We start from the raw sequence: 244,357 nt of genomic DNA, 5'->3' as shown, positions 1-244,357 counted from the left end.
AAATAGAATCTATAGCTATTTGCACTTAGTGTAAATATCATATCGTTAGAAAATAGTGCTATTTTCACTTGGTGTAAATAGAATCCATTGCTATTTGCACTTAGTGTAAATAGCATCTATCGCTAAAAAAATATGCTATTTGCACTTAGTGTAAATAGCATCTATCGCTAAAAAAATATGCTATTTGCACTTAGTGTAAATAGCATCTGTCGCAAAAAAAATATGCTATTTGCACTTAGTGTCTGTCGCTATTTACACTTAGTGCAAATAGCCGCTGCCTTAATTAAATTAACTTGTTAATACTTATATAGGCCTATGTATATGTGTAACAGTATTATGCCTGCGTATGACATTTGGTTATATATTGGTTATTATATGACATAACTGTATGTTTTACAGAGAAACCCAGGATGTCTGGATAAATAAAAGAAAATCCATGTTCTGAACAAATAAGCTAAATTGAATTTGAAGTAATTTACCTTGAATGCGAAACATGGCCAGTGAAGGTACAAAAACTACACATACTTTTGTTAGAAATCCTACAGTATATTTTAAGCATAATGAATTATTAGCTAATTGTTTGCAAAAAAATCATTTTGTTACAACTTGTTGAGGCACACAACTAAGTATTTTTAAGTAATATGTAACATTTATAGTTATGGGTTTTAACATCCATACTAACATTTGAGGTCTGTGAGACAGTGGCAAAGTGAATGTAATCTCAGAAAATGTGTTTGATGGTTGGGTAAATTGGGTTGATGAGACAGATTTGATTTGTCTAACAATGAGTACAATTTAGGAAAATGTATAATTTCTCAGTTTCAGGGAAACTTTTAAAATACCTATTAGGAATTGTAATGGCTATCCTCACATGTATGTGTTGTGGAAATGATCAATTTTTCAAGAATAAGATTGGATTCGCAGGTAAGGAAAGGATGTTTTATAAATTTTATCATACAGCAATGAAAATCCTAAAATAATTGAATGATGAACTTTTCTGTGTTTTTAAAATTATATTTAATCTACGTTTGTTTTCAAAAGACTTTTATTTACTGTGTAAGATATACAGTACACAACATTGATCCCATAATACTGTTGGGTCATGTCATACATGTTTTAATGTAAATAAATACTTTTGGAATTGGTGGCATTCTTTTAGTGTGAGAAGACATGAGAAACTTTGCTAAGTCTGAAATGAAAACCTTTTTCTTTTTATATTAATCTAGTTTAGCCTCACAGATGTGTCAGCGCATCATATAAGAAGAAGAAGTGCAGGTCTGATTCACAGTTTTGTCCTCTAAATAAAATGTCCTAATAATAGTTTTAAGCTATCTGTATAAAAATAAGGATAAGTTATTTTATATATCTGTGTGTTTGTGTATATACATATATATATATTTGATTTGTCCTTTTGTTTTAATTGATAGCTGAATACCTGAACAGTCAGTTTGTATTTGTCCTTGATTTACATGATTCACAGATGGGTCAGCGCATCATATAAGAAGAAGAAGAAGTGCAGGTCTGATTCACAGTTTTGTCCTTTAAATAAAATGTCTTAATAATAGTTTTATGCTATCTGTATAAAAATAAGGATCAGTTATTTTATATATATATATATACAGTGGGTACGGAAAGTATTCAGACCCCCTTAAATTTTTCACTCTTTGTTATATTGCAGCCATTTGCTAAAATCATTTAAGTTCATTTTTTTCCTCAATGTACACACAGCACCCCATATTGACAGAAAAACACAGAATTGTTGACATTTTTGCAGATTTATTAAAAAAGAAACACTGAAATATCACATGGTCCTAAGTATTCAGACCCTTTGCTCAGTATTTAGTAGAAGCACCCTTTTGATCTAATACAGCCATGAGTCTCTTTGGGAAAGATGCAACAAGTTTTTCACACCATTTGGGGATCCTCTGCCATTCCTCCTTGCAGATCCTCTCCAGTTCTGTCAGGTTGGATGGTAAACGTTGGTGGACAGCCATTTTTAGGTCTCTCCAGAGATGCTCAATTGGGTTTAAGTCAGGGCTCTGGCTGGGCCATTCAAGAACAGTCACAGAGTTGTTGTGAAGCCACTCCTTCGTTATTTTAGCTGTGTGCTTGGGGTCATTGTCTTGTTGGAAGGTAAACCTTCGGCCCAGTCTGAGGTCCTGAGCACTCTGGAGAAGGTTTCGTCCAGGATATCCCTGTACTTGGCCACATTCATCTTTCCCTCGATTGCAACCAGTCGTCCTGTCCCTGCAGCTGAAAAACACCCCCACAGCATGATGCTGCCACCACCATGCTTCACTGTTGGGACTGTATTGGACAGGTGATGAGCAGTGCCTGGTTTTCTCCACACATACCGCTTAGAATTAAGGCCAAAAGTTCTATCTTGGTCTCATCAGACCAGAGAATCTTATTTCTCACCATCTTGTAGTCCTTCAGGTGTTTTTTTGTGTCTTGCACTGAGGAGAGGCTTCCGTCGGGCCACTCTGCCATAAAGCCCCGACTGGTAGAGGGCTGCAGTGATGTTTGACTTTCTACAACTTTCTCCCATCTCCCGACTGCATCTCTGGAGGTCAGCCACAGTGATCTTTGGGTTCTTCTTTACCTCTCTCACCAAGGCTCTTCTCCCCCGATAGCTCAGTTTGGCCAGACGGCCAGCTCTAAGAAGGGTTCTGGTCGTCCCAAACGTCATCCATTTAAGGATTATGGAGGCCACTGTGCTCTTAGGAACCTTAAGTGCAGCAGAATTTTTTTTGTAACCTTGGCCAGATCTGTGCCTTGCCACAATTTTGTCTCTGAGCTCTTCAGGCAGTTCCTTTGACCTCATGATTCTCATTTGCTCTGACATGCACTGTGAGCTGTAAGGTCTTATATAGACAGGTGTGTAGCTTTCCTAATCAAGTCCAGTCAGTATAATCAAACACAGCTGGACTCAAATGAAGGTGTAGAACCATCTCAAGGATGATCCGAAGAAATGGACAGCACCTGAGTTAAATATATGTAGTGTCACAGCAAAGGGTCTGAATACTTAGGACCATGTGATATTTCAGTTTTTCTATTTTAATAAATCTGCAAAAATGTCAACAATTCTGTGTTTTTCTGTCAATATGGGGTGCTGTGTGTACATTAATGAGGAAAAAATGAACTTAAATGATTTTAGCAAATGGCTGCAATATAACAAAGAGTGAAAAATTTAAGGGGGTCTGAATACTTTCCGTACCCACTGTATATATATATATATATATGGGGGTGGTGATGGCGCAGTGGATAAGACACATGCCTTTGGTGTGAGAGACCCGGGTTCGAATCCACTGTGAGACACCAATGTGTCCCTGAGCAAGACACTTAACCCCCTAGTTGCTCCAGAGGCGTGCGACCTCTGACATATATAGCAATTGTAAGTCGCTTTGGATAAAAGCGTCAGATAAATGTAAATGTGTATATATATATATATATATATATATATATATATATATATATATATTTGATTTGTCCTTTTGTTTTAATTGATAGCTGAATACCTGAACAGTCAGTTTGTATTTGTCCTTGATTTACATGATTTAAAGCTGACATGCTTTATGGCTGTTTGTCAGCCTGGACACTTTAATCTTGTCAGCAGCCATGTTTTTATCATATGTTTTATTTCAGGTACTAATGCATGTGGCAACTCCTCGTTGGTGTGTGGGCCGAATGCTAACTGTTCCAATCACAATGGAAACTATTCCTGCTCTTGTTGGGAAGGATATAACATTACAAACACAAATAAAACTATTAGTAGCAGTAACCCATGCATAGGTGTGATTCATTTATTTGCATTATTAAGTTTTGCATTTAATTTGTTAAAAACTCAAATTACAAATCACTTTCAAATTACATTGTTCTAATTAGAAAATTATTGAGATATTGTTCTAAAAAGTGTGATTTCCTTTCCAGATATAAATGAATGTAAATTTGGTTCATCTGTCTGTGGTCCAAATGCCAACTGCACAAATGAAATAGGAAGTTACAGTTGCTCATGTCTGAATGGATTCACTGCAACAAACTCAAGTCTCCCCATCAGTATCAATAACACATGTAGAGGTAAAATGTTATATTCAGATACTTGTGAAAACTTCAAAAAGTTTTGCTCATGCATGTTATTATAGATGCAGTAACACAAAGCAGAATGATCTATATAATTTTAAGTATATATATAGTAAACATTTTTCATCTCTTCCTGTAATAAAGATGTGAATGAATGTCTTAAGACATTAGAGTTCTGTGGTCCAAACTCTCATTGCACCAACTCAAATGGGAGTTACAGCTGTTCCTGCTTGAGTGGATTTACTGTAACAAATAGCAGTGAACCAGTCAGCACCAGCAACCCATGCAATGGTGAGCATGTAGCAAATACATAACACATCTAGAAGTGGGTTGTTGCTTTACAAAATAAATCCTTGTCCACTCCTCGTTGGTGGACAGAACACTATCTGTTCCTATTACAACAGAAACTGTTCATGCTCTTGTTGGGAAGGATATAATGTTACAAACACAAATGAAACTATTAATAGCAGCAACCTGTGCATAGGTGTGATTCATTTATTTGCACAATTATGTTTTTCATTTAATTTGTAACAATTTTAAAATTATATTTTTCTGAATAACATTTTTCTTATAATTAGAAAATAATTTAAATATTGAGATATTGTTCTAATAATAAATGTGTTATTTCCTTCCAGATATAAATGAATGCAAATTTGGTTAATCTGTATGTGGTCCAAATGCCAACTGCACAAATGAAATTGGAAGTTACAATTGCTCATGTCTGGATGGATTCACTGCTACAAACTCAAGTCTCCCCATCAGCATCAATAACACATGTAGAGGTATATTTTATTTAGACATTTGTATAACATGACGTTTTTCTCACATGCCAGTTACTGTACTCTCTCTCTCTCTTTCACTCTCTCAATTTTTATCTAATTAATTACAACATCAAATTTGGCTGAGCATGAAATACATATTAGATTGTTGCTCGTGTGATATTGCTTAACGATACCATGTGATATAAATGAGACAAAAACTCATACAGGGGCATTCTCCCCAATATCTTGAATTTTAAGGGCCCTGCATCATGTTCGGCATGAATCAACTGTGTAGTGTATAACTCAAATTGTTTCATTTCCAACAGTACCATCATCAACACCACCACCAATAACAATACCATCAACACCTCCAACAACAAGAAACACAACAGGTATGGCCAGTAAAACAAGTTGGGAAGCAGGGTTAGTTGTAGGGAGGGTGTTATTGTCCCAATAAAGCGCCATCCATGTAATAATTTTATTTTTGGTGTGTGGACCAAATACTAACTGTTCCAATTAAAACAGATACTATTCATGTTCTTGTTGGGAAGGATAACATCACAAAAATGAATGAAAATATTTTCCATGCATAGGTGTGATTCATTTGTTTGCATAATTATGTTTATGAATCAGTTTTTCATACCTTGCTTAAAAGACATCTGAGATGATTTGACAAAAGCTAGATGTTTTAATCATGATAATAGATCTCTTGCTAATTTGGTTCTTCAAACAAGTTAGCGGATTTGATTTAAATATATCGATTACATTATCTGAGATTACTGAGTGTGTTGACATATTCATTAGAAAGGGCATATACATCGATACACCAATGAAATTTGGCTAGTGGACTTTGCATACATGAGCCACTCCCCCCACATATGGGTATAAAGAGGCGACAGGTGGATCCACTCATCAGATATTTGCTTCTGAGCCGAGAGGGTGAATTAATTTAAACTCCACAAAGCCAATCATTTCTGAGAGCTGGAAAGAGAAGAGGCTGTTCTGATTGGCGTTACGGCGCAAATAGCGGTGTCCCTGTCATTAGCGATACTTCTGGGCACTTCAACTAAAAGAGCAGTTTCTCTAAACGAGCAAATCACAGATGGCTTGCGTCTTTTTAAAGATGCCGCTCCGTCCGTGTCCTCTTGGTTGCGATCATTACCTGTCTTCTGTCAATGGCCATGATCATTGTCTTCAGTGTCTGGGCCAGCGCGCTGAAGCTGCATTCGTGGATGGTTCATGTGTTCACTGTGAGCGTATAGCCATGGCAGTGCTGCGATCTCGCCTCTCCCTCCTCATGGGGATGAGAGCGCCATCCTCTGTCATAACCTGTCCCGGTTTCTCTGTCACGAGCAGAGGATCGCTGGCTAGTTTTCTGCGAGATCTGAGGATGACAATGAGAGCTTCTCCGCCGGGTCCGTCCCCGCGGACCTCTCACTCCTGCAACTATCTTGTGCGGCTCCTGAGTGATTTCAGTGGCCCGGCTTGTGTCGGTCCCAGAATTTCATTTCGGTGCGCTGCCGGAGGATCAGATGTTGATCTGTTGATCTCGGCATCAGGGGATTGGTTATCGTACTCCGAGGATGACCCGGAAGTGACAGCCGTGCCTTCCCAGGAAGCCATGAGTATCGGCTGGAGGTGTGCACACCTCTCAGTCCTGACCCCTCACGGCTAGATGAAGGGTTTTTCAGCGCAGAGCTTGGCAACCGCCCCGGTTCCTTTCTTCCCGGAAGTGCGTGACGAGCTGACAAAGTCATGGATGGCTCTTTATTGAGCCAGAATCCACTCGTTTTCCTCCTCCATCCTCATTACCCTCAGCATCGCCATGGGCACCCTCCTGCATTCTCCAAAGTGAGCCTCCCTCAGGAGTGCGGCGCCTCCCATGTTTCAGCCAGCCCCAAAGTCCTCTAAAAAGATAATAATAATAATTCATTACATTTAAATAGCGCTTTTCTGCTTTTTCTAAGCACTCAAAGCGCTCTACATTGTCAGGGGGATCTCCTCAGCCACCACCAGTGTGCAGCATCCACCTGGATGATACGACGGCAGCCATAGTGCGGGGCATATACTGGGGCATTAGGACCCACACAGACTGCAGGGTGAGCACCCCCTGCTGGCCTCACTGATACCTCTTCCACCAGCAACCAAGTTTTCCCAGAAGGTCTCCCATCTAGGTACTGACCAGGCTCAACCCTGTTTAGCTTCAATGGGCAACCAGTCTTGGGTTGCAGGGTGATATGGCTGCCGTGGCATGGCGATGACGTGGTGGCCCTGACACCGGCAACCCGGGGACATGGGTGTGTCGATTGTCCCTTTGGTGCCACTCGCACAGAGCTTGGAAGCATGGCTTGTGCTGTCCAACAGGTCCCGCTGGCTCATTCGAACAGTTCGAGACAGCTATGTGAGTTCGCCAGGCGATCGCCCAGGTTCAGCTGCACTCTCGAGTCTTGGGTGGCAGTCTGAGGTCCCTTTGGTGCCACTCACACAGAGCCTGGAAGCGTGGCTTGCGCTGCCCAACATGTCCCGCTGGCTCATTCGAGCAGTTCGACACGGATACGCGAGTTCGCCAGGCGATCCCCCAGGTTCAGCAGCACTCTGGAGACTTCGGTGGTAGTCCGAGATGCCCCGGTCCTGTGGGAGGAGATTGCTGTCCTACTGGCGAAGAATGCAATCGAGCCTGCCCCTCCAGCCAAGATGAGGCAGGGGTTTACATCCCTTGCTTCATCATACCCAAGAAAGACGGTGGCCTTTGGCCAATCCTGGATCTGCGAATCTTGAATCGGGCCCTTTACAAGCTTCAAGATGTTGAGGCAGATGCATCTAGCCCCAGCATTGGTTTGCAGTGGTCGACCTGAAGGATGCTTACTTTCATGTCTTGATTTTTCCTCAGCGCAGGCCTTACTTTCAGTTTGTGTTCGAGGGTCGGACATGGCAGTACAGGGTCCTCCCCTTCGGGCTGTCCCTGTCCCCCCATTTCTTTACGAAGGTCACAGAGGGTGCCCTTACCCTGTTATGGGAAATGGGCATAAGGATCCTCAACTATCTTGAGCATGGCCCGTTCGCAAGAACAGTTGTGTGTGTCACCACTCATTCAGCCCCTGGGTAGACCTTGTCTTTCTACAGGCCAGTATGCTCTTAGAACATGTGTTTCTGCATGTCGGTGTCACGAAGGATGCCCCCAGTGTGGGCTGGGGCACTACATGCAACGGGCAGCCAGCCTCAGGGTTCTGGACTGACACTCTTCTGTGATCAGGAGGTGAACCTGCAAGCACTGCTCTCGGAGGAGGCAGGTCCAGCCTTGGCATTGCTGTGTCCTGTAAGAGTGCTGCACATATACGTGGACCGCACCCGGAGCTTCAGAAGCTCTGAGCAGCTCTTTGTCTGCTATGGATGTAAGCAGAAAGGGAAGGCTGTCTCCAAGCAGAGGTTGCCCCACTGGATAATGGATGCCATCGCCTTGGCATACCAATTCCAAGGTGAGCCGTGCCCCCTGGGGGTGAGGGCTCACTCCACATGGAGTGTTGCCTCCTCCCATGCATTGGTGCATGGCGCCTCTCTGACAGACATCTGTAGAGCTGCGGGCTGGGCAACACCGAACACCTTCACAAGATTTTACAGTCTCTGCGTTGAGTCAGTTTCTTCCCATGTGTTGGATAACAGGTAATTGTCTGGAAGAGCCGGCCTGTGTCACGCTTGCTGCGCCATTCCCCTCACCCGGGGATGCGAGCACCTTTTTTCCTCCTCCAGTAAGTTCCCTGGATGGCGAACCCTGGTTGAAGATCCTCCAGCACCCCCAGCAGTCAGACTGGGTGGAGCAGTCTGATGCCAGGCCCAGTATCGGTGTTAGCTTGCCCAGGTCTCCGGTCAGCCCCTGTACTGGGCTAGGTGTCCATGTGGCTTGATTCACTTCGGGTGATCCAATATATGTATTCTTCCACGGTAAGGTTCTCCTCTACGTGAACCCATGTCTTCCCTTGACAGATTATTCTGTCAGTCTCTGCTGGTAGTTGCTCCATCCCTACTCTCAGGTAGGACCTGCCTCAGAGACCCATTCCATATGTACTACTGCCCCAGGCCTGGGCCAGTCCATATCGGTCTCCACATGCTGCCTCCCTATGGGTGGGATGTGGTCTCCGTTACACCCTTCTCCAGAAGGCATGTTTGAGAAACAAATTTATAATATCTATAAACCCTTAGTTTGATTTCATGAAGGAAAAATATATTCATATTTTTGTTGTACTGAAATTTTTGTCAACAACAGCACTGACAGATACTGTGAATCTAAATGCACAAAAATTATATGCAATGTGATAAAATAATGCCATAAAATAAGAACCCCCTCTTACTGTGTCTTATTAGTATATTGGTTTTTGCATTAATATGACTTTTAAGATCTGAGGATTGTTGCTTAAATCTCCTGATACAATGCGGATAAATGGCCACTTGTTTTACAGTTATTGGAATGCTAATGAAAATAGTTAGGACTTATGACACCAGTCTTGCTGACCCTAGTAACAACAATTACAAAGATTTATCTGGACGAATTGCGTCAACAGTGAGTATTCTGTTTCAAATTTAATGAAATGTATTTATTTATTTTTTAAAACTGATTTTTGATTTATGATATGTGAATACTATAAATACAACTTTGAATACAGCTTGAACATAACTTTGAAGTAAATGTTTTTTTTAATATATACTGTATATGTATTTATTTTTTGTAACATCCACTTATCAGTCAGAACCAGTTCAAGTATCCTTCAATATCAACCTGATCCACATACACAGATAACATAGTCATATGATGTCATATGAAAATAACTTAATTTTTATTATTGTAACATTTTCAAGCATACATTGGGTACGTTTGCTTTTTACAGATTGATGCAAGTTATTCTAATAAGCTAACTGGCTACATTATTGGTTCTACAAGCGTCTTGAGATTCAGTTCTGATTTACATTGAAATTTTTAACTTTTTTCACCCAGCGTTCCCATTTATTAACTGTTTTTCAAACAAACACATGTTAATACATGTCTTCACATTGGTGTGGTTTGTGTTTTGCTCCATAGGCCTGGTAGTGTTTTAGCAGACTACACAATAAGGGCAACATCCAACAGCCTTGATTTTGGAGCAGCAAACACACAGATTTCTGACTCTCTAAGGGCACAAGGAATAGTTTTAATAACTGAAGATGCTTTTTCTCAAAGTGGTAAGCGTAGTCAGTGCCTAATATAAAACCATTCACATTTCTAAGTTCTGTAATATTTATTATTATTTTGTTTGGGGTTTGTTTGCTGTTGGGTGATTTGAGCTGTATGGTTTTTCCTTACAGATCAAACAGACTTCATAACTGATCAGTTATATCCTCTGCAAAAGGTGGATCTGAACTGTATACAGCCAGACTTTGCAAAGGGACAAATAAAATGGACAGTGGATAATGAAGATCCTGCAATAGACAACACAAAATACTTACTATCAAACAGCAACAGAACTCTCACTGTGAAAAGTGCTAGTGAAAGTGACAGTGGTTAGTGACATGGATTTATTTAGTCATTTTGTCTATTAGAATCTGGTTTTAAAAGGTAGACTGCTGTAAAACTGTGCCATAGATTGATTTAAGTATATTAGCACTGCACTGATATAGCATGCGATTATACTAAATATTGTAAGTATACAGGACAGTGGTTCTCAAACCTGTCCTAGGGACCCCAAACCACAGCATATTTTGTACGTCTCCTTCATTTAACACACCTGATTCAACTCATCAGCTCATTAGTAGAGTCTGCAAGACTTGAAATGGGTGTGGCCTATGAGAGAGACATACAAATTGTGTGGTGACTGGCTGGGGGTCCGCAGGACAGGTTTGAGAACTACTGTACTAGGATACAATATATGGCATAGAAGATGCTGCCTTATCAAGTTTATTTATGAAACCAATCAACCAAGCAAAATCAAAGCTGCATTTATAGGACATTAATATCATGAACATCCTCTCATTCACAAACTATTATATAAATAATTATATTAATAATACCTTTGTTTATTGGTTTTTCCCCAACATGCAGGTCGATATTCATGCATCATACAAAGGAATACAATACTATACATTCAGTGGCAAAACATTGTTATTAAACAACACCCCAGTATCATTGTGGGTGATAACTACCGTGTTTTTCCATGTGATGGCAGCAGTTTCCAACTGAAATGTTCTGTTGATGTTGGCTACAATATTGAGTGGGTCATGGGTGGAAAAGTACTAATTTCAGGTTGTACATACAAATCACTGATACAGTTTTATTAGTTATTGAGTTATTTAATCCTTCAATTAAATTCTCCATGTTATTAATATGTTTTTGAGTGAATTCTCTTTTTACACAATCAGGGTCTGACATTATCACATTAAACTATGCTACTCAGAAGGGAAATTGTACAGAGGAAGCCTTTACATGTCGTCTCAAGGATCTGCCACAACTACAGAATTACAGTTACAGCTAAAACAGCGTCACAGTTAGGATAAGCCCGGAAAGTAAGTCTGCAGTTTCTCATTGTTTTCAGCTTCAAAGTGCTTTTTACTGTTTTACAATTGCATTGAATGACTTTTACAATCTAGCAGCCTTTTCTTTGGATTGCAACACACAAGATTATCTGGTGTTGACGCTTCTGGTGCTATCGTTTTTTCATTTGATCCTAGTTATTTATTATGCTTCTGGGTAGTGTGCAAGTACCTTGCAAGGGTACTTTCAATGTATAAAATGTAATGTGATGTTCTGTTCTGAGAGAAATTGTTGAACTTCTGATTTGCAATCAAATACTTCTCCAGATTATGACTGTCGAAATGAAGAACTTGGAGTTGGTAAAACAAATGAAGTGAAGACAGGAGTCTGTGGAACAGGCTTGAAAGGCACCATAACTTACAAATGTGAATCAAATGTTTGGAAATTAGTAGAGGACAACTGTATAATGATGCTATTGACATCCTTCAAAAAAAAACTTGAGGTAATCTATTGATTATGTATCTATCTACAATGATCTGGCCATTTTAAAGGTTTCTATCATTTATATATTTGTGCTTTTCAATTTAGTCCTTGACTGTGGAAGAGATTCCAGAGTTTATGGCTAACCTCAGTTTTGCCACATCAGAGTATAATATTAATATAACCCAGTCTGCTGCTACTGTCAAAGCAATTGCTGGCATACTCTTTAAAATTGCTGACTTGTCACAAACTATTACCATCAATAATCCTGTTATGGGGGTATGTATATTAAAAATTTTGTGTGATAATTAATGTGTATATGATTGTGTTGTGCAATAACCATTGTCTTCATTTTTATGGTTCATTATTATAATATATTATAATCAGGATGTGGCAGATCATGTTTTTATATTAGGATATAATATATTATTATCTTGTGTCTTATTAGATTATCCAAATATCTTGTATATCAATTATTTCCACATTATATGGGTTAAAATCCATAATATAAAGCATAATTTTATATTACATTTCCAGAATTTCCTGAAAACAGTGGACATTATTGTATCCGGTAATGTCAGTGATACATGGAACAAACTGAACAAAGGCAACAACACACAAAACACCAGCATTAAACTTCTGAGCTCTATTGAGAATATAAGTGACCGTCTCACTGAGGAGTTTGATATTTATGAAACATCCATTCAGCTGAATAGAACCGCAATTAAAAGCTCATTCAATATAACATCAGCACTGCCAAACTCAACTACAGAGATTGTGATACCACAGGTTCCTCAAGAGACTACCATAACCATCATAATCTTCACAACTCTTGACAATGTCCTACCTTCTCAAGGTACTAATGACAGCAGGAAATCAGATGTGCTCATCAATGGAGATGTGGTTGTTGTTAAGGTTAATGAATCGCTTAACAACATTTCTTTACTAATCAGTCTTTGGGAAATCCTCAGTGTGTCTTTTGGAACTTTAGCCTCAACACATGGGATTCCACTGGATGTGAAGTAAAGCCCTATATAAGTAAAGGGAATGAAGCTGGCAAAATTACATGTGAATGCAACCACACAACCTCTTTTTCAATCCTAATGTCACCGTTTCAGATCGAAGAGCAAGACCCCTGGCATATTTTTAGGCACTGTGATGGTGGAGGGCGACCCCTGGATAATAGACATTAAGATCAAGGATTGCGAGGTACAGTTAAAAATTGACACAGGTGCTGATGTCACTGTTATGCCAGACCATGTGTTCCATGAGATTTTCAAGGATGAAAAAAAACCTGCACTCCAGAGAGCAACTAAACCCTTACTTGGACCGGGATGCTCACCACTCAATGTGATTGGAGTTTCAAACATGCTACTCCAGAAAGATGACAAGCATGCATTAGAGGAAGTGTATGCTGTTAAGAGTCCGCATTCAGCACTGCTAGGCAGACCTGCCATCACCAAACTGAGTCTTGTGACACGCGTCGATGACATAAGCATTCATACTTTGCAGGAGCGCTATCCAAAGTTGTGCAGTGGGCTAGTACTGATACAGAGACCGTACACTATTAAACTGAGCCCAGGAGCTGTCCCTTTTTCGCTCAAAACTCCACGGCGCATCCCTCTCCCACTCATGCCTAAAGTTAAAAATGAACTGCAACGCATAGAGCGTTTGGGGGTCATAAGCAGGGTTGAAGAACCCACGGAGTGGTGTGCAGGCATTGTTGTAATGCCTAAAAAGTCCGGTGACCCACGGATCTGCATTGATTTAACAAACCTCAATGAATCAGTGAGAAGGGAGGAATACATTCTTCCCTCTGTTGAACAGACCCTCGGACTGTTAGCAGGAGCTAGTGTTTTTAGTAAGCTCGATGCGAACATGGGATTTTGGCAAATCCCTCGAGCTGAGCAGTCCGCCAAGCTGACCACTTTTATCACACCATTTGGGCGGTATTACTTTACTTACTTACTTTTACTTTTGTCATTTAGCAGACGCTTTTGTCCAAAGCGACTTACAAATAAGAAAAAGTAACTAAAACTAAAAAAGTTACAACTCTATAAATACTATCTACCCACATATTTAAGAAAATAAAGAAATTAAATAAAATTAACACATGCATATAACAACAACATTTCAATAATAAACATATCAATGAAAAAAATAAATAAAAAGCTACTACTATCCCTTGCCGGTGTCCCTGCCCGGTGGAGTCGCACGGTAGAGTCGATGGTCTTTACACTCTTTACTTTTTTACTTTTGTCATTTAGCAGACGCTTTTGTCCAAAGCGACTTACAAATAAGAAAAAGTAACTAAAACTAAAAAAGTTACAACTCTATAAATACTATCTACTATGTATTATATATATATTATGTATGGTATTACTTCAATTGTCTGCCATTTGGTATCGCATCAGCACCTGAACACTTCCAAAATCGCATGGTAACTGAAGTCACTGAAGGCCTGAATGGAAAGTGGTCTGTCACATGGATGATGTACTCGTGTGGGGGCGTTCTCAAGAGAAGCACGATGCACGCCTTCTCGCGGTGCTCCAAAAGATGTCAAGTTTCTCAGACACATTATATCAGACTCAGGAGTGATTTATCCCCCATCTGGCGGAAAAAGACAAACCCCTCAGGGATCTTCTGTCCAAGAAAATCTGTTGGTTCTGGGGGGAAGCACAAGTCAAAACTTATCAAGACTTGAAAAAAGACTTGTCATCTGCACCAGTGCTGGCCCTGAACAATGCAAATATGCAAAATATCAGCAGATGCATCATCGTATGGACTGGGCGCAGTCCTGCTGCAACAAGAGGGTGACAAAAGTCTGTCATTGTTTCGACTCCGGAGCAGGTGTTGAATGTGCAGGAGCAGGTGTGGAATGGCTCCTAAGCGATTTGTTGTTGGATGTGATAATGAACATAGCAGTAATCATTTACTCCCGACATCGGCAAAACGCAGTGGATTATGTTACTTTTGTTTTTGAAGGGAATTAGGGTTGTCACCTTCAGCGAGACAAAATAAGAGACACTCATTCATGACCCAACCCCCTCCAAAAAACCCCACCATGGACACAAATAATCAGTGAGGAACTCATAGCTCAACAATAAACCATGAGAAAACATGCTCAAGTAAGTAAACTTGCAACAAAACACATAAATATTGTTATTTTAAATTTGATTATTTATTAGCCTTTTTTGATAGTTCTGAATCTGTTTCCTGGATGGGATGAATTTCTATTATTTATTTTTTTATTTGCTTATATTATTATGTAATTATTTGTCTCATTGTTATCGAAATAATTTTACATTTTTTAAACATTTTAAAATGGCTAATTGTATATGACATTGTTTTTTATTATCTATATATTTATGATAAATATAAATGATAAATTAATAAATAGGGTCTAACATTAATTATAATCTGTTAATTAATCTGTCTAATAATGTCTAAACATATAATAATTATGTCTACTAAGCTCCATAATGTATGGAATATTATATTAACAGACTATCCAAATTTTTATAAAACAATAGGCATATACCTTACCTTAGGCCGGGACACACCAAGCCGACTTCAAAGAAATAGTGGCGACAAAAGCAGACGGTGTTGTCGCCTCGCATCGGCAGCATCGGACCAAAAACCTGCATATGAACACACTGCACAGACTACAGCTGACTGCAAACTATCACGTGCGGTTCTGTGCCTGCGAGATGAATTCGCTGTATAAGCAGCTATCAATCGTAAATATCCATCATTCAAAAGGAGAAACCGAAACAAAGACATACGAGATAAACGCAGATAGGCCTATACGAAACATAAAAAAGTGGGCTTGCTTACCATTTTGAATATCAGAAACATTGATAACTTTTATAATTTTAAATGACTCATGTTGCTATGAAAGTATTCACATATTGGAATGCTTGGGAAATATAACGTAACATCAAAACACCTTCTGTCTGTGCTGCCTACACTTGCCTGTTTCATCACTTTTGCTTTAATTCCCCTGCACGGATTGGTTCACTAACTGAACATCCAATCAGAGTTCTCACTCGCGCCAATGGCTCCAACAGCCCCGATGCCGATTCAACATGTTGAATCAGGCAAACTGCCGTCATGAGCCCGACGAGAGCTGACATGTGGAACACACTAAACAAACTCCGACAGACTCTCACCAATGAATCACAGATGTGTCTGTCACTTTAAATATGGTTCAACCAAAAATTTAAATTCTGTCATAATTTACTCAAGTTCTTCTAAAGTTCTGTCTTCTGTTGAACACAAAAGAAGATAGGCTACTTTGAAGACTGTGGGTGTCTAAACAGCTGCTGGTCCTCAATAATATTCATAGAGAAAAAAATGCTATCAGAGTCATGGGGACCACGACAAACTGTTTTGTTACCCACATTCTTCAAAGTATCTTCTTTTATATTCAACAGAAGAAAGAAATTATTACAGGTTTGGAACAACTTGTAGGTCTGTAAACAATAACAAAATTTTCATTTTTGGTTGAGCTACCCCTTTAAGTCAGATAGTCCATCATGAAATGCTGAAATGCTTCTCTGCAAACTATGTGTTCATCATTAGTTACTGGCCAGACCCATTGATAGCTTTCCCATTCAGCCCTACATCTGGAGAGCCTTGTGTTCAAAGGGCGGATGTGAGCTCCTAGATGTTTTAAAATCACGCAGGTTTAACGCATGCTGCAGTGAAAGGGCTTTAACGGTGCACATTCATGGAAACAAAGACACCAAAATGCAATCACACACAAATGAGCTTCTCTAAAACTTCTTATGAAATTGTTTTTATTATAATTGCTATTAGTATTTTACAGTGCAAAATACTTATCTGTTGATTGAACTATGTGTTGGCCTTTGTAAAATACGGGACAAATCACGTCCTGTATTGATTTAATAAGGGGGCGCATCATTTTACCCTTAAATATGGGACATGCCAGGCTATTTTAAGGGATGGGAGACAATCCTAAAAATGCACCCCCGATCTACCTAAATGCGTTTATGTTCACACGTATCATTCGTGATCTAGCTTCACCTACAGAAGTGAGTAAAAGTGTTGTTTTTTTATGAATCTTTGTAAATCGCCTTTCCTAATAATGTGCTAGTTAGCAAGATTCACAATGAATACGGCTATAGTTTACATTCTCATGAGAATGATTTGCCACTCCACGGAGATGAGGGGCGGGGCGAGCAGAGCTCATTAGCATTTAAAGAGGCATGCACTGAAATGGGTCACTGTGAACAGAGCTGTTTTTGACAAGGCAAAAAGGGTGTTCTTTTACACTACCATTGAGAAATTTTTACCAATGTCTGTTATAGACTTTTCCTTAAAGAATCATACCAACTTGTGGGAAATGGTCACCTGATGTCCCCTTTAACATTTTGGAGTTTGGAGTCATGTGTATGTGTATACAGCAGTGGTTTTCAAACCTGTCCTGCAAGCAGGGTTAGGGAGTGGGTGACTAGACGTCCCGTTTTTCCCGGGAGTCACAATTCATTGTCGATTAACAAAGTTAGTGAAGGTGCGATAGGCGGAAACGCGCTGATAGAAGTGCTCTCTCTCGCGCAAACTTCTTCAGTTCTCATACAGCGCGCAATCAGTTCTCAGTGCTCAAATACACACACAGCAGTCCAAATGTCTCTCATGTAGAGCATCTCACGGAAATACAGTCCGTTATGGTTTAAGCGAGCTTAAAAAGGTGGGTGAAAACTGAATGTATATGTCAGTAGGCTATTACATACATACCTTCCGTCTTAAATGGACAGCATTCCTAATTATCTGTCATAAATGTTAACCAACAAAAGATGTTAAATAAATGTATACTTGTTAAGTAAACCTACTGTATCTGAAAAATGAGTTTAATTTATATCTCTACCAAAAAATTTAAATTTATTCCAGTTTTTCCAAATTCAATCCTTGATTCAAATTGCTCATAACTAAATTTAATTGATTTGGTCTAAAGAGAGAAGAATTAATGACTATTTTTGTTTGAATACTACATATAAAATAGCTACCAAAATAAATGTTGGTAACTGCAGTTTGACAAAGTAATGGCTAAAAGTTGACAAAAATGCAATGACTTTTTGTTGACTAAAACTAGACTAAAACTATGAAAGACTCAAATGACTAAAATGTGACAGACTATTAAGCATTTTCGTCTCAAGATAAAGACTAAGACTAAATCAAAAATGCATGGCAAAATTAACACTGCTGCAAGGCCTGAATCAGGTGTGTCTGATAAGGGAAACATACAAAATGTGCAGGGCAGGGGTGCTTGCAGGACAGGTTTGAAAACCACTGCATTACAGCAACATTATAGACTGAAAACTATAATAGATCAACTAAATAGCCTACATACATACACGTGTAAATGTACTAATATGGATATGCTGCATTTTCAAGTACTATCTTTACATGCAGGTACAGCGGCGCAATTTAGCGCCTGTGTGTGGAGCTCTTGAGCCCAACAGTATTCTTCAGTTTTATGCGTACGAATTAGAACTGAAATGAATTATTGCTTTTGTAATGTAGTAAAGCAATAACTGTTAAAAATGTTTAACTGATCTTACTAAAATTGCCAATCATAATTGAGTAATTATATTGGTTTATGTTTTGTGTGTGAAATATTTAGTTCAGGAAAATTGTTGTTTATAGTCTCCTTTCTGATGTTGGACTATGACTTACAGTTAGGCTTTTATTTCTATTATTATTTGTTTACAGCATGTCATAATATAAAAGTGCCTAATTTGTGTACTTGTGTGCACTATGTAAATCACATGTAATTAATGAATGATTATGTATCATAACATAAATATCATATAACAGTCACTGTTATCTTAGGTGGACAGCAGGGGGCAGCTATATCCTCCTGACATGCCTTTCTGAAATATTTTTGGTAAGGCTTTACAATACTTGTGCACAAATATGTATTAATTCATGCTTGACTAATGCACAGATAATCACGAGTTAATGCATAACTCATGAAGAACTAAACCATTTATTAATGATTACTACATTAGCAACTAATGAACATTTTATATGATTTATAGATTAAGTAATAAATAAATTGTTATTAGTTAAATGTGCCATAATGTATTAGTTCCCTAATAATGTATTATATTAACTGTGTTAACTAGGTCCAGTAACAAAGTGCGGAAACAAGAGTGTTTTATTGAAAACAAGTCTAGATAAAAAAAGTCAGAACACACACACACACACACACACACACACATGTTGGTTTTTGTGGTTTATGGGGACTCTCCATAGGCGTAATGGTTTCTATACTGAACAAACTGTGTGTGCTATTGCCCTACACCTAAACTTAGCCCTCACAGGAGACTTTGTGCATTTTTAGATTTTCAAAAAACACCATTTAGTATGTTTTTAAGCCTTTTGAATTACGGGGACATAGGCAGTGTCCTCATAAACCACCTTCATATTGTAATACCTCTGTCATACCCATGTCATTATACAAATTTGTGTCCTCATAAACCACATAAACATGCACACACACACACACAGAGCGAGGTTGAGACCGTGAGCCCATGAACCGTGACAGAATAGTTCTGAAAGTTTGAATTGTTCAGGCTAAATATAATCTGCGGGAAAAACTGTTCTAGCATAATTCTTAGGTATTTGTAGCGTCACATGAAAGGAAGAAGCCATTGTGATGTTGGCTGACATGCAGCCCTAGTTGCTGATATGTGTTACATAAAACAATGTCATTCCTCATTCTTAGAATACCTTGGTCTGGCCTTTTATATATTTGCCATTTGCTTTTTTCAGAACAGGTCATGCTTGAGTTTACAGGAGTTATAAAGAAGGTCTTGAAAAAAAAAAGAATAAACTTCCAAGTGTGTTAAAAAAAAAACTTTGCGTTTCTGCTCTTCTTAAGCTTCCTTCCTACCTAGTTGTCAAATACACCTGCCATTGTATATTACAAATATTGTTGTTAGCTAATTCACAAACTTTTGTTCCTCTCTTCTAAGTCAGTTAGGATAAGTGTCTGCTAAATGCGTAAATGTAAAATGTAAATGGATTATTCAACTCGGGTATGTTTGGTAATAAAAAAATAAATAAATTGTGATTTAAATCTTAAAATTTAAACTCACTCTTATTTAATATATTCAAACTATGTTGTGACGTCTTTCAAAAGCTGCTTTCATCATTGACAAATACAAGGTAACTATTGGAGGAAAAAAAAATGTAAGGAATTAATTTGTAGGTAGATCATTTCACAAGGAAACAAAAACCCAGATCTTATCAAACAGATAACTTCATAGTTTAGGCTATCATGCCTGTTTTGTTTTGCCAGACGCAGGGTAAGAGCGCTAAATTCTGTTTCTTCTTTCAAATGTGAAATTCATCTGCTGTTTGTTTATTTGCTGTTTTTTTCTGATAGACTATAAATACATTTAAAAGTTTAAATGACGACTTCTGTGTGACTTTTATATTGATAATGCTTTTTTATTATTAAGCCTGTATTTTGTATATAGGACACTTATGGTTATTAGACTCTGACATATCACGTATGACACAATTTTCTGCTTTACAGAAAAATCCTGGATGTCCTTATAAATAAGAGAAAATCCACATTTTGAGGAAATACTGTATGCTTACATGATTGTAATTTACCTTGGATGTGAAACATGGACAGTGAAGGTACAAAACATACATATTTTTGTTAGAAATCTTTAAGTATGGTTGTATTATTTTTTTAGGTAGTAGTTTATCACGATCAAAAGAAGCCAATATTTTCTTCTAATTGCTTTCCCCTTTGAATTCAGCAAAACTGAAGAAAACTGTTTATTTTGTCAATGATAATGATATGAAAAAAATATATAAATTGACACTGTTGAAATGAATCAGTTTAAACCAGATCAGTGAGTGTATGTGCACTGTAACTGATTAACATGTACAGCATTAATAACTAACAGATTACAACGGGGGGGGGGGGGGGGGGGGGGGGGGGGGGGGGCACAAAAGGGACCCAGTATTAATGTAAATACTTTAGCTAAAGTAATGTGTTTTGAGTAATATCTAAGCCAATACTTGTTCAAAGCAATTACCAAGGTTTGTATCATATTCTGCTGATTTTGATAAATACAATTTCATTTTACTTTTCAATAAATACACTGTCATTAAAGTGTTCATTTAAAAAAATACAGGAAATATTTACTTGAAAAATATTCTGAAAGCTTCTTATTGTCAGTCCTCTGTTGTGTGTGTCACGTGTTCCCGCCTCTTGCGTCCATATTTGGTTTGTTTCCTGTCCTTGTTTAATGTGATCATTAGTTAATTCTTGTCCAGCTGTATTTGTCTAATTATCTATGATTATCCTGTGTATTTATAGTCTTGTCTGTTCAGTTTGATTTCGTCTGGTCTACTCGTTACTCCCCGGTGTTCCTGTCTGTGTCAGCCTGGCCTTGTCTTGCCCTGCCGTGATGCCTTCATTAAAGACTGTTATTTTGAGTTTATCCTCATCTCGGTGTTCCTCGTTCCTCCCTGCTGTGTGCACCGTGACACTTATACAATATTTATGATATTTTTATGATTTTTTCATATGATCACAATTACACAAACAGCAGATAATATCTAATAACACAGTTTACCGATGGTTCATGGAATTGCAGAACAGGTGAACATGCAAAAAAAAAAAATCCATGTAATGCTATATTCTACCCAATCTCCAGACCATGGAAGATTAACAATAAGGTTAATCCAGCCTTTTTATCCAACCATCTGGTTGGATAAGAAACCAACCAGATGGCATCACTGTAGCATTTTACAAAAATATAGTTTGCTTAGTTTTGAAAATTTTATAAATTCATCTTTTATTAAAATGTTTTTTAAATGTTTAAATAATCTTGCGCCAAAAGTTATATGCAAATTAATATCAAAACAGAGTAGTAAGGGGATCGCTACAAGAGGTGCAACTACACAGAACTGTATAATACCAGAGAGAAAAACTAAATTTGCACAATCTACATTTTCAGTTCAAGGTACGTTGTTATGGAACAGCTTGTCAGCTGAATTGAAAATGCAAACACAGTTGAATATTTTTCAAACAAAACTGAAAAAGTGGTTCAAACAAAAGCAGATATGTGAACATTGATGGTGGTACATAGTTTTAGTTGTTTATCTTATTTTATTTCATTTGTGTTTTTTTTTTTTTTTTTAGCCCAACCAGGGACTGGGGCTGCAAATTAGCCTCCGGCTAGAAGCCTATATGTAGAGCATCGGCTGCATGAAATTGTAGCAATGTTATACTGCATTGTCCCTGTTAAATAAACTAATAAATAATCTCGAAAGCAAAAAAAACAAAAGACGTTAAAAATAATAATAAAAAGCTCTTAAGTATACTTTATTATTAAAAGGCTATTAGGTCCAAGCTACACTCTCAGAAAATAGATATAAAACATTCACTGGGGTGGTACCCTTTCAAAAAGGTACTAATACAGTTTAGGTACTAAAAGGTATCTTTTGTACCTTAAGGTTGTCACAACTCTCGGGAAGCACGGAACACGGAAGCCAGGAGACGAGGAATTCACTAAGCGAGAGTCTTTAATATCCAGAAGATCACAGACAAGGAAGACAATTCAAGGACCAACAAACACTAACTGAATGGACTGGGGCTTTTAAAGACAGGATAACGAGGGAACTAAGGAGACACACCTGGGATCAAATTAACAATTAACATGAGGGAAAAACTGGGTCACAGAACACATGGGGAGCAAAACACAACAAAAACAGGTCCATGATCCTGACATGTCACCCCCCTCCCGGAAGGTGCGTCCTCGCACCGTTGAAACATCCAAAGGGGAGGGGCGGGTGAGAACTAGGGAGGCGGCTCAGGAGGAGGACTGACATCCAGGAGGGGCCCGGCAGACAGAGACCAAGGCTGTGACGAAGGAAGGAGGAGCCAGGGAAGAGACAGGAGGGACCCGGGCAGGAGGCGCACAGCTGGACCCAGGCCACAGCCATGAAGATGGCCCACGGTGGAGCCGACGGAGGGAGGAGCCATGGAGGAGCGATGGCCGCCGAATCCAGGGGGCTGACCAACGTCGGCGGAGCAGGTGGTGGAGGAGCCCGAGGCGGAGACGGAGAGCCAACGAGCCAGGGGGATGCCGAGGATCCAGGGGGACAGGGTGGAGCCGAGGGCTCTGGCGACCGAGGCGGAGACCCGGAGATCCGCGGTGGAGCCGGAGCGACTGAGGACCCAGGTGGAGCTGAAGGGAGGAAGGAGCCCAACGGAGCCGGTGGGACAGAGCGACGAGGCGCAGCCAGAGGAGAGGAGTCCTGAGGCGATGGCGGGTCGACGCCCGACCAAGGCGGAGCCGGAGGGACGAGTGAGCCCGGTGGAGCTGGTGGATCAAGGGGTGACGGTGGAGGCAAGGGAGCTCTGAGCCGAGGTGGAGCCACTGGGTCTACGGGCCGAGGTGGAGTCTGGGCCTCGGCTCGCACATCGCGGCGGGAAATGGCTCTCCGTCATCGGTGGGCTCGGGCTGATACTCCACACTGCGGGATGATGGTGGGCTGGGCTCTGGGTCTGGAATGGATCTGGCGAGTTCATCCTCAGGGGAGACTGTGAGAGGCGATCCGTTTCACGCCAGAATCCACTCCACAAAGGCGGCGAAATCCTCTCGAGGACCATCGTCGGACGACAGCGCTCTGCACGCGGTGTTCAGGCTTCCATGAAAGAATGAGCAGAGCGCGTCGTCCGGGTAGCTGGTGGTGTTAGCTAACATCAAGAACAGTCTTGTATGGTCCTCGAGAGATCGGTCCCCCTGCTCCAGCAGGAGGAGGAGGAATTCGGGCTGGACAAAGGGATCCATAGGGCACAACGGAAATAAAAAACACTGAGAAAAAACAGAAAACAAAACGGAGGGTACAAACGGAGGTAACGGTTTAGGTAGGTCCTTCTGTTCTTTTGTACCTTAAGGTTGTCACAACTCTCTGGAAGCACGGAACACGGAAGCCAGGAGACAAGGAATTCACTAAGCGAGAGTCTTTAATATCCAGAAGATCACAGTTCACAGGCAGGGAAGACAATTCAAGGACCGACAAACACTAACTGAACGGGGGAACTAAGGAGACACACCTGGGATCAAATTAACAATTAACATGAAAAACTGGGTCACAGAACACATGGGGAGCAAAACACAACAAAAACAGGTCCATGATCCTGACAAAGGTATCGTCCCACTGACAGCTTTGTACCTTTTTTTCTGCAAGTGTAGAATGTATGTCTCATGCCATTAAGGCTGCTCAAGTCTACCAATTACAGGCTGTACAGCACCAGGTTTAAGGTGCCTTTTCTTTAGTTTTTTGTTAACCGTTTACAACAAGGATATATTACATAGATATGATACATATTTTATATAATTAATGGTTATACATTTTTGTCCCATTACAGTAAGAATCATCATGGCTATCCTGCTGACCCATGTGTGTGTTGTGGAAACTCTTGATTTTTCAGGAATAAGTATGGATTTACAGGTAAGGAAATATTGTTTTTGTAAATTTTATCCCACACAAATATGAAATGGGATGTGAACATTCCTGTCTTTTTAAACTGATATCGAATGTAAGATTATTTAAAATGTTTATTATATATAAGATATACAGTATGCAACACTGACCCCAAAAACTGTTGAGTCATGTATTAAACATTTATATGTAAATAATTATTAAATAAATACTTTTGGAATTAGCAACATTCATTTAGAGTGAGAATTTATTTATTTATTTATTATTTTACTATATCATTCCAGTTTAACTACAAAGATGGGCTAGTGCATCATATAAGACAAAGAAGTGCAGGTATGGTTCACAGTTTTGTCCTCCACTCAAATATAAATAATAGTTTTAAGTTCTATGTATGACAATAAATAAATTATTTAAATTAATAGTCTATTTGTTTTGAGAGAGCAGTTTGATATTGTTTGATTTGAAAAGTAAAGGTCTACTCTTTCACTCATGGTTACTGAAATCACGTTATGTTGTTATATGTATAGATCCAGTGGAATACATCATAGTTGTTGAAGTGAATGCATCTGAAACTGTAGCGGTCAACAAAATCAGATCTTTTGCAAACTCTGTCATACTTCCATTTCAAGTGGACAATGGTGTTGAAATTACAACTTTCAACATTTCAACAGGTGAGCCTGTCAAAACATCATGATTCTTTGGCTAAAGATCCTTCTGATGTCTGTAAATTTGCAATTAATCTATAACAAGTAGTGACAAAGTTTTATATATATATATATATATATATATATACTCTGTTAAATATTCCAGTCTTCCTCTGTTTTTCAGTGTGCTCTTTGAATGAAACACAGTATCAGTGTAAATGTGAAGGTCTGTTTGTTTGGCCGAATGACACGTGTCACGCATACGAGGTCTGTGATGACATCACTGATGGTTCATGTACATGTCTCAATGCGCTTCCAGCCGACGGACAGTTCTGCCAAGGTGAAACAAATGCAAAGTTGTGCAAAAACAATATTTCCTATTTATAATAGCCTGGTTATTATAAGCTGTAAACTTTTTCAACATTATAAGAATACAATTGCAGTTCTGCTCAAACCTTTACTGTTTGTTAATGTTTACAGAGCCACTTTCTGAGCTTACGTATGAGTATGAGACTGAAATTGAAGTAAATTTGTCTGACTTGTTCCTGGTGGACTACTTACGGAATGTCATCACAAATACCAGCCTGCCTTTCCCTCTGAACAACAACATAAACATCACAGATGTCGAAATGACTACTGGTAAGAACCTAATGTTTCATTCATGAATCATGTCAGCTGTAAATGAAACATTTGCTAAAGAAATATTAAACTTAATTACATGGCTCCCTGGAATATTTGAGTTTAATTGGGCGATTCAATGAAAACGGCTTCAGTGTTCAATTTATGGGAAGCACAAACCTTTTGCTAAATTGCTGGAATTAAAAGAAGGAAACGCTGATTTATCCAACTGGCAAGAGAAGCTGGATAAGAAAGAACTTAAATTAAACAGAAAGACATGTAACATTTTGTTGACTAACAAGTCAGTACAAAATTGTATGACATCTTATAACGTTTGAAAATATTGTTGCATTTTTCTTTGTTGTAAATAATTTTTTTTGTGGAAGATTTAAGATAAAACGTTGGCTTAATAGACAGAATAATGTACTGTTAACAGGTATTATTACAAAAAAGGCAGAGTGACTCAAGATTCTAATAAACCTATCTGGGTTTATATTGGAATATGTCAAATATTAAGTTTAACCAATAATATAAACAATTTTGTCTAACCTTACGATTACTATTACAGTGTGTGGGTTAAATGGAACAGAATTTGAGTGCAAATGCGAGGAACTTCATTTCTGGCCCAGTGACACCTGCAGGGCCTATCAGGTGTGTGATGGCATTGTGGGAGGCACTTGTGGATGTATTCAAGCTCTTCCTTCAGAGGGTCCATTCTGCCAGAGAGGTGATTTATTGAATTTGTATTACCCCTTTTTATGTTAAAGTTGAAGTTGTTAGAATAGTCTTATATAATCAAGTCTTCACTAAAGCCTGTAGTTTGAATATTTGGAATATTGAGCTATTGTTCTGAAATGTGCTATTCCCTTTCCAGACATTGATGAATGTCTGTTCAGTTCATCTGTATGTGGTCCAAATTCCACCTGCGCAGATCAATTGGGAAGTTACAATTGCTCGTGTCTGGATGGATTCACTGCAACAAACTCAAGTCTCCCCATCAGCAGCAATAACACATGTAGAGGTACACTCTATATTCAGATATTTGTAAAACAATAAGCACAATAAGCTTAAGGATAAATGTATATTTATGACTCTGACCATCATATTTTTATGTAAACTATTTTTATTTTCTTCCTGTTATAAAGATGTGAATGAATGTCTTAAGACATCAGAGGTCTGTGGTCCAAACTCTTATTGCACCAACTCAAATGGGAGTTACAGCTGTTCCTGCTTGCGTGGATTTACTGTAACAAATAGCAGTGAACCAGTCAGCACCAGCAACCCATGCAATGGTGAGCATGTAGCAAATACATAACACATCTGAAGTGGGAGCTTCACATATATTCTGAACTGCAATAATTACCTTGATTTTTTTCTTTGTGTTATAATTGACAGCTGAATTTCTGAACAATCAGTTTCTATTTGTCATGCATTATTCAAAGCTGATGTGCTTTATGGCTGTTGTCAGCCTGGACATTTTAATCTTGTCAGCAGCATGTTTTTATCATTTGTTTTATTTCAGATATTAATGAATGTCTCAACTCCTCGTTGGTGTGTGGGCCAAATGCTAACTGTTCCAATTACAATGGAAACTATTCCTGCTCTTGTTGGGAAGGATATAGTGTTACAAAGATGAATGAAACTATTAATAGCAGTAACCCATGCATAGGTGTGATTCATTTATTTGTACTTTGATGTTTTTCAGATGTAAAAAGTTCCTTTCTAATTATAGTTTTTTTTTGTTCTGTAATTAGAAAATAATTAGAAATATAGAGATATTGTTCTGAAATGTGTTATTCCCTTTCTAGATATTGATGAATGTCTGTTCAGTTCATCTGTATGTGGTCCAAATTCCACCTGCGCAAATCAGCTGGGAAGTTACAGTTGCTCATGTTTGGATGGATTCACTGCAACAAACTCAAGTCTCCCCATCAGCATCAATAACACATGTACAGGTACATTCAGATTTGTGTGTATTGCTAAAATACTAAGATATTAAAAATAATATTTTGAGAAGAGCATTAAATGTTCCTCTTCAGGAACTTGAGCTGCGTCCGAAAACGGCGGAGCGGCAGTGGCGCTCGTGGGGGTCGCAGCGGGATCTGATGGCGGTATGGGAGACAAGCGAGTCTCTATCTCTGTCCTCACCCATCAGATCCGATGACCGCTCCCCAAGACCTCCTCTTCCTCCGAGGAGGTTGACACGGGAAACGTCGAAGACGTTGCGCCCTCTCTTTCGCCCCAATATGAGGAGTTTGTGGAGGTGGTCACTCGTGCCGTGGCCAAGTTGAATCTCGACTGGCCAGCCGAGTGTCATGTCGAGCCGCAGAGAGGCAAATTGGATGAGCGCTTTCTGCGGCTTAAGACTTCGCCTCCACATCAGAGAATGCATTTGTTCCCCGACGAGTGCTCCACACTCGGCCCGCCTCTTTGTCCCCTCATCGGATTACTGCGCACATCGTCAGCCACCTTTATTCATATATAGCGCTTTTAACAATACAGATTGTGTCAAAGCCCTTTATCAAATTGGAGGATAGAGTGTCAGTAATGTATAAAAATAAGATTAAACACTCAATTTTCAGTTAAGGCATTTCATTATTGAATTCAGAGATGTCATTGTCTAGCTCAGTTTAGTTTAAATTGTATCTGCGAAATCAAATTGGTGATAATCACTAGAAATTAAGTGTCCCCAACTGAGCAAGCCAGAGGGGACAGCAGCAAGGAACCAAAACTCCCTCTTTGACAGAAAGGAGAAAAAAATCCTTGGGAGAAACCAGGCTCAGTTGGGGGGTTCAGTTCTCCTCTGGACAGGAGATTATTGTTTATTTATTGTTTACTTATTGTTTTAATTAATTTTAAATGTATTTTATTTTATATTGTTGCAATTTCTAACAACAATAGTATTATGTAGTTAGGTATTTTATTATATATTTAGTTATGCTCTTTTATTGTTCTATTGTATTTAAGTCGAGGTCTTCACTGGGGATATGTCCCCGGGGCTCATCCAGGTGTCCCGGCCTCCGCCGATGATCAGGGAGACATCATCTCCCGGCGCTGATCCACCATCTGATCTGGACACGGACTGAGAAACAGAATAAGAAAGAAACAGACAAATATTAGCGTAGATGCCATTCTTCTTACGATGTAACGAGTACATCGTGTGTTATGGGGAGTGTTCCCGGTTCCGGTTGATCTAATTAATGCAGCCTAACAATCCTTTAATGGATTTGAATAATAGAAGCGTATTAGTGTGTTATGTGTAAGGCAGGTTAAAGAAATGTTTCTTTAATCTAGATTTAAACTGACAGAGTGTGTCTGCCTCCCGAATAGTGTTAGGTAGATTGTTTGGGTGTTAAATAGGAAAAGGATCTGCCGCCCGCAGTCGATTTTGATATTCTAGGTATTATCAAACGGCCAGAGATTTGAGAACGCAGCGGACATGGAGGACTATAATATGATAAGAGCTCGCTCAGATACTGAGGAGCTAAGCCATAAGTAACAAGATTTTAAAATCTATACGATGTTTGATAGGGAGCCAGAGCAGTGTTGACAGAACCGGGCTAATATGGTCATACTTCCTGGTTCTAGTAAGAACTCAAGCTGCTGCATTTTGGACCAGCTGTAGTTTGTTGATCAAGCGTGCAGAACAACCACCCAATAAATCATTACAATAGTCTAACCTTGAGGTCATAAACGCATGAATTAATTTTACTGCATTTGACGTTGAGAGCATAGGTTGCAATTTAGATGTTTTTGAGATGGAAAAACGCAGTATTACAGATGCTAGAAACATGGCTTTCAAATTAAAGATTGCTATCAAACAGCACACCTAAGTTCCTAACTGATGAAGAAGAAATGACAGAGCAACTGTCAAGTGTTAGATAGTGTTCTAGGTTATTACATGTGGGGTTTTTAGGTCTGATTATTAACACTTCTGTTTTTTCAGAATTTAGCAGTAAGAAGTTACTCGTCATCCAGTTTTTTATATCGATTATGCATTCCGTTCAGTTTTTCAATTTGGTGTGTTTCACCGGGCCGTGAAGAAATATAGAGCTGAGTATCATCAGCATAACAGTGAAAGCCAACACCATGTCTCCTGATAATATCTCCCAAGGGTAACATGTAAATTGTGAAAAGTAATGGCCCTAGTACTGAGCCTTGAGGTACTCCATACTGCACTTGTGATCGATATGGTACTTCTTCATTCACTGCTACGAATTGATGGTGGTCAGATAAGTACGATTTGAACCATGCTAAGGCACTTCCACTAATGCCAACAAAGTGTTCTAGTCTATTCAAAAGAATGTTGTGGTCGATAGTGTCGAACGCAGCGCTAAGATCAAGTAACACTAATAAAGAGATAAAACCATGATCAGATGATAGAAGCAGGTCATTTGTAACTCTAATGAGAGCAGTCTCAGTACTATGATACGGTCTAAATCCTGCCTGGAATTCTTTACAGATACCATTTTTCTCTAAGAAGGAATATAATTGTGAGGACACTACCTTTTCTAGTATCTTTGACAGAAAAGGGAGATTTGAGATCGTCTGTAATTAATTAGATCTTTGGGGTCAAGTTGTGTTTTTTTAATGAGAGGCTTAATTACAGCCAATTTGAAAGTTTTGGGGACATATCCTAATGACAACGATGAATTAATAATAGCTAAAAGAGGATCTATAACTTCTGGAAGCAGCTCTTTTAGTAGTTTAGATCGAATAGGGTCTAACATACATGTTGTTGGTTTAGATGATTTAACAAGTTTATACAATTCTTCATCTCCTATAGTAGAGAATGAGTGGAATTGTTCCTCAGGGGATCTATAGTGTATCTGATGCGATACTGTGGCTGACGGCTGCATGATTACAATTTTATCTCTGATAGTATCGATCTTGGAAATAAAGTAGTTCATAAAGTCATTACTGCTGTGCTCTTGGGGAATGCCAACACCTGTTGATGCTTTATTTTTCGTTAATTTAGTGACTCTATTGAATAAATACCAGGGGTTATGTTTGTTTTCTTCTAGAAACTTCTAGACGAAAAGTAATCAGATCTAGCCGTTTTTAATGCTTTTCTGTAGGATAGGGTACTGTTTTCCTCTAGCTGCGCTCCATTTTCTGGGCTGCTCTCTTTAGGGTGCAAGTGTGCTCATTTTACTACGGAGTCAGACTGTTTTCTTTGATCTTCCTTAAACGTAAAGGAGCAACTTTATCTAAAGTGCTAGAAAAGAGAGAGTCCATAGTTTCTGTTACATCATCAAGTTTTGATGGCGGCTAGCAGACGGTCGGTTTAGCCAGTCTGTCTGCTTCCTGACCTGGGCCCCAGTTAGTCAAGTACGAACTCTAAGACTATGTGCCATATTTCTAGAGAGAAGAGCGGCACCACCCCAGCAGGGATGAACACCATCTCTTTTCAACAGGTCAGGTCTGCCCCAAAAACTTGTCCAATTGTCTATAAAACCTATGTTATTCTGCGGGCACCACTTAGACATCCAGCCATTGAGTGAAAGCAGTCTGCTATGAATCTTGTCACCCCGGTAAGCAGGAAGGGGACCAGAGCATATTACAGTGCCTGACATCGTACTTGCAACTTCACACACCTCTTTAACATTATTTTTAGTGATCTCTGACTGGCGAAGTCGAACATCATTAGCGGCGACGTGAATAACAATCTTACTGAATTTACGTTTAGCATTAGCCAGCACTTTTAAATTTGCCAAGATGTCACGCGCTCTGGCTCCCGGTAAACAATGGACTATGGTGGCTGGTGTCTCTATTTTCACGTTCCATACAATAGAATCGGCAATTACTAGAGCACTTACATCAGATTTCTCAGTGGGTGCATCACTGAGTGGGGATGTTTGATGTTCTGATCGGAACGGAAGAGCGGTGTTTTGACCCGCAACTATGCCGCCTCACTGTCACCCAGTTGCCCTGCTGCACGGGCTCTAATACCGGAACCGAACAATGCGCATGATTCGCTGAGCTAGTCGCATCCAAAGCCATATCTACAGCCCTCACATTCTTACTGTCCTCAGTTAAAGTTTGAATGCTTGTCTCTAGTTCTAAAATATTCTCTGTTAGCCTAACTATATCCCTGCATTTATCACATGTGAATTCCTCATCGCCGACAGAGAGAGATAAACTATACATGTGACATGAAGTGCAAATAACAAGAGAAGGAGAAGACATTACTCACCGTGATAGAGGAATGATTTACTTACCACTGTTGTTTGATGAACTCGTGAGTACAAACGGAGCGAGAGAAGCATGAAACGAAGCGAGAAAAAAGAAAACAATAATAGACGCGAATAGAAATGCGAGTGGAAACACGAATGACAAGGTAACCGGCTAACGAATGCTAACACATGGCACACGCGTTGCACTCGCAGTTTTAGATTAAAAGCGAACAATCAAATTAGTCAGATTAGTTTGATAGATAATATCAGAAATATGGAGGGAATTAAGTTATATTTTATCAATTTTAACAACAGAGAGTGATAGTAAAATTCAGCAGAAAAGCGAAGCTTCACAGAGCTACAATTGCAAACCTCTCAGCAGAACGGCAGACAGGAGCAATTGAGCAGTCAGCGCTGGTGGGCAAGGGGTGCGCGGCAGCAGGTCAGGCTGGCTCGTGTCTGCACACCATGGCAGTGTTGCAGGCATACCAGGCTGACCTGCTCAAGGAGTTAGATGAGGGTGAGGGATTCAATGCAGAGGATATTAGTGAGCTCCGCAAAACCTCTGATTTGTCTCTCTGCACCACCAAGGAGTCTATGAAATAATTTAATCAGAAATACATTTAATCAGAAATACAAGATACTCTCAAGTCTCTATTTGAGTGAGAGAGGACGCTGGCTTTGTTCGCCGCTTTTCCACTCGAGTTTCAACTGTTATGGTAGTTACAAAGCTATCTGAATGACTGTAATCAGTAAAATCCGTCAGAATAATAACTAGTTTGTATGGATCTTACCGACTCTGATGATTTCACTTGGCTGGTAGTGGTTGGTAGCAAGTGTCTGCGGCTAGCTGTGTAGCTAACCAGTCACGGCTTCTCCTAGCTCTGCCTGCATCATCAGCGCTCACAGCTCCTCGTGGTGCTCACCGCGATCAATATCTTCTGGTCTCAATATCTCCAGCTGCGTCACGGATGATTTCTTGGTGCTGAGTTCTCCTCTTGCTCTGCATATTGCCTCTGTGGCTTGAGGCTAATAACAGACACTGTTATAATGATCCCGTGTCACTGGCATAATGATCTACTCGGCCACTCAACTGATGGAATATAACAACTATAACACTCCTTTATGTATATCAGTCATTAAAGAACTTGGACTCCTACGTCAGCCCCGTTACATCCACAGAAGCTTTCGGCGAAAGTTTGTTTACTCCCGGTCTGGTGACACCATCCCTTCCATCTGGGCAGCTGTGTGCCCTGTCGCATCTCTTCCACGTCATCACAACACTGACACTCTGTGGACTAATAGCACTGGAGATACTGCAACAGCGCCACACATGGAGATAGACAGAAAACGTGGAGTGGATTTTAGCCTACTTCGGCCAGTATCCTGCTTCCAAGCAGACCCTCAGTCGGTGGATTGTGGATGCCATTAACATTGCCTACGAGTCCTCTGACCTCCCTTCGCCGATGTGAGTCAAGGCTCATTCCACTAGGATTGTGGCGGCCTCCAAGACCTTCCTCGCAGGTGTCCCAATACAGGACATCTGCAATGGTGCGGGATGGTCTACGCCCCTGGCCTTTGTCAGGTTCTATGGCCTGGACATGCAGGCCACCCCAGTCTCTTCCGTCCTCTCGCAGCGTGGATATCTTGTTTCCCTAACGTTTACGGATGCAGCTCGAGTTCCTGAAGAGGAACGTCTCAGGTTACATATGTAACCCTAGTTCCTCGAGGGAACGAGACGCTGCGTCTCGATGCCACAATTCCGGCATCCCTGTCGGCGCTTGCTTAATTCCAGAAGCTGACGCCGGTTTCACCGCACGTGCTTTTGTACCAGTTGGTCATTACGTCACCTCGCCCGTGACGTCTCGCCCATCCATTGGACAGATTTCACTTGTATTCAGTGCCGGTTCCCCTAGCATTTTTGGACGCAGCATCATCTTCGAGGAATTAGGGTTACATACGTAACCTGAGACATTCTTAATGCAAATTTTTCAGCATCTTTGAAGGCTGAAAGAATTTATGGGCACAAGAGGATATGCTAAATTTTCAAACCAAGTCATTTCAGTTTTCTTCAATTCCAACAGTACCATGACCAACAACAGTTACTGCTTCATTTAAACTTCACTCTGTAATATGGCAAAGTATGATAGTACGGTTATATCATTGGTTAAACTTCAATGTCTTCTCTTTCCAGATATAAATGAATGTCTGTTCAGTTCATCTGTCTGTGGTCCAAATGCCAACTGCAGAAATGAAATGGGAAGTTACAATTGCTCATGTCTGGGTGGATTCACTGCAACAAACTCAGGTCTCCCCATCAGTATCAATAACACGTGTACAGGTGCATTCTATATTCAGATATTTATAAAACCTTGAAAGTTTTGCTCATGCCTGTTACTGTAAATTTATGCACGCAGTGCATAAGGATAATTATATTTTTAATACTCATCAGATTTTTAGGTAAACTATTTTTAATCTCTTCCTGTGAAAAAGATGTGAATGAATGTCTTAAAACATCAGAGGTCTGTGGTCCAAACTCTTATTGCACCAACTCAAATGGGAGTTACAGCTGTTCCTGCTTGGGTGGATTTGCTGTAACAAATAGCAGTGAACCAGTCAGCACCAGCAACCCATGCAATGGTGAGCATGTAGAACATATATAACATGTAACAAATGTAGAACTGGGTTCTACTTTCACATATGCTTAATTTCAATAATAACCTAGCTTTTTAAAATTGAACACTACAGTTCTGAAGCGTCAGTTTGTATTTGCCCTACATGATTCAAAGCTGATGTGCTTTATGGTTGTTGTCAAACTGGACATTTTAATCTTCTCAACAGCCATATTTTTTATCACTTGTTTTATTTCAGATATTAATGAATGTCTCAACTTCTCGTTGGTGTGTGGGCTGAATGCTAACTGTTCCAATCACAACGGAAACTATTCATGCTCTTGTTGGGAAGGATATAATGTTTCAAAGATTAATGAAACTATTAATAGCAGTAACCCATGCATAGGTGTGATTCATTTATTTGCATTATCATGATTTTTAGATGTTGTTCAAATTTCTAATTACATTTTTTTGATGTAATTACAAAATTATTGAGATATTGTTCTAAAATGTGTTATTTTCTTTTCAGATATAAATGAATGTCTGATGAGTCCATCTGTATGCGGTCCAAATGCCAACTGCACAAATGCACTGGGAAGTTACAATTGCTCATGTCTGGATGGATTCACTGCAACACACTCAAGTCTCCCCATTAGCATCAATAACACATGTGCAGGTACATTTTATATTCAGATATTTGTAAAAAACTTGAAAGTTTTTCTCATGCCTGTTATTGTAAATTTAGGCACAAAAAGCATAAAGAAAAAATTATATTTATGACTTGACCATCATATTTTTATGCAAACTATTTTTTATCTCTTCCTGTAATAAAGATGTGAATGAATGTCTTAAGACATCAGAGGTCTGTGGTCCAAACTCTCATTGCACCAACTCAAATGGGAGTTACAGCTGTTCCTGCTTGCGTGGATTTACTGTAACAAATAGCAGTGAACCAGTCAGCACCAGCAACCCATGCAATGGTGAGCATGTAGAACATATATAACATGTAACAAATGTAGAAGTGGGTTCTAGCTTCACATACATATATTCTCAACTGCAATAATTACCTTGATTTTTTCTTTGTTATAATTGACAGCTGAATTTCTGAACAATCAGTTTCTATTTGTCATGCATGATTCAAAGCCGACATAATTAATGGATGCTGTCAGACTGGACACTTTAATCTTGTCAGCAGCCATGTTTTTATCATTGTTACCATGTTTTATTTCAGATATTAATGAATGTCTCAACTCCTCGTTGGTGTGTGGGCCGAATGCTAACTGTTCCAATTACAATGGAAACTATTCCTGCTCCTGTTGGGAAGGATATAGTGTTACAAAGATGAATGAAACTATTAATAGCAGTAACCCATGCATAGGTGTGGTTCATTTATTTGCATTTTGATGTTTTTCAGATGTAAAACTTTTTTTCTAATTATAGTTTTTTTTCTGTAATTAGAAAATTATTAGAAATATAGAGATATTGTTCTGTAATGTATTATTCCCTTTCCAGATATAGATGAATGTCTGTTCAGTTCATCTGTATGTGGTCCAAATGCCAGCTGCAAAAATCAGCTGGGAAGTTACAGTTGCTCATGTTTGGATGGATTCACTGCAACAAACTCAAGTGTCCCCATCAGCATCAGTAACACATGTACAGGTACATTCTATATTCAGATACATATAAAGCCTTGAGAGTTTTTCCTCATGCCTGTTATTGTAAATTCAAGGACATGGTGCATAAAGATAAATATTTTCTATGGCTTTAACAATCAGATTTTTACTAATTTTTCATCTCTTCCTGTAATAAAGATGTGAATGAATGTCTTAAGATATTAGACTTCTGTGGTCCAAACTCTCATTGCACCAACTCAGTTGGGATTTACAGCTGTTCATGCTTGAGTGGATTTGTTGTAACAAATAGCAGTGAACCAGTCAGCACCAGCAACGCATGCAATGGTGAGCATGTAGAACATATATAACATGTAACAAATGCAGAACTGGGTTCTACCTTCACATATGCTTAATTTCAATAACCTAGCTTTTTAAAATATATTGTCAATTTTCTTCAATTCCAATAGTACCACCACCAACAACAGCATCAATAACAACATCATCAACACCACCACCACCAACAACAACACCAACAGGTATTCACAGTAAAACAGGGTTCTACCTTCACATATGCTTAATTTCAATAATAACCTAGCTTTTTAAAATATCTTGTCAATTTTCTTCAATTCCAATAGTACCACCACCAACAACAGCATCAATAACAACATCATCGACACCACCACCACCACCACCACCAACAAGAACAACAACACCAACAGGTATTCACAGTAAAACAAAATCTGATGTTTGGTTTCATGCAGGTGCAAACAGAGTCCAAACGGCAAGGCAAATGGTAAATCCAGGAAACACGGGCAAGAATCAAAACACTAGAAAAACACACAAGGCATGAGACTATGACAACAATGAGGGTTCCATATCGCAGCTAAAACTAGGAGAGTTATAAATGATAGAGTTATAAACAATACTGGAACTAAACAGAAAAACACCGAATGGCTCGGTAAGGCAGCTAACATTACGGGAGTGATAAACGCAATACAATACTCAGCCCAGACAGAGAGGAAGTTCAAGGCTTATAAAGCTTGTGTAATTAGTGCAATCAGCTCTGTGATCAGAGCAATGTGAGATTGGTGACAGCTATGTGTCATCAGTACAATGGATGATGGGAATTGTAGTTCGTGGGTGAAGTGCAACAGTAGTGTGGTGCAAAAGTCAATGTGATGGAGGAGTGACCTCTGGTGGTGAGTAAACGGAAGTCCATAGACCAGATTCATGACACAATGCATGTCAATAACTAATAACAGGAAATATGTTTTTATTAATTTGTGGTGTTATCATGAATTAATGTTTCTTGGGGGGGCATCAGTGTTCTTCTTGTGTAACCCCTCTGACTGGTTAGTATTTGTATTGTTTTATGATTAGAGATTGAGGGTTGTTGCTTAAAACTGTTGATACATTATGCATAATTGTGCACTTATTTACAGTTATTGGAATGTCAATGACAATAAATCAGAATTTTGACATCAGTCTTACCGACCCTGAAAGCAAGACTTACAAAGATTTATCTGGACAAACTGAGTCAACAGTGAGTATTCTGTGCTTCATTCTTAATGAAATGTATTGTTTGTGTAATTTGTTTACGAAAAAAATAGTTTGAATGCTATTTATAAAATGGTTATATCCAGTCCTTGATTATTGATTGATCAACAGCTGTGTTTTATTCACAATAAAGCATGGCAATGACCGCTTCACTCCACGGTTCTGTGTATCACTGACCAATCAGAATCATGGACTAATAGTTTTATATTACTTTTTATTTCATTACATTTTTGTATTTGTTTTTCCTTAACATCCAGCTGACAGTCAGAAACAGTCCAAATATACTATCCAAAATCTAATATCCTCACATGGACATAACGTTGTAACATGTATTAATACACACAATTACTTTATTTAATTGTATTATTTGAAAATAATGCTTGGCATTTTTTACAGATTAATCTAAGTTATTCTAATAAGCTAACTGGCTACATTATTGGTTCTACAAGCATCTTTAGATTCAGGTATGATCTACCATTTACATTTTCAACTCTAAATTCCAATTAATAACTGCTTTATCAAACAAATACATTGTCAATACATGTCTTCAAATTGGTCTGGTTTGTGTTTTGCTCCATAGGCCTGGTAGTGTTTTAGCAGACTACACAATAAGTGCAACATCCAACAGCCTTGATTTTAGAGCAGCAAACACACAGATTTCTGGCTCTCTAAGGGCACAAGGCATAGATGTAGCTGAAGATGCTTTTGCTCAAAGTGGTAAGCGTAGCCAGTGCCTAATCTAAAACCTTTCACATTCTCTAGTTTCATCATATTTCATGTTATTGTTTGGGTTTAGTTTTATGTTGGCTGATATTAGCTGTATGTTTTTTATTTACAGATCAAACCGTCTTCACAGCAGATCAGTTATATCCTCTGCAAAAGGTGGACCTGAAATGTAAAGAGCCAGACTTTGCAAAGGGACAAATAAAATGGACATTGAATAACAAAGATCTTGCAGAAAACACAAAATATTTAATTTCAAATGACAACAGAACTCTCACTATGAAAAACGCTAGTGAGAGTGACAGCGGTGAGTGAGATAACACTTATTTTTGCCTCATCTATGATATGACATAGCAAAGTGCCTGACTGCTGATTGTTTTAAATAACAGACTGCTGTAAAACCGTGCCACAGTTTGTTTTATGCACATTAGCATATTGATATACTATAGCATATAATTATATGAAATTATACTATGGCATAGATTATGAACTCTTCAGCTAATCGAAATTAAGCTGTTTTCATAGTATGCTAATGTCATAAACATCACCTCATTGATAAAGTTTTGTTTTACGAGCAAATAAATAAATACATTCTAAAAGGTGTGAAGTTCTTTCATGTTTAGAAACCTTGTACAGTAAACAAAACATACTCGGTATACTAAATTTGCTTAATACATTGATACTGTAGTGTTTTTTCCCCCCATACACAGGTCAATATTCATGCATCATACAAAGGAATACAATACCCTATATTCAGTGGCAAAACATCATTATTCAACAACGCCCCAGTATCATTGTGGGAGATAACTACCGTGTTTTTCCATGTGATGGCAGCAGTTTACAACTGAAATGTTCTGTTGATGTTGGCTACAATATTGAGTGGGTCATGGGTGGAAAAGTACTAAATTCAGGTTGAACATACAAATTTATGTTTTGTTTTTGTTTTTTCTATAAATGTTATTGAGTGTAATTTAATCTTTAATTCAATTCTCCATGTTATTAATGTTTCCTAGTAAATCCATTTCTCTTTTTATACAATCAGGATCTGACAGTATTACATTAATCTATACTACTCAAAAAGGAAATTGTACAGAAGAAACCTTTACATGTCGTCTCAAGGATTTTCCACAACTACAGATTTACAGTTACAGCTATAGCAGCGTCACAGTTAAGACAAGCCTGGAAGGTAAGCCTTCAGTTTCTCATTCTTTTCAGCATTAAAGTGCTTTTCACTGTTGTACAGTTGAATAGTTTTAATTAAACAGTAGATATTTTTTTTGATCATTTCACAACTGATTCTGGTGTTGACTGTTCTGGTCCTATTATTTACTCATTTGACTCTAGTTATTTACGACGTGTCTACATAGTGTGCAAGATTGCAAGGGTACTTTCAAGTCCCAAAATGCACAAAGTGTAATGTGATGTTCTATCATTTTCCTTCTGACATTTAATCAAATACTTCAGATTATGACTGTAAAAATGAAGAACTTGGAGTTGGAAAAACAGATGAAGTGAAGACAGGAGTCTGTGGAACAGGCTTTAAAGGCACCATAACTTACAAATGTGAATCAAATGTTTGGAAACCAGTAGAGGACAACTGTGTACTTGAAGTTATCGACAACCTTAAAAACAAACTCGAGGTAATCTATTGATCATGTATCTACCTACAATGATCTGGCCCTTTTAGAGGTTTCTAATATTTGTTTTGTGCTTTTCAATTTAGTCCTTGACTGTGTTGGAGATGCCAGGCTTTATGGCTAACCTCAGTTTTGCCACATCAGAGTATAATATTAATATAACCCAGTCTGCTGCTACTGTCAAAGCAATTGTTGACATACTCTTTAAAATTGCTGACTTGTCACAAACTACTGTCATCAGTGAAACAGTGATGGGGGTATGTATATTCACATTTAAGCTTATAAAATTTAATATGTAGACATTTTATGCTTATTGAATTAAACTAATGTTTAGTTGAGAGAAACTATTGATAATTAATTTTACTTACTGTAATTTTGTATTGTGATAGCCATTCTCTCCATTAATATGGATTAAACCTGTTCATTATTATATTATATTAAATGATATTAGATTATGAGGAATTCTTTATAAATAATATGGCAGATCATGTTTTTATATTAGGTTATAGTAATATCTTATAATATTTTGTCTTAGTAAATTATCCAAATATCTTATACTGTATATTAAATATTTCCACATTTATGGGCTAAAATTCATAATTTAATACAGAATTTTATATTACATTTCCAGAATTTCCTGAAAACAATGGACATTATTGTATCCGGTAATGTCAGTGATACATGGAACAAACTGAACAAAGGCAACAACACACAAAACACCAGCATTAAACTTCTGAGCGCTATTGAGAATATAAGTGACCGTCTCACAGATGAGTTTGATATTTATGAAACATCCATTCAGCTGAATAGAACCGCAATTAAAAGCTCATTCAATATAACATCAGCACTGCCAAACTCAACTACAGAGATTGTGATACCACAGGTTCCTCAAGAGACTACCATAACCATCATAATCTTCACAACTCTTGACAATGTCCTACCTTCTCAAGGTACTAATGACAGCAGGAAATCAGATGTGCGCATCAATGGAGATGTGGTTGTTGTTAAGGTTAATGAATCCCTTAACAACATTTCTTTTACATTTGACATTACTAATCAGTCTTTGGGAAATCCTCAGTGTGTCTTTTGGAACTTTAGTCTCAACACATGGGATTCCACTGGATGTGAAGTAAAGCAGACCAGCACTGGCAAGATTACATGTGAATGCAACCACACAACCTCTTTTTCAATCCTAATGTCACCGTTTTCCATTGATCACATAGCCTTAGCCTATATAACTTACATTGGCGTAGCTATTTCGATGGCCAGCTTGATTATATGCCTCATTATTGAGACTATCATATGGAAGTCAGTAAGAAGAAATGACACATCCTACATGCGACATGTCTCAATAGTCAACATTGCCGTGTCCCTGCTGATCGCAAACATCTGTTTTATCATTGGAGCTGCAATCGCAGACAAAGAGCAGCCAACCACAGAGGCTCACTGCAATGCACCAGTTTTCTTCATGCACTACTTTTACCTGGCTATTTTCTTCTGGATGTTAATGTCAGCACTGTTGCTCTTTTATCGTACAGTCATGGTCTTGTCTCAAATGTCAAGGGCCAAAATGATGATCATTGCCTTCACAGTCGGTTATGGTGCACCTTTGCTCATAGCGGTCATCACTGTTGCGTCAACAGCTGGACATCAAAAGTATACTTCCAAACAAGCATGCTGGCTGAACTGGTCTGACTCTATGGCTCTGCTGGCATTTGTGATTCCAGCTCTCACTATTGTAGCCATAAACCTTGTGGTTTTGATTGTGGTTCTGTACAAGATGTCGAGGAGAGGAGTTGGTTCTGCAACTCAACCAGATGAGAAACATGCTCTGGTGGTCATTGCCAGATGTGTGGCCATTTTGACTCCTATCTTTGGTCTAACATGGGGATTTGGAATTGGAACCATGGTGTCACGGGAATTAGGCATTCATGTGGTGTTTGCACTCCTCAATTCACTGCAGGTACTATTTTATAATGTCAATTTTATAGTAAGATTACATTTTGTGTATCTATTCAAATTTCTGCAATCCACTAATACTGCACATTAATTTATTAGAAATGCCCATTTTGTTGTTGTTGTTGTTGTATTTTAAAATTGAACCATATTGCAACTGATACCTTCATGTATTTTTAACACTTCTTTCTATTAGGGATTCTTTATTTTGGTGTTTGGAACACTTTTAGACAGCAAGGTATGAGTTTACTTCTATTGTACAGAGCTTAAGTAAAGTTGTTATTAAAAATGTAATTTTGAATTGAATGTAGGTATCTGCCATAATGTTATGTATAAACCATTGTTTTGTATGAAGTTATGTATAAATTTGACAACAGTATATCAACTGGGTGGGGTTCATTTACACTGTTACTGATTATCCTGCTTATGTAAATGCCCACCAACTATGTGAACATTATGTGAATATTGGTTTGAGTTGAATATATTTAACAATTTTATCTGTAAAAAAAACAATAGCCCACTACAAACAATTATCCTAGCAGCAATACAGACACTGCAACAGCATTACAGTAATATGACTATCAAAGTTCGTACCAAAGCCATTTTTTATTACAATCAATAATTTCAGATACTGCCAGCTGCGTTTGTATGAGGATAAGATCAAAAACTTGAAAAGCATGAAAGTAGAACCAGTTGCCATGAACAATATTATGGAAATGAATAATGAACAAATATTAGGAAATATGTGGCCACTGAAAGGCCCAAATGACAAATTAGAATCAAGTACATTTTCTAATTTTCAGAGAGCTGTGTAATAAGCAGACATTTAAGAACCTTTCACAAAATTTCTAGATGCTAATTAGAAGTCTTTGATTGCAGGTTCGTGAGTCACTACCAGGGAAATGGTTGCTACAGAAACTTTCAAGCCGTACCAAGGTAAATGCCATTCTGTAATAACTCATACTTATATGAGCTCTTTTACTAGCTTTTATCCCCTTCTTAAATGTTTTTACATTGATATACATGATTTATTTTGACTGATATCTCCCTACAGAGCACCAGTACAGGATCATCATCTACATCTGGCCTGCCTTTCTTGCAAAGGACGCAACGGAGGCGTAAGTAGATGGCATATATGAAAGCTAATATTTATGACTATATTTTCAATTGGATGAATCTCTAATGTTGTTACACAGTATTTCTCATTTGGATAAATGTGACTGCTAAATAATTTAATGTGAATACAATAGACACTTCATTGAGTAAATTGCATCCATCTGTTTTCAGATGTGTACAACGTATCCGAAGCCAACCTTTCCTCAGCAGTTACATCTTCAGACAGCTCCAGTGGCTCATATGCTAATATGAACACTTAAAGTGTTTCTGTTACTGCATGTTTGAATTATTTGTTTAAAATTAATATTACAATATGCCTTTATAATGTATTGTGTAACGTTCTGTGAATGCAGTGATTGGTGTATGGACTTTTATCTTGATTTCTTCTTTTTTTTTTTTTTTTTACAAATGAAGAGTAAGTTTCAAAGTTGACTTTTTCAATACTGTTTTTCTGCTCAGTTATGATAAATTCCATTGGTTTCCAAAATTTCTAAGTGTTACTACAACATCACCAATAATGAAATGCCTCTTCATATTGTATTTATTTAAAGCTGCAGTCTGTAAGTTTGGCTTCAGCACAGATGAATCTAATGCTTTGAGGTGAATGTGTAGCTGTCAGTCACCGCACCAGTGAGGATGCTTATTGTACTTCAAAAACACAGATTCAAGCCTATGTCTTGGATTATATGACCGAAATAAGAATTTTCACCGTATATTGCCATCTGAACAAGTAAGTAACAAGTCTGCCATGTTTGTTCTGACCAACTGAGGAAAAAAGTATTACCATAAATCGCGCTGCCAATGGTGATTTAATCTAAAGATCGGTTAGCTCATATCACATCAAACCGTGCAAAGTATTATTATTGTTATAGCCTACTTTACTCTTAAATTATTAATGATGAAAACATCAGCATTGCGTGACTATAGTGTGTATTAGTGCCCAAACTTGCTTTTTGTGTTTGATTTTGACCCAGCAAGCAATACAGAAATACAAAACGAGTTGCTTAAGATACTTAAAGCTGCAACTTTTTTTGGTTAAAAATGATCCAAAATCAATATTTGAGCAAGTATATAACCGGCAAGTGTTCAAAACTCTCGCCTTAACTTAGCCTGATTCACAACGGTTATCTTATAATAATGTTTTCTAATTTGAGTGGTACGGGTAGGTTTTCGCGGTAAATTCGAGCATGGCACTGTGTCATTACGTCACGTCTGTAAACATAAAGAAGTTGTCCCGGCTACTAGGCTATCGCATGTGAGGACATACTGTCTTTTGACATTTAATATAGTCTGGGCATGTACAAAATCTATGTCAACTTACTTAGCTATTTGCCTTTTGAAAAAGTGAGGCAATACTTTTCTGTTTCTCTAGCTTCATCTTTCTGGTTGTGCCAAGCAGACTACAACAAATTTGTGTTGCTGCTGAGACAGACACAAGAAAGACTGCTAAATTCCCTGCCTGTTTGTTTAGGACCGCTATCAGCAGACGGTGTACCGTACTGTTCCATTATTTTCTCCTTGTCACTAAAAGATGTCTGAAATAAACATTTTAAAACAAAACATTGGTGTGTATGGCTTGAATTACAATGATTGTAATGTTCGTTGTCGGAAGTCAGAAACAAAACGAAACACCTTTGTGTGCTGCTGAGGGAAACGCAACAGTTCTGCTTTATTTCGAATTATTTTCCAAATAGAGCAGAACTGTTGCGTTTTCCCCACAGCACACAAAGGTGTTTCGTTTTGTTTCTGAATTAATCTGTCATTATTATTTTTTTTTTTCAACAAATCAGATGAATTAATGATTCATTGAGAGCTTTAAATGTGAATTGGTGGATCGATAAGAAGTTGTTTAAATTAATATAATAATTAATACTTCTGACTCATCAATTTTCTTAAAAATGGTTTAAAGGCTGAAATGTGAAGTGTATCATTTTATAAAACTTTTTGCTTTTGTGCAAACTTGTCTCTGGACTGTAAATCATGTTTTTTACAGTCATTTTACAGTTTAATAGTTTACCATAGACATTGCCCTACCCTGTTCATATGGTATTAAATTTAGTTGTGCAGTCTTAAAAAGTCTTAAATTTGAGCTTAAAAATCCTGCAGCAACCCTGAAGGGTAATACCACATCTAAATGTTACTTCATGTATCTTCAATGGTAAGATGGATTTGATTTTATTCGACTGTTAACAATAGCCAGTTATTCATTCTCACCAATAAAGTATTCAGAGGAAATCTGTTTTCATTTATATATATGAAAATGTGGTTCATTTTGTAGATTTGCATTATGAATTAACACAACACTGCATGATATTGTGGTACTTCAGCTAGTATACTATCTTTATGGTATTGTGACATGGACATTAGTTGCACTGAAACTTTATAATCATTTTCAAGGAAAATTTCAATTTCATTATGGCTAGGATAAAATACACAATAACAAGGATAACACAATAAATTTAATTGGTATTTTGGTCACAACTAGGAAATGTTTTTTTCCGAAGTCTGGTCACCATAATTTTGAACATTTGATTACAAAACAAACTGCCAACTTAACACACTTACACTTACCCTTTTCTTTTTCTTTTTGGCAAACCTTGCTCATTTGGGATGGGCACATACTTTCCTTGGGCGTTTTTCATTTTCATTTTGAGTTCTTTCATATTGTTACTGTTTTGTACAGTTTTTAATGTGCTATTGTCATGCCAGTCAGTGCAGGCCTACGTATTTTATAATTTAGGTAATTAAGTTGATTTTAGGATCTTCAAAATTCAATTATAAAATGGATAATTCCGTTCCTACATTTTGATTGGTTGAGCTGCGTTCGAAGCTGTAAGGTCCACACATTTGGCCCAAAGAAGGTATCTAATGGTGGCTGAAGGTTTCCTGCATGTTTGGTCTTTTCAATGCGCAAAGTTCTTTAATTCAAGTTAAACTCTAATCCGACTCCATTTTATTATGACCTCGTATTTAGGTTGAAATGCAAATTGGTTGTTTGTCTATTTCTAATTAGTATTCTTCTGATATTTGATTATTCTAGTTAACTCTTGACTTTATATTTACTCGCTCATTCGGGTGCACATATTGCTAACAAGGATACAACGTAATCTACTAGAGTCAATAATTACAGAGTAAAACAGAATAAGGTCAAATGTAACAATTTATTATCAGTCAGGTAAATAATGTGTTATGCCAATTACATAGCCAATTCAAAGAGAGCAAATCATATCAATACAAAACATAGAATTCTCAAAGATAAATCTACGAGTAAAATATGCATGTCACAGGCCGGGGCAGGCGACCGGACCTTTCTACACCGCCCCTCTGAACCGTACCACCTCAAGGAGCTAGCAGAGAACACCACCAGACCAGACAATCAGATAAAAGATACAAAGTTCGTCTTTATTGAATTAAAAGTATTTTTAAGATAAAATGGCACTCGATCCACTCAGTCTTCCTAGAATCCTCTTCGAAGCAGGCCAAGACAGCGAGAGAGGAATAACTCAGCCAGAGAATGGGAAGTACGTAGAACTCACAGCTTTATCAGGTTCTCCAAGCCTTAGCAGACTCTTCGCTGGACTCAGACAAAGGATAGAGGGTTAGTATAACTCACAGCTTTACCAAGCTCTTCGCTGGAATCAAACAGAGGATGGAGGGTTCATTTAACTCAGTTTTAGCAGGTTCTTTGCTGGACTCAGACAAAGGATGAGGATTCGTAGAACTCAACTTCACAGGCTCGTCGCTGGACTCAGGCAGAGGATAAAAGGTACGTGTAACTCTCAGCTTTAGCAGGTTCTTTGAGCTTTCGCAGGCTCTTGGTTGGACTCAGACAGAGAATGGGGGGTTCGTATAACTCACAGCTTTAGCAGGCCCTTCATTGGACTCAGACAGAGGGTGGAGGGTACGTATAACTCACAGCTTCAGCAGGCTCTTCAAGCTTTAGCAGGCCCTTCATTGGACTCAGACAGAGGGTGGAGGGTACGTATAGCTCACAGCTTCAGCAGGCTCTTCACTGGACTCAGACAGAGGATAGCAGGTGCAGATAACTCACAGCTTTAGCAGGCTCTTCATTGGACTCAGGCAGAGGATGGAGGGTACGTATAACTCACAGCTTTAGCAGGCTCTACAATGAACTCAGACAGAGGATAGAAGGTGCAGATAACTCACAGCTCTGTATAATACACTCCACCAGCACTGGTTAGCGAGACCCAATGCCCCTCGAGTGAGGCAATCCAACAGGTCAAAGGCACGAACAAAGGCAGACTTTACTCCCCACACTCGTGTATTAAATAAAGCACTCGAAGACTTCACACGTGTAATTGTCCAACACACACTGCAATCCACACACTCACAGTAAACTAGGGCCTCTGCTCGTAGCTCCGACCAGACGCCTCAGTCTTCAATAGCGCTGTAACCCAGGGGCAATCGAGAGGATGGATAACAGCCAACAGTATTCGCTTGGGAAGAATCAAATCAACATGATGTTTAGTTTTCAAACCCTCGTCTTCGATACATTTGGACGACCCAAGATGACAAAATATGGAAAACGGCAGGCAGGAAGACAGCGGGAGAGAGTGATGGACGACCACAAGCACCCTTGCTTGGAGAAATTAGCACATCAGAAAACTTAGTTACTGGCCAGCAATCATCTGACCATCACATCCATGGAGAAACACAAAGCTTTATAAAGCAATATAAACGGGTAGGATGGTACTTAACTCGTTCCAAAAGATAACATGTGTACATCCGTCCTTCAGTCTCCAAAGTCCTCCTTTTCAGCATCAATGTTTCCTCTGATCAACAGCCTGCAAAGAGCCGTCCCTGCCCCACTTCCTCTCCTCGCGATCTCTCACTCGCACTGGTTTCCTCCTCTTATCTCCTGCTTACCCACCACCATGCCTTTTTATAATCCACATCTCAATTACGTGTCTCAATCGCCGATCGCCACCCTCTCATCACACACCTGACACTCATTTCCTCATCTAATCACCCGTTTACTCACAACTCACGGGACAACCGGAACCGGCCAGGTGTTACACCGGTACAGTTCCGGCAGGGAAACATCTTCCCGCACAAAGGTTCCGCCTGCCTCTAGTCACTCCGTGACACATACCTGACTTTATAGAAATACATAGTGTGAAGTATTGAGACACACCACACTACGGACTTCTACTCGATCCTTTTGCAACATTTCCTTAAGTACTTCAGACCAAGACCAATACCCCCTGAGATGGAGACAGGAACTAACAATTGTTAGTTAACACCTATTGTGACAAAAGGTCATTTTGCATGAAAAACACTGGGAACTGCACATCCTCTACAGTGTGCATAATAGGGTCTGTATTACCTTTTAGTTTACTTCTTATAAGAATGAGACCATTGTACCAGTTGCCCTGAGACAATTCAAATGATATCAAACATGACTGTAAATATCACTTGCATTAATGTAGAACATTACATTCTACTATTGACCATTCTGAGTGAGTTCAGTGAAGGGAAGGATGGGTGAGGGGAAGAGGGGATGAAAAGGAACGGATGCATATGTCAGCGAGGCGTTTCCCGCATTTTCTCTCAGTGGGATGTGGAGACAGATGTCTATATGTTAATGCACTGTGTGTGTGTTGTCCATCTCAGACGTTCAAAGTGTCTGAGGTTCTGTAATTCTTACAAAGCTGTTGTAAATTACTCTATAAACATACACCTTTGTTTACATCTGTGTGTTGATCGGCAACCACTTTGTTGCAACTGCAACCGTTTCTGAGGAACTACATTGTTTGGCAGAAGAATAATGTTTTTTATTAATATCATTACAGTTTATTTGCTTTGTTTTATTTTGTGAAACCTTGCTACATATATGGAATAACAATTTTATAAAAGCAATAAGCCCTGTGAATCCACGGCTTCTTGGAGCTTATTGCTTTAATATAGTCACCCTTTTCCAGACAAGCCTGCTGCATTTTAAAATATAGGTGACACTCCTGGTATAGCCAGGTATACCAGGTTTAGTGTCTGGTATTTTAATGTGGCGTCACAAGGATATCTGTGTCAAGCTCCTTTCCTCCAGATGATTTTCTATTCTCTAAATGCTATGCTCTTGTGGTCTGCTCTTCATCTGTTAAAATAACAGAGAGCACTTTGAAATTTCTACCAATGTCCAGTTAATGATGGAACAAAACTTTATTATATAATATAGACGTTTAACAGAAGACAACCCCTTAATTCGATGTATAAAATTATATAGTGAGTGTATGTGTGTGTGTTAGATATAAATAGTCTTAATTGAGCTTACAGTAATCTGATGAATCATGCGTAACAAATCTTAAACACTCCCATTCGGGAATTGAATAAAAACTGTAAGGTGTGTACATACGGTTATGCAATGACAATAATAATTACATGTTATTCTGCCCATAAAAGTAGTGCATTTTTTATATACAAATGTATAACAGCAAGATGACTTTAGATATTAAAATCTTAATTTTTAGCAATTTATATAAAAAATGAAAAATAATATATGATTTGATAATGTAACCCACAGTGTTTCTGTTAAAATGCAGCCCTCTTCCCTGTTCACACAAAAGAACATTATGGTAATCAAACTTGTCTAGCAGGTGATCCACACACAATTGGTGACCTGCATAAAGGCACATTCATTCTAGTAAAATGTTAGAAGTGGATCATTTGACAAAGAAACTAATTCTCAGACCCTAAAGCTCAGCATCTCTGTGTGGTTGTTTCCAGAGGCAAGGTAAGAGTGTTTGTTCTTTTAAATGTGTAACTGCTGTAAACTGCGTTTTTGAAGTATGTTCATAGAAATACATTCTTACCTTGACTTTGAAATGTGCCATTTATTTTTTTATTTATTTTATACATTTAAAAATTTAGTCATATCATTGCTCTCTGATTCTATATGAAGTTCCTATTTTACAGATTTAAGGTGTCTGGATGAGTCATATAATTGCCTTTCATTCTTAAGAAATAGATTAAAGTGATTTTGACAGACATCAGTGAGAAACATGGCCAGTCAAGGTACAATACAACTACAATTAAACATATTTTTGGTTTACTGTATCTTCTGTCTTTCTTTACACCTGTTATTGTACCCTTGTCCTTCAAGTTAACTGTTAAAACATCTACTTACATGGATAATTCACCAAAATAAAAGAAAGAAAGAAAAAGAAAATAGTCATTTACTCACCCTCAAAGTGTTCCAAACCTTTATGAATTTGTTGCTTCTGCTGAAAACAAAAGATGATGTTTTGTAGAATGTGGGTAACTAAACAGTTGATGGTCTGACTTCCATAATATAGAAATCAAGTACTATGGAAGTCAAAGGGGACCATCAACTGAAATCTCATTTTGTGTTCAGCAGAAGAAAGAAATTCATACAGGTTTGGAACAGTTTGAGGATGAGTAAGTCATGATGAATCATTAAATGCTGTTTAAAGAAGTTTGTCAGAATACTAGTGATAGTAAAGTAAAAATATCATTACTCCTAAAAACTACTGATTAGTGTACCATATTTATTTATTCCATCCAGCTCTAATCAATAAAGACGGTTAGTCCAGATGTTTATGTATTATTCTTAAATAAATTCAAATAACTTAAATATACTAAAATATGAATTACAATTATGATCATTCAAATGTGCAAGCAAGTGAAAATAACAAAATCTGCCATATAGCAAAATATGATAAAAATGACTAAAACAAAATGTGTGTAAATATAAACACACAATAAACGGATGTCACTTGGGACAGAATGTGTTGATGTTTTAAGAAGAATGTTATGACAACATACTACATTTATATCATTTCTAACAGATATGGCAGCAGGGTAGATACATGGTATTAATTTGGGTTATTTTAATGTTAATGATAGTTTTTACCTAAAGTAGCCTGCCAAGAACACGCAAACGTGGAGATGTCCACATTAAAGCATTTCATGCAATGGACAAAGACAGCCAGTCCTAATTTTTGGCACCATTAGTCACCGCAAAAATGTTTTCCCGGTTGTTGGCTGTAGATACAAGTTTAGATATTTGGATTGTAGAAGAAGTTGTGCAGCACTGTACACATATATATTTCTTTTCTGCAACCTTTAATTTCTGGACTACATGTTAATGAATGTTTTGTTTTCCTACTACTAGTATTTTTTCCTGATGTTTAATTTCAGATACAGGACAAATATTAAAGTACTTCATATTAATCATCATGGCTGTCCTGCTGACCCGTGAATGTGGAATACGGAATGCATATGCGAATGCGCATTCTGTTTTCCCAGAATCAAGTATCGAGTTAGAGGTAGGGGAACTACAGTAGGAACAAATACAGGAATGAATGCAATTCATCCAATATGAAAAACAGAAGATTTCTGTCCTTTTCAGAACTGTCAATAAGATATTCATCTATGTTATGAATTAAATGTTTTGTACCCATTGAAAAGTTTTATTTTTTACTGGGCATACCTATTGTTTCCATAATTGTTTTTGTTGTTGATGGTTGTATTGATGTTGTTGGGGTTGATGGCGTAGATATTGATGGCTTAGATGTCGATTGTGTTGATTTTGATGGTGTTGATGGCATGTATGTTGATTGTGTGGAGTTTGATTGTGTTGAGTGTACCAAATTTAAAATATTTAACATTATGATTATAGCAATAAAACATAAAAGTAATAGTATGAAGCTGTGGTCGCATAATTAACTAATGTGATAAAATTGTATATGTAAAATAAATGTGTATTTGTGTTATTCCAGTTTAGCTACATAGATGGGCAACTGCATCATAGAAGGCCAAGAAGCACAGGTACTGAATGTGTCAGTTTGTCCTGTATACATGCAATTTCAATAAAAGTGTTATCCATATAATAAAAAAAGATACATTAACTTAATATACTTTGACATTTTTGGGGGAGGAATTTTGTCGGTCAAGGGCTTTGTCTTGTACTTTACTATTTGCCTGCACAATTATTAAAGTCACATTAATTTTCCTGTATGTATAGACCTATTGGAATACTTTGTGGTTGTGAAAATGAATGTATCCCAAGCTGTGGTGATTGAACAGATCAAAACATCATTGGCCTTTATCATGTTTCCTTTTCAAATGGACAACAGTACAGAAATTACTTCTGCAAACATTACAACAGGTGAGCCTGTTAAACTGGTATTCAAAAGCCAGTTTTCAGCCGTCATTCTTTCTGCTTAGCTTTCATCTTCATCAATGTTGTATAAACATTCTATTGTTAACCAGTTGTGTTATATTTATGTCAGTGTGCCAACCAAATGTGACCGACTACCAGTGCATATGCGAAAATGGTTATGCATGGTCATACAACAACTGCCAGACATATGAGGCCTGTGGCGACATCAGTTTTGGCTCATGTGGATGTATCAGTGGTATTCCCAGTGATGGAGAGATGTGTGTGCTGGAGAGTGGTAAGAATGATGACCAAACAAGCCAACAGTAAATGCACTCAAAAATATGTAAAAGTGTTTGTAGTGTTAACAGAAAAATATTGTTAAAATACTAGATTTAAAAAAAGTTAATTGGTTAACTAAGTTAACCTAACATATACAGTAAAAAAAAAAAAAAAAAGTTACATTTAACAGGTAATTTTATTCATTTTAATTTTATTTTTTAAACTATAAACAGTATGAATTTGCATATTTACAGTGAAAATCTATATTATATTTAACAGCCTTATACATACTTTAAACATTTTTTTATGTGTTTAAAGTATTTTATGTGTTCACCCTCCCCCTACATTCCCTTACATAAGAAAAAGCATAAGAATAATAACAAATATAGTTAAGACATAAACAAATAATCAAACAAAGTATCAAACATCTACAAGTCCCTTTCTTTTAAAGAGCACAACCAAATCCCTGAGTTCCCTTACTCAGAAATAAATCAAAAGCAAGTAGGAGGAACGATTGCCCTGATGGGAGAAAGTCTCTCTTCCCTCTACAGGTCCACCATTTCTTATATTTCCATTCCTTCCCATCGTTATCTAATCACCCCAGGCATCTCCAGATTGAACTCAGCTGATTGGAGCACCTGTCTTGTGACGATGAGAGAGAGAGAGAGAGAGAGAGAAAAGAAAATAGAGAAAGGAGAAAAAGCAAACAGAACGTCTCATCCAACACATATACACAATTATATAAACATTGAATACGTCCTCGGATGTAACAATTTAGTTGCTAGTGCCAGGGCCCCGTGGAAAGGGGAAGCTGTATTCCTCCAAGTGGAAAGTTTTTGATTCACGGTGTTTAACCCAGGTGGGCCCAGTCAGCTACCCTATAGGTCCAGTGCTGGAGTTCCTACAAGAAAAGCTTGCGGCGTTAAGGGCTGCTACTACCCTGAGAGTTTATGTTGTGGCCATGGGAGACATTGGTTGGTCTCCACATTTATGCATGGGGTTAGGCGGCTGAGGCCAGCACTCTCCTTGTAGCTCCTTCTTGGGACTTATCGGTTGTCCTGGAGGGCTTAATGGAAGCTAAGTTGGGGATTTGCAAGATCTCTCTGTCAACGAAATGTGTATGGACTTTGCCTCTGGTCTGGTTAAAGAACCTTTACAACCCAGGCCAGGTTATGTTTCAAAACAAGGTCTTGTCCACATCATTTCACTCTCAGGTGGTCACTCTTCACTCTTTCCATCCTCTTCCTTTTGCTTCAGGTGAAGATGAGAGACTTCACATGCCCTGCCCTGTCCAAGCTTTGAAGCTCTATGTGAAGCGCTCTAGCCATTGGAGAAAATCTCCTCAGCTGTTAGTATGCTTTGGTGTTGGCCGCCATGGGCTTGCCGCATCGAAGCACAAAATTTCTTTCAGGGGGCGAGGGAAGCTATTTTGCTGACTTACGAGGTGCACGGTCCTTCTTCACTTCTCAGTGTTTGGGCACACTCTACTAGGAGTGTGGTTTCCTCTCAAGCTTCTTTTAGAGTGGTCTCCCTAGAGGATATTTGTATAGCGGCAGGATGTTCCTCTGCGCTCACTTTTATCACGTTTTATCATTTGGATCTTGACATGGCTCTTGGTTCCCGGGTCTTGTCCATTTGAACCAGCCGTAGATACAATCTTGTTCATCATTGGGCCAGTTACGGCAGCATTTTAGCTTGGCGTGTTTGGTATATCGTTCCCATTGCATCATAGCTACGCAGCATCGAGTGAACCTATGAAAGAGAACGTCTCGGTTTACTTGCGTAACCCATGTTCTGTGAGTAGGGGATGAGATGCTGCGTCTGCTGCCAAGCTCCTCGCGCTGCAGATAAGTGGCCTTTTTTTGGCAGAGAAATCTGAGGAGCAGATGGCGCGTTCACCAGTATACGGATGGCGACGTAAGAACATCGGGGCGGCACCCGCGCCATCAGCCAATGAATTGGCATGATTTCCATAGCTTCAGACAATCGGCACAACCAGAGGGCATTCCCATTGCCTCATAGCTACGCAGTGTCTCATTCCCTAACATGGGTTACACAAGTAACCTGAGATGTTTTGGGGGCCTGAAAACACAAATTTTTGAAAACGGTTTTAAAGTCCAAGCTTTGAAACATTATACCATTATACCATTATAATGGTATAATTACACATCTCTGTGTAAACTACAAAAACGTGAATTTGTGAAAATGGTGATGTCATGCATGTACGCATTACTTGTTCAGGTATGTGTGCCGGCACTTAGTGTTTCTTTATAAAGCAGCATTTTTAGTCATTTCACAGCTCTGCGTGAACGGGATTTGGTTTGGCAACGTTGTCACCTGTACCCAAAAACATTTCAAAAACACAAAGGAAAAACTCTTCTGTTGTTAGTACATTGTTGTTGTGTAAATGTAATGTTTGTGATTTTTTTAAAATGGTAACATTTTAGCATAGGGACCAATTCTCACATATTGGCTGTTTATTAGTACTTAAAAAGCACATATTCTGCACGACCATATTCTGCATCCCTAATCCTATACAATACCTAAACTAAAAGTCAAAAGTCATATTTAATGGTTTGTTAATAGCGGGAAATTGACCTTAAAATAAAGTGTGACCATAAAAACTGTAATATAATGACTGCATTTTAGCAAATAATTTAGGCCTGCATTTTAAGTGGCTAAATATTAGCATAAGAATTTTTCAGATATTATCACAATGACAGTGACTGGAAATGCAAATATTTAACATACATTGAACGTATATACTTATATACTGCCCACAAAATAATGCAAAAAATTATTTATACCAAAGCTTTGCTGTGGTAGTAAAAAAATAAAATAAAACAAAAGTTTTTTCATTCAATTGTGGAACTCTCAGCCTTCTATGTTTTGAATAGGGATATCACTATCCCTATGGGGGCTGTCGTGGCCTAATGGATAGACAACAAGTTCCGAGTATGGGTCACCATACTTGGCCACACACCACTTCCCTTTCCCTTTCCTTTCCTATCATTATTCTAATCATAAAATCAGCCTCAATGACAATGGTACATTCTATTTCCAGATTTTTGTGTATTATTGTATTTTGTGTGTTATTTTGTAGAGTTTAATGGAGAATTGTAAGATTTGAAGTGTTACTAATGCTGATTTGTCAGTATCTTTACAAAGGTTTTACAGGATTTAAAGTATTTACAGGCACAAAAAGACATGCTGCATTTCAAACCCAGTCATCTAATTTGTTTCCAACAGTACCACCACCAACAATACCATTAACAGAATCTCCAACACAATCAGCATCAACAGAATCACTATCAACACCAACATCTACACCATCACTATCGTCAACAGCAACACAATCAACATCAATGCCAACACCATCAACAGAATCACTATCATCAACAGCAACACAATTGACATATATGCCATCAACACCATCAAACATAACACAATCAACATATGCGCCATCACTATCAAACTCCACACAATCAACATACACGCCATCAACACAATCGACATCTAAGCCATCAACATCTACGCCATCAACCCCAACAGCATCAATACAACCATCAATAACAAAAACAATTATGGAAACAATAGGTATGCCCAGTAAAAAATAAAAATCTGAGATTAATCATGTGATATGGTGAAGACTGACGTTAGTATAGATAACTCTTGCTTAATTCTTGTGTTAATGTCGTGTTGTGTTTTGTCTAGCCCTAGCAACTAGGTAGTATTATTATTGAGGATTGTTGTTTAAACCCGTTGTTACAATACACATAAATGTATAATTCTTTTACAGTTATTGGAATGTCACTGACAATAAATAAGACTTTTGACATCAGTCTTATTGACCGTAATAACATTACCTACACAAATTTAGCTGGACGAATTGAGTCAGCAGTGAGTATTAAATGTTTCATATTTTAAAGAAATATATTATTTGTGTAATTTGTTGATTTTTGATTATATTGTTTGAATACTATAAATACAATCAACTTATATTCTATAAAGCATATCTTTTGCTTTTTACAGATTGACAGAATTTATTCTAATAATCTAACTGGCTACGAGGCTGGGTCTGCAAAAGTCACTGGCTTCAGGTATGATTTACAATTGAAACTTTTTTGCAAAACTTTTCCATTTATTCATACTTTTTTAAACAAATATAATGTTAATACTGAGCCTTCACATTGATGTGGTTTGTGATTCGCTCCATAGGCCTGGTAGTGTTTTAGCAGACTACACAATAAGGGCAACATCCAACAGCCTTGATTTTGGAGCAGCAAACAAAGAGCTTTCTGACTTTCTAAGCAGACAAGGCATAGATGTAGTTGAAGATGCTTTTGCTCAAAGTAGTAAGGCCTTATCTAAAGCGCTTCACATTTCTTAGTTCCATAATATTTATTATTTTATTATTAGTTTGAGTTTTATTTGTTTTTGGGTGAATTGAGTTTTATGGTTTTTATTTACAGATAAAACAGACTTCACAACAGGTCAGTTATATCCTTTTCAAAAGGTGGAGCTGAACTGTACACAGCCAAACTTTGCAAAGGGACAAATAAAATGGACAGTGAATAATGAAAGTGCACTAAACAACACAAAATACTTACTTTCAAATGACAACAGAACTCTCACTGTAAAGAACGCTAGTGAAAGTGACAGTGGTGAGTGACATGAGATTTATTTTTGTATTGTCTATGATATTTAAGTGTATTTGTACGGATATACTATAGCATATGAAAATACCGCACTCATAAGAAAAATATGGTTCGTAACAATACTGGTCTTGTCATATATTGTCACCTCTATTATGATTTTAGCCTAAACAATAACAACAACATGCTGTGCCATTTAGATACTTTTAAAGACCTATTTCCAAGTATCTTCACAGTCCTCTATGATGCCTTTAAATCCATAATTAATAAACACAGTCGTTTAAGATAGTTCTGGGAGGCAATTATAAAAACAAAATACTTTGATGACAGATTTACTCGGGCATTTAAGAATAACCACAACATTTCAGATGCTGTGCAACAAGATTGGTCCGCTGGTTAGTTATAGCGCAAAGTCAAATTCATTTTTTGATGAACATGGAGGAATTTGTTCGCAAAATGCATTTCCATTTCCCCTTATTCGCATTAACCCTTTTTCGCACTAGTCAAAATACACCTCAAGCGAGCGTAAAAACTTTTTTTCCAAATTAAGGTTGTTGGTTTTTTAATTGGGTCTTTCCATCACTTGTTTTTGATGCAATACCTCAAAATTTTGCATAAAATCAGGGTGATGGAAACATACAGTGTGTAAGTTGCTCTTTCTCTCTGCAGATGTTGAGGTTGTGGGACATGACAGCATCTGAAAAACACAATTGAGTTTAGAGTTACAGGGCCCTATCATACAAGTGTTTTTATCATACAAGTGTTTTTTGCTAGTTTTAGCCCAACGCAGTTATTATTTTCACATCCTGCGCCACGTTGTTTAAATAGCAAATGCATTTGTGCCCATTTGTGCGCCTTTGGGCATGCTGGTCTGAAAACAAAGTGTGTTCAGGTGCATTGTGTCACGAGTCCGGGCTCGGCAGTTCTTCCCTGTCGCCACCAGAGGTCACCCTCTCCCTTCCTCCCGGACTCATCTACGTAATCACATACACCTGCCACCACAGCACATGCTACACCTGCTCAACCACACACACCTGTACACTTAACACTCCCAGCTGTTCTCCGTTTGCCACAGACTATATAGTCTCCCCTTTCCCAACACTCTGCTTGGTTTGTTAATTGTTATTTGTCATTGTAATGTTTCTAGTGTTTGCTCTGGGCTGGGATACACGCACCTCATTGCCGTTTTTGTATCCCAGTCCTTTTATTTTTTGTGCCGTGTTGGCCTTTTTGTTGCTGATTAAAGCACCTCACCTGCACTTGGACCCTGACCTCATCTTTTCGCGGCGCTTCTTCGCCGTGCCGTGACACATTGTTGGCGTGTTGCTATTTTGAGGCAACTGAAATAGACTACACCATTGACCAACTAAAACCTGAAAGTCTGAAGTCAATGGCGCAGTATTTAATTTTTTTGTTATTTAAAGAGCGCGTTTGTAATATGTGCCTTTAAGGTTGATTTATACTTCTGCATCAGACCTACGGTGTTGGCATTGCCTGGGTCCCAATGTGCACACTATCCATCCTAAATTCTAGGTGATATTAGTAATTTTCAATACTATTTAGGGCAGATAGGGTGGATTATTAAGCTATACTGACAGTATGTGAATGTCATGTTTATTTTGTAATTTATTTTGTAGTATTAAAAGTAGTGTGTTTGTATTATAAAATGACAAAATATGTATTTTTCTTTTTTTCCCTCTACATGCAGGCCGATACTCATGCATCACACAAGGCAATGTACCATACATTCAGTGGCAAAACATTGCTATTAAAAAACGCCCCAATATCATTGTGGGAGATAACTACCGTGTTATTTCATGTGATGGCAGCAGTTTCCAACTGAAATGTTCTGTTGATGCTGGCTACAATATTGAGTGGGTCCTGGGTGAAAAAGTATTAATGCAAGGTTCGACATAAAGAATGATGCTATAGTTCTTTAAATTTTTTATAAAACAATTACTGTTATCATTTAAACTATATATATATATAACCATTTAATTAATGTTATTCATACATTTATTTTGTTTTACTCCATAAGGAAGTGACAGTGTCACATACACCGAAAAAGGAAATTGTACAGAGGACATCTTTACATGTCGTCTCAGGGATCTGCCACAACTACAGAACTATGGATATAGCCAGAGAAGTGTTACAGTTAAGAAAATCACAGCAGGTGAGCCTTCAGTTTCTCATTCTTTTAAACATCAAAGTGCTTTTATCCCAATCTTGTGCGGTTAGATTGGATGATTTCAGCTATTGTGACGAGTTGGCTGCGTCCCCCTTATTATCATTACCACCCCGTGTAGCTCCCTGATTCAATAAAAGGATAGACGACTCTCCGACTGGTGATTCCCACACTTTATTTGAATGCTGGTCACTGATATGATCACCGTTGAATGCCGTAAGACATAGCACATCACTGTATCACTTTGTGCGAATCAACCGTAAGAGCTTGTAACAAAGAGAAAACACCAGATAAACAAACATCACTTATTCAAACATATTTAAATATAATACAAAATAACAAACAAATAATCTTACTATAAAGAAAACAGATCAAAACAACAACAAAAATAAACGGGTAACAAGAAATCTAAAACTATACCTTGTTCTCCATTTAAATCAGGACCTAAATCCTTTTGGACTCCTTATAAACCGTGAACCTTTGAAATCGTGACCATGCGCGTCTAGCTTTCGTTCCGTACTGAAATGTTTGGCGCGGACTCGCATTATATCCGCTCACGCCAATGACCGTCAAAATAAAAGACTTCTGTTACCACAACACAAATAAACTTAAATAACAAAATATCAAGAATAAAAATCAACACCAAACTAAAAATTATGTCAACTTGGAAAGAATGAAATAAAAAATTCGCCGCCCTTCACCAGGCTCCCGACGGGAGTGGGTGTGTGAGAGAGGAGGGGCGCTGAAACAGCCAGGGCTGGCGGCGTGTGATGAGGCGCACCTGACCCGAATAGAGCCTCATCACCGCCGCTGTTTAAATGCCGAGCGCGCCTCTCCTCGAGAGACCGGTCTCTTCCCCGTGCATGCACGCTGGTGTCTTCGTGGGTCCAGGAAGGGAGTGTTGAGGGATCGAGTGCTGCCGAAGACATGAGCTGCCAGACCCGCGAGACGGCTGACGGGCCAGGATGCCGGACCGTAGCTTATAACCCCTGGAAGCGCCGCAGGCCAAAGGAGGATGAAGCCGCCGTGCCCCGGACCCGAGAGGGGAGCACGTGCGGCCGCCGGGCTCCGCCCCTTACCTGCACCCTTCCCTTCAGAACACTGCCCCCCCTTCACAAACCCCACAGCACGACGAGGACACCAGATCCCCTGTTTATTTTGGACACTTTATTTTATTATTTGTTTAATAAAAGCCTCTCCGAGGCCTGACGCCACACCCACAGTGTCTGTCGTTTGCTCTTTCCGCCACACATACCTAATTTGTTTTGGCAATTTTAGTAAACAGTAAAAAAAATAAATAGCTTTTAAAAAAAAAAAAGTTAGTTTTGAATTAAATATTTTGACAAGGGATATGAATTGTGGTTGTAATAACCGTGTTATATTGAATGGATAGGAATTTGTTTTAATATTTATTCCCAAATTTTTCAAAATGTGATATTTTGAGAGAAATTGTAGAATTGTATCTCATTTCTTTCTTTTAATCAGATGCTTCATCAGATTATGTCTGTAAAAAAAATGAAGAACTTGGAGTTGGAAAAACAGATGAAGTGAAGACAGGAGTCTGTGGAACAGGATTGAAAGGCACCATAACTTACAAATGTGAATCAAATGATTGGAAATCAATAGAGGACAACTGTGTACTTGATGTTATCGACAACCTTGCAAGTAAAGTTGAGGTAATATATTGATCATGTATATATTGAACAATCATCTGTGCATTTTAAATGTTTCTAATACCTTCTAACATTTTTATACTTTGCAATTTAGTCCTTGACTGTGGAGGGGATTCCAGAGTTTATGGCTAACCTCAGTTTTGCCACATCAGAGAATAATATTAATATAACCCAGTCTGCTGCTAATGTCCAAGCAATTGTGGATATACTCTCTGCAATTGTTAGTTTGTCACAATCAGTTGTTATCAATAAAACAGTAATGGAGGTATGTATATTCCTTTTTTACACTTTAAATTTAATTTAACAAGGTGTTGTCTTTTATACATGTTGTTTTGGAATTGTATAGTATTGTGTATATAGTGTAGTAAATCCCACATTTTATGGGACAAATTTCATCATACATTTTTTATTCAATTTTCAGCATTTCCTAAAAACAGTGGATATTATTGTGTCAGAAAATGTCAGTGACACATGGAACAAATTGAGCACAAATGACACCAGTATTAAATTTCTGAGAGCTATTGAGGAAATGAGTGCCCGTTTCACAGATGAGTTTGAGATTTTTGGAACATCCATTCAGCTGAAGACAATGACAATTAATGACTCATTCACTTTAACATCAGCACTGCCAAACTCAACTACAAAGATTGTGATACCACAGGTTCCTCGGGCGACTATCATAACCATCATAATCTTCACAACTCTTGACAATGTCCTACCTTCTCAAAGTACTTTTGACAACAGGACATCAGATGTGCTCATCAATGGAGATGTGGTTGTTGTTAAAGTTAATGAAACGCTTAACAACATTTATTTTACATTTGACATTACTAATCAGTCTTTGGGAAATCCTCAGTGTGTCTTTTGGAACTTTAGTCTCAACACGTGGGATTCCACTGGATGTGAAGTAAAGCAGACCAGCACTGGCAACATTACATGTGAATGCGACCACACAACCTCTTTTTCAATCCTAATGTCACCGTTTTCCATTGATCACAAAGCCTTAGCCTATATAACTTACATTGGTGTAGCTATTTCGATGGCCAGCTTGATTATATGCCTGATTATTGAGACTATCGTATGGAAGTCAGTAAGAAGAAATGACACATCCTACATGCGACATGTCTCAATAGTCAACATTGCCGTGTCCCTGCTGATCGCAAACGTCTGTTTTATCATTGGAGCTGCAATCGCAGACAAAGAGCAGCCAACCACAGAGGCTCACTGCAATGCACCAGTTTTCTTCATGCACTTTTTTTACCTGGCTCTTTTCTTCTGGATGTTGATGTCAGCACTGTTGCTCTTTTACCGTACAGTCATGGTCTTTTCTCAAATGTCAAGGTCTAAAATGATGGCCATTGCCTTCATAGTCGGTTATGGTGCACCTTTGCTCATAGCGGTCATTACTGTTGCATCAACAGCTGGACCTCAAAATTATATTTCCAAAAGAAACGCATGCTGGCTGAACTGGGATGAGTCAAAGGCCCTGCTGGCATTTGTGATTCCAGCTCTCACTATTGTAGCCGTAAACCTTCTGGTTTTGATTGTGGTTCTGTACAAGATGTTGAGGAGAGGAGTTGGTTCTGCAACTCAACCAGATGAGAAACATGCCCTGGTGGTTATTGCCAGATGTGTGGCCTTTTTGACTCCTATCTTTGGTCTAACATGGGGATTTGGAATTGGAACCATGGTGTCACGTGACTTTGGGATTCATGTAGTGTTTGCACTCCTCAATTCACTGCAGGTATCATTTTGTAATGTCAATTTTATAGTAAGATAATTTTTTACAAATGATTTATTATAAATGTCCATGGTCTTTTTCATGAATTTGTAACACTTCCTTTATTAGGGATTCTTTATTTTGGTGTTTGGAACGCTTTTAGACAGCAAGGTATGAGTTTACTTCAGTTGCTTTGTAAAGAGCTTAAGCAATGTAATTTAACATTTAATGTTGTATTTAACCTAAAGATCCAGCATTATAAAGATACTGATTTAATGTGTATTCCTTAAACCATACATTTTCACATTTCACGTTTATTTCAACTGTTTTTATTCTGCTTAATACATGGCTTCCCACCAGTGAAATGAAATACTGAGTGGAGTTTAAGCTTGTGCAAAGAATAAAATGACCTTGAGAGTTTTGCTCCAACCTTGATAAAAACTCACTTGGCCTTTAGCTTTCTAGTAACCCTTAGACCTTAATTAGCATGTTCATGTCTGTTTGATTAGGGTTGAAGCAAAACTCCAAAACCAAAAGGACCAAAGCTGCCCACCCCTGGCTTAGACTGGCCAAATAAACATTTTCCCTGCAAATATTTTAGTAGCTATTTACACTGAAAGTGACGTTCATGTACGTTTAAGTTGAAAGTATAACATTTTTGACATGACTGGAACTTGAACCAGTAATGAAAATTTTCTTTGAATATTAGAAAATATCTGACTGCTGGGTGGTCTGACTGACAAATCAGAATCAAGAGTTCTGTATAATAGGCAGGCATTTAAGAGACTTTAAACAAATTTCTAAAAACAAAAGTTAACTCAGGATTTTTGATTGCAGGTTCGTGAGTCACTACCAGGAAAGCTGTTACTACAGAAACTCACTTCTAGCCGAACCAATGTAAATGGCATTCTAAAACAGCACACACTTCTATTAGCTCCATTACTAACATTCAGCTCCTAATGAGTGCTTAAACAATAATTTTGACTTTACTTCGACTCTTTGTGATTTATTTTGATTGATATCTACTTGCAGAACACCAGTGCAGGAACATCATCCACATCTGGACTGCCTTTCTTGCGACGGAGGAGTAAGTAAATAACATCAATAATCAGTAATACGTTTTTTTTTATATGTATTATTCATATTAATATGAATATAGTTATTATTCATAAGCTATATCTATATTAGGTTAACATTTAAAAAAAAAAATTATGACCGTAGACCATTCTGTCAGTAACATACATTTAACTATTTGCAGATGTGTACAATGTGTCCGAAGCCAACCCTTCCTCAGCATCTTCAGAAAGCTCCAGTGGCTCATATGCTGTTTTAAACGACTAAAAGACACCCACAAAGTGTTTTCTACAATGCCATTTTTTTTATTTATTTTTTGAGGACATTTTTCTACTCTCTCAGACATTGAGGTACAAAACTGTCACTGGGGCAGTTCCCTTTCAAAATGTGCTAATATGTATTTTTAAAGTACTAATATGTACCATGTGGGTAAATAAGAAGGGACAATAGATGTCCCTCTTCGCTTTTGTACCTCAGGGTACTACTCCAGTGAGAGCTTTGTATATTTTATTATTTGAGAGTGTTTACTGATAAGATTAGTCTAAAAATAAGGCTATAATATGACTTTGTTTTATTGTGTATATTCTGTGAATGCAGGGTGTGGACTTTTTATTTGTAGGCCTACTTAACAAATTGGGGTAATTTTCCAGTAATACAACTCAAGAAGTGTCTCTGTTTTGCAAAGTTTCCAAAATGTCTAAATGTTATTGCATCACCAATAATTAAATGCCTCTTCGTATTAAATTTACACATGTCGTTTTCTTAAGCCTTTAATGCAATGTTCCTGAATATGCCGTTTTTAACATAAAAAATCCATTAAAAAGTCAAATATTTCTTGAATATTATATAAACTGTTGAAACTAAAATGGTAAAACAACCTCATTCAAAAATTAAGTGCTGTACAGATTTATAATATGTATCAAATTCGCCCGAGTAACTGGGGAAAAAATACAGTGTGTAAAATTACAGGTGTTGTGAATGAGTATTTTGTGTCTAGTCTGGATCAGGATATCATATCATACATTCACTCTTACGTAGCTCTGGCTGGAGAGCAGGGGGCAGCTACACCCTCATGACATCCCATTTTGAAGTGTTTTCCTTTAGAGTTAGTTTGGGCTTTAATGTGTTGTTGATTAAGAAGAAAAAGCTGTGGAACATACAGGTCACGTGGAAGTCAGAAATTTCTGCTGAGTAGCTTCATAAAGCTAATGATGATGACTGCCTGTCAGTCTTTTATAATCGGCGTTTGTCTGCATGGGAGAACAGCTGAAATGCTGAACAAAGCAGACTAGGCTTGAGTTCACAGCAGACAGGGTTTCACAGGCTTGACGCTAAAGATAAATCATATCATGTTTCCTTTCCAGAGTTATTTGAATATCTTTTATGTCAAAAGTTGGCACTGAGATAACATTTAACTCAAGAAATAAATTTTCTGTATGATAGCTGTCTCAAATATAAAAAAGTGTTTCTTGCAGGTTTTCTTATGTTGTTGATGGGTCATGTGACCAAGGCCTCTTTACATCACTGCATTGAGTAGCAGCTTGTTTGCATAATGTTGTTTAAACCCATTAAAAGTTGGTTAGTCAGTGGTCACAGCAGCAGTTGCACAATACTGAATGTTACTTTGAAATGTGAGTTCCTTGTCGGAATGTCAGTTAAGGTTTTGGCGTGTGTGATTCCGCCCACTGCCAGTTTACCCACTATTTTGACACCAAGGTTTGCAGTAGGCAGAAAACAACCCTTTCCAATATTTTGAATTTCTACTGTAGTATCAATTTCCACTGCTCATATATGCACCTTTAAGTCAATTGGTTTCCAGCTTCGCGACGCGAGTACTGCTCTTAGTATTCTGATATGAATTGTCACCATGTCCTCGGCTCATGTTGCCTCACTGGAAATATATTACTTCTGACTGGTTTCCAGTACTAACTATTAGAGCTAAAGTATTATATACACAATAAAGACAATGCTTGTATGTAAATTTGGTCTCATTCTGCTGGTTTGGGACTACCAACAATATATTACAATGCTTGTATGTAAATTTGGTTTCATTCTGCTGGTTTGGGACTACCAACAATATATTAAATAGAATGGGCGAAACACCAGATTACCTTATGTATAAATGTGTATTTTGTGCCATATGAAGACCCCATTCACAATATTTACTTTAGTAGTTTACCTATGTTTTTATTTTTCTTCAATTCAAAGTTTAGCTCAAGAATTTTGTTCCTTTTTGTTTTGCTTTGTAAAGTATTTGCTTGTGAGATGGCACGTCATTGGGTGTAATCCAAAGTTATCTGATCAGATGATTTGGTGTTATCTGCCATCTTCTGTGAAATATTTTAAAATATAAAAATGATACATCCTAACCATAGGTAACACGCAAAATTCATGCCAGGCAACACACAAAAAAACATAAACAAAAAACACTTGTGGTCTATTTACCTAAGTAAAATAGTTTTGAAATAAGAATGCTGTCAGCCAGGAGCTTTGTCATTGTTACCGCTTACAAATAGCTCACAGTTTAACTCCAGGCCTTAACCCCTGATCAAGCACACCATAAAAAGTTGATAAAAGTCTCCAGGATTTCTATATATTTTTTATGGGTACACCTCATCCTCATCTGACTGTAGTGTGACCCTCTCAGCACAGGGCCCAAGACAATGTTCCTGGGTCCTAGATTTGTTAAGACAAATAATGTTCACTGAAAAAAATCTGATGAATCTTGCATAACAACTCTTAAACGCTCCCTTTCACAGAGATTGCCAGGAGTGTACATACAATTATGCAATGATGCTAATGACACTAACTTAACAAACTGAATTACAGTGTGATATGGAAACTGCACTGTCTCAGACCAGATTGACCCACCCCAGCCACGGACTGTTCTTCTCCCATGTGGGAGACGGTATAGGAGTCTTCGCTGTTGCACCAGCAGACTCAGGAACATTCAGACTCAGGACTTTCCCTCAGCTTTCAGCCTACTAAACTCTAAATTTAAATTCTGAACACTCTAATACTATTTACAATAAAGTTAAATCTAATCTAATATATATATTTTATGCTCCTCCATTGAAATTACATTTTCTTACATTTACATACAAATGCATAACAGAGAGTTGTTTGATGATATTAAAATATATTTCAATTCTACTAATAATTATTATTTTAATACTACTAATAATAATTGTAATACGTTACATTTTTTATACTGCTGTTCAAATATGGTAGTTTTGCTTTGTTGATTGGATTTCAGAGACAAGACCTAATAAAGTGTGTCACTACAATACTGTCCAAGCAAAATGTACCAATGAGTGAAATGTGAGTACATAGCCTATTATATGTAATTAACTCTGGATAATGTAGCCCATAAGGCCTTATACTGTTTCTTTTGAAAGGCAGCCATCTCCTCTGTTATGTTCACACAGGAGAACAAGGATATAATAGAGGGACTCAAACTTGTCTAGCAGGTAAACCACACGCAGTTCCATTATTCTGGTGACCTGCACAAAGGCATGTTAATTCCAGGAAGGTTTGTAGGCGGATCACTTGACAAGGAAACAAAATCTCAGACCCTGAGAAACGAGTTTGGCATCTCTTCATGGTTGTTTCCAGAAGCAAGGTAAGAGTGACAAATCAGCGTATTTATTCCTTAAAATTATTGCAGACTGCTTATCTGAAGTACATTTATTGAAGGAAATGCCTTATTTTTGAAATGTACTGTTCAGTGCTGTATTTTTGAAAGTTGTTTTGAGTTTGTTATTAATGTAAAACAAATTCAGGTGAGCTATTGCAGTTGAATGGAGTACAACCAATACTTATTTGTGCTTGCGGTTTGTGTCATCATCATTTATTATGAAATAATCCTCAATAAATTGTCTGATTGATTGCAAGGTACTTCCATGAAAGATTCATACCTAATGTAGCCTAATATAAATATTTGTTGTAAAAATAATGGATACAATGTTAAAAGTGCTTCAGATTTTTTAAGGTATTACATTTTGTGATTTTCATGAATTTCTGGTAATTTATGACAAACACCATGAAAGTTTTGAGCAGAGGTCACTACAAAATATTTAAACATCTTTAATCAAAATGTTGTCTTATTGTTCAATTGCATCTTTGTTCTCTGATATGTATGTGGCAGAATTTCCTTTTTACAGATGCAAAGTGTCTGGATGAGCCATATATTTGCCTTTTGTTCTGAGAAAATTTGTTGAAGTGGTTTTGACCGACATACATCAGTGAGAAATATGGCCGGTCGAGGTATAATAAACTACAAATTATTTTTGATTCATTGATTCATCCTATAAATATGTTTGTCACAAAAATGCTAGAACGCAAGACACTGTACGCTTGAGTTTTGAAATGATTTTAGTTCTGATATAATAACAAAAAAAGAATGTGGCTTGATTTATGACATCTCACTGAAATAGATTTGGTACTCTTGTCCTTCAAAAATGTTCACTGTCAGTTTCGATCTTGCATTGAATAAGACATAATTCATGTCAAATTTTCTTTCACTTTCTTTTCCAAGACTTATCATTTCCAGATTAAGTGCTAATAAATTTTAGATTTTATCGTGTATGTTTAATCTCTCATTTTCTCAAATACAGGACAAATATTAAAGTACTGCATAGGAATCGTCATCGCTATCCTGCTGACTCATGAATGTGTTGTGGAAACACTTGATTTTCCAGAAACAACTATAGATTTAGAGGTAGGGGAAGGTTTATTTATACTGCAGGAACATGAAAACAAAATATGAAAAACGAGATTCCTGTCTTTTTAGATGAACGTTCCACTAATATATTATTTTCAGTAAGAATGAAATATTTTGTATCCATTAAAAGCACATTTAAAATATTCAACATTAAATTTATAGAAATAAAATAGAAATGTATGGTATGGAAACATGAATAGAGGATCAACCCACATGATAAATGTTTATATGTAAATAAATGTTTTCTGTGTGTGTGTGTGTGTGTGTGTGTGTGTTATTTTATTTCAGCTTAGTTACATAGATGGGCAACTGCATCACAGAATGCCAAGAAGCGCAGGTCTGATTCACATTTACACACTGTCCTAATAATAGTTTAATGTTATGGATATAGAAATATAATATGCTTTGCCTTTTTTTTTGATGTTGTTGTTTTTTGTGATTTTGTCTGTAAAAAGTTCAGTCTTTCTATTTATTTGAAGACTACAAGCCTGCTTAAAATCTCATCCGTTTCCCCAAAGGTTCAGAGTTGTTGGAGTTCATTGTGGTCATTGAGGTGAATGCATCACAAGCTGTGGTGATTGAACAGATCAGAGCGTCGTTGGCTTCCATCAGGTTTCCTCTTCAGCTGGACAACAGCACTGAACTTACTGCTGTAAACATTACAACAGGTGAGCCTGTTAAACTGGTGTTCAGATGTCATTTATGTCATTCTTACTTCTTAATTTTCTTAAATGTTGTGTCAACATTGTGTTATGTTTACATTAGTGTGCCAACCAAATGCTACCGACTACCAGTGCATATGTGAAGATGGTTATGCATGGTCATACAACAACTGCCAAACATATGAGGCCTGTGGCGACATCAGTTTTGGCTCATGTGGATGTATCAGTGGTATTCCCAGTGATGGAGAGATGTGTGTGCTGGAGAGTGGTAAGAAGGATGACCAAACAAGCCAACAGTAAATGCATTCAAACAAATCTGTGAAAATGTTTGTAATGATAAAAAAAGTAAAAAAAAAAAAAAAAAAGCTGCAGTATAAATAAATAAATCATAATTTGTTAACTGTAAATACTTTATACATATACCATAAAAAGTATATATTTGCAGTTATTAAAATGGTTAGTTCAAATCCTTGATTCTGATTGGTCAACGCGTTTTATGCACGAAAAAGCAGGACTATGACCGCTTCACCCAACGGTTCTGTGTATCACTGCAACACTCTTAGCAACCATCCTTAACAACATAAAAAATCAAAAACAGAGTCAACTGTTCGATTTATTACCTATTTCAGCAAAATTCACTGTTTATTATTTAATTAATTAGCTACACTTGCTTGCGTTGTTGCATCAATTACCTTTAAAGGGGTCATTGGATGCCCATTTTCCACAAGTTGGTATAATTCTTTATAGTTTAATGAAAAGTCTAACATACTTTGATTAAAATACACCTTTTTTACCCTGTCAAAATCAGCACTGTTTTCAGCAAGCCATTTTTTAGTCCATGTTACTTTAAATGAGTAGATGAAGTTGGATCACGAATGTTTCACATGAACATAAACGCATTTAGGTAGATCGGGGATCGGCGCTTTCCCTTAAAAATGAAAGTAACGTTAATCCTCTTCGTGTTCAGCAGCTCAGATGTTGGGAGTTAATGACGACAGCTGTATTCATTATTACATCCAACAACTAAACACCTCAATTGCTTATTTGGAGACATCTTGTCTTCCCCTGCACCAGAGTTGACATAATGGTGGACAGCTCTCAGCTCACTCAGGGAGGGTCTAAGTTAAGACGGCCTTGTCAATCAACTATCGTGGGAGTGGCCTGCTTCCACTGCAAGCGCACGTGAGCACAGCTCTACAGAAACTCGCTGATCTGATCACAGATACAGAACAACAACACCCAGACTCTGTTTTAATCATTCTCGGGGACTTTAATAAAGCAATCTCTCCCGTGAACTGCCAAAATACAGACAGCACATCACATGTCCCACCAGAGACAGTAATATATTGGATCACTGTTACACAACAATAAAGGACGCATATCACTCTGTTCCACCAGCAGCTTTAGGACTCTCTGTTCAGGGCTGGCGCCAAGGGGGGCACTCGCGTGGCACTGTTGCTGTCTTTCTGTTGCACTGTGGAGCTTCTGTCACTACAACAAATTCCTTGTATGTGTAAACATACTTGGCCAATAAAGCTCATTCTGATTCTGATTCTGAAATATAGCACTATAAAATTACACAGAGTGCGTGTGATCGCCACATCCAAAGTGAAAGTGAACAGGGCACACTCATTTAAATACGCATATTGATTGAAAAAAAGAGAACCCTATCGTTATCCACCTTACGGCTTATGGTAGAGAAATGAACATTCCATTCACGGGTAACAGCTCTGGTGGACATTCCTGCAGTCAGCACGCAAATTGTAAAACTTGCGACATCTGTGGCATTGTGCTGTGTGGTAAAACAGCATATTTTAGAGTGACCTTTTAGCCTAAGGCGTGTTGCTTTTATAATTTTGGTCAGTGTAACATAATACATTAAAATGATATGGTAAGGCACCAGTTTGCAATATCAAGCAGCAAAATGAGCTGCTAAAATGGCTGGAAGTGGATGACAAGGAAGCCAGTCCCATAAAATGTACAACTAGCCGCAGTCGCTCTTACTGTAAAAAGGTGAATACTGAAATATATGGCCATCAAAAGGCCTCTCATAATGTCGAGAAATGTTGGCAGTTAAATCCTAGCAACCACAGTCACCAGTTTTGTACAGCAAATTATTATTTTTATTATATTTTAACATCTGTTGCTACTAATAAGCAGTGTTTTTAGCCTAATATGCAGGCTTCTCTTAGCTCTTATGTAGGCCTATTTACACTTTATTGTTAGTAGCCTATAATTAATTATATAAACATTTATTATATGATATATTATATGAAACATATTTATTTTGATGAAAAATGCAGTATTGAAAATGTACACTCTAATATCAAATGCAATGAAAATACCAAGCTGATGACGTGTTGTTAATGCTGTTCCCAGAACTGCTCTTCACAAACTTCTTGTTTGAAATTGAGTTGGAATCATCAAGCATCTCTGTGATCGATGAAATGAGGCAATATCTACAGAACATCACTTTTCCACTTCAATTTACTGAGATGGCTGAAGTATTGGATGTGGACATCACGACAGGTGAAAAATATCACATGACCTTCTGAACACAAATACAGTAGTGTTAAACTGTTAAATTAATATTAGTTTACATTTGCATTGTATCCTTTCTTAGTTTGCAATTTCACTGACAGTGGATACAAGTGTGTATGTGAGGACCAGTATTTCTGGCCGTGTGATAAATGCAAAGAATATGGGAGCTGTGACGGCATCAATAACAACATATGCAGCTGCATCAATGATATTCCAAGTGACAGACAGTTCTGTCAAACAGTCAGCGAAATAACAAGTAAATTTTTTTATATATATATTTCCTTTTTGTAATCATACAGAAGATCTGTCAGTCAGTTGCTGTAACATGAACTGCATTTTTTTCTAATGAATTCTCATCCTTTTCCTGAACGATAACACAGCATGTGGGCAACCACCATCAGGTACAGTACATAAAAACATCTGACTTCATTCCCAGTGTCAAGATCACTGCATTATTTCCTGAATATTAAAAAAGCAGTAAATATTCCTAACTCTTTTTATCTTTCCATGATGACTCCAGTTCCTGTTGAATATCTAACTGAAATTCAGATAGATGCAGAGAATACTGCCAGCATTGATCAGCTGAGGAACCTTCTGATGTCTATCAGTTTGCCCTACACAATCAGTGACAGCACTAACATTACAGAAATCAACATAACTACTGGTATGATCTCTGGCTCTGCTTTGTCATGTTTTACTTCATATGTGATGAATACTACCATGAATGATTGATGATTTTGTTCATTCTGTTTTTCAGTGTGTTCTTTGAATGAAACACAGTATCAGTGTAAATGTGAGGGTCTGTTTGTTTGGCCGAATGACACGTGTCACTCATACGAGGCCTGTGATGACATCACTGATGGCTCATGTACATGTATCAATGCGCTTCCAGCCGACGGACAGTTCTGCCATTTAAAAGAAGGTAAGTAATTATGTTCATAAATCTAAAAAATAACTACAACATTCTCTCATAAATTCTTTATATTTCACATTTGATTTGTAGCAGCCCAGTGCCCCATGCAACTAAAATCATGAAAATTCATTAAGTTCTTAGATTTATTTTCTTCTTGTTTGTAATGAGCACTGAGCAATTAGGCATAGCCTAAAACAAAAAATAAAATTGGTTTATTATATCAGTAATTGGACACTTGAATGTAAAAATAATCTGTAATAGTATCAGTTGATCTCTATTGCAGAGTAAGAGCTTTCATAAAAATATAGCAACATATCAACATTCCAGAAAAAGACAAAAAGGCACAAGACAAACCTGTTTTTGACTATGATGGTACATAGTTTCACTATGAGGGTTCATAGTTTCAACCTGCTTCTGTTTGTTCTTGCAGTGCCAGCTTCTGACTATGTAATAGACTTCGATGTGAAATTCTTTGACTTGTTCCTGATAACCTACTTACGGAATCTATTCACGAACATCAGCCTTCCTCTCACTTTGAGCAACAGCGTAAATGTCACAGATATCGAAATTACTACTGGTGAGCTCAGAAAGTGTCTGTGTTTGGCTATGAGTAAAAATTGTAATAATATTATCTTCATACTGCTTATCTTGTAAGTTCGAAGACTCCATAAAATCATCAAATTTGGGGTCTTGCCGTGCCACACAACAAGTCTGCCTTTGGATATTAACATGCACATAAAAACAAAGTTACTACCATAATATAATTTTACACACAGATGTAATGTTTCAGAAATACTTAATTTCCCACATAATGAGTAATTTAAGTGACTTCTATTGATTCTTTGAATATACTGTAGCCTAAAAGTCTGCTTTTTGTTTTGTTACAGTGTGTGGGTTAAATGGAACAGAATATGAGTGCAAGTGTGAGGAGGATCATGTTTGGCCCAATGACACCTGCAGGGCCTATCAGGTGTGTGATGGCATTGTGGGAGGCACTTGTGGATGTATTCAAGCTCTCCCTTCAGAGGGTCCACTCTGCCAGAGAGGTATGAAATCATAATGTTGAAACACAGCAAGCAAAAACTAAAGTATTGAATTTTAATTCATGTTCACATACTTGATTTACTGTCAATGAATGGATTTTTCATTTCATCTTCCAATTTTTATGTGATCGTTCATAATACTCTATCTAGTTCCGTGTTTTATTGTATTTGCGTGACATGATAATTAGAAGATGTCAATCAAACATGAGTATGTGGAATTCATGACATCATTAGCTAATCTTTTTGAAAATGCTGTGTTGGACTGATTGCTTGCGAAACTATGTTATCTTCTGATTATATAGCCCTAAAATAGTTTTATACAAAATATAGCTTTGACTCATTTCTGATTGGCTAAGTCTGACTATGACCAAAGCTCGAATGAATAAACATACTGCTTTTGAAAACTTTTGAATTTGGCATTTATATAATACCATCTCACTCTATTTTTTTCCAGACATCAATGAATGTAAAGATGCAGTGTCAGTGTGTGGTCAATACTCAGATTGTATTAACATCATTGGGAGTCACGTGTGTTCATGCTGGAGTGGATTTAATATCTCCAATAAAGACAGTCCTGTGAGCCGCAACAACTCATGTCAGGGTACGTATTTGTATTACTAACAAATTTTGGTTTCTGTTTTTAACTCATTGAATTGAGTGTAGGCTACAGAGCTGCCATCTTTAAAGATTGTGTGAATACTGATGTGAACTATAGCTATATATATATTTTTTTTTTTTGTTTGTTTTTTGTTTTTTTCCAGATATAAATGAATGTCTGTTCAGTCCATCTGTATGTGGTCCAAATTCCATCTGCATAAATGAGCTGGGAAGTTACAATTGCTCATGTCTGGATGGATTCAATGCAACATTTTCAAGTTTCCCCATCAGCATCAACAACACATGTTCAGGTGAATTCTTAAACTGAAATTATATGTAATTTTGGAAACTAAGTTTGCATGTTTTTTATCAAACATTTGACAGTTTTTTTAATATCTTTTAAACTTTTGAAAGCACATATAATTAAAAGCAATTAATATTTACTAACTGCTGCATGCATATTTTTATTCATCCTATAAAAACTTGTTGATACTGTGTTTTACCTTGGCAGAGCATCGGTCATAAATTCTGGGTGTTTTTTACTTCTTTTCTACAGCGACTCTACCTTTGACCGAGTATCTGATTGAAATTCAGATCAATAGCATGGACAGTAGCTTCGCTGATCAGCTGAGGAACCTCCTGATGTTTTTCAGTTTGCCCTACACAATCAGTGACAGCACTAACATTACAGAAATCAACATAACTACTGGTATGATCTCTGGCTCTGCTTTGTCACGTTGTACAGCTAAGATTATACTTTACACATCATTAATGCTGCCATAAATAATGAGATTTGAATATCTGGACACTTCTGTTTTTCAGTGTGCTCTTTGAATGAAACACAGTATCAGTGTAAATGTGAGGGTCTGTTTGTTTGGCCGAATGACACGTGTCACTCATACGAGGCCTGTGATGACATCACTGATGGCTCATGTACATGTATCAATGCGCTTCCAGCCGACGGACAGTTCTGCCAAGGTGAGACACTGACGTCATTATGTGACATTGTCAGTTTTCTCCCATTAAATATTTTGTTCTGTTTTCCTGAAAGAAATTATTTAATATTTAAACATTACTGGCAATAATAAAATTTTGCCATTATAAGAATATAATAATGCTGATTGTTCTGCTCAACCTGCTCCTGTTTGTTCTTGCAGTACTACCTTCTAAATACGTGATTGACATTGATGTGAGGTTCTTTGACTTGTTCCTGGTGGACTACTTACGGAATCTCGTCAGAAATATCAGCCTGCCTGTGACTCTGAGGAACAGCATTAATATCACAGATATCGACATGACTACTGGTGAGATCAGAATGTTTATTAATGTCACACACTAAGACGAGTTCAGTATTAGGAGAAACTGACAGTTTGAACATGGATAAATGAATCCCATTCTATTACAGTGTGTGGGTTAAATGGAACAGAATATGAGTGCAAGTGTGAGGAGGATCATGTTTGGCCCAATGACACCTGCAGGGCCTATCAGGTGTGTGATGGCATTGTGGGAGGCACTTGTGGATGTATTCAAGCTCTTCCTTCAGAGGGGCCACTTTGCCAGAGAGGTGAGAAATCATATTAGATCACAAATGTACTCACATTAATTTTAGTAACATGACCAGTATGAATTTATTTGATGACACGTTATTTGACACCTTTAAATGTAACTTTCATCCAATACCTTCTTACTCTTGTTTGCAGACATCAATGAATGTAAAGATGCAGTGTCAGTGTGTGGTCAATACTCAGATTGTATTAACATCATTGGGAGTCACATGTGTTCATGCTGGAGTGGATTTAATATCTCCAATAAAGACAGTCCTGTGAGCCGCAACAACTCATGTTATGGTAAGTGTTATTAACTTTTTTTTTTGGGGGGGGGGGGGGTATCTTAGGAACCTGAGTGTACAGAGATGCTGTGACTTTACAGTTTGAATACTAATGTGAGCTGTATCTGTTCCTGCTTGAGGTGTAATATCACTCAACAAATTATTTTTGTATTTTCGCCTTCGTGGAATAATAATTGTTGTTTAATGTCTGTGATGTCTTTAGGTGTCTGCCTAATTTAAAACCATAAAATCTAATATCAGTTGTATTTATTTCTTTTTTCATAGATATAAATGAATGTCTGTTCAGTCCATCTGTATGTGGTCCAAATTCCATCTGCATAAATGAGCTGGGAAGTTACAATTGCTCATGTCTGGATGGATTCAATGCAACATTTTCAAGTTTCCCCATCAGCATCAACAACACATGTACAGGTAAATACTAAAGTCATATTATATTTTAAATACAATCATTTTCTTAAAGCTTATTTCCCATCTTATTTTTATGTCTCTTTGCATTTTTTGCCATCACATCATATTTGATACAATTTATTGCAAAATCAACTATATTAAACAGAAACAAAAAAAATTCAACCTGCTGCCTACATAATTGTTTCATCCTCTGTTTAAAATTTTAACAGCCAGAGCGTCAGTAAAACTAGATTCGATTTATGGTGACTTTCATACTTGAGTGTTCCTAATAGCAAAATTATGTATATATTTCATATCTTCTAAATAAAGATGTGCATGAATGTCTTAATACATGGGAGGTCTGCGGTCCAAACTCTCATTGCATCAACTCAATTGGGGGTTACAACTGTTCCTGCTTGAGTGGATTTACGGTAACAAATAGGAGTCAACCAGTCAGCACCAGCAACCCATGCAATGGTGAGCATGTAGAAACTATATTTCTTATTAAATATGTTTATATTGTTATATGAATTGCTGTATACTTCAGATAGTGTCTCTTTCATCAATGAAAGAAACTGGTTAATTTGATGCTGGAGTGGTTAATATAACTCAATAAGTCTTACAGGCTTAAACATCACAATCCATTCATATTTTCCTTCTGTGAACCTGGATTCCCTTATTTTTGCTGGTAAAGGGCATAGTCATCATTTCTGGATATTTTTCTCCTCTTTTACTACAGTGACTCTACCTTTGACCGAGTATCTGATTGAAATTCAGATCAATAGCATGGACAGTAGCTTCGCTGATCAGCTGAGGAACCTCCTGATGTTTTTCAGTTTGCCCTACACAATCAGTGACAGCACTAACATTACAGAAATCAACATAACTACTGGTATGATCTCTGGCTCTGCTTTGTCACGTTGTACAGCTAAGATTATACTTTACACATCATTAATGCTGCCATAAATAATGAGATTTGAATATCTGGACACTTTTGTTTTTCAGTGTGCTCTTTGAATGAAACACAGTATCAGTGTAAATGTGAGGGTCTGTTTGTTTGGCCGAATGACACGTGTCACTCATACGAGGCCTGTGATGACATCACTGATGGTTCATGTACATGTATCAATGCGCTTCCAGCCGACGGACAGTTCTGCCAAGGTGAGACATCTTTCTATTACAACATCAGTTCTCTCCATTTAATTGTTTTCATCTGTTTTCCTTTAATTTTACTGCCTTTTACTACTGGGTTTGACAGACTGATTATGTACAGGGTTTTTGTTTGCAAATAACTCTGTATAAGACACATGGGGCCAGATTTACTAACAGATTGTGCCAGGGCAAACCATCTTTTGGCGTTAAAATAGTGCTGGATTTACTAAAGATGCACAGTGAGGAATTAGCGCTGAAAAGGCCTAGACAGTTATTTTTGCGCCTGAGCGTATTGAATATGCAGTTTCCCTTTCAAACGCAAAATTTATGGGAGGATAGTATTTCAAATGAATCACGCAACGTGATATACTAAAGTTTGTGCTCGACAAATTACTGGTATTTGTACCATTATTTAACACACAAAAAAAAGCGTGTCTTAAAGCAGGCGCTAATCTGCTGTGCTCTTGGAAGATTCCGCTGGTCATTATGGAAATGATCTGGTAGTGTCTGTGTTCTTTAATGTGCACATTGTCAGTAACTCATATGCAGAATTTGCCCCTTCGATCAGTGCTTTTATAGAATTGTACTCTAAGGCTAATTTGCCCTGTTTAGTAAATCTGGCCCATGGTCTATTACAGTATATGGAGTTTTTTCATTAAAATATTTACAAGTGTTCTTTTAATATAAAGTTTTACTTGTTGTGACATCATCTTACTAACAGAGTCAGTTAAATTCTGGATTTTATGAACTATATTAAATTTCATTAGGGCAAAGGATAATTTAACAGAATAGCTTTAATAGCTTCTTTCTTTTTAAATGTTTAAATGGTGTCTTATATAAATTAGGTGTTAACAATTTACTAATGTTAAAGTTCTTAAAGGGATAGTTCACCCCAAAAAATAAAATGGTCATCATTTACTCACCTTCATTTCATTCAAAATTTCAAGACATTTCTGTACAGTATACAAACAGCAGAATACAGTAGAAATCACGGGTAACCAAAGTGGTTTGATAATATTCTACAAATTATCTTCTTTTGTGTTCCACAGAAGAAAGTAAGTCATACATGTTTGGAACAGCATGAGAGTGAGGAAATTATGACAGAATTGAATAGCAGTACATTTTCTGCATTTTAGCTCAAAATCATTGCTTTACTGTCAAGTTCCTTTCTATGTGACAAAAATGCCTTATTAAGTTCATTATTAAGAATTCAGTAATATCTATCATTATTTGTTTCTGTCCTGTTTTATTTATTCATTTATTTACTCCAATTTAAGGCCCTATAACCCAGAAAATCATTCACGAGGGACTCGTGGGCCGGATGGGCCAGATTTGTCCAGGGCCGAATTTTAACCCCAGTCCAGCCCTGTATAAACGACAAACCAAAACAAATTAATTTAGGCTCAAACGAAACTGAAACCAACGTTGGGTCTCTCGTTAAGATATTATTTAAGTAAAAATATTTTTTGCGCATGTAAAATGAATCCCCGGAAAACAAATGTTAGTATTTTTAATGGGGCACAGACACTTATTCTTTCTAATTTAATTTAGTTCTAATTTAAAATAATCTTGTTGGTTAACGGTTAATAATCAGTTAAACAGCGTCGGTTGTTAGGAAAAATAACCGAAATAACATCCCTAGCGTGAATGCAGTAATTACACTTGCTCTGACGGCAGCAGGTAGCCTTCCAGGAACTAGCTTAGCTATGCTTAAATTAAAATGCCTAAAGCTAAAATTCTCTTGTATTCACGTGTTTAAACCTGTTGTCCAACAAAAGAGAACATTATAACCTTTTTAGTCCACAACTTTTGAGATCTGATGTAGCTTCTTGTCAGACAATGAGGCAGAAAATATGTTCCATAGGCTACTAATACATTGATTAAAAATGGATTATAAATATATTTAATTATTATGAAAATACCAGAAATGGCTTGAATAACATAGATAAACTATACATTGTCATAGTCAAGTGTTTATTGTGTTTGTTTTATCATTCGAAACGTTTATATCTTCTGTTTACTCAGTTACAGTGATAGCTATGCCTTTGTCCATATTGGGGATTTCCTGGAGCTTCATGAGTTCTGCTACTTTTTACTTTGACTGTATCCCCTGTGAATGTTATCGGTTTAATAAAAAAAAAAAATAATAATAATAATTCCATCCTGCTTTAAAGAGCTTGAACATTTAAAGTGGCAAACAATGTAATTGGAACATGTGCTTATAATAAACAGAATGTTATTGTGGAAAAACTTCTGTGACTGGATATGTGGATTTTTTGTGTGAGGGCGCCCTCTGGCGTCCAGTATGAATGAAAAAGACATCATGTGTTTAGTGCTAATGGCCAATCCAATTATTAATTGATATTTTTTTAATAAGTATGGGTTCAGGCACCGTTTAGGCACCGGTACCGTTTTAAAAGTATCGATTTGGCACCAGTATCGAAAAAACCCCAAACGATACCCAACCCTACTCAACCTGCCTCTGTTTGTTCTTGCAGTATTACCTTCTAAATACGTGATTGACATTGATGTGAGGTTCTTTGACTTGTTCCTGGTGGACTACTTACGGAATCTCGTCAGAAATATCAGCCTGCCTGTGACTCTGAGGAACAGCATTAATATCACAGATATCGACATGACTACTGGTGAGATCAGAATGTTTAATAATGTCACACACTAAGACGAGTTCAGTATTAGGAGAAACTGACAGTTTGAACATGGATAAATGAATCCCATTCTATTACAGTGTGTGGGTTAAATGGAACAGAATATGAGTGCAAGTGTGAGGAGGATCATGTTTGGCCCAATGACACCTGCAGGGCCTATCAGGTGTGTGATGGCATTGTGGGAGGCACTTGTGGATGTATTCAAGCTCTTCCTTCAGAGGGGCCACTTTGCCAGAGAGGTGAGAAATCATATTAGATAACAAATGTGCTGATTTTAATTGTAGTAGCATGACCAGTAAGAATTTATTTGGTTGACACATGACACATTATTTGGAAACCTTTTATTGTAAGATTTATGCAATACCTTCTTACTCTTGTTTGCAGACATCAATGAATGTAAAGATGCAGCGTCAGTGTGTGGTCAATACTCAGATTGTATTAACATCATTGGGAGTCACGTGTGTTCATGCTGGAGTGGATTTAATATCTCCAATAAAGACAGTCCTGTGAGCCGCAACAACTCATGTTATGGTAAGTGTTATTAACAATTTTTTTTGGGGGGGGGGGGGGGGTATCTTAGGAACCTGAGTGTACAGAGATGCTGTGTCTTTACAGTGTGAATACTAATGTGAGCTGTAGCTGTTCCTGCTTGAGGTGTAATATCACCCAACAAATGATTTATTTTTGTCTTTTCGCCTTCGTGGAATAATAATTGTTGTTTAATGTCTGTGATGTCTTTAGGTGTCTGCCTAATTTAAAACCATAAAATCTAATATCAGTTATATTTATTTATTTTTTTCATAGATATAAATGAATGTCTGTTCAGTCCATCTGTATGTGGTCCAAATTCCATCTGCATAAATGAGCTGGGAAGTTACAATTGCTCATGTCTGGATGGATTCAATGCAACATTTTCAGGTTTCCCCATCAGCATCAACAACACATGTACAGGTAAATACTAAAGTCATATTATATTTTAAATACAATAATTTTCTTAAAGCTTATTTCCCATCTTATTTTTATATGTATCTTTGCATTTTTTGCCATCACATCATATTTGATGCAATTTATTGCAAAATCAACTATATTAAACAGCAACAAAAACAATTTCAACCTGCTTCCTACATACTTTTTTCATCCTCTGTTTAAAATTTTAACAGCCAGAGCGTCAGTAAAACTAGATTCGATTTATGGTGACTTTCATACTTTAGTGTTCCTAATAGTAAAAATATGTATATATTTCATATCTTCTAAATAAAGATGAGCATGAATGTCTTAATACATGGGAGGTCTGCGGTCCAAACTCTCATTGCATCAACTCAATTGGGGGTTACAACTGTTCCTGCTTGAGTGGATTTACGGTAACAAATAGGAGTCAACCAGTCAGCACCAGCAACCCATGCAATGGTGAGCATGTAGAAACTATATTTCTTATTAAATATTTTTATATTGTTATACGAATTGCTGTATACTTCAGATAGTGTTTCTTCGTCAATGACAGAAACTGGTTAAATTGATGCTGGAGTGGTTATTATAACTCAATAAGTCTTACAGGCTTAAACATCACAATCCATTCATATTTTCCTTCTGTGAACCTGGATTCCCTTATTTTTGCTGGTAAAGGGCATAGTCATCATTTCTGGATGTTTTTTCTCCTCTTTTTCTACAGTGACTCTACCTTTGACCGAGTATCTGATTGAAATTCAGATCAATAGCATGGACAGTAGCTTCGCTGATCAGCTGAGGAACCTCCTGATGTTTTTCAGTTTGCCCTACACAATCAGTGACAGCACTAACATTACAGAAATCAACATAACTACTGGTATGATCTCTGGCTCTGCTTTGTCACGTTGTACAGCTAAGATTATACTTTACACATCATTAATGCTGCCATAAATAATGAGATTTGAATATCTGGACACTTCTGTTTTTCAGTGTGCTCTTTGAATGAAACACAGTATCAGTGTAAATGTGAGGGTCTGTTTGTTTGGCCAAATGACACGTGTCACTCATACGAGGCCTGTGATGACATCACTGATGGCTCATGTACATGTATCAATGCGCTTCCAGCCGACGGACAGTTCTGCCAAGGTGAAACACTGACATTATTCTATGACAACATCAGTATTTTTCTAGTCAGTTGTGTTCTGTTTTTTTAATTTCCAACTTTGATTTTACTGCATTTTACTGCTAGTGTTGCCACAAACTGATTACGTGTGTGCCTGCTTTTTGTTTGCAAAACTTTTGTTAGACACACTGTTGTATGGAGTTCTGTTGAAAAATTAACAACAAAGTAACATACTTTCAACATTAAGCTTAGAATTTGTGGTATATGATAACAGAAAATTTCAAAACTTAGTATTTTATATGACTGGAAATTTTATTTTTGTTGTCATTATTTGAATCACACTGTATGTTTTGCTCAACCTGCTTCTGTTTGTTCTTGCAGTATTACCTTCTAAATACGTGATTGACATTGATGTGAGATTCTTTGACTTGTTCCTGGTGGACTACTTACGGAATCTCGTCAGAAATATCAGCATGCCTTTGACTCTGAGGAACAGCATTAATATCACAGATATCGACATGACTACTGGTGAGATCAGAATGTTTAATAATGTCACACACTAAGACGAGTTCAGTATTAGGAGAAACTGACAGTTTGACCATGGATAAATGAATCCCATTCTATTACAGTGTGTGGGTTAAATGGAACAGAATATGAGTGCAAGTGTGAGGAGGATCATGTTTGGCCCAATGACACCTGCAGGGCCTATCAGGTGTGTGATGGCATTGTGGGAGGCACTTGTGGATGTATTCAAGCTCTTCCTTCAGAGGGGCCACTTTGCCAAAGAGGTGAGAAATCATATTAGATCACAAATGTGCTGATTGTAATTGTAGTAGCATGACCAGTAAGAATTTATTTGGTTGACACATGACACATTATTTGGAAACCTTGTATTGTAAGATTTATGCAATACCTTCTTACTCTTGTTTGCAGACATCAATGAATGTAAAGATGCAGCGTCAGTGTGTGGTCAATACTCAGATTGTATTAACATCATTGGGAGTCACGTGTGTTCATGCTGGAGTGGATTTAATATCTCTAATAAAGACAGTCCTGTGAGCCGCAACAACTCATGTTATGGTAAGTGTTATTAACTGGTTTTTTTTTTTTTTTGGGGGGGGGGGGGGGGGGGGGTATCTTAGGAACCTGAGTGTACAGAGCTGCTGCGTCTTTACAGTGTGAATACTAATGTGAGCTGTAGCTGTTCCTGCTTGAGGTGTAATATCACCCAACAAATGATTTAGTTTTGTCTTTTCGCCTTCGTGGAATAATAATTGTTGTTTAATGTCTTTAGGTGTCTGCCTAATTTAAAACCATAAAATCTAATATCGGTTATTTTTTTATTTTTTTTCATAGATATAAATGAATGTCTGTTCAGTCCATCTGTATGTGGTCCAAATTCCATCTGCATAAATGAGCTGGGAAGTTACAATTGCTCATGTCTGGATGGATTCAATGCAACATTTTCAAGTTTCCCCATCAGCATCAACAACACATGTACAGGTAAATACTAAAGTTGTTACGGGGTTGAAGGGACATGAGACGTGCGGATTCATATGCAAGCTTTTATTCTTGGGCATGGTCAAAACAGACAGGGTCGAATAACCAGCAAACAGGTATGTAAAGGGCAAGACAGAAGCGTAGTCAAGTAAACAGGCGTGGTCGACGATCGGCATACAATATCAAACAAGAGCTAGGCAAAGGGGTAAATCCAGGAAAACGGGCAAAATTCAAACACAGGAAACCAAACTGGAATAACAAAGGCCGCTTGGTAAATAGCTAGGCTGAACAATACTCGGCAGTGAACAAGAGAATGTCCCAGGTTTATATAGCATGAGTGCTTGTGTGATCAGCAGTGCAATCAGGGTAATGAGAGATTGGTGCCAGCTGTGTGTGGTCAGTGCAATATATGATGGGAAATGGAGTCCAATGTGCTGTTTAGTGAGAAAGTCCATGTGGTAAGCTGGTGACCTCTGGTGGTGAACAAATGGAAGTTGCACGGACCAGATTCGTGACAAAAGTCATATTATATTTTAAATACAATAATTTTCTTAAAGCTTATTTCCCATCTTATTTTTATAGGTATCTTTGCATTTTTTGCCATCACATCATATTTGATACAATTTATTGCAAAATCAACTATATTAAACAGCAACAAAAAAAAAAGTTTTTGTGTTTTTTATGTTTTAAATTTTTTTCAAACATAATTTTTTCATCCTCTGTTTAAAATTTTAACAGCCAGAGCGTCAGTAAAACTAGATTCGATTTATGGTGACTTTCATACTTTAGTGTTCCTAATAGTAAAATTATGTATATATTTCATATCTTCTAAATAAAGATGAGCATGAATGTCTTAATACATGGGAGGTCTGCGGTCCAAACTCTCATTGCATCAACTCAATTGGGGGTTACAACTGTTCCTGCTTGAGTGGATTTACGGTAACAAATAGGAGTCAACCAGTCAGCACCAGCAACCCATGCAATGGTGAGCATGTAGAAACTATATTTCTTATTAAATATTTTTATATTGTTATACGAATTGCTGTATACTTCAGATAGTGTCTCTTCGTCAATGAAAGAAACTGGTTAAATTGATGCTGGAGTGGTTAATATAACTCAATAAGTCTTACAGGCTTAAACACCACAATCCATTCATATTTTCCTTCTGTGAACCTGGATTCCCTTATTTTTGCTGGTAAAGGGCATAGTCATAATTTCTGGATGTTTTCCCCTGTTTTTCTACAGTGACTCTACCTTTGACCGAGTATCTGATTGAAATTCAGATCAATAGCATGGACAGTAGCTTCGCTGATCAGCTGAGGAACCTCCTGATGTTTTTCAGTTTGCCCTACACAATCAGTGACAGCACTAACATTACAGAAATCAACATAACTACTGGTATGATCTCTGGCTCTGCTTTGTCACGTTGTACAGCTAAGATTATACTTTACACATCATTAATGCTGCCATAAATAATGAGATTTGAATATCTGGACACTTCTGTTTTTCAGTGTGCTCTTTGAATGAAACACAGTATCAGTGTAATTGTGAGGGTCTGTTTGTTTGGCCGAATGACACGTGTCACTCATACGAGGCCTGTGATGACATCACTGATGGCTCATGTACATGTATCAATGCGCTTCCAGCCGACGGACAGTTCTGCCAAGGTGAGACACTGACATTATTCTATGACAACATCAGTATTTTTCTAGTCAGTTGTGTTCTGTTTTTTTAATTTCCAACTTTGATTTTACTGCATTTTACTGCTAGTGTTGCCACAAACTGATTACGTGTGTGCCTGCTTTTTGTTTGCAAAACTTTTGTTAGACACACTGTTGTATGGAGTTCTGTTGAAAAATTAACAACAAAGTAACATACTTTCAACATTAAGCTTAGAATTTGTGGTATATGATAACAGAAAATTTAAAAACTTTGTATTTTATATGACTGGAAATTGTATTTTTGTTGTCATTATTTGAATCACACTGTATGTTTTGCTCAACCTGCTTCTGTTTGTTCTTGCAGTATTACCTTCTAAATACGTGATTGACATTGATGTGAGATTCTTTGACTTGTTCCTGGTGGACTACTTACGGAATCTCGTCAGAAATATCAGCCTGCCTTTGACTCTGAGGAACAGCATTAATATCACAGATATCGACATGACTACTGGTGAGATCAGAATGTTTAATAATGTCACACACTAAGACGAGTTCAGTATTAGGAGAAACTGACAGTTTGAACATGGATAAATGAATCCCATTCTATTACAGTGTGTGGGTTAAATGGAACAGAATATGAGTGCAAGTGTGAGGAGGATCATGTTTGGCCCAATGACACCTGCAGGGCCTATCAGGTGTGTGATGGCATTGTGGGAGGCACTTGTGGATGTATTCAAGCTCTTCCTTCAGAGGGGCCACTTTGCCAAAGAGGTGAGAAATCATATTAGATAACAAATGTGCTGATTTTAATTGTAGTAGCATGACCAGTAAGTATTTATTTGGTTGACACATGACACATTATTTGGAAACCTTTTATTGTAAGATTTATGCAATACCTTCTTACTCTTGTTTGCAGACATCAATGAATGTAAAGATGCAGCGTCAGTGTGTGGTCAATACTCAGATTGTATTAACATCATTGGGAGTCACGTGTGTTCATGCTGGAGTGGATTTAATATCTCCAATAAAGACAGTCCTGTGAGCCGCAACAACTCATGTTATGGTAAGTGTTATTAACTGGTTTTTTTTTTTTTTTTGGGGGGGGGGGGTATCTTAGGAACCTGAGTGTACAGAGATGCTGTATCTTTACAGTGTGAATACTAATGTGAGCTGTAGCTGTTCCTGCTTGAGGTGTAATATCACCCAAAAAATTATTTACTTTTGTCTTTTCGCCTTCGTGGAATAATAATTGTTGTTTAATGTCTGTGATGTCTTTAGGTGTCTGCCTAATTTAAAACCATAAAATCTAATATCAGTTATATTTTTATTTTTTTTCATAGATATAAATGAATGTCTGTTCAGTCCATCTGTATGTGGTCCAAATTCCATCTGCATAAATGAGCTGGGAAGTTACAATTGCTCATGTCTGGATGGATTCAATGCAACATTTTCAGGTTTCCCCATCAGCATCAACAACACATGTACAGGTAAATACTAAAGTCATATTATATTTTAAATACAATAATTTTCTTAAAGCTTATTTCCCATCTTATTTTTATATGTATCTTTGCATTTTTTGCCATCACATCATATTTGATACAATTTATTGCAAAATCAACTATATTAAACAGCAACAAAAACAATTTCAACCTGCTTCCTACATACTTTTTTCATCCTCTGTTTAAAATTTTAACAGCCAGAGCGTCAGTAAAACTAGATTCGATTTATGGTGACTTTCATACTTTAGTGTTCCTAATAGTAAAAATATGTATATATTTCATATCTTCTAAATAAAGATGAGCATGAATGTCTTAATACATGGGAGGTCTGCGGTCCAAACTCTCATTGCATCAACTCAATTGGGGGTTACAACTGTTCCTGCTTGAGTGGATTTACAGTAACAAATAGGAGTCAACCAGTCAGCACCAGCAACCCATGCAATGGTGAGCATGTAGAAACTATATTTCTTATTAAATATTTTTATATTGTTATACGAATTGCTGTATACTTCAGATAGTGTTTCTTCGTCAATGACAGAAACTGGTTAAATTGATGCTGGAGTGGTTATTATAACTCAATAAGTCTTACAGGCTTAAACATCACAATCCATTCATATTTTCCTTCTGTGAACCTGGATTCCCTTATTTTTGCTGGTAAAGGGCATAGTCATCATTTCTGGATGTTTTTTCTCCTCTTTTTCTACAGTGACTCTACCTTTGACCGAGTATCTGATTGAAATTCAGATCAATAGCATGGACAGTAGCTTCGCTGATCAGCTGAGGAACCTCCTGATGTTTTTCAGTTTGCCCTACACAATCAGTGACAGCACTAACATTACAGAAATCAACATAACTACTGGTATGATCTCTGGCTCTGCTTTGTCACGTTGTACAGCTAAGATTATACTTTACACATCATTAATGCTGCCATAAATAATGAGATTTGAATATCTGGACACTTCTGTTTTTCAGTGTGCTCTTTGAATGAAACACAGTATCAGTGTAATTGTGAGGGTCTGTTTGTTTGGCCGAATGACACGTGTCACTCATACGAGGCCTGTGATGACATCACTGATGGCTCATGTACATGTATCAATGCGCTTCCAGCCGACGGACAGTTCTGCCAAGGTGAGACACTGACATTATTCTATGACAACATCAGTATTTTTCTAGTCAGTTGTGTTCTGTTTTTTTAATTTCCAACTTTGATTTTACTGCATTTTACTGCTAGTGTTGCCACAAACTGATTACGTGTGTGCCTGCTTTTTGTTTGCAAAACTTTTGTTAGACACACTGTTGTATGGAGTTCTGTTGAAAAATTAACAACAAAGTAACATACTTTCAACATTAAGCTTAGAATTTGTGGTATATGATAACAGAAAATTTAAAAACTTTGTATTTTATATGACTGGAAATTGTATTTTTGTTGTCATTATTTGAATCACATGTTTTGCTCAACCTGCTTCTGTTTGTTCTTGCAGTATTACCTTCTAAATACGTGATTGACATTGATGTGAGGTTCTTTGACTTGTTCCTGGTGGACTACTTACGGAATCTCGTCAGAAATATCAGCCTGCCTTTGACTCTGAGGAACAGCATTAATATCACAGATATCGACATGACTACTGGTGAGATCAGAATGTTTAATAATGTCACACACTAAGACGAGTTCAGTATTTGGAGAAACGGACAGTTTGAACATGGATAAATGAATCCCATTCTATTACAGTGTGTGGGTTAAATGGAACAGAATATGAGTGCAAGTGTGAGGAGGATCATGTTTGGCCCAATGACACCTGCAGGGCCTATCAGGTGTGTGATGGCATTGTGGGAGGCACTTGTGGATGTATTCAAGCTCTTCCTTCAGAGGGGCCACTTTGCCAAAGAGGTGAGAAATCATATTAGATAACAAATGTGCTGATTTTAATTGTAGTAGCATGACCAGTAAGTATTTATTTGGTTGACACATGACACATTATTTGGAAACCTTTTATTGTAAGATTTATGCAATACCTTCTTACTCTTGTTTGCAGACATCAATGAATGTAAAGATGCAGTGTCAGTGTGTGGTCAATACTCAGATTGTATTAACATCATTGGGAGTCACATGTGTTCATGCTGGAGTGGATTTAATATCTCCAATAAAGACAGTCCTGTGAGCCGCAACAACTCATGTTATGGTAAGTGTTATTAACTGGTTTTTTTTTTTTTTTTTTGGGGGGGGTATCTTAGGAACCTGAGTGTACAGAGATGCTGTGTCTTTACAGTGTGAATACTAATGTGAGCTGTAGCTGTTCCTGCTTGAGGTGTAATATCACCCAAAAAATTATTTACTTTTGTCTTTTCGCCTTCGTGGAATAATAATTGTTGTTTAATGTCTGTGATGTCTTTAGGTGTCTGCCTAATTTAAAACCATAAAATCTAATATCAGTTATATTTTTATTTTTTTTCATAGATATAAATGAATGTCTGTTCAGTCCATCTGTATGTGGTCCAAATTCCATCTGCATAAATGAGCTGGGAAGTTACAATTGCTCATGTCTGGATGGATTCAATGCAACATTTTCAGGTTTCCCCATCAGCATCAACAACACATGTACAGGTAAATACTAAAGTCATATTATATTTTAAATACAATAATTTTCTTAAAGCTTATTTCCCATCTTATTTTTATATGTATCTTTGCATTTTTTGCCATCACATCATATTTGATACAATTTATTGCAAAATCAACTATATTAAACAGCAACAAAAACAATTTCAACCTGCTTCCTACATACTTTTTTCATCCTCTGTTTAAAATTTTAACAGCCAGAGCGTCAGTAAAACTAGATTCGATTTATGGTGACTTTCATACTTGAGTGTTCCTAATAGTAAAAATATGTATATATTTCATATCTTCTAAATAAAGATGAGCATGAATGTCTTAATACATGGGAGGTCTGCGGTCCAAACTCTCATTGCATCAACTCAATTGGGGGTTACAACTGTTCCTGCTTGAGTGGATTTACGGTAACAAATAGGAGTCAACCAGTCAGCACCAGCAACCCATGCAATGGTGAGCATGTAGAAACTATATTTCTTATTAAATATTTTTATATTGTTATACGAATTGCTGTATACTTCAGATAGTGTTTCTTCGTCAATGACAGAAACTGGTTAAATTGATGCTGGAGTGGTTATTATAACTCAATAAGTCTTACAGGCTTAAACATCACAATCCATTCATATTTTCCTTCTGTGAACCTGGATTCCCTTATTTTTGCTGGTAAAGGGCATAGTCATCATTTCTGGATGTTTTCTCCTCTTTTTCTACAGTGACTCTACCTTTGACCGAGTATCTGATTGAAATTCAGATCAATAGCATGGACAGTAGCTTCGCTGATCAGCTGAGGAACCTCCTGATGTTTTTCAGTTTGCCCTACACAATCAGTGACAGCACTAACATTACAGAAATCAACATAACTACTGGTATGATCTCTGGCTCTGCTTTGTCACGTTGTACAGCTAAGATTATACTTTACACATCATTAATGCTGCCATAAATAATGAGATTTGAATATCTGGACACTTCTGTTTTTCAGTGTGCTCTTTGAATGAAACACAGTATCAGTGTAAATGTGAGGGTCTGTTTGTTTGGCCGAATGACACGTGTCACTCATACGAGGCCTGTGATGACATCACTGATGGCTCATGTACATGTATCAATGCGCTTCCAGCCGACGGACAGTTCTGCCAAGGTGAGACACTGACATTATTCTATGACAACATCAGTATTTTTCTAGTCAGTTGTGTTCTGTTTTTTTAATTTCCAACTTTGATTTTACTGCATTTTACTGCTAGTGTTGCCACAAACTGATTACGTGTGTGCCTGCTTTTTGTTTGCAAAACTTTTGTTAGACACACTGTTGTATGGAGTTCTGTTGAAAAATTAACAACAAAGTAACATACTTTCAACATTAAGCTTAGAATTTGTGGTATATGATAACAGAAAATTTAAAAACTTTGTATTTTATATGACTGGAAATTGTATTTTTGTTGTCATTATTTGAATCACACTGTATGTTTTGCTCAACCTGCTTCTGTTTGTTCTTGCAGTATTACCTTCTAAATACGTGATTGACATTGATGTGAGGTTCTTTGACTTGTTCCTGGTGGACTACTTACGGAATCTCGTCAGAAATATCAGCCTGCCTTTGACTCTGAGGAACAGCATTAATATCACAGATATCGACATGACTACTGGTGAGATCAGAATGTTTAATAATGTCACACACTAAGACGAGTTCAGTATTAGGAGAAACTGACAGTTTGAACATGGATAAATGAATCCCATTCTATTACAGTGTGTGGGTTAAATGGAACAGAATATGAGTGCAAGTGTGAGGAGGATCATGTTTGGCCCAATGACACCTGCAGGGCCTATCAGGTGTGTGATGGCATTGTGGGAGGCACTTGTGGATGTATTCAAGCTCTTCCTTCAGAGGGGCCACTTTGCCAAAGAGGTGAGAAATCATATTAGATAACAAATGTGCTGATTTTAATTGTAGTAGCATGACCAGTAAGTATTTATTTGGTTGACACATGACACATTATTTGGAAACCTTTTATTGTAAGATTTATGCAATACCTTCTTACTCTTGTTTGCAGACATCAATGAATGTAAAGATGCAGTGTCAGTGTGTGGTCAATACTCAGATTGTATTAACATCATTGGGAGTCACATGTGTTCATGCTGGAGTGGATTTAATATCTCCAATAAAGACAGTCCTGTGAGCCGCAACAACTCATGTTATGGTAAGTGTTATTAACTGGTTTTTTTTTTTTTTTTTGGGGGGGGGTATCTTAGGAACCTGAGTGTACAGAGATGCTGTATCTTTACAGTGTGAATACTAATGTGAGCTGTAGCTGTTCCTGCTTGAGGTGTAATATCACCCAAAAAATTATTTACTTTTGTCTTTTCGCCTTCGTGGAATAATAATTGTTGTTTAATGTCTGTGATGTCTTTAGGTGTCTGCCTAATTTAAAACCATAAAATCTAATATCAGTTATATTTTTATTTTTTTTCATAGATATAAATGAATGTCTGTTCAGTCCATCTGTATGTGGTCCAAATTCCATCTGCATAAATGAGCTGGGAAGTTACAATTGCTCATGTCTGGATGGATTCAATGCAACATTTTCAGGTTTCCCCATCAGCATCAACAACACATGTACAGGTAAATACTAAAGTCATATTATATTTTAAATACAATAATTTTCTTAAAGCTTATTTCCCATCTTATTTTTATATGTATCTTTGCATTTTTTGCCATCACATCATATTTGATACAATTTATTGCAAAATCAACTATATTAAACAGCAACAAAAACAATTTCAACCTGCTTCCTACATACTTTTTTCATCCTCTGTTTAAAATTTTAACAGCCAGAGCGTCAGTAAAACTATATTCGATTTATGGTGACTTTCATACTTGAGTGTTCCTAATAGTAAAAATATGTATATATTTCATATCTTCTAAATAAAGATGAGCATGAATGTCTTAATACATGGGAGGTCTGCGGTCCAAACTCTCATTGCATCAACTCAATTGGGGGTTACAACTGTTCCTGCTTGAGTGGATTTACGGTAACAAATAGGAGTCAACCAGTCAGCACCAGCAACCCATGCAATGGTGAGCATGTAGAAACTATATTTCTTATTAAATATTTTTATATTGTTATACGAATTGCTGTATACTTCAGATAGTGTCTCTTCGTCAATGAAAGAAACTGGTTAAATTGATGCTGGAGTGGTTATTATAACTCAATAAGTCTTACAGGCTTAAACATCACAATCCATTCATATTTTCCTTCTGTGAACCTGGATTCCCTTATTTTTGCTGGTAAAGGGCATAGTCATCATTTCTGGATGTTTTTTCTCCTCTTTTTCTACAGTGACTCTACCTTTGACCGAGTATCTGATTGAAATTCAGATCAATAGCATGGATAGTAGCTTCGCTGATCAGCTGAGGAACCTCCTGATGTTTTTCAGTTTGCCCTACACAATCAGTGACAGCACTAACATTACAGAAATCAACATAACTACTGGTATGATCTCTGGCTCTGCTTTGTCACGTTGTACAGCTAAGATTATACTTTACACATCATTAATGCTGCCATAAATAATGAGATTTGAATATCTGGACACTTCTGTTTTTCAGTGTGCTCTTTGAATGAAACACAGTATCAGTGTAATTGTGAGGGTCTGTTTGTTTGGCCGAATGACACGTGTCACTCATACGAGGCCTGTGATGACATCACTGATGGCTCATGTACATGTATCAATGCGCTTCCAGCCGACGGACAGTTCTGCCAAGGTGAGACACTGACATTATTCTATGACAACATCAGTATTTTTCTAGTCAGTTGTGTTCTGTTTTTTTAATTTCCAACTTTGATTTTACTGCATTTTACTGCTAGTGTTGCCACAAACTGATTACGTGTGTGCCTGCTTTTTGTTTGCAAAACTTTTGTTAGACACACTGTTGTATGGAGTTCTGTTGAAAAATTAACAACAAAGTAACATACTTTCAACATTAAGCTTAGAATTTGTGGTATATGATAACAGAAAATTTAAAAACTTTGTATTTTATATGACTGGAAATTGTATTTTTGTTGTCATTATTTGAATCACACTGTATGTTTTGCTCAACCTGCTTCTGTTTGTTCTTGCAGTATTACCTTCTAAATACGTGATTGACATTGATGTGAGATTCTTTGACTTGTTCCTGGTGGACTACTTACGGAATCTCGTCAGAAATATCAGCCTGCCTTTGACTCTGAGGAACAGCATTAATATCACAGATATCGACATGACTACTGGTGAGATCAGAATGTTTAATAATGTCACACACTAAGACGAGTTCAGTATTAGGAGAAACTGACAGTTTGACCATGGATAAATGAATCCCATTCTATTACAGTGTGTGGGTTAAATGGAACAGAATATGAGTGCAAGTGTGAGGAGGATCATGTTTGGCCCAGTGACACCTGCAGGGCCTATCAGGTGTGTGATGGCATTGTGGGAGGCACTTGTGGATGTATTCAAGCTCTTCCTTCAGAGGGGCCACTTTGCCAAAGAGGTGAGAAATCACATCAGATCACAAATGTGCTGATTGTAATTGTAGTAGCATGACCAGTAAGAATTTATTTGGTTGACACATGACACATTATTTGGAAACCTTGTATTGTAAGATTTATGCAATACCTTCTTACTCTTGTTTGCAGACATCAATGAATGTAAAGATGCAGCGTCAGTGTGTGGTCAATACTCAGATTGTATTAACATCATTGGGAGTCACGTGTGTTCATGCTGGAGTGGATTTAATATCTCTAATAAAGACAGTCCTGTGAGCCGCAACAACTCATGTTATGGTAAGTGTTATTAACTTTTTTTGGGGGGGGGGGGGGGGGGGGGGGGGGTATCTTAGGAACCTGAGTGTACAGAGCTGCTGCGTCTTTACAGTTTGAATACTAATGATGTGAGCTGTAGCTGTTCCTGCTTGAGGTGTAATATCACCCAACAAATGATTTAGTTTTGTCTTTTCGCCTTCGTGGAATAATAATTGTTGTTTAATGTCTTTAGGTGTCTGCCTAATTTAAAACCATAAAATCTAATATCGGTTATTTTTTTATTTTTTTTCCAGATATAAATGAATGTCTGTTCAGTCCATCTGTATGTGGTCCAAATTCCATCTGCATAAATGAGCTGGGAAGTTACAATTGCTCATGTCTGGATGGATTCAATGCAACATTTTCAAGTTTCCCCATCAGCATCAACAACACATGTACAGGTAAATACTAAAGTTGTTACGGGGTTGAAGGGACATGAGACGTGCGGATTCATATGCAAGCTTTTATTCTTGGGCATGGTCAAAACAGACAGGGTCGAATATCCAGCAAACAGGTATGTAAAGGGCAAGACAGAAGCGTAGTCAAGTAAACAGGCGTGGTCGACGATCGGCATACAATATCAAACAAGAGCTAGGCAAAGGGGTAAATCCAGGAAAACGGGCAAAATTCAAACACAGGAAACCAAACTGGAATAACAAAGGCCGCTTGGTAAATAGCTAGGCTGAACAATACTCGGCAGTGAACAAGAGAATGTCCCAGGTTTATATAGCATGAGTGCTTGTGTGATCAGCAGTGCAATCAGGGTAATGAGAGATTGGTGCCAGCTGTGTGTGGTCAGTGCAATATATGATGGGAAATGGAGTCCAATGTGCTGTGTAGTGAGAAAGTCCATGTGGTAAGCTGGTGACCTCTGGTGGTGAACAAATGGAAGTTGCACGGACCAGATTCGTGACAAAAGTCATATTATATTTTAAATACAATAATTTTCTTAAAGCTTATTTCCCATCTTATTTTTATAGGTATCTTTGCATTTTTTGCCATCACATCATATTTGATACAATTTATTGCAAAATCAACTATATTAAACAGCAACAAAAAAAAAAAAGTTTTTGTGTTTTTTATGTTTTAAATTTTTTTCAAACATAATTTTTTCATCCTCTGTTTAAAATTTTTAAAAACAGCCAGAGCGTCAGTAAAACTAGATTCGATTTATGGTGACTTTCATACTTTAGTGTTCCTAATAGTAAAATTATGTATATATTTCATATCTTCTAAATAAAGATGAGCATGAATGTCTTAATACATGGGAGGTCTGCGGTCCAAACTCTCATTGCATCAACTCAATTGGGGGTTACAACTGTTCCTGCTTGAGTGGATTTACGGTAACAAATAGGAGTCAACCAGTCAGCACCAGCAACCCATGCAATGGTGAGCATGTAGAAACTATATTTCTTATTAAATATTTTTATATTGTTATACGAATTGCTGTATACTTCAGATAGTGTCTCTTCGTCAATGAAAGAAACTGGTTAAATTGATGCTGGAGTGGTTATTATAACTCAATAAGTCTTACAGGCTTAAACACCACAATCCATTCATATTTTCCTTCTGTGAACCTGGATTCCCTTATTTTTGCTGGTAAAGGGCATAGTCATCATTTCTGGATGTTTTTCTCCTCTTTTTCTACAGTGACTCTACCTTTGACCGAGTATCTGATTGAAATTCAGATCAATAGCATGGACAGTAGCTTCGCTGATCAGCTGAGGAACCTCCTGATGTTTTTCAGTTTGCCCTACACAATCAGTGACAGCACTAACATTACAGAAATCAACATAACTACTGGTATGATCTCTGGCTCTGCTTTGTCACGTTGTACAGCTAAGATTATACTTTACACATCATTAATGCTGCCATAAATAATGAGATTTGAATATCTGGACACTTCTGTTTTTCAGTGTGCTCTTTGAATGAAACACAGTATCAGTGTAATTGTGAGGGTCTGTTTGTTTGGCCGAATGACACGTGTCACTCATACGAGGCCTGTGATGACATCACTGATGGCTCATGTACATGTATCAATGCGCTTCCAGCCGACGGACAGTTCTGCCAAGGTGAGACACTGACATTATTCTATGACAACATCAGTATTTTTCTAGTCATTTGTGTTCTGTTTTTTTAATTTCCAACTTTGATTTTACTGCATTTTACTGCTAGTGTTGCCACAAACTGATTACGTGTGTGCCTGCTTTTTGTTTGCAAAAATTTTGTTAGACACACTGTTGTATGGAGTTCTGTTGAAAAATTAACAACAAAGTAACATACTTTCAACATTAAGCTTAGAATTTGTGGTATATGATAACAGAAAATTTCAAAACTTTGTATTTTATATGACTGGAAATTGTATTTTTGTTGTCATTATTTGAATCACATGTTTTGCTCAACCTGCTTCTGTTTGTTCTTGCAGTATTACCTTCTAAATACGTGATTGACATTGATGTGAGGTTCTTTGACTTGTTCCTGGTGGACTACTTACGGAATCTCGTCAGAAATATCAGCCTGCCTTTGACTCTGAGGAACAGCATTAATATCACAGATATCGACATGACTACTGGTGAGATCAGAATGTTTAATAATGTCACACACTAAGACGAGTTCAGTATTAGGAGAAACTGACAGTTTGAACATGGATAAATGAATCCCATTCTATTACAGTGTGTGGGTTAAATGGAACAGAATATGAGTGCAAGTGTGAGGAGGATCATGTTTGGCCCAATGACACCTGCAGGGCCTATCAGGTGTGTGATGGCATTGTGGGAGGCACTTGTGGATGTATTCAAGCTTTTCCTTCAGAGGGGCCACTTTGCCAAAGAGGTGAGAAATCATATTAGATAACAAATGTGCTGATTTTAATTGTAGTAGCATGACCAGTAAGAATTTATTTGGTTGACACATGACACATTATTTGGAAACCTTGTATTGTAAGATTTATGCAATACCTTCTTACTCTTGTTTGCAGACATCAATGAATGTAAAGATGCAGCGTCAGTGTGTGGTCAATACTCAGATTGTATTAACATCATTGGGAGTCACATGTGTTCATGCTGGAGTGGATTTAATATCTCCAATAAAGACAGTCCTGTGAGCCGCAACAACTCATGTTATGGTAAGTGTTATTAACTGGTTTTGTTTTCATATTTTATCTCATTAGATTGAGTGTACAGAGGTAATAATTCAATTTTGTCTTTTCCTCCTTCTTTTGTATTCTATAATGTGTATACATGTCTTTAGATACTAGATGTCTTTCTTTTCAGATCTTTGCCTAATTTTTAATCTGTAAAAACTAAATATGCTTCTAATCTTTTAATTTGTTCCTTCCACAGATATAGATGAATGTTTGTTCAGTGCATCTGTATGTGGTCCAGATTCCACTTGCACAAATGAAATGGGAAGTTATAATTGCTCATGTTTGGATGGATTCACTGAAACCATTTTAAATCTTACTATCAGCATCAATAACACATGTATAGGTAAATTCTTAAGTCAGATCTTTGTTCTCTAACCTTGAATTACAAGTTCAAAGTTTTGGAAGGGTTTAAATGTTTTTTGCTACTTTGCCATAAATTTTAAGGGATAAATTAGTTGGCAAACTCTTATGTTTGTTCAATTCTAATGTAATTAATCTCAGACCTGTAGAATACTACAATCATTATTTTTTCAGGATTTACCTTACTTGACATTTCTGCCATTTCGAGCAGTTTCTGGTAAAGTTTTTTTTTTCACTGCTTTACCTATGATCTTTACCAAAACTAGCTGGTATCGTCTTCAAAGAAGCCCTCTAGAGTCACTTATTACTTTTCTAGCTTTCAACATTGAAATTTGTTTTTGATGGCACCATGCAGGAAGTTACAAGTCATTACCTTTGCTATGGTTTTGCATATTTTGCATGCACTTTTTGTTTAATTGTTATTTGTGTATTTTTTCTTAAATTGTGATGTTACACGACATCGTAGTTTCAGTTTTTCTTCCTTTGGACATTTTTTTTTTACCTTCACATATGATCCAAACTCTTCTTTTTCCTGTAACTTCTGTTTAATATAGATGTGGATGAATGTGTTGAGATACCAGACATCTGTGGTCCAAACTCAATCTGCAACAACACTGTTGGGAGTCACAATTGCTCGTGCATGAGTGGATATAATGTAACGGATCCAAACCTCCCTATAAACAGCAATAACACATGCAAAGGTATGATGCACTGTTTTTTTAGGACATTTTGTTTTTAAATCTTAGTTTTTCTTAGTTGTTAAAAATGTTGATATTGTACATTCTCATTTCTTATGTCCTTGTAGATTATATAGATGAATGAAAATAGATACCAGATGTCCTTCATGTTTATATTTTTATTTTTCTTCAGGAAAATTGTTTCAAAATCTTATTTTTCTTTAGTGTTTAAAAATGTTTTTACTTTGTCAGTCATTATTCTCTCTCTATAGATGTAGATAAATAAAAAGAGGTACCAAATGTCTTTTGTGTTTATGGCTTTATATTTGTGTGTAAACATTACCATCAGCATCAATAACACATGTAGATAAATATTTTGTATTTGTTTACCTTGAAAAATCATTTAGTGATTATTCATGTGTCATAAAAATTAAAAAAATTGTAATAGCTTGTGAAAAATTTGTTGTAGAATACTACGATCATAAATTTCCCAAGGTTAACCTTAGTCCTTTCTGCCATTTTCAGTGGATCTGAATAGTTTTCAAACTACATTATGTGTAAGTTTGTGTAATCTTAAAGTTAGCTTGAGTTACAAAACTGGCTCTCAACATCTTGAAACAAACTCTATAAGCTCACTCACTAGATTTCAGTGTTAGCACCATTCTCCAGAATAATTGTAAGAAATTTGCTGGTGAAAACACCATTCAGGAAGTTAGTCATTATCAAGGCAACAATTTTGCTCAAAGAATGAAATGACCTCCAGGTATGTATGTGAGTCACCCAAAATTGTTTTTCTTTAATGCAGATGTGGATGAATGTGTTGAGATACCAGACATCTGTGGTCCAAACTCAATCTGCAACAACACTGTTGGGAGTCACAATTGCTCGTGCATGAGTGGATATAATGTAACAGATCCAAACCTCCCTATAAACAGCAACAACACATGCAAAGGTAGGATTGACAACTAAGGTTTTGAACAGTAACTGTTTATACTGCCTTAATTTTCTGTCAATGGTAACCTGTCCGTTTATCAATTATTTTATTTCAGATATTCATGAATGTCTTGATTCAGTATCAGTGTGTGGACCGAACTCTCACTGTTACAATTACAACGGAAGCTTCTCATGCTTTTGTTGGGAAGGATATAACAGCTCAGATGTAAATAAAGATGTTTCCAAAAGTAATCCATGCATTGGTAAGTTTGCTCTGCGTAATGATCTCACTCATGATTTTCAGGTACTATTTATTACAAACTGCTCAAAAAGATGAGAAGTTGTGCTTTAAATATATTCTCATTCTATTCCTTATAGACACTTGACTGCCATGAGATAACAAATGTCTTTCATGTATTTAGGTTTATGTGTTAATGAAAACTGTTGATCACTACATGATCACTTTAATATTTTTGTTCATAGATATAAATGAATGTCTGATCAATGCATCTGTCTGTGGTCCAAATGCCACCTGCACAAATGAAATCGGAAGTTACAATTGCTCATGTCTGGATGGATTCACTGCAACGAACTCAAGTCTCCACATCAGCATCAATAACACGTGTAGAGGTATGTTCAGCTAAATAAATAAAAACCTGAGTGTTTTTACACAACATTAGTCCAATCAGTTTTATTAAACTAAATAACAATGTTTTTAATGCCAAAATTATAATATTTTACATAATATTGTAAATGGAACATTGCATTACCTGTTCTTTTACCTGTAACGTCTTTTAATATAGATGTGGATGAATGTGTTGAGATATCAGACATCTGTGGTCCAAACTCAATCTGCAACAACACTGTTGGGAGTCACAATTGCTCGTGCATGAGTGGATATAATGTAACAGATCCAAACCTTCCTATAAGCAGCAACAACCCATGCAAAGGTATGAGTGACAGCTGAAACAATGAACAGTTCGTTACTATGTGTTCTGCTTGAATCTCCCTTCAACTATAACCTTTCAGTTTATCAAATTGAATTTTATTTCAGATATTCATGAATGTCTTGACTCGGTATCAGTGTGTGGGACAAACTCTCTCTGTTACAATTACAATGGAAGTTTCTCATGCTTTTGCTGGAATGGATATAATGTCAGTGATGGAAATACAGCTATTAGTAAAGGCAACCCATGCACTGGTCAGTTTTTGTTTATATGATACTCTGCATCACAGTTTTTAAATCATTTTCAAATTTTGGTTATTGTATAATTTACACATTTATTTATTTCATCATTATTTTGCTAATTTTTGAATATTCTTATCCAAAATATAGCATTTCAGGATCCTGATGATGATGATGATGATAATTATTATCATTATTATTATTATTATTACTAGAAATGTTGACATTTCAACCTAATTTGTGTGCTCCTTGTACAGATATATTTCTTGTTTTTATAAGTGTAAGTAATCACATTTTTCAAATATATATATATTTTGTAGATATAAATGAATGTCTGTTCAGTCCATCTGCATGTGGTCCAAATGCCAACTGCACAAATGAAAAGGGAAGTTATAATTGCTCGTGTCTGGATGGATTCATTGAAACAAACTCAAGTCTCCCCATCAGCATCAATAACACATGTAGAGGTACATTCCATATTTAGTTATGTGTTTACTTTAAATAAATAGCTGTAGTTTATCTTATTGATTTTTACTTTGTATTTAATTTTTGTAAATTAAGCATTCTATTGTAAAGATGTTAAATAATTATTTTACCTTTAAATACTGTATGTACTGTATGAGTGACCCAAACTGTTATTATTCCTGTAACTTCCTTTTAATATAGATGTGGATGAATGTGTTGAGATACCAGACATCTGTGGTCCAAACTCAATCTGCAACAACACTGTTGGGAGTCACAATTGCTCGTGCATGAGTGGATATAATGTAACAGATCCAAACCTCCCTATAAACAGCAACAACACATGTAAAGGTAGGATTGACAGCTATTGTTCATAGTACAAATACATGACAAAGAACGTAAGGAATGACAGGCATAAAATACATTTTTGTTATTTTGTTTCTTTTTAATAAAATATCAACAGTAACATTACTAATTTCTGCTCAAAATATTTTATTATGGAGGTCTGCTGTATATAGTTACACTAAGATCTCAAAATCTTGGTTTTCTGGTCTTTTACATTTAAAAATGTTGATCTTTCTCAGTTCCAATTTGTTGCTATTCGTTCCAATGATGTTGCTACTGATGATGTATGAATAGGTCAAAGCATGTAAATATGTTTTTTCACTCACTTCTCTGACAAGCATAACTGATATACTGCAAGCCAGAGATGTTCACAAGTCTTTAACTTGGAGTCTGAGTCAAGTCTGAAGTCTTTACCGCTGGAGTCTGAGTCAAGTCTCGAGTCATTTAATGCCTCGCTAAAAAATCCCATTCCGAATCCTCATGTTTTGAAATCTTCCTATTTATGAAGTTGTTTTATAGGCTATAGACAAAATATATGATCTATGATCTTCTTTGTAAAAAAAAAAGAGGTATTAAGATGTAAGGTTAATATACATCCTGTTCCTTATGTTTTAATCCATTAACATGTTCAGAACAGTTTTTCTGTAATCAAAAGTCAGGGGTATTCAATTAAAGTTCCAAGAGGCGCGGCCTCTATATTTTCTTCCAAGCAAGAGGTCCGGACAAAAATAAATAATTTTAAAAAAAAAAAAGTTTTTATATGTATTGTATTTATACCTTTAGATACATGCGAGGCCATGTGACAGAAAAATTGTTCAGGGTTTTCCTCATGAAATCTATACTATTTTAATATTTTACTTAATAGCATTAGGCTATCTACTAAAAACAATGTAGCTACAATAATTAAAACGTTCTCATCGTGAGAATAAAAGAAAAATAACTAGCAGTTTCAAAGTTTAAGTTCTATCCTAGCCATCTAACAACAATTTTCCCAATTATAATAACATGATTCTTTTGAAATGTTTAGCCTACAGATTACTAATGCTAAATGTAGATCAGAAACGTCTTGTCACATCTGGTTTGAACAGTCAGAGTCATAGGTTATAGATAGATAAATAGCAAGAAAAATAAAAGGAGCGTGTATGCAAACGCACATCAGTTTTTTGCTGAGGAGCTGAGACTATGTGCCCCGGCCGTACAGCGGTGGTACAGCAACTGTGGCGACGGGACGTTAAGTCTCCGGTCCCTCCTTCAGGGAACGAGGTTTATATACGTAACCAAGACGTTCTCTATCAGTCAGTCACGTTCGATGTAATGTCAGTGTGACTGACTAATGGGATCCCTTGGAAAACGCCACTATTGCTGACCCCCTCCAGTGCCCTGCAGAAGCCGGCAAGTCCCCCCACACCAGTTGGGACGGAAGATAGGACAGGGCTTAGGCAGAGATGACTGCCACTGCTGTTCCGTACAGTGGGTATGGATAACACTGGGAAAGCGTACCGCAAGTAAGGAAACGCTATGGAAGCCACATCCTGCATAAAGGAGGTACCATGTGGAGATTACACATATGGACTAGCCAGGGGCAGTACCACATATGGAAGTCTCTGAGGTAGACTCAGCCAGCCTGGGGTGAGATAACTACACAGCAGAGACGGCTGAAGGTCTCTGCCAGGGAAAGACACTTGCTCACCGTGAGGGGAGCCGTAATGTGGAAGAATACACATGTGGGATCACCCGAATGGAAATCACTACACACGGGCACCTAGCCCAGCCAAGGGCTGACCTTGGGAAAACACACGAGTGCTGGACCTGACGCTCCACCACGCCTGACTGCCGAGGGTGCAGGAGGAACTTCGACAGGGTTCGCCGCAGGGAACTGAACTGAGAAGCAATAAAAGCGCATGTATCCGGTCTGTCGAGGAGAATGGCACAGCAAGCGTGATTCACACCGAGCAGTGTTCCAGTGTTAATGCTCAGAGGAGCATTAGTTCTGGGAACCAATTCCGATTGGGCCAGTATGGCACTGCTAGGAGGACCTGCTCCTCATCCTCCCTGACCTTGCACAGTGTCTGTGCGAGAAGGCTCATTGGGGGAAACGCATATTTGCGTAGGCCCCGAGGCCAGCTGTATGCCGGTGCATCCGTGCCGAGGGTCCCCTCGGACAGGGAGTAAAACAGCTGGCAATGGGACATGTCCGGGAAGGCAAACAGGTCTATCTGAGCATCCCCGAAGCGTCTTCAAATCAGCTGGACCATATCGGGGTGGAGTTGCCATTCTCCCAGAAGGGCGGGCTGACGTGAGCTCATCGGCTGCACAATTGAGCTCGCCTGGGACATGAACGGCGCAAAGCGACCTCAGATGCTTCTGACTCCAAAGGAGGAGATGGCGGGCGAGTTACGACATGTGACGGAAGCGTAGACCGCCTTGGTGGTTGATGTACACAATGGTCACAGTGTTGACCGCACGGACCAGTAGATGCTTGTCGTGTAGCAGTGATTTGAAGTGGCGTAGAGCAAGCCATACTACTAGCAACTCGAGGCAATTGATATGCCACTGCAGTCGGGGCCCTATCCAGAGCCCTGCAGCTGCATTCCCGTTGCACATGGCACCCCAGCCCATGGCAGAGGCATCTGTTAATACAACAACATGCCTGGACACTTGCACTACGGGAACTCCTGCCCGGAATTCGACGGAAAAGCCAGATTCGACCACGGGCTGAAGGTCTGATGGCAGAACGGGGTGATTGAGACCCGGTACGTGCCGTGTCGCCATGTCCATCTTGGGACCCGGTCGTGAAGCAAACGCTGAAGCGGTCTCATATGAAGCAATCTGAGCGGCATGACAGCGGAAACTGCCTCTAAAACTGTTTCAGTGGAACCGCACTCTCGCACTGGAAAGACTTCAGGCAGTTCAGCATCGACTGAGCACGCTCTACTGAGAGACGTGCTGTGAGGTTGACTGAGTCCAACTCCATGCCAAGAAAAGAGATCCTCTGCACAGGGGAGAGTTTGCTCTTTTCCCAGTTGACCCAAAGCCCCAACCGGCTGAGGTGGCTGAGCACCGTGTCCCTGTGTTCGCACAATTGCGCTCGAGACTGGGCCAGTATGAGCCAGTCGTCGAGGTAGTTAAGAACACGAATGCTTGCTTCCCTTAATGGAACAAGGGCTGCCTCCATGACCTTGGTGAAGACATGAGGCGACAGGGGTAGCCTGAAGGGGAGGGAACTTCTACTGATATGCTTGCCCTTCGAACGCAAAGCGGAGAAACGGTCTGTGTCGAGGGAGGATCAAGACATGAAAGTACATGTCCTTCAGGTCGATCGCCGCGAACCAATCGAAAGGACGGACGCATTGAAAGATGTGCACAGTTCCTGCATCAAACCTTGGTCAGCACTGCCCTCGTACAGTTGCTTCAACGCCTTAGCCTGGTAGGTTTGCAGGAGGTCCAGCAGCTCTGTAAGCCCCGGCCGTCGAAGTGGACGAGAACCCACAAGCTCTGGACGGGGGGGGCGTGGATTACCCCGTCAGGCGGCGCCGCCCCGCGGGCAAAGCTGCACCGCAATAGCGCGCTCAACTAGGGGGAGCTCAACATACCCCTTAGCCGCCCCGTCATCCAGGGCAGTGAGGACGGAAAAAGCACTAGCTCTGTTTCGGGCAGAAAAAGGTGCCCTTCAAGACCTAGTCACTTCCTCATGCACTTCCGGGAAAAATGGAACCTGAGGTGGCTGCCAGTGATCGGTCTGCGCCCCAGGAACCAATCATCCAGCCTTGAGCGTTCGGGAGAAGGAGGAGGCCTCCAGTACAGCCCGATGCTCTCAGTGGCCCGGGAAAGCATAGCAGTCAGCACTGGATCTGACTCGGGCAAGGCCACTCGCCCTAACGGAGGCAGCAAAGCCGAATCATCATTTCCAGATCCTAGCTTGTCCTCCGATGGCGCAATCGTCATCCTGTCATCCGCTGGTGCACCAGATGAGATGCTGGGCCCCGCCCTGTCCGGGGATCCAGAAAACTCGTCTGGAAACACCAGATGGTGCGATGTGCTGGAGGAGGGAGACGCACTCGATGCGGAAGCTCTCGCTGTGATCCTCAAGTTACCCTGACCATGAGCCGAAGTAGCCCTCTGAGAACCGGAGGAGCTAGATCGGGGCATGGCTAGGGGGATATCCCCCCGTTTAACGAGGAGGTATCTGGAGCGCAGCGTCGCAATGGTCATGTTCCCGCAATGAGACTCATCCACGAGCGCTGCCTCAGCATGCTGGTGGCCCAAGCACGAGAGACAGTGATCGTGACCGTCAGATGAAGCCAGGAAACGACCACATCCAGAAACACACGAGCGGGAAGCCATCTTTAAAAAGAAGCCCGTCGCTCGTGGAGCTCTTTCAGATTTGCTCTTTTAGAGGAAAAACACTGGAGGTCGCAGCGCGACCGCAGTTTGATGAGCTGCAGCACGCCGTCAGAGAGAAGCAGCAGCACTGGACAGCAAACCCCGCCGATGCACTGTAACACCAACACTCAAAGCTGTCTCGTAGACACTCGGGGAGATTCAGGCCCCGTCCACATGAAGACGGGTTTCTCTGTATACGCATAAATTTTTTACCGTATAGGCGTTTCGTCCACACGAAAATGCCGTTTTCATGTTTTCGTGTGGACGGCGAATCCGTATATTTTCTGAAACGATGACATCATCAGCCCACGTCTCGCCCCTAATAAGACACCGCTACGTCACATAACAGCGACGACAACAACAACAACGTCAGACTACGTGCCTGTGTTCGTGCTGCAGAACCTAATGAGCTCATTAGTTTTATTAAAGCAAAATCTTCTGCTTTGTGTGTTAATTTATATTCAGCGCGCAAGGTTTACGCACATGGTCCAAGTCTTCTTCTCTGTTTTTTTGTGTATCTCTGTGGCAGAATTACAGCGCCACATATTGGTCTGGCATGTGTACTACATCGTTTTCAGTGATTCCGTGTGGACGCAGATATTTCCTGAGACGACTCCGTGTTTACGGAATTTGAGGCAAAAAAAAAGATCGGATACGGAGAAACCCGTCTTCGTGTGGACGAAGACGGGGTTCTCTGTATACGCATAAATTTTTTACCGTATAGGCGTTTCGTCCACACGAAACCGGCGTTTTCGAAGAGTGAAACCAATCATTTTTGAAACCGGGTCCCAGGGTGGATACATTTGAAAACGCCGGTTTCGTGTTTTCGTGTGGACGGCGAATCCGTATATTTTCTGAAACGATGACGTCATCAGCCCACGTCTCGCCCCTAATCAGACACCGCTAGGTCACATAACAGCGACGACAACAACAACAACAATGTCAGACTACGTGCCTGTGTTCGTGCTGCAGAACCTACTGAGCTCATTAGTTTTATTAAAGCAAAATCTTCTGCTTTGTGTGTTAGTTTATATTCAGCGCGCAAGGTTTACGCACATGGTCCAAGTCTTCTTCTCTGTTTTTTTGTGTATCTCTGTGGCAGAATTACAGCGCCACATATTGGTCTGGCATGTGTACTACATTTTTCAGTCGGTTTCAGTGATTCCGTGTGGACGCAGATATTTCCTGAGACGTCTCCGTTTTTACGGAATTTTTTTTAGAGCGAGGCAAAAAAAAAGATCGGATACGGAGAAACCCGTCTTCGTGTGGACGTAGCCTTATTAGGCTTGGCTCCGAAGCGAAAAGCTGATGTGCGTTTGCACGCGCTCTCCTTTTATACCCACGCTGCGGGGCGGGGTGCCCGTGGTGAAACACTCAAGCCAACCGTCATTGGCTTGTTTTGGTAACACTCGACGGTGATTGGGCTCTCGGCGAGATTCCTTTAGTCAGTCACTCTGACGTTACATCGAACGTGACTGACTGATAGGGAAATATATTTGCAGCATAGTTTTTTTTCTGCTGTGTTTTAGTGAAAGTAAAATATAATTTTTCTGTTGTTGTTAAAATAACCGCGTCATCCGCGCCGGCGCGCGCCCGAAGAGAGAAAGTGCACGGAGCTAAAAGGGCTTAATTAAAGCGTGTTTGCCTTTAGATAAAAATACTAGAGGATACAGCGATGAAAGATATTTGCCATAAACCACCCTAAACGCTTGTTATGTAATCCGCTCTGCTGTTGTGACGTGCTGCTCACTTAAAACGGTGCTTCTGTTATGACTCGCGGTCCGGATGAATGCCGGGTGCGGACGCGGTCCATCTTTTGAATATCAGTTATATAAGTACTTAAGGATAAAAGACTCGAGTTGCTTTTAAAATATTCACAAGTCCGTTTGCTCGAGTCGAGTCAAGTCTGGAGTCATTTCAGGTCGAGTCAAGTCTGAAGTCTATAAAAATGCGACTCGAGACCGAGTCACTAACTGGAGTGCCCATTCTGTTGTAAAGATGTCAAAGAATGAGTTGACCTTCACACATGTATGAGTGACACAAACTGTTATTTTTCCTGTAACTTCCTTTTAATATAGATGTGGATGAATGTGTTGAGATACCACATGTCTGTGGTCCAAACTCAATCTGCAACAACACTGTTGGGAGTCACAATTGCTCGTGCATGAGTGGATATAATGTAACAGATCCAAACCTCCCTATAAACAGCAACAACACATGTGAAGGTAGGATTGACACCTATTGTTCATAGTACAAATACATGACAAAGAAAGTAAGGAATGACAGGCATAAAATTAATTTTTGTTAGTTTGTTTCTGTTTAATAAACAGTAACATTACTAATTTCTGCTCAAAATGTTTTATTATAGAGGTCTGTTGTATAGTTACACTAAGATCTCAAAATCTTGGTTTTCTGGTCTTTTACATTTAAAAATGTTGATTTTTCTCAGTTCCAATTTGTTGCTATTCGTTCCAATGACGTTGCTACTGATGATATATGAATAGGTCAAACTATGTAAATGAGTTTTTTCACTCACTTCCCTCACCAGCATAACTGATATACTGCAAGCAGATAGATTTTGGTTCAGATTTGTGTGTACTTTAACCATGAATAATGAGCTCGAGTTTATTGATGTGATTTTTACTTTGGATTTCTTTTTTCTAAATGAAGCATTCTATTGTAAAGATGTCAAAGAATGAGTTCACCTTCACACATGTATGAGTGACACAAACTGTTATTTTTCCCGTAACTTCCTTTTAATATAGATGTGGATGAATGTGTTGAGATATCAGACATCTGTGGTCCAAACTCAATCTGCAACAACACTGTTGGGAGTCACAATTGCTCGTGCATGAGTGGATATAATGTAACAGATCCAAACCTCCCTATAAACAGCAACAACACATGTGAAGGTATGATTGACAGTTTAAACTCTGAAGCTTATACTGTTTTACTGTCACTGTTTGTATTGCCTTAATCTTCTGTCAACTGTAACCTTTCACTATCAATTATTTTATGTTAGATATTCATAAATGTTTTGACTCACCATCAGTCTGTGAGCCAGAGTCCTACTGTAATAATTTCATGAAATTAAATTGTTTTTAAATAACTGCTAATGGTAAAAATAATATGTTCTTCCCTACAGATATTGATGAATGTCTGTTCAGTCCATCTGTATGTGGTCCAAATGCCACCTGCACAAATGAAAAGGGAAGTTATAATTGCTCATGTCAGGATGGATTCACTGCAACAAACTCAAGTCTCCGCATCAGCATCAAAAACACATGTAGAGGTAAATTTTACATTTAGATTTGTGTATTTTAACCATGAATAATTAGCTAGAGTTTATTGTTGTGATTTTTACTTTGGATTTAATTTTTCTAAATGAAGCATTCTGTTGTAAAGATGTCAAAGAATGAGTTGACCTTCACATATGTATGAGTGACTCAAACTCTTCTTTTTCTTGTTACTTCCTTTTAATATAGATGTGGATGAATGTTTTGAGATATCAGACATCTGTGGTCCAAACTCAATCTGCAACAACACTGTTGGGAGTCACAATTGCTCGTGCATGAGTGGATATAATGTAACAGATCCAAACCTCCCTATAAACAGCAACAACACATGTGAAGGTATGAATGACAGCTATTGTTCATAGTATCAAAACATGACAAAGGAGTAATTCTGTTATTCTAATTAATGTCTAATTCTATTATTCTAAAACTAAATCTGAGAAGTTGCACAAAGATGTAAATATTTCCGTATTGAGTTCTTGTTTGTAAAGGTTTAAAAAAATATGAGAAGATTTTAGACATACATAAACTTCTTTTTGATTTGTAATAACATTTTTTATGTTCAATTTGGACTTGTGTATGCAGACCTAAAATGCATTTTCATACACCTTTTTTTTTCTTTGAATTTTTTTGTTCTTTCATAATATCAGTTTTCTGGATATTTGTGTTTAAAAATGTTGATATATTGTATGTTCTCAGTTCTTCATGTATAAATGTAGATGCATGTTTTGAGATACCAGATGGCTTTCATGATTTTAGGCATTTATATCTGTATTATATGAATACACTGTATTTGTTTTTCCCTCTAGATATAAATGAATGTCTGTTCAGTCCATCTGCATGTGGTCCAAATGCCACCTGCACAAATGAAATGGGAAGTTATAATTGCTCATGTTTGAATGGATTCACTTCAACAAACTCAAATCTATCCATCAGTATTAATAACAGATGTAGAGGTACATTTTATATTTAGATATGTTTTTTCTTTAACCGTGAATAATAACCTAGAGTTTATCCATTAAATTTTAGTTTTGGCTGTCATTTTTGTAAATCAAGCATTATCATTCTCATTATTCTCATTTATTTACATATGTATGAGTCACCCAAACTGTTCTTTTCCCCATAAGATGTGGATGAGTGTGTTGAGATACCAGACATCTGTGGTCCAAACTCAATCTGCAACAACACTGTTGGGAGTCACAATTGCTCGTGCATGAGTGGATATAATGTAACAGATCCAAACCTCCCTATAAACAGCAATAACACATGCAAAGGTAAGACTGACAGCTAAGGTTTTGAACAGTAACTGTTTATACTGCCTTAATTTTCTGTCAATGGTAACCTGGCCGTTTATCAATTATTTTATTTCAGATATTCATGAATGTCTTGATTCAGTATCAGTGTGTGGACCGAACTCTCACTGTTACAATTACAACGGAAGCTTCTCATGCTTTTGTTGGGAAGGATATAACGTCTCAGATGTAAATAAAGATGTTTCCAAAAGTAATCCATGCATTGGTAAGTTTGCTCTGCGTAATGATCTCATTCATGATTTTCAGGTACTATTTATTACAAACTGCTCAAAAAGATGAGAAGTTGTGCTTTAAATATATTCTCATTATATTCCTTATAGACACTTGACTGCCATGAGATAACAAATGTCTTTCATGTATTTAGGTTTATGTGTTAATGAAAACTGTTGATCACTACATGATCACTTTAATATTTTTCTTTTCATAGATATAAATGAATGTCTGATCAATGCATCTGTCTGTGGTCCAAATGCCACCTGCACAAATGAAATTGGAAGTTACAATTGCTCATGTCTGGATGGATTCACTGCAATGAACTCAAGTCTCCACATCAGCATCAATAACACATGTAGAGGTATGTTCAGCTAAATAAATAATAACCTGAGTGTTTTTACACAACATTAGTCCAATCAGTTTTATTAAACTAAATAACAATGTTTTTAATGCCAAAATTAAAATATTTTACATAATATTGTAAATGGAACATTGCATTACCTGTTCTTTTACCTGTAACGTCTTTTAATATAGATGTGGATGAATGTGTTGAGATATCAGACATCTGTGGTCCAAACTCAATCTGCAACAACACTGTTGGGAGTCACAATTGCTCGTGCATGAGTGGATATAATGTAACAGATCCAAACCTTCCTATAAGCAGCAACAACCCATGCAAAGGTATGAGTGACAGCTGAAACAATGAACAGTTCGTTACTATGTGTTCTGCTTGAATCTCCCTTCAACTATAACCTTTCAGTTTATCAAATTGAATTTTATTTCAGATATTCATGAATGTCTTGACTCGGTATCAGTGTGTGGGACAAACTCTCTCTGTTACAATTACAATGGAAGTTTCTCATGCTTTTGTTGGAATGGATATAATGTCAGTGATGGAAATACAGCTATTAGTAAAGGCAACCCATGCACTGGTCAGTTTTTGTTTATATGATATTCTGCATCACAGTTTTTAAATCATTTTCAAATTTTGGTTATTGTATAATTTACACATTTATTTATTTCATCATTATTTTGCAAATTTTTGAATATTCTTATCCAAAATATAGCATTTCAGGATCCTGATGATGATGATGATAATTATTATTATCATTATTGTTATTATTACTAGAAATGTTGACATTTCAACCTAATTTGTGTGCTCCTTGTACAGATATATTTCTTGTTTTTATAAGTGTAAGTAATCACTTTTTTCAAATATATATATATTTTGTAGATATAAATGAATGTCTGTTCAGTCCATCTGCATGTGGTCCAAATGCCAACTGCACAAATGAAAAGGGAAGTTATAATTGCTCGTGTCTGGATGGATTCATTGAAACAAACTCAAGTCTCCCCATCAGCATCAATAACACATGTAGAGGTACATTCCATATTTAGTTATGTGTTTACTTTAAATAAATAGCTGTAGTTTATCTTATTGATTTTTACTTTGTATTTAATTTTTGTAAATTAAGCATTCTATTGTAAAGATGTTAAATAATTATTTTACCTTTAAATACTGTATGTACTGTATGAGTGACCCAAACTGTTATTATTCCTGTAACTTCCTTTTAATATAGATGTGGATGAGTGTGTTGAGATACCAGACATCTGTGGTCCAAACTCAATCTGCAACAACACTGTTGGGAGTCACAATTGCTCGTGCATGAGTGGATATAATGTAACAGATCCAAACCTCCCTATAAACAGCAACAACACATGTGAAGGTAGGATTGACACCTATTGTTCATAGTACAAATACATGACAAAGAAAGTAAGGAATGACAGGCATAAAATTAATTTTTGTTAGTTTGTTTCTGTTTAATAAACAGTAACATTACTAATTTCTGCTCAAAATATTTTATTATGGATGTCTACTGTATACAGTTACACTAAGATCTCAAAATCTTAGTTTTCTGGTCTTTTACATTTAAAAATGTTGATTTTTCTCAGTTCCAATTTGTTGCTATTCGTGCCAATGACGTTGCTACTGATGATGTATGAATAGGTCAAACCATATAAATGAGTTTTTTCACTCACTTCCCTGACCAGCAATAACTGATATACTGCAAGCAGATAGATTTTGGTTCAGATTTGTGTGTACTTTAACCATGAATAATGAGCTCGAGTTTATTGATGTGATTTTTACTTTGGATTTCATTTTTCTAAATGAAGCATTCTATTGTAAAGATGTCAAAGAATGAGTTCACCTTCACACATGTATGAGTGACTCAAACTGTTATTTTTCCTGTAACTTCCTTTTAATACAGATGTGGATGAATGTGTTGAGATACCACATGTCTGTGGTCCAAACTCAATCTGCAACAACACTGTTGGGAGTCACAATTGCTCGTGCATGAGTGGATATAATGTAACAGATCCAATCCTTCCTATAAGCAGCAACAACTCATGCAAAGGTAGGATTGACAGTTTAAACTCTGAAGCTTATACTGTTTTACTTTCACTGTTTGTATTGCCTTCATCCTCTGTCAACTGTAACCTTTCACTATCAATTATTTTATGTTAGATATTCATAAATGTTTTGACTCACCATCAGTCTGTGAGCCAGAGTCCTACTGTAATAATTCCATGAAATTAAATTGTTTTTAAATAACTGCTAATGGTAAAAATAATATGTTCTTCCCTACAGATATTGATGAATGTCTGTTCAGTCCATCTGTATGTGGTCCAAATGCCACCTGCACAAATGAAAAGGGAAGTTACAATTGCTCATGTCTGAATGGATTCACTGCAACAAACTCAAGTCTCCCCATCAGCATCAAAAACACATGTAGAGGTAAATTTTACATTTAGATTTGTGTATTTTAACCATGAATAATTAGCTAGAGTTTATTGTTGTGATTTTTACTTTGGATTTAATTTTTCTAAATGAAGCATTCTGTTTAAAGATGTCAAAGAATGAGTTGACCTTCACATATGTATGAGTGACTCAAACTCTTCTTTTTCTTGTTACTTCCTTTTAATACAGATGTGGATGAATGTTTTGAGATATCAGACATCTGTGGTCCAAACTCAATCTGCAACAACACTGTTGGGAGTCACAATTGCTCGTGCATGAGTGGATATAATGTAACAGATCCAAACCTCCCTATAAACAGCAACAACACATGTGAAGGTATGAATGACAGCTATTGTTCATAGTACAAATACATGACAAAGAAGTAATTCTGTTATTCTAATTAATGTCTAATTCTATTATTTTAAAACTAAATCTGAGATTTTGCACAAAGATGTAAATATTTCCGTATTGAGTTCTTGTTTGTAAAGGTTTAAAAAATATGAGAAGATTTTAGACATACATAAACTTCTTTTTGATTTGTAATAACATTTTTTATGTTCAATTTGGACTTGTGTATGCAGACCTAAAATGCATTTTCATACACCTTTTTTTTTCTTTGAATTTTTTTGTTCTTTCATAATATCAGTTTTCTGGATATTTGTTTAAAAATGTTGATATATTGTATGTTCTCAGTTCTTCATGTATAAATGTAGATGCATGTTTTGAGATACCAGATGGCTTTCATGATTTTAGGCATTTATATCTGTATTATATGAATACACTGTATTTGTTTTTCCCTCTAGATATAAATGAATGTCTGTTCAGTCCATCTGCATGTGGTCCAAATGCCACCTGCACAAATGAAATGGGAAGTTATAATTGCTCATGTTTGAATGGATTCACTTCAACAAACTCAAATCTATCCATCAGTATTAATAACAGATGTAGAGGTACATTTTATATTTAGATATGTTTTTTTCTTTAACCGTGAATAATAACCTAGAGTTTATTCATGTAATTTTAGTTTTGGCTGTCATTTTTGTAAATCAAGCATTATCATTCTCATTATTCTCATTTATTTACATATGTATGAGTCACCCAAACTGTTCTTTTCCCCATAAGATGTGGATGAGTGTGTTGAGATACCAGACATCTGTGGTCCAAACTCAATCTGCAACAACACTGTTGGGAGTCACAATTGCTCGTGCATGAGTGGATATAATGTAACAGATCCAAACCTCCCTATAAACAGCAATAACACATGCAAAGGTAAGACTGACAGCTAAGGTTTTGAACAGTAACTGTTTATACTGCCTTAATCTTCTGTCAATGGTAACCTGTCCGTTTATCAATTATTTTATTTCAGATATTCATGAATGTCTTGATTCAGTATCAGTGTGTGGACCGAACTCTCACTGTTACAATTACAACGGAAGCTTCTCATGCTTTTGTTGGGAAGGATATAACAGCTCAGATGTAAATAAAGATGTTTCCAAAAGTAATCCATGCATTGGTAAGTTTGCTCTGCGTAATGATCTCACTCATGATTTTCAGGTACTATTTATTACAAACTGCTCAAAAAGATGAGAAGTTGTGCTTTAAATATATTCTCATTATATTCCTTATAGACACTTGACTGCCATGAGATAACAAATGTCTTTCATGTATTTAGGTTTATGTGTTAATGAAAACTGTTGATCACTACATGATCACTTTAATATTTTTGTTCATAGATATAAATGAATGTCTGATCAATGCATCTGTCTGTGGTCCAAATGCCACCTGCACAAATGAAATTGGAAGTTACAATTGCTCATGTCTGGATGGATTCACTGCAACGAACTCAAGTCTCCACATCAGCATCAATAACACATGTAGAGGTATGTTCAGCTAAATAAATAAAAACCTGAGTGTTTTTACACAACATTAGTCCAATCAGTTTTATTAAACTAAATAACAATATTTTTAATGCCAAAATGATAATATTTTACATAATATTGTAAATGGAACATTGCATTACCTGTTCTTTTACCTGTAACGTCTTTTAATATAGATGTGGATGAATGTGTTGAGATACCACATGTCTGTGGTCCAAACTCAATCTGCAACAACACTGTTGGGAGTCACAATTGCTCGTGCATGAGTGGATATAATGTAACAGATCCAAACCTTCCTATAAGCAGCAACAACCCATGCAAAGGTATGAGTGACAGCTGAAACAACGAACAGTTCGTTACTATGTGTTCTGCTTGAATCTCCCTTCAACTATAACTTTTCAGTTTATCAAATTGAATTTTATTTCAGATATTCATGAATGTCTTGACTCGGTATCAGTGTGTGGGCCAAACTCTCTCTGTTACAATTACAATGGAAGTTTCTCATGCTTTTGTTGGAATGGATATAATGTCAGTGATGGAAATACAGCTATTAGTAAAGGCAACCCATGCACTGGTCAGTTTTTGTTTATATGATACTCTGCATCACAGTTTTTAAATCATTTTCAAATTTTGGTTATTGTATAATTTACACATTTATTTATTTCATCATTATTTTGCAAATTTTTGAATATTCTTATCCAAAATATAGCATTTCAGGATCCTGATGATGATGATGATAATTATTATTATCATTATTATTATTATTACTAGAAATGTTGACATTTCAACCTAATTTGTGTGCTCCTTGTACAGATATATTTCTTGTTTTTATAAGTGTAAGTAATCACTTTTTTCAAATATATATATATTTTGTAGATATAAATGAATGTCTGTTCAGTCCATCTGCATGTGGTCCAAATGCCAACTGCACAAATGAAAAGGGAAGTTATAATTGCTCGTGTCTGGATGGATTCACTGCAACAAACTCAAGTCTCCCCATCAGCATCAATAACACATGTAGAGGTACATTCCATATTTAGTTATGTGTTTACTTTAAATAAATAGCTGTAGTTTATCTTATTGATTTTTACTTTGTATTTAATTTTTGTAAATTAAGCATTCTATTGTAAAGATGTTAAATAATTATTTTACCTTTAAATACTGTATGTACTGTATGAGTGACCCAAACTGTTATTATTCCTGTAACTTCCTTTTAATATAGATGTGGATGAGTGTGTTGAGATACCAGACATCTGTGGTCCAAACTCAATCTGCAACAACACTGTTGGGAGTCACAATTGCTCGTGCATGAGTGGATATAATGTAACAGATCCAAACCTCCCTATAAACAGCAACAACACATGTGAAGGTAGGATTGACACCTATTGTTCATAGTACAAATACATGACAAAGAAAGTAAGGAATGACAGGCATAAAATTAATTTTTGTTAGTTTGTTTCTGTTTAATAAACAGTAACATTACTAATTTCTGCTCAAAATATTTTATTATGGATGTCTACTGTATACAGTTACACTAAGATCTCAAAATCTTAGTTTTCTGGTCTTTTACATTTAAAAATGTTGATTTTTCTCAGTTCCAATTTGTTGCTATTCGTGCCAATGACGTTGCTACTGATGATGTATGAATAGGTCAAACCATATAAATGAGTTTTTTCACTCACTTCCCTGACCAGCAATAACTGATATACTGCAAGCAGATAGATTTTGGTTCAGATTTGTGTGTACTTTAACCATGAATAATGAGCTCGAGTTTATTGATGTGATTTTTACTTTGGATTTAATTTTTCTAAATGAAGCATTCTATTGTAAAGATGTCAAAGAATGAGTTCACCTTCACACATGTATGAGTGACTCAAACTGTTATTTTTCCTGTAACTTCCTTTTAATATAGATGTGGATGAATGTGTTGAGATACCACATGTCTGTGGTCCAAACTCAATCTGCAACAACACTGTTGGGAGTCACAATTGCTCGTGCATGAGTGGATATAATGTAACAGATCCAATCCTTCCTATAAGCAGCAACAACTCATGCAAAGGTAGGATTGACAGTTTAAACTCTGAAGCTTATACTGTTTTACTGTCACTGTTTGTATTGCCTTCATCCTCTGTCAACTGTAACCTTTCACTATCAATTATTTTATGTTAGATATTCATAAATGTTTTGACTCACCATCAGTCTGTGAGCCAGAGTCCTACTGTAATAATTCCATGAAATTAAATTGTTTTTAAATAACTGCTAATGGTAAAAATAATATGTTCTTCCCTACAGATATTGATGAATGTCTGTTCAGTCCATCTGTATGTGGTCCAAATGCCACCTGCACAAATGAAAAGGGAAGTTACAATTGCTCATGTCTGAATGGATTCACTGCAACAAACTCAAGTCTCCACATCAGCATCAATAACACATGTAGAGGTACATTTTATGTTTAGTTTTGTGTTTATCATAATCTATTGTTGAGATTTCTTTTTACTTCACGTTTTGTTTTTCCTATTTTTAAAATGTCAAAAACTTTGTTCTTCTTTACTGAAGTATGAGTGACCCAAACGTATTATTTACCCCATAAATTCATTTTAATATAGATGTGGATGAATGTGTTGAGATACCACATGTCTGTGGTCCAAACTCAATCTGCAACAACACTGTTGGGAGTCACAATTGCTCGTGCATGAGTGGATATAATGTAACAGATCCAAACCTCCCTATAAACAGCAACAACACATGTGAAGGTAGGATTGACACCTATTGTTCATAGTATCAAAACATGACAAAGGAGTAATTATGTTATTCTAATTAATGTCTAATTCTATTATTTTAAAACTAAATCTGAGATGTTGCACAAAGATGTAAATATTTCCGTATTGAGTTCTTGTTTGTAAAGGTTTAAAAAATATGAGAAGATTTTAGACATACATAAACTTCTTTTTGATTTGTAATAACATTTTTTATGTTCAATTTGGACTTGTGTATGCAGACCTAAAATGCATTTTCATACACCTTTTTTTTTCTTTGAATTTTTTTGTTCTTTCATAATATCAGTTTTCTGGATATTTGTGTTTAAAAATGTTGATATATTGTATGTTCTCAGTTCTTCATGTATAAATGTAGATGCATGTTTTGAGATACCAGATGGCTTTCATGATTTTAGGCATTTATATCTGTATTATATGAATACACTGTATTTGTTTTTCCCTCTAGATATAAATGAATGTCTGTTCAGTCCATCTGCATGTGGTCCAAATGCCACCTGCACAAATGAAATGGGAAGTTATAATTGCTCATGTTTGAATGGATTCACTTCAACAAACTCAAATCTATCCATCAGTATTAATAACAGATGTAGAGGTACATTTTATATTTAGATATGTTTTTTTCTTTAACCGTGAATAATAACCTAGAGTTTATTCATGTAATTTTAGTTTTGGCTGTCATTTTTGTAAATCAAGCATTATCATTCTCATTATTCTCATTTATTTACATATGTATGAGTCACCCAAACTGTTCTTTTCCCCATAAGATGTGGATGAGTGTGTTGAGATACCAGACATCTGTGGTCCAAACTCAATCTGCAACAACACTGTTGGGAGTCACAATTGCTCGTGCATGAGTGGATATAATGTAACAGATCCAAACCTCCCTATAAACAGCAATAACACATGCAAAGGTAAGACTGACAGCTAAGGTTTTGAACAGTAACTGTTTATACTGCCTTAATCTTCTGTCAATGGTAACCTGTCCGTTTATCAATTATTTTATTTCAGATATTCATGAATGTCTTGATTCAGTATCAGTGTGTGGACCGAACTCTCACTGTTACAATTACAACGGAAGCTTCTCATGCTTTTGTTGGGAAGGATATAACGTCTCAGATGTAAATAAAGATGTTTCCAAAAGTAATCCATGCATTGGTAAGTTTGCTCTGCGTAATGATCTCACTCTTGATTTTCAGGTACTATTTATTACAAACTGCTCAAAAAGATGAGAAGTTGTGCTTTAAATATATTCTCATTCTATTCCTTATAGACACTTGACTGCCATGAGATAACAAATGTCTTTCATGTATTTAGGTTTATGTGTTAATGAAAACTGTTGATCACTACATGATCACTTTAATATTTTTGTTCATAGATATAAATGAATGTCTGATCAATGCATCTGTCTGTGGTCCAAATGCCACCTGCACAAATGAAATTGGAAGTTACAATTGCTCATGTCTGGATGGATTCACTGCAACGAACTCAAGTCTCCACATCAGCATCAATAACACATGTAGAGGTATGTTCAGCTAAATAAATAATAACCTGAGTGTTTTTACACAACATTAGTCCAATCAGTTTTATTAAACTAAATAACAATATTTTTAATGCCAAAATTATAATATTTTACATAATATTGTAAATGGAACATTGCATTACCTGTTCTTTTACCTGTAACGTCTTTTAATATAGATGTGGATGAATGTGTTGAGATACCACATGTCTGTGGTCCAAACTCAATCTGCAACAACACTGTTGGGAGTCACAATTGCTCGTGCATGAGTGGATATAATGTAACAGATCCAAACCTTCCTATAAGCAGCAACAACCCATGCAAAGGTATGAGTGACAGCTGAAACAATGAACAGTTCGTTACTATGTGTTCTGCTTGAATCTCCCTTCAACTATAACCTTTCAGTTTATCAAATTGAATTTTATTTCAGATATTCATGAATGTCTTGATTCGGTATCAGTGTGTGGGCCAAACTCTCTCTGTTACAATTACAATGGAAGTTTCTCATGCTTTTGTTGGAATGGATATAATGTCAGTGATGGAAATACAGCTATTAGTAAAGGCAACCCATGCACTGGTCAGTTTTTGTTTATATGATATTATTTTGCTAATTTTTGAATATTCTTATCCAAAATATAGCATTTCAGGATCCAGATGATGATGATGATGATAATTATTATTATCATCATTATTATTATTATTATTATTATTACTAGAAATGTTGACATTTCAACCTAATTTGTGTGCTCCTTGTACAGATATATTTATTGTTTTTATAAGTGTAAGTAATCACTTTTTTCAAATATATATATATTTTGTAGATATAAATGAATGTCTGTTCAGTCCATCTGCATGTGGTCCAAATGCCAACTGCACAAATGAAAAGGGAAGTTATAATTGCTCGTGTCTGGATGGATTCACTGCAACAAACTCAAGTCTCCCCATCAGCATCAATAACACATGTAGAGGTACATTCCATATTTAGTTATGTGTTTACTTTAAATAAATAGCTGTAGTTTATCTTATTGATTTTTACTTTGTATTTAATTTTTGTAAATTAAGCATTCTGTTGTAAAGATGTTAAATAATTATTTTACCTTTAAATACTGTATGAGTGACCCAAACTGTTATTATTCCTGTAACTTCCTTTTAATACAGATGTGGATGAATGTGTTGAGATACCAGACATCTGTGGTCCAAACTCAATCTGCAACAACACTGTTGGGAGTCACAATTGCTCGTGCATGAGTGGATATAATGTAACAGATCCAAACCTCCCTATAAACAGCAACAACACATGTAAAGGTAGGATTGACACATTACTAATTTCTGCTCAAAATGTTTTATTATGGAGGTCTGTTGTATAGTTACACTAAGATCTCAAAATCTTGGTTTTCTGGTCTTTTACATTTAAAAATGTTGATCTTTCTCAGTTCCAATTTGTTGCTATTTGTTCCAATGATGTTGCTACTGATGATGTATGAATAGGTCAAACCATATAAATGTGTTTTTTTCACTCACTTTCCTGACCAGCATAACTGATATACTGCAAGCCAGAGATGTTCACAAGTCTTTAACTTGGAGTCTGACTTGGAGTCTGAGTCAAGTCTGAAGTCATTTAATGTCTCGCTAAAAAAATCCCATTCCGAATCCTCATGTTTTGAAATCTTCCTATTTATGAAGTTGTTTTATAGGCTATAAACAAAATATATGATTTATGATCTTCTTTGTAAAAAAAAAAAAAGGGGTGTTAAGATGTAAGGTTAATATACATCCTGTTCCTTATGTTTTAATCCATTAACACGTTCAGAACAGTTTTTCTGTAATCAAATTCTATAAAAAGTGATCTACCATTACACAAGGAAATAGCCTGTGGAACAGATTTTACAAAACCATACAAATAAAGATTTTCTTTATGATATAAGTCAGGGGTATTCAATTAAAGTTCCAAGAGGCGCGGCCACTATATTTTCTTCCAAGCAGAGGTCCGGACAAAAATAAATAAATAAAAAATAAATGTTTATATGTATTGTATTTATACATTTAGATACATGCGAGGCCATGTGACAGAAAAAATATTGTTCAGGGTTTTCCTCCTGAAATCAATACTATTTTAATATTTTACTTAGGCAAGTTTATTTATATAGCACATTTCATACACAGTGGTAATTCAACGTGCTTTACATAAAAGAAAGTGAAATAGACATTAAAAATCAATAAAAAAAACGTGGAAATAAAAATAATAAAAACAAGGAATTTTAAAATGATATAGAAATAATTAATAAATAAATTTAAAGAAAATGATTATACTTAAAATTCATTGCAGTCAGTTCGGACATATAGCACAGTGCTCATTCAACAAATGCACAGTTAAACAGATGAGTTTTGAGTCTTGATTTAAATGTGGCTAATGTTTTAGCACATCTGATCTCTTCTGCAAGCTGGTTCCAACTGCGGGCCGCATAATAGCTAAAAGCAGACTCCCCTTGTTTTGTGTGAACCCTTGGTATTTCTAACTGACTCGATCCTAATGATCTGAGTGGTCTGTTCGGTTTATATTCAGGGAGCATATCAGCAATATATTTAGGTCATGGGCCATTGAGTGATTTATAAACAAGTAAAAGTACTTTAAAATCAATCCTAAATGTAACTGGAAGCCAGTGTAAGGACCTGAGGACTGGTGTGATATGCTCAGATTTTCTGGTTCTAGTCAGAATCCTGGCAGCAGCGTTCTGGATGAGCTGCAGTTGTCTAATGGTCTTCTTGGGAAGGCCGGTGAGGAGACCATTACAGTAATCCACCCTGCTGGTGGTAAAGGCATGAACAAGTTTCTCCAAGTCTTGACTGGAAACAAAACATCTAATTCTTGCAATGTTTTTGAGATGATAGTATGCTGATTTAGTTACTGCTTTGACATGACTACTGAAACTAAGGTCTGTCTCCAGAATCACACCAAGATTCTTGACTTGATTTTTAGTTGTTTGACCCCTAGAGTCAAGGTATGCATTCACCTTGAGAACTTCATCTTTGCATCTTTAAAAGCATTAGGCTATCTACTAAAAACAATGTAGCTACAATAATCAAAACATTCTCATCGTGAGAAGAAAAGAAAAATAACTAACAGTTTCAAAGTTTAAGTTCTATCCTAGCCATCTAACAACAATTTTCCCAATTATAATTACATGATTCTTTTGAAATGTTTAGCCTACAGATTACTAATGCTAAATGTAGATCAGAAACGTCTTGTCACATCTGGTTTGAACAGTCAGAGTCATAGGTTATATATAGATAAATAGATAGTAAGAAAAATAAAAGGAGAGTGTATGCAAACGCACATCAGTGTTTTGCTGAGGAACCGAGACTATGTGCCCCGGCCGTACAGCGGTGGTACAGCAACTGTGGCGACGGGACGTTAAGTCTCCGTTCCCTCCTTCAGGGAATGAGGGTTACATACATAACTGAGACGTTCCCTATCAGTCAGTCACGTTCAATGTAATGTCAGTGTGACTGACTAATGGGATCCCTTGGAAAACGCCACTATTGCTGACCCCCTCCAGTGCCCTGCGGAAGCCGGCAAGTGCCCCCACACCAGTTGGGACGGAAGATAGGACAAGGCACTGGGAAAGCGTACCGCAAGTAAGGAAACTATTAGCAGCTGCGATAACTCCGGGATCCAAAGCTGGTTCTTCCAGAGTGGGGCCACTAGAAGCACTTTTTGCTTGCATTCCCTGATTTGCCTGATTACCTGAGGAATCAGAGCAATCGGGGGAAAAGCTTATAGAAGGAGGTTGGGCCATTCGTGGGCCAACGCGTCCTCACTCTTCGAAAAATAAATCTGGCAGTGAGAGTTGTCTTTGGGGGCGAAGAGGGTCGACCTCTGCCCTGCCAAAGATTCGCCAGATTTCCTGAACCGTCTGTGGGTGGAGCATCCACTCCTCTGAGGGGACGTTGTTCCGAGAGAGCATGTTTGCTCCTTGGTTCAGAACGCCGGGTACATGAGCTGCTCTCAGTGAACGCAGGTTGAGATGTGCCCATACCAAGAGGCGCTCTGCCATCTCGAAAAGCCGTTTCGAGGTGAGCCCGCTCTGGTGATTTATGTATGACACCACTGTCATGTTGTCCGAGCGGACTACCACGTGGTGTCCCTTCAGGACTGGCAGGAAGAACTGAAGAGCTCGACATACTGCTTTCATTTCAAGGCAATTGATGTGCATCTGTCCTTCTGCGTTCATCCATGAGCCGAAGGTCGGTTTGCCATTGCTGATGATCTTTGTGTTTTAACACCCTGGCAGATCAAAAACTGATGCACGCATCCCATCAGATCCGTTCGTAGCGGACGAGGGGAGGCAGGGCAAGACACAGACTGTCAGCTGTCAGATCAAAGCTGTATGGAGAGTGAAACACGGGGCTTTGGCCAGCGTAAATTCACTCAAGCTTGAACGCTCAAACCCGCGATTTGATATTTCTTCTCCGAGGTAACTAGGAGAGGAGAAACACGAGAGCAGGGGAGGCGGGGCCAACTTCGTTGAAGTAGGATAACCGCGAGCGCAGCAAGGACAGCTTAATAGTGAAAATAGCGCGAGCAGATCAAAGAGCTGCGAGAGGCGCTAATCCTTAGTGCAAACACACCGGCAGATTAAAGCGTTGTATGCAGAGTGAAACACGCGGGGCTATGCCAGCGCGCAAAAATCACTCGAGCCTGCCCGCTCAGCCCTGCAATCTCTCAGTTTCCAGAGAGTGGGAGCGGGGAAGGTGGGGCCAACCAGCGCAGTATTGTAAGATCTGTATAAATGGATTGTGCCACTCAGTGCGATGAGGAGCACTGATCCTCGCGTGTTTAACACACTCTGGCAGATTAAAGTGAGCACACTAGATAAACTGGCGTGCAATCACTCAAGCCTGATCGCTCCGCTCCGCGAGTTAAGTGTTCCTTCCTCCGAGGTGTCTGGGAGAAGAGGCACATGAAAGCGGGGAAGGCGGTGGCGCCTTATAGTGAGCGAATCAGTGGCGGCTTTCGACGAAAGCAGTCTGTTTGTGAGGGAGCAGCTTTAGCGACTCACACGCAAAGCTGTCAAAGATCGCTTTCTACTCCGGTCCGCCCAAGAGGATATAGCCGCTCATGTAACGAGGGGCGGTGATTCTCACGTGTAAAACCACTGGCGGATCAGAGCGCTGCGGTAAGAGTTCAAGAGCCCGCGTGGGATCACTCAAAACCGGTTACTTAGCCCCGTGGCCCTATCGTTTCATTCTCCGAGCTTGCTGAGAGAGGAGAAACGGAAGAGCGGAGCTGCCTTGCTAGAAGGCCAGCGAGTGGAGAAGAGCAAGACTCATACTCGAGTGAGCATTCTGTCTCAATGAACGCGCAGTCTGTGTGGGCGTTGCCCTCAGAGGCGAAGCGCTCACTGCCCTTCTGCATCGTGCAGAATTCCCTGCGCGAGCCACACTCGCAGTGCGACATTTACAACAACGTCGCTTGAAATTTGCTCTTTCAGAGAAATTTGATTTTAGACTCACCGGATGGCCGCAGGGGACGAGGCTGGCATCTGCACAGGTCGCTGGAGCAGCTCGAAGAGCAGGCAGAGCAGCGAGAGGGTGCAGAGGAAAAGGCAGCTTCTATCCGCAGCGAGGCGATTCTACGGCGAGCGTCTTCCAGTCTCGAGTGTCAGCGAAGGGATGATCATCGTCACTGAAGGAGAATTGATCTGTTTTCCTATGGCGAAGCGCCCGCTTATATAGCCAGATGACCCCGCCCCTTCTGGCGGGCTCTGGCGGGCTTTGCCGCCATAGGCTCGTGCAGTACCTATATTATGCTCTATTCATTATTTTTTTTAGAAACCTTGTACATTTCTACTCCATTTTAAACGGTGCTCTTTTATTTAAATTAAGCGCAGTCCACTGCTGCACACGTGCCACAATATCGATAGAGGGCCAGCTGTATCGATACTCGTATCATCAAATCTCTGTGACGATACATCGTCGTATCGATGTATCGAACACAGCACTAACGGAGATATCTCTTTTAAAATTATGGCAGTTTAATGCCTACAAAAATGGCTCGTAGGGACTACAATGAGTTACTTCCCGGGTTTGTGACGTAGGGAACCCAGATAAATTCTGCCCCCGGGAACATGCATCAAAGGGGGCGAGGCCATGCTGCGCTGCTTTAGAGAAGAGGAATCCATTATAATGGATTCACAAGTTTCAAAATCAGTGTTCTAAAGCAGCAGTTCTTCATCTTGTTCCTCACGTCCCCTGCTCTGCACACACTCTGCATCTCTCTCTGTCTCTCTCTCTCTCTCTCTCTCATTCACATCAACACCAACAATTATTTTCATATAGCGTTAAACATGGACGCGCGTACGGTTACCATGCTGTATTAAAGCTTTAATCAGGATAAAACCGTATATTAAAAGCTAGCAGAAGCAGTAACATTTACAAATAACAGCGTATCTAAAAGTATGGGACAACAACAAACAAACATACCATTAAAAGCCGTGCTTACACAGGTTCTGCGCGATTCTTTTCACTAATATCCTCTGCGCCTCAATCGGGCTCAAATTGATAAGCAATATAGACAATGGCATTGTTTACAATACAACCGGAGCACATGCCACTGATGTGAGGGGCGTGATGTTTAGATGCGCACTCAGCGGTTTAGCGAATCACAACACACTGAGCCAGATAACCAATCTGAGCCCTTCTTGTATTTCTGAGGAAGGGGCTTCATAAAACCAGCAAAATAACTGGAGCGTTTATCAGACAAGGGACAGGGCCGTGTAGAATAAAGGTATATTATGTGAACTTTAATGCGTTTTATTTTTTAAACAAAGCATAAACACATATTAGACTGCACTCCATAAACACAATCAAGCCTAGAAAAAAAAACAGTCAACCACACCTTTAAAATGAATCCCAAGCCGTTTCATGCTGACGTCAACATGAAACATTGGCATATTGTCTGCCCACTTGTTGTGCGTGCAGATCTGGGAAAACTTGATTTCGCGTTGGTCTGAATGAAAATGCAAATTCATTCTTTGCCACTAGGTGCAGATTTTGGAGCATTAAAAATAGCTGTTTCCCTGGTAACGGCTGTACACAAAGCAGCACTGCACTCACAAACACTGCTTTAAATGAAATAAACCAATTGGACCAATCACTGCAGATTAGTGTCACGCAGAGGAGTTTGGAAAAATGAATCGTTGAGCGAATCGTTTGGGAGTCCTTGAGCAAATATAGTAAAAACAAATGCATGTTATAAGAAAATGAAAGTGTTTTTTGACCTTGCATGCATCTCAACCTGTTGTTGGGGACTCCCAGAACCAAAACCTTTCATAACCCATAATAGGGGCACTTTTAAGTGTTCATATGGAACCATAGGCTTTTCTTTTTTGTTTTGATTGATTTGATCAGTTTTGTTTTCATTGCCACCAGCACCACCAACACCTACTACAACAACCACAACAACTGCAACACCTACTACAACAACCACAACAACTGCAACACCTACTACAACAACCACTACTACTACAACAGCTACAGCAACCACTACAACTACGATGCCTATTGCAACCTCAAAAGCAGTTATAATCATAACAGGTATGTACTGTTAAAAAAAAAAAATGATATACCACAAAATGTATGTATTTAGGAGGACAATACAGTGCACAGCAAAAATGAGTACACCCCCTCTGATTATGATCACTAATATAATGCATAGAATATGGCAAAATTGAAATGTATTAAACATATTCTTAATAAAAACAGAAAAATATATGCCATTTAATATCGGTAAAATAATTAATTTAGCCCATTTTGTTTAAATGAAGGTTTGTAGAAATGAGTACACCCTAGATTAATTAAACAAAGTGTAATATTCTACTTAATATGTCCACTGCTCTGACATTTCTTGGCAGTCAGTGTACAAGTTCATGACAATTTGTCACATCTGTCCTGTTTAACTCCTGGAGGATGGCCTCCTTAAATGCCCTGGTCTTTAATGGGGAGTGTTGCTCGGCTCGTCTCTACAGAATCCCCCACAGCTGCTCAAGAGTGTTAAGACTGGGTGAAATATATGTCCACTGAAGGATTTTCACCTTGGGAGAATGAATATCTTCATTGTCATGTTGAAAAAATGCCCAACAATGCAGGGAGTGAGGAGAGGGTAGCATCCTCTGTTTCAGGTTTTTGTATTACATTACACAGTGGTGTGTGAATTGATGACAGTGTTGATAAAGTACAACTCTCTCACACCTTCAGCACTCATAAGAGCTTTACTACTACTGAATGACACTGTGGGAACCAGGCACTTCTCAGTGTACTCCTCCTCTAGCAACACCAGAACATTTTGGATGCTGTTAGATCCAAAATGATTGATTTGGTCTCATGAGAAAAATTATTTTGTGCTTTGGCGACAGTAGCTAGTTCTGGTGTGGACAAACAACCATACATGTCGCTTCTGCAGGCTGCAGATTATTCTGTGAGATCTGCATCCATCCATATTAAAATGTGCCTCACACGGCTCCGGGGGGTGAATAAAGGCCTCCTGTAGTGAATTGATGTGTTTTTGTAAGAAAAAATCCATATTTAAAATGTCATAAACACCTTTCTGTCACTTCTGCTAACTGTCGTAGTGCTGAAGCCGTTCCGGCGGATGACGTAGGACCAGGGGTGGCGCTAGGGTGGGTTAAGGGGCTGAAGCCCCATATGTTTTCACTGAAGCCCCGAATGTTTTTATTAACATGCCCTGTACACATCATCACTTTTCGTGCGAATTAAGAATTGCTGTTAGAACTGCAGATTTACTCTCTACACTCCTCTCGTTCACTACCGTCAAGAACCGCCCACTGAGGCTCGTACTTCTGACCAACATGTAAACTGGCCAACCATCGATAAGAAGATAGAGCAGCACTTCAGGTGTTTGTAACTTTCTATTCGTTATAATACCGATCTTGCCATCTGTCAAATTAGGTTATTTTTTTACTGAGCCCTGTCACTGCGAAGCAACAAATATTTAATCATAGTATATACGCAGTCTTTGGGATGCACACACACTTGCACGCATTTAGAGTGATTGTATGTTTTGTTAGCATGGTCTGTGGCAGACTTTTCTTTGTATCAGGGCAACAATTTAATAAACAAGAAGTTACTATATGTGGCTTAAATTGTCGAGACAATGAATATTGTCTTTTGGTCTTTTACTAATTGTAACTACTCGCTGGTCATTAAACAGTCCACGCTTCCAAGATACTGATGTCCATATGTTTTATTTTCCTGATATGGAACACCGTGAAAAACTACATGCAAACAAACACAAAGAAATAGTTTTACACACAACAATTCAAAGGACATCAACGCAAATAAAGAAATATACAACCATTAACTCTTTTACCGTGTTGGCCTGATAACCAGCAGTAGAATGGTAAGGAGCTCTAACATGGGTCTCTGAATTCACATCTCGCCATTCAGTTTGTGCCGATACTTCCAGGTTAAATTAATCAGGAAGGGTCATGTGACATTCATTTTAGTCAAACTGAAAATACAACAAAATAGTACAACAAACAAAATTATGAAATTAACAGGCACACGAAAATACAAACTTAAATCATGAAATCATAATACAAACAATATAAACATTAATCCCTAAAAATCGCAATACGTCCGTCATAACTCATGACTGACCTATCAGCGTCAGCTACACTCCCACCAAATTACCCTTGACTTACTTGAAAACCCATGCAAAATGCAATCAAATAATCAATGGAAATTTCCAGGCGTCAACACAATGCATGAAATTAACCAACATAATTCCAACCCCACAACATAATTCATACACACTCTTTAAAATGAACTAATTGCTCCTCATATTCCAATATTGAACAATATTCAACACGATACAAACTCAACATATGACCAAGACACCAACTAAAACCTACATGATATCAGTGTGACTAAAATTCTAATAAAGTGTTAGGGTATTTTTAAATTTTCAACTTTTGGCTACAAGGACTACTAACTTTTGAATAGGGCGTTCAACAATAGAGGGTTTAGTGAGGCGTTCACCCCTTTTTCCCAACCCCCGATCCCCCATCTTTATTGTGACCTTCCGCACCAGTCCATCATCATCCTTGCAAACTTCAAGGACCCTGGCCAATCTCCACTCATTACGAGGGACTTCCCCTTCCTTCACAATAACAACATCCCCTTCTTGCACATTACGTCTTGGTGTGTGCCATCTTTGTCTGAGAGAAATGTTAGCAAGATACTCCACCCTCCATCTGCTCCAAAACTGTTCACACAAATACTGCACCTGCCTCCAACGTTTTTTCACATAAAGATCTTCTTTAATGAATGTACCTGGTGGAGGGAGTGGAACAGATGACTTCATGGTAAGCAGGTGGTTAGGGGTTAGAGGCTCTAAACTTTTGGAATCACTGAGGCCATCTACAGTCAGTGGACGATTATTGACTATAGACATAGCTTCATAGAAAAAAGTACGTAAAGAGGCATCATTTAGTCTCCCAGCACCTTGTGCCAAAGCAGAGCTCATTACAGCCTTAATCGTTCGAATCTGCCGCTCCCAGATACCTCCAGCATGGCTTGAACTGGGTGCATTCAGACAGAAATCGCACTGCTTGGTTGCCAGATATGCTGCCACTCTTTCTTTACTCATTTCCTTTAAGGCATTCTTCAACTCATTCTTTGCCCCAACGAAGTTAGATCCTTGATCTGATCTTATATGTCGAACAGCTCCACGGATAGATAGGAAACATCGTAAGGCATTAATGAATGAATCAGTTGTCATGTCTTCCAACATCTCTATGTGGACGGCTCTGGAACAGAGACAAGTGAAAAGGAGACCATAGCGTTTACATTCCTTACGACCTTGCTTGGTGTAAAATGGACCAAAACAGTCCATGCCACAATAAGTAAATGGCGGGGAGGGATCAGTACGGTCACGGGGCAAATCTGCCATCCGTTGCTGTTCTAGTGGCCTACGAGCTTTCCTACAAGGAACACATTGTCGTATATACTGAGCTACCACCTTACTGCCACCAATAATCCAAAAGCCATTGGCTCGCAATTCATTCAGAGTCTGTCCCCTGCCTTGATGTTGAACCTTTTGATGATGGTATGCTAGAATAAGGCGTGTGATGACACCATCCCTTGGAAGGATCGCAGGATGCCGCAATTCAAGAGGTGCAGATGCCCTCCTCAGTCGTCCTCCCACCCTCATTATTCCATCTTGCATAAATGGGTCAAGCTGATACAGAGGATGGTTACAAGGCAGCTTCCCAGACTCTTGACAGAGTACATACAACTCTTCCTTAAAGGCATCCTGTTGTGCAAGCCAAACGAGGGTGGATGAAGCCCTCCTTCTCTCCTCCACACTTAAAGGCTCTGGTATTTTTACCTTCTTTACTAATCTTTGAATCCGGGCAATGACGTTCACAGCTGTAGTCCATTTTGAGAACCGGGATAATTGCTGTTGAAAATCCACCTGCATTACAGCCCCAGTCTTCAATACTTGGACAGCCTTTACCTCAGGGTCTCCCACCAACAGCTCTAACATACCATGCTTAGCAACCACCTCTTTCTCCCAGAGGAATCTGGGCCCTGTGAGCCAGTTTGAATTAATCAGCTCTTCTATCGTGAGGCCTCTTGAGGCATGGTCAGCAGGATTTTCTCCCGTGTTAATGTAGTACCACTGTCTCGGATCGGTGGTCTCCCGGATTCTCTGAACACGGTTAGCAACGAAGACATTAAATCTTCTGGCTTCATTATTGATATAACCAAGGACTACTTGAGAATCTGTCCAAAAGTATTCTCGGTCCACTTTAAGAGCCAGTTCCTCCTTCAGCATACTACTCACAGCAGCAGAAATCACTGCTGCTGTTAACTCTAATCTTGGTATAGTGACAATTTTCGTGGGAGCAACTCTCGCTTTCCCCATGACTAAGGCACAATGCACCTTGGTATCACTCACCAGTCTAACATAAGAGCATTGGCCATAACCTTTACTGCTTGCATCTGAAAAGTGATGCAACTCAGTTCTCAGGATCTTCCCGAAGTTTGAAGGCGTGAAGCATCTTGGGATCTGTATCTTTTCTAGGTTGGACAAGTCCTTCAACCAACTCTCCCACCTTGGTCTCAGCTCCGTGGGTAGTGGTTCATCCCAACTGATGCCCTTGTGGCACATCTCCTGCAGCACCTTCTTGCCAGATATAATGAATGGCGCCAAAAACCCCAATGGATCATAAACTGAAGCCACAATGGAAAGAATTCCACGTCGTGTGGCAAGTTTCTCATCAAGCACAACATTAAAGGTAAAGGCGTCATTCTCTACATCCCACCTTACCCCCAAGACATTTTTTACTGGAAGGCAATCATGATGGAAATCAACATTCTTCACCTCAGCAGCACGATCACTCTCACTAATGGACTCTAGCACTTCTCTGTTGTTGGAAACGAATTTGTGAAGATGCAGCTTTCCCTTAGCACACACAGCTTGAGCTTCTTCCACCAGCTCAGTTACCAACTCAACAGATTCCAGGCTTATGAGGCCATCATCCACATAAAAGTGATTTCTGATAAAACTAGCAGCCAAGGGATACTCGCTCTCATTGATACTGGCAAGATACTTCAGGCCATAATTGGCACAACCTGGAGATGATGATGCTCCAAAGAGATGTACTTTCATACGATATTCTCTGGGCTCTGTGTCTGTATCTCCATTTGACCACCACAGGAAACGCAGGTAGTCCCGATCTTCTCTAATGACATGAAATCTATGAAACATTTTCTCAATGTCACACATGACAGCAATTGGATGTTTACGGAAGCGACAGAGCACTCCAGTAAGCCCATTGGTAAGATCAGGCCCAGTCAATAGATAGTCATTCAAAGCTGTGCCTTCGTACTTGGCTGAACAGTCAAACACTACTCTGATCTTATTTGGTTTCTTGGGGTGATAAACACCTTGGTGTGGAACATACCACAAATTTCCAATATCTGGTTGCTCATCTGCCATTTCTGCATCCCCATCTCTTATAACACCTTCCATAAATATCATGTAATCACGTTTAAATTGAGGATCCTTATCCAATTTTCTTTTAAGATGCTTCAGCCGTACTAATGCAAGCTTCTTATTATTAGGAAGGTGGGGGCGTGATTTAAAAGGAAGGGGCATCTCAAGATGGCCACATTCATTCTGATGGACACCTTCCTTTAAAATCTGCAGAAACTGAACATCATCCTGTGATATACACTTTTCTCCTAACGGAGTATCTGCAAAATCAAGCTCAAGTGATCTAATAACACCAGCAGGTGTCACAGGAGGAAGCTCCCTGATTGATACGCGGTGACATAGACCAGTCACATCCTTGGAGCTCACACTCTGTGGAGTGCCTCCTATGATACTCCACCCCAGGTCAGTCTTGATGGCATAAGGCTCTTCATCTCCACCAATGATGACCTGTCGAGGTGCCAATGCTCTAGAGAAATCATATCCGATCAAAAGACCTACTCCACAATCCATTCGTGCAGGCATTTCATCTGCAATCACTTCTAGATGTCTCCACTTTTTAGCAGTTTCACAGGTGGGAATATGCGAGCGCTCAAAGGGAATAAAATCCCTTGTGTAAACAGGTGGCAAACAAATAGAGCTGTCAGAAGAAAATCCTCTAGCTCTAAGGCCACTAACTCTCTGACTCTCCACAATGGAATCTTTTCCCATCATTGTGGAAAGTCTTAATTTTACCGGTTCCGTTAATACCCGCAAAACTTCACACACTTCCTGATCAACAAATGTGTGACTACTCTGAGTGTCCAATAAGGCATATATAAGGATTTCAGACTCTGAGTTTGATGAAGACAACCATACTGGAACAATCATAGATGTTATACCCCCTTCTCCTGTAATCACACAGCAAGATAAGGAGGACGTACTCTCTTCAGCCTGCAAAACTATCTGTAACGGAGACTCGTTTCCTGGCTGATGATTTTCATGCAATGGAGTTGGGTGGCGCTTCTTGCATAAAGCACATACAGCCCTATTCCTGCAGTCCTTGGAGCAATGTCCCTTTCTCAAGCATGCAAAGCACAACTTATTCTCAAAGACAAACATTCTCTTTTCCTCCACAGCTCTTTCCATTAGTTTCTGACACTCATGGAGAGAATGACCCTCTCCGCAGAACATACATTCAACTGAATTTGTGCTATGCACAAGTGTACTCTTCGGTTTACTAAACTCCTTAATCTTGCTGTTAATGATATTACTGGAATTTGACGTAACACATACTGCATCTAAATCCTTCACAGTGGTTGCCAACGCATTTACTCTTGAACGCTTTACCTCCTTTGATGGCTTCTCGTCAGAAATCTTTAATGCATACAATGATGACACCGGATTGCATGCTATACGTGCTTCCCTTGAAATAAAGGAAGCAAACTCACTGAAGCTTGGGTAATCCTTGTCTTGATCTAGCTGTTCTGTGACATGACGGTTCCATCTGCTTGTCACCCAATGGGGAAGCTTTACCAGTATCCTCTGGTTCTCTTCACAGTCATTCAGCACCTGAAGACCCTTGATGTGCGGCATAGCATCACTACATGATTGCAAGAAGTCACTGAACTCTCTTAGCTTGACGTACTCGGATCCACCAATCTTTGGCCACCTATTAAGTTTCTCTCTGAAGGCACGCTGCACCACAAAGGAGTGGCCATATCTGGCATTCAGCTTCTCCCAAGCTTGCTGATAGGCTTGTTCGTCTTTCCTATAAAAACTGCCTTCCAAAACTGATCTTGCTTCACCATCAATATACTTTTGCAAATAGAACAGCCTATCTGCTGGATTTAGACACCGGCGCTCTATAAGTGCCTTGAAGGTTATGCTCCACTCTATAAACTTCAGTGGGTCACCAAAAAATACAAACTTAAATCATGAAATCATAATACAAACAATATAAACATTAATCCCTAAAAATCGCAATACGTCCGTCATAACTCATGACTGACCTATCAGCGTCAGCTACACTAATGAAGATGGTTTCAAAAAAGCCATGTTGTGCATCTCTAGCAACACACAGTGGTGTTTCCTTACTGAATGAATTTGTGTTTTTGAACGAGTCGGGTGAGTCAGTGATCTACTGATCCATTCATAAAACAGTTCATTACTTCGTTCCTGAATGAATCGGCTGTTTTGAAAGAACCGATTGAATAAATGACTCGAAGACACATTAAGACAGTGGCTTTCCGCCATCTACTGGCAATTTTAGTTTCATATTTAAAAGTATCAATATTTCTATCATTTAATAGGCCTATTTCTATATTCCACTCTTTATATTTAAAACATGAATCCAAACATCAATCTCATAACATTATTTATGCAATATGTGCAGTGTGCATTTAAAGGGTTACTCCACCCCAAAATGAACATTTTGTCATTAATCACTTATGCCCATGTCATTACAAACCCGTAAAAACTTTGTTCGTCTTCGGAACACAATTTAAGATATTTTGTATGAAAACCAGGTGGTTTGTGTCTGTCCCATTGACTGCCAAGTCATTTTCACTGTTAAGGTTCAGAAAAGTATGAAAAGCATTGCCAAAATAGTCCATCTGCAATCAGTGGTTCAATCTGACTGTTATGAAGTGACGAGAATACTTGTTGTACGCAAAGAAAATAAAAATAACAACTATATTCCTCCTGTCAGCGTAGCGCCATTTTGAAGAATATCCACTGGATGCACATAGCGTATGCTGTTACATATCCGCGCCACAAGGATACATTTCTACGCTTTGATTTGAACGAAAACAGCATATCCTTGTGGCGCGGACTATTTTGGCAATGCTTTTCATACTTTTCTGGACCTTGACAATGAAAATGACTTGGCAGTCAATATACTTGCCTTTTTTAAAGTAAAAAAGATTAAATAAATACACTTAGCCAAAGCAGAATTTAAACTTTTATATATAGCCTATATTTTTAAGTGTATCCCGTGTATTCTGACAAATATGTCTCTGGGCTAAGCCCCAGATATTCAACTGCCCCAGAGCTGAAATGAACTGCCCCATGAATGTTGTTTCTTATGCTCAAATAGCATTTAAAAAGCTTATATTTCAGCCTAGACCAGCCATGTGTAGTTCCAACGTGCTTATAACTGTGCATGCGCATCGGCTGGTCCAGCCTCAGGTTTCTATGGGAACCGGATCTTCTAATGGCCACTGCAGTGAAGCAATGACTTTACCAATCAATTGGCTCTTTCATTAAAAAGGCGGGACTATACCACCTTATTGAACATTGCAGTTTCTCCCAATCATAAGTATAGGAGTGAACCATCTTTGTATTTCTATAGTGTTTGACGCCGGTCATGTGAGAACTACAAAAGGAGGATTTGTAAACAAATAAACTTTTCGGAGGATTTCGATATAAGCCAAAAGGAGACTGGTTTTCCTTTGGTAAAGTAAGTAAGGAAACTTTGCCTCCTTTGCTCCTGTAAACAACTGTTGGTTTTCACGAGACTCACACGCGTATGTACTGCTCCTACGTCTGGCAGCATCCGCCGGAAAGGTAGTCTCACATGAACGCGCATACAACAGCTCGTGGAAGTTACACAAAACTGTTTATATCATTTTAAATATAGATTTATTTATTTGTTTTACAAAAACGCATTGATTTGCTACAGGAGGCCTTTATTCACCCCCCGGAGCCATGTTATGCACATTTTAATATTGATGGATGCACTTTATTTGAGTACTTTTGGATTGTTGAACAAAAACACCCACATTATAAAGCTTGGAAGAGCAAGGATTTTTTTAATTTTGGGCTAATTTTCATTTTTGGGTGAACTATCCCTTTAAAGTGAAGACCTAATTATCTCAGGGGCCTTTTCACAAGTCCATTGTTTTTGAATTTGTGTTACTTTTGCTGTATTTTCACAATTAAGACAATAATTTAGTATTCCTTGTATTTCCTTGTATTTTGTATCTTGTATCTTGTATTATTGTCCTCTTTTATGCTAAGAAATCTCCTTATAGTTCTCTCTCAAATTCATTGTTGTCAGCATTAAGTCTGAGTACGATTCAGTGTGCTATATAACACATTTAATTGTAAAGAAATTACTTATCTTTAAAAGTTTTGGTTCAACATACTTGCCTGATAAAAACTTACTTGATCAAAACTTGCCTTAACCTTACACCAGAACTTTTTATTTAGTTTTATTTAGTAACTTTCAGGAGGGTGTACTCATTTTTGCAACAACATTTGATCACATTTGATCTTTTATTATTTTTTTATTATTTTAATAAAAAAAAATTTAACATTCTTCTTTGGTAACTAATCAAGACTTGCTGGAATATAATCACATCTCTAAATCTCTAAATTAAATCACATCTCTAAAGAACCCTAACATGTCTTCTAAGTAAAGAGTAATTGCTGAATTTAAGTTTCAGAGGTGGTGTACTCATTTATTGTGTGTGTACTGTGTATATATATGTGTGTGTGTGTGTGTGTATATATATATATATATATATATATATATATATATATATATATATATAATAGCAGAATATAAATATTTAATTTTTAATTTTTAATTGATGCACCTTTAACTGCTTAAATTAAGTCATTTTTATCATTTGATTGTTAATCTCAATAAATTGCATTTTACAATTATAAATATTACATTTTACAGTTATAAAGGTGGTTAATTTGGTTCTTTATTTCTGCAGAACCACCAATAGCTGTAACACCTGCACCTGCACCTACAACAGGTTTGTACTGTTAAAAAACCTGATATACCGGAAAATGTATTTGACAACACGCATACAATATAACCTTTATGCAGTTATTTGAATGATACTTTCTGATATCAGTCCCATCTACAGTAATGAAGTGAAGTACTAATTTAACACAGACTTTAGCTGCAAACAATTTATTTATTTATTTATTTTTTAAGTAATTTTCTGAAAAAACTACATCCGGTATATACTGTAAACCGTTTCTGTTCAGTCTACTCCATTAACATTATTATTAGTGCTGTCAAAATTAGCGCGTTAACGCAGGTGATTAATTTTTTCAGTTTAACGCGTTAAAAATATTTAACGGCGTTAACACAGGGGCGGGGCTAGTGTTGGCCACCCCACTCACAACTGCTGCCTCTGTCTCTTTTTTCTTGCTAATTTAGTCACAGAACGTCTTTACGAGCATTTCAAATAGGAGATGTTTCAGACACGTGCTTCAACTTCACTTCAGCGTCAGGAGTGAGTCAAAGGAGCGCGGAAACTGTACTGTACTGAACAAAGGCGCTGCCGCACGCTGTAGCCTTTATCATTTCATATCAAAGCGCGAAAGAAACGATGTGCATGCAATGTCGTGGTCAGTTAAGTCATGAAGGTGATTAAAACTGCCTTAAAACTGTGCTTGCGTGAAATATATGAGTCACATTTAAGAACATGTCTCTGAAATGGTTTTCAAAACTGTCCTGCACTTTCTCACTCATCTAACACACTCGTCAGATCATTAATAGAGACTTTAAGACCTGAAGTGGGTCAGAAAATGTAAAGTGAGTGTAAAGAGAGAAAACACGATTTGTGTCAGATCCGCCTCGGCAGCTCTTAAAGAAAAAGCAGCCAAAATAACCTATTAACCCAGCTGCTGTGATGTCTGTTCATCAAAGAACAAAAAAAAAAAAAAAAAAAAGGAAATCAATAACTTTATAGCTTTAAGGACTCATCTGTATTTAATTTAGAATTTAGTGTTTGATAACTTAATTCAATTTCTGTATATTTCCTACTTGCTGAAGGGCATAGGTAGCTAAATATGACATTGGTTATACTGTGTTTATGAGAAAATTGTTTAAAGTTCACTTAAATTAGAAGTTATTTTTATTAAAGTCTAATAAATATTAAAATTGATGGCTCTCAATTATACTGTAATGTTGAATGGCAATAGTCAATGGTTAAATATTAGGGAAAAAATAATTATTTTATAGAGACATCAATATTGGTGTCAGTGATACTGGCCTTCATTCATTAAAAAGATGCCATTAATCAAATATTAAAAATATACCGTCTTTATGTTGTTTCTACATTAATTTGAAGATTAAATGTGAAATTATTGCAATATAAAAGTAGATTTAAAAAGTTTAATGTTAGGTGGGATTAATCGCGATTAATTTCAGGAAAAAATTGTGATTAATTAGTTAATTTTTTTAATCGATTGACAGCACTAATTATTATATATTATGAATATATTATTATACTGTATTATTAATTGTTCTATAAAGCCAGTACAATCATATGACTTTTCTGTACACCTAACATATTTATGAACATAAGCAGAGCAAAATAATGGCAGTAAATACAAAAATAAAAAAAACAAGCATAGATGCAAATAAACATTTTTCATATCTACTTTGCCCTGCTTGTTGGCCATAAATATGGTGGAAGAATGAAATAATTGAGACAGATGAATAAATGTACTTGTTTTTTTGTTGTTGTTTTTTGGGGGGGTTACAGTTCTTCAGATGTCAATGAGAATCAATGAAGCTTTTGACACCAGTCTCAACAGCCCAGAAAATGAGAAGTTCAAACTCTATGCCAGAAAAATTGAGTCAGCAGTGAGTAGTTTCATATGTTGTAAATAAATTGTACTGATTGTTTATGCTTAACTTAAAAAAATGTGTGTGTGTGTGTGTGTGTTTGTGTGTGTGTATGTGTGTACACACGTGGTCAGAATTGTTGGTACCCTTGGTAAATATGATCAAAGAAGGCTGTGGAAATAAATGTGCATTGTTAATGCTTTTGATCTTATTTTAAAAATTCACAAAAATCTAACCTTTCTTTAGAGAATAACAATTTAAAATGGGGGTAAATATCATTATAAAATAAATTATTCCCAGCTCCATGACGGTGCTTCTCCTCTTCAGTTCATCTCACTCATTTTCTACAGGGTTCAGGTCAGAGGACTGGAATGGCCATAGCAGAAGCTTGGTTTTGTGCCCAGTGACCCATTTTTGTGTTGTTTTTAAGGTTTGTTTTTGTCCAGTTGGAAGATCCAAAACATGGCCCATTATAAGATTTCTAACAGAGTCAGTCACTTTTTAATTTTTTATCTGTTGGTATTTGATAGAATCCATGATGCCATGTGTCTAAACAAGATGTCCAGGACCTCCAGCAGAAATATAGGCCCACAACATCAAAAATACAGCAGTATATTTCATTGTACACATGGGGTACTTTTTATCCCTGTGTTCACCAAACCAATCTTGAGTGTTTGCTGCTAAAGAGCAAAATTTTTAGTTACATCTGACCATAGAAGCCAGTCCCATTTGAAGTTCCAGTTGTGTCTGACAACTGAATATGCTGGTGCATTTTCTTTTCTTTTTTTTTTTCTCTTGAAGCCCTCCCAAACAACATGTAATGTAGGTGCTGTTTGATCATTTTAGAGTCTTTAGCCACTTAAACTCTCCTCCTCACCGTGCATTAGGACGATATAGACACACGTCCTCTTCCAGGCAGATTCATAACATTTTCTGTTGATTGGAACTTCTTAATTATTGCCCTGATGGTGGAAACGGGACTTTTCACTGCTCTAGCTCTTTTCTTAAAGCCACTTTCTAATTTGTGAAGCTCAATTATCTTTTGCTGCACATCAGACATATATTCTTTGGTTTTTCTTATTGTGATGGGTGATTCATTTTGAATATGGCCTTTGTTTTCCCTCCTATTTATATTTCTGTGAAACAGGAAGCCATGGCTGGATAATTTCATGTTCATAAACACGCTGGTGTGCTCAAAATTGTGAATATGAATGGGAATATATTTCAGATATATTTTACTCATAAGAATTTCTAGGGATACCAGTAATTGTGTCCAACATGTATTCGAGAAAGGAAAAAAATAAACAATTATTTCATAATGATATTTCCCCCCATTTTAAATTCTTATTCCCCAATGAAAGTTTAGATTTTTGTGAATTTTTTAAATAGATCAAAAGGATTAACAATGCAGATTTATTTCCACAGCCTTTTTTGATCATATTTACCAAGGATACCAACAATTCTGACGACGTGTATACTCTGTGTGCGTGCGTGTGTGTGTACATATACATCTGGTTCTTGCCATAGAGTCTTGAAAATGACATTTTGGTAAAGTAAGGTACACTTCCTAATGTACATTTGTTACTCTGTACAGATTGAAGAAGGTTACAAAAATGTGCCCGCCTACAAAAAAGGTTCAGTAAGAGTCACTCGTTTCAGGTAAGGTCTAAAATTTAAACATTTACTCCAAAGGTCCATTTTGGTTTTCCTCTTGTGTTAAAACAGTGTCTTGTCATTGTTGTGGTTTGTGTGTGGCTCCATAGGTCTGGTAGCATTATAGCAGATTATGAATTTGGATCAACAACCAGCAGCCCCGACATCCCTGCATTTGCAGACGCAAACACACAGGTCATCAGCGCTCTCAAAGATAACGGAATCACTGTAGCTTCGAATCCTTTTGCTCAAAGTGGTAAGGGTAATCAGTATCTAATCTTACAAACATTCATTCTTAATTTTATCATTTTCTTTTTTCATTTTATCATTTTCTTTTCTTTTTTTTTGCCTTTTTATTGATTTCAGTCTGTTGTTTATAAAAAAAATACTGGTTTGTATTTCTTGTGAAAATGTTGAAAGGACCAGCAAACCCATAATAAATATAAACAAGGTACAATAAGGTTTGTGGACTTTACTTTCAGAACAAAGGAATTTGTCCACTGCAGAAAACTGGTATCCAGAGCAAAATATGGTACTGAAATGCGAACGCCCAGAGTCTGTTTTGGGTACAATGAGATGGACCATGAATGAACGAGATCCTAAACTATACCCGGTTAAATACATAATTTCAGATGACAATAGCACTCTCACTGTGAACAACGTCAATGAGCAGGACAAAGGTGAGCCAAAAATATCTTATATAAAATATCCTATCAGTGACATCTTACATGTTGACTGTCCATGTTAGGTCAAGATTAAAGCTGTTTGGTAAATATGCAAAGCTTTAAAACTGTCTACCTTATTCATAGTGTACTGTATGTACAGTGGGTACGGAAAGTATTCAGACCCCCTTAAATTGTTCACTCTTTGTTATATTGCAGCCATTTGCTAAAATCATTTAAGTTCATATTTTTTCCTCATTAATGTACACACAGCACCCCATATTGACAGAAAAACACAGAATTGTTGACATTTTTGCAGATTTATTAAAAAAGAAAAACTGAAATATCACATGGTCCTAAGTATTCAGACCCTTTGCTCAGTATTTAGTAGAAGCACCCTTTTGATCTAATACAGCCATGAGTCTCTTTGGGAAAGATGCAACAAGTTTTTCACACCTGGATTTGGGGATCCTCTGCCATTCCTCCTTGCAGATCCTCTCCAGTTCTGTCAGGTTGGATGGTAAACGTTGGTGGACAGCCATTTTTAGGTCTCTCCGGAGATGCTCAATTGGGTTTAAGTCAGGGCTTTGGCTGGGCCATTCAAGAACAGTCACAGAGTTGTTGTGAAGCCACTCCTTCGTTATTTTAGCTGTGTGCTTAGGGTCATTGTCTTGTTGGAAGGTAAACCTTCGGCCCAGTCTGAGGTCCTGAGCACTCTGGAGAAGGTTTTCATCCAGGATATCCCTGTACTTGGCCGCATTCATCTTTCCCTCGATTGCAACCAGTCATCCTGTCCGTGAAAAACACCCCCACAGCATGATGCTGCCACCACCATGCTTCACTGTTGGGACTGTATTGGACAGGTGATGAGCAGTGCCTGGTGTTCTCCACACATACCTTAGAATTAAGGCCAAAAAGTTCTATCTTGGTCTCATCAAACCAGAGAATCTTCAGGTGTTTTTTAGCAAACTCCATGCGGGCTTTCATGTGTCTTGCACTGAGGAGAGGCTTCCGTCGGGCCACTCTGCCATAAAGCCCCGACTGGTAGAGGGCTGCAGTGATGGTTGACTTTCTACAACTTTCTCCCATCTCCCGACTGCATCTCTGGAGGTCAGCCACAGTGATCTTTGGGTTCTTCTTTACCTTTCTCACCAAGGCTCTTCTCCCCCGATAGCTCAGTTTGGCCGGACGGCCAGCTCTAAGAATGGTTCTGGTCATCCCAAACGTCATCCATTTAAGGATTATGGAGACCACTGTGCTCTTAGGAACCTTAAGTGCAGCAGAATCTTTTTTTAACCTTGGCCAGATCTGTGCCTTGCCACAATTCTGTCTCTGAGCTCTTCAGGCAGTTCCTTTGACCTCATGATTCTCATTTGCTCTGACATGCACTGTGAGCTGTAAGGTCTTATATAGACAGGTGTGTGGCTTTCCTAATCAAGTCCAGTCAGTATAATCAAACACAGCTGGACTCAAATGAAGGTGTATAACCATCTCAAGGATGATCGAAGAAATGGACAGCACCTGAGTTAAATATATGAGTGTCACAGCAAAGGGTCTGAATACTTAGGACCATGTGATATTTCAGTTTTTCTTTTTTAATAAATCTGCAAAAATGTCAACAATTCTGTGTTTTTCTGTCAATATGGGGTGCTGTGTGTACATTAATGAGGAAAAAAAAAGAACTTAAATGATTTTAGCAAATGGCTGCAATATAACAAAGAGTGAAAAATTGAAGGGGGTCTGAATACTTTCCGTACCCACTGTATAATTACCATTACTTCATCCATATTTGATTAAATCTGTTTGATTACTCAGTGTAATGTTGGTTAGTTTATTCCTTTTTTATGTTGTTCAAGTTTTTACATATATATATATATATATATATATATATATATATATATATATATATATATATATATATACACACATGCCCAAGGCATATGCAAAAAAATAAGATGGGGAGTTGTGCGTTATATTGTGGTGTTGCCATGTCCCAAGAGACGTAGTTTCACAGACCTAATATACTGAGGTCTTGTATTGTACATTGACGTCTTGTGCCCTGACGCTGACTTGATAGCAACTCCAGTTGCAGTTCCAATATACAGAAGTACTAATGTTTAGACATCTTGAATGTGTCCACAAATAATATTAATTATACACAAAGCTGCAGCTTTACTAAAGCAACATGCTTGTGTTGTGCTTTCACACTGGCAGTGTTTATTTGCTATGTAACTGCTGCAACTTCATATAGAAAACAATAATGCCTGAGTGTAATAGTGATAAAACAGTGATTTCTGTCTAACCACATTGAGTATTTTCTTTAATTATGACCGTAAGGACAGACAGACAGACAGATCAGCATGCATCTCGCAGTATACTGTTTCTGTGCAGATAGAAAGCCAGACTATCCAGCACGCATCTCACAGTGATTACCGTTTCTGTGCAGATTTTGCTCTTCTCAAATGAGCCTAATGGCTCTTTATGAATGTTCGTTGAATGGTTTGTTCACCCGCTTCATTCAAAAAGCAGATTCATTCAGAAATTGAGTGGTGCTTAGTTCTGTTGTGACTTTTATACACTCTAAAAAAAAGGGTGCTATATAGCACTGAAAGTGGTTCTTTGGCTCGTAATCATAGGTGAACCGCTATTGGTGCTGTTTAGCACCAAATCTTGGTGCTTCAGTGGTTCTTCAGCAGTTCTTCACCGGTTCTTTGGCATGACTGAGGGGCTATATAGCACCACTACCATATACAGAACCTGTTAAACTCCTGTATGGTTCTTCAGCGGTTCTTCTGTGGTTCGTTGGGGTGATTAAGGTGCTATATAGATCCACTGCCGTACAAAGAACCTGTTAAGCCCCTTTAAAGGTTCTTTACGAGCCAAAAAAACACTGTTGGCACCTTTAAAGATATGGTGCTGTATAGCACCAAAAGTGGTTACCCTATGATTACGAGCCAAGAACCACTTTTAGTGCTATATAGCACCATTGTTTTTTAGAGTGTAGGTAATATTTGTGTAGGCAGAGCTGAGCAAAAACTGGCAATATCGAGTCTAAAATATAACACAATATTAAGTCCTTATTTATTGAACTGTTGTATTAAATCAATGCAATAATTGATATATTTAATATATTTATTTGTTTTAAATTAAAATTATTTAAAATAATTTTACGTTATATAAAAATAATATACAAATTTATATTTTATATTAAATGTGAATCAGAAGCAATACAGCTTTCTCAGTAATTAGATGTTTAGTCATTAGGATTCGGTCATGTCTACTGAATAGAAAGTAAGTGAAAAGTTAGCTTTTGTGATGTTTTATAAAATATTATTTTAAAATATTATTTGTGGTACATTTTCTGCTGAGTTCAGCATGTGCCGGGTGTGATTGAAATAATAAGAGAAAAGGTATCAGGAAATTTTGTTCCATCAAATAAATTAAGCTTTGTGAGAGGATCAGACCAACATTTAAAGTGTTCTATAAAATGAGATCAGCAGGGGCTATACATTTTAGAATATAGTACACAACTCATAAGCACTACTTTGATTAAACTTTAATGGTCCCTTTTGTGACATTTTGGATTCCATCCACTTTTTATGGAAAAGTGTGGCCAGGCTAGTTCAATTTCTCCTTAGTATGATGTTCCACTAGTATGATGCTATAGCAGAACTGTCTGTGTATATATTGCTTTCAACTAGTGTATTTAAGGAAAGTTGAAAGAATATAACTGAATAAATGCAATAATTGAATAAAGACAATTATGTAAACCAGTCTGTTTTATAACTTTAGAAAATAATAAATGCATAAATAAACTTGTGTATATGAGCATTTTTATTTTATTTGCAGGTCGATACTCATGTATCATAGACAGGACAATACCTTACATTCAGTGGCAAGATATAGTTATTCAGTCACTTCCCAATATCATTGTGGGTGAAAATGAAAGAACGTTCCAATGTGTTGACCAGACTGTTTCACTGAAATGCTGTGAAGAAACGAACAGTGTGGAGTGGACCCAGATATCTTCTGAGGATAAAGTGACTTCAGGTTGTACATACTGACTGGCAATATATTTTTACAAAAGTTACTGACTGGAGTTTTCAGTTGCAGTAAAAAAGCTTTGTTCAGTTCAGCATATTTTAATATGTTTTCAATTATTTGTATTTCATACTATCAGAGGATGCATGCATCATCTTAAACCATGCAATCAAAAATGGAAATTGTGAAAGTAAAACCTTTAAATGTCAACTCAAGAACACGGCGCTTCAAGGTTTCAGCTATGGCAGTAAAATTGTTACTGTTAACAAAGTCAACCAAGGTGAACCTTCAGTTTTTTGTCCTTTGAAGTAGCCACATATTTTTCAATTGTCTGTTTTTCTATTTTTCTGAAACTCAATCTAATATTTACTCTAGTGTTTACCTGTAAAAATGAAACGCTTGGAGATGGAAAGGAAGGTGATACTTTGACAGGACCCTGTGAAAAAGGCAAGGAAGGCACCATAAAATATAGATGTACATTAGGTGTATGGACGCCTGAAGAGTCAAACTGTATAATTCAGGTTATCGTAGACCTTGAAAAGCAAGTTCAGGTAATCTTCATCATCTGTTTATGAAAAAATAAAAATAACTGTCCATTTAAAATATTTCTGTTATTCACATTTCGTCTTTACTTTGTAATTTAGGTTTTGGGTGTACAGGACATACCAGTGTTTGTGGCTGAGCTTAGTAATGCTACAGAGAAGAATAATGAAGAGATAGCACAGTCTTCTGCGACTGTCCAAACCATTGTTGAAATACTTGCAAAGGTTGCTAATGTTTCACTAAACATTTTCATCAATCAGCCTGTGATGGAGGTATGTATATTACATCATGCATGCACATCAGTCTAATTGTGGCTAATCAAAACTTTATGATGATAAAATATTTGTGCATTTTCATTTTCCCATCTGATGAAAAAAAAAATTGTAAACATTATTTTCTGTGTCTTTTCCAGAATTTCCTTAAAACAGTGGATATCCTTGTTTCGACATTAGCTATTAATACATGGAAAAATTTGAACAATGACAGCAGGACAGATGACACCAGTACAGCACTTCTGAGCGCTATTGAGAATATAAGTGGTCGTCTCACAAATTCCAATTTTAGGATTATTGAAACATTTATTGAGTTGAATAGAAATGTAACAACCAGCTCCTCATATAGTGCAATATCAAGCCTGCCAAACTCAACTACTGAGATTGAGATACCACAGGTTCCTGTATCCACTCCTATAACTGTCATAGTCTTCACAAGTCTTGACAATGTCCTGCCTACTCGAAATACTAGTAATAACGGCAGTAGCGAATCAGATGTGCGCATCAATGGAGATGTGGTTGTTGTAAAGGTGGACAACAAGACGATTAACAACATATCTTTTGCGTTTGACATTACTAATCAGTCTTTGGGAAATCCTCAGTGTGTCTTTTGGAACTTTAATCTTGACGCATGGGATTCCACTGGATGTAAAGTAAAGCCCTATACAAGTAAAGGGAACAAAGCTGGCAAGATTACATGTGAATGCAACCACACAACCTCTTTTTCAATCCTAATGTCACCGTTTTCCATTGATCACACAGCCTTAGCCTATATAACTTACATTGGCGTTGCTATTTCAATGGCCAGCTTGATTTTATGCCTCATTATTGAGATTATTGTGTGGAAGTCAATGACAAGAAATGACACATCCTACATGCGACATGTCTCAATAGTCAACATTGCCGTGTCCCTGCTTATCGCAAACATCTGTTTTATCATTGGAGCTGCAATCGCAGACCAAGAGCAGCCAACCTCAGTGGGTCGCTGCAGTCCAGCGGTTTTCTTCATGCACTTTTTTTACCTGGCTCTTTTCTTCTGGATGTTACTGTCAGCACTGTTGCTCTTTTACCGTACAGTCATGGTCTTGTCTCAGATGTCAAGGGCCAAAATGATGGCCATTGCCTTCATAGTCGGTTATGGTGCACCTTTGCTCATAGCGGTCATTACTGTTGCATCAACAGCTGGACCTCAAAATTATATTTCCAAAAGAAATGCATGCTGGCTGAACTGGGATGAGTCAAAGGCCCTGCTGGCATTTGTGATTCCAGCTCTCACTATTGTAGCCATAAACCTTCTGGTTTTGATTGTGGTTCTGTACAAGATGTTGAGGAGAGGAGTTGGTGCCGCAACTCAACCAGATGAGAAACATGCTCTGGTGGTCATTGCCAGATGTGTGGCCATTTTGACTCCTATCTTTGGTCTAACATGGGGATTTGGAATTGGAACCATGGTGTCACGTGACTTTGGGATTCATGTGGTGTTTGCACTCCTCAATTCACTGCAGGTACTACTTTCTTTACTCTCCACTTTACGTTTTAATTTTGATTTAATTTTAATTTAGCACTAACTTTTTAAGTTAGTTGTAATGCAAATAATGCAATAATTATTATATTCTGTTATTCTAACAATCCATTATAAAACCTCACAACAACATAATATAATGCAAAAAAAGTTATTTCATCATATATTTGTATCACTTGTGCAGGGATTCTTTATTTTGGTGTTTGGAACGCTTTTAGACAGCAAGGTATGAATTGATTTTTGTTGCTTGACAATTTGACAAACCATTTTGGCAGATTCATTTTATTAAAGGTTTTCGAGTCATTCAGCACTTCTTCAGTACTTTAACCCATTTTGTGATATATGGTTGCAGATCCGTGAGGCTCTCGCAGGAAGACTATCACTAAGGAACCTTACCAGCTCTAACCGTACCAGGGTAAATGACAGAAAAACAATGCATCTGATCCATGAGATTTTGCTAAAAATCTTACTTTTTAGGCTTTTACTCTTTCAGTTATGTTAGCAGATGTTAGATGTGCTCAGTTTACAGCTGATATCTTTAAATTACAGAGTACTAGTGCAGGACCGTCATCTTCAAGCGGGCTGGGTTTCTTTCAAAGGATTCGGAGAAGAAGTAAGTCTTACTATTAAAATGGATACAATTGTTTACATATTTTGATGTACAGACTTTTATTTAGTCAAAATAGCTTTAGAAGATCAACATTATTGATAATAGGCCGTAACATTTTGAATAATGTGCAAATATCTATTTGCAGATATGTACAACGTATCTGAAGCCAGCGCTTTCTCAGCGGCTACATCTTCACACAGCTCCAGTGGCTCAGATACTTTTGTGAATGCATAATCAACTACTTCATTAACTATAATCTACTTTATTAAATGTTAAACAGCCTTTTAAACAAGTTTTCTACATTGCTAGTTGTTACTGATTTCTGGTAAGAAGTGTTTCTATGTTCTGATATATTAATAAAAATGGCTTACAATCTACAGATCTAATATTTGATTAAGGATACATTTTAATACAATGCTGCAGTTGGCATGATTGCATACACTTTCATTAACAACAGAAAAATCATATCCGTAATATAGATCTGGAGAAATAGCATTGTGTTTTCTGAAAAGTGTTTTTCTTTGCCTTTTATCATACTGTTCTGTGGTGATTATAAAAAAAAAAAAAAATTAATAAAAACATTAATAATAACAATTTTACAGCTTCACCAAAAATGAAATGGCTCTTTATTTTACATTTATTTGATAAGAGTACTCATATCCAACTACAGCTGGTATTCCCTAGTGGGGACTTTCATCCCCTCTACTTGTCATCTGTATAAAATATCATGGATTTACATGTCCCCTTCTATAATTCCTGTACACGCTGATGATCTAACAATCACTGAGCTTCTGATGGGATCCACCTGGCCTTATTTAAAAGGCCTTGGACTGGAGGGACAGGAATTTTCACTGGCAATGAGTGGAGCTAAGACCATGGATTTGGTAATTAGTGCCAGGAGGGATGATAACATCCCCTCTCCTCCTTCTCCAGTAATTTTGGGACATGTAATCAGTATAGTCTTCACTTTTAAACTGCTTGGAATTCAAATAGCATCTGAGTTATCATGGGCTGCATATATCAAGTACAGTATATGATTTATAAGTCACAGCCAAGAATCTATTCTTAGTGCTGCAAAGAGAGCGGATCTCCCATCCAGTGTTTTAATGCAAATATACTTTACTTTTATATGGCCAGATCTCGAGTATGCAAGCCCAGCGTGAGGTGGACTGCCTAAAGGTCTCTCTGAGTTAGAGAGGGTACAAAAATGTTGTTGTCAGATAATAGGTATACCAACTTCTCTCCCTATAAGCGAAAGGCATGATGAGGCTGCCTTATGTACCTTTACTAACATTCTTAAAGACAATTCATTGATTAGCTTCTTGTCTATAGCTCCAGAATCTACTTATTCACTTTGTCAAAGTATAGGGAACTTGTGTCCAAAAGCAAAACAAAAAATATGAACTTTCTTTTATTCCCTGTGCTTTTAAATTGTTTAAGAAATTACCTATTTGTGGTGTTTGTGTTGTTTTTGACACATTTCATGTTGTGCCGCTAAAAGAAAAAGTAACTGACCTTTTTTGTGTGTGTGCTTCAAAAACCTGCCTTTACAAACTTAAAAAAAAAAAAACAACTAACTAAGCATGGCATGCTAGTTCTTTCGTATTTTATTCATTTTCATAGCTGGAGAATTGGACAATAATGATTCAATCATTTATTTTAAGGCTACAATTTCTTATTCATTTTCACAGTTCTTTGAGCTTGGTTATCCAAACCTGTATAATATTACACATTATACAATTATTAGTGAGGACTTTCACTCTTTGTTACTTCACTGTATTTATTCAACAACCTTAATGTTTCCTTATACCAAAATTAGGATTTTTCTCCATATAGTAGACTTCAATGGTGGCCAACGAGTTCAAGGTCAAAAGTGCAAGGTTTCAGTGCAGCTTCAAAGGGCTCTACACAATCCCTGCTAAAATATAAGGGTCTTATCTAGTGAAATGATCAGGAATTTTCTAGAAAAAAAAAAAAATTTTATATACTTATATATAACCACAAATGCTAGTCTTGCACTAACTCGACCTTACACGTAATCATGCAGGCAGAAGTATTGACCCAGTGTTTACAAAGCAATCGTGTGAAGAAAGTCAAATGCCTTTATAAGAAAGGTAAAACAATGATGTGGGACCATTTTGAACTTGGAGGAGAAAATAAGATGGAGTTTTTCGCCCTACTCTACCTTTTTGAACCCAAAGAACCTTTTTAACCACTTGTGACTTTTCCAACATGATCGCACAATGCTTGAAGACGCGCATGCACCTCGCATGGGCATTTGTGGTTAGAAATTATATAAATTATTATTATTATATATAATTCTAATATTATATTATAATTTTATATATTATACTTTTTATATATTATAATTTTTTTTTTTTTTTTATAATGACTGATTTTGATGCAGCACCCACCCACCCCACCCCTTGTGTCTAGTGCCCTGAACATGTGCCTGATAGGCCCGTGCGTTAATCTGGCCTTGATTTAGTTGATCTTATTAGTAGGTTTTTCAATAGTTACTACTTTAAGAATACTAGGCCTTCATTTTTATCTGTGGGCCTCATCGTCCTCTGACCTTAGTGGGACTCTAAAAGGGGGAGACGGTAAAACAAGCTAAGGCTTCAGCCTACACCTTTTTCTGTCCATACATAATGTCATATATCATTTTTATGGAATTGTTTGTGAGGACTGAAATAAAGAAAAAAATCTTGATGATGGTCTCAATGAAGGAATTACAGAAGAATCAACTAAGTAAATGAAAAGGTAATAACCTGACTGAGTGCAATGATCTGTCCTCAGGAGACAAACACAACACTAAAACCATCTCTTCGTGGTTATTTCCAGAGACGTAAAGAAACTGCTGAGAATTGGTTTTATGCAGTACAATTAATTCAAAGAAATTCTTACCTTGACTTTGAAATATGACATTTAATGCTTTACTTTAAAAGTTGTTCTTCCTTGTCAGGCTGAAGTCTGTTATAAACATAAAAGAACAATGGTTTGACCTAAACGTTGTGTGAGGTCTAGTGTGTTATACTGCAGTGTGTGACTGTAATTTGTTATGAAACAATCCTGTTTTATTTTCTGAATGATTGCAAAGTACATCCATAATATATTTGACCCTAATATATCCTAATGTATATTTTTGTTAGAATGAATAATGGGTTCAATGTTCAAACACAGAATAAAAATGGATGGATCGATGGATGGAAGGATAGATAAATAAATAAGGGCTAGTATGGTGGCTTAGTGGGTAGTGCTGTCTCCTCACAAGGTGAAGGTCCACGCCATCCACCCAGGGAATCTTCCTTCCTTCAACCTGAGATTGGAATTCATTTATTTTAGGTGCTATATAAAGTGCTACTAACTATTACTGCTAGTGTCATATTAATTTTTGGTATGAATGAAAATGAGGCTGTTGGGTATGAGTAGTGTATTTTGTGGATTGTTACTGTTGTTGAATTTCACATGAAGCCACAAACCATTGTTAAGACTGTAAGCCTATCCATCTTAGCTTTGATTTCATGCACGTGAAAGGTGTCCATCCTGATTAAGGTCATCCAATTAGATTGAGCTAATAGACAGTTGCCCCCCATCCATGGCAAATTAATTATTAATTTTTGTTTTGACATATGGGTGTTTCTTCAACTAGGGACACTTTTAACCTTGTGAAGTTGGAGAAAAAAAACTTGTTCAAAAGTCATGTTGTCACGGATATGTGGTTGTGGAGGTAGACGCAAGACAAAGGAGTAGACGAAAAGTAGTTTAATAAACATCAACACACTATTTCCATTACAAACATTAAACTCAGACAAAGACAAGGGCAGAGCTGAGGACTTACAAAGGAGATGATTAATATAAGACAGGTGATCTAAATGAAGGAAGATTAACTAATGACAAGACCAAAAAACAAAACCAAAATATGGGCAAAACGGAACTAAACAGAAACCAACACGTAAATTATTATTATTATATATAATTCTAATATTATATTATAATTGTATATATTATATTAATATATAATAATACGTACACACGTAACCTAGTTTCATAAATGTAAATAATTTGTCTAGTTTTAAGGTCTGTAAGATGACAAACTTAGATTACAAGAGAAATTGTTAATATTTTTTTTTTTTAAATTCCGACCTGCAATGAACAAATGTCATTTCCACCACATCTCAATATACAGCTGTAATTAAAAATAGAATAATTTATGCCACTCAAGAATTGAGAAATGTATGCCACTCAAGAAAGATTATTTTGGTTACTAGTTTTACCAGTTTTTCCACAATGTTCAATAATTATACATTTGTCAATGAGATAAATCAACTGCTCTAAGGACCAAATGCTGAACTGTACACCTGTCACACTCTGAAATTTAATATTGGTTTGGGTAAGAGCTTATTAGAAAATAAATATAACTTAAATAACTTGAAGTTTTATATTAACTACAGCATGATCTCCTAAATTGTGGATAAATTTTTAATGTGTGATAATTTTTTTAATATTTTCTTTTAAATGTGTGTGGTGATGGAAATGACAATGAATTAATGAATGAATCAGAGGATGGATGCATCATGTTAGACCATACAATCAAAAATGGAAATTGTGAGAGTAAAACCTTTAAATGTCAACTCAAGAACACGGCGCTTCAAGGTTTCAGCTATGGCAGTAAAATTGTTACTGTTAACAAAGTCAACCAAGGTGAACCTTCAGTTTTTTGTCCTTTGAAGTAGCCGCATGTTTTCAGCTGTCTGAAATAAATAACTGTTTTTCTATTTTTCTGAAACTCAATCTAATATTTACTCTAGTGTTTAGCTGTAAAAATGAAACGCTTGGAGATGGAAAGGAAGGTGATACTTTGACAGGACCCGGTGAAAAGGGCAAGGAAGGCACCATAAAATATAGATGTACATTAGGTGTATGGACGCCTGAAGAGTCAAACTGTATAATTCAGGTTATCGTAGACCTTGAAAAGCAAGTTCAGGTAATCTTCATCTATTTAAGAAAAAAACTAAATCAACTGTCCTTTTCAAATATTTCTTGAAATTACATTTCTTACTTACCTTGGAATTAAGGTCTTGGATGTGCAGGACATACCAGTGTTTGTGGCTGAGATGAATGCTACAGAGATGAATGATGTAGAAATAACAGTCCTGTGACTGTCCAAACCATTGTTGGAATACTTGTAAAAGTTGCTGATGTTTCACTAAACATTATCATCAATCAGCCTGTGATGGAGGTATGTACATTACAGTGTGTGTCTGTGTGCACAAAAGACATCAGTCAAATTGTGGCTAATCAAAACTTTTTCAAATACTTGTACATTATCTTTGTTTTCCCTTCTGATGTAACTGTTTCAGCATAACATTATTTTCGGTGTCATTTCCAGAATTTCCTTAAAACAGTGGATATCCTTGTTTCAACATTAGCTATTAATACATGGAAAAATTTGAACAATGACAGCAGGACAGATGACACCAGTACAGCACTTCTGAGCGCTATTGAGAATATAAGTGGTCGTCTCACAAATTCCAATTTTAGGATTATTGAAACATTTATTGAGTTGAATAGAAATGTAACAACCAGCTCCTCATATAGTGCAATATCAAGCCTGCCAAACTCAACTACTGAGATTGAGATATCACAGGTTCCTGTATCCACTCCTATAACTGTCATAGTCTTCACAAGTCTTGACAATGTCCTGCCTACTCGAAATACTAGTAGTAACGGCAGTAGCGAATCAGATGTGCGCATCAATGGAGATGTGGTTGTTGTAAAGGTTGACAACAAGACGATTAACAACATATCTTTTACATTTGACATTACTAATCAGTCTTTGGGAAATCCTCAGTGTGTCTTTTGGAACTTTAATCTTGACGCTTGGGATTCCACTGGATGTAAAGTAAAGGAAACTAAACTGGCAAGATTACATGTGAATGCAACCACACAACCTCTTTTTCAATCCTAATGTCACCATTTTCTATTGATCACATAGCCTTAGCCTATATAACTTACAGTGGCGTTGCTATTTCAATGGCCAGCTTGATTATATGCCTGATTATTGAGACTATCGTATGGAAGTCAGTAAGAAGAAATGACACATCCTACATGCGACATGTCTCAATAGTCTACATTGCCGTGTCCCTGCTGATCGCAAACATCTGTTTTATCATTGGAGCTGCAGTCGCAGAAAGTGAGCAGCCAACCTCAGTGGGTCGCTGCAGTCCAGCGGTTTTCTTCATGCACTTTTTTTTACCTGGCTCTTTTCTTCTGGATGTTGATGTCAGCGCTGTTGCTCTTTTACCGTACAGTCATGGTCTTGTCTCAGATGTCAAGGGCTAGGATGATGATAATTGCCTTCATAGTCGGTTATGGTGCACCTTTGCTCATAGCGGTCATTACTGTTGCATCAACAGCTGAACCTAAAAATTATATTTCCAAAAGAAATGCGTGCTGGCTGAACTGGTACGAATCAAAGGCCCTGCTAGCATTTGTGATTCCAGCTCTCACTATTGTAGCCATAAACCTTGTGGTTTTGATTGTGGTTCTGTACAAGATGTTGAGGAGGGGAGTTTTTCCTACAATTCAACCAGATGAGAAACATGCTCTGGTGGTCATTGCCAGATGTGTGGCCATTTTGACTCCTATCTTTGGTCTAACATGGGGATTTGGAATTGGAACTATGGTGTCAGAGAAATTAGGTGTTCATGTGGTGTTTGCACTCCTCAATTCACTGCAGGTATCACTTTCTGCCTTTGTATTTAACTTTATATAAAGGTTATATTTTGTGTGCATTGATTACAATGAAAACTGTAATTGTAATGCAAATAATACAATAATTATTATATTATATAATTCTAACAATCCATTAAAAAGCATCAAAACAACATATTGTAATGAAAAATAAGTTTCTTGCTATGTTGAATTGCAACAGCATCAGTATTATTTACAGTAACATTTTCATCCTATATTTTTATAATTTGTGCAGGGATTCTTTATTTTGGTGTTTGGTATGAGTTGATTTTTGTTTCTTGACAGTATGACAAACCATTTTCGAGTCATTCAGTACTGCACAGTACATTCAGAACTGTGATTTAACTCATTTTGTTATATATGCTTATAGATCCATGAGGCTCTGGCAAGAAAACTGTCACCAAGGAACCTTTCCAGCTCTAACCAAACTAGGGTAAATGACAACAAAACAATGCATCTCAGCCATGAGATCTTCCTTGTGATAGATGTACTCAGTTTACATTTGATATCTTAAATCTCCAAATTAAGGAGTAGGCTACTAATGCACCATCAACTTAAAGCAGACAGGATTTCTTCCGAAGTAGAAGTAAGTTAATAAATTATAAATTGGTAAATTATATATTTATTATATGTGTGTGTGTGTGTGTGTGTGTGTGTGTGTGTGTGTGTGTGTGCATGTTTATGTGGTTTATGAGGACACAAATTTGTATAATGACATGGGTATGACAGAGGTATTACAATATGAAGGTGGTTTATGAGGACACTGCCTATGTCCCCGTAATTCAAAAGGCTTAAAAAACATACCAAGATATTGTGCTATCCTAACAAACCATACATCAATGGAAAGCTGATGATGATGATGTATAAATCTCAATTTCAAATTGACCCTTATGACTGGTTTTGTGGTCCAGGGTCACAAATCTTTTCCAAAAGTACTTCCTAAACTACAACTATGTAAACCTCACTGGGGGAAAAAAAAGTACAGATTTGATATTTAATAAAGAATACTATTTATAATTATTACAATGGCATAATTGGATGGGTCTAGACAGCAATGATTTGCTGTCCAGTTGGTAGCATTATATTATAGACTGTTCTGTTCTGTCTGATTTGTTTAAAAAATAAACATATAAAAAAAATGTACTGTTTAACCAATAATGAAATGCTTCTGTTTTTTTAAATGAATAATTAAATTAATTGCTCTCTAATATTTTATTCATTTTCCTAGCTGCACAATTATAGACCATAATGGTAAAATAAATGTTTCAAAATAATTTATTTTACTTCCCCTCAGTATGAGTTGTATTGTCATGTGACATTTGGGTCTGCATAACCTAGTTCCCACTGCTAAACGTCAACCTCACTAGAGAATAGTGAGAATAGAGAATAGAGAATTACACATTCCTGGAAGTACAGACAAATTTTTTATTTAAGTATTAATACAACTGTGTATAATTTATGTTGAAGGACAAAATGTGCAAGTCTCTTAAAGTATTATATAATTATTTTAACTGAAGAATTTGAATGAATTACAATTTTTTTAATTACTACTGGTATTTTTCTATTACTACTGGTACTATTAATTCCTTCCTTTACAGGAACTCCTAATCCACGGCCGATTTTATTTTGAATTTGAATGTCTGAATTTTGCACATGTCTACTATGTGCCTTTCATTTTGGTGAGAACACTTTTAGATGATCATCAATGGATTAGTCACTGGTTTGACATAAATTTCTGAATATACTGGTAAGGGTGTAAATTCTGGTTCTGTGTGTTTATATTGTTGCTCTGGTGCACTTCATGAAAATTATTTTTTTTTTAACTACTTTTGTAAACACTCTCCCTCATGATCTGAGTACTGAAGTTGATTTCTGTACAAGCACTGTTTCTAATCTTTTTCTTTAACATACAAGCTATTGCTATGTTAAACACTGAAAATAAAAACAGAAAAATGACCAATATTAAAATGAATAAATATAGGAAAGACGACATTCTCATTCATCTTCATCTCATGTTGCCGCTTTGAATGGAATGCTATCTCACCCTTGAATGTTATAAATAGAATAGGATAAAATAGGAAATAAACAAATGACAGAACAAAATACCAGCTTACATTTTACTTGGTTTCTTGAATGGAACTATTAACATCATGGGCATGTTTTGTCATTTTGAATGAGCATGCAAAACAGATATATTTCCATGGATGCTTATTTAACAAACAAATGCGTTTGAAGAAAAGAAGACACTAATTTGCAAGTGTGTTCCATAACAATAAATCTTCTTTTAAAACCTTTACTTTCATTAAATGTTCTACTAAATGTATGTATACAGTAGTGTAAACAGTACGGTAATTTTTGATGATAATTATTTTTTTTTTAATCTTATAGTTGTACTTTGACTCAGAATGTATGACGTAAATAATACAACAGTTAGATTGAAATTTGTATTGTGTGTAATAAAAACAGTGGTACGTTATAATCATTACACTCTGTTTTCATAACATTACCATAACATTATGCAACTGTCCATAGTCATGTTCTCCACAACAGCCAAACAATGAGGCGGAGTGAGTTCACCTCATGCTGAATAAACATCCTGTGATCCTGTGTGTTACCACATATTTCCATTGTCATATGTGAGTTAGATGAGCTGGATGCGGTAGTGGTCACCATACGGGAAACATAACCACATCACTCGAGGTTTAAAACAACAAATGAAACAAGATATAATAAGGTTAATATATGAGAATGTTATTTCCGCTTGATCTGAGAGCAAATACAATCTTTCAAATCGGAAGTAGGATTTTACTTCAGTGGGCTGAACTTTGAGTTTATGAAGTGAAGTGACATACTGCCAAGTATGGTGACCCATACTCGGAATTCGTGCTCTAACCCATCCAACGTGCACACACACAGCAGTGAACACACACACACCGTGAACACACACCCGGAGCAGTGGGCAGCCATTTATGCTGCGGCGCCCGGGGAGCAGTTGGGGGTTCGGTGCCTTGCTCAAGGGCACCTCAGTCGTGGTATTGAGGGTGGAGAGAGCGCTGGACATTCACTCCCCTCACCTACAATCCCTGCTGGCCCCAGACTCGAACCCGCAACCTTTGGATTACGAGTCCGACTCTCTAACCATTTGGCCACGACTTCCCCTTATTTTATTTATTTATCAGAAATGGCAGATCTTAAGTCTAAAAGTCTTATTTCTAAAAATACACCAAGGTTTAAACATGAAAATGATTTATCTAAATCAGCCACAAATGACAATCTAACCAAACATACTGTGGTTGGCCAAAGCATGCAGCTCTGAGCTACATTTTTGTTAGCCAAATCTCAATGGAAAGTCTGAAGCAATGACTATTGTGTGCTAACTTATCCAGGTGGCCTATGGACTTGGGAAATGCAAAATGCAAATGTGAGAGAGAACTATGTAAATTAGCTTTTGCCTGCCCCACTGCATTCGTCAACTTTCCTTAATTCTCATTCAGCACCACTTTTCACTCTGGAAACTGGTTTACAGGGAACATGTTGTTATGACAGATAACATTGCCTAAAACTTGCTGATCCTCTCTTTTAAAATGCAGATTGTAAGGTCAGTATTTTTTATCTTTGGTTTATATTTTTGTAGGAAAGTGGTTGAGGTTCTTATTTTAAAAAAATCTTAAAAATGTAATCTCACAATACATATATAGGCTTACTATACATATATACTTACTATATATATATATATATATATATATATATAATTAATATATATACTATATATATAGAATGTTGGTGTTCACAGAATATGTTCACCAAACCATTTTAATCCTCATTGTGTCATTCAAATTCAACAAATAAATTTTTATGAATTTAGTAGTTTTATATTTGATCTTCAAATAATGTATCATAATTTTGTTTCTTAATATGTGATCTCTTTATGACAAACATGTTTCCATATGAATTTATTTAGCCGGTGTTTTGAAAGGCAGTATCTAGCTTTGGCAAAGTTTTTTGTAGTTTTGTGGTTTGATGAGGTTTAATAAGCGAGAGATGACGTACCCAGATTTATAGTATTATAATATAAAAATAGTTAAATTTTCTGTCAATAGAAATTTGGCAAACAAGTTCACTTGAGTTCAGAGAAAGGGTTCATTTAGGTCTACATTTGTGACTGTCTTTTTAAAAATTCAATGCAATCTCCTTAGGATCAAGACACTGTCTGGCACAGGAATGATGCTTTTTGCTGCGCTGTTCATTTTTAGCCAAGTAAGCTCATGTACAAATATATACAAATAAAAATATATACACAAAAAAATTATCCTGAATAATATAGATCATAAATAGTAGCCTGACTGCCACATACTATACTACATACTGCTCTGACTGATGATCATGGCATTGAATATATTTTTTTAACACTCGTCATCACCTATAAGAATCAAATTCATTTAAATGTTAATATTTACAGTATTTTATGTATGTTTTCTAATCCATACTGCAAGAATCCCATTCTCTTTGTTAGACATAATCATTTGTTTATGACTAGAAAGCAAAAGTGCTGACTGTTTTCTTCTTCTGTTATCTAACAGACTTCATATGTGGGTAAGTTTTCGTTTGACTAGACACAGTCCTTTCCAAATTCTGGTTTTAAAATCCATTATATAGAGTTATATCACACACAAATAAAGCATGCAGCAAATTTATAATTTTTCAATGTATATGTTTTCAGGGTCCACAGAGGTGACCCACTGGGCAGAGGTCATGATTGAGGGGAATAAAACATTAAATGTTGCAGTTCATCTGCCTGGACTTATAGGGACTGTTCTGGATACAACAGGGGTAACTATCACAAATGCTGAAATAGCAGCAGGTGAGTTAACCCTACCATGATTACAGTAATAGGTTATTCTTTCTGATGTTGATTTAATTTTTTTAATTCACAGTTCTATATATATATAATTATTTTTTTTAAACAAAAATAGTTTTGACATTAATAAACATTAAAAATAATGCCAGATTTAATTTTAAAACAGCATAAATATGATGCTAAGTCATTATGATTATGTATGTTGTTATAGAGTGTGAGATAATTGGCCAAAATTCAACATGCTGGTGTGGACCAGACTATGTTTGGAGCAATTTTGTGTGTGACAATGTAAATAAATGCTGCAATGTGGAACATTGTGTGGCAAATATTTCACACTACACACCTCTGTGTCTGCCAAAAGTGAATGGTAAGTTATCAAAATATATCAAATAAAGTAAAAGTCAGACATCACATGTGCAATTCTGGAGAACATTTATTATTGTTTCCCTCTGTGAACATATAGTTTCACTTATTGGTGTACTCACTGGGAGCCCAGCAGATGTCAAAAGTATGGTAGGTGTGCATTTCCTTATTTGATAAATGATTACTCCTTCTGAAATGTAAGCAGCTGTAAGAAATGCATAGTATAATATTAACTATGCAAGGGATAATGTACAGTCAGTCGTGATTATAGCCAAATAAACCCCCGTTTTGCGATAAAGACGACACACTGACTGTAGGTTATAACGCTTATTGGACGTCCACTCAACCAAATAAATAAAGACATATACATTAAATATTGATTTGTGATTAAATTAGTTTCGTGAAGCCAAAAAACATTTACAAATCTTTTATTTTGAATAAGTGGCTCGGAGTTTGTAGCATCACGTGATTTCAGCAAACGAGGCTTGGTTAAGTCATACAGTTTTGAACGGAGACATTGCGTTAGGGGCCCCCCTCTCTCGTTGGGCCCTTGGAATCATTCTTATAACTTCCCCCCACTTACGGCGCCCCTGCCTAGCTCTGCTCAATAACACAAACAATTATTTGTATATAATGATTTAATTATTCGTATATAATATTTAAAAGATACTCTGTGATATGATTATGAAAGACGTGTCTTAAGTGATGAGCAGCCCGCTAGGCGCTAGACTATTAACTAAACAGAATCACTTATTCGAGAGAGCCGTGTAATAAATATTACTGAACTGAAAGAAAAATTACGTAACTACAATTATAACAAAACTCTTACTCATCATCCTAACACATTTGCTTTTCAGCTACTGAGTGCTTTTAATGTCCTAAATGCCTTCAACTCATTGACTATGCAAGGCAGCCTGTAAGATATTCTTCCTCTCATCATTTTACATTTTTATTTGATTATCCGAATGTAAATAAAGTAATAATAAAGACTTGAAATACATTTTCGTTGTTTACTCGTTTGATAACATCTACAATTATTTGTAACCAATGTTTCTTCTCTTTTGTCACACAGTTACACGGGGTTAAATACGTATGCTCACAATTTCACAGTCTCTCTTAGTTCTGTGTTTGCAACCCCCAAAGTTCAAAGCATAATTGAAGCGCTGTTGACAAATCCAACCATTTACAGTCTCAGTCTTAAGTCACTAGGTAAAACATTGCAACCATATCAATATTTTTGGTCACTTGTTCGATCTATCCAGCATTCCTACCCATCTTTTTATTAACAAAGTATTATATTTTCATTTGCAGGCATGGTATACATAGAGGCACCGACAGGAAAAGTGTGTTACAATTCAAGACAACAGCTGAACTGTACCAGTATCGAGGTTATGAGCAAGTGCGTGTGGCAGATGTCCAGAGATAAGGAAGCGACACTGACTCTGGGACCAGGGAGTGAAGTACAGCTGTCAGATACTTGTACAGAACTCTCAACAGTCGCACTTCTAAAAACAAATGGATACTGGTCAGGTGTGTTGAATGCAATCATATGAGTGAAGCAAGATGCCATTTATGATGCTGTGATTTTTTGTTCTCAATCTCCTTTTCTTGTTATGCCAGGAACATACAGCTGCCTTTTTGTCACTGGAAACATAGCTCACATGGCCATGGCACCTATAGAAATTGCACTTCTGCCAGAGGTCATTAATGTGACAAGTAATCCACAAACTGCAGATTGTTCTGCATCATCATCCACCAAAGTTAGCATCTTATGTTCCATCGAAAGCAGCAATGAAACCTACAAAGCCACGCTAAAACTCGGAACTAATGAATTAGCTCCCATTAAAGGAGGTAATTATCTTATAAATCTCTCATTCGATGGAACGTGAAGCTGACGCTTTATTATCTTTATAGAGCAAATAATCAATTGAGTCCGCAAGTCACAGAATGTTATACTATTGTTAAATAAACATATATAATTGACAGTTTTTGTAATCAAGCAATTTACCAAGTATTGCAAATGTAAACATGTTCCAAGTCAAGCATTATTAAAATATGTTTTAGCACTAAAGAAAATCCTCATTCATGAAGTATAAACTTCTAAAATATGGCTTGCAGTGGCCCCAAAAAAAGAGTTAGATATATTTCAAACTTTAAAATGAATGAATGTCATTTCATTAGAAACAAAGCAAATCAAAAAGACATTGATTTTAAATTATACAATGTGTAACTACTGAGATAGATAGATAGATAGATAGATAGATAGATAGATAGATAGATAGATAGATAGATAGATAGATAGATAGATAGATAGATAGATAGATAGATAGATAGATAGATGGGGGAAGTCGTGGCCTAATGGTTAGAGAGTCGGACTCGTCATCCGAAGGTTGCGGGTTCGAGTCCCCGGCCGGCAGGGATTGTAGGTGGGGGAAGTGAATGTACAGCGCTCTCTCCACCCTCAATCCCACGACTGAGGTGCCCTTGAGCAAGGCACCGAACCCCCAATTGCTCCCCGGGCGCCGCAGCATGGCTGCCCACTGCTCCGGGTGTGTGTTCACGGTGTGTGTGTGTGTGTGTGTGTGCATTTGTTCACTACTCACTGCTGTGTGTGTGCACTTGGATGGGTTAAACGCAGAGCACCAATTTCGAGTATGGGTCACCATACTTGACAATACGTCACGACTAAACTAGATAGATAGATAGATAGATAGATAGATAGATAGATAGATAGATAGATCTTACAGTATGGTACCTGGATATTGCTCTTATTCATAACTGGAAGTGAAAACAGATAAAAATGTTACCTTTTTTTGCAGAGATTAATGGAATAATCAAGTACACAGCAGAATTCTCTGTTGATTGTCTGGCAGAAGGCAAACCAACTTCAATTGAGGCCAGCTGCACTTTAGAGAACTCTTTGAATCAGCTGCGAAATCGCACAATAAAAGTACCAATCATTTACCGTAAGTACAGAAAATCACGCTCTACTAATGCAAAAGAATGCTATTGTACAAAACCCCTTGGTGACTGGTAAAGTAAAGAAACATTGTTTGGATGATTCATTTGTTTGTTTGTTTGTTTTTATAGCCAGTGACCTGTTTTGTGCAGATGAAGAAATTGGAGCTAGAAAATGGCCAAAAACAAAGAATAATGAAACAGCTGTTATAGATTGCACTGCAGAAGGGAGACAGGGCTTAATGAAACGCAAATGCATTGGAAAAACCTGGGGGGAAGAACTCTCTTTCTGTGTTAAAGTAGTCCTGAATAGTGTAGCTTTGCAAGCAAAGGTATGCAAATCCAGAAGAGGTGACTGATGCTGAGTGACTTGAACTCGAAGACATAACTATGGCATCTGAACTGTGCCTTCAATGTGGAAATGTCTCATTTTTATCTCTTTCCAGGATTTTGAAAAAGGACTTGGAGCAACACAAGAAGTCGCTCAGTTTATCTTTCAGAGCTTGAAAAATAACACATCTGAAGATAGTGAGAACACTTTTGGTGATGTCAAGACTGCAGTTTCTGTTTTCGAAACCATGAACAAGGCATCAGTAAACATGGCACTAGGCGAGAACCTTCTTCCAGTAAGCATTTCAACCACTTCACTCACTTTTATATCTATATCTATATCTATATATATATATATATATATATATATATATATATATACATTTTTTGTTATTATTATGTATTATATATAATGAAATAGTTCAAATAGATATATTTTTTTATTTAAGTTTATGTGCACGCAGTATTTTACATCAGTATAATTTCACCATGTTACCATCTTAAATACAACTCAGGATCTAACATTATCAAAATGGTCGTATACTTTAACATATTTGCACTTATCAGTTACAGGAAAAAATCTGTTCTCTTATAGGATTTCATCGACTCAGCTAGCAGCATGTTGAACGTAACCTGGGAAGTGGGAGACGTTGAAGAGAGCAGTTCACTGGCTTCACAGTATCTGTCATCCGTAGAAGGCCTCGTGAAAAGCATCCGAATAAATGCTAGTGAGGGCTACAACTCCTCAAACATTCAGCTTCAGATCTGCCGAAGCGGCAGCTCTTGCAACAGAACCGTTTTCAACGTAGACGTTGAGCTGAATGCCACAGCAGATATGGTGAAAACAGTAGGATTGCAGAGCTTGACCAACCGCCTGCCAAAACTGGGCTACGAGGGGGCAACGTTTCCAAGCATAGTCGTATCCAGCACAGTTGAGAACAGCACTCAGTCGTCGGTGAACATCAGACTGGGTTTTCCAAATGAAGTGGACAGCAAAGCCACGTTGACCTGCGTGTTCTGGAACGTCACTGAGCTAAGATGGTCAGATGAGGGCTGCGAGTTCGTTAAAGGCCCTGGAAACCTCGCCTACTGTGAATGCAACCATCTCACCTCCTTCTCCATGCTCATGTCTAAGCATGCAGTAAGCATGCCTTTTCTAGATCAGCTCACTTACATCGGACTGGGAGTCTCCATATGCTCTCTCATCATCTACATCATCATTGAGTGTTTGGTCTGGAGTGTCGTAGTCAAATCCAGCCTCTCCCACTTCCGGCACACTGCTCTCCTCAACATCTCTCTGTGTCTGCTTTTGGCCGATTGCAGCTTCTTAGCTTCCTCCTTCCCATCAATCCTAACTGAAGCCTTGTGCCTTGTTTTGGTGGTGGCGAAGCATTACTTCTTCCTTGCGATGTTCTTTTGGATGCTGTGTCTGAGCGTCATGTTGGTCCACAAGCTCATTTTTGTCTTCAGCCACATTGGGAAAAAGGTGTACATGATCCTCGGATTCACCATTGGCTACGTTTGTCCGACAGTGACTGTGGCTGTTACATACGTGTACTATGACCAAGCAAGCGACATCCCATACTACAGCTCTAAAACGTGCTGGCTTACCTATCAGTCAGCCTTGCAGGGATCCATCCATGCATTTCTCTTCCCAGTCGGGACCATCATTCTGGTGAACTTGTTTTCCATGGTGGTGGTCATTGCAACAGTTTTAAAGCCATCTGGAGCTGAGAGCAATAAAAAGGGAGACAAAGACGCTGTGAAAAGCATCATCAAAGTGGTTATCTTTCTCACGCCAGTTTTTGGTGGGACTTGGATTCTGGGGCTTTTTGTGTTTCTGATGGATGACTTTACACAGTTTATTACATATGTAGTGCATTACGCATTCACCATTGTCAACTCCCTGCAGGTATTAACCAGTCTCTCCGTGCAAATCATAACACTTTAAATAGTACAATAGATATATTTATATCATTTATATTATTTATATTTATATTATCATTTATATGTGATTCCTCTGTATAATCTATACTTTCAGGGCTTTTTCATCTTGTTGACAGGATGTTTTGCAGAAAAAAGGGTATGCACTGATATTGACATTAGGTTTTTTTCTTGTTTGTTTGTTTGTTTTTTGGAACACTGACATGTTTCTTCTTTTATTTATTTTTTTCAGGTCCGAGATGAAATATTGCGAATAGTTCTGGGGGTAAGTTCTGAGAAACACATAAAATTCTTGATTTCAAAATATGTTAAAATAATTAGAAAGAAATAAGCTACAAAACATGTTTAAAATATAAAATTATGGTTTCCTTCCATCAGAAATCAGGAAACGATCAAGCAACAGTAACAACCACAAAATAATAGATCCATATAAATAAATGCACACAAGGTAAGTGTTTGGATATACCTTAATTTCCTTGATTGATTTGTAATCAGGACTGCTTATGTCAGGGAAAATTCAAGTCAAACCACATTTATTTATATAGTGCTTGGTACGATGCAGGTTGTTTCAAAGCAGCTTCACAGTAATAAACGGAAAAATAGCACTTCCATTCCAACTGCAAAGCAGCTCTACAAAAGACGACAGTGTTGCTATTTAGCCCAGTTTAGTTCACTTCTTGATTCAGTTCAGTTCAATAACAATGTCCATGATGAAAAGTTAATCAATTATTAAACAAATTCAGTTGATCTGTAAAGCAGCTTTGCAGAAGAGAATAAACATTGAGGTCAGTCAATGTTTATTCAATTCACTTCCATAGTTCATCAGTTATTAAACTTATAAAACTTCAAAGGTAGCTCTACAGAAGACAAAAAAATAATTCTTGACAAATTTCTTTAATAAATTTTTCTGCTTTCAATTTGTATTGCAGAAGGAACATGTAAAAAAAAGGACATTGATCCACCTCTGAACCAACAGCAGCAACAAAAATAGGAGCTGTTTGGTGAAGACCTAAAAGTACTTCTTGTACTTTAAAAGACTTAACATCTTTGGAACAAAGTATAGGCTGTGGTCATCCCTTTTTATTTACTGCATAAAATTAGGAACAAACAATGAGAAACAGATACAAAAAATATAATAGATGTTCATGTTTGTGTTTTTAAAAGAACAATATAAGTGCAGCTGTATATATGTAGTAATTATATGTAGTTTTCTTCCCTGATTGTCATTGTCTTTTATTTAACACTCTCTACATGCAATGTAAAAAGTGGGCACCTACCTTGGTTGTAAGCTGATTAGTTTTAGCTCTGCTTCTATTTTGCAAAACATAAGGAACTATGACATCAATTTCTATGAACTGTTTAGTCATTCTGACAAAATATCTAAAGAACCAAAGTTAATTTAACACATCTTAAGCACTCTTCTTGAGCCTGACAAAAAAAATTATCTCTTATTAGACATATTTCCTTGTTTCTTTTAAAGAGAAATGAGATTGTTAATAAAGATGTTTATTGTAAGATTATTCATTAATAAAATACTTTGCTTATCAAAGAGTGATGTTAATCAGATGTCAAATATGATGAAATAGGGTTAGTTCTGCCTGTAGATCACAGCAATAATGGCCACAGTAAGAGCTATAGTTCCTGCAGCACCACCGATCAGAACTCCCAGAATTCCGCCATCAATGTGCTGTTTCTCACAGGTGTCTCCTGTGTACACAATGGCCTGTCCAGAGACACACCTGCAGAAGGCATATAACTGTCATCATATAAGCCACACAAACACAAGCAATTTTTATTCTAAAGCAACAAACTCTGTCTTTTTCCTTCAGCTGCTCCTGTTGCCATAGTGGAATTGTTTGGCACAACTGGTACACACTTCTTAAACAATGAACTGTGGTTTTATTTTGCAATAAGCTCAGATAATGGTCAAATTTAGGTGCACTAACCTGCAAGTTGCTTTCCCCTGATGTACAACACACGCTCCTCCATTACGGCAGGGGTTTGGCTGACATGGGTCACTGATCGCTCGTGGCTGCCGGACTTTTGGTCTATAGCTTTCTTCTACAGTTTGAGGGTCGCTTGAGAAGTCAGCTTTGATTGGAACTTCTGATTTTAAAAGATGTGCCAAATCTGGTTGTAAAAGAACACACTTTTAACAATTAACAAATGCATTTATTGCATTAGCTGTATACATTGCTAATTATGGGGATGGGTAAAACAGTTTCACATGATATTCAGGTTTTCTGGCATCTCCTTAAAAAAAGATTCTCACCATCAAAATTAACAGTGATGATCAGGTCATCATTCTTGAGGAAGTCCCTCCTGCGGAGCTGCTCATGTGAGATGAATGTGCCCCAACCAAACTCTGGACCTCTGAAGCAAAAGCAACTTTCGTCCCATTCTTCAAATGTAGATGGTTTATTCCACCGCAAGTCAGCATCTAGGTGAATGATTCAATAGGTCCCATTAATTCAGTCAGAAATCATACATCCTTAAAGAATAAGTTCACTTCCAGAATAAAAAATTCCTGATAATTTACTCACCCCCATGTCTGTCCATGTCTTTCTTTTTTCAGTCAAAAAGAAATTAAGGTTTTGAGGAAAACATTCCAGTATTTTTCTCCGTATAGTGGACTTCAACAGGGACCAACAGGCTGAAGGTCCAACTAGCCCTGCGATACACGTCCACATCTTCACGCATTATGTTGTCATGTTGGCAATGTCATACGTGACAGGCAGAACTACTGACCCAATGTTTTCAAAGTGAACGTTCAAAGATGAAATAAAAACGCCCTTTACAAAAAAAGGTAACACAATGATGTCTTACAATTTTGAAGTTGGAGAGGAAACTCCAATGGAGTTTGGCCCTTTAAAGCGGCATTAAAACTGCAATTTGGACCTTCAACCCTTTGGTCCCTGATGAAGTCCACTATATGGAGAAGAAATCCTGGAATTTTTTCCTCAAAAACCTTCATTTCTTTTAGACTCAAGAAAGGAAACATGAACATCTTGGATGGGCATGGGCGTGATTAAATAATTAGGAGATTTTTATTCTGGAAGTGAACTAATCCTTTAAGTGCTGCAAAGTGAAATCATAGATAGATAGATAGATAGATAGATAGATAGATAGATAGATAGATAGATAGATAGATAGATAGATAGATAGATAGATAGATAGATAGATAGATAGATAGATAGATAGATAGATAGATAGATAGATAGATAGATAGATAGACTCACCAGTGGTGAAGCTTCTGCTGTTAGACATTTGAAGTGTTGTGTCTGTATTTTGGTCCATAACCGTAACAGTAACTTGCCGATTCTCTGCAGGCCATTCTAAGACTGCATCATTCTCACCAGTGAAGAGGTGAAACGTGATCCCAACAAACTCTTTGGATGAGTTTATCCTGCCGTTTGGATAAACATTAATTCCATAAGCGTAACCCTCAGAGCTGTAAAAACGCAGACTCTGAACTCTTTCACCATGTGGGACATTATTAAGGAGGTTGGTGAAGTTCTGGATCCTCCAGACAGCATTTGGGCACAATGTTTCAGTCAGAGTAATGTCATCTATAAAAATCCCTCCTGATGTTTTGTTGGAGCCAACTATACCCTGGAAGAAGTACCTGAACTTTTCCTCAACATTTAGAGTGACGTGTGCAATTTTCCATGACTCATCCCCATCCCCTGAAGAAAACAAGAAGATGCACAGTATTCACTGTATGCACGGTTTAAGATACGATGTATGTTATACAAAATAGTATCCATAATGTGTTGGTGATATCAGAAGAGAAATTTTGAGTCAATTGTCAGCAATCAATAGTCAAGTCATGTTAATTTAATTTGTATAGCACCTTTCTCAAAGCAGATTTACAGGAAGTCACAATTATCTTCAGCAGATTAGTGTTGGGAGATGATAACATAATTTATATTTTGCACCGAGAATGCAAACAAGTAGTTGATCCTAGGCCTATATGGTAGTAGCATACAAGTATTCTGACAACATCCAACTTCATATAAAGTCCTGGGCGACAATATAGTTACATTTTGAGCCAAAAAAATAAAAAAAAATAAGAGTTAACGAAAATGAGTGGTTCATTTATAAATCCATAAGATCAACCTTCATGCAGAAGATAATGAGCATAAGGTCTATATATCGCATTTTAACTAACCTATGATTGTATGAATTTTGCTGACTTTGTTGACATTTCCGGACCCATCATCTCTTCTGACCCAAATGATGAGCTGGTCACCAGGGTCTCCACTCATCCTGTAGAAGAACTCAAGGCACTGCTGGCTCCTCCTGGGGTAAAGAATCCGTGACTCCAACAAAGCACTGTGTCCCTCAGCTTTGTTATCGGTGTCAAATTTCATATAATAGCCTGCATCTAACAATAAATCATATTGTTTATGCAAAATGGCTTTTAATGGCTTTAAAACATTTAACTTAATATACTGAATATTGTTTCAAATTGTGCTTATTTAAATATAAATAGGGAAACGATAACTAGTTTGCAAAGAGTTTAAATTGCAAGAGTAACTTGAGATAGTCTCGGAAATGTCAGTTAGAGTATAAAATTATTAGGCTACAAAAATCTGTTATATTTTACACCATGTAAGGTATTTTCCATCAAAAATATATGAATTTATAGTTGCCAGCTTAAAGTAATATTTAAAAAAAACATATTGTTTTTCTTTAAACTAATTGAAGTGTCCCCTTACCTCTACACTGTCCTCCAAGTGTGTGGTCCTTTGCATCTGCAGAGCTCAAAGTCTGGACCCAATCGGCATCATCCTTATCATACTGAATCATTCCACAAATGTTGATCTGCTCAAAGGCACATTGATCCAGAAGAGTGAGAGATGCCGCTGAAAAAACCAAGGTGATATGACAATACTGCAAATATGGAATGTTTATGTTTTATTTACTTTTTAGAAATGCACAAAATATGTTTGTATGAGGTAGTTGTTGCATTTTCTAACTTACCACATTCATACATGCGATTCAGTCTTTCCAGATCAAGAGCACTGAAGTCTAAGCGCTGTCCTATTATTTTATTGAAGGCAGGGATGGTGGTGGTTATGGTGGGAATATCAGGGTCCTTGTTGAAAGACAGAGGCCTATAATGCATGATGGACTCATAATCATAGGGTGTGTTTAAGTCGGTTATAAAATCATCCTCATACTTATTGAAATTGTGTTCCTTTCCTGCACAAATGTGGGTGACAATAGAAAAATGGCATTACATATTTTTCATCCTTCCTCAGTAATTTTGCAATGCAATGCACATATTTGCATGAGCTATAATGAGTATCCAAAATATGAAAAGATAAATTATTATAATAGATGAAAATAACCCGGAATGATCTGATCCCACCAGATTTGGACATAGTCATCCCTGTCTGAACGAGACTGCTCATGGTAGAAACCCAATGCATGGAGAAGTTCATGTTCTACGATGGCCTTGGTGTCACATCTGTCCCCTATAGAGACATTCTGCCCCGTCTTTAAATCTCCAACAAATGACCAACATCTGCAACCATGACAAAACAAAGAAATATGCTAAATTAAAAATGTGACATTCTAACTTTCCAGACAAATCAGACAGGCTAAATTTTGCTTACCCATCCAGCTTTGTGAAAGAAATATAGGTGCTTTCTCCTTCATAGGGCTTGAAGTCTACACAAGACTTAAGACGATACATTTCAAATGCTTGAAGGATCACTCCTTTGGCATTAAGATCTAAACAAGTGACACTTAATGAATTTTCCCATCTTGGAAATTAGTTTCTTGATTTTGGATTTGCTGAAATAGAAAATATTCTCACCCAAAGTATCTGTGAGGATGTATGGAATGGGAAATTCCCATCTTGCTTTTTCATCTAATATTGCATTTCTTCGTTGCTGGCAGATAAGAATTTATTCAAGGAATGATCAAAATAGTGATGATGAGATTGCATAGTAAATACGATCAAATTAAAACAAAATGCAGTAGAGATATGAACAATGGATTTTTGTTTTAAAAGGAAAGACTTACATCTCCAGCAATATCTCCTTCAAACAAATCTCTCTGGGAATCTGAATGTATAAATTAAACTTACATCTTATCTTACTGAACTGACAAATACAATGTATAAAATGGATTTTAATGCATACAGTATACTCATATTTGGCAAACTGTTAGCTTTGCTAATTTTTGTATACAAATACATTATTACTGACCTAAATTGATTTCAAGAATGTCCTCCCGTAATTCACCTGCATCTGCATCCTCACCTAAAATTTAATAAAGCATTAATATCTGTAAGAGTCTCTTAAAATACTAGATAACATTTAAATTGAACATGAAATGTCCAAAATATTGTACCATATTGAGTTGGAAGGGCATGCGCCTGCAAGATAGATTGATTATAGATTAGATTAATATATTTACAAAGGCTGTTTTTTTGTTGTTGTTTTTTTTAACCATAGTTCTAAATGTATTTTTAATTTAAAAAATATTAATAATAATGAAGTTTCAAATACCTTGAGCATGAGAGGTAACATGAAGGGAATGATTCTCCACACAGAGTCCATGTTAACTCCAGGACATATGAATAAAATCAGAGTTGGAGTAGAACTTTGATCCGAAATCCAAGTGAAGTGACACACTTTAGTGACCTGTCATGTGCATAGTGAAGTGTCTGTATACTGCATGCATCAGCACTTCTTTACCTTTATCTCTCTTTTTTTATCTTATTTATCTGTATCCTTCTTTATGACAACAGTATCAGGAGTTAAATCGGTCAGAATGGTTATTACATTGCTACAAAAGAGAGTGACTCATAGCATCTAATGAACAACAAAACACAAAATGCAATTTTAACTTAATTAGACCATATTTGAGTAGCAGTGTTGTATGTAATGGGCCACAATAATAAAAAATAAAAACTTTTTGAAAATTTGAGATTAAACAAATAAAAGTAAATGAAGCCATTACAACATTTTTTTCTGTATTTAAATTAAATTAGTAGAATTGATTTGGTGTTTGCCAGTTTTAAAGTACAAAGGCTTATATGTATCTGTAAGAGTCGCTTAAAATACTAGATAACATTTAAATTGAACATGATCATTGAAATGTCCAAAATATTGTATTAAAATTGACTTTAATATTTGATCTGCAAATATAGATTGTAGCTTTACTGCAGGCCAAGATATGGAGATGAGATGAGTATAACATCAGCCTTGAAACATAGGGGAATACAGTCATATCATATCAGGGAGTTGTCAGATAAGATTAAGGTATTATCATTATAGATAGGATGTTTTTTAGTACAATGACCTCTTATATGTCAAAAGATCAAGGGAATGTTGATTTCTCAGTTCATGATCCCTTTAACATTAGAAATACATAACAGGTTCAACTGCATGTAGGTCTATCATCTTTCATTTTAGATGTCAGTGCAATACGTAACAACAAATTCACTGTTCATTGCATTAAAATGGGTTTATTGAGCATGTTTGAAAACAGAGTATATCAAACACAGTTTTGTATAACTGTATGACTATCATGCTTCCATTTTAAATGACGTTCCCCACAATGTACACAGCTTTCTCACTTCAGACTTTTCCAAATCTGGCACCTGTTTCACAAGAAAAAAAAAGTAAATAGTCTCATGCAATTTCATAAATGTATCACATTGTATGTCATTTATCAAACAAGTGGTTATTTCCTAATTAATTATTGGTAAACTAATAGGTGTGTTAGTTATACCAACAAGTACTTAATTATGTGAGTCCTTTAAAGAATAAAACTGCTATATTTACCGATAACTGACGTATTGGCCTCAAACCTTTGTTGCAACTGGAACTTCACTGTTTATCAGGCTTGTTAAGTCTTCAAAGAGACACATAAAACCAAAGCATTAGACAATAATAGTATTAATCACAGAATGCGTCAGTCAATGTAACATACCCTCAAAGTCAACAAAGATGATGAGGTCATCATTTTTCAGGTAATTACGTCTACGCAAGTCGTAGTGTTTTATGAAACTCCTCCATCCCATTGAATCTCCTCGATAACACTGGCAACCTGGGTCAAAGGTCCCAACATTTCTTGGATTATCCCATATTAGTTTGTCTCCATTGACTAGGGAACAGGAAGACAAATAGAATGTGTTTTTTTGTTTACTTCAGTCACAAAACAAGTCTTCATAACCATCAGGACATACCTGTGCTCATGTCAGTGGTGAGGCTACGAGCAGAGGACATCCTCAGCTTGATGTCTGGATCCTGGTCCATCACCACTATGGTGGCCTGGCGGTTCACAGCAGGCCACTGCATCACAATGTCATTGTCACCACTGGCCAGATGGAAGTACAGACCAGTGTAGTGGCCCGTGTAATCAGAGTAACCAGACAGTGGTCGGACTTGAACGCCAAAACCGTAACCCTCAGGGCTGTAGAAACGAGGGCTGTTCAACACAGTGTTGTAGTCGGCTGTTTCCAGGATGCTTGAGAAGTTCTGGATGCGCCAGACAGCGGCAGGGCAGTGCGTCTCTGTCAGGCTGATGTCATCGATGAATATGCCTCCTTCAGCATTAGTGGGGTCTCCTCTTACTCCCTGGAATGCATAGCGGAACTTTGCCCCTATTTGCAGAGGCACATGAGCAATCTTCCATGTTGTGTCTTCATCAGCTGGGGGATGAAAACCTTTCGATATCACCACGTTTTACATAAGGGGTTCCCCAAAGAACCTTTCAATAAACAATTCTTAAAATAGCATTTTTCTAACTCTGCATCTGAATATGCCTACTTTTATACTAGTGTGAAAAACAGTAGTTGCAGCCAAGTAATATGTCCAAATGCATAGTATTTGTAAAACAGTAGGTGAAAATATTCAGATGACTTACTATTTACTACATTTAAACTAAATGTACCTACTATTCAGTGTGTGATTTCAGACGCAGCTTTATTGGAAAGAACATTTTCAAAATCTAAAGAATCTCTTTTCACTATAAAGATTCCTGGATGCTAAAGGTTCTTCATGGAACCACAGATGCCAATAAAGAACCCTTATTTTTAAGAGCGTAGGCTACAAGTAGTTCAAAAAGGAAAACAATTACCCCAGATTGTGTGGAGTTTCTTTAATTTACGCACGGTTCCTGTTCCGTCATCCATCTTGCCCCAAATTACTAGCCTGTCCTTTACACGCCCAGTCATTTTGTAGAAAAACTGAAGGCATTGTATCTTTCTTTTAGGATACAGGATGCGGGACTCGAGGAGAGCAGATTGCTCTGCATTTCCAGTGGAGGTGTCAAAGTGCATAGTATATCCTAAATCTAAAGATCAAATGGCAAAAATGTTATTTAAACTGGTCAAACCACAGCCACTTTGGAATATCTACATTACAGGTGATTGAGATTTGTAACCTCTGCATTGTCCACTGAGTGTATGATCCTCAGCACCAGGAGAGCTTTTGAGATGGACCCAATCAGCGTCGTCAGACAAACTCTGTATCATCCCACAAATGTTTATGTTCTCAAAAGTGCACTGGTCCAACAGGGTAAGAGAAGAGGCTGAAGAAAAGCAGAAATTAAATAAATAAATTGTGTTTATATTTAAATATGTTTTAACATATTTACATCATAATATATTAACATTATTAACATACAGCAGTTGTACATTCGATTCAGTCTGACAATATCCATCTCACTAAAGTCCAGGTATTGCCCTATGATGTTGAAGAACTCTGGGATGTTGGTGGTGATGGTAGGAATACTGGGGTCTTTGTTGAAAGCGAATGGACGGTAATGCATGACAGATTCATAGTCATATGGAGTATTTAGATCTGTGACAAAACTATCATCATATTTGTTGAAGTTATGCTCCATGCCTAAAAAAAAAAAGAACACCATGTGATATATAAAAGGCACATGCAAAATTGTAAGATTAAGTAATGAACATTAAACTACACAGCAAATGACACACTAACCTTCAGTGACCTGATCTAGCCAGATCTTCACATAGTCATCTCGGTCCTGGCGAGACTGAGTATGGTAAAAGCCCAGAGCATGCAGAAGTTCATGCTCAATCACGGCTTTATGATCACAACCCGGCCCCAGAGAAAGCACCTGTCCAGTCTGTAGATCTCCAACATAAGACCAGCACCTGCCAGCAATTGCAAGACCTGTTAGTGTGATTTGTTTTATAAGATCTGATTGCTGAATTCCCTAAGCAGCACCAGGTTATTGAAGGCTATGGTTAGTTTACCAAACTTATTATTTAGCAAAACACATGTGCACACTTACTATCAGGCCCAGATGAACTGACCTGATTTTTGGGCAAAATTCTGTGTGAACCTGCTTATGCTCAACATAAGCAACACATGCTGGACTGGTGTTTTAACCAAAATAATTTTTGCAGTGTTTGGCTTCACACATACCCATCTCTCTTCTCAAATTTGATGAATGTCTTCTCACCCTCGTAGGGTTTGAAATCGACACAGGACTTTAGACGGTACATTTCAAATGCTTGGTAAACAGCACCTTTTGCATTAAGGTCTGTAAAAAGAAAGTAATTTATCCATGAAATCATTATAATAAAAACATAAACGTGTCAGTTTTTGTACTTGATTTGGTAAGCAACTGAAAACCACCTACCCAGGTTGTCAGACAGAATGTATGGAATAGGGAACTTCCATCTGTATCTTGTGTCAATAAGACCAACGCGACCAGGCTGTAAAGAGATATAAGACATTTCTAAAGTCGACAACTGATACTGAAATATCATTAATCATCATTAAATATCATATATCACTTGCATATGCGAGTATATATATATATATATATAAAACAGTGATTGTGCACTTACAGGTATGGCAATGTCTCCCTCAATCAGCTTGGTTTTTGCTCCTGATAAAACAAGTTAAAACGGTTAAACAGTTAAAGGTGAAATTTTAGTGACGTGACAATGAAATTGCTCAATATGTTGTAAATTAATCCAAACTCTAAGTATTTCTTTGAATATACGGGAGCATTAAAATGAACTTTGTTGCCTATGTTTTGTAATGTAAAACATAAAATTGCTTTAGATTACCAAGATTGATGAAAGGGTTGAAATTGGGTTCATCTTCAACCTCTGTAGAAGAAACAGTGTTATCTATTTAGATAAATTTAATAAAAATGTATTATTTACCGTAATTCATTAAAATCATAAATCTTACCATGAATGCGAGTTGAAACTGGAATCTGAAAGTCATGGAAGGAATAGTCAAGTCAAGTCACTTTTATATAGCACTTCATACAATACAGACTGTGTCAAAGCAGCTTTACAGTGTTAAACAGGAAAAACGTATACTGATAATGCAAAAGGACAATAGTAAACAGTACTTTTTTCAGAATAGGGTTAAATTAATTTAGAGATATCACTCAGTGGGTACCAACGCTTATGTATGTATCATATTATCAAGACTAAATTATAAATACAGCAAATAATTCACTCACAGCATGAAGTGCTGCAGCCAGCACTGTAAAGATGAGTAGCCTCGGTAAAAGCATCCTGTCAATATGTGGGGTATAAGAAATTGTCATCGCTTAAATGCTATAAAAAGAACTTTAGCCTTTGACCATGTTTATTGGAGGAATGGCTTTGAAGTGTCACATTACTGACAGTATTGTTATAACCCAAGGAACACGTGCCTCCCATAATGCATTGTTAGTAAATGATGTGCGGTTCACAGAGCTTATGCAACTCAATGAAGCCCAAAATGTTAAATAACAGCTCAACCAATCCATATTCTAGTAAATGTTTCTAATTAGGATGTAGGCTACTGAATGAAAACAAAAAAGAATTGGGCTATTTAGAAAGTGCAGAAAACAGAAATCATGTTAGATAAATCAAGATGATAGCCAATGCTAAAATTGCAGCAAAACTTTGGGAAGACAATATTGTTAAAAGCAAAATGGGTGTAATGCATTGAAATGCATTCAATTAACACACAATGTATACCAGTAGTTTCATAAATGGAGTGTCATGTGTATGTCTTTTGATTCATCAAAAGCGACTCAAATCTTTTGAATCAGTTTCGTTCAAATTCATTATTCGTTCAGATTCATTCAGATTTGTTAACTTGCCCTGATTGACTCAACTGAATCATTACAAAGCAAAGAACATACAATGCATAGATGTCAGACCTTACTACGTAAAAAACGTGTTAAATTCTATGAATTATTTATTTCATTAAAAGCTTTGTTTTTATACACTTCTTATAGTAGCCAAAAAATATGTTAATTGTCCGCGAAAATCTTCTCGATTTGGTGTATCCAAACAATCAGTTTTGCTGTATTTTCCCTTGATTTTCATATGCATGTATTCATTTATGATTTATTACTGCTTGAGTATGCTTCTTAATCATCATATAGCCTATTCATATTCAAGTATTTACTCATTACTGTTACTTATATTTAGTTTATAAGTATCTACAGTGTCTAAGTATCTAAGTATCTATCTGACCATCAACGGTGCGACTGTGGAGAGAGTGAGCAGCACCAAGTTCCTGGGTGTGCACATCACAGAGGACCTCTCCTGGACTAACAACACTGTAGCACTGGCCAAGAAAGCACAGCAGCGTCTCTACTTCCTCCGCAAACTTAGAAGAGCCAGAGCCCCGGCCCCCATCATATGCACCTTCTACAGAGGCACCATCGAGAGCATCCTAACTAGCTGTATCACTGTGTGGTATGGCGCTTGCAACACATCCTGCCGCAAGTCACTTCAACACATAGTGAGAGCAGCTGAGAAGATCGTTGGTGTCTCTCTCCCCTCACTCCAGGACATCTACAGCACCCGTCTCACCCGCAAAGCCCTCCGCATTGCAGGTGGTCCCACCCACCCGACACACAGCTTCTTCAGTCAGCTGCTATCAGGGAGGAGACTGCGGAGTCTCCAGGTGAGGACCAGCAGACTGAAGGACAGCTTCTTACAACAGGCTGTCAGGAAGCTGAACTCCCTCCCGTCCTTGCCCCCCCTACCTTCCTTTACCCCGTGCAACACTGAACTTTGATACTACGACCCCCCCCCCCCCCCCCCCCCCCCCCCCCCCCCCCCCCCGTTTGACTGGTCAGTATGACTTAGCAGATAAGTGACATAATGGATATAAAGTCTGACTGTAAACACCAGTTTAGGAGGATGTAGGTTTCTACACACACATATATATATATATATATATATAATACTTGTGCTACTCTGATTCTTTACTCTTTTACTCTTCTCCTCTTTCTTCTGCTTCCACCCTCTCCTCGCATTCTGCTTACAGCTACTTTTGAGCTTTTCATTTGATATTCACTACTTCATCCCTTAGATCATTTGGAATAGGCCTACTCTGCTTTAGGACAAATGATTGAATAAGCTCTTAATTTTGTTTAAAATTACTTCCATTATAATCTTCACATTTACTTTATTGTATCACTACGTTTTATGTGATACATTTATTATTCCTTGTTTTAAAATTGATCTCTCTGTCATTACTCTTCTGCCTGGCCTTGGATCTCACTCTCAAGGTTTGTTTGGGTAATTCATTGAACAAGATTCTTAACTGTACCGAACTAATTTGTTCAGTGAAGGGGGCGTGTTCGTTCTGAAAGTCCAACCAATGAAATGCTGCTTCACAGCCCGCACTCGAATGCTATTGGCTCGCGCTACAGTCCGTCATTAAAGCACGGACGTGTGATTTCAATACGAATCGTTCTTTCGACGGATCATTCACTTAATAGATTTGTTTGACAAAAAGACTTTCACAAGAAAAGTCAACACATTTTTGTCGACAATTGAGCAGGATCTGTGAGAGTGACACATATGCATGGAGTCGCGGTCAGGATGAGGCTCCGCCTGCTCAGCGGGGTCTTCAGCTGATACTTTATGTAGTCCTGCTACAGTCGATGTATTCTGTCGGCAGACTCGTTCAGCTGACTCTGGTCAAGAAGATATATGAATGGTCAAAGTCATCGTCAGGTAAGTCACGAGAAAGGAGTTTTTAAAAAGTTGTTCGACGCCTTGCCATAGCAGTGGCTAGTCTGCTAGTTGTAAACAAGCTGGTCTTTGTCACTGGTTTCATTATTCACTTCCTATCTCGTCACTGATTTTCATAAAGTTTTTGCATATTTTTCTAATTGTGAGACCATTGTTTTACCTGCCCTTGTGTTGTATTTATGTGAACCATAACAGTGTGGGCAGTTATTATTACACTGGTAAGCACGATGAGCTCACATGAGCTACTTCTCTAATAAGCTGTATTCATATGACTAATAACCAAAATGTGGCTATTAACAAGCACTGAGTTAACTAAAAGGCACCAAGAACCGTGGCAGCTGAGAGCGTCAACAAACTTGTTTGAAAAAGTAATGTCATGCTCTGATAAGATAATGTGGTTATCTTGTTTTTCAGGTATAAAGTCTATTCCTAAGTGGAACTGGTTGGCTGTTTTCACAATGGGTAATTCAAGCGGGCACAATAACACTATGAGTATCCCACCAGGAAAAGGACCCCACCATGTGGGATCCACAGACCTGATGGTGGGCCACACAGTCCATGTAAGTGTGCACTTGAATTGTGTGTACTCAATTTGTCTGTGTCATCAGCAGATTTAAAAAATGTACTTCTATTTCTTGAAGGGTACGTTCTTGAGACTCTACTATCCGTGCCAAGCATCCGAGAATCCTCAGCTGCCAGACTGGGTCCCGTGCAGGGAGTATTTTAATGGCCTCGCAGACTTTATGAAGATAAATAGAGCACTCAGTGAAAAAATTTTTAACTACCTCTTTGGTAAGCATTTTTGGTTATTGAGTGCTGAGCTCTTTGAAAATGTCACCCAACCATGCCACTTCCTCAGCACATCTGTCACTTTGAGATGTGGTTAAAACATTGGTTGCCACTGTTGTCATGCTATGGACATTTCTGTATGTTTGTTTGCATTAGGGGCTTGTAAAATCCCAGCAGTCTGGAATGCGTCGTTTAAACCGGATGGGAAATATCCTGTTATTATTTTCTCTCATGGACTGGGAGCTTTCAGGTGTGGTTGATTTGAAGTTAAAGGCGTAAACGTGATCTAAATCCTTGAGTCAGTGTTTTGCAATGCCACTGTGTTTTTGTGTGTTGTATTTTCAGGACATTGTACTCGGCCATATGTGTTGAATTGGCGTCACAGGGCTTCATTGTTGCAGCCGTGGAGCACAGGTGCTTGCTTTCAGTTGGAATTTACTGGCTGTAAAAGCTTTTTTTTCTTTGCAACTGGACTAGTACTTTGAGATAAGAGCCTCTAACCGCAAACTACCACGATTACAACTGCTGTTCAGTAACTCTCCTTGCTCCACGCCAGTGAAAGGTTTTGTATGTTGTAATAGTCAAAGTGTGTGAGAAGAATGCAAACAATAGTATGAACTAGGTCATCACATTCTTAACCGTGTTTACCGGTGGACTGACACATAACACAGGACAGCAGGATTGGTGAAACGCTGCCTTTCAGATTATAAAACTAGGATCTCAATTCAACTAGCGTTAAAATGAATTCAAAATGGAAATACTTCATTCATAGTGTTTTTTTTATAAGTAGTAAGGTAACATTTTTTTTATAACTGCAGTAATTACTATGGAACCATTTCATATTTCCGGGCTTCTCAGAAGCGCAAGTTGTCATAGTTGAGTAAACTTCAGAATGGTGAACGGAAACTACAAATATATTTTTTTGCAATCTCATTTGTCCAAATGACAAAAACCCCAAAACAAAACACAGTAACGTTTTCATTATTCCCCAAAAAAGGAAAAAAATATCAAGTGAGTCAAATTTGCAATCACTCCCTGAACAGGTCTTTGTATTTGAAACACTCTTGTTTTATGTATTTTAATGCAAAGTCAAGAAAACAGAGTATAGTGTTATAAATGTACATAAAAAAAAAATGAAAATATTAAAAAACTTTGGAAATGTGCCATCACGGTCTGTGACAAGTGTCCATTAACTAGAAATTTGATTTTGCATCTATTAAACATTATGCATCCTCACTCTTGTTAAAATCTCAAGATCACTTGTGGTTGTGTGTTGTATTTGGTCTGTTGTATTCTTCTTTCACTAAAACGTCTTTTTAATTTCAGGGATGAATCTTCTTCTGCAACTTTTTACTTCAGAGAGAATACTGAGCCAGGAACAAAAAAGCAACCGTCATGTAACATAGCCAAGCCTGTGTCTGATAATCTAGAGGAGGTTTGGATGTACTACAGGCCGTTAAAACCGGGCGAGAATGAGTTTCCTCTAAGAAACAAGCAAGTAAGAAAATCACCTTACTCATTACTCATCTGATATCCAAAACATAGTCTTCCTATGCTAGTCACTCCCAGGACCTTTTCTGATATTTGCTTCCTGGCTAATGCACCATTGAAAGAACTGTCTGTCTGTGCTCCATGCAAACGAATCAAATTTCCTTTGTTTCAGGTAAAGCAAAGAGCAGATGAATGCATCAGAGCCTTAGATATTCTCTTTGACATCAATTCAGGAAAGTCTGTGGAGAACGTCTTACAGTGTGACTTTGATTTGTCAACAATGGAGGTGAATATTACAATAAGTTTAAACTTGATTAGTTTAATTAGCTCAGTCCTATTCTGCGGAGTGCTGATCACCTTGAGCCTTCCTGCATTTCAGAACTCCATGGACTTGTGTAGAATAGCGATTATGGGACATTCCTTCGGAGGCGCGACGGTGATCGAATGTTTGTGCAAGGATGTCAAATTCAAGTACGTTTTGAGCTGATAAGGATGTCCCGAACATATTATGACAACTATGAGTTATGAGATCTTGTGGGAAGATAATAAACATTTATCAAGCTGTCTGAGAAACGATGTTCTCAATGCGGTTGGCCTTTACTTTATCCCTCACACTGGTGTCTGTGAAAACCTCTGCAAGTTTCCTGTTTTTTTTTTTTTAGATGTGTTTTCATACATACTGGCATGCTACTTGAAATCTTGTCATGCACTCTCATAGGGAGAGTTATAATAAAAAACCTTTGAATTATATTTTTAGCATGATTTTTCAGGAACAAATTAAACTACCCAAGAAAAAGACATTCACTTGATAAACTAATTACAGTAGCATGTTGGTTTGCAAGAAGAGATTAGCACCATGTAGTTTGCAAGAAGAGATTAAAAACAAAATAATCATCAATGTTGCTTCCTAGGTGTGGTGTGGCATTGGACACCTGGATGTTTCCTCTGGACGAGGAGATCTTCCCTGGAGTGAAGCAGCCAATCTTTTTTATAAACTCTGAAAAATTCCAGTGGATTGGGAATATCATCCGTATGAGGAAGCTGGACTCTGCTATCTTTCCTAGAAAAATGATAACCATCAAGTCAGTATTTTTTTTCAAGTCAAGTTGTAATTGTCTGAACAATGTGCTTTATTTAATTGTGCTGTACTATTTTTGGCAGAGGGACGGTCCATCAGAGCTTCCCAGATTTCACATTTCTTACTGGGAACTGGATTGGAAGGCTCATGAAGCTAAAAGGAGAGATTGATCCACACATAGCCTTGGATCTGTCCAACAAAGCAACTTTGGCTTTTCTTCAACGCCACTTAAGTGGGTTATTTACCTTTTTGGGTTTGTGCATTTGCTGAACAATACATTTGTTCAGCAAGGATGAATCTAATTAATCAAACATTAAAGACAGGTTACAGAAAATTCCATTTCAAAGCAAATGCTGTTCTTTTGCACTTTTATTAAAGAATCCTGAAAAAAATGTATCACAGTTTCCACAAAAATATTAGGCAGCACAACATTGAATTCAACATAAGTGTTTCTTGAGCATCAAATCAGCATATTAGAATTTTTTATATTTTTTTATTTTGATCAAATCAATGCAGCCTTGTTAAACTTCAGATTTTCCCCCCCATAACTGACATCAGTAAATAGTTTTTTAGCAATATCTAACATATCTCTTTATTTTCTAGATATGGACAGAGACTTTAATCAGTGGGATCCTTTGATTGATGGAAAAGATGACAACTTGATTCCAGGAACCAACATTACTATACCACAGTCATCTATTTAATCGAGTATCATGAAATGTGTATCAGTACAATGATTTTGTAATCTTGAAAATGCACATGTAACAAATAGAGTCAGAAGGCTACATGTTTGAGAAAGGGCCAATCTATCATTATGCAAAATCTGTTTCTGAAATTTCATAAAAGAGACAAAATATTGGACTGCTGTGTACGAATACAATTGAATTTGCACTATGGATTAGACGGTGATCTGATGTAAATTACTTTGTGTAGTTTTTTCCTGTTTAAAAAAAAAAAAATCTATACAAGATGATTTATGAAAGGTACCACTTGCTAACAGCTACATATTTGCAAAACAGTGCAATAGACTAACTTTTTTTAAAAACTTCACCGTCCTTGGTCGTGCCTTGATGTTTTTAGTTATAGAAAGTGGGTTTTTATATCAATGCAATGTTTTCAATAAATCGGTGACTGTTACAAGGGGACAGTTAGCGGACAAGCATTTGGAAATATGAAATACCATACTGTGAAATATATTCATCATAGCCTGCTTGTTTTACCCTAACAATTTTAACAGCTGGAATGTAACCTCCGTTTTCTCGGAATCTGTTACTAAAACCTGTATTTTTCTGATTTATAAGTCAAGAGAATCCGCTTTACACTAATTTCTGGTCAGTGAAAAATGAAAAAAATTAAATTTCAGTATCTCTATGGTTTCCAGTAAAGCAGGAAAGTTGTTTATGTATATGGGATTGTTTATTATACAGAATATATGGGCTTGTTTATTAAACAATATCTGACCTTTGGTATTCGTTTTTTCCCCCCATACAGTGTCTGAATCACACAAGAAGCATTCATACAAATGCTACACACAAAAGTTGCATATTTATTAAAGAAAATTTCAACAAGTTTCCACAAAATGCAGCAAATTGCTTTTTCATCACAAATGTAAACATTTAAGAGCATTTGAACAAGCAACAAAATCCCTGGATAAAGTACAATTTAGAAACTTTGTTTCAAAATGCAATAAGGAATACAATGAAAGGCTGTGTAATAACTGAAAAAAAAAAAAAAAACAGCCTTCATCTGCAAAGAGCAATCACTAAACAGTAATGGAAAGAGAACAAAACTACAGTTCTACTCTATGAACAAGAAGTGCTTATTGTTGCTATTATGTGGTTTATGGTATTAGGTAGACAAAACACTTAATACATTAAGCTGTTGGCAATTTAAATGTGATTAACCAAAACCAAACAAACAAAAAACCACATTACATAAGTAACTTGCCTCTTAGGCTACATCAACCACCTCCTGAGAGGTTTATAATGTTTACATTAATCAATCTTCTGTTTTTCATTTTCACTCTCATATACTTCTGCCTGGGATTCTTGCAAAACACCAACAAAAATGACATCATCAGATGCGTCCTCAACCTTCAGGGTCAGATGAGTAACACGTGAATCCTCGGCGCTGGTGCAATCAGATGCATCCGACTTTTCTTGTAAACCTGTGAAGCACACTGCCATCAGTTCTCACTTCAGCCAGAAATTAAGATTTCAAATAAAAACAGTGGGACTGTTAATGATTCTCCCATTTAGATTTGCACTCAAATTACTTACTTGATTCTTCAGCATCAGCATGGATTTCTGGAGTAATTGGATCTCCCTGAAGCTGAAGTTTTCAAAAGTAAGGAATATCAATAAACACCTCACATTTGTGGTTAATGAATGAAGTATTTTAACAGCAAGCTTATAATACCGTTCCATCAGATGCAGTGTCAGACTCCGTCCCGTCACTGGTAAGGACAATAAGATCTTCAGTAACATCTATAATAAAAATAAAGAGATGCTAAACACCTACATTATTTTTGTTAATATTTAAAGACTTTAATTTGAATATGGAACGTAAACATAACGTACTATTAAACTCCTCAAGCAAGTCATCGGTTTCAAGCTCAGTCTCACACACCCTCTGTCTCTTCAAAAACATATGAAAGGAATATTTTTAGCCACTAGGTGGTGTAGGTCTTTAACAAGATAAATGAGAGAAAACACAAAACACCTCATCATGGCGAGTCACATTGAGGAAATCCATCAGTAAGTCCACTCCAGTGCTCATGTTGGCAGGATCTTCTAAAGTCACATTTTACATATTACAACAGTCAACTAATTCAAGTTTATTGGCGTTTTTATCTCCATGAAGTATGAAGTATAACCTCTTTGCTCTCCAGCTGAAGTATTTAAATCCTCTTGTGGCTCCTTGCTTTCCACCTGTTCAGGCTGAAGTACAAATAAATTGAAGGAGTGGGTTAGTAAGATTAAGTAGTTGTAAATCTCATCTCAACAGCCTTGTGTACTTACGCTCAGTATTTGAACAAGATCGTGCACTTGTGCACCTTCCTCTAGCGCATCTACAACTAAACCAAAAAATACAGACTTGTCATTTGCATTAAGGTCAAGCAGGACAACATTTTTTTTATAACCCTGATGGAATTACACACTTCAGTTTTTGTTTGAAAATAAGTCTAGCCAACCGCACATGTATGCAAGAGTTTTCACATGGACTTGATATTTCATTGTCGGATCATAGATATTCATTCAAATGCAGATTCAATAGATTTGTAGATAATTATTTCACACAGACATACAGTATTCTTCATAGAAAAAGGGCACTATGCACTATTTATAATTGAGGTCCCAATACCTTTTTTTTTTTTTTTTTAAAGTAGGTAAATCAACTAATCTCGCTCACCCTCAGAGTCTTCAACAGCGGAGCAGGACACAAACCCTGTGACTTGAGGCTGCAAGTAAACACATGTTGAGACACTGTGGGCTATGCCAGTGGTTCTCAAACCTGTCCTGGAGTACCCCCAGCCCTGCACATTTTGTATGTCTCCCTCATCTATCACACCTGATTCAACTCATCAGCTCATTAGTGGAGACTGCAAGACCTGAAGTGGGTGTATCGGATATAGGGAGACATACAAAATGTGCAGTGCTGAGGGTACTTCATGGAGAGGTTTGAGAACCACTGGGCTATGCGATTGTTATTGGTCAACTGTATTTGTATTTGCTTTTGATTGGTACAACAGCATCAAACTGTACCTGGTCTGCATGTTCATCACCTGGATCCATTTGGTCAATTTGTTGCTCTTCACCTTTACATATTATAAAATGCAACAATTTTGAACAATTTTGCACTTGTGATTAATACTATGCAACCAATTAATAACACCACAGTATATTTAAATGTGTATAAAGTGTATACATTTTGTCCTCTACCTCAGAGGTCCCCAACCACCAGGTCGCGACCCACTACCGGGCCGTGGAAGAATTCCTACTGGGTCGCGAGAACGTTTGGGGGAAAATGTGAAGAGATATGACGCCCTGTTATTTATTGTGCGTAAATGATTTGTCTAATTATTCTGTATTTTCGTTGTATGCGATTGATATCGAGTAGCAATTTGACAATTTCATGTTAAATTAGTAAATAAAAGATAGTAAATAAAAGGGTTTAAACGGATCGCAGTTGATCAAATCTGTATGCCGCGCTGTCTGAAACACGTCTCTTTGCTTGTGCGCGCTCCGGGTGTGTGCCAGTACAGCACAAGCATAGAGACGTGTTTCAGACAGCGCGGCATACCGATTTGATTCCTCTTTCATTTATCCCTGCGTTTAAGATACATATGCATGGGGGGGGGGGGGGGGGGGGGGGGGGGGGGGTTGCAGTTACATCGCAATACTGGAAATATTTCTGTTTTAAACCATGAAGGTGAGCCAATGAATATCACAACAGCAACGTGCAAACTTTGCTCAATAGCTATGCCGCTGAACGTCTTAACTTCAGTCATACAGAAAGTAAAAAAAAAAAAAAAACTGATGGAGTTTTCTAACGCTGCATTAACAGCGCATATTCTCAAGAGACTAGAGACGAATATACTTCAGCATGTGCTGATAACAGTATAAATGAATCGACCCGTTTTAAAAACCATCCACAACAACAAACCGTAACCTGTCCGCGGTTCAAAGAATGTTGGAAACCCCTGCTCTACCTTACGTAGTATGTGATGCAGTAATATTGTAAATGTATACAAACACTTACCATTTGGTTCTTTTGACTCTGAGGTGACAACAGTTCCATATTCTGTATCTTCCGCCTGATGTGATCAGAGGTAGAATTGGTTGTTACACACCATTCTCAACTGCTGAAAACATTCTGCGTACCAGTTAAACGTCCATTTACCTTTGAAGGACTACTCTTCAATGCAGTGTGTTTCTCCTTGGTTACTTCATCTACAAAACATTTTATGCATTCAAGGATCTTAAATGGTTATTTCAGGTGAAAAGGTGATCAGAAACAAAGAAAATGGAGAAAAAAAAGCTGTGCCATTCCAAGGCACTGGTGGGGTAAAATAACAAGTAGGACTGCATCAGACATTTTTCCTTAAAATATAACAAAATATAATACTTACCACTTGGAACTACAGCTTCAGTGCATGAAGTCTGCAATTAAAATCCTGGATGAGTAAAAAATGCTTTTTGATAAACAAAAATTGATTTCAGCATTCCACACCTGCAATGGCTTGTCTGGAAGAATTTCAAAGATGTTGAGAGGATCTACTACCACCTCAGAATCATGTTCCACAAGCAACACCTGAAGAACCAAAAAAAAAAAAAAAAAAAAAAAAAAAAAAAAGTGCAAGTTTGAAGATGAATCTGAATTTAGACAAAAAAAAAAAAAACATTTCTTTACCAGAAAACAACAAAAGCAGCTCTTAAAAAGTGTGAATGAGAAGATAAATAAATACTCACCAATGCAGCGTCTTCAGAGCTTTTTAAAATTCGTGCTCTGCACCAATTTCTTCTTACGTGAGACCATATCACACATTCTGACCCAGCAGGCTTTTTCTCTGTTGCTCGCCTTAAATAGCCCAAGTCTAAAAAAGATAAAAAAAATTTAAAGAATATATAAAATTTAATAATAATAATAATAATACAAATAAAATAAAAGGAGACCTCTTGCATAGTGAACATTGTATATCTGAAAGCTGTACGTCACATTCAGGCTTACCTGATTGAATGATCTCAAATGATGGCGACTCTGGTTCTTCAACAATGCATAATTGAGAATCGGTGTTATTCATCAAGAAGGTATCGATATTCTCTGAGGAATTACTAGCTATAGCTCCCTCAGAGTGCTGTGGCAAAACTACAGGAAAAGGCGTTGGGTCTGTCGCTTTAGCAAAAGCATGCTGGTTTGTTGTGTCTGATGGACTTGTGAAAGCTGAAGCACCTTCCGTGACACATATGGTTTCATGGTCCTCTTGTGCATCAGAGAGCACTATACTCAATGCATCAGGTGAGGCAACATCTTCAGTAATCATCTCGAGTGGCTCATCCTGAGTTTCATTTCCAACTTTTGTACTTGTCAGTAAATCGAGGTGATCTTGTTCAGAGTGCTGCATTTCGAGAAGTGAGGAGCAGGTTTCATTGTCAGCATGGTCAGTGTCTGAATCATGGATAACTACTGATTCAATATTACCTTCAGTAGCCACAAAAGCATCGGTGGACACCACATTTGCTCCACTCAAGAGTTCAACAGATGGAGTTTCAGGACTTCGACTTTTCCAATAGCTTCTCATGATATCATTGATGACAACACCATTACAATCCAGCTTGATGAAGTATGGCATTTCAGAGTTCCCCGTTTTCTCAACAGTGATATTTAAAAGCTTGTCATTAACTAGCTCAAAGAACACATCATCTGCCTCTTCAGCCCAGAAACCCTTGGAAAGATCAAAAGCTTCAAGCTGGCAGTCGAATGCCTGAGGGGGCACATCTGATAGCTCGGGTGGAAGTGCTTTAACATCACCTATATTGACTTTTGCTTCATTTCCATAGTCAACAAAGGTTATGGACAGTGTGTCAAGGTCCCTAGATGTAACTTTAGCTCGATACCACAAATTATCTTCAGTGAAAAGAGCAATGCAAGCACTTCCAACTGGCAGAGATTCCTCACTCAAAGACTCTCCTGATGCATTACCAGCATTCTGTAACACCTCTGAAATCTCTTGAAGTTTGTCCGTTGTTGCATACTGGCACCAGAAGAGCGGAGGACCCTTGATGAATGAGGTGTATCCAGTGATTATTTGACCAGCTAATATGTCAGGGTTCTTATAATAGGTACAGACCTTAATTTCAGATGTCTGCTTGACACCTGGGCTCGTAAGCTCAGCTGCTGTTGTAGCACCATCCTTGCAGGTGGATCCCAACACTACACCATTAACATCAAGTTTCACTTCCCAAACGGTGCCTGACATTTTCACAAACGTGCACATGATCTTTTCAACGTTTTGTTCAATTACCTGTTTGAAGTTGGGTGCAAGTTCTTGGTCTCCACTCTCAACATTGAGTTTATGTACAGAGCAGTGGATGCCGTACCTAGGAAACGAAGCAAATGATTGGTCAAGATGACATATTTTTGAAGCAGGAATTGTAGCCGTGTTTCCAAAGTCAACAAATTCTACGTCAATTGTGTCACCAAGGTTTTTTCTTACTGCTGCACGGTACCAGGAGTTATCTTCAGGAAACACTGCACAAACCACGTCTCCCTCATGAATATCACTGGGATCAATGTTGGCGCACCTTGACTGGTCAGCATTCAATTTCTCCACAAGCGAATAAATTTCATCTTCATCAGTTGCAACCTGAACAAAGAAGCTACAAGGGCTATTGCAATGAGAGATGAATACCTCAGCTTCTAGACCTGGTTTTATTATTTTCACTGGGAGTGCGGATTCATTAAGAAGAACCTGGGACTTGGGCTTAACACCATCAGTTTTGTCAGATGTACAAGGGTGACACACATCAGCTCTATCACTGGACTTTCTTTGTGGTTCAAGCTGTTTCTGGGAATTACGCAATGTCCCAGAATCTCTTGTTGGTTCTAGTCCACCATTTGTATGGAATCCCCACTTGCTCCGTGGCTGTTTTGATTCAACATTACCGTGTTGTGCTGCATAACTTTCACAGGACTGTGGAAGTTGATCCACGAAATCTCGCTTCAGGCCACTTTCCTTCATATGGGTTGCCCCACTTTGTGCACTTCTGTTCTTTGAACCATATCCTTTGAATGCGCTTGGTTCATTTCTATGGATTTCATTGCGAAACTTCTGTCTGATCAGTGCATTCACTTGAGTTTTTCCCTCATATAGTTCCACCAAAAGCTTTCCTCCTGGATCTTTTGCCACGATCAAAGCAGTGAAACAATGACTGTCGGCAAAATTCCGAAACCAATTTCCAACTTCACATGGCACATCTTCAGGCATATCTGAGAGCCCACATTCAATTGCCTGCACTGGGACGGACATAATCTCTCCTGCTTCAATTGGAACTGGAAGCAAGTCTGACTTGTCAACTTCCAATGTGTCGCCATAATCCACAAAATTGACCACAACTGATGGTTTTGAAGACTTTATTTGGCCTCTGTACCAAAGTCCATCCGTGTATTTTGCAAAGCAAACGGTTCCAAAAGTCTGAGGACACTTGGTTACCTCTAGCTGACGGCATAGGGTGTTGACCTTGTTTGAAAGTTTCTCAATCTCCTCTGAATTCCTGGCAAGATGGCAAAAGAACTGAGTGACACTTTTCACACAGGTGATACTCACTTCCTCTTCACATCCAGTCTTGACTCCATGTGTGGAGTAATAGTAGGTGTCCAGGCGAAAGGGTGGAAGTGGAGCTTTCTTAGAGGGTGCACGATCAGCTAGACGTCTTTGGACAAGGAGATTGCAAACGCTTTGGAATGGCGTCTCCAAGTCTACCACATTGAACACAACTTTCTGGGAGTCATACATTACAGCAAATATGGTGCATTTTAGGGGCACATTCATGGACGCTGCTGTGTCAACAAACTCTTGAAACTGCAATGTGGCTTCAGGGCTCCAGTCTAAAGCAGAGTGAGATACTGGGTGGATCAGGTTATACAAACTGCATCGAAAGGCTTGTCCTTTCATCTTCAAGAATGCTGGAGTGATCTTTCGAAGATCTTCAACAGCAACCTTCTTTGTCTGTCCGTAGTCAATGAACAAGACATCAACATGAGGTTTTTGGTGCTTTTGAATGACTAAGGCTCTGTACCATATCCCAGTTTCAGGATGACGGGCAACACAAGCGGCTTCCAAAGGTGGCTGAAATTCACTATGAGCATAGAAACGCTGAATGTCTTGCATTAGCACTTCTAAACATGCTGCATTTCTGGCTTTTTGACACCAGAAGTCATTTGGACTCTCAATGTAGGATACTGTCACCTCCAGTGAGCTTCCAATGGGAAACAAGTATTCCTTGAAAGCAGATGCACTTTCTGTTATGGCAGAAGAACTGGAAGGCGTTTGAGGCCGAGCTCCTGTCAAGAATACACCAGAGGTGTGTGTGGTTTTTAAACCACAGGATCTCGTGGCAGAATTATCCACAAAGCTCTTTTCACTGTCTGCAAAATCTGCATTGCACAAGAACTTGCTCACATCATTTTCTCCACCTAAACTCGGATCCACTAACTGAACCATGTGAGTGTCTTGATGTTTTTCTTTAACATGCAAATCAAGTACTCTGTCTTCGACGAGTTTCGAAAAGAACAATGTAGCCCTCTCATCCCAATGTTTCAGTCTGGATTTAATGCCATAGAGGCAGCACTTCACTGCCACAGCAGGCAGCTGCTGAAATCTCAGAGGCAACTGTCGGAGATCAAAACAATCAACAAGTTCTGTGTTGCCATAGTCAAGGAAGTAAACTTCTGCTTTCTTGTCAACTACCTTATAGATAGCTGCTCTATAGAACACACCATCTTGGGCTCTAGCTGCACAGAGGAGACCAACAACAGGCTTTCTTATCAATCCGTCAGCGCTTGTTGGATCACTGTACAGATTTCCGAGGCCATTCATTAGCTGATTGAATTCATCGGCATATCGCTGAGTTTGAATCCAAAACTTTCCAGGGCTCTCAACATGCTGTACAATGGCCACATGTGACGTGTTAAGTGTGAGACTTTCTGTGAAAAAGACCGGTTTGTTCCCTTTAAGGTCAGAATAGGTTTCATCAATGTGTGCAGCCATGGTCGTCTCCAAAATCTTGCTCTTTTGAGACAATGGGCTCTTCTGAACAGCAAAGTCTGTAAGGGTCATATCAGAATCCAATGAACATTTCTGTTTCAGTTCAAACAGTTTGTTGATGTTTGTGTTCTCCTCTCCGTAAAGCGTGACATAGTGGACACCTTCAGAAAGGCTTTGATACTGAAACTTGGCGATCACTGTGCGGTTGAGCAGGAGAGATTTCAGGTAATCAATCTGTGAAGCAGTCCAACCAATACCTCTGTCAGCTATTCCATGAAGGGAGCATACGTACGTTACGACAGGCATCCTGAAGAATTCTGGGGCTAGTGGTCGGACGTTCTCAACTTGAACAAACTGTTTCTTCCCATAATCCACCTGCAAAATTTCAACCACATTGTTGGCAGACATGACCTGCTGCAGCACAGAACGATACCACTTGCTGTCACTTCCTCTTGATGCACACGGGCTGCCTAAATTCTCAGGTCTTGCAAAATTACATCCAACTCTTCCCTCGTAATGCTGAGTTATCTGTTCAGTTAACTTTTTCAGCTCCTGAGAGAAAACCTTAAGCTGACAGAATATTCGGAATGGACTTGTTACTTCTGTGACCACAACAGTCTCAACAGTATCGGTTTGCAGCTCGGGGTACATGTAGGCCTGCTGCTTCTCTATTTGCTCAATGACCTCAATCGGTTTGGCCCTAATTGAAGAAATTCTCTGAGGTTCTCCAGTTCCACTGTTGGCCTGCAAAGATCTGGCAACAAACTCCTTGAACCGATCACTGTACAACTTCTTGGCAAAGCCCATTTCAAACATCTGTCTGGACAGGCAAGGAATGTCAAGTAGGAATGTTCGATGGGGCACAAGAACATCTTGAACCGTGGCATTGACTCTTCGACCACAGAAAGTCTTCATGAACTCTAAGGCCATTGCTGACCATTTGTTTTCAGGAGACAGTGGCAGGACATTGGCAAGAACACAGAATTCAACTTCAGGGGGAAGATAGAAAAAGTCACTTTTGCCCCATGCTAAAGTGTTTACAGTAGCACGCAGCGTTCTGCCTTCATCAATTAAAAACACGCTGTACTCGTCAGTCTCTCTGGACACTATACGGGCTCTGTACCATGTTTCGTACACTCGTACGAGGCACAAGTCACCAGGGTTTCCATCCGATTCACAAAAACTCTCTCTGGGGTATTGAATCTCCTTTTTCAGTTGCTGATAAGCAAATTTTCGGTCTTGATCAAAATTCCCCCAAAACTCTACCAGAACACATGCCGGGTTCAGGTTTACTCTGGTAATGAGGACGGGTACATTTGAACCCGTAGATGGGAGTCCCGGAATAGAACACATTGTGATTACTTCAGTGACTCACTCACTCCAGTGTCTAGGTGTATCTAGAAAGAAAGGAGCACAGTAAGAGAAAAAAAATTAATACCGGTCCATAATCAAAGTCTAAAAAACCCAGTTTCACATTACCCTATAGCTACTTACTCTACACACAAATTTTTGCAGCCAAATGTTAATTCATTTTTTTTTTTTTTACTGTAAATTGTACAGCACTAGGCAGGAAACATCCAACAGTGCAATACAACCAATGTCTAGATTTTAAACTACAATTTATATGTACAAAAGAAAGTAGGCCTATGTTTTAGGTTTTTCAAGGTTACATTAAATATAGCACTAAGGGACAGGAAAAAGGACAAATGCACTCTGGAAATACACTTTATACTGTACAACTTTTGTTTATGGACTTTTAACATGACATGAGACAATATGCCTATGAACATTAGCCTAACCTGTAGTTTACCTCATATCATATCTATATCATCTATAGTATAAAAAGTTAACAGTATAAAACTACCCAAGTGTAAATAGAAAAACTTAATCGACTTTTCTCACAGATGAGATTACGGTTTACAGACAACAGCTGCAGCCTCTGATTGCATTATATAGTTAACTTATGTATAGTCTTACAATTCAAATACACTTCACATAAAATTAAAATAGCACAGTAAACTTCAACTTCGCATTTTGCGTCAGCTGTGTCAATTTGAACAGACCTTAGACAATTCCCGAAAATCACTTCAGATAAAGTTAACTTAATGTTAGCATCAGGTCAGTCAGGATGCCAGAACAGCGAGAATAAAACGCAGCAAGTAACTGGTTTTATACATGATACAGCTTACTTCCTCAAAAAGACCATTGGATTTAATAAACTCAACTGTAAACCATTAATGGTTTCCAAGTTGTGGCTTTCCTTTACTTAGCTGTCTGCGAACGCCTAAAACGCCACCACTTCGACTTGTCAATTATTTTATACAGCACACACATCTGCATGAAACAAACATTTACGACAAACACTCACCACTTCAGGGTATAACGTTATTCCGCTTTTATTTCAGTGAGGACCAACGACATCTTGGCTTCTTGTCAGCCGTCGAGGAGGATCAATGGCGAAGAACCGAAAATGGATTTTCACCCCGTGATACAGTAGTTTTAGAGAACAACTAAGTTACTGTTATACAAAAAAAAATCGAGAAAACGACCAACTTATGTATCCGATAATTAAACGAAGAAATTATGAGATACGTAACTAGATGCCACTGCTGTTTCGCGCCTCGTTCTCGCGCGTTCAGCTGATTGGCTCATTTATGGTCAGACGGAAGTTCATTAAAAGACGGAGGCGACCATATTTAACGAAGTTTAATTTCTAATCCAATGCAAGATATTTAATTATTAACCATTAAAGTATTGCATTACTATAAAATGGAGATGCTGTAATCGAATTAATTTCTGGTGAAAAATATGGGGCTACATTAGTCTGTTTTTTTTTTTTTTACTCATCTCTAAAACAACTTTTGGAAAACCAAAATCATATAAATGCAGTTCCTGAAAAAATTGCGAAAGGTCTATCTTTAAAAAAAAAAAAAAAAACGTAATACAATATATGAACTTATATGCAATATAATATTAATTACCAATGAAATGTGAATCCAAAATAAAATGCTTACCAGTCAAATCCAAAACAAAAGTTTTTGTTTACATAATATGTGTGTGCACAATGTATAATTATGTACAACCACATGCATGTATACATTGAATAATGTTATGCTTATACATTAAATATTTATATATCGTATAAAATATGTATAAGCACGTAAATATTTCCAAAATATATACTGTGTATTTTTATATACATAATAAATATGCACAGTACACATACATATATTATGGGAAAAAAATTATATTTTGGATGAAATTAATTATTCAAAAGAACTAATTTTAATTATAAAACCTAGCTGATTATAACTAGTTTGCATGTATAATAAAATGTGCAAATAAGACAACAGGCAGTTATATTAAAAAAGAAAATCACTGATTTAATAAAACAAATGCTGATGAACAAATACCATTATTCAATATTTACAGAAAACTCATTTAAAAATACATTAGGTCAATACATAAGACTTCAGGCCAAGTAATGAACACTGTTCAACAGGTATTTTTTTGTACAACAATCATTACTTAATGGGGTAAAGTGAGAAGGACAATGGGTGCAAGAATATAACAGAATTGACTATTTCAGTGGGTCTGTGTTTATCCCGTACTTCTCTTTGAGAAGTTTCAGCTGCTCCTCCTTTTTCTTCGTGTCCATTTTTTGGAAAGCCTTGAAAAAAAAAAATTGTTAACTTTAGAGTTTATCACACTCTATAGTCACGGTTTATCATCACCATTTTAATTTTTAGTTAACTACTCCTTTAACATACAATGAAACATTTTAATTTCACATTCCATAAAGTTAGTGTCTGAATCAAAGGCTTAACAGTTATACTCACCCTGTTTGCATTATAGTACAATACAACTAAGTATCTGTTGCAGACGTTGAATCCAGAAAGGTGATCACAGGCATTTTTGGCATCAAAGATGTCTTCATATATAACATAGGCTGTTCCTCTTGTTTCTGGTGTGTTCCCACTAAAACAATCAAAGAACCCTCAGTTACTCAGTCAGCTTACAAACAGAAACATGATTAATAGCACATAATCAGTACTTCAGTCCGTCAGTGTCCGCTGTGTAAATATGAGAAATACACTGATACTCACACTCTGATTTGACGAATTGGCCCATACTTTCCAAAGATGTCATACATCTCCTCTGCGGTGATCTTGTATGGAAGGTTACGAATATACAACATCCTGTTCACCTCTGGAGGCAAACGAATCTGAAACATGCCAGCAAAGACAAATATTAACATACACATACATGGAATTAAAGTTATAGTTTCAAATTATTAAAACACAAGCCACGCAGCCATTTAAAGAATTTGAACGTTCTCAAGTGCTTCAAATGCTGATTAATTATGAAAGATGGACGCACTATGGTAGAGGTTTTGAACACCTTTCATGTTATACAGCTACTTGTCTGTCTTTGATGTAATTGATCACGGTTATACCAGGACAACAACAATAAACATCAATCTTCAATGTACTGATTAGCCATTTGGAGCCAAACACTACCAACATCACGATCATCTGAACGTTTGAACCAAATCTAGACTTACATTCGCTCGTTTAGCTGCTTGCATCGCCATGGCTGGATCTTTTTAAAGGAAACAACTCAAACTTTACAACAAAAAAAACCTTTACAAGTAGAAATAAGCAGCAGCTAGCACAAGCTAAGTAGCTGCGCAGAGCGCACGTCACAATGTTTCATGGCGCAGTGCGATGACGTCCTTTCGGGAAGGCTGCGGCCAGGTTACTTCAAGCGGCGATTCCACTCGTTTCGATATAAAAACATATTATAAAGTATATCCAGCAGTTCTCCAAAGCATCAGTGTGAACTGATGTCCATCAAAGAATGTAATTTGTCAGAAATTCAAGTATCTTATTTAGGTGTTGTTATAACAAAAAAAAAAAAAAATGAATGAGAAAGATGCTCCTTAAATTTTAATCCATTAATTGAGAGTACTCAGAAAAAACTGAATATGTGGCTCCAACTTGATCTCTCACTGAAGGGAAGACTCTTACTAGCCAAAGCTGAAGGTTAACATATGCTGCTCTCTCTTTGAATGTTGACACTGCCATTCTTAAAAAACTGATACAATGCTTCTCAACTTTGTTTGGAAGAATAAAACTCATTTTATTAGAAAATCTGTATTTATGAACACCATTGAGAAAGGGGGTTTAAACTTTCTTGATTTCACCACTTTAAACAACACCTTTAAAATAAATTGGATAAAAAACTGTATCAATAAGCCCTCATCTATATGGAATCTGATCCCTGATGTTGTTTTTTCCAAAAGTGGTTTAAGTTTCTTATTAATCTGTAACTATAACATCATGAAAATCCCTGCCAAATGATCTCTTTTTCATAGGCAAATGTTATTAGCTTAACACAATTTTACACCTCACTCGTATCTAATCTGGAATAACAAGAATCTACTGTATAAACACAAATCTCTCTTTTTTTTAATTGGTTTAAAAATTGTATTGTTTTTGTGTCTCAACTTTTCAATCAAAATAGTTCAATCTGTAATTACTCTGAGTTTTTAGCTAAGCATGGAATTCCTGTTCGTCTGAAAGAGTTTGTAATTGATGCTGACGCAGTGCCACATGAGTTCTCATGCTTTTTAGAGCTCTTTCTTTTCCAATCTCATGTCACTCAGTGGATCTTTGTAAAACATTTGTTGGAAAACAGTGCCTTTCGTCATCCAAGTCAAAAAAACTATAAGAAAATAAGAGTTTTGTTTCAGATGGAGTCTATTTCTGTGCCTTATGTAATCTCTTATTGGAATGGTTTAGTAAGTGATATTCCCAGGAAGAAAGTTTGGTCATTACCTCACAAATATTTAATTATTAACAAAATGAGAGAAATTGCATTTAAGTTGATTCATAGAATTGACCCGGATAAGTGCTCTCTCTTAAAAGACTTGAGAATGATATTAATACCAACTGTTCTTTCTGTTTAGAAAACAATGAAACATTACATTTATTCTGGAATTGTGTAAGAGACACAACATCATTTTGGTCTGACATTCTTGACTTTATCAAATGTTTTGAGTTTACTTCTAGCAATGTCATTTTTGGCTTTCATGAACGTGAAAAAAAGTGATGCTTATTTTATAAACCTTATTTTCCTGTTAGCTAAATATCATCATAAATGTACATTTTCTAAATGCAAACCTCTTTTTTTAAGATTCAAACTTGAAATGAAAATGTATTTTGATTCTATTGAGTTCTCTACGAACATAAAAGCAATAAGAACAATGACATATTAGATAATCAAAAGTTGCTTCTTTTTTGGTGTCCCGTTTTGCTTGGGGCAATATATATATATATATATATATATATATATATATATATATATATATATATATATTGCCCCAATTACATATATTTTATGTAAATTTTAATATATATGTATATATATATATAAATATATATATATTAACATTTACATAAAAAAAAATATATATATATTTATTTATTTTTTGTCCTTGTAAGCAATTATTTTAGATATATTTATTTGTCTATTAATCAAAATCTGCTTTTGTTTTTTTTTAAAGATGTTATTTGGTTTCTATAACGTGAATAAAACAAGAAATGAATAGGCATACTTTATTATTAATCTTTTATTGCTCCTTGCCAGATCTCACATTAATCGTAGTAAATTCAGTCATCAAAAGCCCTTGCTGTTTTTTTTTTATTATTGCTATATATCTGAGCTATTTCTTCCTCAAATAACTCAATATCTCTTAAGACGATACACCTGTGTTGCCTTTTTAATTAATTTTGTCATAGACTTCAATACATTTTGCCGAGATGTAACATTTTAGTTTATTTTTGTTTTCAGTTATTTTTAATGCACATATTACATCTGTACATTTTCATTTGGTATTTATATTTTTGTGATATCTTGGCAATACAAAGCAGAGATAACCTTATTATACAAAAAAAAAAATCATATTTACCAATTTTTCGTTTTAATTAACGGAACAATGCATCCAACTGATCGGCAAATAAACAACAAAAAACATCCACATCGGTGAGAATGTTTCAATATTTAGTCGCTCATTTTGTATATACATATCTATGGGTCATGTTCTACGAATTCAACACGATGCTGCCACCTAACGGACGTCTTATGCCATTACAGTTTACCTTTGCTCCTGTTGTGCAGTCATTCATTACTTCAAGTGGATGATGCTTTGTCCACAGAAGCTTCTAACATGAAATCTGAGTTTTTGAAAATTTATGTTTCTTCATTCTCTAATTAAAATAATAGCTTTCACCTTCTTCCTTGAATTACAGCACAAGTATAGTCCTTAAAAGTTCATTCAAAACTGCATAAAAATGACTCATATCGGTCCTGATATGTGCTGCTAAACAAATTATATTGTAATTGCAGGTAATAAATTTCAGTATCTACATGCTTCTTTTAAATCAAACTCTGACATTGAGGAAAAAAATCCCATATACTCTTTTATTAGTTTAAACCACAACACAAGAAGTAGTGCAGCCATGGCATCAGGGGCACAATACATGCTATATGTACAAAATAACTTTTAAATTGGGAAAGTTTGCCATTGCGTGAATTTGGTGTGGTGCCTACGTAGGTAAACATTACAATGACAAAGGTTATGCTTGTGTAAAGCTCTTGACACTGGCAGAATGTACTTTCAAATGGAGCACAGAAAGATACGCATTTAGAAATCGAGTCGGTGCTCAAAACGTGCAGTTGGTGCAAATGTCTGGATTTAAAATGTGATAACATGAGGGCTAACCTTTAAAACCCTCTGTTTTATCCTGTAAAACAGTTTATCTGTTTTACTCTGAGTTATCCTGTAAGAGCAGCATGTAAAAAGTAGGAATAAATACAGTCTTGGACGTTTTAGCTGTCAAGAATGAGTTTGAACAGGTACATTTTTTAGGCAAAATCATTATTTTATGTCACTTTAACCCTAAAAATGATCTTCATAAATTCATTCCATGTTCAGGCCCCACATAAATCTGCACACAGATATGCAATTTATCACATTTGATGACATTCTGAAACTGCACAGCTTGTAGGTTTAATATGGGAATATTTGTTATGGCGAAATATTTCGACCATGAGAATGAATGTATGCTCTCAGATGGATTACATTCGGCCACATTGAACCCCTCTCGTGTGATGTACATGCTAGGTGTAGTAAACTAGCCTTTTCCCATCAATGCATCACAAATCTTTGCGAAGCCAACGGATTATCCATCTAATTCTATTTCACATCTCAAATGTTTCTTTTAAATAAGGCTTGTTCTCATTCTGTATGCAGGTTGCAAATGAGGGAAGTACTCTTAAGGCAAACCTAATGGCATGCAAATAAACTACATTTATATTCACCAACAGTACAAGCACATTTGAAGGGAAAAGTTGGATGGACATAAGCTTATCTTTTTGTCCATCCAGACGAGTGGGTAGTTCCAGAACAGTTACGATTACCATAAGAATCAGTTCGGTTGACATTACGCAGTATATGGTACACATAGCTAGCATCAGTACAATAAATAGTAGCTCAAATTAATACAGCACTTCAACGATGCGCAAGCTCCAGTGGAATCAGAAGGTACTTTGCACACTCTTCACATTTTGGCAGTTAATTTCAACAACTCAATATATATATGTATATTAATATTCATATAATTCTATTTGTGCATGGCATGGTCTGTGTTCGTGTACGCATTTGCGGTGTATGCATGTATGTGTGTGAGAGTGTACTTTTGTGTGTGAAGGTGTTTGTGTGTGCGTATGTGAAATTCGTTAGCAAAGAACATTCTCATGCACACAAGTGTTTCAAACACAGGAAGCGGATTCATTGAAAGGTAGTCCAAGCATTTTTTTTATCAGTGGAAATAGCTGCAAACTGAATGGAACATTAATCATTTGTGCAGTCCCTGGCTCTTTTCCGAGACGCTCATTTTTGCAGGTCACACTGCAGCAGTAATACAATGGACGGGTCACTCTTTGCTGCTTCTTTGAACTCTTCCAATGAGATCTGGTCGTCGTTGTTCTTATCCATCTTACTGAAGATTTTGTCGACTCGTTGTTCGGGCGTCAGGCCGTCCTCGTTCATCTTCATCATGATAACAGTCCCCACCATCTTATAGATTGCCTTTATGAGAAAAACAGAACAAAGTGTGTTAAAATCCTTCCAAGAGTCAAAGACACACTGAGCTTTTTTTTTATTGCTTTATGCAAGTAAACAGGAGAACAGACTGAATCGAGTACCTCAATGATCTCGAGCATCTCAACTCGTGTGATTTTGCCGTCTCCGTCCAGGTCGTACATGTTAAAGGCCCAGTTGAGTTTCTGTTCGAAGCTGCCTCGTGATGTGATGGAAAGGGCACAGATGAACTCTCTGAAGTCAATGGTGCCGTCTCCATTCTTGTCAAAGGTTCTGAAAGCATGCTGAGCAAACTTTGAGGCATCACCATAAGGGAAAAACTGGAAAAGAGGAAAACAAAACAATTAATTAATGGCACTATATAGTTCTTGTTAGTGTTTTTTAAAACACTCCTTACTGACTAAAGATAGTTGAAAAAAAAAGTAAATTTTAATTTAAAAATTAATTTCAAGCTACCCCTCATGTAAACAAACTCCCAATTCTTAAGTCCCTGAGCTTGACCAAAGAATATTTCAGATAAGTCTGAAACACTTTTTATAGAAATAAACTATCCAACATTTGGGATCGGTAAGACACAAAAAAAAGATATTAAAACTTTTATTCAGCAAATCTGTACTAAATTGATGAAAATTGACATTAAAAACATTTAAAATGTTACAAACTTTTCAAATAAATGCAAAATTTTCACATATTTTAATTCAGTGAAAAAAAAAGAAAAGAAATATCACCGTTTCCACAAAAAACAGCACAACTTTTTTCAACATTAATGCTTTTAACAGTAATGGCTATTGAAAATTCACCTTTACCATAACAGGAATCAACAGCATTTTCAAAAATAAAATATATTAAATCTAAAACTATATTTCACAATATTACTGTTTTCTATATTTTTGTATATATATTAAGTATAAGAGACTTTTTTCAAAAACCATTCTCACCAACTCCACACATTTGATCTGCATTTTTTTTTTAGTTAAACAGTACTGCATATTAGGAATGGTATAATGACTGTTATTTCTGTTGCTCAGAAATGCTCATCTCTACATTTTCTCTACATTATAAACTTGCTTCATTTGAGTGCTGCAAGGCTATTCAGCTATCGTTTTGTTGCATCAAGCTAAAAACATGAACTTCACAGATAGCACTAAGAATGCAGGAGATTTTCGTGGTGGGTAGGTGAGCGTATGTATGTATGAGTCTGTTAACTAAGGCCAACAACGCCCAGCGCAGTGCCTGTCTCTTTGCAGAAGAGGGCTGCAATGCGGACGTGAGCAGTGTAATCAGTCTGTGCCGCTACAAGAGCAGCACACAGCTCCTCTTTGAAGGAGAGCATCATTCTCCTCCTAATACTGTTACCCTCTCAGTGACTGAGGGCAACAATTACCCTCACCTGTTCCCAGTGCAGTCCCAGCCAAAGCACTATTTGTCACCTTTATGCCCAAAACACCACAGATTTCCAATCTAATGAGCAACGGGGGGGGGTATAAATGGTTTTTATGCTGGCGCCAAGCTGCAGAGACTCAAGTAAAGTGAAAATTTATAGGCACCACGGACAACAGATATAATATATCATGTTTTATAAGCCAAAAAGCAAATGCAAATACAAAAGAAGGCCCTTTTTGAGCAAAATCACTATTTTTTCACTAGATAATTGAGAAGCCAATGTAAATGTTTTTAAACGTTATCTAACCTCACATTTGAGTGTAGAGTTATTTGGCTGCTAAATATTAAACGATGGAATCACTGGAGTGTGTTGGCAGAGCTGAACTAAGCTAATAATAAATTCTGAGCACTTAGGAACAGATGCCATGCTCAAAGACAGGGAAATGAGATTCTCGTAGTTTTCACCTAATGAGAGAAAAGAGTGTGTGTGAGTGTGTGCCGCAATGACAGCAATACCTGAAATCACCTACATAACAGAAGCAGACAAAGTTCCTCAAACGAAATAATAAACATACTAAATAATGTCTCTTTAAAAATATAAAAATGCAGAAAGGTTTGTGTGTTTCAAGAAACCTATACCTGTTAAAAGTTTTAGGCACATGTGTAAAAATGCTGTAAAATGAGGATGCTGTCAAAAATAATGTCATAAATAGATTTTCTTTATCAATTAACTTCTATTAACTAAATTAAATCAACATTTGGTGTGACCATCCTTTGCATTTAAAGCAGTTTTTGCCCTAGGTGCACTTGCGCATAGTTTTTTTTAACCACATCGGTGGTTCAACACTTTGCCACATTTCATCTGGATTTAGTCTGTCTCAGTTTGTTCTGTTTCTTCGTGCCATTCCAGACTTGTGGAGCACTGGCTGTTGTCAGGCCCCTTGTGCAAACAAAAATCTCACTGGATTATTACAATTAATAGCAAAATGAATGTCTGGAAATGTAAACTGATATTTCCTACTGACACACTACAGCAAAAGATAGAAATAATTGACTTAAACCTTTTTTTTTCCCATAATATGTTAATGGATACCGTCAACAGTTTAGTCACCAACATTCTTCAAAATAGCTACTTTTGTGTTCAGCAGAAGAAAGAAGAAAGAAACTCATACAGGTTTGGAACAAGCGGAGAATGAGTAAATGATAGAATTTTCATTCTTGTGTGAACTATCCCTTTAATACCTCATGCAGTTTTTTGCTTCTCAAGTAAATTTATCTGGTTTCAAGGATTTTAAATACTGGAATGTTTCAAATTTACTGCATGTTTAAATTTACTGAAAAACTAGATAAAAACACTGACCAAGTGAATATTTTTTTCCCAGTGTAACCCAAACTTAATACAGTAGAATTAGATATATCCTATGTAAATTGCAGATATACTTGAATGCAAGACACCTACTCACAAACCCACTAGCTACGGCTGATGGGACAGCAGCTGTCTCTGATCTCATCAGAACTCAGCCAGCACAAAATCAAATGATTGAACACAGCGCCACCCTGTGAAGATGCAGAGTGCTCTCGTATATCAAAGAGTTCACACACTGTCAAGATCCTCCAGAAAGCAGAAGCCCTCTGGGATAGCATAGGTCTGGTCATAAGCCCCTGCCAGACTGGCACTGGGTTGAGAAAAGAGAGCTGAGACAGGAAGAAATGCACACTGTGATGTACCCTGCACACATGCAAAATGATTCTCTCATGGGGCTGGTCCTTCTGCTCCATATGGCCTTGCCCTTCACCAAAGTAGAGGAGAGCAAAAGAAAACAAACAAAGTGCAAGTCATGAAGAACTGGAGAGCTGCTGCTGTGCTGCGTGGCCCCCTCCCTAAGTTTCTTCCGTGCAAATCTGGCAGGTTATGACATTTTTTGTTATGTAAAAGAGGTTTTTTTAGGGCATGGCTGTGTGAAATTCTCAACTTTCACATTGCATTAATATTCTTCTTTTTACTTTCTTTTGGATCCAAGCACCGAATGTAGAAATAGATCTTCACATGTGTACTGTGTCAGAAGACATGCTATCACGTGGGAATGCCACCTGATCAAGATCCAAGTATCTGTTACTCTCTGATGGGTGCATAAAGGAGAAGAACAGTAATTTGCCATATTCAAGACAATGCAGAATATCATATCAGCTTATTTGTGTGTTTTTTTTTATAATCTCGTTTTATAGTGAATTGGTTTGTGTGAAAGGAATCTAAAAAATAAATCTCCCATAATTTACTTACCCTCATGGCTTTCCAAATAATTGCATACTTTCTTCTGTGAAACACAAAAGGAGATGCAGACTGTACAATCTGCTCTTTTCCACAAGGAAAGTAGATGGTAAGTTCCAAACAGTACCAAAAATCTAAAGAATCACGCAATTTGTGTGTAACACACTATATTTCAAAGTTTGGGGTCAGTATGATTTGTTTTTAAAGAAAATAATACTTTTAGTCGGCAAGGTTGCATTAAGTTGATCAAAAGTGACAGTAAAGATGTTTACAATGTGCAAAAGATTTCCATTTCTTTTTTTTATTACTAATAATTAATAAATCAAATGTATTAATCAAAGAATCCTGGGGGAAACAAGGCATCACGGTTTCCACAAAAATATTAAGCAGAACAGACATTCTTCCTAACATCTCCTCTAGTGTTTTACAGAGAAAAGTATTTCTTGGGTTAGACTGACACTGGGGAGTGATTGATAATCAAAGCTTCATATTTGGGTGACATTCCTTTAATGTATGGATACATAATGTAAACACAATTTAAGTCATTTAAAACTCTGAAGCGCAGACACCAAAATAATGACTTTTAACTCCAAACTGCTCCAGGGTGGCTGTTCCTGTAGTAAAAAAAAAAAATCACTTTGGATAAATAGATGTGCTAAATGAATAAAAATAAATAAGTGAGAAGAGCAAAACAGAAAGTGAGAGAGACTCCCCGTGAGAATACAAGGGTGAGAGAGACAACCTGCCCTTACACAGCTATTGAATTAAACTGATGTAGGGTGTGAGGCAAACAGCACGATCACTGTCTGCCCTGCAGACAGACTCCAGCCGCTAAAAGCCTGCGTAATCAGAGCACAAGCTGATGCCAGCCTCTGCCCCATCTCAGCCAGTCTACACTATCCCTGTCACGCTACTCCTAATGCAAGCCATTTAACAATGCAAAAGTCATGGATTTTTCATCCTAGGATATCAGAGAACCTAACCCTATTAAATGTGCACAGCGGAATTTAATGGCTGAATATGCAGGATGGTGCAAACAGCAGTGGAATGAATGAAATAATATTCACTGTTTGTCTTATTAACCTGACTTCATTTGGCAGGTGCTTTTAATCACATTCAAGGCATAACTTCCACATAACTTCCACTATTAGGCTAATCTGATGAAATCTAAAGAAGATGAAAACCATCTAGGATAAGAAAATGATTAATCACTGATCATTGAATTGTTGTTAATAATTTAAGCGATTATCTTATCGATTTCCTATTAATAAAATTAAGAACACTATAATATTAAAGGGTTAGCTTACCCAAATATGAACATTCTGTGATTAATTACTCATGCAACTAAAACATTCAAGGCCCAGAAAGGTAGTAAGGACATTGTTAAAATAGTCCATGTGACATCGGTGGTTCAACTTCAGTTTTATGAAGCTGAAATTGTTGAATAAAGTTGTTATTTTTGTTTTCTTTGTGCACAAAGAGTATTCTTGTAGCTTCATAAAATTACAGTGAACCACTGATGTCACATGAACTAATTCTTAAATAATATCAAACATTAATCTATTACAATGCTATTGAATTGCCATTTATAAATGGAGGAAAGTACAATTACAGGTGTTTATTAAGCGTATATATTACTGTAAATTCAGTCAAATTTATACAGTGTGCTTTTAATGTGAATTTAAAAATTGGATTTCAAAGGGTGTGTAATTTTAATATTTAAGATACAAATTTATTATATATATATATATATATATATATATATATAGTTTTTTTTATTTAGTTTCTTTTTTCTTTTCTCTTACTTTTTAAATAATTTAACAATCTTAACCATAACTTAAAATTAACATATACTGTATGTATACTGGAAAAATTCCTTTGTAGCAATTCAAATTTAGTTTTTTGTAGTTTAGACTACAAAAATTGTGACTTATTGGTATTAATAGGCCAGAATTTTAATATCTTTCACTAATCAACTTCACTAATTGACTAGTCTACCATCATGATGCTTATAATGTCTTTATTAGTGTGTGATACAGGTGACTCAAACCCATGAACTGTGGCTCTACTAGTCGAGCTATAGAAACAGAGGACAGCACTGCAGGGTAAAAGTGCGCTCAGCAAGAAATACAGATTCAGATTCCTCTGCTTGCCATCAAGACATGCACCAAAAGCACATTCCTACAACATCTTAGTCACCATGTAAGCTGTCAACACTGTCATCACACATATAAACCTCCACAGTGAGCAAAGGAGAGACAGCTGTTAAGGGCTCAGCATGCAGTTCAAATCAACTGGCTTCTACAGCAGGACTGACCTCAACGGTGATAACAATAACTGGGTGGATGGTAATGCCTGAGCTGGAAGATTGCCATATCTCTCAACAACACACAAACACACACACACACACACACACACCTAAATGTGCTGTACAGTGGTCAACACAATCAGACGCTTACTATAAGAAACAGCTACAAGATTGTGGAAGCACTCATTTTGACGATCCTAATAAGTTATGTCTGTTTATTTCAGCTGTTAAGTTCTCCATCAGAAAACCTTTTGAACATGCCTGCAAAGCGCACAGTCTCAAGCCCTTGACTAATGCCAAGTTTGAGTAACGGTGCTTTGCTAACCATCCAGACATTAACCCTTCTAATGCAACAAACACTAAAAGGGTTCATTCACTCTTACCAACAACAACAAAAAAGACAACAACCGTTAAATTGTAGTGTTTGTTAAAGTCTCATTTTAGTTATGTACTATTAGGCCTATAGTATTTATTAATATTTTGAATTTCCTAGTCATTTTGTTGTGCTTTCGCCATTTTTTATTAGTTTTATTGTTGTACTTCAACAAACTTATTTTATTTGAGTTAGATTCCAAAGTAACATTTCTCGTTTTCATTTAAGTTTTTAAAGTTTTTTTCATCTTATCTTTATATTTTATATTATTTGATCTGTATTTATGCAAAGGTACTGCAAAAATAATCACTTTAAAAAACACATCCACCACCTCCTCTGTCTTGGCCCAATTGCCTTGGTTTCGATAAAAAAGGCCCAAATTCATGCCACTGGTTGACTGAGAAGTTCACATGTCAGGCTTCAGTGTTTTGAAAGCATCACAATGTTTTCTTTAGTATGAAGTCAACTTAAGAATGGCTTATTTACAGTTGTCTCTAAACTAGTACACAAAAAAATGACTGATAACAGCACATGCTGTCAGCACACTAAAATAAGTTTGTCTTTAAATGTATCCTTTTTCAAGTATTATCACTGAAAATATTAAAGCTCAAACAAAAACTTACCTTCTTAACATAAAAATTACTTCTCCTTTAAAGATGAAAAATGACCCACTTTGTCACAGAATTTAATACTTCAAATACCAAGAAAATGAATTACACATGACTGATTCTCATCCACTCCTCTATACAAGAAAATTTTAAAAGCCTCTTTCTTATTTCACAGCAAAGTGCTTCTCTTCAAGCCCATGAATCATGAATAAACAATGTCCTATAATTTATGCAACCTTTCCTTTCCCCCCAACATGCACAAGTTACTTCACGACAGGCCAAGGAAAGCGTTCAGAAGGTGAATGCCTCAAAGACATGATGTCATCTTCCTGCTGAGAAATGAGTGAAGTTATAAAGCTCTCTTATTCAGCAAAAGACAGCGTGCCATCTGCACTACGTTTAAATTAACATGATAACGAGCACCGCTAAGCTCAGATATGGATTATGTAAACTGATGGTGGCATGCTGTTCTGGGTTTGGCCTGCTTTTACACTTGAGTTAGAGCTACAAAGCAAATTCAAGCTCCTTAGATCAACTGTACCTATTTAATTGCTAATAACTGTCTAATTAGCCTGGGAATGATTGAGTAGTAATGACATGTTATGGCAATAAATGTCTAATTAGCCATTTCTGAGGCATAATGCACATCCTTACATATCTATCTAGAGTCATTTCATGTAACTGCTTGCATATCTCCTATGATTTTTTTAGGTTTGGTTCTTAAAGCCATGTTTGAATTGCCTGGGGGAGGGGGGGGGGGGGGGTTGTTGGCATGGCAATTGCAATGTCATTTCATGCGAGTCATGATACAGATTAACCCAATGATTTATCTGGATTTCCTCAGATGTAGTTGCACTGTAATACTTGATGTGATTAGTGTGCTTGATGTGTGCAAGTAGTGCAACTATGAGAATTACATTTTCAATAAATCTACAGTGACTGCAACATAACAGATGCACTTTACAAAATTACATATTTTCAAAACCAACTACTCATTGGGTTGCCTAAATGACTAGTCAATTATTTGTTCTTAAGGAAGCCCAGAATAAATTAGGCTGGCAGTTAGGCAGAGTCCAATGAAATGGTGCAACACACTTGTTTTCATCATTGATAATAATAAATATTTTTTAAGCATCACATCATGATTTGTGAAAGATAATATGACACCAAAGACTGGAGTAATTGATGCTGAAAATTCAGCTTTGCATCACAGGAATAAATTGCAAATTGCTATTAAAATAAAAAACAGTTCTTTAAAATTATTATAATATTTCACAATATTATTGTTTTAACTTCATTTTTGATTAAATAAATGCAGCCTTGTCGAGCATAAGAGACTAGATATACTGTACACTATATACTCTGTATATAACAACAATTTTTATCTTTTTTTTATTGTATTAAGAATAAAAAAAAAAGAAAATGCACTCTTAAAGAGAAAAATTACAATCTTACTTTTGCCTCTATGGTGTTGCTTCATTTTTAGATGGCAGCACATTATCTGCAACCTCTAGGAACAATAAAATATTTTTATATACCAAGTTTGGACCCTTGTTAAAGTTCATGTTTAATATAGAAAAAACACTACAAAATCCATTATTATTAGTGAGTTTTGCAAGCTACAACATACATATTTAAGGGATAGTTCACCCAAAAATGAAAATTCTGTCATTAATTACTCACCTTCATGTTGTTCCAAACCTGCAAGACCTTCATTCATCTTCAGAACACAAATTAATATATTTTTGATGAAATCAGAGAGCTTTCTGACCCTGCATAGAAAGCAACACAACTGCCACATTCAAGGCTCAGAAAGGTAGTAAGGACATTGTTAGAATAGTCCACGTGACATCAGTGGTTCAAGGTCTTACGGGTTTGGAACAACGTGAAGGTGAGTAATTAATAACAAAAAATGTTATTTTTGGGTGAACTATCCCTTTAATACAATGTATGATTATATAGCTGCATGCTGTAGCCAGTCCAAACTAACCTTTCAGCCTAATACAGTCTTCCTATGATCCAGCGTATCAGAGCAGCTCCAGATAGCCCTTAGGCCGCTACAGCGCAATGCATTTCAACAAGCAGATAATAAGGTCTCAAAGGAACAGGACTAAGTTAACACAATATCCTGAGAAGGCAGGTTAGCACCACAAACTGAGCTGACTTCACTAACACAGTGGTCATAGATAATCACCCTCCCCCTGCACTACTGATTGAATTATATGGGCAATGTGCCCAAGGGATAATTGAGCTTGGTTGGCACTAGCCTTCCATTACTACAATGGCCCCCAATAGCATTATGTAAACACTTTTTATTCCTAACTGTTCACTACGGATCTGATTCAGAACGGGGAAAAAACAAACAGCCGCTGCAATACAATTTCCTTAATTCTCTCGAAATGACAGATTTGCTGACATTTCTGAGAACTGCATTTCTTTTCAGTGCAATCAAACTTTTAACTTAAAGCTGAGTACTCAATAAGTTCGGCATTTGTAATGAGGGCTGAATCAACAGCACCCCATAACAGTTCTGCTTCAGTGAACGTTCACAACTACAATCAAGAAAACAAACAATTCATGCTAATGCTTCTTGAGCTTGGGTTACACTATATTTGTTTATGACTACTTTTTACACTCTGCAATTCATTTGCCCTTTGTAGAGTGATTGCAGTGGAGTGTTTGAGGTTCAAGACTGGTAATCCAAAGGTTGCATTTTGAGCTGGTCAGAGGCGTTGTGCCCGTGAGAGTGGCACTTAACCCTAGGTGAATATGTCAGATAAAACAGGAATCACAAGCCCCCTTTTTGTCCGGCCAATAAAAGCCTTCCTCTGAATGATGTATGACGCATTCTCATCCCAACTAACCACAGATCACAGGCAAGCACTGCACTCTGCCAGAAGGAGACCTTGAGGTGACATTGTGAAGAGAAGCACTGGGCTGTTGTAGTGACCGCCAGCTAATCAGGAGAAACATCAGAGCATTTTCCACCCATTCAACCCTCGCACGTCACAGGAAGTCATATGAGGCAGACTGCAGGCAACACATGAAGACATATGCTAGCCTTCCATTGATGGTAAAGAAAAGCTTTGAAAAGCATTGGATGCAATGTGTGTGTGAAAAGGGTGGGAGGGCAGCAGGGGTTAGAGCCCCAGCCGTTCTTATTCCACAAATCAGGACATGCCAATCTATAAAAATTAAATAAAATCCATAATAGGTAATTAATGTAAAATAATAATAATAAAAATAATATTTTTTATATTGTGCTGACCAATACAGCAGTCTTAGACATACTGAAACAGTTATGTAAAATCAAGCAAGTTTTCAGTTAATTAAACTAGGATGGCAGGTGAAGGTGCCTTCCTCACATCTGGACACTGATACATTTTATAAATTATCATGTATACCTGAAACCGAGTGACAAAACACAACTAGAAGCCTCTCATATGATACTGTGGTCATTAGACATTGTTCTGTTGGTTTTAGGTTTTAGTTGGTTTTAGTTGGTCTTGACTGACCCAATACAACAACACTATCTCAACCAATGGTGTGAGTTTTGGATGGGTCTATCTGTTTGACTGACCAGTGGAAAACATGGGGGTGTGTTCAGTTCGATGAATTGTTTTTGTAAATCGGTTTTGTGATGCTAGCAGCAAAAATTACACATTTCACCTTAAAGTTATGTAAATGCAGTTAGTTAGATATGTTTAAGTTGTTTTTGCACTAATTAATTTTATTAATACGATTTTACCATAACTGCAGAAACCTCGGACACTGTGCATATCACTGATACACTATTGTTATGCTCAATGACTCAAGAGTATCACTGTTGATATTATATTCATTCTGCAAAATTAATACACTGTCATTATCTAAAACAAAGCTAAATGATTTTTTGAAAAATCCAATAATAGAAACAGATGTCATACACAGCCCTTGTGAGACCAACAACTATTGTTCTAAACGAGCCATTATTATGATGATAATTATTATTAAATACATCAATGTGAAAAAATTAACAATTTATGATAATGATTCTAGAAATAGGAAAAAAATAATGCAACTGAATAATAAGGCTTGTTATCTCTGATAGGTCATCTTACAAGAACTGTGGATGGGGAATAAGATGGTGTCCTATTGATCGCAGGGAGGCAATCTGTCTCCTTATCCAAGACAACCTTGTGTGACACCGAGGTCCTCCATCTTCTCAACAAACCTATCATTAAACAAAATGGATACTTCAATGAATCCAGAGTATGTAGGTCATTCATTATTGCATTCCGTCACAAGGGACGATCCCCTCCTGTCTGCTACTGTACTTAAACACACATGGACAGTCATTCAGCCTCACTTGCCACATGTCACCATCTGACATTAAATCCTTTTGGTCGGTTTCACTTTGTTATTGCATGTAATCTGACTTTACTGCAAAAACCATGAATCAGCCCCGGTAGTTTTTTCTTCAAACTTCCTCGCACCAAACTCTACGACAGAAGACCACTGGCGATGCCATGTTAAAAAAAGATTTGACAGGAAATCTACTTAAACACAAGAAGGGATGAAAAAAGTAACATGCTCTTTAAATCTTTGTCTTTTTTCTGCTACAAGTTAAGCACTAGAAACACTAGAAGCCTGCTTTGAATTTTCTGGAATCATTGTACACACAAAGCAAGTGCAAAAAAGAAACAGATCCAGCATGTTTGTCATGCTCAGCATGGGAAAATGAAAGTGTGCTAATTTTAGAAAATCTGCTGGGTGTGACTGCAATTGGAAGTCAACTTCAAATGATGTGCCTGCTGTAACAGACGTGTGCGTGTGTGTGTGTGTGTGTGTGTGTGTGTGTTTGACTGTGTGGTTGATCGACAGAAGAGGGCAGTGATAAGCAGTTTTTTTCTACTTGTATTGATATAGTTTCTTCATAATACGAGGATGTTTGGTGGAACATTGCAAGAAAATTGTGATTATTTTGTTTCTTTATCTGATAGAATTACAAATAAAACTAAAAATTAATAAAAATTAATTATTAAATATCTTATTATTACAATTACATTCAAGTAACAAGTATTATCATATTAAAATAACACAAATAATTATGAATTAATCGATTAACTCAATTAATCAATTTGACTCATTTTCTGGAAAACAAATATTTGTTGTTAACACTTTACATTAAGGTCCCATTAGTTCATGTTAATTATTGTATTAACGGATATTAACTAACAACAAGACATTTATTAATCTTTGTTAATACAACTGTTCATTTTTAGTTCATGGTCCATTAACTCATATTAGCAGATACAACGTTTGCTTTAAAAAAAAATGTACTGTATTAAATGTCTAAATTAACTTTAAGAGTAATAAATGCTTTAGGAGTATTTTTCATTGTTAGTAACTAATGTTAACAAATGAAATCTCACTGCTAAATGTTACAATTGTTTTAAATCAGATTGTTTAAACTAAAGTGAATTTTGTTAACTTTCAGAACAACACAAGCATATGGTAACTTCAAATATTAGACCTTGAATTAAAAAAAGGATTAACACATTCATGTGATAAAGAAACCTTCAAATTATCATCCATCAAATCAAAGAAATCTTCACATTTACACTGAAAAAAATTATACAAATTTTTTTTAAGGTGAGTGGTTGCAATCAATCTATTTTAGCTCCATTTAAATAATCAAATTTAGTTGACTAACTTTCAGCAAAATTTATTTAAAAGTAGCTAAAATAAATTGATTGCAACCACTTACCTTAAAAAAAATTAGTAAATTCAATGTATCATTTTTTCCAGTGTACCCAGAATTTGACTTTAAGATGTCTAGCCACATCATTGTCTATGCCACAGCAGGGCGCAAACCAGTCGTCATCCTGTCATTCCACATTCATGTGCTATGAGATCAGATCAGGGCCGATGTTCGATCCACCACAGCTCTCCGTTTGGCCACAAGATGAAGGTCTGAGCTGTCTGTTGAGGGTGATGTAACAAACTGGTGTCAAACAGGAGCACGCTGGAATCCTCTGGTAAAGATAATGTCCCCAGCGTACACCCATCCCCCTTCTACTCGAGAGATTTACTGTCATATTTTTGTGTCCTACCAACCACCTCATCGCCAACCGTGTATGTCATCTCTTTAACTGCCAATTAGATCTGAACACGCAGCATTCAAGTGCTTCATTCAGCACAAACCTAAAGTCCATTACACAGCACCTCATCACTGTTGTCACAGTATTAACATCTGAAACCGCAGCAAACAATCAAACACCAGCAGACAAAGGGATCACTTTACTGACACCATGTACAGCCTTCACTTCTGGATAGTGATACTATTGGCAGATTAATCACAGAGCCATTGTTGCATCCTTAAGGTTAATAATTTCCCATATACTGTAGTTAGTGTGGCACTTCTGGAGTCTGAAGGGATATGCACTGAGGTATATTGCCATGGAGTAAAATGCTAAGAATAGAATGGGAACTTTGCCACATATTGTCTCTTTAAATAGCCAGCCATTTTCGCAACAATTTTCTATAAGCTTACCCGAATCAATACATAAGGCAGTGTAATTCTAATCCAGTTCATAAACTGTCCTGATATTTTCTGTATGTCTGTTGTTTAAGATGCACTTGTGATCAATAGGTGGATTTATGTGATCGACACCATCTGACCCCAAAGACGATTACTGTACAAACAGTACAGTACAAAATCTGCAGATAATATAGAGAGCGGTTCATTTATCCATAGAACTGATCTCATCCCCAGTCTAGTCTAGCAACCTATTATTGAAAAAGGATGAATCATTGAAAAGATGCTAAATTTAGCTACCAATATGGCTTCCACAAAAACAGAACGAAAGACAATGCCAGCACCCTCCCAAGCTTTGCCCATACAAATCATGCTCATTTCTGGGCTCAAATTATTCCCTCCATAACTCTGTATAGAAGAGCTTAGATTATTGCCTCCACATTTATAGAAAAACTATACTGGTACAAAGATAGCATCTCAAATACTTTGAACCTGACAAGTGGTAAGGAATTTTTTTTATCCACAAATAAATTTAGCAAAAAGTGTTCATTCTAAATAAAATATTTGAAATTTTTTATTGGTTCATGCTGATAATGTAAATAAAAAGATTAATATTATATATTAAGCAATGCTACACAAGTTGAAAACTAACTGTTATTCTGCATCGTTTACAAAAATAAATAAATAAAATAAAAAAACAAAAACCTCATGCCACATTAGTTAAATTAAAAAGCAAGTAGGATGATTCACTGACCAAAGCCAATCACAAAACACCTCCTCCCGGTATCGCTATGCCACGAGCATTGTAAGTGTCAGCGCGCACACACACACACACACACACACACACACACACACACACACACACAAACAAACAAACAATCATTCAGTCCAGTCCAGTCCGCAGGAGCTCAGTGCCCTGCATGCGAGGCCATCCATTTCCTCTCCCTTGGATTTTAATAAAACCTCGTTTTATTAAAAAAAAATCTCGTTGATATCCTTTTGCTGTAAAACCCGCCATCCCTGATCACTAAAATGCTTGGCCTATAGCAGGTTTCTGTTATTTATTTTCATTTCAAGCCATTCTAAAAGTTATGAAAAGGTTTCATTGTGGTTTCTGAGCAGAGCTGCGAGACGTGTGGTTATTTACTTTGGCTATTAGAAGATCTTGCATAATGTCTTTACATAATTCATATTCATATTATGCAGCAGGTAGTGTCATGTTATAATTGGAACTGCAAGGCTGTACAGTAGATACACTCAGCAGACAAAGTGTCATCTGCAGCTAAATGTTTCCTTGCCAGACAGTCAAAACTGTAATATATATCCTCACAAATCTAAATGACTAAACTACTAAACAGAGCAAAACCCGTTATGACAGCAACTGTTCGTGCTTGACATGCCATAAAGAAGCCAGCCGTATGAATACCCAGCTAGCGTAGGCCTGGAGATCTGAATTGAGTTTGGTGCCAGTTATACATCAGACTATCCAACTGAATGACTCAGAGGGCTCTTCCAGTCACTTGTAAATCACATGGTGCATTTGATGCACTCCTCTGTGACCTCTTCAGTCTGGAGCAAGACCAACGAAAAGCCAGTGTATCACAGAGTGACTAGCATCCCTACCTTAACATACAGCTGCTGGAACTCGTCCAGGTTGAGTCGGCCACTGGGGCAATCCTTCAGGAAGCCTTTGTACCACTGTTTGAGTTCATGTTCATTAAATTCTGTGTTCTTCACCAGGTCCTCCATTACCTCAGGGGTCAGCTTGCTGTTCTGTTTCCCCATGGTGTCTGCAAGGCACAGAAATCAAAATAGCTGTGATCTCACTCTGCCTGGAGCTGTAGTTCATTTTAACTACGTGAACTGTAGCCTATAAACTGTATAAAGATTGTTCTACAAAACTGAGGCCATTTGTGTCCTTCCCATATACTACCATCCAAATTTTTTTATGCTGACCAAGTCTGCATATATAGTCAAAAATGCAGTAAGTACTATTATTTTAAGATGCAATTTATCCCTGTGATGGAGAAGTTTAATTTTACATTACTCCAGTCTTCTGTGTCACGTGATCCTTTAGAAATCATTCTAATAAGCTGATTTGGTGCTCAAAAACATTTCTTATTATCACTGTTGAAACCAGTTGTGCTGATTAATATTTTTATGGAAACTGTGATACTTTTTCAGGATTCTTTCATGAATAGAAATGTCAAAAGAAAGGTATTTTGAAAAACAATGTTTTTAGTGGCACTTTTGATCAGTTTAGTATGGAAGTCCGTTTCCGCCACTGAATAAAAAATAAAAAAGGTAATTGCAACATTTTCTCTCACAATTCTGTCTTTTTTTCTCATAATTGCGTGATATAAACTCACAATTGCGAAAAGTCAGAATTGCATGATATTTTTTCTCAGAATTGCGAGTTTATATCTTGCAAGAAAAAAGTCAGAATTGTAAATTTTTATCTCACAATAAATCATAATTCTTACTTTATAACTCGCAATTGTGAGTTTATATCACGCAATTCTGAGAAAAAAAGTCAGAATTGTGAGATAAAAAGTTGCAATAACCTTTTGTTTTTCGTTTTTATTCAGTGGTGGAAACGGGCTTCCCTTCCATAGTTTAAACTAGGGTTGCAAAAATGTGGAAAATTTCCAGTAAATTTAGGAAACATTCCAGAAATTTTGGAAACTTCCGATTTTTTGGAATCTTCCAGGAATTTTTGTAAATTTTCCACCTCTTTGCAACCCTAGTTTAAACCATCCTTACTGAATAAATTATAAATTTCTCTCAAAAAATCCAAAACATTTACTGACCCCAAACTTTAATATAAGTATAGACACTTTTGTATTCATAAACCCAGACAGAACATTTAAAACCTTACAAAACTCACATTCAACTCCCACATCATAATCACCTTCAAAATCAAACATGAATAGGAACCTGTTTCACAGAATGGACCATAAATTTGTTTAAATAAGTGCCAGCTCAAGAAGGCGTCATTTTATAGCTAAGTCTGGATTCAAGGTTTCTTCTTTATCTTGAACATCCTATGGAGTATACAGTATATACTGTCAAAGTACTACACAAATTGAATTGAATTTGAGAAAATGGGATATTAAGCTGAGCGCACAAATATTAATATACTAAAGGTACATTGCAATACTCTTTTCATAATTAATATCATGGCTATAATAAAACTAAGCACGCGGTGCACTTGAATAAATATGATGGCTTGAGTGAGTCATTGTGGATTATATCATTTCATGCTGGCTGATTACATTTAAAGGAGGCTTAGATCAGTGGGACAAACACACCAAAAGTCTGGAGCTTCTAGTGCAGGGTTTTTCTTGAAAGATCCCATCATTTTCATTAACACAAAGCCACTCACACAGTTGTCTTAGCACAGGGAAAATGAAATAGCACCTAGAGAATAATCCTAAATAGACTGTGTCAGTAAATAATACCTCACTAAGCATGAGAGCATTCTCATAAGAAATCCCCTATTTCAGCTTATAATTATTATTATTATAAATTTGTCTGTCCCTTTGGAGGACGAGCAGTGTTTTATCCTGCCCACATGCTTATAAGAGAGGCCCCTAGCTCTTTTCCCCCTAGATGGCTGTCACACATAGTGTGTGTGTGTGTGTGCGTGTGTGCGTTACTGTCAGGGAAATGGGTTAATTAAACAAAGCATCATTCGCATAATTACCAAAAGGTCATCACATCCTAAGCTTCAACGTGACATTTACATTTTTTTTGCAAATTGAAAAAGCCCATCCTTCTGTTACATTAATAAAGGATACAATGAAAGCAGAGAGAGAGATGGAAAGCATGGCAGCAGTGCTGCGGATGAAATGCTAAGTAATTCTGCTGCTTTTTAATTTCTTCAACGCTACTAAATCAGAGATGAGCTCTCATCACATTCATAGAGGCTCACGTAAACACTCGATGAGAACATTGCGCTTCAAAGTTCATTACAATTTATTTTCAGTCTGAGACTGACAAACGAGCAGCGATGCAGATGATAATGAGTACTAATTTAGTTTCCCACACAACTGCATTTTATTTTCAATCAAATGGCTGAGTAAAAGACATACATCTTGACTGTTCTCTAAAGACAGGGATGCTGAAAATACTACTAAACTAACATTTACACATTTTAACATGGTGAAAATGAAGCCACCAAGCCGGCATTGTGAGCCGGTGCACTTTTAAAGGCAGGAGCATAACCCGTCTTGAGCTGCAGACTGCATTGGAGGCCCAAGTCCTTGGGGAATACCTCTCTTTATGAGGGATCCACCCATGAGAAAAAAGCACCGCATAGCAAATTCAGAGTGCTAAAAACAGCTGCCCTGAAACTGACTATGAATCAGCGATAATGCATTGCCGTATAGCTTGTTCCCATTCTGTGAGTGTGAATTATGATACCAAACTAATTAGATGACCAGCATCATTCCTAATTGAATCCTCATCCAGCTGATCCCTCCAATGTCAATGCTTTACATGATTTCTGTCAAGTCACAAAACTGAAGGTTCAAATGATCCAATAATTGGTCAACAGGATTGGTGGAAACGTTTTGTTCTCTTCATTTCACTGATTTACAATATTTCTACCAACTGAGGATGGAATAGTTTACTCATAAATTAAAATTCAATCATCATTTACTGGTGTCACGTGAACGTGATTTTCTTCTAAAATTTCAAATCGCACACAAAGCTATCTTTTGGGATTTTCCCCCTTTTTGGAGTTTTACAGTCCCTGGTCACATCTATATTTTCACTGTATAGAAAAGAACAGGTCAAAACGGTTTTCTTTTGTCGTTCAATTGAAGAAAAAGTCATATGTTTCAAATAATGACAGAATGTTCATTCTTGAGGGATAGTTCACTCAAAATTGGAACTTCTGACATCGTTTACACACCCTCATGTTGTTCCAAACCTGTACAACTTTTTCTCTTTTCTGTGCAACATAAAAGAACATATTTTGAGACAGTTTGCCACAGTGTTTTTATTCATAAAATGGAGGTCAACGGTAACCAAAATAGTTTGGATACCAAAATATCTTCTTTTTGTGTCCCACCAAAGAAAGAAAGTGATTTAGGTTTGGAACAAAATGAGGGTGAGCAAATGTTGACAGAACAATCATTCTTGGGTGAACTATCCCTTTAAATTTAGACAGCCATCTAAGCTCTCCAAATTTAAATGGACTTTCCATAAACTGTACAGAGAGGAATTTCCATGTGCTATAGCAATGAGAAACAACTACAGATATTACAAATGCAACACTAATTTCCAATTCCTACTGTTAAATCTTTTTAAGAGCACTCCAGCGAACAGTTTTACGAGTATGCATGAGAATCTTTTGTCTCGGGGCTGTGAAAATTGTCCAAAACTAAGACTCATTTCAAAACCTTAAAAAACTGATTCCATCATTTAGGATTTAATTTGCCCAGTATAAATAACAATAAGATGCAAAAATGACATATTGCTACTTGTTGCATCATTCTAGACAAACATAAAAAGTAGTGTAAAGGTCCTTGCATACTGAGTCCGAAATTTTCGTTTTTCGTTTTTATCGTATTAGTCATCCTTTCCTATCAAAATGCGTATTACAGATGCGAAAACGCAGAAAATCGAACCTAATCTGAATTTTTTTATGATGGACGAAAGTTTCAGAGGCAGTGTGTAAACATGATTGACACAGCATAAGGTCGTATTTATTTTTTAACGTGCGAAAAAAATCTGACAAAAATTTCGGACTCAGTGTGCAATGACCTTAAGATTGAACAATAAGGTCCATCTGATCTACTGATACTGTTGAAAAGAATTGGTCACTGCAGGCTATAAAAGGAACTGAAGAGCCTGTCTACCTAAAAAGCAATAGTCCACTCCATTTTCCATTTAGGCTGCATCAGTGCTATTTCTGCTGCAACAGGAGAGCAGAGAGAATACTCTGTCCCCTGTGACTATACCATGCAGGTTGAATAGATCTCTTAAAATTATTTTGCCTTTTCACGCGACACTGCTGTAATGCAGATAGATTAAACTGATCTTTGGCATACACACGGAATAGCAGTGGTTCATCCGAAGAAGCACACAGCATATTCTGATCTGTGTGTATATGTTGAGCTCATCTTATGTTTGATCCACAGAAAATGTTGTGTTATGATCAAAACAATGTGTTATGTTGTACAAGCATTTGTGTCATCTAAGAACCGACTAGCAGGCGTTATGATGACTATGCAAACTGAGCCCTGTCCAAAGATCAAAAGGTGTTTTAAACCCAGAGTTGACTCATCACAACAATGTTCCCATCCACACGAGCCTGACAGATTATGTCACATGTGAATTTAGCCAGCCAAATGATTTAGGACATCCAGCTTATTCAGACAGTCACATTATATAACAAACATTTCAATTATTTCATTATTTTACAGTATGACCTTGAGAGTGTAAGATTGTAGGTAATTGATTATAGGAAATACATGCTTAAAATTTCACTACACTGTCATTTCTGCTCTGTCACCCGTGTACATTATACATAGATTCTGCAGTGGATAAGAAGCTGTATTAGCAGTGAGGACAGTCGGTCAAGTAAGTAATTAAAAAATTTAACTATAAAACAGCAATATCACAGCATTATGATATCCTCCTAATTAAAAAATCCTAAAGTAATCTTGTTGGAATTTCTTGCTGGAAGTGATATTAATTCCAATGATATTAAGTAATGATAGGGAATTTCCTAAATGGATTCCATTATAACACAAAACAAAAACTAGATATTTCGAACAAACAGTGCAATTACCCCTGTAGGACATCAAAATGAATTTAAAGGAAATGTTCAGGATTTCAAAGCTCCTTTTTAGGGTTTCTTTAACTGTACAGCTAAATACAATGCAAGCAGCATTCTGATTATGACACAATAACGAAATAGGACATAAGAATCAAAGAATGATTGTAACTTGAACCAGAACTATTTGATTCGTAAGATTCTGTATTCTTTTAGAATCTTTTTGGGTTGGTTGAAAATTACAATACAATTCCAAAAAGAATCCAGTTCACATTAATTTGGGTTTTTTGACTCCCTAAATTGTCAAAATAAATTATATCCACCAACCTGTGCAGCCAAATACATTTCTCACCTAGCCCTGAATGACACACAGTAGATAGCTACATAAGACACACAGCTGTCTCAGACATGTACACCTGGGGCCATTGTCAACTAATGTCCATTTATTTGACAAGGCAAGCTCACATTTTTTTACCTCAACTTTACTACTGTGTCCTCTGGTACCCCTTCGAATAACTCATAATGGCATTTGTAAAATCACCACACAGTATATTGTTAACAGTCCATTTGAATAATCTTCACACATAAAGTGGATGAATAGGGTGAGGGGTTTGTCTATACAAAAGTATTCTCAAATATCATAATTATACACATTTCATCCTCTGAGATTAATCAATGCATTGCAATGCTGCAGGTAGACTAGATGAACCCCAGCTCAACCATCGTCACGTCAATCCATAACGACTTTCTAAAGGTTTCTTGTTCCAGCGAAAACACATAGTCATTGAGGGACTTACCGATACAGAGAACCAAAAGGAGGTCTGACGATTCCTGCTTCGGGCGACTGTAAAAGGTAAACGCGATGGAAGTGCTCACTAATCGGCTGACAGCTGCGGTGAGGTTTCTTTGGGGTGAAAGGGAGAGACGCAGCGATTACTGCAGCGAGGACAGTCCACGCGGAGCGCTCGAGGTGATGTTTCAGCGTCGGTCTGTGTTCATCACCACCAACCTATCTCGTGTTTTCACAGTGCTCCGCGAGCTCTGCTGTGGTGTGTGCTCTTTTGTGTGTGCGCAAATTGTGCCTCTTCTCGCTCTGACCGAACTCAGAGAGAGCAATGTTAGAAAATGACATCAGCAAGTCAGCTAGATCTGAAAGTCTTGGAGATCCACGCAATTACTTGTTAGATTTTTTTTCTTTCCATTTTATTGTTATTATTACTATTTATTTATTTATTTTATTTTTAGCCAATGTGTTACTAATAAAATTGCGTTCAGGGATCTGTTTTTGAAAAATAATTTCTAAAGGAAAATATAAAAAATATATAGTTAACAGAGCAGATATACACACGTCAAATAGACCAGTCCTTATTATATAGCATTTTTCTGAAATGGAAATGTGCTAATAGTGAAGCAATCACATACAAATATTCGTATCAGGCACGTGCACACATAGACATAAAAGGGTTCCTCGAGAGAAAGTGCCCTTTTTTCTGGGGAGTTTTTTTTTTTTTTTTTTATAAATGAATATAGGCCTAGGTGTGTATAAGTATGGGTGTGTGTTGAGACTCTGTCTAGTTCCGATGCCTTTCTCCGCTCCGCGTCTCAGCGCAGGCGCGCGCAGCACAGCAGTGAAGCACACATTGATCGGCACATGCACATCACAGACAGGCAGAGAACCGCAGAAGTGAAGCTCTCCCTCCCTCTCCAGTTGTGTTTATCTTGGTGTGGAGGTGAGTGGTGATAAACAAAAGACTAGCTACCCGTGCCTCGAATTTACAGCTAATTATCCAAAAGACAAAAGGCAAAAATTTGTCTTGCTAACATCAGACCAGTGCGCGTTCTTTCACTGCATGATTCAGTTTATTAAAATGCATTTAGATTAAGAATGATCACAAAATTCAAGATATGGGGGCAGAAATTTATATATTTATATCATTTCATATAGTTAATTAGTATCACGCGAAGACTGCCGGGGTTTTTTGTTTGTTTGTTTGTTTTTTTCCCACCAAAAAGCAACATGATTACAAATGTGATATTGATTTTATAAAGCAGTTAAATAAACAAGAATTTAATATTAACACACTTATGTTTTAGACACAATATTGACTGTTTTGCTCTATTTTGCCAACAATTTGCGTCTCTGAGCAACAGCTGTTTTGTTCCTGAATGAATCAACCTTGTAAATGATTCGGTTCAGTTGCAATGACTCACTTATTAACAGTGACTTGCTGCCACCTACTGGCAGTTTTAATTTCATATTTAAAGTATCTATTCATTTATTTATTTTTATCAGTATTCAGTGTTTTGTTTAAAATATCAAAACAGTATTAATGCATTTGTAACTGCAGGTTAAATGCATTCATGTCCTGCATTAAACAGTGTTTAAATGCATCTAAATGCCACTTCTAATGCAGCTTCTGTGTTTTCTCTGCATTGCAAAGATTAATTTTGTCAATACTGATTTAATTTGCTTGGTAACAGCTTAAATGACTTATTCTAATTGACTGATTCAATTTAAAAATTTGACTGAAAATATGATGCACACTCATGCAGGGCTTTATAAAGGTAAAAATGCCCATAAAAAGTAAAAAAATCCATTTAAACTGATTGGAAAATATAAATTTCTACCACTGCTGTGAACTGATCACCACAGTATATGCAGAATATCAAAAACTTTAGGAGTCAGCTATCCACGGTAGTCCTTAAGATATCAGCACAATAACATTGTCTAATTATCGTTATCAATAAAATCCCAGAAAATATTGATATATTTTTGTCAATATCGCACACCCCTAATATATTTAGCGTTTTGATTTTCGGCGGCTGTATCGCCTTACTTACCCAACTGATTGATTACATTGATTATTGCAAACATTTTTTTGTATGCAAATGAGTAATTATTTAATGAAAAAATGCGCTAATTTGCATAAATTTCTAGTACAAAGATCTAAACACTGGAGTTTAATTAATTTTTAATTATTTTTTTGATATATTAGTCAAAAGTGCTTACAGAGGGAATTTTTGGTATCTGATTTTTGTCACTCCATAATTCAGAAAATGCTTAGAACGGACAGAAAACACTAGCCTATATTTTCACAATTTTGGGGGGGATTAAAATGTATATAATCAAGCAAGTTATATATGAACAAATCCCTCAGTAAAAACCTTCAGGATATAGACAGGAATAAAAATGTAATGTTTGGTGTGTATAATTGCTACTGAAGTGGAGCTTTACGGCCCTGTGTAAGAAAAAACTCATTTTGAGAAAACGGCCTTTAAAAATATGTAGCCTATTGTAATTGAAATCTATTGACACAGATAGGTAAAGTGCTAGAAAAGAAACACTTAACAGTGTCTTTTGGATGTTTTCTTTCCTCTAGTCTAAAAAAACACTTTATGAAAAACCAAAACGCCCAAAATCTCAAACTTGAAAGGTGCATGAAAAAAGTGTTTTTGCCTGCACCCTTAAAAGGTGAAATATGAGACCTAATTAATTGTACTCTTTTGTAGTTTCAGAAAACCTGGCTGAAGTGATTTACTTGTACTGTATATGTGAAACAAAGGTTAGTCCTATGTTTATGTGTCAACGTAGCCTACTAAAAGCAGAAAACGTTTTCCTGAGCATTTTTGAAAATCTTTGCATACAGACAACATCGTTGTCAAAACACTTCCTGTTCACACAGATTTGTGAAAATGACTAAAAACACTGTATTATTCATGCCAGGCCAGTAGTTAGAAATGTTACTTTGTAAAGAAACACTATGGGTCTGCTCACATATAGCTTCTGAACATGCACGTTATTTCACAAATTCACGTTTTTGTAGTTTACACAGATATGATATGGTATTGATTTAAAAAAAATCACACCTTGAAACCGTTTTGAAAAGTTTGCATTTTCAGGACACTAAAAATGCAGGACATTTTCAGGAAATGTTGTCAGGTAAATGAACAACCAAAACATAAAAGGTTTTCAATAGTTGAAACTGGTGTCATGTAAATACCCCAAAAGCCTGCTTCAACTTTACATATAGCCTATTTTTGGCATCAACTTAATCCTTAAATGTAAAAAGTGTTAAAACATTATATTATGATGTTGAGTGGTGTTAGGCTACTTCAGATTGAAAATGATGAATGTTTAACTGTGCGTTACAGTAGTAGATGTAACATAACATTAGTCATTAATAGAATGTATTATGAGGCGTGTCTAGTTTTATATCTAAGCTTTAATTTGTTACACCAGAGATATAACAAAGAATGCAAATTGTGCCAACCAGTCCCATTCTCCCCTTCAGTTTAATGTACAATAACATTGACCCCACCACAGTCATTTCACATCTGAACTTAGCAATGACACTGATCTATTTTTCATCATTATTACAGGACAGGCACTGTATCTGGGGACAAATATAAAAAATTGATTTTTTTCTCTAGGATGTGGGTTCTTTCTTGATTTGTTCGAAGTGACATGTGGCATATGGTTCTTAAAGCACTAACACACTTGTGGTCTGACAGTAGAGTCCCATGACAGTTTGTCCCTTTAAGTTGTTTGCTTATACCTTTTTCACCTACCCAACAGCAGAGTGATGGACGATGTGAAGAAGTCGAAAAGTTACGAGGCAGTTAGCTGATTTTCCACTCTTTCAGCTACATCCACAGGGTGTTGTTTGTCATTTGCACATTTGTTGAAGTCAGCACCATGGTTAAAGATTTTCTCCCAATGCAGGCATCAATAAGGAGACCTATTACGCCTGGGGAACAGTCACCGACCTGTTAAAGTACAAAGTGAAAAACTTGTTTTGAAACAAACCAATTCTAGAATATTTCGTGACCCACCTACTGAGATTAAAAGTGTCAAAAGGAACAGACAAGAAAAGTGAAAATGCTGTGCTTTTATTTGATGGAAAGCATGAAAGGAATAGTAGTTTTGAAACCATCTTTCTTATAAAAATGTTTTGCTTTATGCTCCATAGTAGTTTTGAATTCATACATTAACTGGAGGTGTCTTTTTCAAAATGTCATGAATAATTTATGTATAGTTCAATGTGTAATCAAAATGCTCAACTCTATTATACCTCCTGCAGTTTTTTCACTGTATTGAAGAGAGGCTGTGAAATCGCTTTCTGAACTGCATTGCATCCTCTTGTCAGAATATTCCATTATTTCTTCATCCTGTACTTGTCTTCAAAATTCATAAAATACAAGAGGGTGTTAAAGCAAAATGCAGGCTTCTGTATTAACACCATGCTAATAAATTCAGTATCATGGCATAAAATGAAGAGCAGCTCCTGTTTACCTAAGAATCACTCTGTAAATCGCTTCCATTCTGCTAGTAGCTATAGACAAATATGCCTTGCGCATCATTTGAACATCATGACATGCAGACAGCCAAAGCGTCCTCATGCAATCACATCAAACGCCGATGGGTCACTGCAAATCACAAAGCTTTGATGACTGATTCCACTTGTGAAAAATTCCTGCTCAGAGCTTACAGGGCAAGTGAGGAGCCTGGCAAGTGCAAAGGTTTGCTATGGCAGGAATGAAGAGGGGATTTATAACCAGAATCAGAGCTGCGGGAATGAATCAAGGGGTTATCTGGACCTCGCTGATCAGCCAGCCTCAAAAATCACATCTTTTTTTATGGCACAATGAATCCTTCACACCCAGGCTGGGAGAAAAAGCACAGCTCTGCCAAATTTGACAGTCGTTTTGAAAAGAAATGCTAAAGCCTTGGATTGAGAAACATAGACTTTGGTTAATAAGGATTGAAGAGCAATGTGGAAATTGCAGATACCTGCAGCAATACAGAATTGACTCCCTTTAGTTTATGAGTTTGAATGGAATTGGCCAAACCTCAAAGGAATAATGTGAATATATATGATGAAATATATTAACTAAATGCAAAGTTCTAAAGGTGGTTCATTACACTTATTAAACTTAAGACTTAATAAAGCTAAAAAACAAAGCTTTGTCAAGCCGACATTCAAAGTTTGTCTTGTTAGTTACTATTTAATGTTTCTTTTCAATTCTTGTTAACGCAATGTGAACTCAGTTCAAATTTAGAAGCTGGTTTGAAATTTAAAAAGCAATTAAATTCTGAATGTCACACAATCGGTGGCAACAGGATCCCATAATCTTCTCATAACAGACCTTAGTCAGGGTAGACGCCATATTGAATTTAGCATGGATGAAAACGAGCCTGTAAACTCGGGATAGATTTAAAGTCTTTACAATGGCATGCACTTCATAAAGGTCCTAGATCGTGTGATTTTCACAACTCACAACTTTCAAAACTAATGCGGTTTTTGGTCAATGTTTTTCTGAAAGACGTTTTGTCAGCTGATCAATCAATATTTTGTTAAACAACAGAACAATCCATTGAATACACTGTACTTCTATGGTTCATGTCATCTGTAGTGTAATGGAGCTAAAATGAATGTTAATATAACACAAAAAGAAAGGTATGCACATTGCAATGTTTTGTGCAACAGCCATTTTTGGTATTATAATATTTTATTTGGACAAATTAAAACGTTTCAGAGTTTGTGTCACTCTATAACTGCTACAGCCAAATCCAATGATATTCAAGTATACAACAGCAGTCTAGTGCAACAGACAGAACCTCACAACAATTTGATGCGTACATATTGAATCCTGTTGAGGGAATTATAGAGAAATCAGATCAAGATGACAATATGTCAGCTTTGATTAAATCAGCTGCCTGCTATTAACTCGCTCAAAGTGGGTAACGGTCTCCAAAGACAGTTGTTGCAAGATTAGTGAATGTGAAGATGTCACAGAGAGAATACTGATCAAACAAAGACTCCGTGGAATCGAGAGGTCAGAGGAGAATTGAAGGCATGACCTTTGAGGTTGAGATTTGACATTCCAGATTTTGCTCCAAAATGAGATTCAACTGTGTAAAACAAAAACCATGGCTTAGGACAACAGGGTACCTTATTTAAACTCAACATGTAGATGATTATGATGCTCTTTTATAACTGGAAAAACATAGTGGCACAAGGGTGGCCGCTGACTCAAGCAAAGCGGAGGCGATCCATCATATGGAATTCTCCTAAGGCCTGTGGAGAGTTTTGACGTTAGTGGCGAGGCACAGACTAATCCAGACCCAGCAGGTGTGGAGGCGGAGGACAACGACCCTGCGGGTCAGGTCTGCAATAATACTAAAACTGAAATGCATTTGAATTAATACAAGGAATATGAGAGATTTTTACAGTTCATTTACATTTTACAGCTTGCAATGAACACAGCTAACAAACAGTTCTGAAACATTCTCATTTAACACACACTGGAGATGTCCAACAGCATGTCCAAATGTAAAACTACCACCCACTGTGAGTATCATTAGCCTAATGGCAAAAGTCAAAGGTTAAAGGTCAACCCATAAACTTTAGGGTACTGAGACCCTATTTTTCTCAGGTTGCTCCAAAGGGACTATTAGTATAATAACTTTACCACTTTAGTAAAATGCTTCTTGTAAATCATATATAACATTTATCTTTTTTTTTCTCAATTTTACACATTACTAATTTAATTGTCAACAAATCTCATTCGAATATGTACCAGTGGCCACATGTCTGATATGATATTATGTTGCTTCTTGCATGTTTTGCAACACTTTCTAAATGAAATTTCTACTGAGTGGCACTTAAAGCTAGTTCAGTTTCACCTCAAACAGAAGAACATGAATCTGCAAACTTTTGTGTTGATTGTGTTGAAATATAACTTTGAAAATACCTTACTACCAATACTAAACCCTACCCTCAATCTGACCAACAGTGTTAAAATGTCCACCATGTCATTTAAACTCTTTTATCATGACTTGTGTATCAAGTTCAAGTTCAAGTTGAGCTTTATTGTCATTCCGCTACATGTGGGGACATACAGTGGAACGAAATGTCGTGCCTCGCAGGACCACGGTGCTACATAAATACAGACGTACAACAATGAAAAACACTTTAAACCTATAAACCTATAAAAAACAATATGAACCTATACACAACTAACCTACTGACAGACTTTATAAGTATGCTATATATAAATATTTATCCTATAAAAACAAAAATAAATAAATAAAAGATAAAAAATACAAACTATACGAATGCTTCACATAAATACTGTACATGTGCAAAGAGAAACATTTTGAGTCAGCAGCTGGTTGGGGAACAGTGCAGGATGACTTGTAGTACATGAGCATGTAAACATACATATATTGCTGAGTCTTTTGTGGGATTGTGTACACGCAGCAGTGTGTGTAAAGTGTCTAGTGCACATAGAGGAGAGTGTGTTACTACAGGTGGTTTATACAGGCCCACTCACCTGTGTGTAGCACACTTCAAATTGCAAAAAGCATCAGTAGGCGAGGCCGCGGTGTCGAGGTCCGGCTCCAGCAGTAAACAAAGGCCTCGTAGCTTCTCAGTAGCCGCCGGCGAGAGTTGTTGTTTGTACGCGTTGCCAATATCCAAAAGGCTTTGGCGATCATATATGTGTTTTGGATTGATTTCCTTGCGAGTTAGCGGTAATTTTACACTATTTGGAGATGAACAGATGACATTAACTGTCTTTGGGACCCAGAGCAGCCGAAATATGCGTTTGACCGCGCCGCCATCTTGGACCATAATCATGACCAACATGACTCATGACATTGCTTTGCAAGTGCAACATACCAGGTGAGCTACAGAGCAAATTTACTACTTAAGAAAAGCCATACATATGGAGCAATTATGTATTATGTAATGTATTACTTTACAAATCATGCATTATGGTGAGATTTGAGGTCATTTCATAATATTGTGCAAGGTACCACATGAAAATAAGTTTTTATTGATTGATAATCTTCCTCTAATAACTTTTTTGAAAACTTTTTTACTGCAACTAATGCTGCCTTCACATGCTATAGGAATTATCGTAAATACGAGCTTCCTAGTCAGAAATTGGACATGAACAGCATTAGAGAGGCCTTATATGTCCAATTTCCGACTAGGAAACTCATATTTACAATAATTCCGAAACTGGATATGAACAGCATTAGAGGGGCCTTATAATTATGTCTAATTCCGATAGCACATGAAGGCACCTTTAGTATTCAATTCAGCTGGAAATTGTAGTGAGTTGTATGTATTAAGTTTTTATATAGGTATATATTTGAGGGTTTTTTATTTTTGTTGTTGTTGTTCAAATAGTTATTTATATTAAATACTTCTTGCTTTTATTCTTTTAGGTTTCCTTTTTAAATGTAAATGCCTCAAATTAGTTTATTTCCAGGCTTAAATAGGAACTGAAAACTAGAAACTGGTTTTACCCAAGATATTATGTAGAACACTGAACCAGTCATCCAGAAACCGTCAACTGTCTATAGGCACTTGAAGAGCTATTTGCATTTCTGTATCAACAGTGAGGATGATACAAGGCCACAGCAATCAACATGGGAGTCTGCAGACCACAGCTTGGTGCCCATCATTACACAACATTATGATTCAGAGGGGGAGATTCATAAAAATGATTTTATTGTAGCAATCAATGGTGCTGAACCAGGAGAGAACATCTATTCACAGCCACTAGACTGGTGCAGTTTTATATTCCTAGTTTCATGATTTTTTGCATTTTTGCATAAATGCATCAGTTGCCAATAAGTCAAAATTTGGCTGGTTAACATTGCCTCATTAACTGCTTCTTGTAAAAGGCACGAATTCAACATTAATGAATGTTTCTCTATTACTAGCCAATCAAAAGTTGCATTTCATTGCAGTCCAGAGGAACAAGTCACATGGCATTTACAGCACAGGTGATTGGATCAAAAACCCCTGCATGTGATACTTCCCATGTTCAAATACTTCCCATCTCAAAGATGTGGGGAAATTATTGTCAAATGAAACTGACAGTTCTGAATTATCTTTAATTGAATGAAATGCGCTTCTAAATAAATTAACCTTATTAAATTATATTAGCATTCTAGCCTTATGATGAGCATCAAAGCTGTCACATTGATTTTTTTTATCTTCACTTTGTCATAGATTATGCCCACTGCAGAAAATACATTTGCTGACGTGTATCATTGGAGAGAAGCCACTAAGACATGCATTTGGCAGAACATTCATTAGGAGCAAGAATTTGAAACTTCAATGCTATTTAAGTAAAGACCTAATAATTTTGTGCCAACTGCAAGACAGAGCACAGTGGTTTAACATCATTGAAAGTTTCTCTTGATTGCTTCACATTTGCTGAAAGGTAACTGCTTGCATAATGACATTCAACAAATCGAGATCATTTGCATCTGGGTTAGAGTGCTCCATTGCCTTTTCTGACAGGTTCTTATGGAAATATAATCCAAACCTTCACATTAATGCTAATAGCTGCTTCCTATTCGAACAAATAGGACCACTGCAAATGACAAGTATGTCTGCGTACCTCATAGTTAGGTTTGCGATCAAGGTTTTATGCATAATGTCCCCCAAAAATGCATTGTCTGGTGTGTCTCATGTCATGTTCATTGAGAAAGCCCATACCTTATTACAAGAACAACAGTGCCAGGGTGCTGGTGATATTCAATGATGCAACCCCTGCTAGATGTCAGGGAGTGTGCAGCCCTGATTTCATTAATGGTCTCATTTGGTTTATCTAAAATCAATAAACTGCCTCTGTAACATGAAAGAGATGCATCACTGATGGGACGTGGAGACATCAAAGTTTCCCGCCGAGCCAGAAGGTATCCCCATCCTTTTGAAGTTCTTAGAAAATTATGAGCTGTTCTCCACGCAGATGCTTCTCTGTGTCATTCATTTGCAGACATAATGAGGCCCAGTAATTATTTAATGTGGTTAGAATTCAACACAGAAGATCAATGAAGTTGGTTGGTTTCTATTTGGAGACTTTGCGAAAAATGATGGAAGAAATCATATGGTTTAAAAAACCTAAACTTTGTGATTAGCAGCTCTTACTGAATCTTTAATGAGGCAGAAAATGTTGACTTGCAGTTTGGTAGATCACAGCTTGTTGCACTGTTAGATAATCTACTGTATGACAGCATTATCATTACAACTAAAACTATTTAAGATTTTTTAAACTAAAATAAAATGTAAATATTTGATGACAAACTTAAAAGTTCTGAAATGTTGCCTTGGCGCTCAAGCGAAATAAAGTTAAAATGCTATAATTAAAATGAAATCTAAAAATTTAGATTAAAATGATTAATTCAATCAGAGCAAAGTAATCTCTGAGGAAGAGAGTGGTTTAGAACAAAATAACTCTTAAATGCAAAAAATAGAATCATAAAACAACATCATTTGTATTAATGAAACCTGCTGTTAGTGCAACCTACAGGCTCTGCTAATGCACAATATGTGGGAGTCAGATAATTGCAGATTTGCAACTTTGCAAGACCTCTGCAATTACCATAAAGGCAAAACATTGCACAGATTGTACCAGAAGCTTGAATTAAGACGCTGAATCAAATGCTGAATTAAGATTGCTTTCAAATACAAACACAGTGTAAAATTCGTCTATAATAGCTACTTTGTAACTTGTCTATGTGTTCTTGTTTTTGCGGTTTGGTGGAATATTGAAATGTAGATATAATCGGCGAGAGCGATGAATGCCTTCATTCAATAGCCAAGTCTCTCTGTGGGAATGTGTACAGGCTTTTCTCTTAGAGAGGAAATGGATAGCTAATGCGAGCGTCTATAAGCCAGATGTGTCCATGTCATTTATCGTAAAAAGCTGCCAATTACGGCTGCGGGACTCAGGACCGAGACATTAAGTTAAACATGAGCACCAACACTATAACAACACACAAAAGCATCCCTTTATATATTAAGCTTATACCTTCTAATTTTATTTGATTTTTCATTTTAAGTTTGATTTGACTATGAATGATATCGGCTCTGCACATAAACCCCAGATGTGTCATCTGGCATTATCAGATGCAGTTTATCTCGGGGGAGCACCTCTCAAACACACCGTTCATTCAATCAAAAATTGATGCAGTAATGATTTGAAAGGAATTCTAAGCTGCTGAACCACCTGGAGGGATTTCTCTGAAAACAATCAGACATTGTAATAGATCATTTTAATGAATCTGGCTCTGTTGCAGTTTTATCTGTATCTAATAAATTTAACAACGGAAAGGTAGAGGCACAGAGAGAGATTAAATGAAATACTGCCTTGTTGTCAGGCATGAGAATACATCAGAGGGTCAAATAAAAATGAGGTGATATTTGGCTTTGAGACAGGAGCATGTTCCTTTATGAGAATTTCTGATTATGAATACCATATATAAAGAGTGTGAGCTAAATAATATAAACAGCTAACAACATATTCAAAGAACACATCAGAAAGAACATCAAATACATCAAAGAACTAAATTTGGAGAAAAATCTCCAGGTCTTTTAAAGAAAAGGAAGTTCTGACAAATCTGGAAATGAATCTCTTTCAAAAACAATCTACTGCATGTTAAAAAGACATAGACACACATGCATATGCATATATCAGTATTTACTTAATCCGTCGACATTGAACCTTACACAAGTTCCATAATTTGTGCAAAAACAAGGAAAAAATAAGCAATTTCTATTTTATTGTGTATTATTAATGTTAATCTTCTCCAGCTGGGTACTTGCATGTTATAGGTGAGTCTCTGAGGGCATGATGTGTACCGTTTGTATTTATTCCTGAAGGCAGGTGGGACTGCTGAGAATGTATATTGATCTGTAAGTAATTTAAATTCCCCACAAATCCTGTTTCACTGTGTAACGCTGACTTCAGGATTTACTCTCCTGTCAACAGCACAAGGTGGATCTGAAATGAAATGGCCTGTAGAAATACACAATACAGTGATTTGTTACTGTTTTCAAGTAGTTGGTTTTAACCTAAGAATGCATGAACAATCACCTTTAATAAGTGTATAAATTTATGTTTAACCCTCAGAGACCCAATCGTTGATATTAACCATTCATTTTATTGTGTTTCCATTTTTTTAACAAGCTACTGGCCATTTAACACATTCTGAATATTCTGTTTTGAATTCTTTTTCAAAATTAGTTTGGAATATTTGATTTATTGAATAGGCTCTTTAATGTGAATTGCAACAACAAATGGTGTCCACTACTGCCTACAGTTGTATTTTTGTTGCAACAGTTGTAATTTTGCAACATTAGCAAAATTCAAGAAAACAAAAAACAAAAAAAACTGACATTTATGCAATTTTGTACACTTGTTTGCTAAACTCAGTACATGGTTCCTGATAATACGTTGTTAGACAATATAATAACTGTTATAATTGCAAATGAATGTTCTTAAAAACAGGTATTTAATTACCTTAAACGACTCACAATATTATGCATCTCTAAAGGGATAATTCACCACTGGCAAGAGGGGGTTTTATCAAAATTGGATGTCTATGCGGTAGAATTGCAATTTTTTAAATCATTCTATGAGAAAACAGAGAAAAATGGCTGTGGCGATAAAGGTATGAAAATTTAACAACCATAATTCATTGGGCTCAATTCGACTATCCATGAGTGTTGTGGAAGTACGATCTGTAGTAATCACAAAAGCCCTGTTGCTTTCAAAAGTTTTAAATCAAGCAACAGACTTTTGCAACAAATAAACTGTGATATCTTGGCCCATTTAGAAAAATAAAACACATTGTGTATTTACTGACACTGTAACAATACAAAGCTGGTTGAAAAAAATTGGCCAATGTAAAGCCTTGTTTCTGAGGCAAATCTGCTTGGGGCACAAGTGTATGACAGAGAGATTCATATAGAGAACTTGATCACAGATATGACAGAGTTATGCAAGTTTTATCACAAGAGAGCGTCACAGCGAGAGCTTCAGGTCTGGAGGGCTGCGGCTGTTTCCTGAACTGAAAGAGAGTCTTGCAGCGTGAGGGATTATTTCCCCTCCCTTCCATGTCACGGGCATGGAGGCAATGAGCACTGCAATGCAGCAAAACAAATCCAGAGAATCAGTTAAGAATGTATAATAATTGTCATATTCCTGATGAAACAATCCCAGGGACCAAAATTGCAACCTCTGTTTTAGCAGTTCACATCTATAAGCACTACCACCACACGATAAAAGCAATGTTTTTGAATGATTACACAGATATGAAGAATATGAGCTGTAACTGGCCTGATGGGTTATACTGCATATGTTACTAATTTTTAATTAACTAATAGTTGACAAATATCTGACGCTTTTACAGTATATTTCTTGAAAAGCCAATACCCTGGAGAAAGATGTGTTATTAAGTGCATTGTGTTAATGCATAATGGTAATATTTAGGGTCCAAAATTAAGGCACTTGCCAAACACATATTTTTAACGCTAAGGGCCCTAATATGACGATTCCCATGCGAACGGCTCTCTTCCTGAAATATATTGGCAGCTATATAAGATACGAGTTAAGTATTTTACTTTATACTGTGGGGGGAAAAAATAGTATGCATAATATTATAAAAAATACCATCGATCCATCCATTTTCCATACTGCTTATCTTCTGCAGTGGCAGGGGGGCTGGAGCTTATGTGTCTTGAATGAATGGCCAGTCCACCGCAGGGCTCATACACAGACACACACACATACATTCACACCTATGGGCAATTTATAGTGTCCTACAAATATCATGCTGTTCCCAAAACTTAAATAACTGACTTTATATTGTCACTGTACTAAAAGTCAGTGCAAATTAATACAATATTATCTGGAGAATACTATCAGAGTCATTTTAGATTAATGTTAAAAACCTGTTAGATGAATAAACATATTTTACGTTTTACATTTATTAAGGATGCCTGTATATAATTTTATCATCTTTTGCCAGAACTCCATGTGGCGACACATATGTGCAATATTCCTGGCATTAAGCAAACAAAATGAACATATTATGAGCAAAATCTTGACAAATAATCTTATTGCCTGCACTGTTACTAAAATGCAAGAATACAACAGGTAAAAACCTTATAATATAAATACAATAAATAATAATGCAAAATACAGTTCATTATCAGTAAAAAATATTTTTATATTTTTATAGAATCACTCAACATGGGCAGGTCTGAAAAAAAGTTCATTTAAGTTTAATTTAGTTTAGTTATTTATTTATAAAGCATATTTACATTGAATAAAATTGCTGTAAAACAAGAACAAACGAATAGACAAAATACAAAAACAATAGCAATAAAAAAGACAAATAAGATTTCAAATTTTTCCTCAGACTATATTAAGGGGATAGTTTACCCAAAAATAAAAAACTAAACCCATAAGACCTTTGTTCATCCTCAGAACACAAATGAAGATATTTTTGATCAAATCCAAGAGTTTTCTGACCCTGCATAAACAGCAATGCAACTACCATGTTCAAGGCCCAGAAATGTAGTAAGGACATTGTTAAAATAGTCCATGTGACATCAGTGGTTCAACCATTATTTGATGAAGCTACGAGAATACTTTTTGTGTGCAAACAAATATAAAATAACGACTTTATTCAACAATTCTTCTCTTCCGTGTCAGTCTCCCCTGCACTAGAGTATCACGACTATTTTAACAATTCCCTTACTACATTTCTGAGCCTTGAACATGGTAGTTGCATTGCTGTTTATGCAGAGTCAGAAAGCTCTCAGATTTCATCAAAAATATCTTCATTTGTGTTCCAAAGATGAAGGAAGCTGTTTGAAACGACATGAGGGTAAGTAATTAATGACAGAATTTTCATTTTTGGGTGAACTATCCCTTTAAGGGTTAAAAAATTTAAATGGACCTTAAAACTAGATTTTAAAAGCATGATCGACAAAATGCTCTCTATCTTTACCCCTCCACCTTAAGAAGGTAGCACAGCCTCAAATGTAAGACTCATCATTCATATGAACATGCAGACACTTTTAGCATATGTTTGTTTTACCCAGAGTTCTGCGATGTTTCTTTCTAAAGCAGTCGACGCAAACTGAACATTTCTGGCATCAGGAAAAAGCCGGAGCAGGAAAGCATCGGCTTGTTTTGTGACCTCAGTGGGTTGGGGTCAAATCATTGATGCACGCTGCATACTCAGTGCTTTCTGCTCTTTCTTTTTGTATGCCAGCAACCATCTGGGGATGAAGATAAAAACTCAGGTTCATCGTGGTGGGCAGCTCATCAACCTTCAAAATCTTGTAAAAACTCATAAAACGATGAATAGTTTAGCTTGAAGCAAAAATAATATGATACATACAGTTTCAGTTCTAATTACATTCTAGTCAAATGACTCAATTGTGTGTCCTCCTTTCATAAATCAGAGATCTAGGGATCTACTAAAACAGGTTTGCTGGGGTTTGAGCCTTAGAGATTTAGGGGTATATTTGATAAACATAAGATCCAGAGCTGAGATAGTCAAGGATGACTGAGTGGAGTATTAGACCAAATAGCACACGCACACACATGTTAAAATTGTATCAAATTATCTAGTGTGGGATGACTGAAGACCTATTGCTATGGTAACAGACCATGCATCACATTCTCTGAAAGCATTTGCTTACTTCTCTGCACTGTCACACCGGTGCTGTCAGCGAATGAGGGCTGGCCCATGAATATGCATGAGATGCCACCTGTCCACACCGCCAACTAAGCACCATGGCTGCAATATCCTGTGGATGCATCACACTCATAATTAGCATCATCACTCCCCTCGCAACAAACATGACTGACAGAGAGACCAGAACAGAGAAGGGGTTCTTGCTTTGCTTTACCTTTTATTGTGGTAATTAAACGAATTAACTCAAGGAAGATCTAAGAGTGTCTTAGAATACCAAGGAGCTAGGAACGAAATCAGTGTGAATGCTGTTATATGTTGGTACATGATATTATTGGTTAACTGGGGGCCCTGAGGCCCAGCCTCTCCTCTAGCAGGAGACAAATATAAATCTCACAGTTTCAGCAAATAGCTTGTCTGAGTTGAACTCCAACAAAACAATTCTGCTCAGATTAAATCAGAAACCAGAGTGAAAGCACAAGGTGCTCGAACTGGTTTAGTAAACTGTTCACTCAACTTGTTTCATGAGAATAAACTGCTGACATGAATTGCACAAAATGCAAAATGGCAAGTTTTGTATGGTGTGTTGTTGGCTGCCAAGATCACTGAAATTCAAGAGACATTTCAAAGACTAAAACTCTAATTATAAAGCTTGTTGTTGTGATTTTATTTTTTACATTTTAAACATGAATTTATTTATAAATTCATTTGAATTTAATATAAATAAAAATATTAATAAAAAAAATAATATTTACATATATTTAAATGAAATTTAAAACAAATAAAAAATAAATATTAATTGTCCTGCATCAATACTGGTTAACCTTTTATTTTTTATTATTATTATTATTTAGTTTTTTTATTTGGGTGTCTTTTTCTCATTTAGGGTCATGAATATGCCTGCATTGCACAATATTCTAATGTGCTGTGGAAAGTGTTTATGGAATTTATATTATAATGTTTATAATGTTTGCAAGCCAGTTTGACCTGCATGTTTCTTTTTTAAAAGCAGTTGCCCAAAAACAGTTTTATATGAGTGAGTGAGTGAAGTGACATTCAGCCAAGTATGGTGACCCATACTCGGAATTCGTGCTCTGCATTTAACCCATCCAACATGCACACACACAGCAGTGAACACACACACACCGTGAACACACACCCGGAGCAGTATATTTTCTTTTGTCATTTTGGAGCAGTATATTTTCTTTTGTCATTTTCTCATATCATTTAAAGGGTATTTAAATATTTATGGATGTTTTTAACCCATGCATTGTGTTGAAGGCACAACACCATACTCTATTGTTGCTTTTCCACACATCTTTTGTTTAAAAAGTTTTAAAAATGTAATAAAAAGTAAAGTTAATAATATTCAAAGTTTATATATATATATATATATATATATATATATATATATGTGTGTGTGTGTGTGTGTGTGTGTGTGTGTGTGTGTGTGTGTGTGTGTGTGTATACAGTGGGTACGGAAAGTATTCAGACCCCCTTAAATTTTTCACTCTTTGTTATATTGCAGCCATTTGCTAAAATCATTTAAGTTCTTTTTTTTTTCCTCATTAATGTACACACAGCACCCCATATTGACAGAAAAACACAGAATTGTTGACATTTTTGCAGATTTATTAAAAAAGAAAAACTGAAATATCACATGGTCCTAAGTATTCAGACCCTTTGCTGTGACACTCATATTTTTAACTCAGGTGCTGTCCATTTCTTCTGATCATCCTTGAGATGGTTCTACACCTTCATTTGAGTCCAGCTGTGTTTGATTATACTGACTGGACTTGATTAGGAAAGCCACACACCTGTCTATATAAGACCTTACAGCTCACAGTGCATGTCAGAGCAAATGAGAATCATGAGGTCAAAGGAACTGCCTGAAGAGCTCAGAGACAGAATTGTGGCAAGGCACAGATCTGGCCAAGGTTACAAAAACATTTCTGCTGCACTTAAGGTTCCTAAGAGCACAGTGGCATCCATAATCCTTAAATGGATGACGTTTGGGACGACCAGAACCCTTCTTAGAGCTGGCCGTCCAGCCAAACTGAGCTTTCGGGGGAGAAGAGCCTTGGTGAGAGAGGTAAAGAAGACCCCAAAGATCACTGTGGCTGAGCTCCAGAGATGCAGTCGGGAGAGGGGAGAAAGTTGTAGAAAGTCAAACATCACTGCAGCCCTCCACCAGTCGGGGCTTTATGGCAGAGTGGCCCGACGGAAGCCTCTCCTCAGTGCAAGACACAAAAAAACACCTGAAGGACCACAAGATGGTGAGAAATAAGATTCTCTGGTCTGATGAGACCAAGATAGAACTTTTTGGCCTTAATTCTAAGCGGTATGTGTGGAGAAAACCAGGCACTGCTCATCACCTGTCCAATACAGTCCCAACAGTGAAGCATGGTGGTGGCAGCATCATGCTGTGGGGGTGTTTTTCAGCTGCAGGGACAGAACGACTGGTTGCAATCAAGGGAAAGATGAATGCGGCCAAGTACAGGGATATCCTGGACGAAAACCTTCTCCAGAGTGCTCAGGACCTCAGACTGGGCCGAAGGTTTACCTTCCAACAAGACAATGACCCCAAGCACACAGCTAAAATAACGAAGGAGTGGCTTCACAACAACTCCGTGACTGTTCTTGAATGGCCCAGCCAGAGCCTTGACTTAAACCCAATTGAGCATCTCTGGAGAGACCTAAAAATGGCTGTCCACCAACGTTTACCATCCAACCTGACAGAACTGGAGAGGATCTGCAAGGAGGAATGGCAGAGGATCCCCAAATCCAGGTGTGAAAAACGTGTTGCATCTTTCCCAAAAAGACTCATGGCTGTATTAGATCAAAAGGGTGCTTCTACTAAATACTGAGCAAAGGGTCTGAATACTTAGGACCATGTGATATTTCAGTTTTTCTTTTCTAATAAATCTGCAAAAATGTCAACAATTCTGTGTTTTTCTGTCAATATGGGGTGCTGTGTGTACATTAATGAGGAAAAAAGATGAACTTAAATGATTTTAGCAAATGGCTGCAATATAACAAAGAGTGAAAAATTTAAGGGGGTCTGAATACTTTCCGTACCCACTGTATATACTCACTGTAAAACAAAAAAGTTGAGCCAACTTAAAATTTTTAGGCAACCAGCTTCAGCAAATTTGAGTTCTCTCAACTTATTTTTGTAGTTTCAGTTTTCAAGTTTTTGTTGTATAAACTTAAAACAAGTTGAGAACTCAAAAATGTTTTTTTACATATATATATATATATATATAATATTCACAATTTGTTATATACAGTTAATTTGTTGATTGATTTTTTTGTAATGTGTGTGAAGTATTTTATGTTAAAAGTCCACTGTTTTTACCTGATTTATTTTTGTTTCTCATGGTGTGATTTAATTGGATAAATGTATTGAATCCAATCAATCTGATCAATCCATTAAAACTTGAACGTGATTCAATGGTCTAGATGTCTAGATGTGGAGCTAGTGCTTGAGAAGAATGTGTACTACACAAATGTTCTTACCCTTTCTGGTGATGAGTGACAGCTGTGAGACACACACACACATACACACAAGGGGAAACACCCCCAGTCAATCTTCAGCTTCACAGCCCTAGAGGATATGCATCATCATGCAGAGCATTAAACCTTCATTAAACTTTTAGCTCATTCCTATCTCAGAGTCATGCTGTGACAGATTGGGCGAGATGAGTGTCCAGTAAGAGACGTTCTCTAACACTCACTGATTTCAAGTGTCTTTTTACACAATGCCAATCAATTTGTGAGCAGAAGCCTAGTCTAAGATTGCTCAGTCTTCATAGAAGAGAACTTTACTTTAAATTTTATAGATACTCAAAGTATCATTGTGGTTCCTCTGGGGGCACAACCTTCTGGAGAACCTCTAAATAGAGAAAAATCCTATTGTGCAGGAATGAATGGATACATTTTAATATTATGCTTTAATGTGTCTCTTATGCTCACCAAGACTGCATTTATTTGATCAAATATGCAGTAAAAACATTTTTGAATCTTATTACAATTTAAGATACCCTTACAATTGATTCTTGTGATTGCAGAGCTGAATTTTCTCCAGCCATTACTCCAGACTTTAATGTCACATGATCCTTCAGAAATCATTTTAATATGTTGATTTGGAGCTTAAGAAACTTTCTTACTATCAGTGTTAAAACGGTTGTGCTGCTTAATATTTTTGTGGAAACTGTGATGCTTTTTTCAGAATTTTTTGATCAATATAAAGTTCAAAAGAAAATAATTTATTCACAACAAAAATACAAATACTGCTGCTGAAACTTCCGCTTTGCCATCACAGGAATAAATAAAATTGTGAAATATATTCAAATAGAAAACAGTTCTTTTAAATTGTATAAATATAAATGTTTTAACTATATTTAAACAATTAAATTCAGACTTAAAAAACATTACCAAATCTTACAGATCCCTTATTTTTGAGCAGTAGTGTATATAATTAAGAGATTTATTAAATTATGTTTGGAATTCATTTCTAGTTCCTTTAGTTCAGCTGGCTCTAGTGTTATAGCCACCAATAGTGTTTTTTTAACGCAGAATGGTGGCAAAAGGCCATAAAAAATCGTAATGATTCCAAACCTTTCAATGGCAGTGTATATTATATTTATACAATAATAAGACTTTCTTTTGAGGCTATACTAGAGGAAATCCTGACAGCTTTTAGAGCATTTGCAGTAACTTATGGGCCCCATTTTGTAAGCTCCTCAGAGAACTGACCTTTTCGACAAGACGCCTAATTTTTCTCCAGAGTGTTTCAACCTCAAACGGTGCCTAAAGTCGCTTTTTATTTTTGCAGTGTAGGACCAAATGTGCCCTGTCAGCATTGAGCCAGTGTGCCATTTTTATCTCATTGCAATTTTTTTGTGGACCTCCGAATCAAAATAAGAGTTCTTCAATTCAACTTATTTCAAAGGCAGCTACAAAAGGGAAAAAGATTATTAATCAGTCCAGAATTCATAAGAAATTAATAACACAACAGATCTGAGTTGACAAGTGTGATAAAACTCTCCATAAAAAGATAGCTTGTGCTATCATTTAAACTCTAAGAGTGGCTGATTCAGTCGTACAAGCAGCATAAAGGCAATCTGCTCCATCTCTCATGGTCTGTCAAAACCCTTGTTTCATTATTAAACATGCAGATTCTTTCCCTACAGTCAGAGTCGGAGAAATCAAGAGTAGCCTATTTCACGCTTTCAGCAGAGCCCTTTAAAGAACATCACATATATCTGCCCACTCTTAAAAGAGCTGAAAAGTGCATAAGCACTCTGGTCTGGTGAGATTTTTCAGATGTAAACTACATTACAAAACATTCATGGTTTCCATTCTCCACTGAAAAAAACATGAATAATTTGCATTTCTCTCGCCCTATAAATGCTAACAGCAGATGGCTGTTCTGATGGCATTAAAATCTGTCCACTCATTGCCCATTCTGTGGCATTTACCAAGCAATCGCAATTGCAGTCAGCCCACA

The 244,357-nt window shown here is 37.1% G+C and overlaps 13 protein-coding genes and 1 pseudogene across 19 annotated transcripts; 9 read left to right on the top strand and 5 right to left on the bottom strand.

Annotated features, from left to right (window-relative positions):
* Nucleotides 1-7,983: 7,983 nt before the first annotated feature.
* On the top strand, nucleotides 7,984-44,524 carry LOC306843502 (uncharacterized protein; the record flags this gene model as incomplete). Its single annotated transcript, XM_079375027.1, has 21 exons — nucleotides 7,984-8,157; nucleotides 8,242-8,317; nucleotides 8,502-8,704; nucleotides 8,823-8,869; nucleotides 12,936-13,678; nucleotides 24,849-24,992; nucleotides 25,150-25,305; nucleotides 25,446-25,604; nucleotides 27,392-27,420; nucleotides 27,760-28,043; nucleotides 36,452-36,520; nucleotides 36,620-36,703; nucleotides 38,122-38,258; nucleotides 38,380-38,571; nucleotides 39,729-39,904; nucleotides 39,988-40,158; nucleotides 40,533-41,864; nucleotides 42,054-42,095; nucleotides 42,737-42,793; nucleotides 42,912-42,975; nucleotides 43,145-44,524. 21 exons carry the CDS (start codon nucleotides 7,984-7,986, stop codon nucleotides 43,231-43,233), a joined length of 4,428 nt encoding a protein of 1,475 aa, XP_079231153.1. The 3' UTR covers nucleotides 43,234-44,524.
* Nucleotides 44,525-56,198: 11,674 nt separating this feature from the next.
* Nucleotides 56,199-64,446, top strand: LOC306843501 (adhesion G protein-coupled receptor F5-like; the record flags this gene model as incomplete). Its single annotated transcript, XM_079375026.1, has 12 exons — nucleotides 56,199-56,291; nucleotides 56,424-56,491; nucleotides 56,610-56,743; nucleotides 56,864-56,884; nucleotides 59,085-59,219; nucleotides 60,717-60,907; nucleotides 60,999-61,169; nucleotides 61,326-62,648; nucleotides 62,754-62,795; nucleotides 63,462-63,521; nucleotides 63,657-63,711; nucleotides 63,883-64,446. The coding sequence occupies 12 exons, from the start codon at nucleotides 56,199-56,201 to the stop codon at nucleotides 63,963-63,965; spliced, it is 2,376 nt and encodes a 791-aa protein (XP_079231152.1). The 3' UTR covers nucleotides 63,966-64,446.
* A 2,829-nt stretch (nucleotides 64,447-67,275) lies between these two features.
* Nucleotides 67,276-69,420, top strand: LOC306843955 (adhesion G protein-coupled receptor F5-like). Of its 2 annotated transcripts, XM_079375711.1 has the most exons (6): nucleotides 67,276-67,320; nucleotides 67,862-67,964; nucleotides 68,315-68,418; nucleotides 68,710-68,758; nucleotides 68,940-69,089; nucleotides 69,187-69,420. In XM_079375711.1, the coding sequence occupies exons 2-6, from the start codon at nucleotides 67,952-67,954 to the stop codon at nucleotides 69,381-69,383; spliced, it is 513 nt and encodes a 170-aa protein (XP_079231837.1). In that variant the 5' UTR covers nucleotides 67,276-67,320; nucleotides 67,862-67,951; the 3' UTR covers nucleotides 69,384-69,420. The 2 variants fall into 2 exon arrangements, with proteins under 2 accessions (XP_079231837.1, XP_079231836.1); XM_079375710.1 differs by having other exon boundaries at nucleotides 67,292-67,964.
* A 12,077-nt stretch (nucleotides 69,421-81,497) lies between these two features.
* LOC306843954 (uncharacterized protein) lies at nucleotides 81,498-84,452 on the top strand. Its single transcript, XM_079375709.1, has 7 exons — nucleotides 81,498-81,638; nucleotides 81,901-82,053; nucleotides 82,167-82,322; nucleotides 82,681-82,827; nucleotides 82,929-83,087; nucleotides 83,233-83,379; nucleotides 83,656-84,452. The coding sequence occupies exons 2-7, from the start codon at nucleotides 81,948-81,950 to the stop codon at nucleotides 83,811-83,813; spliced, it is 873 nt and encodes a 290-aa protein (XP_079231835.1). The 5' UTR covers nucleotides 81,498-81,638; nucleotides 81,901-81,947; the 3' UTR covers nucleotides 83,814-84,452.
* On the top strand, nucleotides 83,837-95,444 carry LOC306843500 (uncharacterized protein; the record flags this gene model as incomplete). The annotated part of the gene is made up of 28 exons (XM_079375025.1): nucleotides 83,837-83,915; nucleotides 85,045-85,197; nucleotides 85,311-85,466; nucleotides 85,825-85,971; nucleotides 86,073-86,231; nucleotides 86,377-86,523; nucleotides 86,801-86,947; nucleotides 87,257-87,403; nucleotides 87,666-87,818; nucleotides 87,932-88,087; nucleotides 88,441-88,587; nucleotides 88,689-88,847; nucleotides 88,993-89,139; nucleotides 89,415-89,561; nucleotides 89,871-90,017; nucleotides 90,278-90,430; nucleotides 90,544-90,699; nucleotides 91,058-91,204; nucleotides 91,306-91,464; nucleotides 91,610-91,756; nucleotides 92,032-92,178; nucleotides 92,488-92,634; nucleotides 92,897-93,049; nucleotides 93,163-93,318; nucleotides 93,677-93,823; nucleotides 93,925-94,083; nucleotides 94,229-94,375; nucleotides 94,648-95,444. The coding sequence occupies 28 exons, from the start codon at nucleotides 83,837-83,839 to the stop codon at nucleotides 94,803-94,805; spliced, it is 4,167 nt and encodes a 1,388-aa protein (XP_079231151.1). The 3' UTR covers nucleotides 94,806-95,444.
* A 19,431-nt stretch (nucleotides 95,445-114,875) lies between these two features.
* LOC306843953 (uncharacterized protein) lies at nucleotides 114,876-149,183 on the top strand. Its single transcript, XM_079375708.1, has 32 exons — nucleotides 114,876-115,016; nucleotides 115,237-115,383; nucleotides 115,557-115,703; nucleotides 115,808-115,954; nucleotides 116,257-116,403; nucleotides 116,603-116,749; nucleotides 117,293-117,439; nucleotides 117,673-117,819; nucleotides 117,987-118,133; nucleotides 118,603-118,749; nucleotides 118,922-119,068; nucleotides 119,166-119,312; nucleotides 119,533-119,679; nucleotides 119,853-119,999; nucleotides 120,104-120,250; nucleotides 120,495-120,641; nucleotides 120,832-120,978; nucleotides 127,105-127,269; nucleotides 137,401-137,442; nucleotides 139,189-139,289; nucleotides 140,866-140,930; nucleotides 141,035-141,180; nucleotides 141,407-141,604; nucleotides 145,436-145,636; nucleotides 145,767-145,907; nucleotides 146,003-146,178; nucleotides 146,272-146,442; nucleotides 146,583-147,947; nucleotides 148,149-148,190; nucleotides 148,317-148,379; nucleotides 148,514-148,577; nucleotides 148,720-149,183. Exons 3-32 carry the CDS (start codon nucleotides 115,643-115,645, stop codon nucleotides 148,806-148,808), a joined length of 5,148 nt encoding a protein of 1,715 aa, XP_079231834.1. The 5' UTR covers nucleotides 114,876-115,016; nucleotides 115,237-115,383; nucleotides 115,557-115,642; the 3' UTR covers nucleotides 148,809-149,183.
* A 4,627-nt stretch (nucleotides 149,184-153,810) lies between these two features.
* On the top strand, nucleotides 153,811-155,708 carry LOC306843499 (adhesion G-protein coupled receptor F1-like; annotated as a pseudogene). The gene is made up of 4 exons: nucleotides 153,811-153,816; nucleotides 153,967-155,316; nucleotides 155,566-155,587; nucleotides 155,701-155,708. The product of its transcript is annotated as an adhesion G-protein coupled receptor F1-like (transcript).
* Nucleotides 155,709-158,818: 3,110 nt separating this feature from the next.
* Nucleotides 158,819-167,329, top strand: LOC306844037 (adhesion G-protein coupled receptor F2-like). Its single transcript, XM_079375864.1, has 17 exons — nucleotides 158,819-158,928; nucleotides 159,527-159,597; nucleotides 160,051-160,191; nucleotides 160,400-160,555; nucleotides 160,652-160,701; nucleotides 161,409-161,467; nucleotides 161,624-161,760; nucleotides 161,863-162,081; nucleotides 162,172-162,402; nucleotides 163,371-163,517; nucleotides 163,642-163,841; nucleotides 163,956-164,135; nucleotides 164,435-165,751; nucleotides 165,881-165,922; nucleotides 166,016-166,048; nucleotides 166,162-166,231; nucleotides 166,713-167,329. The coding sequence occupies exons 1-16, from the start codon at nucleotides 158,915-158,917 to the stop codon at nucleotides 166,201-166,203; spliced, it is 3,039 nt and encodes a 1,012-aa protein (XP_079231990.1). The 5' UTR covers nucleotides 158,819-158,914; the 3' UTR covers nucleotides 166,204-166,231; nucleotides 166,713-167,329.
* A 42-nt stretch (nucleotides 167,330-167,371) lies between these two features.
* mep1a.2 (meprin A, alpha (PABA peptide hydrolase), tandem duplicate 2) lies at nucleotides 167,372-172,358 on the bottom strand (the record flags this gene model as incomplete). The annotated part of the gene is made up of 14 exons (XM_079375024.1): nucleotides 167,372-167,522; nucleotides 167,730-167,913; nucleotides 168,056-168,223; nucleotides 169,023-169,469; nucleotides 169,955-170,170; nucleotides 170,505-170,651; nucleotides 170,770-170,991; nucleotides 171,141-171,316; nucleotides 171,408-171,525; nucleotides 171,611-171,686; nucleotides 171,820-171,860; nucleotides 172,005-172,058; nucleotides 172,150-172,174; nucleotides 172,308-172,358. The coding sequence occupies 14 exons, from the start codon at nucleotides 172,356-172,358 to the stop codon at nucleotides 167,372-167,374; spliced, it is 2,076 nt and encodes a 691-aa protein (XP_079231150.1).
* A 1,250-nt stretch (nucleotides 172,359-173,608) lies between these two features.
* mep1a.1 (meprin A, alpha (PABA peptide hydrolase), tandem duplicate 1) lies at nucleotides 173,609-177,318 on the bottom strand (the record flags this gene model as incomplete). The annotated part of the gene is made up of 13 exons (XM_079375023.1): nucleotides 173,609-173,658; nucleotides 173,737-173,910; nucleotides 173,993-174,457; nucleotides 174,886-175,101; nucleotides 175,192-175,338; nucleotides 175,434-175,655; nucleotides 175,755-175,930; nucleotides 176,205-176,322; nucleotides 176,422-176,497; nucleotides 176,633-176,673; nucleotides 176,858-176,899; nucleotides 176,985-177,009; nucleotides 177,265-177,318. 13 exons carry the CDS (start codon nucleotides 177,316-177,318, stop codon nucleotides 173,609-173,611), a joined length of 1,806 nt encoding a protein of 601 aa, XP_079231149.1.
* Nucleotides 177,319-179,449: 2,131 nt separating this feature from the next.
* On the top strand, nucleotides 179,450-184,611 carry pla2g7 (phospholipase A2, group VII (platelet-activating factor acetylhydrolase, plasma)). The gene is made up of 11 exons (XM_079375432.1): nucleotides 179,450-179,770; nucleotides 180,203-180,348; nucleotides 180,430-180,580; nucleotides 180,734-180,827; nucleotides 180,923-180,991; nucleotides 181,904-182,075; nucleotides 182,241-182,354; nucleotides 182,448-182,539; nucleotides 182,980-183,150; nucleotides 183,230-183,378; nucleotides 183,750-184,611. Exons 1-11 carry the CDS (start codon nucleotides 179,698-179,700, stop codon nucleotides 183,848-183,850), a joined length of 1,332 nt encoding a protein of 443 aa, XP_079231558.1. The 5' UTR covers nucleotides 179,450-179,697; the 3' UTR covers nucleotides 183,851-184,611.
* tdrd6a (tudor domain containing 6a) lies at nucleotides 184,547-195,553 on the bottom strand. Of its 5 annotated transcripts, none has more exons than XM_079375428.1 (16): nucleotides 195,281-195,549; nucleotides 188,877-194,309; nucleotides 188,618-188,742; nucleotides 188,379-188,459; nucleotides 188,278-188,308; nucleotides 188,049-188,098; nucleotides 187,908-187,962; nucleotides 186,911-186,963; nucleotides 186,558-186,606; nucleotides 186,167-186,222; nucleotides 186,022-186,085; nucleotides 185,868-185,938; nucleotides 185,726-185,783; nucleotides 185,565-185,632; nucleotides 185,426-185,477; nucleotides 184,547-185,313 (listed from the first exon to the last, which is right to left on the bottom strand). In XM_079375428.1, exons 2-16 carry the CDS (start codon nucleotides 194,263-194,265, stop codon nucleotides 185,141-185,143), a joined length of 6,375 nt encoding a protein of 2,124 aa, XP_079231554.1. In that variant the 5' UTR covers nucleotides 194,266-194,309; nucleotides 195,281-195,549; the 3' UTR covers nucleotides 184,547-185,140. The 5 variants fall into 5 exon arrangements, 4 of the variants coding, with proteins under 4 accessions (XP_079231554.1, XP_079231556.1, XP_079231555.1 ...); XM_079375429.1 differs by having other exon boundaries at nucleotides 184,576-185,313; nucleotides 185,726-185,777; XM_079375431.1 differs by having other exon boundaries at nucleotides 184,665-185,313; nucleotides 185,565-185,601; nucleotides 195,281-195,553.
* A 723-nt stretch (nucleotides 195,554-196,276) lies between these two features.
* LOC306843825 (splicing factor 3B subunit 6-like) lies at nucleotides 196,277-197,636 on the bottom strand. The gene is made up of 4 exons (XM_079375508.1): nucleotides 197,477-197,636; nucleotides 197,019-197,137; nucleotides 196,752-196,890; nucleotides 196,277-196,582 (listed from the first exon to the last, which is right to left on the bottom strand). The coding sequence occupies exons 1-4, from the start codon at nucleotides 197,504-197,506 to the stop codon at nucleotides 196,493-196,495; spliced, it is 378 nt and encodes a 125-aa protein (XP_079231634.1). The 5' UTR covers nucleotides 197,507-197,636; the 3' UTR covers nucleotides 196,277-196,492.
* A 2,739-nt stretch (nucleotides 197,637-200,375) lies between these two features.
* On the bottom strand, nucleotides 200,376-223,385 carry vsnl1a (visinin-like 1a). Its single transcript, XM_079375515.1, has 4 exons — nucleotides 223,124-223,385; nucleotides 217,163-217,329; nucleotides 202,183-202,398; nucleotides 200,376-202,066 (listed from the first exon to the last, which is right to left on the bottom strand). Exons 2-4 carry the CDS (start codon nucleotides 217,322-217,324, stop codon nucleotides 201,869-201,871), a joined length of 576 nt encoding a protein of 191 aa, XP_079231641.1. The 5' UTR covers nucleotides 217,325-217,329; nucleotides 223,124-223,385; the 3' UTR covers nucleotides 200,376-201,868.
* Between the last annotated feature and the right edge of the window lie 20,972 nt (nucleotides 223,386-244,357).

This window comes from Barbus barbus, assembly GCF_936440315.1.
Source record: "Barbus barbus genome assembly, chromosome: 24".
Taxonomy (NCBI): Eukaryota; Metazoa; Chordata; class Actinopteri; order Cypriniformes; family Cyprinidae; genus Barbus; species Barbus barbus.
Note: the sequence above shows the minus strand (reverse complement) of the source record. Positions and strands in the feature narration are given on the sequence as shown.

Bases quoted from the DNA above. Each gene is read 5' to 3' on its own strand.
- LOC306843955 (XM_079375711.1), top strand. The intron at 68,419-68,709 runs GTAGGGGAAGGT...ATTTTATTTCAG, and splicing joins AAACAACTATAGATTTAGAG to CTTAGTTACATAGATGGGCA. The intron at 68,759-68,939 runs GTCTGATTCACA...GTTTCCCCAAAG, and splicing joins CAGAATGCCAAGAAGCGCAG to GTTCAGAGTTGTTGGAGTTC.
- LOC306843954 (XM_079375709.1), top strand. From the start codon at position 81,948: ATGGACAGTAGCTTCGCTGATCAGCTGAGGAACCTCCTGATGTTTTTC. The intron at 82,054-82,166 runs GTATGATCTCTG...TCTGTTTTTCAG, and splicing joins AGAAATCAACATAACTACTG to TGTGCTCTTTGAATGAAACA. The intron at 82,828-82,928 runs GTGAGATCAGAA...ATTCTATTACAG, and splicing joins AGATATCGACATGACTACTG to TGTGTGGGTTAAATGGAACA.
- LOC306843953 (XM_079375708.1), top strand. From the start codon at position 115,643: ATGAGTGGATATAATGTAACAGATCCAAACCTTCCTATAAGCAGCAAC. The intron at 116,404-116,602 runs GTACATTCCATA...CTTTTAATATAG, and splicing joins CATCAATAACACATGTAGAG to ATGTGGATGAGTGTGTTGAG. The intron at 148,578-148,719 runs GTAAGTCTTACT...ATCTATTTGCAG, and splicing joins TCAAAGGATTCGGAGAAGAA to ATATGTACAACGTATCTGAA.
- LOC306844037 (XM_079375864.1), top strand. The intron at 160,702-161,408 runs GTAGGTGTGCAT...TTTGCTTTTCAG, and splicing joins CAGCAGATGTCAAAAGTATG to CTACTGAGTGCTTTTAATGT. The intron at 161,761-161,862 runs GTAAAACATTGC...TTTCATTTGCAG, and splicing joins TCTCAGTCTTAAGTCACTAG to GCATGGTATACATAGAGGCA.
- pla2g7 (XM_079375432.1), top strand. From the start codon at position 179,698: ATGTATTCTGTCGGCAGACTCGTTCAGCTGACTCTGGTCAAGAAGATA. The intron at 180,828-180,922 runs GTGTGGTTGATT...TTGTATTTTCAG, and splicing joins CATGGACTGGGAGCTTTCAG to GACATTGTACTCGGCCATAT. The intron at 182,076-182,240 runs GTAAGAAAATCA...CCTTTGTTTCAG, and splicing joins TTCCTCTAAGAAACAAGCAA to GTAAAGCAAAGAGCAGATGA.
- tdrd6a (XM_079375428.1), bottom strand. From the start codon at position 194,265: ATGTGTTCTATTCCGGGACTCCCATCTACGGGTTCAAATGTACCCGTC. The intron at 186,223-186,557 runs GTGAGCGAGATT...TTTTTGGTTTAG, and splicing joins CGCTGTTGAAGACTCTGAGG to TTGTAGATGCGCTAGAGGAA. The intron at 185,633-185,725 runs GTACGTTATGTT...TTTTTATTATAG, and splicing joins CTTGCTTGAGGAGTTTAATA to ATGTTACTGAAGATCTTATT.
- LOC306843825 (XM_079375508.1), bottom strand. From the start codon at position 197,506: ATGGCGATGCAAGCAGCTAAACGAGCGAAT. The intron at 196,891-197,018 runs GTGAGTATCAGT...TGATTGTTTTAG, and splicing joins CCAATTCGTCAAATCAGAGT to TGGGAACACACCAGAAACAA. The intron at 196,583-196,751 runs GTGAGTATAACT...TTTTTTTTCAAG, and splicing joins TGTACTATAATGCAAACAGG to GCTTTCCAAAAAATGGACAC.
- vsnl1a (XM_079375515.1), bottom strand. From the start codon at position 217,324: ATGGGGAAACAGAACAGCAAGCTGACCCCTGAGGTAATGGAGGACCTG. The intron at 202,399-217,162 runs GTAGGGATGCTA...CCTCTTTTCCAG, and splicing joins TCCAGCAGCTGTATGTTAAG to TTTTTCCCTTATGGTGATGC. The intron at 202,067-202,182 runs GTACTCGATTCA...TTTCTCATAAAG, and splicing joins AGATGCTCGAGATCATTGAG to GCAATCTATAAGATGGTGGG.